The sequence below is a fragment of the Amblyomma mixtum genome, chromosome 1 (genome assembly GCF_055824585.1).
Source record: "Amblyomma mixtum isolate Tamu chromosome 1, ASM5582458v1, whole genome shotgun sequence".
NCBI lineage: Eukaryota > Metazoa > Arthropoda > Arachnida > Ixodida > Ixodidae > Amblyomma > Amblyomma mixtum.
This window is the reverse complement of record NC_143012.1, coordinates 201,484,307-201,766,746: the sequence shown is the minus strand read 5'-3', so window position 1 is coordinate 201,766,746 and position 282,440 is coordinate 201,484,307. Positions and strand designations below refer to the sequence as shown.

Here is a 282,440-nt window from a genome sequence, read left to right as displayed (position 1 = left end):
CACTTTCCAGCGCGGACAGCTTCGGATGGGTAAACCTACGCGCTAGGCTATCTCATTTTGTCTGAAAAAAAAAAAAGAAGTGTTCCGGGTTGCAAAAAAAGTGGGGCTGAACCGAGCTCCAAACCGGTTCGGAACGGTTCCTTTGAATCGTTCCGGTTCGGGTTCAGTTCTAAGATGGCGAAAAAAATATGGGTTCGGTTCGGCTCCGGTTCCGGGTGGAAATTCGGGTTCGGTTCCGGTTCGACACCCTGCCTAAAAGTAACATGGGGTGAATGGGATGCTTTCCCTGTAAAATGTTGTAAAATATTTATTTCTTAGTTCTTCTAGTTTTATACATGAGATTAAAATGTGGTTCACTGTGAGTTCAGCAACACACATTTCACAGAGAGGTTCGTTTTGTTTGGTTAGCAGAAAGTTGTGCGTGAGGTGGGTGTGTCCAATGCGCAGCCGACATAAAATAATTTCGGTAAAACGTTCTTGATGCCTACATGATTGCCATTCCCCTAAAATGGGCTTCACAGAATGTAATTTGTTGTTTACGTGCTCTTCCCATGCAGCCTGCCACTTATTTCTGAGTTTACTGTAGATAAACTTTAAGCAATCCCTGTGCGGTATGCTCACTTGCTTTATTTGGCCATTTCGGGCTTGTGCAGCGCATACATCTGCTTTCTCATTGCCCACAATTCCAACATGGCTAGGAACCCAGCAGAATTTAATGTTATGCTTTTGTTTTGTGATTTTAACTATGTTATGTATGATGTTTGCTATTATGGGTTCAGCAGCATTTCTGGAGTGCAGTGCTTTGAGCATACTCAGGGAATCGGTGTAAATGATGCTAGTTTTGATGTTCTCTTACTATTTTTTCTACAGCTGCAAAGATGGCAAAACACTCAGCAGTAAAAACCGATGCACATTCTGGTAGCCGCATTATCGGTTTATTTTTTTCTTGGATTACTGCACTTCCAACATGACTTTCTGTTTTTGAGCCATCGGTATAAAATTTAATGTAGGTGTCATACTTTTCTTGCAGTGCAAAGAATTCCTGTAATATGTACTCGTTTGTCATTTGCTTTTTGTCTAAATGTGTCATTGTAAAGTCACACACTGAAGGCAGGCTGTACCATGGTGGCAAATATTCCTTCCTTTGTGCAATATTCAGTAGGGCGTATAGTACTGTTAGCTCTTCGCATTTACCTTGAAAGCGCAGTAGTAATGGCCTGATAGAATGTGGTTTGTTGATGAATAATCTTTTAGATGGGCACTTGGTGACAATTGGATGAGAGATGTTTCGGAATAGAACGGAATTTTAAGACATATGTGCATGTAAGTGCGATTCTTCGATCCTCAAGAGCGGGCTCATTAGATTCAACGTAAAGGTTGGCTACTGGTGATGTTCTGTATGCTCCAGATGATAGGCGCAGACCAAGATTATGAATGGGGTCTAATCTTTTTGAGTAGGATGCTCTTGCCAAACCATATACTATGCACCAGTAGTCCAGCGTGGAGCGCACCAGAGAGCGATATATTTGTGAAAGGCTTGCTCTATCAGACCCCTACCGTTTCCGTGAGAGCACTTTTAAGATATTGAGGGCTTGAGAAGCTTTCTTTTTCAGGTTGTTAATGTGTGAGGAGTGAGTGCCGGCATGTGGGTCGCGGATCTCGGAGGCCAGCTGTGTGTGTGTGTGTGTGTGTGTGTGTGTGTGTGTGTGTGTGTGTGTGTGTGTGTGTGTGTGTGTGTGTGTGTGTGTGTGTGTGTGTGTGTGTGTGTGTGTGTGTGTGTGTGTGTGTGTGTGTGTGTGTGTGTGTGTGTGTGTGTGTGTGTGTGTGTGTCGCGGGTCTCGGAGGCCGTGTGGAGAGCTGTGGTTTCGGGAGCAAGAACCAGAGGGCGCGCGCGGGAGGAGAGCCGTAAAGCCTCATTGAGGGGCTTTAGACAGCCGGCGGGAGGCAGGGGACTGAGGGAGACGAGCGGCGGAGTGGAAAGAACGATGTGGTGTTGGTGGTGTGAATAAAGGGTTGGGAACGTGTAGTACGTGCGAGACCGTCGTCAAGCGTGACAAGTGGGGGCCCGTCCGCGATCGGCACGAATATAGACAGAGACTCTGTGGATGTTCCTGAAGCGCTGCTGCAACATCTTCTGGGGCAAACCAACGGCTCCGCCATACAACGTGAGCAAATCGCGGCGGCCGTCCGACAAAGGCTAACGGCGGCGGAGGCAGCGCCGGCCAGCTCTGTGACTGCGGCGACGACGATGGTGGTTCCACCGGCGGTGGACTGCGCTCCGCGCTCCTCCGGGCAGCTGCCAAAATACACGGGATTCAACGACGCCCAGTCTCCCGAGGAGTTTCTGGACCGGCTGGAAACGTTTTGCTTCGTCACCGGCGTCGCCGCAGACAAAAGGCTTACTCACATCGTGCCTGCTGTGCTGGAGAGCAGCGCGAAGTTGTGGTGGCGCTTTGTGAGCCCATTTGCGTCTTGGGAGGCATTTACCACCGTCTTCGTTGCGGAATTCTCCTCCATTGTCGCGAAGCGCCGCTTAAAGCAAGAACTTGAGCTCCGCACGCAGCACCCGGAAGAAAATTTAAAAACATTCATCTGCACGATCGCTGCCTACTAGCTATGACCGGATTGGCGGCGAAGTGCCGGAGTCGGAAAAGGTGGACCGCGTGTTGCGGAAAATGCACCCGCAGCTCCAAGACTTGGTGGAAGGAAAAGAGTTTGCAAACCTCGCGGAGTTGGCAAAGGCTGCCGACGGCCTCATGCAGCGTTACTGGAGGCGCTTGCAGTACAGGCCACCACCGCCTCCGGCCGACCAAGTGGCGAGAGACCTAGCCTTTCAGCCGGCTATAAACGCAACTGGCCTGCCTGGAACGCAACCCACCGATATGGTGGCAGCGGCAGCCGCGCCGTTCCAGTATCAGTTGGCGGCGCCCAACTGGCCATTGCATCCTGCGGCGATACAGCCATCGTACCATCGAGACCAATTGCACAGATTGCCCGCTACTGGGCCGCGTCTTCCGGCGCCGCCACAGCTGCAAGGATACCAAGCGCTCGACTCCAGGGAATTTACCTGCCGTCGCTGCGGAGGCGCCGGTCACCTAGCCCGCGAGTGCCCTACAGGTCGGCGAAGTGGCCCGCCCCGCTGCTACCGGTGCAACGGAATCGGACATTTCCGCTCCCAGTGCTCGGGAAACGGGAGACAGTAGGTGCTTCTCCGGCGAGCACCTGCGCGACTGCGCCGCGGGTAGCGGCCTTGGCCGGCAGCAAAGAGCCTCTTCTGGAAGTGCGGATCGGGCAGACTACATTCCAGGCCTTGCTAGACACAGACTCAAGTGTGAGCTTGCTGGGAGCGCCGGCAACGGCGGCAGAGGAAGCGGGCGCCAAACTCCCCTAGTAGCACGCTTTGTTGCCTCAGTGTGGCCACAACGTTACATTCTAATATTGCCTTAACGTGGCTAGCGTCCTCTTTTTGCCACGTTAACGCAACATACATAAGACAACGTTGAGACAATATTGCTCCAATGTTACATCAACTATCAGTCAATGTTAAAGCAACTTCTGGAGACAATATTAATGCAACATTGCTACAACATTTTCTTAATGTTGATACAACTTTTTATTCGCACACATACAACATTCCCACGACAATTTTACTACAATATTGCTGCAATGCTGTCATAATGTTTCAGAAACATTCAGACAGCATTCTAAATTACTGAAATATTTCAGCGACCAATAATGGCTGCTGCTCAATCAAGTGATCTCTTGAAAGACTAAACTGTGTACAATGGCATCATCATACCAGAATGGTTACAGCAGCTTAAGGTCACAAGAATGAGCAATTGAGCATTACTCCTTGCTACACAGTAATGCAGTGCTTGCTATAGAATACAAATACAAGACTGCACTGCACAACACATTGTTTTTCCATACTTTCCAGACCACTTACTCTAAATAAATCCTTAAATGTTACATTCATTAGCTCTCTAGTGCTCCTATCGTTTAGATGCAACAAGATTCCATGACATGGTTATTCTGACAATTAGACTGATTTATTTAAATAGACAGAAATATAATTTCGAAAAAGGAAGCAGACTTATAATACACTCAACATTTACACAAACACATTGGCATAGCTTGAAAAATGCAACACGTGGGCTTACATTTTCACGGATATCATTTATTTATTTACTTCATAAAGAAACTTGCAACAAATCTAAAAAAACAGTACACATGTGAGCTACTCGGGAACAAGAACCAGAGCTAATGTTTTAAACAGTTACTAGGCACATTACCATAGCATGAAAACGTGCACACACCTCTCAACTGGCATGTTATAAATACAAAACACTTGAGTAAATTATTTACACAACAATAGCCCACCTTGAAAACATGCACCACCTGGACTTTGTATTTCCCAAATATAACATTCATTTTGTGCACAAAATTGCAAAAAATAAACAAAGTAGCAGTTCAACCTAGTTGGCCATTCAGAAACAAGGAGCAGAGGTATTATGAACAGCAGAGTTAGTTGTTGGGCTGTTTAGCATCACTGATTTAAGTGCATAGTTTTCCAGCCCTACGGAACACACACACACAGATACATGAGCTGCTGTGGTGGTTCAGTGGTTATGGTGCTCGGCTGCTGGTCTGTTAAGACACGGGTTCTATCCTGGCCGTGGTGGTTGCATTTCGAAGGAGGCAAAATGCTAGAGGCCCGTAAATGCAATCTGCATGCAAGAGATCTAAAGAATGAGGACAGGTTCCAAACTTGTCAAGCACTGCAGTGATTGTACAGAGATTTTCAAGTGCGAAGATCCTTAGCAGAAGCAGACCACAAACCACATGTGAAGCGACAGAGACGCATCATATTAAAAAAGCTGGTTCACAATGTGCGAGCAATACTTCAATTGTATCATATAATGCAGATATGATGTTTCTTTCATAGTTTTTATGATAAAGGTGTGATAAGTTTGTTTTTTTCCTGCTGGGCTGGTCTGAGGGCATTTAAGCAGTGTCTGTGCCGTTAAATAACCAGTTGTCAGTGAGCGCTGTGTTTTATCCTTCTTCCCAACTTCAGTAAAACTGCAAGTTGGTACATACTTGAAGAAAACAGCACAGCAACAAGCACAAGAGAGAAGATGGGACAGGTGCTGACCAGCAACTGAAGGTGTATTGAAAAGGAACACTTAAAATATACTCACTTTACAACCAAGATCGCACATGAGCTGCGCGAACAACACCGATAAGCTATAAACTTCAGTCATGGTGGTCAAGATTCAACAGTTCACAGTCATGAACGACTGTCCGTCCTTGTTCATGATTGTGAACTATTGTATCCTGACCACCATGACTGAAGTTGACAGGTTATCAGTGTTATTCGCGCAGTTCATGTGCACTCTTGGTTGTGAAGAGAGTATGTTTTATGCGTTCTTTTTCAATAAACCTTCAGTTGCTAGTCAGCACCTGTCTCATCTTCTCTCTTGTCCCTGTTGCTGCGCTGATTTCTTCAAGTATCCTTCTTCCCTTCTTTGGTCATGCACCGTTGCACTGGAAAACTACAAATTTAAAGTACTGTCAACATTTGCCTGAACAATTTAGCACGTCTAAAATAAGCTTGTCTCTGGTAGCCTCCAGCTGCTCACGATGATGGTCTCTTCTAATTCATGACGTCACAAGCGAAGCTGCATCTCTGCAAAAAAAAAGAACCAAAAATTTCCTAATATAAGCATACACGTCTAATAACAAATCTTCTACACTCCTCAAGGAACACAGACATTGGACAGCCCTGTTTAAAGAACTTATGTCCAGTCACTTGGCTCAAACCAAAATAATGAAAAAAAAAATCCGCCCTTCCCTGGCACCGCGAGCATATTTTAACAGCCTGAGCAACAAATTGTTCTGAAAGTGGCTAAAAAATGCATTCATTACATAAAAGACATCGACTATTCATGCCACCTAAAATTCTCAAAAGCAAGCAAATAATATACAAACAAAAATTCCCATTCCCGCACCTCACAGCAAAGGCCAGTGCTGCTGTCTCGCTTGAATCCTGCCTTACAAGCGGACCTACTGGTGTCAGCCATGGGGACGGCCATTCAATTGCTTAAACCCACAAGGGCGTTTGTAGATGAAGGCGTAGCCGGCTGGAGGTGGTTGCACATCACTCCCTTTGTCTTCCCTCAATGTACCATGGCGGTGGACGATAAAGTAAACCGAGCGGAGAGGGCAGGCCCAGCCTATAGTCTTTTTCAGCCTCACTGCTGTGCACAATTTGAAAGGCAAAGTTGCTAACGGCCGATTCTTCCTGGGCTACATAAGCTAGATCACAAACTGATGATGGGTGCAGGGGTCAAGTAGATGCAGCTAGCACAGGAAAGGGCTAATTTGGGGAATATGGGAGAGGCTGTCGCCCTGCAGTGGGTATAGTCCGGCCGATGATGATGGATGATTGAATACCAATGAATATTTCACTTTTCTTACCCTTGGCGCAAATCGCTGCACAGTCCCATAAATGTTGGTTATAAGAGTATACATCTGATTGGGAATGAGAGGGCAAAGACTAGTATAATGCAGCAGCGTCAGTTTCGAGTGAAAGAATAAATTCTGGTTCCTTGCTTAAAATGCCGCTGGATTTATGCTATCTTCCAGTAGAATGCATGAGAACTGGTGTAATGCCCTCGCACAAAGTGCAGACGTTAAGGAACATGCACATGTTCTTCCAGAGAACGAAACTTTCCAAAGCAGTGGTAATGACCATCGCTCATCCCTGCTGGATCAGTATGCCTCTGCGTCTTTAGTAATTTTCTAGCATCCGTGGGTAACTCTGGATGGCATGGCTTCAGCCCTTTAAGCAGGGAATGCAGGTGAGAAGCAGGCTATTAATTGCCCACACGCGCAAGTCGTGCTCTAGACATTGAGTAGAGGCACCAGACTCAAGTGTCATCCTATCTTCATAAATCACCAACTCCTTATTGTCAGAAATCCGCGACAACTCCTATGTTGCCCTTTCTATGTCAGAGATGCTGCTAGCGGTGCTAAAATCCGACAAGTGAGAACTGCGGCTTTCAACTGCGTCCTCGCCTGGCGCTGATAAAGAGGATAAAATAATATTATGCGATCAAAAGGCATCTTGATACTGTTCTGCTCATATTGCGTACAATCTGCTGCCATGACCATTATCAAGCCTAACAACAGCAAAACAGTTTTCTAGTTCGTCGTAAACAGCCTCTGCTGTTCTTCGGCGTCGTTGCTGAATGGACACTTCGCTTAGCGAACACTTCATTCTCTTCATGATACAACGAATGTAACACTTTATCAAACTATCACGAAGAACCAACACAAGTCACAGCACAACAATGCAAGTCTAGAAATCACTCACCATTGAGGTCATCCTCTGGGCAAGCCTTTGTTGTTTCAGCTGAATTCCAGTGAAACCACAACGAAACACAGAAGCGCGGGCACGGCGACCGCAAGAAAAACTGTACTAGAAGGACAAAAAACGTGAATATCTTGCCACGACTGCCGCTGACACGCAACGCAGGTTCTCCGATGAGCGCGCATCGCAGGATTGGCTCTCGGCGCGGCCGCGGTTCGGATTTGGATTTGTGCGGGGCGTCAGTGAAACCAGAACTAAATTTCTTCGGCAGTTTTAATTTTGTCTTCATGTTTAATTGAAAAACAAAGTACTTCCAGCTCATTAAAAATATTTTAGATAGAAATATATCTTTCTACATTAGTGTCACAGAGTGCAAGTACACTTGGACTGCTCACCATTTGCATACACACCACATGCAAACTTGCCCTCGAAGTAAAAATTAATAAATAAATAAATTAATACTGTCATGGTGAGTAGAAGTGATCTGGTACCGGCTTTTCTATTTGGGCTTCAGAAATAGCCCGAGAGGGCAGACAATTAACCTATAGCATGAATGTTATATCAATGCCATCGTATGTGGTTCAACATTTATTCATCATTTGACAATATTGCTGCAATGTGAAAAGACCACTTTAGGGCAACGTTATCAGCATGTTGCTTGGTAACATTGCAGCAACATTATCTAATGTTGAAGAATGTTAGCGCAACATAGTACAACATTGGCAATGTTGTTGCAACGTTGCAGTAACATACTGTGCTACTAGGGTCAGGACACAGGAACGAGCACTCTGCCTGGCAACAGGTTGGTCGCAGTCCACCACTTCCCTAAAATGCAAAATAGTGTGGACCACTGGCCACCGCAACCAGCGCTTCCTGTGTGTGCCAGATCTGTGCCGGGACATTGTGCTTGGCAGAGACTTTTTGACTGCGACAGGCATATCGCTACATGTAGCGCTGGGCGGCTCGACTGTTGGAACCGACCCACAGTGTATCGTGCCATTCGCGAAGCGCAGCAAGGATCCGGCAACAGCAATGGTAATGGAGGAAGACGACGAGTCTTACTATCTACACAACCTCTTTGAAGAAGTACTTGTGGTTCCGAGCGCAAGGATTGCAAATGAGCCACCACCAACTGTGAAAAAGGTGCTCGAGGACTTCTGCCATTTGTTCACTGCAAGCCCTGGATGTACCACCCTCGCTCAGCACTGCATTGACACTGGGGATAGCGCACCTGTGAGGTGTAAACTTCGTCCAGTAAATGCCAAAAAGCAAAATATCATTGAAGGGTGTGTCCATGACCTCCTAGAGCAGGGCCTTATAAGACATAGCACTAGCCCCTGGACCAGCCCTCCTGTGCTCGTTGCCAAGAAGTCTGGAGGCTACCGACTTGCAGTGGACTACCGGCCACTGAACGCTCGCACCAGGATACCTGCCTACCCGATGCCTCGAACAGACTGGCTGCTAGCGCAATTGGACCACGCGAAGTGGTTCTCAAGCTCTGATCTCTCCCAATGATTTTTCCAGATTCCTGTGTCGGACGCTGACATAGCAAAAACAGCCTTCATCCGGCAGCAAGGTACATTCGAGTTCACAAGGATGCCCTTCGGGGTGGCAGGCGGCCCGGCAACTTTCCAAACCTTGATGGACCGAGTGCTTCAGGGAATCATTCATCACTTTGCTATGGCGTTCCTGGATGATGTTCTCGTCTACTCAGAGACACTTGAGAGCCACGTTGAACATGTGAGGGAAGTGCTTCGGCGCATTGACGGGGCTGGCCTTACGATTAACCCAGGCAAAATACAGGTTTGTCGTCAGTCGCTTAAGTTCTTGGGCCACATCATCTCTCCTGGGCAGTGCAGACCGGATGAAGAGAAAGTGCGTGCAGTGCTACACTACCGAAGACCCAGCACAGCAAACCAGTTGCAGGCCTTCCTGGGACTTGCTGGTTATTACCGCAGTTTCATACCACACTTCTCACTGACAGCGCGTCCACTCACGGCCCTTTTGAAGAAAAATGAGCCATGGCGGTGGGAAGAGCACCAAGAGCAGGCTTTCACTGCACTCAAGAAGTCCTTGGCCGGGGACGTGGTTATAAGCCTCCCAGACCTGAATCGACCCTTTGTTGTTGAGACGGATGCATGCGGCATTGGCATTGCGGCGGTGCTACTGCAGGCCAACTCTGATGGACTGCAGCCTGTTTCCTTCATTAGCAGGGTCTTCACAGAGGCTGACAGCCATTATACTGTGTGTTGTGTTTTATGGCGCATAAGCGACTAAGGCTATCATGCGCCAAGCTCAGGGTATAAAATTGTTTTATATAGGATGTTATACAAGTCTAAATGAACGGTGGTGTAAAGGGCCTAAAAAGTTAGTTTGTGCAGCATAGTAAAAATATAAAAATTTAAGACAAAATTTTAGAAGCGACTTCTGGTAAAAGCTTTAAATAGGGTCGGTAACCTCAGCAGCCATCCTTGGCTGGGCAAGGATCTCGAGGTTCCCACCCGATGGAATGAGGACCTCAGCCATCTTCTCAGGAATGAGAAAGTGGCTGAGGTGTTTCAAAAACAAGTAAGGCAAGATGAGGTTTGTCAATAAATTGTAAAGCACGGGGTTAAATGTGTTGTGTTGTGTTTTATGGCGCATAAGCGACTAAGGCTATCATGCGCCAAGCTCAGGGTATAATAATTGTTTTATATAGGATATTGTACAAAAGTCTAAATGAACGGTGGTGTAAAGGGCCTAAAAAGTTAATTCGTGCAACCTAGTAAACATATAAAAATTTAAGACAAAATTTTAGAAGTGACTTATGGTAAAAGCTTTAAGTAGGGTCGGTAACCTCAGCAGCCATCCTTGGCTGGGCAAGGATCTTGAGGTTCCCACCCGATGGAATAGGGACCTCAGCAGTCTTCTCAGGAATGAGAAAGCGGCTGAGGTGTTTCAAAAACAAGTAAGGCAAGATGAGGTGTGTCAATAAATTGTAAACCACGGGGTTAAATGCATGTTTCTAGAATTTATGTGTTACAGTTGTTGTAACCTACCGTTTGTTTAGAATATTTGCTTCTTGTAAAAAGTTAAATGTGCAGGACAAGTTGACAAGTGCATTCTCTCCCAAAACCAGTGATGGATGAAAAGGGATTTGTTCTTTGTAAAACCGTGTGAAAGGTTTCTTCCTCAGTGTTTCGAGCTTTAGACATGAGTATAGCAAATGGTTTACGGTGAGGTCGTCTCCGCATGCGTCACATATAGGTTTGTCTTGTTTTGTTAGTATGAAGTTGTGTGTGAGGTGTGTGTGTCCTATGCGAAGACGGCATAAAATGACTTCCTTAATGCGTTCCTGGTGAGTACATGTTTTCCATTCGCCCAACACAGGCTTAACCAAGTGGAGTTTATTATTTATTGTATTATTCCATGTTGCCTGCCATTTATCCCTTAGTTTAGAATGTACTAATTTCATGTAATCTTTAAAAGGTAAATTTACTTTCTCGATTTGTTTGTTCCGGGCTTGAGCTGCGCATACATCTGCTCTTTCATTCCCTTTTATACCGACGTGACTAGGGACCCAGCAGAATTTGACGTTTAGTCCGTGGGCAGTGGCTGTAATTATGTTGTGTATGATGTCCCCGAGTAGTGGCGTGACTGCATTTCTGATGTGAAGCGCTGTGACTACACTGAGCGAGTCTGTGAAAATAACGCTGTTGCTTATGTTCTCGTTTAATATTTTCTCTACCGCAACCCAGATGGCATAACATTCAGCAGTGAAGATGGATGCATACTGCGGAAGTCTTATTATTTTTTCCCATCTTCCTTGTACTACGGCACTTCCAACACAATCGGCTGTTTTTGAACCGTCAGTATAAAAAGTTTCAAGGCCACTGTACCTTTCCTCGAGTGCGAGGAATTCTTGGATGATGTGTTGTGAGGGAGTTTGTGTTTTTCGGAACTGTGTAAGCGTGAGATCACAGTCGGTGTGAAAATTATTCCATGGGGCAAGTGGGTCCCGTCTTTGAGCCATGTTAGGTAATGTGTCAGCTATGCCAAGATTCTGGCATATCTCTTCGAACCTTAAAATCAGAGGCCTGGTAGCTTGTGGTTTGTTCCTGAATATTATTCTAGAGGGGCACTTTGTTACGATGGAGTAACAGATGTGTTTTTGCAAGGATCTCACTTTGAAAACATATGTACATGTAAGGGCGTTTCTTTTGACTTCTAGCGGGGGTTCATTTGTCTCGACGTAAAGACTGGTTATGGGCGATGTTCTGTAAGCGCCGCATGAAAGGCGATGGCCTGAGTTATGCGTGGGGTCTAGTCTCTTCAGATATGATGGCCGTGCTGATCCGTACACTACGCATCCGTAGTCTAAGATGGAACGTGTCAAGGAGCGATAGATGTGTAGGAGGCATGCTCTATCAGACCCCCAGTGTTTTCGAGACAGTACTTTCAATATGTTCAGTGATTTAGTGGCTTTCTTTTTTAGGTTATTTATGTGGGGTAGGAACGTAAGTTTTCTGTCAAATGTTACGCCCAAAAATTTATGCTCCTTTTTCATAGGCAGTACTGTTTCATTTAAGTGGAGTGTGGGGTCGGCCTGTAAGCCTCTCTTCAGTGAAAAAAGAACGGCGACTGTTTTTTGAGGGGAAAACTTGAAACCATTTCTTTCAGCCCAAATTGCCAGTTTGTTTAACGTCAGCTGTATTTGTCGTTCACATGTTGAGAGGTTCGTGGAGGTGTACGCTATTTGGAGATCATCAACGTATGTAGAATACATAATAGACTTTGGCATTATTTTCACAAGAGAATTCATTTTCACAATAAAGAGAGTTGTACTGAGAATACACCCCTGGGGCACTCCATTTTCTCGACTAAAATTCTTCGAAAGTGTTGAGCCCAGGCGGACTTGGAATGAACGGCCAGAGAGGAAGTCCTTTATGCAGTTTAGCATCCTGCCGCAGATGCCTAGATCTGCAAGGTCACGAAGAATACCGAACCTCCTCGTGGTGTCATAAGCTTTTTCCATGTCGAAAAAAACTGCCAGGCAGTGTTGTCTGTGAATAAACGCCTCACGTACTGTATTTTCAAGGCGGACTAGATGATCGGTTGTAGAGCACGCTTTCCTAAAACCGCATTGATGTATATCAAGCAGTGTACGGTATTCAAGGACGAACATAAACCGGATATTAAGAACACTTTCAAAAGTTTTGGCAAGACAACGTGTGAGCGCTATGGGTCTATAACTACCGGGGGAACTTGGTGGCTTTCCGGGTTTAAGGAAAGGTACAATTACTGCTTTCTTCCATGCCTCAGGTAGCTTCCCGGAGACCCATATTTTATTAAAAAACTTTAAAAGTGCTTCTACGGCAGATTCTGAAAGATGGGCTAGCATTTGGTAATGTATTTGGTCTGGGCCGGGTGCAGTATGTTTACCGGCAGAAATTACTGTTTTGATCTCTTGCATTGTAATTAAATTATTGTAGGGTTCATTTGTACCACAACTTGTTGGCAGTCTTTGCTTCTCCGCTGTGTTTTTGTGTTTTAGAAAAGCTGCTGTGTAGTGTGATGAGCTGGAAATGGTAGAAAAATATTCGCCTAAAATATCTGCCTGTTCTTCTAAACTCGTCTGTACACCAGGGGCTGTCAGAAAGGGGACTGTGAACGGAGAGTAGTTGCCATTTAGCTTTCTCACCTTCTCCCACATTTGTTTAGACGTGGTCGAGCTGTTTATTGATGAAACGTAATTTTTCCACGAAGATTTTTCGGCACTGCGACGAATATATCGAGCTTTCGCTCTCGCCTTTTTAAATTTTATAAAATTCTCCTGTGTAGGGTATCTCCGAAAAATGCCCCAGGCTTTGTTTTGCTTCTTTTATTCTTCTTTACATTCTTTTGTGTACCAGTATTTGTGATTCTGGTTTACTATTCCAGAGGACTGAGGAATAGCTTGGCGTGCAGCGGCAATAATAGTTTGTGAACAATTCGTTAAGTCTGTCTATACTCACGTCGTCAGAAACTATTTTATCTAAGCTGGCTTTTTCACAGAACAGTGCCCAGTTGGCCAAGTGCAGTTTCCACCGTTGCGGTTTAGTTGGGATTATTTCGGGTGAATGTGCTAAGCTAATTAGTATTGGTAAATGATCGCTCCCATATGGGTTATCTAAGACATCCCAATTAAAATCTGTAAAAATGGAGGACGAACTAAAAGATAAATCTATACAACTCATTTTTCCTGAGCTAGGAGAACAATAGGTTGGCTTGCCAGTATTTAAGAGACAAATGTTATTGCAGACTATAAAATCTTCAATCAGTTGACCTCTAGTGTCGGTTTTCTCACTACCCCAAAAGCAGGAATGGGCGTTAAAATCTTCTATCATTAAAAACGGTTCTGGTAATTGGTCTAAAAGGTCTTCTAAATAATGGGTTGTTATTTTAAAATGAGGGTCAATATATACGCAGCACACTGTAATTGTTTTAAATGTGTGTAGGATGGCTGCTACGGCTTCTAATCTAGTTTTAAGTTTGTGTTCGCGAGCTGCGACTCCATTTTTAACTATTATGGCAACGCCACCCGAAAGCCGGCTCGCCTGCTCTCGATCGCGGCGGAAAACTGTATAATTCTTAAGAAAGTTATTTTTTTGGGGACCTAAATTTGTCTCTTGTAGACATAAGGCAACAGGAGCGTGCGCTCCTAGTATGTCTTTTACATCACTGTAGTTGTTTACAAGTCCCCTACAGTTCCATTGTATTATGAAAGCCATCTTAATTTTGTGTTTCTAAAGGGTGAAAAGGTAGATCAAGTTGTCGATGGCCCCGTGACTCGGGGCCTGTCTTTTTTTGACCGATCCAGGGAGCTCCGCCGACCGTCCGACGTGGACGGCGCGGGGCTGCCCGGGGCCGTGTCCATCGCCTCTGCGGAGGCGCTGGACGACCGTGCAGGAGGCATGTTGATTTTTGAGTTTGACCTCGACCTGTGGGAAGAGGTCTTAAGGCCCGCCGACCCGGGGGTCTGCGTTGCCTCCTTTGGGGTTTGCGGAGTAGCGCTAGCTACTCCACATGGGGGCGCGGGTGGCCCCGCCACAGGCAGAATGCGTGTGGCCTGGACAGGTGGCGTAGCCTGGTGTGGTGTGCCGCGCCCACGCACCACATCGGCGAAGTTTGTTTTTGCAGTGAAGGAGAATTTGTTTGTCTGTGAGTATCGTCGTCTTGCTTCTTTGAAAGAAATGTTTTCGTAGTCTTAAGAGTAATGATTTCTTTCTCTTTCTTCCAGGACGGACAAGCCCTGGAGTAGGCAGCATGGTCTCCTTCACAGTTTGCACACCGTGGGTTAGCAACACATTCTTCGGATTGGTGTTCCTTCGAAGAGCATTTTGCGCAAGTTTTGCGGCCGCGACAACTCTGTGAGCCGTGGCCAAATCTCTGGCAGTTGAAACATCTGCGTGGGTTGGGAATATACGGTCTTACATTTATTTTCAGATATCCGACTTCTTTGCTTTCAGGCAGTATGCTGGTGTTGAAAGTGAGGATGAGGTGTTTCGTGTCAATTTCTTTGTTGTCCTTCCTGATCTTTATTCGCTGAACATTTATGACATCTTGATCAGTAAGGCCCTCAAGCATTTCTTTTTCAGAGAGGTGGACAAAGTCGATTTCAGATATGACGCCTCGGACAGTGTTTAGAGATCGATGTCAAGTAACGGAGATCAGTAAGGCCCTCAAGCATTTCTTTTTCAGAGAGGTGGACAAAGTCGATTTCAGATATGACGCCTCGGACAGTGTTTAGAGATCGATGTCAAGTAACGGAGATCGGAATCTCCCCTATGGACACGAGGTTTGAGAGTTTAGAGTACTGGACGGTGTCATGCAATTCGAGCAGTAAGTCACCACTGGCCATTTTTGATACCTTGTACCCAAGCCCCAAGCTTTCTGTCAAGCACTTTGCTACCAGGAACGGGGATATCAGTCTTGCTTGTTTTTCTTCTGCATTGCTATGTACAACATGGAATTTCGGGAAAGTTATCTTTCTTTTTTGGAAAAAGTCGCTTGCATCGGTCCGCCCTCTTTTCAGAGAGCGATCAGGTTTTGAAAGGGGGGGAGCCATAAAAAATTGAGGTTTTTCAGTCATGGTGCCAGCCACCCACCATGGAGCCCAACGAGGGGACGGGACAGGAACTTGCAAGCAAGTCCTGCCCACGCCAGCTGTACACCTCAACTATAACCAAATATGACGCAACTCAGGGTAGTTGGCCACACACGGTTAACCCTCGCCGCCAGGAAAAAGAGGAAAAACTAAGAAGTGAACAGAAGACAGGAGAGTTGTAAGAAAGAGATAGGAAAGTGAAAGATGAAGGGGAGGACAGGAAAAGGCGACTGCCGATTTCCCCCGGTCGGGTCAGGCCGGAGGTGCCGTCTACAAGAAGCTGGGGCCAAAGTGGTGTGTTGCCTCCGCCGAGGGGCCTTAAGGGTCCAAACGCTCGGCATCGGCTCAACCACCAGGATCCCCTTTTCCCCGGACACGGCGATGCCACGCACGGCTAAGCGCGGATGCTCGGGTCCGTGGTGACGCATTGTTCACCATCATCCCCCTGCGGGGATGTCCCTTCGGATGCTCGGGTTAACCCCGTGGTGTCGCCACTCACCAACGTCTGCATGCTGCAGACGCCTCCCTGCGGGGGACGGGTTAAATGCATGTTTCTAGAATTTATTTGTTACAGTAGTAACCTATAGTTTTGTTGTATCCTTCTTTCTTGTTTCAGTTTCGTTTCTTTCAGTGTACATATCGTCATCGTCATTCAATATGATTTCCTATATAAGTGGCTTCACTGTGACGAATAAAGGAGAGTGTTTTTGCATACTGCGCTTGCGTGGTCCCGTGTCATGCGTCTGGTCTGAACCAGACACCACATATTGGCGACGAGGATCAGTATCGGAGCCATGTCACTCGGGTGTTTCCCAGCACCGCCCCCTTTCTTGCCTGCACCCGGTGACCCGGCTGTGCCTTGGCAGCAGTGGAAACGCGTATTCCTGAATTTCCTGGAGGCCATTGGCGGCGATGAACTGAAGCCGAAGCGTTGCAAGGCAATTCTGCTAAACTCGCTCGGGGTTGAAGGCCAGCGAATATTCTACAGCATCCTTGCACAAGGAGCAGACGTGACTGCGGACGCCAAGGCCGAGGACAACGGGGACAAGGAGGAAGAGGTGGACCAGTTCAAGGACGCGCTTGCTGCACTGGATACGCATTTCGCAAGCGCTACGAATGATTTGGTGGAGCGGCGCCGGTTTCGCCAAAGACAACAACTGCCTGGTGAGACATTTCAAGCATTTACAAACAGTCTTCGGGACCTTGCGTCTACTTGCAATTTTGGCAGTGCTACCGATAGCATGATTCGAGACCAATTACTGGAAGGCACTTCGTCACGAACAACACGTGAACGCATGCTTTATGAAGGGTCTTCGCTTACATTGCAGCGTGCTGTCGACATCGGGAAGCAAATTGAGCAAACACAAGAGCTCGGGGAATTCGCGCATAGCACTGTGAACAAGATTCAAGATGTGCGAAAAAGGTCAGACTCTGAGCAAGGAAGTTGCTACAGGTGCGGCTCGTCATCGCATATGGCTAACTCGACTGCATGTCCGGCGAGGAACAAGCGTTGCCACTCTTGTGGAAAAATTGGTCACTTTTCAAGCATGTGCAAATCGAAGAAAAAGAAATATACCGTTCGAAAGCCCGAGAAGGCCAACGCCGTCACGGTACTTCAAATCGGTGACCGTAATGCGTCGGCGAAAGATATTCGAGCCAACATTTCTATCGGGAAGATAAGATTGTCGTTGATTGTCGACACAGGCGCTGCGGTTTCTTTGCTCAGTGAAGAGCACTACCACAAATATCTAGCCGACACGCACTCATTACGACCGCCGACTGCCAATTTGTGCAACTATTCCGGAGAACAAATCAAGTTAAGCGGTTGCTTTCTTGCTGACGTATCTTACAAGGGAAACAGAGCCAGTGTGCTTTTTCATGTCACAACCAAGGGCACTTCGCTGCTGGGGCTTGATGCCGTTCGGAGCCTGGGAATCACTATCAACGGCTCAACCTTGAATTGCTGCCAGGTGACATGCCCTGATTCACTGCCTTCAGAATTTACGCACCAGTTTGCGCACTTGTTCACGGAACAGTTAGGGCATGTGAAAGGCTTTGTTCACCATGTTAACTGCCGTTCATCTGTAAAACCAGTCGTTGCGAAACTCCGACGCCTGCTGCTCACGCTACGGCAACAGGTATCGGTAGAGATACAACGCCTGCTGGCCGAAGATATAATTGAACCTGTCGACGCATCGGAGTGGATTTCACCGATCGTCGTCGTGAGGAAGAAGGACGGTTCAATTAGGTTGTGTGTGGACCTACGTCAAGTGAACAAGGCAGTAATTGCCGATGCTTTTCCTCTTCCGCATACAGATGAATTACTTTATGAACTAGCTGGAGGAACGTGCTTCTCAAAGCTCGACTTAGCGTCGGCATACCACCAGCTAGAACTGACTCCGGAAAGTCGGGGACTAACCACCTTTACCATACACGAAGGATTGTTTCGTTTTAAGAGAGTTTGTTTTGGCCTTGCATCTGCCCCTTCAGCCTTTCAAAGAATGATGCAGCATATTTTGAAAGATTGTAAAGGCGTACTTTGTTACATTGATGATGTGATTGTGTGGGGCAAGACACGTGAGGAGCACCACAAGAATCTACACCAGGTGCTAAAACGCATTGGTGATTCAGGTTTGAAGCTCAACCAGAAATGCACAGTTGCTGTTTCAGAACTATCCTTTTTAGGGCATACGGTGAGCTCAAAAGGGCTCACACCATTGCAGTCTAAGGTTGACGATATTGTGAAAGTGCCTGCTCCTCACGATGTTGCCACTTTGAGGTCATTTTTGGGTCTCGCTGGTTACTATGCTCGGTTTGTGCCGCGATTTGCTGATCTCGTCGAGCCGCTTAGAAGGCTCCTGCGGTCTAGTCAACAGTTCACGTGGGATGATGAGGCTGAGCGTAGCTTCCAGCTTGTTAAGACAGCTTTGTCTTCAAGCCCAGTCATACAAATGTTTAACCCAGACCTTGATGTAATTGTTACGACAGCTGCTTCTGATAAGGGTCTGGGAGCCGTTCTTCAGCAACGCGATGGTGAGTGTACGCACGGTGGCCTTCGCATCACGTGCCCTGACTCCTGCTGAGCGGAAGTACTCCGCTGGGGAACGTGAGGCCCTTGCTTGTCTCTTCGACAGTGTACGCAAGGTGGCCTTCGCATCACGTGCCCTGACTCCTGCTGAGCGGAAGTACTCCGCTGGGGAACGTGAGGCCCTTGCTTGTCTCTTCGCGTGCGAGCGCTGGCACATACGTCTACTTGTGGGGTTGAAAATTTGTTACGTACGGACCACCAGGCACTGGTGACGTTACTTTCAGCTGCCGGTACAGGACGCCGACCTTTGCGTATATCCAGACGGTCAGCTCGACTTTTGTATTATAACTTCGACATAGAGTACCAAAAGGGATCGCAAAATGTCGTGGCCGATGCGCTTTCACGCCTACCTCTTGACTGTGATTCGCAGCAGACGATGCAGGAAGAAATTGTGTCCGTTGTATCAGAGTGCCTAACAAAGGAACGGCTGCAGGTGGCCACTGCTGCAGACAGCACACTGCAACAGGTTGTTGTGTACGTGGTACATGGTTGGGCGCCTAGAAAAGCTTTGCCAGCGGAAGTAATGGCGTATTTTAACGTGCGGGAAGAGCTTTATTTCGTTGATGGCCTTTTGATGCACGGCGAGCAGGTAGTTGTTCCGAGTGAATTGACCTCGCTCCTGGTTGGTTTTGCGCACTAAGGTCACCCAGGAATTGTGAGGACGAAGCAGAGACTACGTGATCTTTACTGGTGGCCGCGTTTGAATAAACAGGTAGAAGAAGCAATTCATTTTTGTCATATCTGCCAGGCCGCGGACAAGTCCGCTAAACCGTCGTTTGCACCGTTGCAGCCGGTGACGTTTACAGAGCTACCATGGCAGAAGTTAGCAATGGATATAGTGGGACCGATTCACTGGGCCCCTTCAAACTGTAGGTACATGATATCGCTGATCGATTATCATTCCAAGTGGCCTGAGGTTGCCTTTTCATCTACAGTAACATCACAGAGTGTGGTCGATTTTTTGCAGACTGTGTTCAGCCGAGAAGGCTATCCGGAAGAAATTGTCACAGATAATGGGCCTCAGTTTAGATCGCAAATGTTTGAAACATTCTTGAGAGAGAGGAGTATTGCGCATCGTTGTTCTTCTCTGTACTATCCACAGGGAAACGGCGCAACTGAACGTTTTAATCGCGTGCTGAAAGATTTCATGCAGGTTGCCCGATTGGAACAACGGCCCCTCCAGGCTGCTGTGGTTGACTATCTCGGCATATATAGGTCCACGCCGCATGCGACAACGGGTGTGTCGCCAGCTAAGTTGCTCCACGGGCGTCAGCCAAGGACAAGACTCAATACAGTGGGTTTGCCGACAAGAGAGGGTGTCCATGCCGGTTCGAATAAAAATGTTCCTGGTAGGGTTAAGGCGAAGCAGATGTATGCAAAACAGTATACGGACAGGAGGCGAGGTGCGAAAAGACCAGCCTTTAGAGTAGGGGACTTCGTTCGTGTACGCAAGCCAGCAGGCGGTGGGAAAGCGTCGGTAAATTACATGGGACCTTTCAAGATTGTCGGCAGAAAAGGCAAAAATAGCTTTTTGATGAGCGACGGTCGTTGCTGGAACGCGTCTAAACTAGTTCGGGTTCCCTGCAATCAATCGCAGACAATAGAACAATGGGCATGGGAATTACCTCATCACTACTCGGGTACCGCTGGGCCTGAAAGCCGCGCAGGCGCTGAACAGGGTGAATTGTTGCGATTGCCGGAAACAAGGGCTGAAGTTACTGAAGAAGTGGTTGCTCCTTTAGAGGATTCGGTGGAGCAACCTTTGCGTCGAAGCACTAGGGTACGCCGACCTGTAGAAAGATTTGGGTTTTCTTTACCTGAACAATCAGTGTTTAGTTCGTGCTATTTTGGTTGTCGTAAATAACTATGTTGTATTTTCAAGCGTGAGGCGATGTTGTATCCTTCTTTCTTGTTTCAGTTTCGTTTCTTTCAGTGTACATATCGTCATCGTCATTCAATATGATTTCCTATATAAGTGGCTTCACTGTGACGAATAAAGGAGAGTGTTTTTGCATACTGTGCTTGCGTGGTCCCGTGTCATGCGTCTGGTCTGAACCAGAGACCACAAGTTTGTTTAGAATATTTGCTTCTTGTAAAAAGTTAAATGTGCAGGACAAGTCGACGAGTGCATTCTCTCCCAAAACCAGTGATAGATGAAAAGGGATTTGTTCATTGTAAAACCGTGTGGAATGTTTCTTCCTCAGTGTTTCGAGCTTTCGACATGAGTATAGCAAATGGTTTACGGTGAGGTCGTCTCCGCATGCGTCACATATAGGTTTGTCTTGTTTTGTTAGTATGAAGTTGTGTGTGAGGTGTGTGTGTCCTATGCGAAGAAGGCATAAAATGACTTCCTTAATTCGTTCCTGGTGAGTACATGTTTTCCATTCGCCCAACACAGGCTTAACCAAGTGGAGTTTATTATTTATTGTATTATTCCATGTTGCCTGCCATTTATCCCTTAGTTTAAAATGTACTAATTTCATGTAATCTTTAAAAGGTAAATTTACTTTCTCGATTTGTTTGTTCCGGGCTTGAGCTGCGCATACATCTGCTCTTTCATTCCCTTTTATACCGACGTGACTAGGGACCCAGCAGAATTTGACGTTTAGTCCGTGGGCAGTGGCTGTTATTATGTTGTGTATGATGTCGCCGAGTAGTGGCGTGACTGCATTTCTGATGTGAAGCGCTGTGAGTACACTGAGCGAGTCTGTGAAAATAGAGCTATTGCTTATGTTCTCGTTTAATATTTTCTCTACCGCAACCCAGATGGCATAACATTCAGCAGTGAAGATGGATGCATACTGCGGAAGTCTTATTAATTTTTCCCATCTTCCTTGTACTACGGCACTTCCAACACAATTGGCTGTTTTTGAACCGTCAGTATAAAAAGTTTCAAGGCCACTGTACCTTTCCTCGAGTGCGAGGAATTCTTGGATGATGTGTTGTGAGGGAGTTTGTGCTTTTTGGAACTGTGTAAGCGTGAGATCGCAGTCGGTGTGAAAAGTATTCCATGGGGCAAGTGGGTCCTGTCTTTGAGCAATGTTAGGTAATGTGTCAGCTATGCCAAGATTCTGGCATATCTCTTCGAACCTTAACATCAGAGGCCTGGTAGCTTGTGGTTTGTTCCCGAATATTATTCTAGAGGGGCACTTTGTTACGATGGAATAACAGATGTGTTTTGGCAAGGATCGCACTTTGAAAACATATGTACATGTAAAGGCGTTTCTTCTGACTTCTAGCGGGGGTTCATATGTCTCGACGTAGAGACTGGTTATGGGCGATGTTCTGTAAGCGCCGCATGAAAGGCGATGGCCTGAGTTATGCGTGGGGTCTAGTCTCTTCAGATATGACGACCGTGCTGATCCGTACACTACGCATCCGTAGTCAAAGATGGAACGTGTCAAGGAGCGATAGATGTGTAGGAGGCATGCTCTATCAGACCCCCAGTGTTTTCGAGACAGTACTTTCAATATGTTCAGTGATTTAGTGGCTTTCTTTTTTAGGTTATTTATGTGGGGTAGGAACGTAAGTTTCGTGTCAAATGTTACGCCCAAAAATTTATGGTCCTTTTTCATAGGCAGTACTGTTTCATTTAAGTGGAGTGTGGGGTCGGCCTGTAAGCCTCTCTTCAGTGAAAAGGAACGGCGACTGTTTTTTGAGGGGAAAACTTGAAATCATTTCTTTCAGCCCAAATTGCCAGTTTGTTTAACGTGAGCTGTATTTGTCGTTCACATGTTGAGAGGTTCATGGAGGTGTACGCTATTTGAAGATCATCAACATTTGAGATATGAAGGCCTTGCCGAGCCGTACACTATACACCCATAATCTAGACATGAGCGCACTAGAGAACGGTAGATGTGAAGTAGGCATGCTCTGTCAGATCCCCAGCGTTTCCTTGAGAGTACTTTAAGAATATTTATTGCACGGGAGGCCTTTACTTTCAAGTTGTTTATGTGCGGCAAAAATGTAAGTTTTTATCAAATGTTATTCCTAAAAATTTATGTTCTTGTTTTACCGGTAGTGTGGCTACATTTAGGTTTAAGCTCGGATCGATCGGCAAGCCTCTTTTAAGCGAGAAAACAACAGCCACTCTTTTCTGTGGAGAGAACTTGAACCCATTTTTGTCTGCCCAGATTGCTAGCTTGTTTAATGTGAGTTGTACCTGCCTCTCACACGTTGACAGGCTGGAGGACGTGCAAGCAATCTGAAGGTCGTCGACATACACGGAATACATAATGGAGTTGGGAATTATTTTCGCTATAGAATTCATTTTCACTACAAAAAGAGTGGTACTTAGGATACAGCCCTGCGGTACCCCATTCTCCTGGTCAAAGCTCTGCGAAAGGGTTGCACCCAGGCGCACCTGGAAAGACCGGTCTGACAGGAAATCCTTCAGGCAGTTCAACATCATACCGCGGATGCCAAGATCTGCCAAGTCGCGCGTAGAATGCCATATCTCCATGTGTTATCATATGCCTTCTCCATGTCAAAGAAGACTGCCAGACAGTGTTGTTGATGTATGAATGCCTCTCGGACTGTGTTTTCTAAGCGGACGAGATGGTCAGTTGTCGAACATCCTTTTTTAAATCCGCACTGGTGGATGTCAAGGAGTTCGCGTGATTCAAGAATGAACATGAGCCTAACGTTGAGCACACTTTCAAATGATTTTGCTATACAACTTGTGAGAGCTATGGGCCTATAACTATTAGGAGAGGTGGGCGGCTTTCCAGGTTTTAAGAACGGTACGATAACTGCTTTTTTCCACGCCTCCGGCATCTTTCCGGACACCCATATCTTGTTGAAAAATTGCAGAAGTGCTGCTACAGCAGCTTCGGACAGGTGGGCAAGCATTTGATAATGTACTATCGTGCGCAAAAGTGGAGAGACCACGGCTTCGAAGGCAGGAGCGGCTGCGGGGCCGCACCGCGGCGCTGCTATCTCCCGCTGCGCGCTCGCTGCGAGATTGCCTCGCGTGACGCAAAACTCCCTCGCTCTCCGGCTGGTGCTTATCACGACTGAGAAACTTCTAGTGCGTCGTTCAGCTCTTCTGCTGCTGACGATCGCGTCGAAGGGGAGCGCGCATCGCAAGGAATTCAGGAGTAGCGCAGTGGCGCTTTAGTGAAGCAAGCGGGCGGTGACGTTGCGTCCACTCACTTCACTCCGCAGCGGCAAAGGCCATTCTAATTGTAGTTGCAGCGACGTTTCATATTTTCTCCCCACAGAAAGAAGAGTTGTATGTTTTTATGTTGATTTGCGAACACGACTGCACGATATTTTCCCCTTCTAATCGAGGTGCTAGCGTAGTCAAATCAGCGATGTGGAACAAGCTTTATCTCCATGAACCGGAAAGCGCATTTCAAAAAATGATTACTATTAGGGTCTTCAGTCGTGAATGGCTACCGTTAGGCAGTGTTGCATTTTGCGCTGTGTCATTCGGTGGGTGAGTTCCTCTAGATCGGAAGTAGGGAAAAGTGGAGAGATTCCACGCGCTGTGATCAGGTCTTTTGTCAGCGCCATAGGACGGCGTGTGCCTAAATGTGCAATGCGTCTGCCCTAAACTTGCTGGCCTGTTCACCAAGGCGTCTCAATAAAGCACGGGGTTTTGGATACGAAAGATGCAGAATGCTGACAAGGCTTGAAACGCTCGAGACGACCCACGCCGATGACCATTATTTTCGGCATGCGGTTATTAACGCTACTGCTTTAAAATAAACCACTATTGTTTCTGTGGGGAGAAAATACGAAACCTCGCTGCAACTACAATTAGAATGGCCTTTGCCGCTGCGGAGTGAAGTGAGTGGACGCAACGTCACCGCCCGCTTGCTTCACTAAAGCGCCACTGCGCTATTGCTGAATTCCTTGCGAAGCGCGCTCCCCTTCGACGCGATCGTCAGCAGCAGAAGAGCCGAACGACGCACTAGAAGTTTGTCAGTCACGATAAGCACCAGCCCGAGAGCGAGGGAACAGTTTTGCGCCACGCGAGGCTATCTCGAAGCGAGCGCGCAGCGCGAGATAGCAGCGCCGTGGTGCGGCCCCGCAGCCGCTCCTGCCTTCGAAGCTGTGGCATATGTTGAATTCCAATGGCAGGTCGGGATCAAGTTTTTCTGCTCGGTTTGGATCAGTCGTATTCCAATGGTAAAATGGGAGCGCGAGTTGTATGTTCCAATGGCAGATCGGGATCAGGCGTAAATCCCGGATCGCTCCGTGGAGCAGCAATACTTGATCCGCCGAAATCGGCAGATTTGACCGGAGCCTCGCGTGACGTTTTTTTTTTGTCCGCCGCGTCTGCTTCCGGTCGCGACCGGCAGCAGACGCTTCGTTCCTGTCGTCGCTACGTGGTGAGCCGGGCGAGCCGGACACTTTCCAGTCAACAGTGGACGGCAATGATCTTGCTTCGAGCCGTGCGGCACTAATTTTGCTTCATGGAAGTGACAGTTCCGACTCGGGCACTGAAAGCTCAGAGTCCAGCATTGAAGATTCGTCTGAAACGGACAGCGAGTGTGAAGCTGCCGGCCTGTATATGCCTGCCGCCGGCGTCAGAAAAATGCGCTAATATTGTTTGTTCGCGTTCATAACAAGCCCTGGAGTAGAGGAATGTAACAAATGAATCATTTTTGAGGATCGTTGGCCAATACCGAGTTGCTGGTAGAAGTGATAACTGCGATACAAGCAAATTTCTTCCTGACGCCCAGTGCGGCTGGCCTGCTGTCTGCTAGCTCCGCTGCTGGAGGCGTCGCAGAAATCGATCATGTCTTTATTTTATTATGAGACGAGGAACACAGTAAAATGGTGACGCGAGTAGCACCTTTACTACAGCGCTGGCCAGTTACGAAGCGCCCTCAGCTGCGGCATCGATGAAAAACATTTAGGCTTAGCGACGACTACGGCAGTCAGGGAGAAACGTCCGGGGGGCAGCGCAGTTCGTCGCTCGGCGTGTCCGCGGGCGGCGTCGTTGCCGAAAGCTCGACTGTCTCGCTGATTGGTTCAGCGGCTTGCGTCTCGCAGTCGCAAGGCTGGAAAATCGAGCAGCGAGCGACTTGCCTGCGCGTCGTCCGCCACTTCTTTCGTGAACGGTAGGGACAGGCTCACTGGCTCTCCGAAGACCGCGGCCGCATACTCGCGTGTTCACGGAGCCCACGAAACACAAAAAGCGCTAATAGACGTCTAAAAAAAGTCTCGGAAAAAAAAGCTTGACATCTAGAAGAAGTTTCACCTAAGCAGTTTTTTAGACTTAGACGTTTACTAGCCCTCTATTAGCTCTGCTAACGCTACGCTTGTATACGGCTAGAAAACTTCTGAGGTAGAACTTTTCTAGAATTTTTTTAGACGTTCCTTTTTTTTCCGAAATGGGTGCCTGTATTATTTTACGCATTTCAAGACTGATTTTAGTGCTGCCTTTAAACCCTCTAAAGCTTTAAAAATGTTATAGTTCATTTTTCTGGTATACACCACTCAAAAATGAACTCAATGAGCCCACATTACAAGGGATGTATGGCTGTAGTAATGAGTCATAAATGTATGTGCTAGCACACTTTTCAGTCACTGCGTTACTCTTTATTGAATCCAGTGCATACACCCACACAAAAAAAGAAAGGGACCAGGAAATTAATGCTCGAAGCCATGGAGCGGTAAGCACTTGGATGGCGGGATGTGGATGACACTGAAGAGCTCGCTAGGTGTTCCAAAAATCGCTTTTCTTGCAAGGAGGATGCCAACTAGACGGTAACAAGGGGAAGTCAAATCCAGCTCTGTTCAGCAGCCTGCAGGAGTGAAAAATATTAGAGTAACCAAAAGCACAGTCAGTCAGGTGCATGTAGAATGGCCAATGAGGAGTCGGAAGCAAATAAGACCAGGAAATGGCAAGGAGTGACAGCACAGGCAATAAAATAAGCTAATTAAAAACATAGATGCATATGATGTCACTGCAAGCGGCATTTCAGCAGAGTGCTACGGCTCACCATAAACTCAAGAAGTCAATCACTGTGGAGGCCTTTAACAGAAGCAAAATCCAAACAGCGTGCATGGACACAAAGCCAAGCAGTCAATAGCAAGTGCACTGCCTTACTGTGATGCACACTGTACTCATAGAACCTCCTAAGCGGCATCTTGCAAACAGGCTTTCTCTTACCTGCAAGATGTGGCTGAATCAAAAGTGGTTGATGTTTGACATCTTGCACCGTCGCATGAAAACATAGCAGAGATGCTGCTGTCCTGGTAATGCCTGCATCACTTCAGTAAACACCAGAGATGTGTTAAATCTTGGACCTTAACTTGACAGCCACACAGGGCACATCTGAAAGATAAGACAAATAAAAGTGAGTGTGTATAAGGTTTCTAACACTGCATTGCCAAAGAAGCCCTTTCTAATCTGTACGATGAAGCACAAACAGTGGGCAAGAGATTGCTTACACCACTGCAAGAGATTACTTACACCACTGCACAAGAAGCATTAGTCCAGGTTCCCACCTCAGAACTGAAACAATCTCCAGGCCAAGTCGTCTGAACAACCAAGTACAAGGTGCTTCGATTAATTTGCGTGAAACTAGACCAGGTCCTTGCTCCTCCGGCCAATAGTTGGAGTTCTAAAGGGCAAACAAATAATGGGGCTTGTGGAATGAACATTAGCAAAGAGCCTAGACCTATACAAGAAATCATGAAGTGAAAGAAAAGGAAGGAGTTGCAAAGCGTGCTTACCAAAACTTGAGAAGTTGAGCAGGCAAGGAGGTCCTCTGAAAACCACTGTTGAACAGCCTGTACCCAAAACGAAATGTACACAGTGAAGTAGGGACAACGCCAGCTGTGCACGGTGCAATGGTTTTCCGAAAAATAAAAGCTGCCATGCCTGCAAAGAGCCGTAGTACTTCACTGCACTGTCAAAACAGCCTGCACACATACAGAGCAGCACCACTGAGTAAACTACCTTTGTGCCGGGGCTCTCAATCGCAATGAAATAAAATCTTGACGCAGTTAAGATAACCAAAGCCTTTTTAACGCGAGTTTCACTGACGGCAATCACAGCAAGGAGAATTGGAGCACACAGGTGGCCAGATGAGAGTCCTTGGCAAGAATACCGTTCACCTTGTCATCGCCTTGGTAAAGAAAGCAACTCGCATGCGATAGCAGCCTAGTTGTATCCACTTAACAAAAGCTCAAATACATGCAAATGCCCTGTTTTAATACATTCAACGCTGCACTTTGGTATGTAAAACACTGGCTGATACTGTTTTGTGATTTGTAAACCAAAGGTTCAATCAGGCGCGTTAGTGGCTCAGCCGGCAAAGCCGACACTTTCACCACAGAAGAGATATGGAAGGTTACTTACTTTTCCGGAAAACGAGGCTCACATCTCAGGTAGTAAACGATACCGCAGAAAAAGAGGAAAATGCAAACTGGAGCGGCGTGAAGTGCCAACCAGCGCGGAAAAAAGTGCGCAGCGAAACGTACTATAACGTGCACAGCATCCGCTTCGCGCGCGTAGCTATCGCTAGCCTCTGCAACGCCAAATGACCAAATGAAGTACTAAATTTCTAAACGTAAAAATAAACAAATCATCAAAGAACCAAAAAACAAATTGAATCTAATACTTTCATGTAAAACTAAGCACTTGCAGCTTCCACTAAGATTTTTTTCTGCTTTAAACGGCTAAAACCACTTTGGCAAACTATACTGCATCGCCACCGTGCGGAGCGACAACAAGCAGCAAGCTGCGGCGTGACTCAAGAAAGATTGGCTCCAAGATACGCCGCCACGAAAAGATAGCGCGCGGGTGATCTGCGCGATAAACTGCGCGAGCGAGCCCGGTGAAGGCGGCGAAGGCAGCGTGCGCTGCGCATGTCAATCCGCATGCTGCCGCCAGCTCGCCGAGGCGTAACAGAGGCGTTCGCAACACGAAGCAAATTTTTTCACTCGCGTCGGCTTTCAGGGCAATTGTATGTTACCTAAATCCAGCCTTACGAGTGGCGGGTTAGCTGTACTCGATGTGGAACGTGATTCGGGCTCCGTAGGAGAAAACGCGCTTTCTGTGTTCGAATACAAAGAGCGGTCTTTGCACCGGCGCGCCTGCTCTTCGAAACGTCAAGCAGGCGAACCATCTAATTTATGTGCCGTGATTTACAGCATGTTTAATCCACGGTGGCAACTCTCTGCTGATTACTGGCGCATCTCCTTGACGTGGTCTCAAGTTCCACGTGTTAGAAACAAGTCTAGAAAAACATCTGACTACAGATGTTTCACAGAAGTTTCACAGCAAACGTCTGACTGCAGATGTTTAAGAAACGTCGCAGAGGAAACTTCTTCTTGTCGACATCTATGAGACGTTTGAACACAGCGCAAGACGTTTGTAGTCATTTGAAGCTGTTCTGAGACGTTCGTAAGACGTTTTGTGTTTCGTGGGAGGGTGGACCATCCTGTACATGCGCTTTGGTTTTGGCTTTACATTCCGGCCTTCGTACTACCTCCTTTTTGTTTCGCCGAGACGGCGTCTGTCAACGCAGAGATCACGCCTCGCGCAACTCCTGTCGGACAGGCGCTGGTCGGACTCGAACACGGAAGCTAGCAGGGCGTCCGCTCCGGCGGCGCGCCTAGTTTCGCGGCTCGCCGCTGCGGCGCTGGCGTCGCGCTCCCGAGAGAGCACTCGCATTCCAATCGCAAAATGGGAGGTGGCGAAGCTACGCGCTCCGTACGCGATCCTACGGAGCGGTCTCGATCTGCCATTGGAATTCAGCAATAGAGAAAGATATTGGTAAAGAGCGGACACTCGGCGAAATCTGGCCCCAGGAAATGACGCGCAATCCTCCTCCTCCAATAGATAATCTGCCGCCTCCAGGATGGCGCCACCAGTCTCTAAACGCGCGCACGCGCGTGGGCAGGTAGCCGGCGCATGCCGGCGCGGCGGCCCAGACCGCTCAGACCCATCCGAGCAGCAGACAACGGGGCATCGTGGGGGCTGTTTTGTGCGCGTGAAAGCGTGCGGCGTATTTGTTCGTGCGGGCAGACCGCAATTTTTTTCGTCTCACTTGCCCTTCGACGCAGAACTCCTCCTGTTTATGACGGCGGCAAGGTGAGAAATGTTTATTTGTGGAAGTACGCTGTATTGCATGCAATTTAGGCGGCCGCGCCGGCCGCCGTTGCCTGTCTGCAGTTCGTGAAGCGGCGCGCTCGCTCTGTGGCCAGCCGGCTGTTGTTCACGGCATTGTTGCAGTTTGTGACAACGTCAAGGAAGGAATGTTTTGTTTTTGCAAAAGTACGCTACATTTCAAGCACTTTATGCAAAATTACGCTGCATTTCGAGCACTCTAGCTTGGTACGCCGGCGCAGTTGTGAAGGGCGCACGCTGTGTCATGCTACGCCGTGGCGGGAGCGGCGGGAGGAATGATGCTGCATGATGCAGCCTCGCCGGTCGGTGCGTAGAAACAAAAAAAAAAAACCTGCCCACGGCCTGTGGCCCGACGCGCTGTGCCTAGCGGTTAGTTTTGCTTGGTTTCGCGCTTTCTCGGGACGTCACGTTTTTGTATGGCCCCCGACAATATGTAACTTCTTATGGGTGACATTTGTCGGTGTAAGGTTAAAATGTACTTTTTTAAAGTGGGCGAACGGCGAAGACGACCGTTCCCGCGCAGCAAGTACGGGACCGTAGTTTTCAAGACTGGTGGAAAAAAAAGATGACGCACGAAAAGCTCAAAAACCTTACTCTTATAGTATGTATGTATGTATGTACTATCGGGCCGGAATGAAACGCGAACACGGGAAAGCGTGGCCTGTGGCTAATTTTGGTATAGGAGGTATTCACTGAGGCCGCGCTACCAGATGGCGCGAGCGTCGTCGCGGCAAGCGCGCCATGTTTGCGGTCGTTTCAGGCCAGCTCGCGCAGTGTCACGGTGCGCCGTGAGGTACCCGGCCTGAACTGTTAGTGATCCGTAACATATTTTTACGTTGTTGAATGCGTCAGCGACCACTTTTCTTTGTGGAGCGCGTATTGTGCATCAAGTTTGCAGCAGAATTCTTCTGCGCCGTGATATAGCCGAGCTGCCTCAACTCGGCAGCAAAACTGGCTGGCTGCGCTGCACGCAAGAATGTACACGACTTGCAGCTTTTAATATCAGTTGATAACTGTCAGCTAGTCATGCCGGGCACATCGTGGATAAACAGCACGATTAATTACCAAAATTCCAAAACTGCCGCCGCAGAAATTGATAATTCAAGCGCCTATAGTCCGCGAACTGCTGACGCTTCTCAGACGGTCTTTCAGCAGAAAGGCAAAGCGTCATAGCTGCCTTATTTACACGACAGAACGGCGAAACAAATACTGCCATGCGCTCGCAGCACGAACGGCAGACACAGCGAGAATGTTTTGCAGTTTTGATTGTAGCTACGCAGCGCTGCTTCGTATGCACAAGACGTCTAGCGCTTTCGCAGCAACGCAGTGTGCAGCCATTCCGCTAGATTCAGTAGTAACACGTCACTTTCAGCAGATAGAGATGACAAGTTAAGCTACAGCTAAGTGAACAGACCCTTCGAATTACTCACCTCTTCAAAAACGGCACTTCGGCCGTCGGCACCGCGGACGTCAGCACCCTCAGCATGGCTCTTGGACTCACCCGCTTGTCAAGTAATTGTACCCTCTCATAGGTTTATATCCTTTAATTCCTTGGCCTGCCAGCAAACTTAAGCCGTGCACAAGGTGGGCCTCGATATCGGTGAATTCAACGCGCGGCAGCAGTCCTGTACGTACAGGGTCAATCACACTTAGCGTGAACACGGCTCCGCGTGGCACCGCGCTCCGCGAAGCGCCGCTTGCAGCGCCCGCAGGAAGCGGCGGTGGATTCTCGGGCAGGCGCAGAGAGCGCGATGGGCGGGGCCACCAGCGCGTCGTCTGCTTCTGCGCGTCGTCTGCTGTCGTGTGGAGTGTCACCGCGAAGAGCGCTTGCCTGAGGTGCTGACGGGAAATCGTCGACTGTTTCAGACCGATCAAAATGCTCGTTACGCAGCACACACTTTTCCACAATTTGTACTCTTTGCTCCTCTGGAACACAAGACATTACGACGTGGTTCTGTGTTCACAGATTAACTGCTACTGCATTTAGGGGCTGCAATTTCTGACTGAAAGCTGCCAGTGATAAGTCGATGACTGCCTAAAATTTCTGCAAACTCATCACACAATCTTTCCGCGAGTGCGCCATTCTGCAGCTCATTGCGCTGACTCGGCTGGCTAGCCGCCAGCGGCGCTTGGTCTCGATCAGAGCGATAACCACGACGCCTCTTTCTGCCACATCGAATAGTTACCCTTAATAACAACGCCTAGCATTTTTTTCTCGTGCAAGCGCACTACATGCAGCCACCGTGGTTTTCGAAGTGATCTAACCTCACCATCAGTGCCGACTCCCGGCCGAGACAGCGCAATGACTTGAAGAATGCGGCACTCCGCGTTGCGTGATCATTTTGCAGATATTTTTTCAGCCATTTGCTTGTCTTCGGTGGCTTCTAGTCTGGAAACTCAGGTCGACTACATTCGCGTGTAACGATCACTGAAATGCAGTAGTAGAACTCGGAGATAAACATGCCTCATGTGATAATTTCATGCATCGGACTCGTTCGAAACAAAACAAAGAAGCAATTCGAACTCTTTTTTTTCTCCTCGCTGTTCCTGAGAGATAGGCGAGGAAGGGAGCGCGACATGCGGCTGCCATTCACCAGCCATTTCGCATTCCTACAGTATGACATCAGGGCCGTGCAACTGTCTTATTACACGCCAAGAGAGTTTTAGTAATGTTGAGCTACCGTTTTAGAGAAGTGTGTGCTGCGTAACGAGCATTTTGATCGGTCTGAAACAGTCGACGATTTCCCGTCAGCACCTCAGGCAAGCGCTCTTCGCGGCGACACTCCACACTAGTGCACTGCAAGGGCTCAGGCCAGCCCGAAAGCCCGGGCCCGGCCCGGCCCGCGGGCCGGGCCGGGACATGATTTATTTTGCCGGGCCTGGGCCGGGCCCGGGCCTGAAGTTGCGGTCCCGGGCCGGGCTCGGGCTTAAAGCTGTGGGCCCGAGCCAGGCTTGGGTCCGTACAGAAACGGCTGGTGTCCGACTTTTCATTCAATATTGCGGAGTGAAGTGCACAACTGCGGCATTGAAGCAGCGACACGGATGAGCTATGAGTTATAGTACGCGCTGAGAAAAAGCTAAGCTTTATTCATTGACTTGTTTATTTCCTTATTTCCACGCCACGGTGCAGTAAGAGTAAACTTCAACCAGCCTTAATTGGCCATTGATCATTCGCGTTCCCAAAACATACCATACACTATTAGAAGTGCATTAGGGAAGAACATATTAGTTTAGGACGCTTATGGTCTTCAAGCACATAGCATGAAATACTCAAGCATTTCAGCTTTTCGTTTCTGCTGAAAGGTGACCAGTTCGGCTATGAGCTCAACCTGTAAGATCAGTTCAATAAAAAAATGTCATCCTACTGCTTGCTAGGCAGCTTTAATATTTATACTTCGCGGCCGGGCGGCAGAATATAACTGATTAGAATCATGGGTGAACGCAGAGTAGACTAATACGCGTGATGCAGCCCTTTTTATTTGGCTCTCGGAACTTCCGAGTTTATCTTTGCCCACCTACATGAGATCACTCTCCAAAAGACGGGCCTGCCGAGAACTACTCTTCATCACTTCCTTCTGGGTTAAAAAGAACCAACTTTCTGGAAGCCAAACTGCGGTTTCAGAACCTTTGTCGGCCAGTTCCTTATCGGTGTAGTAGCAGTCTACTAGCTTGCTCAGAGTGAGCAGTATACCTCAAGCGTTACTGTGAAACGGGCCGGGCCGGGCCCGGGCTGGGCTTCACTCCGGGATTCACGGGCCGGGCCGGGCTCACTAGAGCGATAATTTATCGGGCCCGGGCCGGGCCCGGGCTTGAAGCCGCGGGCCTGGGCCGGGCTCGGGCTTCAGGTCTCGGGCCCGGGCCGGGCTCGGGCCTCAAATTGAGGCCCGTGCAGTGCTCTACTCCACACGACAGCAGACCTCGCGCAGAAGCAGACGACGCGCTGGTGGCCCCGCCCATCGCGCTCTCTGCGCCTGCCCGAGAATCCACCGCCGCTTCCTGCAAGCGGCGCTTCGCGGAGCGCGGTGCCACGCGGAGCCGTGTTCACGCTAAGTGTGATTGACCCTGTACGTCTCACACTGCGCCGGCGCCTCCGCTTTCTTACGCGCCGACATTTTCACAAAGTAGAACCTTTTGAGCGTGGCCGCTCTTTTCTGCTTCGCGCAGTTCACAGAACACCCTCTCAGTAACGCGGTGTTACGGGCCGGACAGTAATTATCTAATGCGAGACGCGAAATACACTCACATTTCACACATCACCAGCTATTTAACGCTGCGGCTGGCTGCGGCGGCCGCGCGCGCGACCACCAACATGGCGAATGCCGCGCCGTCCGCTAGCGCCCCTTGCGGATGACGTCATGTGAATACCTCCTATACAGCGCGCGCAGTCTAGCAGCGTCCGCGATAAGCTGCTGACGTGTGCAGTGGGTTGGTGGCTTCTTCCCTATGCAGCCTTTGCTCGACTTGCCGAGTTTGGCAATCCCCGTCTAGCACCGGCATGGCCCCAGCCACATCGCTTTGAATCCGACGTCATGACTCCGGTCCCGGCTAGCAGGATGACGATGTGGGTTTTGCTCCTCCTAACTACTGCGTTACTTCTCAGTGCAATGATGAAGCTTGACTGCCCAATGAGGTCGGTTATGATCGTGCAAACGATATCTGCTTCGGCAGGATGTCGAAGGCTCAGGTCGATCTTGTGTGTATGCGTAAAAAAAAATGCGACAATTTTAGTTAAACTTTCTGAAATGTCGCAGAGGCTATGACGGATTCCATAGAAGAAGGCTAATTTTAATTTAGACCACTTAGGTTTCTTTAAAGTGCGCTTACATCGCACAGCGTACGGGCGGTTTTGTATCTCTTCTTAATTGATATACGACCGGCGCCACCTGGATCGAGCCCACGACATTGGAATTAAAAGCCACTTGCCAAAGCCACTGAGGTGCCGTAAAAAAAAGTTTCCCAATTTAATTTAGTTTTATTGACTCTTAATTAATTCACTCTTTTATTCACAGCACAACTGAAATTGCTCAAGCAAGTGAATTGCACAAATATTGGACAAATGAAGTTTTACTGAAATGTATGTGATGCAAAAATTAAACAGACATAACGCCGAAGCCGCCGTCACTAGCACGTTCATGACAGAGGTCATCCGGCTGTCTAATGGCCGAGAGATCGCGCTGAGAGATAACGCGGTCATCAAAGAAAGAGAAAACCGCAACGTCATCCCGCTGGCCCAGATTGTGGACTGGCGAGTGTCGGTATCGAGGCAACACGGCTAGCGCCATGCTGGAGCTAGACGGGGATTGCCAAACCGCGGCAAGTCGAGCGAAGGCTGCACTTCTAGGGACAATAGCTGCACACCGAGCGGCTGGGGAAGAAGCCACCAACCCAGTGCACACGTCAGCAGCTTATCGCGGACGCTGCTAGACGGCGCGCGCTGTACCAAAATTAGCCACAGGCCACGCGTTCCCGTGTTCGCGTTTCATTCCGGCCCGATAGTACGTGTGAAAGAGTCCGTTATCTGCGCTCGTGGAAACGCACATTTCGCCCGTGCATTGACAACACAGGGATCTAGTGCACTGTAACAGGGATGCGCTTTTGAAAACCGGCAAAAAAGGGCACCGCGTCGGGCTTTCTAAACTCTAAAGAGCTTGAAAACCAAGAACTGTTGCGCCGATAGTTTAATTTTCTATGCTTCTTAAAACATACGTTGCACCAGTGTATTTCTCAGTGCTCCTAACACATTGTGTACTTCTGGTCCGTAGTCCGTGTTGTGGCCGTCTTTGTATGAAATATTCTCGAACAAACCGCGTACTCTGCTGTCCACCTATAGGTTTTAGAAGGTAGACAATAACGTCGGGGAATGTAGAAATGCTTGCAAAAAGCTGATTGGTATCTGCCGTGTAGTACGGTATGTGTATTGTACTTTGCGCAACGACGTTCAGCACGCGAGTTTCGCAAAAACATGTTTACTACGCTCGTAATTTCGTTCCCTCGCCGCTTTCGCACCTTTTCACTGTTTACAGAGTTACAATATAAGGAGACTGAGAATGACCATACTTGCGAATTTTTCAGGTGATGCCACCCGTCGGCAACACCTGCTGTGTGCCGTGGTGCCGCAACAGGTACACCTTCAGCAGGAGGCCAGGAACCATCTTCTTCCGCATCCCACGGCTTTGTTTATGTTGCACAAAATAAATGTTCTCATTTCACACAAAACCTGGTGTCTTTTGTGGAGTGCTAATATTTGGCAAAGGCTGTGATGCAGCTGCGTTCATGGCTGGTCAAAAGCACTCGAAATCTATTTAATTATACGCTGCCAACGGCGCAGCGGGGCGCGGCGTATGCTAACATTCAAACCGCGCGCCCCTGAAACCGGAACCGGAAGTCGTCCCAGGCAGCAAGGCGCAGCGCATGCAGCCCATAGAGTTTCTTACTATTACCTAGAGGGAAAGCTGGCAGCCTGTCTATGGGAGTTTGCATGGCGACCCCTCGAGACCACTTCAGCCATCATGGGCGCTCAAAGCATCATGGGGCGGTGAGCTACTTGTTGCGGAACTGCAACTTTTGGCCAAAAAATAATAGAAAAATAAAGCTGTTTGGTAACTACAAACGTCCTAACATTCAATATTTTGTCTAATGATTGCAACAAACGAGCAGAAAAGCATTTAAGTGCAAAGTTTGCCCAAAATAAGAGACGACTCGCTCTCCAATTGGCCAAGTAGTGCACACTATAAAAACTAATATTTCGTAATTAACAGGCGCACTTTTAAAAGTAAATATGTTTTCAAAAAAGATGTTGCATAAATACTATAAGAGGTTTTTTAATGGCATTTCGGAAAAGTGAAACCTTTTATTGGCGTCGTGTGTCGTCGCGGTTTCACTACTATGGGTTTTGCCCAGTGCGTTCGCGCGAAAGTCGTCTGCGCACACACGAACAGCGTTTTCGGAATGAAACGTCTTAGTAGTGCCACTGCATGTTCCCAAAAAATTACGACTGTGCCGCAACAAGTAGCTCACCGCCCCATGATGCTTTGGGCGTCCATGGTGGCTGAAGTGCAGCGCCGCTAGCTTTCCCTCTAGGTAATAGTAAGAAACTCTATGATGCAGCCATTCAAACCAACGTTGATTCAAACTGCGCGCGCCTGAAACCAAAACCGGATGTTATGAGACTCCGCCCGCTTGGTGCCCTGCAGTCAAATGGGCCGCTGGGCCCTATGGGAGTGTCCGCTCTTTACCAATATCTTTCTCTATGGCTGTGGTCTCTCCACTTTTGCGCACGATAGTACATCATCCGGGCCGCGTATTTCCATTTCAGCGTACGTAGACGCATCGGCCGCTAGTTGCGCTGCTTGTCTGCAACGTCACATCCGGCGTTGTCATGACAACATTGAGACGCCGCTGCTCGCGTGCTCGCAGTCGATCGGGCCACTCGGCGCCTTCGCTACAAGCGTTTGCGGGACGGCAGGCTGGAAACGCTGATTGGTCAAAAAAATATGACGTCATACGCGTGACGTCATAGGTCACGTGATATTTAATGACGTCATGTCCGGTTGTGGACAGGCATGTTTTCCCTAGATTTTCCCCCGCCACCGCTCGTCAGCGGACGGGGCTGCTCGCGAGGAGCCGAGAGGCGAGGAGGCAGCGTGCACTGCAGCGTTGCCTCCTCGGCGTGTCCCCGTCATGTCTTTCGACCCGCCGCGGGCCGCTGATCCGAAAGACGCGGGTTCGATCCCGGTCGGGGTGGTCGAATTTCGATGGAGGCTAAATTCTAGAGGCCCGTGTACTGTGCGATGTCAGTGCACGTTAAAGAACCCCAGGTGGTCGAAATCTCCGAACCCCTTTCACTACGGCGTCCCTCATAGCCTGACTCGTTTTGCGACGTTAAAACCCCAATAAACCATAAACCCATGTTCTTCAGTGCGCGCGCGAGATTAAAAAGCGCACCTGTCGCGCTGCGCTGTCACACTGCATGCCTGCTTCCGTGCATTTCTTGCGGACTCCTTTCAGTCATACTTAGCTATACTTTGACCAAAAGGCTTCTTAAACAGTTATTTCAAGTTTTATTGCTATGTATAAAGAATATGTTTGTAGCAGGTGCGTGAGCCCGAACAAAAGAAAACTGTTTTTATTCCCCTTCAGTATTCCTGCTTATCGAGACTTAAGTATTTATATGTTGCAGTACGTCTTTTTTCAGGCATCACAACTGATGTTTCGATGTGTTTGGTAATTGACTTCATTGTAGCTTCATACTTGCACCATTTAAACTCTGCACATAGCTCTTTTTTCACAAAAGGAAATGTGATTAGGTTTCTGAATAGAGCTGTGCACGGGCCGCAATTTCGAACCCGCGCCCGGCCCGGGACTTAACCTACCGACAGGAAGCCCGGCCCGACACTGAAGGACCCTGAGCACGCTCGTGCTCGGCCCGACCTGCAAAGCGGCGACGACACAAAAAGAGAATTTCAGGAAAATGAGTTTATTTCAATGACATTCAAATTTTGACCTCGCATTCCAGATCACAGTTTGGGATTATACACAAGACACAACGCATAAAGGTATAGATTTATCACTCTAAATATGCAAGTTGTTCATTGATGATGGCTTGATCGAAACAAGAGCGGCGCTCTTTCATTACGAATCCTGCGGCGCTGAAATTTTTCTCGCTGCTTGAATTGGTGGCCGCAACGGCTAATACTTCCATAGCAAGAGAAACGCTTGAAGTATGAAGGGGAATGACAGACGTGGTGTCGTAAGCCATGGATGGCGTGCCACAACAGGAAGACTTTTTGACTTGTTAGAGGATAAGCGAGCAAATAAGCGACAGGGCGGCGCTATACTGCGAATGCCGATGTGGCCGCGACGTCCCTGCTTGTACTATTCACGGGAAGGCACGGTGCTGTGTTCACTTTGCTGACAAGCGATTACGGCGAAACACAGCACTGCGCCAGAATAGTACAAGCTGAGCCGTAGTGGAGGCGCCAGTGACATTCTTCTAATGCCTTTCATGTGGTGGCCCCCCCCCCCCCCCCTCCTTCGCTCTCGCCCGCGACTATTGTCCGTCTCCCCGGCCGGAACCTGCCGGGTAGGCGGACAAGAGAGAAGGCTGCCGGCTCTGCGGTGCGCTGCGAGTGGCGAGTGGAAGAATTTAACCTTTTCCCGATGTGCTGCTGCAGCGCTACTCCGTGACCCCGCGACCTCGCATGCGCCGTACGCAGCCCTGCCTCCGCTTCCCAGAACCATCCTTTCTTCTTACAAGGCGCCCAAAACTGGTTGCTTTGCCCCAACGTTGGTACTTGCTAGAACGAAAAATGCGTTTCTAGCCCCAGCTAGCTTTTTTTTTTAGCGTTTGTACTATCCTCCCGTCCTTGTACATGCCCTCCTGGATGGTCTAGACACAAATCACTTCCTGCTGTGCATGCAAGACGCCCAGCGCACCACAGCCATATTCGCACTTCCACATATATGATACATGTTTTGCCCAACTTAGAGCCTTGGGCGTTTGGTTGTGAGTAACACCGTATGGCGCGTAATGCATTCCCATCAGGCAGAATTAAAATATGAGAAAATTCATCGCAAGATATATTTCCTTGTATTCTCCAAGTGAATTACTTCTATACTAACTCCTCCCTTCTGAAGTGACCAAAAGATAAAACAACTCAGCGTGTAAAAAAGGTGAATGCAAAAATACACTACTTTTGTGCAAAATTCACAGGAAGTGCACTTAAATTGCCACAAGTGCATGGCCAATTAAGGAAAAAAAAACAAGGGCAAAGGACGGAGACGCACAACAGGAACACAGGACGACGCTGTGTTCTGTGTTCCTGTATTCTGTGTTCCGAGTTCTGTGTCCCCGTCTTTTGCGCTGGTTTTCTTTCTACAATCGTGAACCAATTAACTCGCCCAGCTCTCCACTCTACTGGACCAATAAGGCATCAAGCTTCACAGTGCATTAGTGTTATATCTTACGCTACATATTTTCGAATTGTTTTTGCTCGGCATACACGTCTTTCATTTGCTTAGGAAGAAAGCAGCGCAGTCAAGAAAGTTACTCCCTCCTGCCAGCGAAAATTAAAAAAATGCGGGTTTTTCAGCGCCAGTATAAAATCTTTGCATGCTGACGGCATGTTGAAATTTTCGTTAATGCACCGTAATAATTATCTCATGAAGCCCCAGCTCTTGTGGCCCAGGACGAAGAGTACGATGATTTATGGCAATATTTGAGGTGCATTTATGAGCCAAGTTCTTATTGCTCTAACGTTCTCCTAAGCAAATAAAACTGAAAATTGTGATAATTTTGATAATGCTTTATGGAGCTAACACTACCAGGACGTGGTAAATAAACAAAAAATAAATTCTTTGATAAAGGCCTGTACGCTGCACTTGTGCTGCTCATTTATTTCATGCTGTCCATTTTCTCAGTGCAGTGTCTTCTTTGATATGCATATTTCTGGCTCATTACATACTTTGCTTCGGTTCACAATTCTTCTTTTAGCTATATTTCATCCACTTTCCTGCCATAATCTCTATTCAAACGTAATTTGTGTAATTTTGCTTTGTCCGGGCTCCTGCAATGTTCTAGTATATATGAATGATGTGAAGACCTGTTTCAAGCTGTTGCACTATAATTCAGTCTAACCTCCTCGATCACGATCACCTAAGCCTTTCCTTATCTGTTGCCATACTTTTTTATGGAAACACTTAAAAACAAAGCACCATGATCTATTTCAGTATTGTTTTATTTGCCGATCTAATTTTTTCGAAGATAACATGGGATACCAACTCCCCTTTAATGTCCCCGTTCTCGTCTCGAAGTCGCGAATTTTTAGATGTGCGCTCAGTATTCTTGTTAGTGCATTTGTGCTCACAAGGGACTATAACAGCCAACGCGGCTAATACGCTAGATTTAATCCTGACAAATCGATCTGACATAGTCTCACCTATTACATACCTGCCAGGCATCAGCGACCACTTGCTAATGCACTATGACATTAATCTAGCCACTCCGAACACTAACAAAAAGAAAAAAAAATAATAATACGAGACTACAATGGAGCAAATTTTCAGGCGATAAATAATGAACTATTTTTTTTTATCGATGCTTTCCCATAGCTTTGGTGTCCGCAGCATTCAAACCAACTGGAGCATGTTCACAGCTATAATCACCCAACTCACAGAACAATACACTCCTGAACGCACTGCTACCACCCACTCAATAGCTCCCTAGTGTAATAATCACATTAAACGTTTATCTAACAAAAAGAAAGCCTCTACCGCATCGCAAAGTTCTCGCCAACTAGTGAGCGATCGGACTTCGTATTCAGCGGCTTCCAACATGTATGTTCAGGCGCTCAAAAGCGCTAAAAGCACTTCCACTCACATGTAACCACCAATGTCAAAAATTCTGGCGGGTCATTAATCCTTCCACCGACGATAGTTTTGCGTTATCTGACCCGTTAGGCGACCTCATCCCTTCCGACGTTCGCGTCACGATTCTTAACCGCGTAATCACTGACAACTTTACACCCATATCTGATGTATACATATGCCTACAACTCACCACTTCAACTATGTTTTCATGCCACCTATAAATGTTGCTCCTACTGGTGTGAATAAGCTTATTGATGGACTCAGTGTTCATTCCGCTCCGGGTTATGACTGCGTTACTTAAAAAGCACTGCAGCTTATTCGCCCATTATACTAACCAAACTTTTCCAGCATTGACCAGTCAACGCTGCTACTGAGTGGAAGATCGGAAAGGTGGTTACAGTCTACAAATCCGGCAGCAAAGCATCCCCTATTAATTATCGTCCCATATCCCTTACCAATACTTGACCCAAAATGTTCAAACATATAATATTCACCAACCTTGTTAACTTCCTTTCATTGAACAACTTTTTATGTCAGCGCAACATTGTTTTCGAAAACTTTACTCTTGCGAAACACAGTTAATATAGTTTACACATGCATTGCACTGTATTCTAGACCTATCATCACTAACTGGCTGTATATTTCTGAATTTTTCAAAGGCTTTCGACGATGTATGTCACAACCTTTTGGCTCACAAACTAAAACATCTTAATATTGACTGTAACTTATTGAAATGGATTGAATGTCTACTTAATCGCTCACAATTAGTTATTGCTTACGGTTATAACACCTGTTTTACAGAGGTGTCTTCCGGAGTTCCACAAGGTTCAGTTCTTGGACCCTAGCTACTGTTCCTGATCTAACATTAATGATCCCCGCTCTCTTATGGATTCTCATATTCACCTATTCGCTGATGTTTGCATCATTTTTAGAGAAATAACCAACACTAACAACCTTACATTACTTCAGTCAGTGGCGGTCACAGAGAGTGGTTTTAGGGGGAGCGGACAGACTGCTGTATATAAAAAAAGAAAAAATAGAAACAAACGATTTTTCATTTTATTTGCACAAAATTTTTTTTGCGCTTTGTTATTGAAAAATAAATGGCGAAAGGTATAGACGTTATACCATTACTCAATCTTTGAATGTTAACGTTTACGCGAGCAATATTCATTTCGATACCAGGGGAAACGAGTCGACGTCTGAGATAATTGCCACGACATGTCCACTAAGGTCAAAGCACCTGCCCGGACATTTCACCAGTGGGGTTAGCGGCCTTCATTTATCAGTTCTGGGAAGTGGCTTAATTTGTTCTGCCCTCAGTCCCCAAGGCGGCTGGTCGGCGCTCCTTGTCAAGCCAGAAAGGGATGGTCCCCTCGCTTGCGTCGCTGTGTCCCTGGTGGGATAAAGACATGAATGGGTGGCTCCCCCCCCCCCCCCCCTCCCGCCGACGAGGTTGTTGGCCACCGCAACCGCAGGTAAATGGCACCGCCGTCGCCGCCGCGCCGGCGGCATGGCAAGACAACGGTGGCGGGAACTTGATTACTTTTGTATTTTGTAAATAGTGTACAAAGCTCTCCCCTGTCCTTTCTTGCTGTCGCTCCCCTCTATACTTCTCCTTACTATCCTCTCCCTTTCCCTGTCGTTTCCGCCGGCTGCAGCTCGGGTGCTTAAGATATTAGATAGCAATTGCCGCAGCCGGCAACACTCTTTTGCTTCCTTTTTTTTAAAATAAACCACTACCACCAAGGCAGGAACACGATACCTATCAACGTGTAGAACGTGGAATTGTGTGAAATAAGACAGCCGCTAACAAGGTGAACGTACAAAGCAGGGGACTACTTGACGAGACCGCCACTGACTTCAGTGCGAAGAATGGTGAATGCAGCTATATATGAACAAATGCAAAGTCATGCGTGTATCTAGAAAAACTTCCGTCCCACCTCACTACTACATCGATAACATTTCGTTGGAATCAGCCTCATCATATAAGTGCATCGGCGTCCACATTACTTATTGTCTTAACTGGTCTCTTCATACCGAGAACATAATTGAAAATGCTAATCGCATGCTTTGCTACTTACGTCGCAACTTCTTTAACGTTCCTTCCAATTTGAAACTACTGCTTTATCAAACACTAATACGATAAAAACTCGAGCATGCAACACGTGTATGGCACCCTGCTCATGACTTCATTAATGATCTTGAGCTGGTGCAAAATAACTCTGTGCGTTTAATCCTTGTTAACTACAACCGCACAGCTATGAAGTCTAATATCTGCCTCCCATAACTGACATCGCGTAGAAAAGTGTTTCGTATCACCCTGTTCCACAAGCTGTACCATCATCCCGCTCTTCGTGATCACCTCATCCCCCGTACAATTTCTGTATCCCGCCGCATTGATCATGATCACAAAGTTGGAAGTATGTCATGCAACAGAAAATGCTGCTCGCAGTCATTCCTGCCGCGAACCTCATGCGACTGGAACCACCTTACCGCAGAAGTTGCCGGCACTGAAAATTACGAGCAGTTCCGCGTAGCACTAGCTAACATTGTATATTCAGGCGCTGTTTAATGTTCATGTAATCAACTGTATTTTTCTCTCAGTTTTAGTATATTTACCATTCCCCCTGTGTAATGCCACTAGCCCGTTGTGCTCTAAGCGGTGCGGGCCGGGCTCTATTATTTTACTTTCCTTTTAGACTAGCCCACCCTAACATCTGTGTAATGCCACTGGCCTTGAGGGGTAAATAAATAAATAAACAAACAGAGTAATATGCAAGCCTCTCACACAACATTCACTAATATTTCTTTCTTTCTGTAATAACAATTTGTAGACAGCCTAAAGGCTCATATTTCACTGACGTGAAGGTTCATTTTTCAGTCACAGTTCCATACTGTAGAGCGCAGGATAGCGCTTGTGCTGCATAGTTATTCTTCTGTGTGTGTCATTGTAGGCGCTATTGTTTGTTTTCTCAAGTACTATGCACCGTGTATCCCAAACTGAAGTTCTTCTAAATCTTCTTTGATATTAGCAGTTGCAAATTCAAGCCTTCTGCAGGATTTGAAGGAGGCCCAAGGAGACGAGGACTAATTTTATGCATATGCAAATGTAAACAGCTAATCTATCTGTACTATTGTAACTTGCATTTTCTTTTTTGCTTTATGTGCTGTTCTTATATTTCGTGCCATAATGCTGAATGTCGTGATTTTTGTATGTATTATAGTGTAAATTGATACTGTATGTCTGCTGTCAAAGTGTTTTCTTTTTCTTTACTGTAATGCGCGATTGTAATGTTTATCTCTTATATTGTTTGGTGTACTTTCCATGTTCTTTTAAAGTACCAACTTGTTTTTCCTACGTTCAAAACTGTCATCTAATGGTCCCCTGGGCCTTGTCAAGCTGTGTGCACAGCTTTTAGCCCAGGGTGACCAGCCAGATTTTTCTGGTAAATAAAGTGCATTGACTGATTTATTAATTCATTGATATGCAACTTACAAATGATTGGAAATGAGGGGAACATGTGCACAGGGCGGAAAGCGCGTGGTCTGCCAGGAAACACTGAGGTGGCCCCGAGAAGGGCCTTTAGTAAGGACGACATCCGTTTTGTGCCTCTTCACTAAGCAGCGACGACACGGCGTGCGCAGTCCTCGTTTTGCACGAGCTGTCGAAGCAATCCTTGGTAAAAAAAAAAACACGAGGGAACAAAGTCGTGCTGTGTATGCAGATGCGATCGCCTCGTGGTTCCATTCACGGCGAACAACCATCCGGCAAGCCTGGCTCTTTCGACGGATTCAGGAAACGACTGAAAAGAACAAAAGTAAGGAGCGAAGAAAGGTGCACTGCTTACAGGTTAGAACACAAAAACAAAGCTAGGCGCTGCACTCGGTTAACCCATTCAACGAGGCGTGGCGTGAGCTTTAAATCCGATTTCGACAAGGCGTGAGAAGTCGCTAAAGAAGCAAAGGCACACTGCACTGAATGAATGATATAGATAGACTAAGCGCAAGTCATAACTTCTCTAAAGCCACACTGCACTCGTTTAACCCTGCAACGAGGCCTAGCGCGGGTTCTGATGTCTGGCGCCGATTTCGACAAAGAGAGGGAACACGGCCGCGAGATTGATGCCCGCAATCTTCCAGGAAGCAATGAAGCGGCCCTGAAAAGGGCCGTTTGGAGCAGCTCTTCAACGTCAACCTACAGCGGCGTGGCGGCGAGCAGTAGGCCCAGCGTCCGCGGCGAACAATGACATCGGCTTCCGAGAAGCATATCCAGGGAACGACGCTGCAAAAAAAAAAAAAAAAAAGTTTCGTTACAAGCACCGCAATTTGGTGAGTCCTCAATGCACGAGAAAACTTGCGACAATGTAGTTCAGTCCTTACCTCAGGGTTGAGAATGCGCACCCCCGACAAGCGCGTCAGCGTAGCTGTCAAACGGCGGTCCTCAAAGCGCGCCTGATGCGGATCCTTGTAGTGCCGCGGCAAAAACTTTAAATACGAGCACGACACTAGCCACGTGCTCCTGGAGAAACGGCGAAAGCCGCAAGCAAAAACTGCACAGAAATTTCAGCTGGCTGTCGCCGCCGAGCGCACCACGCACGAACGCCATAGCTGCACACGCCTCGAAACGAGCGCGCCGAGGATCACGAAACGAATGCGGCATGCCCGCTCACCACGCACGCGCGGCGGGTGCACCTAGCGATTCCCCAGGCGCTCTAGGGAGAGGTCGAGAAAGGCGCGCTGACGCCACGTCCGGTTGAGAACGAGGGCAAAGTCAAAAAACGTCACGGAGAAGCGCATCCCATCGACCAATCAGCGTTTCCAGCCTGCCGTCCCGCAAACGCTTCTCCTTCGCTACCTTCGCTTTGCTTACCCTTTTTGTGCACAGAGCCAGTTTGCCCTGCACTCTCGTTTTGGCAAAAAATAACTTCTGTTCTGAAGCCCTCCACTTCGGCGTGCCTCTAGAAGCGGAGAAATGGGACAAGCGAGGGAGATGCCGTTTCACAGGCTGCTGCGATGAGCGATGTGGCTCGCCTACTATTCTGCGGTTGAGTGACAACCGTTTGTTGCTAAAGGTTGGTTGGAACTTCATACTTTATTCCATGACTGTGTATCGCGGCTAACTTCTGATCCGATGCAAGGAGGAGAGCAGTGCATTTGCCCTAAATAAAACTGGCAGGGGTAACGACAGATTACCGCTCTTGCTAGAAGCAACAGGTTTCTGTTTAGTGAGCTATTCCTGTGTTAAGAAATAATACAATGGATTATGGATAAGGTGGCTTTAGCAGTACTTATCACAGGAGGGTGTGTACGATCGTAGCTTTGGAAGTCTGAACATAGCTACCGGCCTCCCCCCATAAAAAAAAACTACCATTGAGTCATTCATCAAGTCATTCATTTGGACCCAATACATTTCTCCCAGCTGGCTAGAAAAAGAAAGTGTTTTTAGTGAGGGGAGAGTTGTGTTGTGTTGGGTTTTATGGCACATAGGCAGCTAAGGCCATCATGCGCCAAGCTCAGGGTATATAATGAGTTTTCTGTAGAATTTTCAAAAATGTTAAAAATCATCGCTGGTGTAGATGGCCTAATAATACTGTATTACCTAGTAATAAGGGAAGAAACGAAATTTAGACATGGCTAATGTTAAAAGTATTAAGAAGGTCAGGTAGTCTCAGCGCCTATCCTTGCCTGGGCAAGGATCCCGAGGCTCCCAACCAGACAAATAAAAACCTCAGCCTTCTCATGAATGAGAAAGTAGCTGAAGTGTATCGCCTAATAAAGTGAACTAGCGGTTCGAAATTTACAGTTTTTCAAGCACGTCTGCTTCTTTTAAAAAGCTAAAAAGAGAAGGTATGTTAACAATGGCATTATCATCTAAAAGCAGTGCTGGGTGAAAAGGAATGCATTCGTTATAAAATTCGGTGAAGTATTTTTTTCTTAGTTTTTCCAGTTTCGCACAAGAGAATAAAATGTGGTTAACGGTAAGTTCATCTCCGCATTCTTCGCAAACAGGTTTGTTTTGTTAGCAGGAAGTTATGTGTAAGGTGAGTGTGGCCTATTCGGAGACGGCAGAGAATCCCTTCCTTGAAGCGTTCCTGGTGGTCACACGACCTCCATTCCCCTAAAACCGGCTTTACTAAGTGTAGTTTATTATTGACTTCACTGTTCCAAGCCGACTGCCATTTCTTCCTTAATTTCCGTTGTACTAATTTTATGCAATCGTTAAAAGGTATGTTTACTTTTTTCGTTTCCATCCTACGAGCTTTAGCAGCGCACAAGTCTGCTTTCTCGTTCCCTTTTATTCCGATATGACTCGGGACCCAGCAGAGTTTTATATTTTGTCTTTTAGCTGCGGCTGTTACTATGCTGTGTATAATGTCACCAAGAATAGGAGTGGTAGCGTTTCTAGCGTGGAGAGCTGTAAGCACACTTAAGGAATCTGTGTAGATTATACTGTTTGTGAGGTGCTCCTTTAATATTTTGTCTATGGCCAGCCAGACTGCGTAACATTCTGCAGTGAAGATGGATGCGCAATTTGGAAGTCTTACTGTTTTCTCCGAATTACCTCGCACCACTGCACTTCCTACGTAAACATCTGTTTTTGAGCCATCTGTATAAAAATCTGTGAACTTACTGTATTTTTGCTCGAGTGCAAGAAATTCTTGTAGTATATGTTGTCGTGGAGTTTGTTTTTTATGAAATTGAGTAAGGGTGAAATCACAGATTTTAGGAAAATTGTACCATGGAGGCAGTGGGTCTTGTCTTCGAGCAATGTCGGGTAATGTATCTTGTAGGCCGAGGTTTTGGCACATCTCTTCAAAACGCAGCAGGAGTGGTCTGGTAGCTAGTGGTTTGTTATTAAACAGTGTTCTCGATGGGCAATTTGTAACAATAGGGTAACAGATATGTTTTGGTAGGGAACGGATTTTTAGAACGTATGAGCATGTGAGTATGCTTCTTCTATCTGTAAGAGAGGGTTCATTTGTTTCAACGTAAAGACTATTTATGGGTGATGTCCTGTAAGCGCCAGTTGCAAGACGTAAACCTAAATTGTGCACTGGGTCCAGTCGTTTCAGGTACGATGGCCTTGCTGAACCATATACTATACTGCCATAGTCTAATGAGGATCGTACCACAGAGCGATAAATTTTTAGAAGGCCTGCCCTGTCAGAACCCCAGTGTTTATGTGAAAGGACTTTGAGTATGTTCAGTGATCGGGAAGTTTTCTTTTTTAACGTGTTAATATGAGGCAGGAAAGTGAGTTTTCTGTCAAATGTTATGCCTAGAAATTTATGTTCATTTTCTACTGGTAAATCTATTTCATTAAGGTGTAGGGTGGGGTCTGCCTGCAAGCCTCGTTTGAGTGAAAACAGAATGGCCACTGTTTTCTGTGGGGAAAATCGGAAACCATTTCTGTCTGCCCATGTTGTCAGTTTATTGATTGTTAGCTGTATTTGTCTTTCACATGTTGATATGTTGGAGGATGTGTAAGCTATCTGGAGGTCATCTACATAAAGTGAATACATGACAGACCTTGGTATTATTTTGTTAAGAGAATTCATTTTTACAATAAAAAGAGTTGTGCTTAAAATACATCCTTGAGGCACTCCATTTTCCTGAATAAAATCCCTCGATAGGGTTGAGCCTAGACGCACATTAAATGAGCGGTTAGATAAAAAGTCTTTAATGGAGTTCAGCATTCTGCCATGGATGCCAAGTTCCGCTAAGTCCTGAATCCTGAAGAATTCCGAACCTCCAGGTAGTATCATATGCTTTTTCTAAATCAAAAAAGACTGCAAGACAGTGTTGTTTGTGTATAAAAGCTTGTCTGACTGTATTTTCGAGACGGACTAGGTGATCTGTAGTTGAGCATCCCTTTTTAAAACCACACTGGTGGATATCAAGAAGTTCACAGGATTGAAGAACAAAGGTTAGTCGTATATTTAGGACACTTTCGAAGGATTTGGCGAGGCAACTAGTCAGGGCTATGGGTCTATAACTGCTAGGAGAGGTTGGGGGTTTACTAGGTTTAAGAAGCGGCACAATAATAGCTTTTTTCCAGGCCTCAGGTATTTTTCCCGATATCCAAACTTTGTTAAAGAACTTTAAAAGTGCTTCTACGGCAGGTTGAGAGAGATGGGCCAGCATTTCGTAGTGGATTTGGTTGGGTCCTGGAGCGGTTTTTTTACCAGCAGACAGTACTGTGTTTATTTCTTGGAGGGTAATCACACTGTTATATTTTTGGTTTGCCCCTCCACTAGTTGGAAGTCTGTTTTTCGGCTGTGTTTTTGTATTTTAAAAAAGACTGCGCATAGTGTGATGAACTTGAAACTGCTGCGAAATGTTCCCCCAATATGTCTGCCTGTTCCCCTATGCTTGTCTGTGTGCCAGGTGTTGTCAATAAAGGAATTGTGAACGGTGAAAAGTTTCCATTTAATTTTCGCACATGTTCCCACATTTTTTTAGATGTGGTGTGACTGTTTATAGAAGAGACGTAAGTTTGCCATGATTTTTTCTCGGCACTACGACGGACGTACCGAGCTTTAGCTCTTGCTTTTTTAAAATTTATGAGATTCTCATGAGTCGGATACCTGCGAAATTTACCCCAAGCTCTGTTTTGTAATTTTTTTGCTTCCTTGCAGTCTTTTGTCCACCATATTTTATGATTTTGTTGCACCACTCCTGATGACTGTGGAATAGCTGTGAGTGCGGCAGTTATGATACAATTAGTGAACTTTTCATTTATCTGGTCGATGGAGAGATTATCTAAAAGTATATTTTCTAAATTTGCCTTTTCTTTAAAAAGTGACCAGTCGGCGTGGTGAAGCTTCCAGCGCCGTGGCCTTGTGGGGATTATTTCCGGTGGGGATGCTAAAGTGATTAGTATAGGGAGGTGGTCACTGCCATATGGGTTGTCAATGATATCCCATTTAAAATCATTAAAAACAGAAGGTGAGCTAAATGACAAGTCTAAAAAGGACATTTTCCCCGAGGTAGGGGAGCAGTAGGTGGCTTTTCCTGTATTTAAAAGACATACATTGTTTGTGATGATAAAATCTTCGATTATTTGACCCTTAGAGTCACAGCGCTCGCTTCCCCAAAAAGGGGAGTGAGCGTTGAAGTCCCCAACTACTAGATACGGTTCTGGAAGTTCATTGATCAGTTCTTGTAAATCGTGGACTGTTAATGTAAAATGTGGAGGAATATATACAGAACAGATAGAAATTGTTTTATGGCTGACGACACTGACCGCAACAGCTTCAAGTTTTGTTTTGAGTGTGATTTCTCGAGCAGGGACGCCGCTTTGCACGACAATCGCAACGCCTCCAGATAGTCTATTTGCGTGCTCACGATCGTGTCTAAAAGTTTTATAATGTTTCAGGATATTTGTATGTTGTGGACCTAGATTTGTTTCTTGAAGACATAAGACTACGGGCGAGATTGACCCTAGGATATCTTTTATGTCATTGTAGTTCCTCAACATTCCTCTACAGTTCCACTGAACTAGAAAAGCCATATTTTTGTTTGGGATAGGAACGATTGGGAGTTTACTTATTTTCTGGGGCCATTATGGTGGCCCTGCCTTTTTTCCGCTCAAGAGAGCTGTTCCGCCGCTCTAAAGCAGGCGGACTGTGGGATACGTCCATCACCTCGCGAGAGGTGCTGGACGACCGCGGGGAAGCCGCGCGTGTGTGAGTGTCAGGTCTCCCCCGACGGGGGGAAGTCCTGCGGGATGTCGACCCATGGGCCGGCACTCCCTGGCTTGGAGTTGGCAGAGCAGCTTTCGCTGTCTCTGCCTGGGGCGTGGGTGGCACTGCCACAGGCGCGGTGGAAGTGGCCGCGGCAGGTGCCGGAGCGCTGTGTGGTGCTACGCCCCCGCGCACCACATCAGCGAAGTTTGGTTTTGCTGAGAAGGAGAATGTATTTGTAACTGCAAAACGCCTTCTGGCTTCTTTAAATGAAATGTTTTCTTTTGTCTTTATGGTAATGATTTCTTTCTCTTTTTTCCAGGACGGACACGCCCTGGAGTACGCAGCGTGGTCTCCTTCGCAATTTGCGCAGCGTAGTGCTGCGTCACATTCCTCAGACTGGTGGTCCTTTGATGCGCATTTCGCGCAGGTTTTGCGGCCGCGGCAGCTCTGCGAGCCGTGGCCAAACTTCTGGCAATTGAAACAGCGACGGGGGTTGGGTATGTAGTGTCTTACGTTGACTTTCAGGTACCCTACTTCGATTGTTTCGGGTAAGCTGCTGGTGTTAAATGTAAGGACCATGTGTTTAGTGTCTATTTCCTTGTTATCCTTGCGGATTTTGATCCTATGGACGTCAATTACATTCTGGTCGGAGAGTCCTTGAAGCATTTCGGTTTCTGTAAGGTGGATAAAGTCAGACTCTGAGATCACGCCTTTGACTGTGTTGAGGGATCGGTGGGGGGTTACAGAGACAGAGATGTCCCCTATAGAAACAATGTTTGCAAGTTTCGAGCACTGGATACTCTCGCGTAGTTCAAGGAGTAGGTCGCCGCTGGACATTTTGGATACCTTGTAGCCAGGCCCTAAGGTATCTGTTAGGCATTTGGTAACAAGAAATGGGCATATTATTCGGGCTTGCTTTTCGTCACTGTTGCTGTGTATCACATGAAACTGAGTGAATGTCGGTTTCTTTTTCGTAAAAAAGTCTGCTGCTTCGTTCCGCACTCTTTTAAGAGAGCGATCAGGTTTGGAAAGGAGGGGAGCCATAAAAAATTGATGTTTTTCGGTTATGGTGCCAGCCACCCACCATGGAGCCCAACAAGGGGACGCGACAGGAACTTGAAAGAAAGTCCTGCCCACGCCAGCTGTACACCTTAACTATAACCTAATATGACTCAACTCAGGGTAGTTGGTCACACACGGTTAACCCTCGCCGCCAGGAAAAAGGAAAAAACGAAGAAGAGAGGAGGATACAGGAAAGTTATAAGAAAGGGAATAGGAAAGTGAAAGATAGAGGGGAGGACAGGAAAAGGCGACCCCCGGTCGGGTCAGGCCGGAGGTGCCGTCTACAGGAAGCTGGGGCCAAAGTGGTGTGTTGCCTCCGCCGAGGGGCCTTAAGGGTCCAAACGCTCGGCATCGGCTCAACCACCAGGATCCCCTTTTCCCCGGACACAGCGATGCCACGCACGGCTAAGCGCGGATGCTCGGGTCCGTGGTGACGCATTGTTCACCATCATCCCCCTGCGGGGATGTCCCTGCGGATGCTCGGGTTAACCCCGTGGTGTCGCCACTCACCAACGTCTGCATGCTGCAGACGCCTCCCTGCGGGGGTAGTGAGGGGAGAATGTAAGCAATTAAGCCTAGACATGTCTGCATGCGGAAAAATTAATCTTGTACATTAGCTGCAAATAAACACACGCTGGTTATTGCATGTGCAGATATATAAATGGCAGGTGGTTTACATTTGTGCACAAGGTGATTTGATGATACTGCTCTTAACCATCTGGAGATATTCATAGTGGTAGCCCACAGCAGATTTTGTTATATGATATGCTAATTCCATTAATTTATTTAAAATTGCATTCGTTTAAGTAGATGTCACCTATAGGAAAGTAAGACGTCTTGTACATACACAACTGTGGCTTTAATTTTAGTGTTTTAGTCGGGTTGGTGGCTAGCTTGTGACAGGGGTTCGGGCCGATGACATATGCACCTTCAACTGCACGCTTCCTGAGGCTACATTTTCCCTTAAGGTGCGGTTGAGGTGTTCACCAAGGTGTGGAGATCTGAGAGCTACTGCACCCTTTCCTTTTCTAAAGAAGCTTTCCTTTACTCAAAACACATGCTTTCACATTGCTCCACATAAGCAGACTTAGGTGCTTACCTGCCAGAAAACAGCACAACTGACTGGCCCAGTTTGTGTACATTATGTGTGGACTCACAAAATGAGTGCGTGCATTGGTTACGAGGTGGTAAGCACCAACCATTCATGGTACTAACATTGTCCACGTGCTAACAGATGCTGCTTGTTTAAATTGCTGCAGAAAAGTGCAGCTTAGATAAATGTTTTGCCTTTCTTTGGAGTGATTCTATGCGAGGAGCAAGTTGGGTCCACAGACAAATTATTTCATTGATAGACAGGTAACCTGTGAGCCTTGAGTAGCTGTGTTAAAAGAATGAAATGTGCTGCAGGTTACTCTCAAGGTGTCCTCTATCTCCTCTGCCTGTGGCTTGTTTCTCTGCAATGTCTGCTCTCACAGTACTACATTGCCTCAGTTACAAATGCTATGGATACCGAGTAACTGCACTCAGCTTGTTTTTTTTACTTGCAGGAAATGACACTTCAGATTGCGGCAACACAAGTACAGGGTTGAGAAGAGGTGATTTCAAGACTTATCATTTCATGAACCTTAGATTCTTGCAAAGCGTTTCAAACCATTTCTATTCATTTTGGGCCATTGTTGCTGAGTATAAGTACAGCCATATGCAATAAATATTACTGCTGCCGGTTTTTTGTTTTGGTAATTTTCTTGATCCACTTCAGTCGTTTGTGGCAGTTTGGCAGCAACACTTATTGCAACCAAAGATTGCCTGCTTTGGCTATTTTTACTTTTGTATTTAGAATGTTTGATAGTCTCCTTTCTAAGGAATTCGATTTTTATGTGTGTGAAAAACTGATATGGCCACAGTGCACTTTACCTAGTGTATTTCCTGGACATGTTTTTCGATAAACCCCGAATAAACCCCCACCTAGGTGTTGACACTTAGGCTACCCTAGTCATTGCACAGCCTTACACATGCCAAGCTGTACTTGTCATAAAGTGCATGCAACAATAGCGTAAATAATTGAGATTAGAGGAATGTTGTCATTGAGCATTTTGAGGCACAACCCCAATAGTTATCCGATTCTAGCTCCTGTGGAGGGGCCGCATGTATCCAGTGCCAGACCTGGCAGAGAGCATTCATAGGTGGCCAGGCATGACCACTACATTTTGGATCTGTTGGGCTGCTGTAGAGCTGCTACTTGGACTCAGCATATAGCAAGGCTTTTGGTGCTTTGGAATGTTTGCTTATCTTTATTTACAGTTATTTGCAGGCCATTCTTGTTTGCTGATGTGCTAATATAGATGTCATTTGTTTTGTATGATAGCTCAAATGTGCATGCCATGATGACATTCACTTGCAGTAGTGGTAAAAAATGTGGTAGTGTACCAAATACATACCAATACATACATACCAAAGAATGTCAATACAAACACTTAAACATCAGGCATGTAACAGTTAATCACTTTACACCACTGTGCACAAGAAAACCAGCACAGGGCAAATAGAATTTTTATAGTAACTTAGTGACTCCTCCTCTGCAAAAAAAATTAAAACTCAAATGTATTATCAGTATAGAAAGTAGAGATGTGGTATGAAGGTAGGCATACCACACATCAAAACAGAATGAAAGGAAGGGCGTGTGTATTCTCCACAGTATGACCTGCACAAGGCAGAGCCAATGATAATTATGTAAAGTGCGAAACTAACTCCGGTGAGCCTCCAGTGAAAAAGGTTTCAGCATCTTGGGAAGAGACCACAGCTGAGGACTTGTGAGGTGCTTGAAGGGAGGAGCATTTACCGGAAAAGTAGATGGCTACTAGAAAAGGACAGAGTGAGCTGGGAGTTCTTGTGGTGAGGAGGTCACCTTTTGTTGTAGCTCACCATTCTGGTCACCACTTTCTGTTGTCATTTCATCTTTTGTGCATACAGTGTCTGAAGGCATCTGCTTCAGGTAGTGAAAGTAAATGTCTCCAGGTCAAGTACTTTTCTGGAGTTGGTGGCACATCTTCCACAATGTCTTCGTTCAGGTGTTATCAGTCTTATTATAGGTGTTAATCGTTTTGTGAAACATCTTGATTGTCAGTGCTACAAGTCATTATTAGAATATCGCTCCATCAAGCTCCTTCTGGAATAAATTTCTAGCAAATATGGTTCTGACGCCAGCGCTGTTATAACCTGTTTTCTCCTCTGGCAGCACATTCTCCCAGCTTTTCAAGCATTAGCCACTATTTTTTTATTCTTATTTGCATTTGACTTCCAGTGCTTCGTTACATTTGATGAAAGTTGGATTGTCCCTGCTACTAGAGAAAAAAGCTTCCCTACCTGTTCTGGACATGACAATCAAGGCAGCTGCTGATGTTGTGTGCACTGATGGCTGTAATGAGTTTCTTCATTCAATTCAGTCATCTCCAGCTACAAAAGTGGTGCATAGCACGTCTTAAAAGCTCTCTGCATTGCTTTGTATTTGCAGTGCTCAAGTATTTCAGCATCAGTTAGTCGGCAAAGGTATCAACAGCCTACCTGAGTAAGGCGCTGCATTCTTTTTGCATCACACTCATGGCTTCTTACATTTTTGATGACACTGACTAATGCTTCTGTACCATTCAGTGCATGATAATTGTCGGCTATAGCAGTTCAGTTGTGGACATTTACAATAAACTTGTTTCACTGAATTTCACAATTTTCAAAGAGCTTCACTGCCATGTATTGCAATTATATACTAATCAGAAGGGGTTGTTGCAAACATAATTACATGAAAAGCTGATTTCTGACCTGGGGAGTTTGACTCTTGGCCCTGTTTCACTCTTACTGAAACATCTGTATTTAGCTTGTTGCAGGTTGCTTTTCCACAATCCTTTGCATCACTTTAAAGAGCCTTTGACTACACTCTGGTCAAAAATGTGTTACGCCGAGGTAATGTGTTGTCATCCCTGGAACGCAGATAAATTTTCGAAAACAGGTATGATAGTGAAATGACACCTGCCATGATCATAAAATTTCTTCGTGTTTCTCTCATTTCATGCCGTCTTTGAGGTTTTCCTTCCTTCCACGTGGCTGACTAGCCTCAGCAGAAGAAGTTTCCCTTCTCCTATTTTAGCTCAAGGCAGATTTAGTCACACGCCTGTATCGTAGCCTCTCCTTGACAAGTACTCTTGTCTTGATCTTTGCTACTATGAGAATTTTGGTCTTCCGTGTGCTTTGTTTTCTTTGCAGCCCGAAGTTGTAGGTTGTTGCATCGTTCATTCTTGGGAGTCAGAAGTTTACGATTGACCTCACATTGAAACGGGCTCCGCCGTGAGTGCCTAATTCAGAAAACGCCGGTAATCATTCAGCGTGTGGGGCAGCACAGAATGGTTCACCGTGCTTTGTGGTAAATATAAATATCAGCGCTGTCTAAAATGTTTAAGTGTGAAGACTATACGAATGATGGAGCACACAGAACACGTTAAAGCATTCATGGACTATGGACAATAAACCAAAAATTTTGTTTTTGTGTGCAGATATCTGCATGGAGACGATGTGATGCCAGAGGAAGTATGTCATTGTGGTCTATGTTGCCACATTGGTTGCACCTGTCGTTCACCTGCCAGCCAGGATAATTGAGGCCATAAGTAGTAGCATGCTGTGTTGCTAGAAGCTGTGAACCATCATAGGCTTACCATTAGAGCTTTGCAGGTCATACTGAGTGTTAATGTACAAATTCAAGCAGCATCAACATGTGACATAATCAACCATAAACCAAACAAAGTGCACAAAATCTAAGTTGTAACCAAACTTAGATTTGAAAACATATCTTCAAACCGTTAAAAACAGCAGGCACGCACAAACGTTCAGGGATGGCATTATCTGAGTTGTAACCAGACTCAAATTTCAAAACATCTTCAAGCCTTAAAACAGCAGGCACGCACAAGCATTCAGGAACGGCATTATCACATGAGAAGCTGTATTACCATGAGCACCCATTATCTTTCGCTGAGAGGTAGAGGCAATGCTTTCATTCCTGGTAGAATGAAAGTTGTAAGTCAGCGCTTGTCTCTTGTCCCGGTGTTTTGCGCTGTTCCGTCACAAATTCCTGGTAGGAATGAAATAACAGCTGAGTAAATGTGTAACATTGATTTCTTTCCATCCGCCTTGCATTGTCATTCTCTGCTTAAGGAAGTCAATGCACCAACAACTGGGTGATGGTGTTTAAATGTTCCAAACTCTTTTTACTGCACTTCTTAATGCCCGAGTGCTCGACTTGGCAGAATTTCTCACATATACTCATACAATCAAACCTCATCATTACAGGGGAATCAGAATTTCTTCATTGTAACTATTACGTTGCTATAACCACTTCTACCCTAAAAAAGCAGTTTGGCATGTCAGTAAGGTGTACTCTAGACAGAATTAACTGATGGCAATAAGCAGCCTATCATGCGACTAAATGATCGTGGCATGATTGTTATGGTCACTAATTACACAAGTCGCAAAAGAAACGAAACAAAAAGATCAAACATTTATCGTTATGTTTCACACGCACACAAAAATTGGCTCAATCACAATTCGCCTCGAAGTAATCTTTCATTATCCTCTGGAGGGTCTTCAGGGGCATTTGTATCCAAGCCAACCCCCGTTTGAGGCTGCAGATTTTTTTGTTCTGTGATCACTGTTTATCACATTTGCAAACAGATGAAACAAAGCTATAGGCTAGGTTAGTGCGCTCACTTTACGCAGTTTCTCACTTGTGAAAGAACCAAGTGCACAAATGCAAAATACAGTCTTACGGTATGCTGTTTGTGCACACATTTTTAGTGATTCAACAAGTGTTGATTTGAGCGCTGTACAACTGCATCCAGTGGTCAGCATCTGCGGCATGTTGCAAGTTGGAGCGGAACACTTTCACATCAGGTATAGAGGACTCGAGGTCTTCTACACAATCTAAGGTAGCCGCCTCCGCCATTGTTTTCCACGAGGAGAGCTACAATTCAGCACTGTGAAGTGCTGTGTCATCAACCACCGCAGGCAGCAAGTCCGTGAACTGCCAGCGCGGACATATAGCATTGGAGACAAGACCAAGCTCAGAAGAGCGCAGGAAATAAAATCGCGTGAAGTAGTGTTTCGGTGTCGTTTATGAGATTCGTACGTGAGTTTGCTTTGTATAGTTATTCGCTTTGTTTTCTTTTTCATGTTGAAACATACCAAGTGTTTCAGCGGACACTTTCGAAAATTTTTATAAATATGCTTTTTGGAGTAAAAATTTTGCGGCACAGTGTTACCAGTGTTGGCAGACACCAGAAAAGTGGTGTTTTGTCTGAAGTCGTGAGCTGCTTAACTAATTTTTAATAATTACCTCTGTAACTAGTAGAGTTAGGCACCTAGTTGCAATTAGAGATTTGTAGCTGGTCGTCAGTAATAGCTATATCAGTTTTTAGAGTTTCGAAATCGAGGTTACCCTCGCTGTCGTGACTTGGCAAAATCTGGCTGCATCGTGCGAAAATACCACGGGCTTTCGAAAGCATGGAGGTAAAGCAACTGCTACAGTGCATGTAACTAGTCGAAAAAGCCAAATTTTGCTGAGCCACAGTGCCAAGAGTAATCGCGTTTTCTGATTTCTAAAAACTGATGTGGCTGTTACTAAAGACCAGCTATAAATCTCTAACTGCAATTAGGCGCCTAGGTGAGCTAGTTAAGAAAAGTCGTTAACTAGCTTACTACTCACGACGATTCACCAGTTTTCTGGTGTTCGCCAACACTGGTAATACTGGGCCGTAAAAGCCATATTTCCCCCAAAAATCTATCTATAAAATTTTTTGAAAGTGTTCGCTGAAACTCCCGGTATATTTATAAATGCAACAGCAGCACACGGCTGTTTTGATTTCGGATCGTGTTTAAATGCTTTTAAACTTTTTGGATTTAAAAAAAGAAACGAGCGAGGTCATGTTTTGGTTTCGTTTATGAAGTTTGTAACGTTGTAAGTTTGCTTTGTATATGCCTGAATTTAGATTTTACGTATGTACGTTCGCGTTACGTACGCTCTCTTTCGAATTTAGCGCGCCGGCTCTTATGCTAGGAAAATAGCTTTGTCAAGATGGCGGCGCCCAAGTCACCCGCTTCGGTGAGAATTAGTCAGTGTTATTGGGTTTTTAGGCATATTCTTTGCCCTTAAATAACACACGTGATATTCGCTTTGCCTCCTCGCGCCAAAAGCAGAACGAATGAGGGATAAACTTCCTCTATTTTCGATTTTAACTCAAACAAGACTCCGCCGACTGTGGATCGGCTTGATTTGGATGTTCAAGCTAAGGCAGTCATAGTCAAATGTAGCCGTTTCGGTGGTTGGCAGAAAGGTGCGAAATAACTCCACATGATGTTATTAAAAACATTGCTCGGTTAAGTTACCTAAAAAAATAGGCCCTGGCTGGACTGAATTAGCCATGGTACTAGCTTTGCTTTGCTAAGTGCGAATCACAGCGCATAAAATATTTTCACATTTCAACACCAGATGGCGTTTCTGCGGCCTGCGCTAATGTTGCAGAAAGTTTTAAAATTCGTCGTAGATTCGAAAGCAAAAGCGTGCGACTTCTTTCGGCGGTTTTTGCTTTCGGCTGCTTTAGCGTTTCGAGTCCTGCAGTCCGCATCGCTTCGGTTTCTCGAATTGACAGTCGTGCCTGCATTCAGTTACAAGGAACCTTTTGACGAGCAGATGCAAGAGGAGCCTGTGGCAACGAATGGCCGGATTGCGGTGAACTTGTGCAGCGAGTTTTCTAGCCGGTGATGTTGACGATAAGATATGCAAGGTAATGATTTTCGTAACTTGAAAAGAACAGCTAATCTCCTCTCTGCAGACCAGGTACAAGAAGCCCCCGTGAAGCTGTAATTGTAATACGCCTGTTCGTGCGAAAGGAAGTCTTTGAGGGGCTCGGGAGACCTGCATTGCCGTATATTTGCATGCATTTTTTTTTATTTGCACACAGCTCAGAAACATGCTGACAAGCAGTGTTAACAGCCCTGCAGTCTGGACTTGGCAGGTTACTGGGGCCAGCCCGACACTGCTAGAAAAACCAGCCTGAAGTCCGAGCGCACATTGCCGACTTTATTTACACTGTGAAGCAGTCAATGAGGACGCTGGTGTCATTTGCTAGTTGAGGTGAGCTCAAGTAGCAGGTTACCGATCATTTTCCGCTGTGAAGCCAGACTTTCCGATGCCGAACAGCTATACTAATGTTACAGTAAAATGTGGCATTCAAAGCAGAGAAAGGCCCAACCGAGTAAGGTGTTCGCGCAAAGCTGTGTGTGTCTTGGCCAACACTGTGGCTGCGTTCAGCTAGAGCATTGGCGTTGAATGACATCAGTGATTGTACTGAGGCTGTTCAAGAAGCTTATTTCCTGCGTTGTTTAAATGTGGCAAGTGAACACTACAATGGCTCCTCTGTCTTGATGTCATTGTGAATGACAGGCCTCGCACATTAAAAAAAAGGATTGAAAATTTTCACTGTTCACATGTCATGCTCTCAGCAATTCCGCCAAAGTGCTCGAAGAGGTTACTTCAAATTGAGGCAGGTGTAACCATTCAGTCCTCCTAGTGAAAAACAGCCCTGGTGCTATTTTCAGTACGAGATGGTTCACCACCTTATTTGGTGAAGTTTTCTTGTGCTCAGTGCTGAACCATTGCTAATATGAAAGCGTTTGTTCCTAACCTGGTCATCATAAAAATTCCAACTCATGTCTTGAGTGATTTATTCGTGGATGGCCTTGATACACACATCACATCAAATTTTTCTTACTGTATTTGTGCTTTGGACTTGTGTAAGGCATCAGTAAACATGAATCACTGCACGAAATTTGCCTACGCTCAGTAAATAATTTGTAATTGAATTTCCCTTGCCACACAGCTCCTGTATTGGTTTCAGGTTGCCGAACAATGGTTGCAATGTCACAAGTGAGTATAAGATCACGTAAGGCCCACAAAAACTGCTCCTTCTCCATTTGCTGTCATTCTGGCTTCTTAAGCAGCTTAGCATAAGTTTACAGGTATTAAATATACAAAGCAGTGATTATATTGCAGTTTTTGTATACGTCATTTGATTTCATACACACCTATGGCGACAGAACCTTCGTTCGGCAGCCTGGAATGGAAGCCGCAGGACAAAAGAAAATCCATTGCAAATTATTTATTCAGTGCTGGCAATTTCCATCCTATTACCCATGCTTACTAATGTCATATGCACAGTTCCACTCTGCTATTTTGTTCCAACTATTTGCAAGGGAGTTTATTACAATCCGAGAAAATTTCAGTTTAGTCGGTCGGTTAGTTATTGAGAAAGGTTCAAAAATTTTGAAAAGGGTGATTTTGAGAAAAATGCAATTTTATGCTTACACATATACTACAGCAGTTGAGGATGCACCAGCAGAGTACATGCACTTGTTGACTTTATTGGCATCTCCTCCGAAGCCTTCATGTTTATTCTCTCCGACGTTTCTTGCTCTCGGAGGAACTTCAGAACTCAGCAACCAGCTCCTTGGCAGCAGCAAGGCAACACGCTACTTGACAAGCCGGTTGAGACGCACTTCACGGAGTACAGTTGATTGGATGCTGTGTGTATTTAAAACTGCACTTTCTGCTGTATCATCGCCATAGATATATTACATCACTGCAAGTTGCAGTTTTCAACCTGTCAGTCCTAAGAAATGTTGTTTGTTTTTTTAGGACAGTGGTATCAAATCAGCTGATTCCGTTATTTGGTGGTTTTGAGTGTCCTGCCGTGGAATCACTTTCTTAGATGACCTGGCAGTGACAAAGCCACACACACAGCTGGCCTAGCTGCTTGTAGAACAGCAGTTGGCAGGCTGTTTCTGTAGTAGTAGGCCTCCGGATTGCCTTTGCTGAGGGCTCGGTTGTAACCACACTGTTTTTGAGAAACCAGCACTTCGACAATCTGGCTTGTTGCTGTGAAACTTCCTCCTTCTCATCTACTATGTAGGCACTGTCACCATGATGAAGCTCAGTACTTTGAAAAAGAAGGTTCAAAAGTGATCACAACAAAAACCTGTGACGACTAGGCTTGAGTGCGCTACAAAAGCATTCCTTATGACAAAACTTTCAATTAAAACTGATTAAAAATATACAGAACCTGAACATTTTTGTTATAAAAAAAATACATGCCCACAAAAAAGATGATGGAAAACATGTAACCAAAATGCCTTTTTAAATACCACAAGGTGCAGTTTTCAGCAGGGTATCGAACTGGAATTTTTTCGGGTTCGGTTCAGGTTCAGTTGTGGGTTCGGCTCCAGAGCGACATTCCATTCCGGTTCGGACCGTATTGAACCGGTTCTAAACCCGCCGCGGTGGCTCAGTGGTAAGGCGCCCGTCTACCGAGCCGGAGTACCCGGGTTCGAACCCGACCGTGGCGGCCGCGTTTCAATGGAGGCGAAACGCAAGAGGCACCCGTGTGCTGTGCGATGTCACTGCACGTTAAAGATCCCCAGGTGGTCTAAATTATACCGGAGACCTCCACTACGGCACCTCTTTCTCCCTTTTTTCTTTCACTCCCACCTTCCTCCTTTCCCTTACGGCGCGGTTCAGGTGTCCGCCGATATATGCGAGACAGATACTGCGCCATTTCCTTTCCTCAAAAAACCAATTTATTTAATTTACTTGAACCGGTTCTAACGAGTGCAGGATTTAAAAAAATTTTAGAACGTAGAGAAGATTTAATATATCAAGCTTGTTATGCTGTTTACTTTTTTCTGGCACATCGATATATAAAATAACAAATGCAAAAATTTGTTTAATGCGAGATGTTCTCACTTTACACACTTTATTTATTGTCTGCGGTAAAAAGACAAATTTACGGCAAGAGCCGTGGAATGAAATTAACTCTAAATTAACGTAAATCGGCTATGTGTACGCTATAATATGTCTGATGAGGTAAAAGGCGAAAAGGCGGTGGACTTTACCTACAAAACCCTCCAGCTTGAGCAGTTTCGGAGACCTCGTCGCATGAATACTTGGTCTTCCTGAAAGTCGAGTCAGTCGGGAATTTTTCGTATACGCAGTGCACTTATGCGGGCGCCGACATGATCGCTGCATGTGGTCTCTACGTTCCTGCATGCTATTGAGAAACGAAGCTGTCACGTTCTGTTGCCTATATACAGACACCTTTCCATCGCCCCGAAACTGACTTGCCAGTCACCCCCCCTTTCCTACGAGAATATGAGAGAGCATCTCCACCGTGCATCCCCCACCCAACGAGAGCCTCGGGGCAGCACTGGCTCTCCATAACATCCACAGCTTACCAAACATATTTTATTTAAATCACCTTTTCGATGTGACTCACGTTATATATCTTGAGCCTTTATAGCTCAGTGTCTTCAAAAACGTGGCTCGGAATTCGCTTAAGGAGCCGACGTCACTTTTTCATGCAGTTTCGCCATGGGTGAGAGCGCAGCTGACAATGTGCCTGAAACGCCTGCACGTCTAACCAAGCGTAGCCAAGGGTAATGGAGCTTTCGCTCAAACTAGATTTAGAACAGTCGGAGCACTGCTAATTTTTTTCAACGTGCGACAGCGCACGCACGGTTTTGCATTTTGCCTCCATCGAAATGTGACCCTCGAGGCAAGGATCAAACCTGCAACCTTGGGTCGGCAGCTGAGCTCCACAGCCACTGAGGCCTTCTTTTTTTGTTCATTTCACCACTGACCCATTGCGAAGGGTTTTATTTAATACCTGCCGTCGCAGACAACGAACGCTTACAAAGGTAAAAGTAGCACTACCCACTGCGGTGGCTCAGTGTTTAGGGTGCTCGGCTATTTTTTCGGTGTGCCCGGGTTTGAATCTGGCGGTGTTTCGATGGAGGTGCGTACTCTGCGATGTCAGTTCAAGGTGTAATGAACAAAAAGGTCTAATAGTTTATTGTTGAAAAGATTGTGGTTCCATAGGCACACAATATTCTAGGCTTTAGATAAGAGTTTAAACAGAACGGTGACTCGAAGCACTCTTCTAAGCTTCTGAGAACTTGGTAGAAAAGGAGGAGAGTTGACATTATGAGTCGCCATGCTTACCTGCTGAAATTATTTGCATTGAAAATTTTCGTATTTGATCCTGCATTCATGGGTTCCGCATCCATGGGTGTATATGAGCTCGAGCCGTATAGGAGGTATGTAAAGAGAGATCTGCCTTTCCAGCAGTGGCAGTGCAAAATTCGATCAAAGGATCTGACAAAACTGCACCCATGAATTTGGCCTGCACTCATGTCAACGGTGAACTAGTAAGGTGAACAGCAACGAAAGGTTGCCATTTGCGCGACAGCGTAATCCTGTGCTTCGGTAGTAAATCGACACCGCCATGATGCCTTATGCTGCCTCGAGGGCCCTCACAGCAGTGAACATGTACTTCCCTCAACTGTCAAGATGAAAATAGCTAAGCACATGTGACAAACTTCACTGTCGCTTGAAGTTTGCGCCACTCACAACCACTCACCCATGTCCTACCACCACTCATCTCTCTCACACTCACATCCTTTCACTCGCACTCATGACCACCCACACTCACATCCATTCACTCGCACTCGCAACCACTCACTCACACTCATGACCACCTACACTCCCATCCACTCACTCGCACTCACAAATGTAAGTGTGAAGCGATATGAGTGCACTCATGAGTGAGCGTGCCAACCTATGCTGTTAGGAGCCATATTCTTGTAGACATCAGTGCTGGGCAGTCCAACAGCAAGTGATGAGTGTTGGCTTCAATGTCTTTGCATTCACATATTGGACACCCAAGTCAAGGAAGGAGATCTCGAAACAGGCCATTTCCGAGTCACAGCTGTAGTGAGGGCAGCCCCGACCCAGATCCTCCGAAGCACAACCTCCTCTGCGGAGGAGGATTACCGCACAGGATGAGGCCACGTTTTTGGCACAAGAGGTGTTCGTTTCTTGACAAAAAAATGGTAGTGTCGTCCATATTAATAGCCGAGGCATTGATGACCCTGGGATCAACAGGTGGGCTTTGAGAACTGAGCAGGTCCATCGGACCCACTCAATATGTACTGGCTGTAAGATGCGTGCCGCTAGGCAGTGGATGTCCTCACTAGCTCACTTGTTCCCTACAGCTCACTAGCTTACTTAACACCAGCACCAAGAGGGAGCATGAAGATCGAAGTTTCTGGGTTTGCTTTTTTTGCTGGCAGTAACGCTAGTACTGTGGTCAGAAAGTTCTGCCATTCGGCGCTCTGCGCATCTTTTTTCTTTCCGTTGGTGTGGCTGTTACCATGGCTTCTGCGAAGTGCATAGTCTTTTGAGGTGTCGACTAGGCCAGTGGCAGCATTGCTGTGTATGCTGATTGTAAAGCAATAAATCAGCCATCAGGGATAGCTGAATTTCTTCATTGTGCAGGTAGATTTGTTGTAGCGGTGTTCACTATAAAGATATTCACAGTACATATGAAAGACAGGAATTCAGTCCGGACGTCAGAAATCCTTCATTAGAAAAGTCATTTTGTGTATGCATTTGTTGTAAAGGTGTTCAAATGTATTTAGAGATGCCAAGTGCTGAGTTATTTCTTGCGATCATTACTAAATTCCTTGCATTACTCTCAAATTTTTGGGTTTCTTGCTTCTTCTGTCTGCTGCGTTCACTTCATTTTTTTTTATAAAGTGCAATTGCTTTGGTATATTGCTGCCAGTATATTCTAATTAACACTGTTTGAAATCTTGTACGGGTGCATAGGCACACATTGAAGCACTTGTTTGAGCTCTTTGTCTGCGCCCCTAGCATCTTGTTTATATAAAGTGTAGCAGTGAAGTTAGGCAGCTGCTGCTGAGAATATGCAATAACCGCCTAAGGAGACGCGTCGCCCACTTGGAAAATTTCGAGGTGATCACAACCAGACATGTCAACCTTGACCCCTTTTTGGCAGTGACCCAGAAGTCTGTCTTGCAAAAGATTTGATTTCATATTAGGTTCTTGCACTTTATTGCTGATGATGTTCAGTGCTATCACATTTATTGCATGGTGTGCAGAAATGCAAAATTTGGAATCACTTAAAGGAAAAGCACTTTCATAATTTGGTAATAAATATGCTTGTAGAAATAAGTTTGGGTAAAAGAATTGATAAGAACCTAAAGGACCCATTCCTTGGTGGAACTGTTTTGTGGCTCTGCCTCAGACAACTAATACCAGATGTAATAGCACTGATGACAGCACTGATATGAGCCGTGCCTGCAGCAGAAAAAATTCATGCCATCCAGTAGAACTCAGAAAGATGGAGAAAGTTGCTTGTGCTTAAAATGAAGACCATGATGGTTATGTAGCCAGTGTGAAACACTGACGGAAGTGTTGTCCTCTGGTGACTGCAGCTCACCACAGCAGAACACCAACCTCTCACAAGGCTTTCTTTACCTGCACGTAAAAGCCATTGGTGGACATGGCATAGAATTGCAATTCAGTATTCCTTGTATCTTTTCTACTCATCAAGATCTATGTCTTAAGAGAGGCACCCCGTAAAGTATCACTAGCGTTAATTACAAAGCTGCAGTTGTAGGGATAGAGCTTAAAAAAAAAGAATGAATCTAACAGGCATGTAGATGAAGGCAAGGAAGATGGCTACAGAATTGCAGCTTAGCTACTGGTTTGTTGCTTTTACAACCTTGCATTTGCAGGCTAAAAAACACTCCACTACAAATGCTGTAAATGTTCTCAATAGATTTTACTGGTAGTTTTCGTAATGAAAGTATGTTTAAACAAATTACAATTGAGCCCACTTATAACAGCCACAGTTATAACAAATGCTCGCTTATTACCAACAAAGTTAGAACTACCGTCAAAAAAATGTATTAGGGCTATGGCATTGCATGTCATATAAAACGAACAACCGTGGCCGCACCACTTGGTTTTATAACAAACAAGGAGGTGCCCCTTAAAATTCACCCTCAGATTTGAAAACTGCACTTCTAGCCAGCATGGCAATCAAAGATCATCTCCCAGCTGCACTGATGCCCCCTTCCCCCTTGCAAAAACACACACACAAAAAAAAATACACTTTCAATCGGCAGTTAACCACTGGCAAAGTGTGCCCCGACACGACACACTAGAAGGGCAGTTGATTATGCTAGCTGGGAAAAGTGTAGAGTATAACAAGAAATGTTGTAAGCACGAAATAGGGGCAGTGTTGAAAATAAATTATTGCACATGGCCGGTGATCAACTAATGAGAGCAATCTGAGAAGTTTGAATACCAGTCACAAGGTACGCCTTGATGGCTTACTCCGTCATGCTGCAATTGTGCTGTCCGCTCAGTCGAATCTCTGACTGCAGCAGTGCTTCCATATGCAGATAGCGCATAGACCACAGGCAGTCTGCGTCACTCTGGGGTCTAGTGGGCAGTGTACAGCAATTAACAGAGGCTGAAATCTGACATGAGCTGATGGCTTTTAGGTAAAATGCAAGTTCCTGCCTGGTTTTAGGTCTAAGTGGCTGCACTTTCGCGCAAACATTGCATCAAAATCCTAGTAGCTGTGGGGTGGTGTAATTTGGGGGCCGATGCATTGCTGGAGCGAGCAGTTAAAGGTACACTGGACATTCTGCTTGGACATACCTTGTAGTAGCTTCGTTGCTAGGCCCTTATGTCTTAGTCAAGGTTTGAAGGTGAAGTTCTATACCCTCCGCCACTGGCTGTGAACACCTCAAACACTTATCGCATCCCTAAAGCGGCTTGTCCACAGCCAGAAGGGCCTCGGCCAGAAGCATATGACCGAGCTTAGAAAATTGGCTTGATAGGATCTGCTCTGAGGGAACAAACATGCACAGTGCACTTTTCAAAAAATGAAACGCTACTTTTATCTGACATTGTCTTTTGACTGTAATAAGGTAAGTCCACTTAGTGCAGATTTCAGATACAATGAACGCAATCTGTGTGACTGTCAGGTTCGTTATAAGTAGGCTCAACTGTATTCAAAGCCTCAGTTGGCTGCTAGCTCTTTAGAGTGTACAGGTTATCAGCGAACACACATCACGACAGGAGATTCGCCTCAGCCTGGTTCACATTTCACAGTTCACAGCCAGCTCACATTTCAGTTTCACGGGCCGCCTGTTGGCTATGGTTACCGAGATCATTTGAGACTTAAGACTACAAGAAGCTTAGGAAAGTGATGTGCTGCCTCTTCATTTGCTGTCTTGCCGATTTTTGGGGCAGGCAGGCAAAAGAGTTGGAACAAAAGCTCGCAAAGTAGCGTTTGATCTAGTTTTTAGCATTATCTCAACTCCTGCAGCTGCTGAAACAGCATGATATAACCAATTGAGCTATAGTTTTATTTCAAAGTGTGAACAAATGGGCCGAAATTTGCGGTCCCTACTCATTTAAAGATTCCCACATGCTGCTGGACTGCTTTAAGTGCGAAGAAAAACGGTTGTGGATAGGCTTTCTCCTCCAGACATTTGTGAGCCTGCAGAGTACTCTTTTGTCTTCCCAACTTGTAGAAATGCTTTCTGTAGAACAGGCTAAAAGTCTTGAAAGGGCATATTTAGACCTACCATCCCATTCCTTCTTTGATGGCAGTACTGTACTTGGTGCTAAAGTAATCGTGTGTTTCATTTGTGAATGACAACCCCATTGTTCGTGTAATAAAAGGGACCAAATGTCACCTTCTCAAAATGCAAAAGTATTGACGCCGAGACAGTGCAGATATTTATTTATTTATTAGTACCTCACAGGCCCCGAAGAGCATTGGGTGAGGAGGGCAAACCGAAAAAAAGGTATATACAGATGGAAAAAACCGCAATATCGGACGAGAACGCGGTAAGCATGTAACCATGCTTTATGGTTCTACAGCGGATTTGCATCGTCACCAAAATATTATCCCCAGAGGGTGTTAAACGTGCACTAAGGCTAACATGGTGAAGTCTTATTCACAGGTATGGATAAATGTTGACTGTGGCTCACTGTACTGTTCATTTTCTTTTCCAGACGTACTTGTATTTCAAGCAGCAGACAACTTCCTTTCAGGAATAATTTCATCACTACTTGATGTGTCTGCAATAGTAACGTCCAGAATAAAGACCTTTTCAAAGATACAGTACTGCTGGAAGATCTCTTTTATTGTTTTGTTTTTGGATAAATTGTGTCAGCGCACATCTTGCTCTTGCACGTCATGCATGTTTTAGATTTTCTCAGTCTTTCTTGACCCTTGGAGAACTGCAAAAGCTTCCTTGAGGTGCCGAGGAATGCCATGCATCTTAGTTTATACCCTTTGTGCTGTACACGTATGCATACAAAATGAAGATGCAAGAGAGAGCCTGTTAGAAGAATACTCAAATTCATTGAATGATGACTGGCCATTTAGTGAGAACCTATAAAGCAGTTATTGCGACTAGTCCGAAAGTGAGGTGAGTAAAGCAAAGCTCCAGGTTCATGCATGCTTGGATATAGACACTTCAGGTAACCCAGTAAGAACTCTGTGGTTCTATAGAACACAGTTTGATAATCCGTGAAAGTATGTATGCACATACATGCAGTGGCTGGCTTGCTGTGCATCTGTAAAAATTGGCAGTTCTTCTGATGTCCCACCAGACAGTAGCATCTTTGAAAATTGAAATATAAATTGCACTTCCTGTGCTCCCACCTAACTCAACTTTCTTCTGTACAGGGTTATCCACTGCCAACTTGAACACAGGAGCACGCTCTCTGGTTACACTTCAGCTCTGTAAAGTGCCACACGGGAGAGAAGTGTACGTTATTGTATGTATGTGCCAAGTTTAGCAATTGTGGCAGCTCCCTGCACCTGTTCAACAGCTCGCATTTGTCCATAATATGCCAGACACATGTTCAAGTTGGAAGGTAACAGCCCTCTTAGTGCATGTCCCAAGGCACGCCCCTGAGTAATAACGCCTGCTAACAAATGGCATATTCAAATTGTGTGACAATCTTCCTTTTCCAGATGCTCGTGTCTGATGTTGACTCCTGACCATTTACATGCTTATTCCACTCATCTTAAGAATAAGCCAACTATACTGATTGGTTTGGGCTGAGACAGTTATTGTTTTACAAGCCTTACAGTACTGACTCGTCCAAAGATAGCTGAATCCTCCACTGCTTTTTTGGCCACATCTCCAGGCGTTACGCATGCTTAAAGCACCATATGCACGAGTAAAGGCAAAGGCTGTTGAGTAATAGAATGCCACAGGAGAACAGATAAAGCTGACCAACCAGAATTTCAGTAAAGCAGAAAGCCTGTTGAACCAAATGAACGTGCACTTGAACAGTGCCACCACAAATGGAAAGTTCGATGAGCCCAAGACAAGCACAACTATGTTCAGTAAACAACAGCATCCACAGCGATTGCTTTAGATAAGCAATGTAATGAACTCCAAGGAATTAGCAAGGTTAACGAGGGGATTAAAGAACAACTTCCCAGTTGCGCGATGGTTGAGGTGAAGTAAATAATAGACCACTCAACCTTTATCAGTTAGTTATATAGATTTTTATGGCGCAAAAGCAACTGAGGCTATGATGCGCCAAACACAAGGTTAGAGTTTTTGTTAAAGGTGAAGCTTTCTATACTTAGAGTTTGTTTAAAACGTTGGCTTCCTTGAGAAACCTAAAAATACACGACATGTCAACCAGTGCTCGATCACCTAAGAGTAGCATGGGGTGTAATGGGATGCTTTCCCTGTAAAATGTTGTGAAATATTTCTTTCTTAGTTCTTCTAGTTTTATGCATGAAATTAAAATGTGGTTCACTGTGAGTTCAGCACCACACATTTCACAGAGAGGTTTGTTTTGTTTGGCTAGCAGGAAGTTGTGCGTGAGGTGGGTGTGTCCAATGCGGAGCCGACATAAAATAACTTTGGTAAAACGTTCTTGATGCCTACATGATTGCCATTCCCCTAAAATTGGTTTCACAGAATGTAATTTGTTGTTTACGTGATCTTGCCATGCGGCCTGCCACTTATTTCTGAGTTTACTGTTGATAAACTTTAAGAAATCCCTGTGCGGTATGCTCACTTGTTTTATTTGGCCATTCCGGGCTTGTGCAGCGCATACATCTGCTTTTTCATTACCTACGATTCCAACATGGCTAGGAACCCAGCAGAATTTAATGTTATGTTTTTGTTTTGTGATTTTAACAATGTTATGTATGATGTTACCTATTATGGGTTCAGCAGCATTTCTGGAGTGCAGTGCTTTGAGCATACTCAGGGAATCGGTGTAAATGATGCTATTTTTGATATTCTCTCTTACTATTTTTTCCACAGCTACAAAGATGGCATAACACTCAGCAGTAAAAACCAATGCGAATTCTGGTAGTCGCATTATCTGTTTGTTTTTTCCTTGGATTACTGCACTTCCAACGTGACTTTCTGTTTTTGAGCCATCGGTATAAAATTCAATGTAAGTGTCATACTTTTCTTGTAGTGCAAAGAATTCCTGTAATATGTACTCATTTGGCGTTTGCTTTTTATCTAAATGTGTCATTGTGAGGTCACATACTGAAGGCAGGCTGTACCATGGTGGTAAATATTCATTCCTTTGTGCAATATTCGGTAGGGCATCTAGTACTGTTAGCTCTTCACATTTATCTTCAAAGCGCAGCAGTAATGGTCTGATAGAATGTGGTTTGTTGATGAATAATCTTTTAGATGGGCACTTGGTGACAACTGGATGGCAGAGATGTTTCGTAAGAGAACGGATTTTTAAGACATATGAGCATGTAAGGGCGATTCTTCGATCCTCAAGAGCGGCTTCATTAGTTTCAACGTAAAGGCTAACTACTGGTGATGTTCTGTATGCTCCAGATGATAGGTGCAGACCAAGATTATGAATGGGGTCTAATCTTTTTAAGTAGGATGCTCTTGCCGAACCATATACTATGCACCCGTAGTCCAGCTTGGAGCGCACCAGAGAGCGATATATTTGTAAAAGGCTTGCTCTATCGGACCCCCACCGCTTCCGTGAGAGAACTTTTAAGATATTGAGGACTTGAGAAGCTTTCTTTTTAAGGTTGTTAATGTGTGGTAGAAATGTGAGTTTCTTGTCGAAAGTTAGGCCTAAAAATTTGTGTTCTTGTTTAATTGGTAGCGCAGTGTGATTCAGGTATAGACTGGGATCGACCTGTAGGCCTCGTCGCAATGAGAAAAGAACAGCTACTGTTTTTTGAGGAGAAAATTTAAACCCATTTATGTCTGCCCAAGCACCTAGTTTATTTAGTGTGATTTGTATTTGTCTCTCACAGGTTGATATGCTAGAGGACGTGCATGCTATTTGTAGGTCATCTACATAGACTGAATACATTATGGACTTGGGTATTACTTTAGCTAAGGAATTCATTTTTACTATGAAGAGTGTCGTGCTTAGAATGCACCCCTGGGGTACGCCGTTCTCTTGGGTGAAAGTCATGGAGAGAGTTGCTCCTAGGCGGACTCGGAATGTGCGGTTAGCCAGGAAGTCGTTCAAGCAGTTCAACATCCTGCCGCGGATACCTAGCTCTGCTAGGTCACGGAGGATGCCGAACTTCCACGTAGTATCGTAGGCCTTCTCCAAGTCGAAGAAGACCCCAATACAGTGCTGCTTGTGGATGAACCCCTCCCGGATGGTGTTTTCTAGACGGACAAGGTGATCTGTGGTCGAGCATGCTTTTTTGAACCCACATTGGTGTGTATCTAATAGTTGCCGAGATTCAAGTACGAAGGTCAGTCTAATGTTTATTACACTTTCGAAAGATTTAGCAATGCAGCTGGTGAGGGCTATTGGTCTGTAACTGCTAGGACTTGTTGGTGGTTTTCCGGGTTTGAGAAAAGGTATTATGACTGCTTTTTTCCACTCGTCAGGTATATTTCCAGTTATCCAGATTTTATTAAAGAATTTTAACAGTGCCTCTACAGCAGCCTCGGAGAGATGTGCAAGCATAGCGTAATGCACGTTGTCTGGTCCCGGTGCTGTCTTTTTGCCAGAAGATAGTACCTTATTTAATTCTTGTAGTGTGAGAGGCTGGTTATAATCCTCATGAACACCTGCTCCAGATGGAAATTTGTTTTTCAGCTATTGCTTTGTGTTTCTGAAATGTGTTTGTGTAGTTGGATGAGCTTGAGATCTCAGCAAAATGCTCGCCCAATATGTTGGCCTGTTCTTCTAAAGATGTTTGTCCCGGGTGCTGTCAAGAGAGGAACTGTGAAAGGGGTATGGTCACCAGTAAATTTACGAACTTTTTCCCACATTTTCTTTGATGTTATTGAACTATTTATTGAGGAGACATATTTCTGCCAAGAGGTTTTCTCTGCATTTCTTCGCACATACCGCGCTCTGGCTTTTGCCTTCTTAAAGGTGAGTAGGTTCTCTGCAGTGGGATATCGACGCAGAGCGCTCCAGGCTTTCTTTTGTTGTTTTTTTGCTAATGTGCATTCTTTTGTCCACCACACTTTGTGTTTCTTTTGTGCAAGTCCTGTTGTTTGTGGTATAGCGAGTGTTGCGGCCGATATTATGCATTCAGTAAACTTCTCATTAATTTCATCTGTGCTAAGGTCGTCACAAAATTCCTTTTCCAGAGTGGCACTTTTTGTAAAAAGTGACCAGTCGGCGAGCTGAATTTTCCAGCGTCGTGGCCTTGTGGAGATGATTGGAGTGGACGATGAGAGCCTGATGACGGTAGGTAAGTGATCGCTGCCCATGGGGTCATTTAAAACATCCCATTTAAAATCGTTAAAAAGTAATGGTGATGCGAAAGCTAAATCGAGAGAGCTCATTTTTGCTGAGCTTGGACAGCAATATGTGGCTTTTCCCGTATTTAAAAGACAGACATTATTCGAAAGTATAAAATCTTCGATTGTTTGGCCTCTAGAGTCACAGCGTTCGCTTCCCCAAAACGGAGAGTGAGCGTTAAAATCGCCAACTACCAGAAATGGCTCCGGCAGTTCATCGATCAGGCCTTCTAGATCTTGGCATGTTAATGTGATGTGTGGGGGAAGATATACAGAACATATTGTTATGGTTTTGTAGCTGATGACGCTAACCGCAACCGCCTCAAGTTTTGTTTTCAGTTTGATTTCTTGAGCCGGGACGCCGCTTTGGATGATGATTGCGACGCCTCCCGAGAGTCTATTTGCATGTTCGCGATCACGCCTAGAAGTTGTATAATGTTTTAAGATATTTGAATGTTGTGGACCAAGATTGGTCTCCTGGAGACATAGGGCTAGAGGCATCACTGACCCTAGAATATGAGTTATATCACTGTAGTTCCTCAACATTCCTCTACAGTTCCATTGTATTATGAAAGCCATCTTAGTTTTGTGTTTTTACTGATTGAAAAGCTAGATCAAGTTGTTTATGGCCCCGTGACTCGGGGCCTGTCTTTTTTTGACCGATCCAGGGAGCTCCGCCGACCATCCGACGTGGACGGTGAGGGGCTGCCCGGGGTCGTGTCCATCGCCTCTGCAGAGGCACTGGACGACCGTGCAGGAGGCACATTGATTTTTGAGTTAGACCTCGACCTGTGGGAAGAGGTCTTTGGGCCCGCCGACCCGGGGGTCTGCGTCCCCTCCTTTGGGGTAGGCGGAGTAGCGTGAGCTACTCCACCAGACGGCGCGGATGGCCCCGCCCCAGGCTCACTACGTGTGACCTGGACAGGTGCCGAAGCCTGGTGTGGTGCGCCGCGCCCACGCACCACATCGGCGAAGTTTGTTTTTGCAGTGAAGGAGAAGTTGTTTGTCTGAGCGTATTGCCTTCGTGCTTCTTTGAAAGAAATGTTTTGTGTTGTCTTGAGAGTAATAATTTCTTTTTCTTTTTTCCATGAAGGACAAGCTCTGGAGTAGGCAGCATGGTCTCCTTCACAGTTTGCACACCGTGGGTTAGCAACACATTCTTCGGATTGGTGGTCCTTCGAAGAGCATTTTGCGCAAGTTTTGCGGCCGCGACAACTCTGTGAGCCGTGGCCAAATCTCTGGCAGTTGAAACATCTGCGTGGGTTGGGAATATACGGTCTTACATTTATTTTCAGGTAGCCTACTTCAATGGATTCGGGCAATGTGCTCATGTTGAATGTCAAGATCAGGTGTTTGGTGTCCACTTCTTTGCCATCCTTCCGGATCTTGATCCGGTGGACGTCTATAACTTCTTGGTCAGTAAGTCCTTCGAGCATTTCCTTTTCAGAAAGGTGGACAAAATATATTTCAGAGATGACGCCTCGTACAGTATTCAGAGACCGATGTGGGGTCACAGAGACAGGGATGTCCCCAATGGATACAATTGTTGCAACTTTTGAGTGTTGTATGCTGTCGCGCAGTTCAAGAAGTAAGTCGCCACTGGCCATTTTTGACACCTTGTAGCCAAGGCCTAAGGCATCCGTCAAGCGTTTTGAGACTTGGAATGGGGATATTATCCTTGCTTGCGTTTCTTCTGTTTTGCTATGGATGACGTGAAATTTTGGAAATGATACTTTTCTTTTTTGAAAAAAGTCGTCTGCTTCGGTCCGCCCTCCCTTGAGAGAGCGATCTAGTTTTGAAAGGGGGGGAGCCATAAAAAATTGAGGTTTTTCGGTCATGGTGCCAGCCACCCACCATGGAGCCCAACAGGGGGACGCGACAGGAACTTGAAAGCAAGTCCTGCCCACGCCAGCTGTACACCTTAACTATAACCTAATATGACTCAACTCAGGGTAGTTGGTCACACACGGTTAACCCTCGCCGCCAGGAAAAAGAGGAAAAAACGAAGAAAAGAGGAGGTGACAGGAGAGTTGTAAGAAAGAGACAGGAAAGTGAAAGATAGAGGGGAGGATAGGAAAAGGCGACTGCCGATTTCCCCCGGTCGGGTCAGGCCGGAGGTGCCGTCTACAGGAAGCTGGGGCCAAAGTGGTGTGTTGCCTCCGCCGAGGGGCCTTAAGGGTCCAAACGCTCGGCATCGGCTCAACCACCAGGATCCCCTTTTCCCCGGACACAGCTAAGCGCGGATGCTCGGGTCCGTGGTGACGCATTGCTCACCATCATCCCCCTGCGGGGATGTCCCTGCGGATGCTCGGGTTAACCCCGTGGTGTCGCCACTCACCAACGTCTGCATGCTGCAGACGCCTCCCTGCGGGGAGAAAGATGGAGAGGAGAACAGGAAAAGGTGACTGCCGATTTCCCCCGGTCGGGTCAGGCCGGAGGTGCCGTCTACAGGAAGCTGGGGCCAAAGTGGTGTGTTGCCTCCGCCGAGGGGCCTTAAGGGTCCAAACGCTCGGCATCGGCTCAATCACCAGGATTCCCTTTTCCCCGGACACGGCGATGCCACGCACGGCTAAGCGCGGATGCTCGGGTCCGTGGTGACGCATTGTTCACCATCATCCCCCTGCGGGAATGTCCCTGCGGATGCTCGGGTTAACCCCGTGGTGGCGCCACTCACCAACGTCTGCATGCTGCAGACGCCTCCCTGCGGGGGACCTGTGTAAATGAGGGACGATGCGCGCCATCATGTTGCCGTTCTTGAGCATCTAAGCAACGCCGGTTGAAGAGGTTAGCTCTCTCAGGGGTGACTGGCATAGGGCTTCTGCAGAGGCAAAATGAAATCAGACAGTGTAAAGATGCATTATATGACAAAAACAAAATAGGTCTTTATTTTTCTTTATGGTTTATGGAGAGTTTGACGTTTAAGAACGACTCAGGCTGTGAGGGACGCCGTACTGAGGGAGTGCAGAAATTTCGACCACCTGCGGATTTTTAACGTTTATTGATATCGCACAGTACATGGGCCTCTATCCTTTGGCTGTTTAAGTAATCGCGCAGATTCTTTGAAGATTTGGATTTTAGGGCCAGCTCACTTGACCCGCCGCGGTGGCTCAGTGGTTAAGGCACTCGTCTCGACTGTGGCGGCCGCGTTTCGATGGAGGTGGGACGCAAGAGGCGCCCTGCTGTGCAATGTCCATGCGCGTTAAAGATCCCCAGGTGGTTGAAATTAATCCGGAGACCTCCAACCTCTTTTTCTTCTTTCACTCCCACCTTCATCCCTTCCCTGACGGCGCAGTTCAGGTGTCTGCCGAGATATGCTAGACAGATACTGCGTCATTTCCTTTACTCAAAAACCAATTTACGAATTTTAGCTCGATCGGCAGTCAGTACCTCAGACGGCCAGTATTCATTACCTCTAATCTAATTAAAAATAATCGAACTCATTCTGGTAAACCCTTGTTGCCTTGACAACATGCCGTTTTGTGTCACCACAAAAAACTCATTAATGCATGTAACAGTTAACTAATCTTCGATGTTGAAATATATACTTCATTTCAGGAGAGCACTCGTGAATGTCTTGTGTGTCCTTTCTTTCTGTCCCTTGTCCGTTTTTTGCGCTAACTTCTTCAGAAAATACACTTCATTTATTGCTTGAATTTCTGAAGTGTGGTACAAATGTGCACTCTATACCCAACAATCAGACAGTGCAGAAATTTCGTCAGCGTCTGCGCAGGGTTCGTCCGCAGAAAGAAACAATCATTCAACGCCAGAATGTTCGACCCCACACACACAGCACAAGAGACCAACGGCGCTTTCAAGGCAGCTCCTGCTCCACGGGTTTATCCTTGCCAACTTAACAAGCACGGACCTCGCCTAGTCGTGTTTGTCACGACGAAGGAACATCGGAGAGGGGCACTCTTCGTGTCCGGCGAAGACGACAGAAGTTAAATGCGTCATTGACTCTTTTGCTGGGGCAGCAGTTGTGCAATGGTAGCGGAAGTGAACAACCACCGGTGAAGATCATACAGATAAGTGACGTGCGCTTCAGAAAGAACACGTCCTTCCAATCGATCACTTCAAAAAGTCGAAGTTTAGGAGGCAGTAACTCTGAACACCGCTCCTAAATGGCCACCAACTGGCCCGACAAGTCCTAGTCGTATCTAACTACTGGACCGAAGAGCAGTCTTTTCTAATGGTGCGTCATATGAGGGACGCGGGAAACAAATGATCAAAGAAGCGGGGTCTAATGACCGGTCAGAGGACAGCTTTAAAATTTAGTTAAATGTACGCTCCCATAACTACGACTCGATATATAACTCAGTTCGAACGATCCGATTGCCTGCAACAGCGGAAGCGCCCTATATTGCACAGCCAGTCAGAAAGCTCATTCCTCAACCTTAAAAATTGAATCCATGTATTATAGCACTGTGTTGTTTTAATTTGCTATTCCATTGAGACTACACAAAGGTTATTTGCGGGAGCAAAAAAGAGAATACCATTTAGGAGTGTTACGCTCCAGTACCCGTCCGAATTGCCCGCTCCCGGAATCTAATCGCCACGCTAGTCACCTGCGTGGTAGCGCGTGTCTTTTGGCGCGCGGTTCGTGCGGGATTCCGTGGGCAGGGCATTTCGTGCTTCGTCTCCCGCGGCCGCTTCCCCAGCGGCCGTTTTGCTCGCCTGTTAATTGTTGCGGGTCTTTTTAGTTTATGGAGCAGTCGATGCGCCGCGGTCGCTGGTGGCTTTCGACGCCGCGCTGTGTGGCCGATTCTCGGCCGTCTCGGACGGGAACTGATCAGTTTTTTGTCCGAGGAACTCTTTTTCTTGGGTGAGAAAGAGTTTCTCCGGCAATGGTCATGCCCATTCATTTCTGCAAATAACAGTCGTCTTGTCCTGGTTTTTAGGCCAAACTGGCGCTAAGGTCTCCTTTCAAGTGTTTCAATGTCAAATTATTGCCTTTTCACCCTTCTGTCAATAGGTATGCTATCCTGTTTTACATCGCCCACGAGCAATTCCTGTTAGTCACTTAGGGATGTTTATGGTACCTGATTAATTAGCTCGCCTTACATGCTTATTGCCATGTGTTCTTGTAAATGTCACTGTATCTGGTAACCTTGGCATGTGTACATATGTAAATAAAAACTTTTCTAAACACTAGTTTAGATCTTCGTTAAATGTCTACAAACCTTCTCGCAGCTTTTCATTGTGTGGTCATTTCCGACAAGAACGAAAGGCGCTGTGGCTGAAGTCGTGGTCTAAAATCCCCGTAGATGCTCGATGCCAGTAGGTTTTTTGACCTTCTGTTCGTAAATACTGTGACATGGAGGACAATGCAGGCAGCTCGAAGCAGGGAACAAAGAGGCAGCAATCTTCTGCTTTTTTAAAAGGCAGAGCCATAGACTCTCATCGTGGTACAAGCAATCAGAGATAAATGTAACTCCGGGCATTTTTACAATAATAACACTCGTGTACGCGCTACTGCTACTTGAGCGATGTTCTCAAAAGCTAAGCTCTTCGAAGTTAACGACCCTCTCGGAGCACTGCAGCACAACTGCAGCTGAGCGCAAGAATCTGCAGCTGTCATTCGTTCGGCGCTTTAGCACGCTATCAGTGTACACATGAAAAGACTGAGCAGACTAATGTAACAAGGAGCCGTCTAAGACCTCGATAAAAGTGTTGTACCAAATGTCAGCGACTTAAAAGTGGAATTCTAGTAGAATCACGCTACCCTTCTGCAGCCACCTCAAACGGGCTCCACCGAAAAGAAGCCAATGTACTACAACCTTCGTAACTAACCTTGCGTGTTCAGGCCAGTGATATCCACTCTATTCGCAAGCTATCGCATCAACATTCCCCGTATCTGCGCTGCTGCAAATGAGGAAACCATAGCATGGAGGCGCCTGCTAATACGTGGACGCACTGCACAGCAAAGAAAAAATTCATGATTTATGCGCTTAATTGACGGCCTCCCGACACATAGAAGCTTGCGTCAACTAACTTCCGTTGTTTCTTTCTAAAGTAGTTTCCTTCTAACCACTCTTACATTACAAAACATTCCAGTTTCACACCATCCTCCTGCGTATTTACAAGCAATAAAGGGACTTGTGACTTCAGCACTGCTTGCATTCATCATCCAACGATGCGTGCGCCTTCTGAAACTCACAAAAGATCTGTGCATCGTCCCGGCCTATATAACCTCCCTGAGCCAAATATAATCATTTGCACTAATGTAGAACTTGCTCGTCTTGAGAAACTACAATAATGCCCGCGTAAAACCAGCATACTATTCCGACAATAGGCTAACGGCGCTTCCAAGTGCGCGATTACAGGTCGCTTTCAATATTCATTCCGCGCGTTTTTTTTTCCCAGTACTTTCTACCGAAGAACCCGATGAAGGCTGCTTCTGTGCTTCTAAAAAAAAGTTCCGGGATAACAAAGATGCGTCGAAGAGTAATCCTTAAACACAAACGTTATTTCTAATAGATTAGCACTTATATCTACGATGCTGGTATATCATCAAGCTTTTTACACGTTATGTGTTCTGTTCGGTTTAGTGGCGCATAGGCATCTACGGCTACCGTGTTGGAAGAACGTGCATTTTTTAACGAGATCAAGGTATTCAGTTTCTATCTGTTTATTGTATTGTGGACAGATTTTGATCTACATGGCGACAACGTTGTGACTGCTGGGCCGTCAAAAACAGTTGTGCCTGGAAAAAAATTACTTAGGAAAGGTTTTCTCGACAAGGAATGAAGTTCTTAAGCCCTGGCCAGCAAAATGCTGCTAAGCTCTTGTAGAAACTTTGCTTTGATCTTTGTGCTGGATCAATGACCTTTGACTTGAAGTTTGAAACGAGGGATCAAGCTTAGTTCTCATTCAGGTTGCTAAGCTCTTGTGGAAACATTGCTTTGATCCTTGTGTCGGGCCAACGACCTTTGACTCAGTTTGAAACGAGGAATCAAGCTTAGTCCCGATGCAGGTTGGTGGAAGTTAAAATGTGCCAAGTGCAATAAAGTGAAGTTTTATGTACAGAAAATTGTTTTGTGCAGGATTTTACATAACAAGTGTAAAACAACGATGGTGTAAAAGGACTGCAAAGTTATTTCGTAAAGCCAAGTGATGATGAAGGGAAAAATTTCATGAATGGCTTGTGGTAAAAGGCTTAAAGCGGGTCAGGTAACCTCAGCGGCTATCCTTGGCTGGACGAGGGTCTGGAGGCTCCCAGCCAATGAAATAGACATCTCAGCCTGCTTCTCAGCAATGAGAATGGCTGAGGTGTATCAAAGACAAGTGAGGCGCTTGGTTAGAACTTAGTTTATGAACAAAACCTGCTTCTTTTAAAAAAGCTAGAAACATAAGATATGCCAACAATTGTATTATCACCTAAGAGCAGCAATGTATTAAAAGGGATGTGTTCATTATACAACTGAGGAAAGTACATTTTTCTTAGTTTTTCGGGTTGTGAGCATGACTAAACCAGAAAAATATGGCTTAGTGTGAGCTCATCTCCACAGCTTTGACAAAGAGGTTTGTCTTGATTCGTCAGTAAGAGGATATGAGTCAGGTGTGTGTCCTATGCGGAGACGACATAAAATTGCTTCTGCAAAATGTTCATGTTGCGTATAGGTCTTCCATTCCCCGAGGAAATGCTTCACAAAATGCATCTTTTGATTCTTTCATTATCCCAAGTTGTTTGTCATTCAGCCTTCAAATCACCATGTATTAATTTTATGCAGTCTCTATGGGGCATGCTGACTGTTTTATTTCATGACTGCGGGCTTCTGCAGCACACAGGCTGGCTCATTTATTCCCATCTATTCCAATATGGCTCGGCGCCCAGCAGAATTTTATCATATGCCCCTTTGGTGTGACTTTTTGTATGTTCTGTAGTATGCTTCCTACTAATGGTTCGGTTGCATTTGTGTAATGCAATGCCGTGAGCAGGCTAAGCGAATTCATATGGATTTTTGCTGTTTGGAATACTGTTATTTATTAATCTGCTTACCGTTCCAGAGACTGCCAAACATTCGGAGTAAAAATGGTGCACAGTTTGCCAGCCTTAATATTTTTTGCTAGTTTCCTTGTACTGCTACGCTTCCGACATAATATGCTGTTTTTGAGCCTTGAGTGTAAAATTCGGTATAGTTTACGGATTTTTCTTGTAGTACCCGGTATTTCTATAATATGCGTTCGTGTAGTGTTCGTTGTTTATGGAAGTGCGTCACTGAAGTCGCATGCACTGAAAAGGCTGTACTGTCGCGATGGAAAGAAACGCGAACAGAGCGGCCCTACGCACTCCGTTATTCGCATTTCTTTTGATCACGCTTTTACTTCGGGGATAGCAAAACGACGCTAGTCGTGCATGATACATTCTAGGATTACTGCAAAGTGTTTTTCTTAACACCCAGGTAAAAGCAGCGCCAAAAGAAATTTGAACAGCGGAGCGCGTAGGCGCCGATCTGTTCGCAGTTCTTTCCATCGCGATAGTACCTTGACGCGACATCAGAAGTACGTGTATCCGATTTCTGGAGCCCTTCACTATGATGTCCCTCATTACCTGAGTCGCCTTAGGACGTTAAAACTCCATAAAATATAAACCAGTATCTCCAAAGCTTGACAACTATCCTAGTCTACTATTACCTGGAGAAGAGTTCAAAAAGGAAAGACAAACTGAGAGCTTTCAATGCTTGCATGATGTAGAGTAAAAAAAAAATCCTGAAACATGTCAACACTCGTTGGTTATCTCTTGGTAGGAGCTTGAAACGGCTTGTTGAGCAGTGGCAGCCACTGCTCAGCTTCTTTCACAGTGAAGTGAAGCCATCGAAGAAACCCTTGGAATCACCAAGTGAACAACGAAATCCAGAGATGGACTCTCCGAAGTCGACGCGGACGGCAAAAACCGCACATCAGAACAAGCGACCAAGGCTGGACATCGACTCAGCTCCTTCGCAGCAAGCTCTGAAGCGGCAAGTGGCCAAGGTTTTAAATAGGCAAGAAAGACTGTTCATGTTCCTTTCATCAGATGTCAACAAGGCATACTGCGCCTTGCTGTCAGTCATACACGAATTTGAAAAGACAAGCACCTTTTTGCAGTCTGGAGCTCCCCAAGTACATGTGCTTCTGGAAGTTTTGAACAGCCTGCTCAGGGAGGTTTTACTGCGGTTCGCGAAACCATCTGTTATTAAGAGTTGTGAGCAGACAGATGTTGATTACAAGTCTTCTGGCAGCCAGAGGAATGATGATGACCTTGTAATCGGCAGCGAAACTCTACAAATCTTAGAAAGGCTGAAGATTGCTGACAAGCAACAGTTGCTTACACGAGTAAGAAGGTTTTTTGTGGTGGTAAGCGATTAACATCATCCTGAAATTCCCCTTGAAGTCAGAGATTCTGAAGAAAGCAGAAGTGGCAAGGCTTTCCAGCATTGTGACAGCAAAGTTTGCTGATGTCAGATACTTCATCAATCGTTTTCCAGTTCTCTTGCCAGTTTTTGAGGGGCAGGATGATGACTCGGGCCTGGATGACATCCAAGCCCCGTTCAGCCGCCTTCAGCTCGAAGAACTTCCAGTACAAGTAACTACACAGGTGCGGATAGACGAGTAGTGGCATGCTATTGCCAGTATTGAGGACATTGACCGTACATTTAAGTATGATAAGATCTCAAAAGTTATGTTAGGAATTCTGACTCTCCCACAAAGTAACGCAGACTGTGAAAGAGTGTTCAGCAAAGTGAAGAAGACTTGCACTCAGTTTCGCTCATCCATGTCAAAAAAGAGCCTAGAACAGCTGTTAGTTGTGAAATGTAAGGAGTGTGTAGTCTGTCACAATCAGGTGTTCGACAAGGACTTTCTGAGGAAGGCAAAAGCAGCAACATCCTCAGTGTTGTCCCAACCTTCCACTTCGAAGACATCTTTCTGAAGTTGTTTGCATGATGTATTGAAACACCAGTTGAAGTTGCTTTGTTTTCATAGCCAAATAAAAAATTTGATGTACTAAAACATAATTTTAGTATTTTTCACCGAATTTTAGTATTTCTTAGCATCTTATATAGTAGATTTAGCATCGTCGGGTTGGCAGGTCTGGATGGAGGTAAAGCCCCTAAAAAAACTAAAGTAGCGACAAGACGCCCTCCCTCTTTTCTCCTCCTCCCCCGCGCACCAGCGAACGACTTTTGTTTTCTTTGTGATTTCATGTGACTGCGGTGGCGACCTCTAGCCCGCCCCGAAGGAACTAACGCCCCTTTTCAATTGGTTGCGCTGGATTCCCGTACTTGCCGAGTTCTTCTCTATGTCTCCGCATTAACCGTGCGTTCCGCTGCATAAATACATCGGTGACTTAGGAGAAACGTTTGCATGCTGCACTGAATCGTCTAAAGGCAAAAATGAGCACGCATAAATGGATTGCTTTGGTAGAGCTGCACGCGCACAGTGTCCGGGCGCGCCGGGCTTTATGCGGCGTGCCAAATTTGATATCGAGAGTGGGGCGTGCATTGAACGTGACCGTGAATCACGAGGCCGTAAAATGAATCTGCGGTGATCTGTTTTGGTGAAGAAGAGTATGCAAACAGAACGACCGTCCCCGCCGGAACGCTGGACGTGCTACAACGGATGCACAGGTTTCACATTCGAAAAGACACCTCTGCAAGTGAAGGCATTCTAAATGCCCGTAGTTCATCCGCTCTTCTAGTGGATTTTGGTTTTGGTCTGCTGGAGTGTATCGCGGACCAGGTAAGACGCTTGAGGGAGTGGCCGAAATACGGTATGAAGGCCACACTACGTGTGTACTTATCTGTGCCTCCCCTAATGTTCTCTCGCGTGCATGAACTGTAACGATATAGACTCCCGCATTAAAATTTTCTTTGGAATAGTTACTTAGTAAGGAGAAAACCTACCTCGAAAATATCCATCGCCTGCCAGCAAAGGGATAAAAAGTTAGTTATATGGGGTTTTATGGCGCATAAGCAACTAGGGCTATCATGCGCCAAACACAAGGTTAGATGATGTTATGTCAAGTGTACAGAGGTTACATTATAATAGATTTAAAATATTGGCTTTCTTTAGAAACTTACAAACAAATGAAAATTCGACAAGTGTTTGCTCGCCTAAAAGCAATGCGGGATGAAATGGAATGTGTTCATTGTAAAATACCGTAAAAAATTTTTTTCTAAGTTCTTCGAGATGTGAACAAGAAATTAAAATGTGATTTACTGTGAGCTCCTCACCACACATTTCACACACAGGTTCGTCTTTTTTTGTTAATAAGAAGTTATGGGTGATGTGTGTGTGACCTATGCGTAAACGAGATAAAATTACTTCGATAAAACGTTCTTTATGGCGGCATGATTTCCATTCTTTTAAAATGGGCTTTATGGTATGCAGCTTGTTGTGTCCTTCATTTTCCCAAGAAGCTTGCCACTTGGCTCTTAGTCTGCTATGCAATAACTTCATGTAATCCCTAGGAGGCAAATTCACATGTTTTATTTCCATGGTTCTGGTTTGTGCAGCACACATGTCGGCTCTCTCATTGTCCCTAATGCCAATGTGACTGGGAACCCAGCAGAATTTTATAACATGTTTTCGTGTTGTGACCTTTAGTATATTGTGTATGATGCTTCCAATCAGTGGTTCTGTGGCATTTTTGGAGTTTAATGTTGTAAGGACGCTCAGTGAATCTGTATAAATGATGCTGTTTTTGATGTTTTCATTTGTTATTTTCTGTACCGCAACACTAATAGCATAACACTCCGCGGTGAAAACTGTAGCACATGAGGGAAGTCGTACTGCATGTTCATTTTTTCCTTGTATTACTGCGCTTCCTACATGAGCACGAGTTTTTGACCCGTCAGTATAAAATGCAGTGTAATTTCTGTATTTGTCTTGTAGTGCTAGATATTCTTGTATTATATGGTCGTGTGGCGTACAGGTTTTACTGAAGCGTGTTAGTGTGACGTCACACACTGTGGGGATAGTGTACCACGGTGGTAGTGCTTCGTGTCTTGGGGCAATATTTTTAATTTCGTTTAGTATGTCCAGAGCTTGGCATTTTTCTTCGAAGCGCAAGAGCAACGGCTTAATCGCGTGAGGCTTGTTATTGAAGAGTATTCGGGATGGGCATTTCGTCACAATTGGGTAACAGAGATGTTTAGGCCGAGAAAGGATTTTGAGGATGTATGTACAAGTTAGTGCAGTTCTTCGATCTTCTAAGGAAGGTTCATTCGTTTCCACATACAGACTTGCTATTGGTGAAGTACTGTAAGCACCTGAAGACAACCTTAAACCAAGATTGTGGATAGGATCCAGTCGTTTTATGTAGGATGGTCTTGCTGAGCCATATACGATGGACCCATAGTCTAACTTAGAGCGAACCAGAGAACGATATATATGTAACAGGCATGCCCTATCAGACCCCCAGCGTTTTCTTGACAGTAGTTTCAGTATATTGAGGGCCTGGGAACCTTTTTTCTTTAAGCTATTTATATGTGGCAAGACAGTGAGCTTTTTATCGAAAGTTACTCCTAGAAATTTATGCTCTTGTTTGACAGGTAATGGGGTCTGGTTTAGATATAGTGTGGGGTCGGCTTGTAGGCCTCGTCTCAAAGAGAATAGAACCGCTACTGTTTTCTGAGGAGAAAATCTAAATCCGTTTCTATCTGCCCAGGTGGCCAGTTTATTTATTGTTATTTGTATCTGTCGCTCACAAGTAGGTATGCTGGAAGACGTGCATGCTATTTGGAGGTCATCTACGTAAACTGAGTACATTATGGATGTTGGGATTACTTTTCCTATGGAGTTCATTTTGATGACGAATAAGGTCGTGCTGAGGATGCACCCCTGGGGTACGCCAGTTTTTTGTATAAAAGTGTTGGAGAAGGTTGCGCCTAGGCGGACTCGGAACGTGCGGTTGGTTAGGAAGTCGTTCAAACAGCTCAGCATCCTGCCGCGGATACCTAGGTCCGCTAGGTCACGGAGGATACCGAACCTCCACGTGGTATCGTAAGCCTTCTCCAGGTCAAAGACCCCGATACAGTGTTGCTTGTGGATGAATGCTTCCCGGACTGTGTTCTCAAAGCGAACAAGGTGATCGGTTGTGGAACATGTCTTTTTAAACCCGCATTGGTGTATATCTAAAAGTTGCCGGGACTGAAGTATGAAGGTTAGTCTGATGTTTAGAATGCTTTCGAATGATTTTGCTATACAGCTAGTGAGTGCTATTGGCCTGTAACTGGTGGGACTAGTTGGTGGTTTGCCAGGTTTTAGAAAGGGTACTATGATTGCTTCTCTCCATGCTTGGGGGATTTCTCCACTCATCCATATTTTATTGAAAAATTTTAGGAGAGCCTCTATGGCAATCTCAGAGAGGTGAGCAAGCATGGCATAATGTATATTGTCTGGGCCTGGTGCTGTCTTTTTACCGGATGTTAGTACTGCGTTTAGTTCCTGCATTGTAATCAGCTGATTGTAGTCTTCATGTATGCAAGTTCTGAAGGGAAGTTTTTGTTTTTCTACTATTGTTTTGTGTTTTTGAAAGGAGTGTGTGTAGTTGGCTGAGCTTGATACTGTAGCAAAATGCTCACCCAATATGTTGGCCTGCTCTTCTAATGTTGTTTGAGTACCGGGTGTTGTTAGCATTGGAAATGTGAAAGGAGTAAAATTTCCAGTGAATTTCCGTACCTGCTCCCACATTTTTTTGGATGTTATTGAGCTGTTTATCGAGGATATGTACTGTTGCCATGATGCCCTTTCTGCGTTGCGTCTGATGTATTGTGCTTTTGCTCTTGCTTTTTTAAAGTTTATGAGATTCTCATGTGTTGGATATCTCCGAAAAATGCCCCAGGCTTTGTTTTGTTTCTTTTTTGCATCTTTACATTCTTTTGTGCACCAGTATTTGTGATTTTGTTTTACTATTCCAGAGGATTGAGGAATAGCTAAATGTGCGGCAGCTAAGATATAATTCGTGAATTTTTCATTTATCTCATTGATGTCAACATTTTCTAAAACTATTTTCTCTAATGTAGCTTGTGCTGTAAAAAGTTGCCAGTCAGCTAAATGTAGCTTCCAACACCGTGGTTTTGTGGGAATTACGACAGGGAGATGATCACTTCCATATGGATTGTCTAAAACACTCCAGTTAAAATTGTTAAAAAGTAATGGTGATGTGAAAGCTAAATCGAGAGAGCTCATTTGTGCTGAGCTTGGACAGCAATATGTGGCTTTTCCCGTATTTAAAAGACAGATATTATTCGAAAGTATAAAATCTTCGATTGTTTGGCCTCTAGAGTCACAGCGTTCGCTTCCCCAAAACGGAGAGTGAGCGTTAAAATCGCCAACTACCAGAAATGGCTCCGGCAGTTCATCGATCAGGCCTTCTAGATCTTGGCATGTTAATGTGATGTGTGGGGGAAGATATACAGAACATATTGTTATGGTTTTGTAGCTGATGACGCTAACTGCAACCGCCTCAAGTTTTGTTTTCAGTTTGATTTCTTGAGCCGGGATGCCGCTTTGGATGATGATTGCGACGCCTCCCGACAGTCTATTTGCATGTTCGCGATCACGCCTAAAAGTTGTATAATGTTTTAAGATATTTGAATGTTGTGGACCAAGATTGGTCTCCTGGAGACATAGAGCTAGAGGCATCACTGACCCTAGAATATGAGTTATATCACTGTAGTTCCTCAACATTCCTCTACAGTTCCACTGAACCACAAATGTCATGTTTGTTTTTTGGGTGGGAATGGAACAGAAGAAGTTTACTGTTCTGGGCCCGTTACCGGGGTTCTATCTTTTCTTCGCTCGTGAGAGCCGGTCCGCCGCTGCAAAGCGGGCAGAGTGTTAGTTGTATCCATCACCTCACCAGAGGTGCTGGAGGACCTCGAAGCCGCGGATGTTTTGGTGTCGGGCCTCCCCCGACGGGGGGAAGTCCTGCGGGATGCTGACCCGTAGGCCGGCACTCCCTGGCTTGGAGTTGGCAGAGCAGCCTTGGCTGTCTCTGCCTGGGGCGTTGATGGCACTGCCACTGGCGCGGTGGGAGTGGCCGCGGCAGATGCCGGAGTGCTGCGTGGTGCACCGCCCCTGCGCGCCACGTCAGCATAGTTTGGTTTGGCTGTGAAAGAGAATGTATTTGTCAGTGCAAAACGCCTTCTGGCTTCTTTGAATGAAATGTTTTCTTTGGTCTTAATGGTGATGATTTCCTTCTCCTTTTTCCAGGACGGACATGCCCTGGAGTACGCAGCGTGGTCGCCTTCGCAGTTAGCGCAGCGTAGAGCTGCGTCGCATTCTTCAGAATGGTGGTCCTTTGACGCGCATTTCGCGCAAGTTTTGCAGCCGCGGCAACTCTGTGATCCGTGGCCAAACCGTTGACAATTAAAGCACCTTCGGGGGTTAGGGATGTAGTGTCTTACATTTACTTTGAGGTATCCAACGTCGATGGTTTCTGGCAATGTGCATGTGTTGAAAGTCAGGACCAGGTGTTTGGTATCTATATCTTTGTTGTCCTTGCGGATTTTGATTCGGTACACATCAATGACGTTTTGATCGGAAAGGCTTTCAAGCATTTCTTTCTCTGTGAGATGTAGAAAATCATTTTCTGAGATGACGCCACGGACAGTGTTGAGGGATCGGTGTGCTGTGATGGAGACAGGTGTCTCCCCCATACACACTATGTTTGCGAGTTTGGAAGTTTGAACATTATCTCGGAGTTCCAGCAATAGATTGCCGCTGGCCATTTTTGATACTTTGTAGCCGGGGCCCAAAGCCTCTGTTAAGCATTTCGATACGATGAAGGGGGATAGAATTCTGGCCTGTTTATCTTGCACTTCACTGTGGATGACATGGAATTTGGCGAATGTTGGTTTCTTTTTGGAAAAAAAGTACTCTGCTTCGTTCCGCACTCTTTTAAGAGAGCGATCAAGTTTGGAAAGGGGGGGAGCCATAAAAAATTGATGTTTTTCGGTCATGGTGCCAGCCACCCACCATGGAGCCCAACAAGGGGACGGGACAGGAACTTGAAAGCAAGTCCTGCCCACGCCAGCTGTACACCTTAACTATAACCTAATATGACTCAACTCAGGGTAGTTGGTCACACACGGTTAACCCTTGCCGCCAGGAAAAAGAGGAAAAAACGAAGAAAAGAGGAGGAGACAGGAGAGTTGTAAGAAAGAGATAGGAAAGTGAAAGATAGAGGGGAGGACAGGAAAAGGCGACTGCCGATTTCCTCCGGTTGGGTCAGGCCGGAGGTGCCGTCTACAGGAAGCTGGGGCCAAAGTGGTGTGTTGCCTCCGCCGAGGGGCCTTAAGGGTCCAAACGCTCGGCATCGGCTCAACCACCAGGATCCCCTTTTCCCCGGACACGGCAATGCCACGCACGGCTAAGCGCGGATGCTCGGGTCCGTGGTGACGCGTTGTTCACCATCATCCCCCTGCGGGGATGTCCCTGCGGATGCTCGGGTTAACCCCGTGGTGTCGCCACTCACCAACGTCTGCATGCTGCAGACGCCTCCCTGCGGGGACCAGGAGATGTTATTGCAGATCCGCAGACCTAGGTATTTGTATGTATTCACTTGAGAGAGAACTTTGTTTTTAGCAGTATAGTTAAACAAAAGAGGCCTCTTTTTCTGGGTTATACGCATGAACACTGTTTTATCATAATTAACGCACATTTGCCATTGGTCACACCTTGTTATTATCTTAGTGAAATCGTTATTTAACCGTACTTGGTCCTCAGTAGTAGTAATCTTTTCATATAACACACAGTCGTCAGCATACAATCTAACAGAAACTGAGATGTTATCGACAATGTCATTAATAAAAATCAAGAGGAGCGGCCCAAGAACAGATCCTTGGGGAATGCCGGAATCAACAGGAACTGGAGGGGAAGGGGAATTATTTACTACTACAAACTGACAACGGTTTTTTAAGTAGGCTGTAATCCATGCGAGTAATTTGTCATTTTTTAGTACATTATGTAATTTGTGAAGAAGAAGGGTTCAATACACTGAAAGACAACACTTTTGAAAAATAGCCATAAGTCATTCACATTTCCATTAAAATTCATAAAGCGGTCATAATGAAAGTCGAGCATATCAAGAATAAATTCATCATGTGCACGAGAAAAATTAGGAAAGAAACTGACAGTATTTCGGCGATCAAAGTTTGCATTCATCAATGTCAGTACAACAGCTTTGTGATCAGAAATACCGGTCGCTACATAGCATTCGACGTTTTCTTTGACAGTACCATTTACAAAAAATAGATCAAGAATTGAATATGAACCATTCTGGACTCTAGTAGGATCTTTACCTACCTGAAGCAGGTCAAAGGCAATAGAAATATCAAGCATAGTTTGCTCAATGATGTTATTAGAATACGAAAAGGCAGTCCAGTCTATGTTTGGTAAATTAAAATCGCCAGTCAAGATTAGCCTATCATTCTGTTTTATATGGCGCTCAATTAATTTTTTAGATTCACTAGGAGTGCTACAGAGGAATTGGGTGGCCTGTACACGGCTCCTAAAACGTAGCGAACATTGTTTTTGTAAAATTTACAAAAGATGCATGCCTTCTACATCGTCAATATCTGGCATTCTAAAGACTTGCAGTGAAGATTTGAACAGTATGGCCACTCCACCGCCCCTTCCATCTCGGTCTTTGCGAAAAAACTTTGTAGCTTTGTGGTACGAAATTGCTGTCAAAAATATTTTTTCCCAACCAGGTTTCAGAGAGTGCAGCGATTTCTACATCATGCGTCAACAGCAGGCCCTCAAGTTGCGTATTCGCTGACAATACTTCGACAGTTGACGTTTATCAGTGTGAACCTTTTGTTGATAATATGCGCCTGTCATTCCCTCTTTTTAGATATACGATAGCGCTTATTCTTCACTTCGTCCCATCTGAACATAGCACCGTCGATAACCAGCTTATCAAATATCAGTTTGGCTTTAGCGCCGTTAGCCTTCTCCACTGCACAGCTTTGGCACAGCTTTTTTCTAATTTCACGAACTCGGCTGGAAAAGTCTTCAGCCACAGAGAATTTGGTGCCTTTCAGCTTCGAACAAGCCTGTAACACCGCAAGTTTTTCTCTGTAGTCCTGAAACCTCATAATTACGGGGCGGCTTTGATCTTTTTTCTTTTTTCCCAGCCTGTGACACCTCTCTATGCTATTGATTTCACTTCCAATTTTTCTTCAAAGAGTTCTTTCCGGATTGCATTCTGAAGACTGGTAGGAGTTTCTCCGTCACCCTCCTCCAAGCCATAAACAATCAAGTTATTTCTCCTGCTCCTGTTTTCTAAATCATCAATTTTTTTTAGCATGTATGAATTACCGTATTTACTCGAATCTAGGCCGGCCACGATTCTAAGCCGAGACCCGAAAGTTGAAGGCCACAGAAAAAAAAAAAACTTACCTCAATTGTAGGCCGGCCGAAAAAACAACTGCGAACAAGACGTACAGCACGCAAACGACATTTATTGCCAGGAACCCGCTCAGGCTGATCCCGGGCTGGCGTTTGGGCGAGGAGACATGTGCAACGCCAGCCCGGGATCAGCCGCCGAAGTTCCGCCCGGCTTGAAGATTTGACTGCTCTGCAGCGAGTATAACTTTCCGCTTGAAGGCGGCACTATAATGGCACCGCCTGTTTGGTGCCATGGTGTTGGTGATAAAAACCACGCACGAAAACTTCACTGCTGCGAATGTGCTCACGCCACCGCACAAGAACAGAACAAGGCCAAAATGGCAGCCAGTGCTCATGTGTGCTTTGATCAGTATCGGCTACGGATAGCAACGGCTACGGATAGCAACGGCTACAGTGCTGTCTTTCGTTGGCGTTTTGTGGGGGCGCCACCTGCGTGCTACATTTATTCGTATTTTACGAATACGAAACCTCGAAACGAAATCCTCGAATCTAAGCCGACATAAGAGTTCTACATCTCGTTTTTTTTAAAAAACTATCGGCTTAGATTCGAATAAATATGGTATCTTGATCAAGTTGAGCTACCGTTTCTTTTAGATCACTGACCACTTTGTTTATTGATGCCAGACAGGATAGTTTATCTTCCAGGTTGGTAATGCGAACAGCTAAACCTTCTTCAGGTAACCTACTTCAATGTACTCGGGGAGGGTGCTGGAGTTGAAAGTGAGGACGAGATGTTTGGTTGGTATTTCTTTGTTGTCTTTCCCGATCTTGATACGAAAGACATTTGTGACATTTTGGGCTTTGAGACCCTCAAGCATTTCATCTTCGGTGAGGTCGAGAAAGTCAAATTCGGATATCACTCCACGGACGGTGTTTAAGGATTGGTGTGCAGTTATTGTAACAGGGATGTCTCCTTTTGAAACTATGCTGGACAGTTTGGAGTGCTGGTTGCTGTCTTTAATTTCTAGAAGCAGGTCACCGCTAGGCATTTTTGGCAACTTGTAGCCCGTGCTCAAAGCATCGGTCAGACTTCTGGACACCATGAATAGCGACAATTTTCTGGCAGTTTTTCAGTTTCGCTGTGGATGACGTGGTATTTGGGGAAAGTTTGTTTCGTTTTTCGGAAGCACTGGGCTGTGAGGTCTTCGGTCCGCACTCTTTTTGGAGTGCATTCATTACTTGAAGTAAGGGAAGCCATAAAAATGTGTGTTTCGGCCACGGTGCCAGCCACCCACCATGGAGTCCAACAAGGGGACGCGACAGGAACTTGCAAGCAGGTCCTGCCCACACCAGCTGTACACCTCAACTATAACCAAATATGACGCAACTCAGGGTAGTTGGCCACACAAGGTTAACCCTAGCTGCCAGGAAAAAGAGGAAAAACTAAGAAGTGAACAGAAGACAGGAGAGTTGTAAGAAAGAGATAGGAAAGTGTTGTTGTTGTTGTGTTGGGTTTATTGGCGCATAAGCAGCTAAGGCTATCATGCGCCAAGAACAAGGTATGGAAAAAATATGCTTGAGCAGAGTTTGAAAACAAAGTGGATAAAAACGGTGGTGTAAAGGGCCTAAAAGTTATTTTTACTAACTAGCTGAAGAAAGACAAGAATTTTAAAAAAATGTCTGATAGCAGAAACTTTTGAAGGTTGGGTTACCTCCGCAGACATCCTTGGCTCGGCAAGGATTTCGAGGCTCCCAACAACTCAGATAAAGACCTCAGCCTCCTTCTCGTGATTGAGAAAGTGGCTGAGGTGTATAATTGTATGTAGCGAAGCACAGGGTGAGTAGATTAGAGTTGATGAAGAATACTGGCTTCCCTTAAAAAGCTAAAAACACAGGGTATACTGACAAGTGCATCTTTGCCTAATATCAATGCTGGATGAAAAGGAATGTGTTCTTTGTAAAAGGTAGTAAAATGTTTTTTTCTTAGTGATTCGAGTTCTGTACATGAGAGTAATATGTGGTTTATTGTTAGATCATCTCCGCACTTTTCACAAACAGGTTTGTCTTCTTTTGTAAGTAGGAAGTTGTGTGTGAGATGTGTGTGTCCAATACGGAGGCGGCATAAAATAACTTCGATGAAACGTTTTTGGTGGGAGCATGACTTCCATTCTTCTATAAATGGTTTTACTAAGTGGAGCTTATTATTTCGTTCAATATTCCATTGCGACTGCCATTTATTTCTTACCTTGCACTGTACCAACTTCATACAGTCATTGTAGGGGATGTTCACTTTCTTTATTTCTTTGTTGCGAGCTTTCGCAGCACATTCATCCGCCTTCTCATTGCCAGTGATTCCAATGTGGCTGGGAACCCAGCAAAATTTTATGTCTTGTCCCTGTATTGTGGCGCTCGTTATGTTGTGTATGATATTACCAATTAGTGGTGTCACTGCATTTCTATGGTGAAGTGAAGTTAGTATGCTCAGAGAATCAGTGTAAATGATACTGTTCTGAATGTTCTCATTTATTATTTTTTCTACAGCCACCAAGACTGCGTAACCCTCGGCGGTGAAAATGGATGTACACTCAGGTAGCCGTACTATTTTTTCCCAATTATTCTGAACTACAGCACTTCCCACGTAGTGCGCCGATTTTGATCCATCGGTATAAAATGCTTCGTATTCTCTGTATTTTTCCTTGAGTGCTAAATATTCTTGTAATATCTGTTCATGTGGTGTATGTTTTTTCCGAAATTGTGTTAATGTGAAGTCGCACACAGATGGTAGGGGGTACCAAGGCGGGAGTGGATCAGGTTTGCGGGCAATATTAGGTAATATGTTCATTATGTCTAGTTCTTGGCATTTCTCTTCAAAGCGGAGAAGAAGTGGTCTGATTGCTAGAGGTTTGTTGGTAAATAGTGTTCGAGATGGACACTTTGTAACGAGTGGGTAACAGATGTGTTTAGGCTGGGAACGGATCTTTAAGATGTATGAGCATGTGAGCATTGTTCGTCTGTCTGCAAGTGGTGGTTCATTGGTTTCTACGTAAAGGCTTTTTATGGGTGATGTCCTGTAAGCACCAGTTGAAAGACGCAAACCCATATTGTGCACAGGGTCTAGTCGCTTCAAGTACGACGGCCTTGCTGATCCATACACTATGCAGGCATAATCTAAAACGGAACGTACTACAGAGCGATAAATCTGTAGAAGGCATACCCGATCAGAACCCCAGTGTTTGCGTGAAAGGACTTTAAGTATGTTCAGTGATAGCGACGCTTTCTTCTTTAGTGCGTTTATGTGAGGCAGGAAAGTAAGCTTTTTATCGAAGGTGATGCCTAGAAATTTGTGTTCTTTTTTTAAAGGCAGTTTGGTTTGGTTTAGGTGTAATGTGGGATCTGTGTGCAAGCCTCGTTTGAGTGAAAAAAGTAAGGCTACTGTTTTCTGTGGTGAGAACTGGAAACCATTCTTGTCTGCCCATGTTGCCAGTTTGTTGATTGTAAGTTGTACTTGTCTTTCACATGTGGATATATTGGAAGATGTGCACGCTATCTGAAGATCGTCGACATAGACTGAATATGTTATGGACCTTGGTATAATTTTGTTAAGAGAATTCATTTTTACAATAAAAAGAGTTGTGCTTAAAATACACCCTTGAGGCACTCCATTTTCCTGAATAAAATCCCTTGAAAGGGTTGAGCCTAGACGGACGTTAAATGAACGGTTAGATAAAAAGTCTTTAATGGAGTTCAGCATTCTGCCACGGATGCCAAGTTCAGCTAAGTCCTGGAGGATCCCGAACCTCCAGGTAGTATCATATGCTTTTTCTAAATCAAAAAAGACGCTAAGACAGTGTTGCTTGTGTATAAAAGCTTCTCTGACTGTATTTTCAAGGCGGACTAGGTGGTCTGTAGTGCAGCATCCCTTTTTAAATCCACACTGATGGATATCAAGAAGTTCACCAGATTGAAGAACAAAGGTTAGTCTTATATTTAGGACACTTTCGAAGGATTTGGCAAGGCAACTAGTCAGGGCTATGGGTCTATAACTGCTAGGAGAAGTTGGGGGTTTACTAGGCTTAAGAAGCGGTACAATAATAGCTTTCTTCCAGACTTCCGGTATTTTCCCAGACATGAATATTGTGTTAAAGAATCTTAAAAGTGCGTTCACGGCTGGCTTGGAAAGATGCGCAAGCATTTCATAGTGTATTTCGTCGGGTCCTGGAGCAGTTTTTTTGCCGGCAGATAGTACTTTATTGATTTCTTGGAGGGTAATTAGACAATTGTATTTTTCATTTGTGCCTCCACTTGTTGGGAGCCTCTGTTTTTCAGCTGTGTTTTTGTATTTTAAAAAAGACTGTGTATAGTGAGATGAACTTGAAACTGCAGCGAAATGTTCCCCTAATATGTCTGCCTGTTCCTCTATGCTTGTTTGTGTGCCAGGTGTTGTTAAAAAAGGAATTGTGAAGGGTGAAAAGTTTCCATTTAATTTGCGAACCTGCTCCCACATTTTTTTAGATGTCATCTGACTATTAATGGATGAAACATAACTCTGCCATGATGCTTTCTCGGCACCCCGACGGACGTACCGAGCTTTGGCTCTTGCCTTCTTAAAATTAACGAGATTTTCATGTGTCGGATACCGGCGAAATTTACCCCAAGCTCTGTTTTGTACTTTTTTTGCTTCCTTGCACTCTTTTGTCCACCATATTTTATGATTTTGTTGCACCACTCCCGACGACTGTGGAATAGCTGTGAGTGCGGCAGTTATGATACAATTAGTGAACTTTTCATTTATCTGGTCGATGGAGAGATTATCTAAAAGTATATTTTCTAAATTTGCCTTTGCTCTAAAAAGTGACCAGTCGGCGAGGTGAAGCTTCCAGCGCCGTGGCCTTGTGGGGATTATTTCGGGTGGGGATGTTAAAGTGATTAGTATAGGGAGGTGATCGCTGCCATATGGGTTGTCAATGACATCCCATTTAAAATCATTAAAAACAGAAGGTGAGCTAAAAGACAAATCTAAAAAGGTCATTTTCCCCGAGGCAGGGGAGCAGTAGGTGGCTTTTCCTGTATTTAAAAGACATACATTGTTTGTGAGGATAAAATCTTCGATTATTTGACCCCTAGAGTCACAGTGCTCGCTTCCCCAAAAGGGGGAGTGAGCGTTAAAGTCCCCAACTACTAGATACGGTTCTGGAAGTTCATTGATAAGTTCTTGTAAATCGGGGACTGTTAATGTAGAATGTGGAGGAATATATACAGAACAGAGAGAAATTGTTTTATGGCTGACGACACTGACCGCAACAGCTTCAAGCTTCGTTTTGAGTGCGATTTCTCGAGCAGGGACGCCGCTTTGCACGACAATCGCGACGCCTCCAGAGAGTCTATTTGCCTGTTCACGATCTCGTCTAAAAGTTTTATAATGCTTCAGGATGTTCATATGTTGCGGACCTAGATTGGTTTCCTGGAGACATAAGGCTACGGGTGACATTGACCCTAAAATGTTTTTTATGTCATCGTAATTTCTCAATATTCCTCTACAGTTCCACTGAACTAGAAAAGCCATGTTTATGTTTTGGGGTAGGAGCAACGAGAGGTTTACTTATGTTCTGGGGCCGTTATGGTAGCCCTGCCTTTTTTTCGCTCAAGAGAGCTGTTCCGCCGCTGTAGAGCAGGCGGGCTGGGAGTTTGGTCCATCACCTCGGAAGAGGTGCTGGACGACCGCGAAGAAGCCGCGGGTGTGTGGGTGTCAGGCCTCCCCCGACGGGGGGAAGTCCTGCGAGATGCTGACTTGTGGGCCGGCACTCCCTGGCTTGTAGTTGGCAGAGCAGCTTTCGCTGTCTCTGCCTGGGGCGTGGATGGCACTGCCACAGGCGCGGTGGAAGTGGCCGCGGCAGGTGCCGGAGCGCTGTGTGGTGCTACGCCCCCGCGCACCACATCAGCGAAGTTTGGTTTCGCTGTGAAGGAGAATGTGTTGTTAACTGCAAAACGCCTCCTCGCTTCTTTGAATGAAATGTTTTTGAATGAAATGTTTTCTTTGGTCTTAATGGTGATGATTTCTTTTTCCTTTTTCCAGGACGGACACGCCCTGGAGTATGCAGCGTGATCTCCTTCACAATTCGCGCAGCGTAGGGCTGCGTCGCATTCCTCAGAAGGGTGGTCCTTCGAAGCGCATTTCGCGCAGGTTTTGCGGCCGCGGCAACTCTGTGAGCCGTGGCCAAACTTCTGACAGTTAAAACAGCGGCGGGGATTGGGTATGTAGTGTCTGATGGTGATTTTCAGGTATCCAACATCGATTGTTTCGGGCAAACTGCTGGTGTTAAACGTGAGGACCATGTGTTTGGTGTCTATTTCTTTGTTGTCTTTGCGGATTTTGATTCTGTGCACGTCAATTACATTTTGATCAGAAAGTCCTTCAAGCATTTCGGTTTCTGTTAGGTGGATGAAGTCAGCTTCTGAGATAACGCCTTTAACTGTGTTAAGAGATCGGTGGGGAGTCACGGAGACAGAGATGTCCCCTATGGAAGCAATGTTTGAGAGTTTCGAGCATTGGATGCTCTCACGGAGTTCGAGGAGTAGGTCGCCGCTGGACATTTTGGATACCTTGTAGCCAGGCCCTAAGGTATCTGTTAAACATTTGGTTACAAGAAATGGGGATATTATTCGAGCTTGCTTTTGGTCACTGTTGCTATGTATCACATGAAACTTTGAGAATGTAGGTTTCTTTTTCGAAAAAAAGTCTGATGCTTCGTTCCGCACTCTTTTAAGAGAGCGATCAGGTTTTGAAAGGGGGGGAGCCATAAAAAATTGATGTTTTTCGGTCATGGTGCCAGCCACCCACCATGGAGTCCAACAGGGGGACGCGACAGGAACTTGAAAGCAAGTCCTGCCCACGCCAGCTGTACACCTTAACTATAACCTAATATGACTCAACTCAGGGTAGTTGGTCACACACGGTTAACCCTCGCCGCCAGGAAAAAGAGGAAAAAACGAAGAAAAGAGGAGGATACAGGAGAGTTGTAAGAAAGGAGATAGGAAAGTGAAAGATGCAGAGGAGAACAGGAAAAGGCGACTGCCGATTTCCCCCGGTCGGGTCAGGCCGGAGGTGCCGTCTACAGGAAGCTGGGGCCAAAGTGGTGTGTTGCCTCCGCCGAGGGGCCTTAAGGGTCCAAACGCTCGGCATCGGCTCAACCACCAGGATCCCCTTTTCCCCGGACACGGCGATGCCACGCACGGCTAAGCGCGGATGCTCGGATCCGTGGTGACGCATTGCTCACCATCATCCCCCTGCGGGGATGTCCCTGCGGATGCTCGGGTTAACCCCGTGGTGTCGCCACTCACCAACGTCTGCATGCTGCAGACGCCCCCCTGCGGGGAGCTTATCCTGTTGCCTGCATCTGCTGTTGAGAAGACAAATATTCGATATAGTCCCCATCATATATATCAGACTATGTCCCCTTATCTGGAAGGGGTTTTGTTAAATCGAGGATGTCGCACCCCTTTAGAACTTTTTGTAGTTGAGACTCTATGTCGAAAGCAACAAGAAAGGATCCTTCTGTCACAGAGGAAAATTTTAAAGCCCTGAAGCACTTGGTACATGTGGAGGAGGCTCCTGGCTCAACTTCACCAATGTACGTGGAGCAATTGGAACAAATGAGATGAAACCTCATATCAGTGGTGCTACCATTTACCAGCTTTCCAAACATATACCGTGATTCTGGTAGCACAGGCTTCTCAAAAAAACAAATTTATCATTTCTAATAAACTTGTCACTGCTGTCCGAGACAAACTGTTTTTGACAGCATGTTTCAGCACCATTAGCAGCATGTCGCCCTTCGACACCAGAACCTTTTCAGAGACGATGTCGCTAAAAAGGTCAGCCAGTCCTGCATCTTCACTGGTGCCACTTGGGCTGCTCACATCTTGCTGAGCAGGATCCTCGGGCTCAGGAGTGTCCTGCGCATCTGCTGAACTACTCTGCTGAACATGTCCAAAAATACATCTTTAGAACCATATATTCCCCTTTGTTGCCCTTAATCAGCAATTTTTTAACATTTCATATAAATGGTACAAAACTTTAAGGAACAAAAGATTTAGAAGTAAATTGATAGCATCTACACAGCATGCAGACAGTCGTGACGCACATGTAGAAACACTCCATGACACAGCAGAAAATAACCTGTTTGTTAGTACTTGAGACTGCACCATTCCTTGAGCTCAAATTTGCTGCCCTGAAATTACATTAGCATTCACCTCAGAAAGGCTGCATATGGCGACATGACAAAAATTATTTTCCCTGTGGCCGCTGACTTGTCTTCACTGTGAATTTCAGCAGCAGCCAGAAATGATACCAGGTTGATGCAGAAATTTAGTATTACTCATCCAGACAGGGCAATTGGAGAGTAATTCCTTTTTTTTTCTGATGATTATTCACATCGAACTTAAATATTAAACAAAAGATTTCAATCCACCAGGCTGAACACTTCCAAAAAGTAAAAAAGCAATAGTTGGTGTCACAAATGTTCCGTAACCCATGGACAGGTAAGTTCCAACTAACTACCCTACTGTCCATCAAGTGCAATTGTTTTTCTATCATAATCTTGCCTTTCACACCTTTTTGCTAAAGGCCCCCAGACAGTTGATATATATTAATTTATAGGGCCTTCAACAGCAGTGACTCTTATAATTCATATGCCACTTTGGGATGTAAGGCATTACATATCACTTTTTTTTGTCATGACTTTGCTCCAAGTGAATTGCACATGGCCTGGCATTCAATACTCTTTAATTCAAAACTGCACATGTGCTACACTGATTCTACACCTCGGCTGAATTCAGGGAAGCGAGAATGTTTGTTTACCCTTTTTTCTAGTTCTGTATCTGTGAGGCTGGGTGCCAATTAAGATAAAAAGTGAAATGTGCTTACAGCTTCCAAAAAAGCAGCGTCTGAGTTCTCTTGGTGGGGTGCAGGTACGGTGTCAGCCACGTCTGTTTCCGTCTGCTCCTCACGGCCACGTACGGCGACATCCACCACAGGAATCCCCTGGTACACAGTCTCAGCTGCCGCTGTAGCGTTCGGAGCATATTCCGAGTCATCACAGTCTACTGAGCTGCTGTGAAGAATGTGCATTGCTTGCTGAACGGAATTTACATCACCAGGGTTGGATATAGTCCTCCCTTGAGACGATTCCTGCATGAAATGCCATTTTTGTTAACTTGCAATAATTTTACCACCAAATCATTAACAGCTAGCTGCAACCAGTCGGTTAGGCAGGCGGATGCCGACTAAAGGTCGCACTGCGATCGATGCTATTTTTTTTTCACTCGACATTCATCAACTTCCTCGAATGCAGCACAACATGCACGAACTTTCCTACAGCCATTAAACATGAAATATGATGAACGAATGTGTACTGACCGTTGCAATGCTACACGTACACTATGCTAAAGCTGCTTGTTGGGTCGCCATGCAATGCTACATGCAGCCAACACGGATTATAAATAATTCTGATCAATTCGGAAAAATGCATTACTCAGACTTGGTATTAAAATAGCAAGACTGTCGTATGGCATCACTGCATCAAATTCCAGCGCGAATAAGCGAGCGGTTTAGCCGAGAGAACCCATTCTATGGTGCGTGTTAGCGTTGAACCGCTCCGAGATCACGTCTGGTAAAGTTAGTACACCTGTTGTCGGAAAGACAAGCAATCACTGAGCCACTAATTAAGATCCCCCGCGTGCAAGAGAAGAGGAAATTTTAATCAAAGGAGCACGTTACGTGTAATATATGCACTCATACTTACAACGATGTTTTCGAGCGGTCTTTTCTCTAGCTCGATGGCTGTCGATCTTGGCAAGCTGCATGGGCCATACAGCGAGCTTGGGCTCAGGTACGTCTTATAAGGGCCGCGCCTATGGCGCTCTTCTGCAGGTTCCATTATTCAGGTACAAAAGGAGGTAAATACCTGTACAACCGTCACTGTCTGCCGTTTCAGCAGTCCATGTTGGAACAGCCACAACCAGAAAGTAAAAAACTGGCACAATGCACACTGTCACACTAAAAGTAGGGTGGTTAGAATCCTAACGCAAGCTGTCAAAACAAGAAACTCTGAGGTCAAAACAGTCGTCATATTGAAGTTCAAGTTGATTCAGTCAGCCGAAAATTTATACCGTCACAATTTCATATTTGGGAGCGCTGCACAAAGTAAGTGCTCATAAAAAATTATAAATACAAATTTTGACATTTTAAAAGGTTATACGGACACATTTTGTTGTTGTTGCAGTAAAAAAATTATTCCGCAGTTTCGTACAGCAGGACTTACGCTTACGTCACAGAAGCGCAGGTACTACTTGCAGTAATCACGTGTGCGACTGTGTTGCTGTGGACATAGCTTGTTTTCTTGTTTTCTATGCTCTGACATTTCTGGAAATTTATTTGAAGGTGTCTGGCCCATTCAGATCGCCATGTCTTTAAATGCGCCAGCATTTGCGTACGTCAGGTATAAGGACAACAACAGTTGCGCAGTGGTGCCCGTAGCAGACATCAAAGACTTCGCGCCTGCAAATTCTACGGATTTCGGTCCTCGGACCTACTTGGCCAAATGGACCGACAAAGAAGGAGAAGCAGACTTTTACCCGGCCCGAATTCTCATGCTCGGAGGTAATCAACTGCACTTTTCTGTTTGGTGGCGATCGAGTAGTGCTCATCTCTTTCTCTAGCGTGCCTTCGAAAATGGCGTATATGCTCCAACCAGCCCAATCCGCCACCTTTTTGTATATGCCTATTGCAGCAAATGCCGGAAGTGTGTGCATCCTTCCATGGAACTATAGCTTACACACATCGCGATTAATGATGTCCAGCGTGCTTTATTTCGCGCAGTTTGGGCCTGGCAGTTAAATGCATTGTGGGATGCCAACGGTAAAATATGTACGGGTTTTACGCGTATGGTCATGAAAAAAGAAATTATCGTAGTGAGATGTCCACATACATTCTTTATTGAAGTAAATGTTGGAAGGAGGAAATAATTTCGCTGCTGCATGTTGAAGTTAAACACAATGTTAGGATGTTTTAAGCATGCCTTTACAGAAATGCTACTGTTCACAAGCAGGAGAAAACGTTCTGCATGGCGTTATATTTTCTTTGTTACGGGTATATATATTACATATATGTGCCTCCCAGTTTTTGTGTTTATTAATACTGTGATCTTTTCACACGACCTTAGCATATATGCAGTCTTATTTTTAACATCGGAGCTCCAGAAGCACCAAAAGCGCACTGCAAGTGATATTACGAAAGCTGTTTGGTGTGCTGTTAATGCTTCAGAATCACCAGTTATCCCTAATCGACGCCTTAATTGTCATTTGAGTCACTCGACACTTCTATTTGTTCTTGCTTCAGTTGATGCCTACATGGCTATGTATCAAATGTGTCGAAAGTACAAATCAAAATGGCATATTTTGCAGATTCTGAGGTGGAAATCTTTGGGAAAATACGAACAAGCCGCCTGCGGATTCAGAAGTTCCTACACAGCAGCGACAGTGAAGAAGAGATACAAGATTGGTTGGTTTTGTGGGGTTTAACGTCCCAAAGCGACTAAGGCTATGAGAGACGCCGTAGTGGAGGGCTCCGGAAATTTCGACCACCTGGGGTTCTTTAACGTGCACTGACATCGCACAGTACACGGGTCTCTAGAATTTCTCCTCCAAAGAAATTCTAGCCGCCGCGGCCGGGAGAAGAGATACAAGAGGTAGAATTTGTTTTCCTTTCGTAATTTTTACTGCTAATTGTTGCCCTGTGTCATGCTTTCTTTTACTTAGTGCACAGCACTGCCAAAAAGACAGAAGGAGGCAACCAATGAGGAGGACCTCCTGGCCGTCCTTGAGAAAAAGAAGAAGAAAATAGGAACTTCAAGGGATAGAGGCTCAAAGCTGCTTATGGATGAACTGCAAGCAGCACGCACAAAAATGCAGCTCCAAGATGAGCTTCTTCGCCAAATGAGTGAGTCCGCGTTGTAGCACCGGCCCGCTGCTACTCATGGGGACAGGACGCCCACCGAGAGAGAGTTCATCGCATCTCGGCGTCCCACTCGAGGAAAAACAGAAGGCCGCGCGCACGAGATCAAACCACTGAAAGAACAGTTGCTCCAACAAGAAAAAATTGAGAAGATTACGAAGCTGAATTATGGGCTCCAAGAGACCATAATTTCCCTCAGTGGTATGAATTGTTACATTCAGATTTCTGTGGCGAACATCGATCTGCATGCAGACCTTTCTAGGATATCAATATTTCCTTTCAGTTGTACTGTACTATGCATTTTTATCGTGAAAATTTTGCTCACTTTAACCACTGGCTCGTTTATGGTAGAACTGAGCACAGAGCTTGCTCATTGTGGCAGCTTTTGTCTAGTAGAAGTTTTACAACGATGCTTACTTGATTCAGCCGCGAATGATGCAACTCTGTAATAGTCTGCGCCAAGGTTGCTGAACTGAAATCGACCAGTGCCTTATTGCTGCGAAGGGCGGCAGTGGCATCTTCAAAGGACTTGCACAGCTTGTAATACTGACCTTGGCACCGTTTGGCGAAAACTCAGAGTTGGCGGCTTTCGTTCGTCGATTTTGAAGCAAAAGATTACAAGTTTGCATCATGCATGGCTGAACCAGGTAAGTACTGTTGACAACTTACTATGAGACAAAAGTTCCTGTAATACCACGTTATGTGTACAGTTTCAGTGTAAACGAGCCAGTGATTGAGGCAAGAAAATTTTTAAATCTTCACAATAAGGATGTGCAATATTGTGTTATTTATGGCAATAGAGCGCAAATTTTCCTGTCTTTTTTTGCAGAACTTGCAAGTGTACATTTGTTTATCATTGTAGCAGTGCCTAAAATGTTCATCTGTGTATAACCAGGCTCAAAGTCTCAAGTGCAAGCAGCCCAGGAGCAAGCTCCGGCACTGCGGCTTAGCTCAGCTCCTGTCCACCCCAGCCAAGGTGAACCACGTCCGAGCCAGGCCACTATACGAGCGGCACCTGCGCCACAACTAAGCCCTCAACCCCATCAAGCCGAAGACTCTTCAGCCCATTTGGTACAGCTATCTTTGTATTGATGCCTTTGAGACATTTTTCATGTTTTATTTTTTTGTGCAGGTTGATATACGGCAAGGGTTACAAATATCGCGAGCCGCATGGCAGCGGATTTCTGAGCTCCAAAAGGACTCGATGTTTGTAAAAGAGCTCCTCATGATGGTGTGGAGCCGTTGAGGGAGCGGTCCCTTCAAGGTATCGTATTCCTTTTTTGCAACTGAATGTATTGTAGCTTTCATAGACTTCATGCCTGACTTTCTATTCTTTCCACTACCGCTCAAACTTTTTCAGGAAAACACTGCCCGCGCTTTCCAGGGCGACAAAGGAAGACGGCCCTCACTCCATGGAAGCTCTCAGTTCTGAGAGGTAACTGCAAGCAGCTGTTGGAACTACAATGTTGTAGCTGCTTTGAAGTCACGCTAGCGACTCCAGCGACTGTATCTAGTGGCGGCTGCTGCGGTCCCCACACCACGCGCCTTTCTAGCCTTGATCTCCTTCCTGTGCTACTCTCGCTTCTCTTCGGCTGTTCCCACGCGCTCATTTCATTTGCCACATTTTTGACGCGATCTGACAGATTTAAATGTCTATCACACGAGCATGCAAAAACTCTTTTACCTAAGCGGTCCTTCAGAGTTGAAAGACCTCTCTAATTAAAAGGAGTTGCGCTGCAGACACACGGCGCGGGCGATCTCCTTTTATCGTTTCCTTCCGAACACGCTATGGAAAGCATGGCGCTAGATTCTGAAACAAAACCAGTTAGAATAACACAACGTATTTCAATATAGAAATTAGAAACATATTATAATATGCTTGTTTTAGTGAATTTAAATACAGTTTATTCGAAAAGGTTAAATTAAAGAAGATTTAATAAGGTAGCTTCAAGAGCTTTCGCAGAAGTAGCAAATTTTACGTTTGTCTAGCGACCTTCGGCCACTGTTTACATCGGAGTCAACATGGAGGACGCCACCTTCATGCGACTGTCATGGGGGACTGCACGGACACGAAGCAAAAAGTCGAAATAGCATGCATTTTGGCAAGGATTCTTGCTGTAGAGAGTGAAGCAGATGCCGCAAAGGCAGTCAAAGACCGTATTAAGCGGCAGTTGCTACTCAACGAGTGTACATTTTATGCCTTGGCGCTTCCCACGAGTCTGCAACCGATTGACGCGGGCTTTCATCCGCCACGAAAAGTGGTTCGAGGAGACTGCCTCACCTCGGCGGCCACAACTTCAAGCAGTCGTTTCGAGTGAACCCCTCAACGTTCCGGTTTCTCGTGGAAAGTTTGCGCCATGTGCTCGAAAGACATGTTACCAACATGCGTGACCCGATCACTTCGGAAAAGCGTGTCGCCATTGGCCTGTACAAATTGTGCTCTTCTGCCGAAGATAGAACTGTGGGAAACCTCTTCGGCGTTGGGCGCTCAACCATCAATGTCATTTACAGAGAGTTTTGCGCAGCTGTTGTCTCTGTGCTCGAAAGTGGCTGGATCAGATTTATTAATGAAGAGGAAACGCCTAGGCACATCCAAGAGTTCGAAGCCGTGTGCGATTTCCCTCAAGCTGTCGGTGCCCTTGATGGCTGCCCTTTCCCTATTTCGCCTCCAAAGAAGTACACCACCGACTACTACAACTACAAAGGTTGGTAAGTGGCCACGATTTAACTTGTTTCATGTAAGTGTTCTGTTTGGGCCCATTGTTATAGTAGTAAAGAAAAGTAACTGACTGACCCATATTTTATTGCTAAGTAAAATGTTATTCAATTTTACCAGCAGCTCTTAAGAAAATGCGTACTTTGGTTCGCACAGTCTTGCAGTGTTTAAGCAACATACTTCGCATGCGACAATTTTAATGCGACGACGAAAAGAGTTCTCCGCAGGACTGCAACTCCTATAGGATGTAGAGTACACTAACAGCGACCGGTTGTGGCATTATGTGAAATAATTTAATCCGAGCTGCATTCACAGCTATTAATAAAAGCAAACTGTAAAATCGCATCACAGTAACTAAAGGCAGTGAACTCAGCAGTGCCATGCTGCACTCACCTTTATTCACTTTGCACTTTGTTTTTTCTTGCAGGCACAGTATTATCCTACTAGCATTGGTCGACCACAAGTATCGATTCAGACACTGCAATGTCGGTGCCCCAGGACGCTGCCACGACGCACGTGTTTGGTGTTTCACGGCTGTCGAAGATTGTCAACAGTCCCCTTTTCAAAGCACCTGTTGCCACAGTGGGTACCACAGCAGTCCCACCGATAATACTATGCAATCAAGCATTTCCACTAACCCCAAACCTCATGAAGCCATTTGGACACCGAACTGTCATCAGTGAAGCTGAAAGGAATTTCAACTGTCATTTATCTGGAGCAAGGAGGATAGTTGAAAACACATTTGGAAGGCTGAAGACCCGGTTCCGTTTCACTGCAAAAAGAATGGAGTGTTCTGTTGGCAATGCCCATTTGGCTATACGAGCATGCTGCGTGCTCAATAACATTTGCGAGCACTTCAACGACAGTGTCCACCCACAGTGGTTAAGTTCTTCAAATGCTTTTAAAGTGCTCGTGTGACGGGTGTTACAGACATGTTCGTACTACTCGAGTATGTATGCGACTCAACGCTTGCAATACTGCAGCACACTGACATCGAAAATTTCAGTCCACAAAATGTAGCAGATTTTGATGGGGCCGCTACATACCAAGCCTACTGGCAAGGCAATGACACGACTGAAGGCGGATATTACGCTGCAAAGATTCTTCATTTGACCAGTAGGTGACGCATAGTAATTTTGTTTTGTTACCCTTCTGGGTTTCTTGTGTGCAAATTAAATGACCTCAAGTAGCTCTATTTCGTGAAGAATCCTTGATCATGGCCCCGCCACGATGGCTCATTGTTATTGCTCGACTGCTGTGCCCAATCATCAGGATGCAGTGTAATGTTAAAAAAGAAAAACAATTCTAGCAAGTGAGCACAATAGAAGCACTGTACAACCTGTAGAATACATTCTTCTGTTTTCTGCTTTCACTTCATTTATGCATTCCATGATTAGCATGCATGTTCGGCTAACATGTAATTTATAGGACATTGAGTTCAGCAAACAACGCTGGCCACACAATAGTTCCATGACGCTCATTTTAGCTGCAGGTGTGCATATTTTAAAATTTCTAATAATCTCGAAGTGCATCCACAGCTTCGCAGTCATCGAAAAGTCGTTCTGATGAAGTGCAAGAGAAATCTCTCACCTATGCTTAATAAGCCAGAAAAATGCGGTAACATGACTTGTCGAATGTTCCTTGCTTGCTTACCGGCCACAGTAAATGTATTTTCCGTATTTTAGTTCTTTTCGGCACATGTGTGCAATTCATTGAAAACACATTAAGAGCGCAGTCAGTACAGTTCCAAGTGCACGCGCCCAAATGTTTAACCTAAATGTGGAAGAACCTGTACTTTATTGTAGTACAATTCTGCGACCTTGGAAAGTGACTTTAGAAGTTGCATTTATGGCAATGATGGATTACTGCTTCAATCAGCGAAACTTGTGTCATGATCGTCTTAAAAGAGAGTAGGAATGCTGCAATGTTTTGCTATCTCAAGCACGTTTTTCTCTTTCAGAAACGGATGAAGAAATGAAGAACTTCACAGAAAAGAGGCGCAGGAGACCTGTGCTGCCGAACTGTGCAAAAAGAAAAGGATAAGGACAAGGTACCGTGACTGCAGCATGTTTACCACAGTTGTTTCATTTATACCTTAATACCTCTAAATATTGGCTGAAGGCTTCACTTCAACAGGCACCAGATTCCTGGCCTTGGGGAGGGATGACAGTAGCACTGCTTTTGCAATTAATGTCCATTATGCGCTTGTGCTTATTCAAACCAAAACTTGCGATTAAGGCGTTTTCTAAACTCACCAGAGCAGTTGCCTTCACTTTGCCGATACCCATACAAGCTGCTTTAGTCAAAGTGCTCACAGCAACTGATGGGAGGTTGGTCATATACTATTTTTCTTCCTTTGTTTGTATGGTTTTTCAATGTTGCTGCTGTTTTTTACGCCAACAAAGTCATCCCATAGTAGAGTGGCAAGCTGGGCTAATTGGTGGTTGTTCAGCTGGGGAATGTGGTTACTGCGCTAGAGAACAGACAACAGAAGCAGAAGTAGACAGGATGCATGCAAGCTCACAGCTGAACTTTACTTGATGAAAGATGACCGAGTTAGTTGTCTGCATGTGCTGGAGACGCGCTGTCGGTGTGCTGCCCATACAACACCTTGGGTGCATGAATTATACCGATGGCAAGGGGCTGGTCTTGCTTGTTCTGTTGGGCAGCAGAAGAGTTGAGCACAAGCAGGACGTTTCCTATTTTTTTCGACAAAACGTTCGGACTCAACAAGCCACTTGTTGAATGCGTCACCTCTTGTCCCGATACCTTGTCTAGACTTGTGCTTAGTGCACAGTTCTCAAACAAACAAACAGACAAACAAAGAAACAGAAGAGCACCGTACAGGGCTTTGTGTCATGCCTGTAGCATATGCAACCATAGGTCCAAGAGCACTGCTCCTTGTGAGCCTTACCAATGAAAAGCGGCAGCTGCCAGTTAGTTCATTGCTAATGAACAAAAGGATGAAGTGAAACTAAATGTTGTTTACTCCAGTACTGAGCATTGCCTTTCATGGCATGTATTTTTGATGGCTGCATCAGATAAAAAATTTTGCACATATCTCCGTTATTTTTTATGACTTCCTTAGGTAATGACATTCGTTTTGTGGAATGGGAGGAAGGGGTTGTCGAAAAGGCTTGGAGGCATTTGTTGCTCTTGGCTCCTGCAAGGCTGCAGGGCTGAGTTTACGCATCGCTTCCTCATTCGCGTTAACCAATTTGTGGGGGACACTGCTGTTCATTGCATCTGTTACATGAATTATGGTGAGGTAGGATTGTGGCTTGTTCATGGCATGTGCTTATGGTATACAGGATGTTTCACCTAAGACTTTCTGCTATTTTTAAAAATGGTCTTTTTGAGCGAGAAGAGTGCTTTTGTCAACATAACATTGTTAGCAGTGTAGTACATCAGAATACAGCTTAGACGTGCTGACTACCAGGCTGGCTTAGTAATTTTAAATAGTTAACATTTTAATTATTACTGTTGAGCTCCTTAATTATTGAGAGGCATGTAGCCCACCATAAGTAATATTTATATCACTTTTTTAGAATTTCAAAAATGCAGTTGCCTCAGCGCTGTGGCCTTACAGATTTTGGCTGAATCACACCAAAATACATGTGCTTTTGAGAAGCTTTGAAGCAAAGCAAGCTCTCTATTGCATGTAACATGTTGAAGTAGCCAAAACTTATGCCACAGAATTAAGGATAACCACATTTTCTATAAAGTGATATGGATATTACCTGTGGTGGGCTATATGCGTCTCAGTATTGAGGAGCCTAATAGTAATAGTTAAAAGGCTAAATAATCAATATTATTTAACCATAGTACTTGTTAGTTGTATTCAAAGGACTGCACTGCTCACATTGCTTTGCAGATAAAGCGCTCTGCTAATTTAAAAAGCCTATTTTTAAAAATTGCAGAAAGTCTTAGAGTGCTTACACGAGGTGCCCTGTACAATGAGTCGTTCTGATTTAATACTTTCAAGAAGCCAACCTAGAAAACATGTAAATGGACTGCAGTGGCATGTTGCAATGTGAAATTATGGTTGCTTTCGATAAATGTCAAATTACAGGTACCAGTCAACAAAGAAGGTCCGAAAGGAAGTGCAGCAGAAGCATGAACAAGAGCTGCTGCAGGACCTGCAACAGGAAACCTTAGAAAAAACCTGTGCAGCATTAAAAGAGGAGCTCACTGAGCTCAAAGATCGCATGGCAGGAAGAGGTGCCATTGTCGCTCCCCCTCATGACACCTGTGCATGTACACAGGAGATGGAAGAACTGAGGAAAGAAGTGAAGGAGCTGCGGGCTCTGAATGTAGACCTGCAGAAGAGTCTCGCACAAAAAATATTTGCATGTGGTGAGTGCATTATTTGGTTATATTTTTTGGTTACCAATGTTAGCCATTTTGCAATGTGGACAAAATGTGCATTTACATAGTATGTAAATGCATGCAAAAAAATGCAGTTCAGTGTGCTGAAGAACAACTTACTTCAAAGTTCCCACCGTTTCCATTTGGCATCTGTTAAGAACTGCACAGTAGTGGTGGCATGTTGCAATTAGGGGTAGGATAACAGATTGGAGATAATGGTGGTAGGGTGTTCAGCATCAATTTTAGGCTCTTGTTGCATCAGATGCGGCCTATTTTGTGATGTTTCAGAAAGCAGAGTTATCTATGCTGCATTACTTGATGTTCGGGTCAACTCTGGAACACATGGGCCGACTCAAAGGCAGAAAGGCAAGTGTGCTTTCTTGGAAAACATTCATGATCTTGTGCTGTTCAAACTTAATTGCAATTGCTAATTGCAGTCAGGCACCTACAATAAGTAAAAAGGGTAACGACTAGAATTTAGTAAATCACTTAAGTGCTTAAGTCATCGACTATGCTTTTAAAACGACTATGCAAGCAGCTGTGTGAAATTGCATTTGGTGTAGCACCTGAGACAGTTTGCTTTTTAGGGATCCTTAACGTGCTGTATGAAGTCCAAAAGTCTATCTTAATTAATTCTACCTCTCTCACAGCGTTGCTCCTAGCAATGCGATCTACTAGGAGCCAGAGTGGCTCACTGGATTGGGCTAAATGCAGTGAAAATATAAAATAGAATTGAAAAACTCCATAATGCAGTAAAGGCAGTTGTGAATTGCGACTCCTTGTTTAGTGGGCTAAAGCATTCGTCATGTTGGTAATGCATGTTGTAGAGTCCTCGGCAAGTGCATCCTCAAGGGCTGCAAGCAGTATCAGCCGCCTGGACCATCTTGGTGAGCATATTTGCTTGTGGTGCATACTACGATGCCACAGCTGATTTTTTCCTATACCCGCGGTGTTAGATTTTCTGCGTGTGGAGCGCTAATCTTCCTCTTTGTATTCTTCGTCTTCCTCTTGTTATTCCTCTTCTAACTCCTCTCGAAATCGCCTGTCACTGATCAATCATGAATCGCTCGAATCACAAATTACCATGATATTGCATGAGCGGCTGTGTAACCTAGCAGTTAGTATACAAGAAGCACACATATATCTCCAGTTTTATTGAATTGTCACGCCGTGGGTCTGAAGCTTAGTGGTTAGCGCACCTGGCTTTCGCCCAACGGACCTGAGTTTGAATCCCGCTGATTGTGAGGTTTATTTGTTTATTTTATTTGTGCCAGACTTGAAGGTCATGTTGCATACATGGCGATCTCAGCCGTGCAGCTGTAGCAGTGAAGCTACTGCTTCAAAAAAGTGCAACCATTGTTGATGATGATGGCACAGCCTGTCTGAATGCTGTCTGCCTAACACAGTGGTGCTAGACATGCCAGGCCAAGTAAAGCCACTTTAGAAGTAAACATGACTGCCACCATTTCTCATTTAGGCTGGCATGGGGTGTTATTTCACAAGTATTACTATGTAGGAATGTGGCCGAAGTTACATTGCAACGAACAGCAGGGTTTATAATGCATGGAACCCTATTACCATCATGCCAGATCTAGACCACTACAATGTGTAGCAGCCAGGAAAATGCAGCACCCATCAACTCAGCAGCGAGGTTCTACTGTGCAAAGCTTTCACTGTTACCTTGAGAGCAAAATACTTAATTTTTTTCATTTACTTGATAGCCCACAACGTCAAGCTGAACTCAGTTTGCATTTTGCTTATATCTGCTGCTCAGGTGCATTGATATTTGTGTACTTCCTTTTCTTGTCAAAAAAGTATGCTCAGCCGAGGAGATGGAGAGCGACGCGGACTGCCAGCTCCAGCTGCCTGGTGAGCAGGACACTGTGATAGGTTCTGCTAGGGATGATGGAAAGGTGATTGTGCATGTTCTTAAGTCATGTAGTGTATCAAATACCATAGTAGAGTGAGTGAATGATTAATTAAATTGGGGCTGGTACATAGTGAAATGGGTACCGTTTAGAGGACGATGCTAGCTTACAGTAGAAACTTATACTAATCCCAGTAAGTAAGCCGAAAAGGGCAGTGTGCAAAGCATAGATGTGTGGTTTCAGAGAATATCATGTAAGGCACAGACAGGTCAGCATTTCTGATTTGTCATTTTTGTACTTCATTACCTGACGACGCCATAATGGGTCTGCAGTTATTCTTGTCCTGAGGAAATTCTTAGTACACAAATAATTTTTGATCATGAGGAGGCTGCCTTGTTCTGTCAGGTATGCCTAGTTGTTGGTATGTGAAATTTATTCTGATTTCTAAAGTTAGTTTGAATTAGGACAGTGAACATTATTTCAACTTTTGGCGGTATTTGACTCGGAATGAAGAGAAGCTAGAACTGTCAGAAGATTGTGCTATATATTTCATGTTGCACGCAAGCATTTTTTTTAATAAATTATAAGGCTAGAAAATCTACTGACTTTGGACACTGCTGGCTGTAAAAGAGTGCATTCATGCCTACATAATTTTTGTTTTTCAGCTGTTTGTTGTAAGTTATAAAATATTTAAAATCCCTTGATTCACTGCTGTTAAAGGGACACTGAGGAGAGCACTATTAATATTTTTTTTATAGTAAAATCCGATAGTTCGGCATGTCATGGCTTTGTTGCCACTTGGCCGGCAGCGAAAGATGCATTTATTTCTAAGAAATTTGGATTCGAAGTTGAAAAAGTTTTTCCCGCCGCTCTGATTCAAACTTGGGATTCGTCTATGACGACACATGACTAAGAGACGTGAAACATGACGTGCACATGACGTAACGCAGACTCCGTGATTTCTGGCTGCCAGCAGTGCGGCCTAGCAGCAGCTGAAAAGAAAGCTACCGCCGGCCGCACGTTGAAGGCATCTATCGGCTATTGCGGCCGTCGCTACAGTCGCTTCGATTATGTTTGCACTGGCGTTTTGCCAGCGTTACGATGGATCTCGTTCTCGAAGTCGTCAACGAAGTTCTCGCAAATAGACACCTTTAGCATACCGTGTACCTTGTTACCGCTAGCGGAATACCGGGAGCCCGCCTACTGCCGGAAAACAGGCGCTGATTTGTCCCGATGCTTCAGGAGCGCGCGTAGCAGCCGGGCACGTGGCGCCATCTGGCGACGTCAAGGAGATTTGCGCATGCATTAGCTGCGCCTCAGTGATGCATGGTTTCTCGATTCCTGGTGTTGCTAGAACCATTCGTTCTAGCAACACTGTTTTGTTCTATGATCTCATCACGCTTGTACTTGCGAGTTTGGCCTGTGGCGGCGATACCTGTATTTTGGTTCTTGCTCTTTTCTACGTTACAAGAGCTTTGTTGTCAGTATGAGTGGCGTTTTTGTAATCAGGAGCTGGTATTCTGTCGATACAAGCCAACTTCAATTTCTCCTCAGTGTCCCTTTAATGTGTACAAATGTGAAATTCTCCACGTTTGCTGCAGGTCAAAGCAGGCAGTGGGCTCTGGATGGAGCCTGGTGCCTGGCAGATGCTCCTGAGAGGATCAACAGACTCCATGTTCTGCCGCGGTGCTACTCAGGTGTATTGGACACCTGACGAGCTAAAGAGCCGCAGTGTAACAGGCATGCTATCAAATAAGTGCCGGTCACTTGGCAGAACCGAGGCGAAACCGGCACTTACACCGGAAAAAGTCTCTTCTCTGAAAGGTGCTAGTGCTTTTTTTTCTTTGCTTTGAGTAAAACCTAGGCAATCAAACTTTGCATCAGCCAATAGTCGCGCTCACTTATAAAAAGCGCGACAGTCATGGAGATCCTGTTCATTTTATCCGAGGTTTGTAACAACTGCAATGTCCTTATTGCAGCCAAAACTGCAAAGTCGGGCAAAAGTGACGTTTAGTTTTTGCAAGGTGTGTTATGCCCATACGTTTCTTCATGCAGACTCTTATCACAGCACTTTCAGAAACCTCCACACTGTTTGTGTGGCTCTCGCTAAGATCCTTTCTGCCAGTAACCTGATTTATCTATTTGGTTGTGAAATTAGCGTCCTCAGTGGCTGGTGGCATGTCATTGTGCGCATTCTCCGATCTTGCTGCGACAAAGCTAGTGCAATTGACATATCTGCACAGAATGTATAAATAGCACTGCCCGTTGTTTCGAGCAATCGCTGTCTTTGGTTTTCATGCAAGCATCTCAATGCATCCAACACACAGCAGACGCAGAGTGGGTAGGCCCATGTGTCGTCAGCATTCAGAGGTTGCCAGACAAGCAGTCAGTTTGCAAAGGAAACGAAAATCATTTTAAAGATATCTGCCGCACGGAATCAACTGAAAGTTTGGGGTATTGTAATTTAATGTGTTGGGAATTAAATGCTACAACAAGGGTATGCACGAAAGTAGGCTTTATGGCCCCTTTAATGGTGAACATTTGTTTCTGTATTCTTTACAATGAGAGTGGTAATTCTGAATCTCACTTTTGCATTTATCATGTATCTAGTTGTATTCAAATGTGGCCTATTTTTTGTTCTATTGTGCAGCTCTGTTTCATATCTACATGGGAGATGTACCAAAGGAGCAGCTTGCAGAGAAGAGACTCAAAGCTGTTCGCAAGCACCTCGCACAGAAGCTGGGGGACCTAAAAGGAAAAATTGGGGGTCGTGATTGAGTTTTTTCAGTTTATCATCCAGTTGCATTTCTCTGTATAAAATTCATTTTTGTAAGTATACATAGGTTTCTTTATTTTATAATAAAGCTTTCGTTTGCCCTAAATCTGGTTGTCAGTATATATATCATAGGGCATTACAGACCCTTTTGGCCAGCATGCGCAATGTGCAGCACACATTTCTGAGTGATGAAAAAACTTACCTATGGTGCGCCATTAGGACTGGCGTCCCTCATTAGGCCTAACACTATCCCGATACCTGCAAGCAGGATCTGTGCCAGCAGGCCGACGCCATTAGAACCAACAGGTCTGACACCGACAGGTCCATCACCATCAGGCCCATCACCAACAGGCCCAAATTACGGGTTCCTTAAGCCTTCAGACCGGTAGGCTGAAGGAATTTTTGACTGGGTGATTTTGTGTGTTAGGTGACGGGCCTGTCTTTGCTTGTACGGTACTATAACGGAGAGGATGTAATAGTCGCTTCCTGATGTATGACATTTTGGCGACCGAGGCACGCATAAATCTACCAGCAGCGCAGAGTGTGGAGACTCCTCGGCACGAGGTAAGCCAGTTTCCGTATAACCGAATAGATTACAAATACTCTCTCTTTACAAGGTGCATTGGTTACGCTGCTTTGTGGAGCTCAACATCCCAAGCCTACACATGGGCTATGAGGGATGCCGCATGTCAGGCTGCAAGTTAATTTAGACAGCGTAAAGATCTTTTAACGTGCACCGATATTGTAAAATACACAGGCGTCTTTCATTTGGATGCAAAGTGATTTATTACGCGTGTTGAATCTGCGCAGTCAATGCGTATTTCAATGTGAAATCAACGCACATTTTACAGATACGATGAGCAGTATATTCAACAAGTGGCAGCTAGTGGGTGCTGCTCTATCAGCGTGTGGGGCGCCGTTACCTGGCAAGGACTTGGACCGCTGCATCTCATTGATGGGAACCTGACCGCGGACGAATACACTCAAATTATAGAGCAAGTCCTTGTTCCCTTTGCACTGGAAGGCCCATTCAAAGATGAGGTATATATTTTTCAACAAGAGAGGAGCCCTATCCACACCGCGAGGTAAGGAGAATCCCTGTCGTATTTAGAGATTATAACCTTATTTGCACCATGATGAAAATTCTTGCCAACGTCTCTCTAAGCACCTCACACAAAAAGAAAACAGTGAATTTATAAACATTCTCGGTGGTTAAGTGCAGACAGCTATGTGTACCATAATGAAGAAATAGACACTTACAGAACATTTCTCATAAGCCTTGGATTCAATAAAATCGATTCACTATGTCCTTAATGCAAAGCACTTTCAGCCTGTCAATACTCCAAGAAAGAGTGCGCGGAGATGGGGGGGATGTGGAGGGCTCCGGGAACTGCGACGAACGGGAGGGGTATTTAAAGTGCTGTCACATTAACGCGCGCACACACACTGCCTGACTACCACTCCAGCGTGTTAGGCTCTCACGAGAAAATAGCATATGCGCTAATGTTTCTTCCTTTTTTCCGCACTGAAAAATGCCGTTTCTTAATAAAAAATTTCATTTCTCTATTAATTCCTGCCTTTGCGTTTTGTGACTCGTTTTTTTTCGCTCATTACTAAGCAGGAAAGTTGGAAAAACCCCTGAAGAATTTGGCATCCAAGTATTGCCATGACCCCCAAACGGCGGAGACCTAAACATAATGGAAAGCATATGGGGACAAATGAAAAGGCGACTGGCCCGTCGTTCCATTTCAGCTCAGAGGCGATGATTTGCGGAGGGCAAAGACGAATGGGACCACCTTCGTTCGCTCTCCACTCTCGTTCCGGCGTTGTACGCCTCCATTCCCAGGCGACTTCGAGATGTGTTCGCTGCCAAACATTATGCAGGCTTGAGATTTGATTGCTAATGTTGAGAAATAATCTCATATGTGTAGCCGATAGATCAACGGCTAAAAAATGTGCGAGAATAACCACATTAAAGTAAATTCTTAAAATACCCTTGCTGTGTCCACAATCAATCATCACCACTCTGAAAACACACGCATAAAGAAATTCTTCTCATAGCTTACACTTTCTCGCCATTTATTACGTAGATGCGATGCATATGAAGAACTACCATCTTGTTTCGGTCTGAAATGCTGTTATCATCGCTAGTTACCAAACGTCTACACTTTTACTCGGCAATATTTAAATACAAGCGAGTAGGAGAAGCGCACCTTTTCTTACCATATATACAGAAAAAAATGATCCCGAACAAAGAGTGAACGCCAGAATATATTGAAATATTTTTATAAAAAGAAGCAGGTGCAAATGTCTGGAAACTCGGTCACACTTTCTACCAGGCCTTCAAAAATGACACATTTACCTTAAAAATCTAATATCCGATTATCATTGTATGAGGCTGATGCACTATCATAAGACCGTTATACTCGCCCCTCTTTCGCTCTTTGTAAATAATGCAAATAACTGCATAAAGTTTTCGTTGCCTTCCTCCTAACCCAGTCTCCCATCTTCCTCTTCCCATCACCGGTCCGCCCATGCTACCCGGGTCGCAACAGCACCATCGTGGCGACGCTTCATGCAAACGGGAGCCCCTTTCGCCCTGACCGTCAACTGCGAAACAGCTGAACGACGCACTTGAACTTTATCAACCGTGTGACGTATCCGCCCGAGAGCGAGGGAGAAACCTGTCATCACAGTGCAAGCTCTCGCAGCGCCGACGCGAGCCTTGGGCCGCGTATTTTTGACCGTGACTGTACCTTCCACATGCTGAGCTGCCACTGCTTGTTTACCACTGCACGTAGAAAATGGAGTGTTGGCCACTTTCTACCGAGCAGAGAAGGTGATTGCTACTATTAAGGGGGATGCTGATACTGAAGCAAGAACAAATGAGGATCAGGAGGTAGATGTGGGTGCGACCTGCGTGGCTGAAAAGAAAACAAGAGAGCGAGTACCATACACTGGTAATATTATTTCAAATTGTCTTGCCAGCATTAGCACTGAGAAATGAAGTCCTGAAGCTTATGAGTTTGCTATGTGCAGTTTCAGGTTTGAGGGAACAGGATCCGGAGCTGTTCTTAAAATATTATCGAATGACCCCCGAACTCTGACTTAATTCATGGCTGTGTGCGGGAAAGACTCAGAAAGATGCACGTCGTTCAGGAGCCCATCTCATCTGGCGAGCGTCTGGCTATGACATTAAGGTAACTTAATGGCATGAATATATGGACGAGTGTACTGTGGATTTTGTATATATGCTTGATTATTTTGCGCCCGCACATTTCATACAGCGAGGTTGCCCAGCCAAATGCATATGAATGTAATATGCAGGTGTAAATCAGATATACGCAACACATTGCTTTGATATCGATGCTTATGGCCTTTCGTTCTTAAATGAAATAATGCCATTCTGCAGGTAAAGAACCTGATTAAAAGCACGGCTTAAGAATTGCGTTAAAAATAATGCTTGAATTACCTATAAACATGTGGTGCATAGCTTTGGGCGGAATTGCTGTTCTGAAAAGACACCTCTGCAATAAACTGACATTCATTGATACTTTCTCAAAATCTATGCATGCGACAGGTATCTATGTTCAGGTAATGCCATTGTTGACATTGCCAAGGACTTCCGCGTCGGTCTGGAGACTGCACAAGAAGCGATCCACTTGACTCTCCAAGTGCTGTGGGATGATCTTGCTCCTCAGTACATGAAGGTCCATCATTTATAATAAATACATGCTGTTGTGCAATGACAGTCCACCACTTCCAAGACCCAGGCTATTTTTTTAAGATTCTGTTACATTATTTAAACTTGCTTAAATCCTGTGGTGGCTTTTCCCTGAGGCACAAATGTTGCCAAAACTGTTTTAACTATTTCGTGTAACTGGCATTACTTCTGTGGCGTGCACCCTTGCAGCCTCCAAATGAGCAGATGTGGCGCAACATTGCTGATGGCTTCTGGAAGCGGTGGCAGTTCCCTAACTGCCTCGGATCTGTGGATGGCAAGGACGTTCAGATTGTTACAGGGCATATTTTCGATCGTGCTTATGGCTGTAGCAGACATTGGATATCTGTTTCGCCTCATCGACGTTGGGGCTCCTGGCCACAGAAGTGATGGAGGCGTCTTCAAACGCTCTCCGATTTTCCGACAACTGCATGCTCGTCTGCTGCAGCTGCCTTCACATTCACAGCTGCCTGGTTCCAACAAAACACTCCCGTATGCCTCTATCGGGGACGACGCCTTCCAGTTGCGAGAAGACTTTATGAAACCATTCCCTGGATCTAGGGAAGACCCATCTGAACGAATATTCAACTGCTGTCTCAGCCTTGCACGGTGGGTATGTATTTTCCATTTCCTCTTGAAAGGGAAAGTGCATCGTTTTTCAGCTAGTGTCTATTTTGACGTCATAATTATGCTCTCATGAACAGTAAGTTCCTTGGTATGAGTGTAACAAAGTGAAAACTTTGGTAGATAACTGGGCTAGTTGTGTGTTCATCCGCACTAAATAAGAGGTGAGCAGTGGGCAAAAACATCAACAGGAGAATAGACCACTCAGATGGAATGTTTGGGCTGTCTGTTCTTTTTCTGTGCATTGCTCCCCCTCCTTTCCCATTTTTATTCAGTATGAGAACACCGAATATCAAAACGGTAGCTTGAGAAGGCTTGCAGGAAGTATTTCTGCAAAAGCTGAGACAGAAAAAGTTGTGGTTTCAACATTACACTATACCCTTCACCTACTCGGTACAACGAATTACCTGGTATTTCCCTCCGTCTCTAATAAGCGGTTTAAGACACTATTTTCTGATTTGTTATTGCAGCCACAAATTTCTACTCTAAATCTGAGCTTAAGTTTTCTTCCCCGGCTGCACAACTCCAAAATTATTTACCTAGTCGTTTACTTGCCACAACTAGGAAATGATTTGCACATGAAAGCCTGATTTTTGTCGTTTGAAGGAATCGCCTTGTCGTGAATGCATTTTCGTTTTTTATTTTTTTTGCAGGCGATGCGTAGAGAATGCCTTTGGCATCCTGCGGGCACGATTCAGATCTTTCGTGGCCCCATCAACCTGAGTCCTGAAAACGCCAAACGGGCTGTGAAGGCAGCACGCATATTGCACAACTTCTTATGCATGGAGTCCAGTGGACGCGCTTCATACAGCCCAGTTGAATTTGGCGACTACAAAGATGTATACGGCAATATGATTGACGGTGCGTGGAGAGCATCAGTTGAGACAGATTCGGCCACATTTCGCCTGCAGCCAACGCATGCACGGAAGAGTAGTCAACCAGCAGTGCAGGTGCGCAAACAGTATGCTGCATACTTCGTGAACGAAGGAAAAGTGCCCTGGCAATGAAAATTATTGGAAATTGATGAACCAAATTGTGAGGAAGTGCAAGAAAAGTGCCTTAATTTTGTGGAACTAATTCTTGGAAAAAGACGTCAGGCATCAGAAGAAAAATTGTAATATATGTTTCTTTAATTTCTTTTTTCACTGTTACGATGAAATTCCTTTTTCGAAATAAACTGACACCTCTGCATTCCTCTCCACTGACGGCATGATTCGTTGTCCATATAGCGAGCTGCAACTTGGAGAACAGCTCAGATCAGAACCGTCGGCTCATTTTGAAGTCAATTCTTTGAATATTCCCACTTCTTTTTCGAAAGCCTTTTCTGGCCCCTTTTCTTTTTTGTGGCCAATATGATGTGCTGCTGGCTGGTGATGGTATGGGGCTGAAACATCCACTCCCATCCTCCTGTGTAGGGGTGGTAGAAAAGCCGGAAGCACACAGATCGGCTTCAGTGTCAAGGGTACCGGGCCTTTTAGTCTGGAGACACGCAGTGCTCATTTCATTGAACAGGTCCACACCTTGGATACATACGAAGTTCCCGTCTGTTCTGCATGAATGATAAACAATGCGAAAACACAATATTTCAAAATTTTTGTAAAACCAACACGACTTGTAGCCCTGAAATTTCACAACTTGCTTGAACCTGATTATTATGAATAAAAATGAAACATGCAGAGAAATGAACCGCGAGCTACTGCCAACACTTCGACACTATTAAAAGCAGGATTAATTTAACTGTACACAGTACACTTCAAAAGTACATTTTACGCCTATATGACTGTTTAATGTGCATGATTTGAAAGAAGTGCTTACTCGGGGTATTCCAGCGTGTCGAACAGAAAAAATTGGCTGTGGCTTAGCTAAGGTTACGCCTGGATATATCGAAGGGAAAAGCTCTCGCTGCTTTTCAGCCAGCTCCCAAGCTACCACTTATGAATCAGTGTTTCTGCGCCATCCGACTGTTGATTCTTCTTCTCCTTCCATGGCGAGTGTCTGCCTGTTCTATGGGCAAGCGCGCCTTATATACCGCTCCCTTCAAAATGTGCACTGTGCACGGCTGCGGCGAAGGGTCAAACGATGCCGAGGATGGCCGCCTCTTCTATGGCCGCCGCTCACACGTTCTCGCAACGCCTTGCGAAAGAACATTCCCCTCTTGGAACGGCGGCGGTGACCGCGTGGCAGCGGCGAAGGGTAAAACGGTGGCGAGGAGGAGAAGTGGCGACGCTCAGACGACGGAGTCAGCGCGGCAGCGACGACGGCTGCGGCAGCCGCGGCCACCTGCGCTCCGCGTGACGTCGCTCGGTTTCACGCATGCGCAGCTGTGGCAAATCTGTAGTGTGGCTCACGCGAAGCGCGGTGTTGGTGAGCCTAGTGAAGCTTTTCGCTTCAAAAGCAACTGATTATAATGCGGCCGCCGCAAGGTAACGGCAGTGTCCGTGCCGGCGCCACTTTTAGAAGCTGTCGCTTCTTTTCGTTTTTTATGAAAGTGTCTCACAGAGACTTCCACCGCTTCAACACTTGCATCACTGCAAAGGAGTTAAAAGTGTTACTGGAAGAACTTACACAGATGCGGACGCAGGAAGGTAATGCAACTACTGAAATGTACTGCACAAATTTATTTTCCGTGGAAAAGAAAAAAAGAAACTCGAGAAGTCTGCATTAGTTCGCGCTAGCTTTTTGTTGGTATTTTCTTACAGGCAAATTCATGTCAATCAGAGCACACGAAACAACACAGCTTGCAATGATCAAACTTGCTCTCTCGTAAATAAACGAAAAAAGCACGGCGGCACGCCCTGTGCCAGCCAGCGTACGAAAACGAAGTGTACGAAAACGGCGCGTAACCATGCCACGCTAGTCGAAGCGCATGTACATACATTGAACAAACAGGGAAGTAAGATAACCACACCATGCATGCACAAATTTGGTACATACCATCTGTGTTGAGGCCATCTGCTATGGTTCTCCAAGCGTGGTCACGTTTTAAGTTGTTTTTGTAGTTTCCGTCACGTACGTCCCACAAGACGTGACGCTTTTCCACTTCAGTGATTAGGGCCTCGTTAAAGGATGCCTTGTCCATTTTGGCCAAACACTACGCGCGAACACAATGCACGAATGCACGTGCCTCCTTGGACCTGTGCGCCAGTAAAGCCAGCTCTGCCGAGGAAACCACAAAGTTCCGCCAAAAAGGCTCCGCCGAGATGCGCGGACAGCATAGCCATCTGTTGGCAAACCAAAAAGACATGCGACTGCACACTGATTGGTGGACGCCGGCCATGACGTCAGTGGACGGGCAGCGCGAGGCGTTTTTTTCTACTTTGCGTAGTACTAATTACAACGCAATGACAAATTACTCATTAATGGCTAATTACTGATTAAAGATTAAATATTAATTGCTAATTGATGACGCTTAAGCTTCGCTTTTAGGAGTGGAATGCGACAGCGTGTTGTAGCGCTGCCAGGGAGTCCACGCCACCACCCGTTAGGTGCGATGCCCTGCTCTTTGAAAGCAACGCTTTTTGAGGAAAGGAAATGGTGCAGTAATTCTCTGTCATCTCGGTGAACACCTGAACCGCACCCTGAAGGAAAGGAGGAAGTCGGAGTGAAAGAAGAAAGAGGGGCCGTAATGAAGGAAATGAAAATTGTATTTGAGGGAAGGAAATTACTCAGTAACTGTCTCACACTCGCTCCTCGCGCATGCGCAGTTGGGGCACTCCAGGGCTCCGCGAAAATGCGGTTGTATGCGGACAACAACCCTGCTTTCATGCTAAAGTGAATAAAGCAGGCGGTGGAAAATGAATTTCCCAGAATTGTCATCACCAGAAGTAGCTTGGATCGCCTACTCGATGCGCACGGCTACTCTATGAAATTGATTACTCAGAGGCCGATCGACAGCAACAGAGATGACTTGAAACACACCCGCAAAACATACGCGTAGTGGCTGCAGTGTGAAGGACCCCGCTTGTGCAGGTTTTACGTAGATGAGACTAACTATAACATACGATGTTCGAGGAGCTTTAGCTGTGCGGTAAGGAACAGCCTGCGGTGCAGACAACTACTGGCACCTTAACATTAGCGCGCCTGCATTTAGCCAAGGGTGTCATACATCGGACAGCTGTCGACAAGGTTCACTGGCTCATGTTCAATGACTTTTGCAGCGACATATCAGCCCATATCAAAAGTGCAAGAACCTAATTCAAAAGTGGTTTTTATATTTGACAATGCTCCCACTCACAGCCGTGCAGAACAGGCAAGCCTGGCCAGTCAGATGCAGCCGATCAAGCATCTGCCTCCTTCCTTACAGTTCGTTTTTTTTTTTAACCCTATAGAGGAAGTGTTTCGAAGGTCAAGTTCGAAGTCAAAGGTTTCCTCAGCGAGCAGAGACTTGGAGCTCATCACTCCACCCGGAATGACTAAAAGGGAGCATCGGCACAGTTTGCTGCTCGTTCTATGCAGCAAATACAGTGGGTAGAGTCAACACCCTCTAGAATACTGAAGGCCCCTCCATTTCCTCCTTTCCACTGACCGGCGTCACCGCGGTGAGATCTGAGGCGGATATCGAGACAGCTGACAGAACCGGCATGGCTTGTCACGGCTTGCGGCTTCCGCTATTGTGGAGCCAATCGCATTCTAGGGCGCAACTGCAGAAACACTTTAAGCAATCCAGTTAAGGAAAACATACTGTTTTCTTTACAACTTTTACAAGAAAATATATTTTTGTTGCTCTATGGCTTGAATACTACCGCCAGGCAATATTTACTGCACAATAGACGTGAACATTTCCGCCTTCAAACTCAGCACTCTGTTTGTAGCCGACACCGCATGTCGTGTTCTGGCTATAATGTGCGCAAACCATGTCTTTTGCTCTTGGTAAGTCGCACCGGTCGCACGCAACTCGGTGACTCTCGGCATGTTTCGATAACCGAAGCAATACTCGGCATGTTTCGATAACCGAAGCAATATGCCTGAATGTTGCTGTGCCCCAAACTGCAACTCGAATTATGCTGGCGGGCCTTCACTTCATGTCTACAGGTTCCCGGCCAACGCCGCGGAAAGAACTGTGTGGACGCACGCCGTGCCGCGTAAGGATTTTGTGCCAACGAAGTACACAGTAGTAAGAAAGTCTGCTTTATATTTCCATTGACTTCTTTGTCATAGTTGCTTTAGCAGTCGCTTAATTTTTAAGACGCCGAGTATTTCTGTGGTTGATTTACTTGTAACGTGCCGTCTGATTTCAGCTCTGCGAAAAGCACTTCCATCCCAGCGACTTCATCATTTCTACAAGCTACACTGACACGGACACAGGCAAAGTCATTGAAGTTCCCCTCAAACTTAGGCATCTAAAACCGGGGACAACGCCAAGCATTTTTCCCGGATGCCCCACGTACCCTTCTCAAGAGAAAAGTGCGGACCGCGAGGCCCCAGAAGAAAAACGTGCTCGGCTAGAGGCTAAAAAGCGTTGCAAGAGGCAGTACAACAGTCAATGAGAGCTCAAGAAGAAGAGGAGATGAACAATGAAGTCACCTCTTTCGAAGACCTTTTGTGTCTCGTGAACAAGCTTTCCGCGGGAGAGTTCTGGAGCAAAGTGGTCACAAAAGACAAAGTGCTTTTCTTGAACCTTGTGCCTCAAGATGCGCCAGTTTTTCACTGTGCTGTGGTTGTTAGTGCGAACCTATCTTTCAAGGTGTACGTTGGAGAAACGCCGATTGAGAAGGTAGGCACCGTCGTGTTCCCTGTTTCAATTTCTGACATCAGACAACTGGGACATACACAGCATCGCTTAGAAGAGACTCTGAACTGTTCAGTGAATGATGAGGCAAAAGTTGAACTTCTTTTGCAGCAGACATTCGCACTGCTGGATGAACTGTCGTGTTCACAATTTCCGTCTGACTGGCAGGCAGAAGTTCCTCAGGCAGCAAGTTGAGATTGTTTTGAGGAATGCAGCTAAGTATCCTGCTGCATTGCTTGTGTTTGCTAGAATTATGTTTACCATATCACCTCATGCCTACAAGTTCATGCGAAGTACATCAAAGGTGAAGCTTTCCCACCCAAACACTATTAGACGTGTTTGTGCTGCATATAACATTAGCCCATCATTAGAGCAGCAAGATGAATTGTACTTGTCGTATGCAAATGTGCTAGATGAGCTAGATGTGCACACTCCTTGTTCTGCTGTTGATCACCTGCAAGCTTTGAAGCAGTTTGATATCACTGTGAGAGACCAAGATATCACAAACAAGCAGCCGATGCTTCCAGCCATTACGTATGTGGCCGGTTATTGCACGCATGCAGTTACAAAAAAGCTTGCATGTACTTCTTGCAAACAGAACCTGGTACTAGAAAATAGGAGTTTTGACACTGATGATTTTGCACTTATTTCCTCCGCCACGAGAGGTGGCCTAATGTTTCCCCAGCCTGTGGTTGTGCATGCAGTTGTCACAATGGAAGTTGTCCTTGACCAACTTGTAAGTGAAAAAAATTACTCAAACTTTTACGATTGTGCAAAGCAAAAGGAGCTTCCTGTTGCCTTAACATTGTCTGTTATAGATAGCAGTGAAGACCTTGACACGTGTGATCATGGACATTCACCACAGCTCATCATGAAGTACATTTTTAGTGTGGCTGCAAATGTTTTACTAAACAATCTCTGTAAAGTGCAGAATGACAAGCTTGCGGCCAGTAAGCAAGAAAAAAAGCGAAAGCTGAAGACACTGCAAGCTTGACCTTTTTAGCTTCATTTGTAGGCAATGTTAATTTTGATATGCCACTTTTTATTAGTAGCAGTAGGCAGTAATTTGCATTTCATTTGGTGATGACGCTCTTATTTGTTTGAATGAAACATGATTTGTTTGTACAGATTTCCATGCCATGTTCATTTTAAAATGTCTTCATAGCTGACACTCTATTTGTTTCAATGAAGAATGGTTTGTTTGTACAGCATGCCATGTGCATCTCAAGAGGAGTGTCGTAATAAACGGCAGTATGTTCGCTTGAATAAAATGATCTTGCATTTGTTTTTAGTTAAATTTAAATACCATAAATACAGACTGGGGTATAGTTTCAAGAATAGTATATACTTTCCTGCATCCAATCTCGATGAGTCATGAAATGATGCAGCAATACCCGCATTTGCTACTAGCCCGATCGCTATGATGTTGAGTAGCGTGCACTGTTGAAATGACTTTTATCCGGGGTTAATCAGCACTTCTTTAAGCTTACAACTACCTGTGGATTTTGCTTACAACTAACAGCATTTAATGCCTTATTTTCCGGTGAGGAAGAAATTCTTCATTGCTCATTTTGAAGAAAGCGATGATGTATCTGTTGTGCCGTCGTCATGGGTGACAGACAGATATAAAGCGCTGTGGCCACCATACAAGAGCTCCAAAAAGATAGCATCAGCTATAAAGAATGCAGAGAAACCTAGAAAAAACTGGGAGGAACACAAATGCAGAGTGCTGCATGAGTGGAAAGCTCTGATTTTTCTGGTAGATTTGAATATTGCATTGCTTGTTTACATCTTTAACATGCTACCGTTTTTTTTTTGTAGACTCCTACGAAATAGCCAGGAAAAAAAGAGCAGCAGGCTGCAGTGGCCTCTGATTTGGCAAGCAACGAAGAATCTTCTCAGCAGCGTAAGAGAAAACGCCGGCGGACACAGCGCCTTGTATCGGATGAGGACAGCAGTGCATGCAGTCTGGACGACAGCCCTTACATAGATGTGCCACAGCCACCTGCTTCATCGGAGCTTCAGCCAAGTTTTGTGCCCCGCAGCAGTGAACCAAATGGTGGCCAGAGGCTTCAAACACCGAGTAAGTAGAAATTTAGTTCTCTCTGTTTAGTCTCCTGTGCTTGGTTAAGAGCAGGATTATTAGCTGCCCACGTGCCTCCTGCCATTTCAGTGGTGGCTCAGTGCTGCCTTTCACTACTACTGCAATTTACCTCTTCGCCCACTGGTCAAAAGCATGTTGTATGCTTTCGTGTCATGCATTTCCTGGACTCGGCTATTTGCAACATTTAAAGTTAATGGCTGTGGTTATTACCAGGTATATGAGCAAATTATCCATCGTATAGCAAGGTCTTAAAAAAACCAGTAGGTTGCTGCTGTAGCAAGGCTTTGCAGCATTTTATATAACGCCATGTGTGTAACTGTTTTTACTTTCCAGAAGTGCACGACATCATGCCAGTTCTGAAAGAAATCGTGAGAGAACTGATGCAGCAGAGGTTGCTCCTGAAGAAAATTGATAAAGTCGTATCGTCAAGTGTTCCAAGGACTGCAGAACCTGTCGATGACAGCATCCTCGATCTGCTGCCACTGTCTTCGCATGGAGCATTGCAACAACTTGAAGATCATCTGCAAACTCCCAAAAGCAAAGCTGGCCTGGTAAGCATCTTTATAATCCTAACACTTTTGAGCATCATAGATTCACACTGTGTTCACAGGTTATTTGTTTTATGTTTAGTATTCCATCGTAGAAAATAGGTGGGTTGAAGGGCAGAAATGTACTGGCAGCTCAATTGCAAAGTCCTTTGCATTTAGGGAATTGATGGTAATAGTTACAGCATTAGAATGTGCAAAATTTGTTTTCTCTGGTTCCCTGAGAGAAAAATTGAGAGTTAATGTCTGGGACAAAATACCATGAGTGATCTCTCCGAAAACTTGCCTTTTTTTTTTTTCAGGTGTCCTACCTGTCCGCAATTGGCGGAGGATCAGTCAGTGACTGTGTGCGGCATATAATGAGGCGCTGCATGGTTGACATGTACGCACAAGGATGTTGTGAGCATTTTCATGTATTTTCCTTCTTTTTGTAGCGAGCACCTCAAGCAGATCGCCGCCACAGAAGCGACGTCGCGTGGGACAGGAAAAATTGGAAAAGGTGCACTTAAATATGCGCCAAAAAAATGAAGATTTTTTGACGAAGCAAGCGTACCTGCAGTTTGAAAGACAAAATCAACTGCTCGCAGAAGAAGAAAAAGCACATGCAGGCGCTCCTGCAAGGTGTTTTCAGCTTCTTTTTACAGGACACACAAGCTCTAATGGGCCAGTTTTTTTCCCAGCATGCAGCATTGGCGGCATCACTACCACAAACACCCAGCTTCACACAACTGAACTTGCAACACCTGCTGCCAACACCGCCACCAGCCACCAACACACCACCAGTCAGTAGTCGGTATTAATTTTTGCAAAATAGGGTTTTTGAATTGCTTAACTCGTTGTGAACAGCAGCATGTCAAAATGGTCGGGAAACTTGTAGATTTGCTTTGATACATGCAAGGGTGAGCAGGTTTGTCTAGAGTGCTTTATCGGCAAACAGCGGAACAAAAAATGTGAAACCTTACCACAGCTGTTTTGTTGTGGGCACTGTGCTTGTGTTGTTATCCTTTGTGTATGAATGCTTCAGCACTCTAGATATGCCTGCTCACCTCTGTACTTCCTACGCAGTCAAGCCGTTATCTCGAGTCTACTGTAACGGCAGGTGCCAGTTATATTATCGCGACTCGGTCGATCGTTAGTCATTGCTATCTGGACAAAACGACACCACAGATTTAAACAAACCAGGTAGTACAATGCACTTAGGGTACAAACAAAAGTAAAATATTAATGATTGTTTGAAATGCTGTGCACTGCCAACTTCAGGAAGTATACTGACTCAGTTATCACTTGCACTGCAGGATTTTCCTTTTACAAGCCTCTGGTGCACACAAATAGCGCCAAGCAGTTGTACTGTCAAGTAGTGTACTGACATCTGGAACTAGTTTCATGAACCCATGTTTGCCTACTGATTGTACTGCACAAGTCAATGCAATTTCTTGTGTAGAAGTGTGAAAGGTCTGATTATGTGAGGGTAGCAGTGAACTAAGCAGTGCATCTTGCAATGCGTTGGATGCGTGTATGTACGAGTTGAAAGCAGTGAATTGGGTGCTTATGTCTCAGGCAAAATCAGACAAAGCTGCAAAAGCACTTTCTCAGCACAAGGCTGAAGAGCAGCTGCTGGCTCCGGCCATCGACAACGAGGACACAATGAAAGACAGCATGATAGGTAAATTGTGAGAGAAAGTCCACTGGATGAAGGCGGAGATGACTACTTTGAGGAAACTGAACAAAAATTTACAAGAGGCACTCTGTGCGATGATGTTTTCACTCAGCGACCACTGGCGTCATTGCTCCGTTGTACGCTCTTAAAACAAGTGAACAGACAGAAGCGAAACTCAATGGCAAGAGCAGGGACATTGGCCCAGTCAGGCGTTCATTGCTATCGCCTTTTGCCTCTGCCCCTTGGCACTACTTCTGTACTGTCTTAAGCACAATAAACAAACAAGCAGAGTGACACTGGACCCATGTCGGCCAGAACTTCTGTGCCAAATAAAGTATTCCTATTCCTACCATTACAATACAGCGAGCAAATGCTGAAGCATTTTAATGCGCTTGGAAATGCTTGTGAGTCACTGCGGGTGTCTATCGAGTCTGAATGCTACTAAGTCGAACGCTAAGCCATGAATGCCGTCTGAACGTACACATATAGCAAGGGTATTTGGTTAAGACCCTCGTTGTGTTGTGTTTTATGGCACATAGGCGGCTAAGGCCATGATGCGCCAAACGCAAGTTTTAATATGTCTGTTTGGTGTGAGTAAGTTTAAAGGCTGTCGCCTTGTGGGACAATGAGGTGCTTACAAAGCGCAGTGTCACTGGCACGCAGTGCAACAAAAACATCTCGAAAGGAAAAACAGCAGTCTTCTCTCCGTTGTCGCCTGCCAAGGTGATGGGCATGTCCTGAGAGTAAGGGCCTTTCACCGTTCTGAGTATATAATCACACTTCATTAGACTGTTGGCTGTATGAGCCGCGGCGGTCGAAATGTGATGGAAGCGAAATTCTAGAAGCCCGTGTTTCTTGACTGTAGCGCTGTGAGTAGGCTCAGGCAATCAGTGTAAATTATACTTTTTCCGATGTTCTCATGTACTATTTTGTTCAGAGCAATATACACTGCATAACATTCGGCAATAAAGATTGATACATAACTTGGCAATCTTACTATTTTTTCCCATTTCTCCTGTACTACTACACTGTACTACTGACATTGCCATAAAACCAGTGGATAAAGGTGGAGTCACTGTAGTCATGGATCAAAAGAACTACCTTGATGAGGCCTAAAGACAAAGGAAACTGAACCTGGCAACGTTTAACGCAAGAACCTTATCAAGTGAGGCTAGCTTAGCAGTGCTATTGGAGGAATTAGCCGGTGTTAAATGGGATGTCATAGGGCTTAGTGAGGTTAGGAGGACAGATGAGGCATATACAGTATTAAAGGGCGGGCATGTACTGTGCTATCGTGGATTAGTAGATAGGCGAGAACTAGGTGTGGGATTCCTCATTAATCAGGATATAGCTGGCAACATCGAGGAGTTTTACAGTATTAACGAGAGAGTGGCAGCTATCGTAATTAGGCTTAATAAGAGGTACAAGCTGAAGGTGGTGCAGGCCTACGCGCCTACATCAAGCCATGATGACCAGATAGTTGAAAGCTTCTATGAGGATGTGGAATCGGCAATGACCAAAGTAAAATCACAGTACACCGTACTGATGGGCGACTTTAATGCAAAGATAGGTAAAAAGCAGGCTGGAGACAAGGCGGTAGGCGACTATGGCATAGGTTCTAGGAACAGTAGGGGAGAGTTATTAGTAGAGTTCGCAGATAGAAATAATTTACGGATTATGAATACCTTCTTCCGCAAACGAGCAAACAGGAAGTGGACTTGGAAGAGCCCCAATGGTGAGACTAAAAATGAAATAGATTTCATATTGTGCGCACACCCTGGCATCGTAGAGGATGTGGAGGTCCTCGGTAAGGTCCGTTGTAGCGACCACAGAATGGTAAGGTCTCGTGTTAGCTTAGATTTGAAGAGGGAACGGAGGAAACTGGTGAAGCGAAAGGCTATTAACGAGTTAGCATTAAGAGGGAAGGTAGAGGAATTCAGAATGACGCTGCAAAACAGATTTTCCGCTTTAACTGATGAAGACGACCGCAGTGTTGAAACAATGAATGATAATCTTACAGCTATCGTTACAGAGTGCGCCGCAGAAGTAGGTGGTAGGATGGTTCGACAGGATACCAGCAAGCTATCTCAGGAGACCAAAGATCTGATTAAGAAACGCCAAAGCATGAGGACGTCTAACTCCACAGACAGGATAGAACTAGCAGAGCTATCGAAGTTAATAAATAAGCGCAAGGTAGCCGACATAAGAAAGTTTAACATGGAGAAAATTGAGCATGCTCTAAGGAACGGCGGTAGCCTAAAATCAGTGAGGAGAAAACTGGGCATAGGTAAAAACCAGATGTATGCGCTAAAAGACAAACAGGGCAATGTCATCAGCAATATGGATAAGATAGTTGAATTAGCCGAAGAGTTCTACACAAATCTATACAGTAGCGAATGTAATCATCAAGTTACTGAGGGAGGCAGTCAAGCACAGCAATGGGACATCCTGCCAGTAACGAAGGAGGAAGTAAAGAAAGCCTTAGGAGCAATGCAAAGAGGGAAAGCAGCTGGTGAGGATCAGGTAACAGCAGATTTGTTGAAGGACGGAGGAGAGATTGTGCTACAAAAACTAGCCACCCTCTATACGCAATGCCTTGTGACCTCGAGAGTACCAGAAGCTTGGAAGAACGCTAACATTATCTTAATTCATAAGAAAGGAGATGTGAAGGACTTGAAGAATTACAGACCAATCAGCTTATTGTCCGTTGCCTACAAGGTATTTACTAAGGTAATCGCTAATAGAGTCAGGACAACCTTGGACTTTAGTCAACCAAATGATCAGGCAGGCTTTCGTAAAGGATACTCGACAATAGACCACATTCACACTATCAATCAGGTGATAGAGAAATGCGCAGAATATAACCAACCCTTATATATAGCCTTCATTGATTACGAGAAAGCATTTGACTCGGTGGAAACCTCAGCTGTCATGCAGGCATTGCGGAATCAGGGTGTAGAAGAGTGTTATGTGAAAATATTGAAAGATATTTATAACGACTGCACAGCTACTATAGTTCTCCATAAAGTCAGCAATAAAATTCCAATACGGAAAGGGGTCAGGCAGGGAGACACGATCTCGCCAATGCTCTTCACTGCCTGCTTACAGGAGGTATTCCGGGGACTGGAATGGGAACAGTTGGGGATAAGAGTTAATGGAGAATACCTGAGTAATTTGCGATTCGCTGATGACATTGCCTTGCTAAGCCACTCAGGACAAGAACTGCAAAGCATGATCAATCAGTTAGACAGGCAGAGCAGAACGGTGGGGCTAAGAATTAACATGCAGAAAACCAAAGTAATGTTCAACAGCCTAGCAAGGGAACAGCAGTTCGCAATTGGTAGCGAGGTGCTGGAAGTAGTAAGAGAATATGTCTACTTAGGGCAGGTAGTGACCGCAGATCCGGATCATGAGAGGGAAATAACTAGAAGAATACGAATGGGGTGGAGCGCATATGGTAGGTTCTCTCAGATCATGAATGGTAGCTTACCAATATCCCTGAAGAGAAAAGTATACAACAGCTGTATCCTACCGGTACTCACCTATGGGGCAGAAACGTGGAGGCTAACAAAGAGGGTTCAGCTTAAGTTAAGAACAACGCAGCGAGCTATGGAAAGGAAAATGATAGGTGTAACGTTAAGAGATCGGAAGAGGGCGGAGTGGGTGAGGGAACAAACGCGGGTTAATGACATCTTAGTTGAAATCAAGAGGAAGAAATGGGCTTGGGCAGGGCATGTAATGCGAAGGCAAGATAACCGCTGGTCCTTAAGGGTAACGGAGTGGATTCCAAGAGAAAGCAAACGTAGCAGGGGACGGCAGAAAGTTAGGTGGGCGGATGAGATTAAGAAGTTTGCAGGGATACAGTGGCGGCAACTGACAAAGGACAGGGTTAATTGGAGAGACATGGGAGAGGCCTTTGCCCTGCAGTGGGTGTAGTCAGGCTGATGATGATGATGATGATGATGAAAGACAATTAAGCAATACGTCATTTTACAAGGCTCTATCTATTGATCCTATGCCAGAGTATAACAAGAGGGTTTCAGAATATATTTCAAGTCTGGCGAAAATGAAGAAAATTGATGACAAAATTGCACAAACTCTAATTCCATTACATTCAAGTCCAGGACGTTGTTCTCTTCCAAAAATTCATAAAGAAAACAATCCAGGAAGACCAATCATCTCTGGTATAGGAACTGTCATTGAAGACATTGAGGCTCGTCACTTGTGACCAACCACGGCGCGGCCCGGCCGTGGCTTAGTTTTTCGAAAACCGACGCTCCGTGTGCCTTTGGACGAAATGTAGGCAGCAGAAGGAATCGGCGACGCCGATCCGCCCGAGAAACCTCGCTCAGTCTCGAAAAAGCGTCACCGTCGTTACTGCTGCGTCGTGGGCTGCCACGAGCAAGAAGGTCTGAATCCCAATATCAAATTCCACCGTTTTCCTTCAAGGTCTCACGAAGCGAAGTCCTTTCGAGTGTCAGAGACAAGCTTTCGTTATCTTGTTGATGTTTGCTGGCCAGCAATGAGCGACTAGTCACCAACATGCACGAGCCTATCCCCGCAAACGCGTTGCAGTTGCTTTGTACAAGCTCTGCTCGCAGAGGGCAGAGCCGTCGCTGACGTCTTCGGCATTGGACGTTCAACAGTGAACGAAGTGTACAGAGAATTTTGCGAGACTGTCGTGGCTACGCTAGAAGATGAGAGGGTGAAAATGCCCACTGCGGCCGACATGCCTGCTCACATAAGGGAGTTTCAAGCAGTGTGTGGGTTCCCACAAGCCGTTGGAGCACTGGACGGATGTCACATTCCAGTGACACCACCGAAGGAGCATGCCAGTGACTATTACAATTACAAGGGATGGTAAGTAGTCAACGAGTTCAGACATTATTGAAAGGACCATGCAATAGCTCATACATTGGAGACACCACATTTTTATTTTTCACATACTATGCTCACTGCCACCTGCCAAAAAAAAAAAACTCATAGCAGTTGTGAATGAGAGATGTCCATCTTTTTATAGTTACATATCGTGCTCTTCGTCTGTAAAACAACATATAGCAACATATAGGAGTTTTCTAAGTGTATGTGTGGCGGTAATTATATTCTGTAAAATAGGATAGAACATATGAACTGCTGGTGTGGAAACATATAAAACAAAGGGACGAATGCATCTTGTGACATTAGCAAGCAATCTGAAGCACCATATGCGCACATCCTAGTCACCTCTTTTAATAATATTTGTCCTCCATTGGTGTCCGCGTGACAGCAAATATTTGACTCTGAATGCAGTTTGCTGTATGTTAATAAAATCTTCTGCTTTGCAGGTGGAGTATCATTCTACTAGCCCTTGTGGATCACTAGTACTGTTTCCGGTTCGTAAACACTGGATCACCGGGGCCATGTCACAACACATGTGTTGTGATGAACTTGACGTTGGCCACGACTGCTGGTTCACCTATATTCAGTGCACCAACTGCCACTATTAACAGAGTCATCATGCCACCTTTAATCCTGTGTGATCAGGCATTTCCACCGACACCAAACTTAGTGAAGCCATTCAGAAGCCTGGATACCTGCGATGAGCACAGGAGCTATAATTACCACCTGTCTAAGTCCAGACGGGTTGTGGAAAAAGCATTTGGGAGACTGAAGACAAGGTTCAGGCTCATTTAAAAAAAGAATGGATGCCAACGTCAAGAATGCGCCAAGAATAATAAGGGCATGTTATGTGCTCCACAATATCTATGAGCATTTTAATGACTCTGTGGCACAACAGTGGTTGCGCAAGGTAGAAATCGATGACACTGTGCAGCCTGCACATTCATCTGATGTCATAACTGCAAACGGTGCAGATGTTACGAGAAGCACTTGTCAATTACTACCAGCCGTTTGAACAACAGAAATATTTGTTTTAGTACACGTGTCTGTGGAAAGAATAGAATGCGCATTCCTTGTGCTGTTTTTGAATAACCTAGTCTTCAGCAGATTTTTATCCTATGCCCTATCCTATGAGGCATTATGAGCGAGAGGAACAGGATGTTCTCCCGCATAAGTGGTAAGAGATTCCTGTTTGCTTTAAATCTACATTAAAGTCCCCAGCCACCCTGCCACACTGGCAGGTGGCAGTTAATGGTTGATCACGAGAGTTCGCAGAGTTCACTTGTCTGAAAGATGATGGGGGCCTGTTATACCCATCCAGTTCACTGTACAAGTTTGTCGCAGACCTGGGGAAGGCCTTCACAAGATGTTTCAGCCTGTTTGAGCTCCATGCTGACAGCATATTGGATGTTATGAGTGTTGTAAAGGCAAAACAAGATTCTCGCCTTGGGTGCAGTGAGTGTGTTTCTGCCTCATTAAAGGCATTTTACATAACAACTGTCATGCATTTTCTTACATAGATCATCAACAAAAGCAATAGCAAAAGGCACCTAGCATCGAAGTATCTGAAACTGAGCAGATGCTAGTACGATAACTTGGCTGCCTGGTTTGTGTGGTGAGCAGGATTAGATCTAACAAGGTTCTGCTGTGCACGGTGTGCAAGGTGCCCTACCAACAAAGCAGCAGCAGCACTAGAAAAGGTTGCAGTAGCGCCATCTTGCGTTGTCTATGTGAATCGGCTTGCCTCCGGGTTGCCGCTCGTGCCACTAGATGTTTCTAGTTCACTATAGGTGGCGCCAAAATGAGCAGTCTTGGCTAGGGCAGAGATAGGCTAGAATTTGGCTTCTAAAGCTTTATTTGTTATATAAGTTAAATGTCAATAAAAAAATTGAGACCGATATAAAATATTTCGTAACTTTGTGGAAAGAATGTTAACCTCAAATTTAGGTTAAAATTCTTTAACCTCAAAGAAAAACAGAATGGTGAAAGAAGTTATCTCGGTCATCCCAACTAGACGTGAATGTAAACACAGTATCTGAAGCTGCAGTTACCCAGGATCACCACTCATCTGAGATTTCGGAACACCTCGGCGAGGACAGAAACTGCACGTCTGCTGGAAAGATTTATGGTAAATGGGATGACCATTATTTAAGCCATCCACGCTGCCCATAGCCAGGCCTTGGAACATCCGATCAAAATTCAATGCCTGTCCCCGCTTTTGCTCTATATATATATATATTTTTTTGCATGAGCAAATGACTTCGAGGTTCTGTTGAACTTTCCATGCCGTGAAAACGAGCACTTATGTGGCCGGTAGAATGTGGTCTCTGCGCATTTATATTTGCTAGGAGGTACGGCGCAAATGTAGCACGCACTTTTTCATGCTCAGTTATAGTGTGATGGCAACATAAGTGTTAAGTGCTACATCATTAGGATGCCATCATTTTTCAAGTGTTGACTGGCCCACTGTGGAAAGCAAAGTTTCGTCCGACCCAAGCGATGACAGCTCAGCCAGTGACACTCCCACAGAGGACTACAATTTGTTTGATGAATGGCAAGCGGATTCAAAAAGGACACTTCCCAATTCCACTCTTAGGGCCCAACTCCATGTGCCCTTTTTGGCGCGGTCGTGCACGCTTGGGGGCCCATGCGCCGGCCGCTGTCGAGCGATTCTACGACGCTCGGATCCGACAGTGCCAGATATTCGACGCATGCGCGACTCGCAGCCACGCCCGTGCCATTTTTTGCATGACAGCATCGACCAATCAGTGGCCGTTCTGCTTCTGTGTCTTCAGGAGTCAGTCTTTCAAGTATGTTTTGAGCAAAATGGCTGACCTCCATCTCAGTGGAAGCTTGCCTGTCACTGGCAGCCAAATGATTTAAGTGAACAACGAGCTGCTCATCGCCGCCCTTGAACGACAGTAGTGGCTATGGCTCGCAGGCCACATGCTGCATAAGAATAAGTTTGTAATGGCCACTCTGTGGAGAGAGGTAGCCGTGCAACTTTTGCCAGGATTCCCGCATGAAGGTAACTGGTTATCGAAACTGTTCGTTCGTTGTGCATTTTGTGCACCTGAACGGAAAAACTGACGTTTATGTTTTAGAGGCTGTAAAAATGCTCCAAAAGAGCTGGAAAAGTCTTCACGATAAGTTCCACCAATTATTTATGGCGGAACAAGACAGCAAGAAAAGCGGCATCGGAGCTGACGATGTGGACGGCAGTGTAATCGTATGGCCCTATTACACTCAGATGATGTTTTTCAGGGATACGATGGACTGTAGATGATAAGTTGGCAAAATTTTTTGCTGCCGTCAAAGTAAATGGGAATGATATGCCACTGCAAGGAAAGCACATAGCCCATTTGTTTCGCCTGTGATAGCTCAAGCGGCAATAGCTGCGGTGGCAAAAAAGTGTCCTGTGGAGCGACTCATTTGCATGTATATTTCACATACTGGACAAAATGTGTGAAATCGTGAAGTACTAGCTTCACTACAAGAACTGTGCTTGGCCTTTATTTGTGTAGCTACAGAATGTGTGCCGAACCATGATCTGTAGAAACTGCTCCTGAGGCTTTTACAAGAATTTTACAAGGATACTTTCTATTGCAGGAATTTTCAAAGGGTTAGTGGCCTCAATGGATGGCAATATCTTTTCAGCTGAGATGCAAGGTGGAAAGAAGTGTGCATGTGCTTAATTAAATGCCTTGAAATTCAGAACGCTAAGCATGTTTATTCATTGGAGCTACACCATCTTAAATATAAATCTGGAAGCCGCTCTCACACATTATGCTAGAACTCAAAACATTCACAGTGTTAAACTTTGAGCAAGAATGTAAAACCTGCACTGCAGTAAATTTAAGTGTGCACAAAGAATGAAGGAAAGAGAGTTTTTCAAACTTGGCTTTTATTCCTGCATGTGGACAGTCAGCCAGAGCTAAGCCCACAGCATCTCTGGCGGATAGATTAGTTAGTCACGCCAAGAAGCCATTTTGACAAAACTGGAGCTATCCAAGAAGAAGAGAATGTAGCAAATAAGGATGTTCAAGAGCAGGAAGCTCCGACCAGGGTTCCAGGCCTATCAAGGGCTAAAACAAAAATGAAAAATGAAGATGACAAGGGCGATCAGTGGAAATACCGAAGTTCTGCTGTAGATGTGTACTACATGTGCTACATGGACGTTTCGAATGCTTTCCAATCGAATGTCATTCGAGTCGACTGCCAAAGCTGTGCTGCTACACGAGGTTTTTGAACGACATTCGGCTGAAATGACATTCGAGTCGCCGGAGCTCCGCGAAGACATTTGAGATTTTGGAATGCCTTCGAGGTGCAAGCGCATGTACTCTTGAGCGCAGCATCTTCGTGCCATAAGTTGGAGCACAAGTACTGAAGAGCAAGAACATTCGTTAAACGAAATTTTATATATTCTTTACGTATAACGCACTAATCTTTGCTAAAAGTTTTGTTTGCAAGCAAATTCACCGCATACTCTGGAACCCATTGTAGAAACGAAAGGCAGCCATAGTTATTTTCACTTTGTGGTGCTGTTGCATTTGCTTTGTTTTTGTTGTACATTTTGTACTTGTGTTCGTATGTGTGTATGTGAGTGCTGCGTTTAGTGAACCCTTTTTTAATTAAACAGTTGAGTTATTGCACTTTTTTTTATTTTTCATTTTTGACATGTTTTAATTAATCAAATGGAAATGTGGGAATTCAACTCTGAACCAGAAAGCAAGGCACCATGAAAGAAACGAGCACAGCCTTCTCAACCCTGGCAGGTTTGGAGAGAGGGAAACAAGCGTTCTGACAGACAGTTCGGAGGAGAGGCTGGCCGAACTGCGTCACCGAAAACGCCACAGCAATAGATACGAAGAAATTGCTGCTGAGCTTCACGCTGCCGGCATCCGAAGGACAAAGCAGCAAGTGCACACCAAGATTGAAAATTTGTCCAACAAATTCCGGTAAGAACTTTCTCATATATCGCACACCGCTGCCGCACAGGAGGCCAAATTGTGATCAACACGGTGTAGCTGTCCCTTGTTTAGCGGCAGACTTGCTATATTGCTAGCAATACTAGCGGCCCCGTTAAGAGCGCGGATCAGAGGCAGGCATGCAAAACAAGGGGAGCAGTGATACATCTTTGGAAATTTTTGTTGCGAAGGCGATCGCTCTTGTGCATCCGTAACGTCGTTGCTTAGAAAGTCGATGTAAAGCAGAAGTAAAATATATGTGGGGTCTAATATCTCGTAGTTGCATGTGAGCTATGAGGGGTCTACTGTGTCAAATGCACCTCAGGATGGTGTTTTATCATTTCGGCTCCACCAAAATGCAGAAACCGCTTCTGAAGTTCAATTTTGCGTTCAGCAGCAGAACTCCTTTCCTAGTGTGACACCATGTTGTTTATGAAGTGCTTTTGTTTTCTTACGAGAGTGCAGAGGGTCTCGATGCATTTATCGCCCAGACTTTGTACTACCGCGGTTATGAAATCACTTAATTTCACACATTGCGGATTACAAGTACAAGGATTACAGGTGCAAGTAAAAAAAAGGCATTCCAAAGCAAACTACTAATCCAAGCAAACCAGGTTATACTGCCAATTGCAACCATTTATGGTGGTTGTGGAGAATGAACCGTGATGCAAGTAAATAAGCTGTTATTACCCAAATAGGGTCACAGGGGCCTATAATCTGCAATGGCAGTTCAAAATTGTTTTCAAGAAGATAGGTTTGGTTAGGTGCAGTAGACAAAATGTGTAGCATTACATATGCTTAGTGCTTTGTAGCATACATCCTTTCCTTTTCAATCACCTCATTGTACCTTTCGCAGCACTAAGCTGGTCAGGTATTTTTCTGTTGCATGAGAAGGTCTGCCGTTCAATCTTCAAACAGTACTCCTGCCCTTTATTTCAGTCTCTGGCAAAAGAATCAAACCACGGGGTCAGGTGCCACCCCATGGCCGCACTTTCAACACCTGGAGACATTTCTGGGGCACCTTCCGATGAATGATGCCTCGCTTGTGTGTGAAAGCACTGCTGCCGTAGAACAGGTATGAGTCATATAAGCTTGCAGCTGTATCCTTCCTGTTCCTTAAAGGCTGAACTCCATGTACGCAAAAACTCACGCGAACGCGACAGCGGCAAGCGACGAGCGACGCCGTCGCGCGAAGCGGAATGCCCGTGTCGCTTGGCGTGTCGCTCGGGTCTGCGCTCGCAGAAAATTTCGCTCGTCGCCCGGAAGTTGCCTACACGATTAGCCAATAGCAGCTAATCCGGCAGCGTACGTCACTGCCGGTAATTTCGCGCGCTTTCTCGAAAGTGCCGCATTTTGCGTTGGCAAGGTTCTTCGCACTACCATGGCACACGCTCAAGCCCAAGTCTTCAACGAGACGCTCATCGACGCCGTGGAGTGCGAGCGGGTTCTTTGGGATCTACAACAAAAAACTACAAAGCGCGCAACGTGTCAGAAGCGGCATGGCGCCGAGTAGCCGCAGCCGTCAGTGCAACAGGTGAGTGGTTTTGTAAACAAAGGAGTCAGTCGGTGCCATTGACTATACGAAATGCTGACCATACGCCGAGTGCGGCTTTTCGCAAGTGCTGTGTTTTAGGACGTGGCAAGCTATGACGTCGAGCGATCGTAATCGTTCGCTAGAATATGCGCTCCGCCGGGCAGCAGATTTGCATGCCAAATGCATGATTAATTTCGATACAGGCTTTCACCTGATAGCCAATTTACTGCGATTTTCATGCCTACGCAGTTCCTGATGTAAAAAGCAGATGGAAGAATCTGCGCGACACATTCCGGAGGGTCTTCAAAGGGCGCATGCAGGCGAGCAAGAACGGTGCTGGAGCGGAAGATATTGAAAAGACGTCAATCTGGCCTTTCTACGAAAGGCTGCTCTTCCTGTGGGACACAATTCGCAGTAGACCGTAAGTCCATTTGGAGGTTATCATTGCATTTCACTTAAAGGTATGCTGTCATGTGAAGTTTCGCGCCGCCGCGGTGGCTCAGTGGGTGTCTCAGCGCCCCGCCTACAGACTGGCCGCACCCACCACTTGCGGGCAAGAGCCTGCTTTCTCTTTAAAATCAAATGCAACCGCAGAGCTTCGAGTTTCTGCTGCCGATCCATTTCGGACGGGGAAAAGCGCGGGAGAAGAGCGCACGGGGAAAAGCGCCTAAACCAGAACTTCACAACCGAGTACCGAAAGTTTATGTAAGCGGTCAGTTAAACAGTTTATATTCAATGAAAAAGCTGTACATACATTTTATTTTGCATTTTTTTGTTCAAAGTTTTAATCCTTGCAGATAATGTGACTCTTCTTATAGGCTCAAACAGGGTTGCGGTGTATTATGCCAGCAACACTGATCGCCGTCGCCATTTCGCGTTGTCACAGCGCATGGAGCTTGGCCGGTGGGCGACAGAGCGACAGCCAGCCGTCGTCGCCGCGCCGCCTCGTCACGTCGCTTACTTTTTCGCCTACATGGAGCTCAGTCTTAAAGGCTGAACTCCGTGTACGCGAAAACTCACACAAACGCGAGAGCGGCAAGCGACGAGCGACGCCGTCGCGCGAAGCGGAATGCCCATGTCGCTTAACTGTTTTCAGGGTAACACAGATGCCGTTTACACTCATATGCAAGCTTTAATATTGTGCTAGAGCAGCTCCTCAAGAGAAGCTTTATATATGGTGAAAGGCGTTTTTAAAACTTCAGGTCAGGTTTTTGACTGTGCATCCGTTTTACTTCATTCTGCAGATCATTCGGAGCATGGAATCAGGCGAACCCAGCGCCACAGATGATGAACCACAGTGCTCAGCTGCAGTCCACGACCGCAGTGACCTGGAGAAGGGGGCAGACAGCCAGTCACAGTTGCCTCTTGCAGATTCTGCTGTTGCCCATACAGCTGGAGGTACACAGCAAACGCAGCAGTGTGAGCAATGGAAGCCAGCTCAAGGCCGCAAGAGGCCAGCCTCTTGCAGCACTACTGGAAGAGCAGAAGGGTTTAAGAGAGGACCTTCGTGCAGCGAGGCAAAAAGAGTTTGACTCGCAGGAGCGCCAGCTCCAAATGCAGGAGAAGCTGTACAGCGTGATGCGGTATTGCTGTGTGCCACTATGCACGTCTAGCCAATGGAAAAAACCTGCAGGCGTTTCTTTTCATGAAATACCAGCCGACTACATTGCACGTGAACAATGGATAAACGCAATCTCAAGGAAGGTTGCCAAATATAACATCGAACTACTCTGTCGTGTGCAGTTTACATTTTCAAGCGTCAGATTCCAATTATCACCAAAGTGGTGGCACATTTCGAAAAGGATGACACGCTACCAACTGCGTCCACAGTGACAATGCAGAGGATGTTGAAGAAACTTGGCTTCCGACACAAGAAGCGCTCTCGAAATAACTTTTTATTGACTGAGAGTGTTGCAAAGGGTGGTTTTCCAGAGACGAGAAATTCCAACTATCACCAAAGTGGTGGCACATTTCAAAAAGGACGACACACTACCAACCGTGTCCACAGTGACAATGCAGAGGATGCTGAAGAAACTTGGCTTCCGACACAAGACGCGCTCTCGCAATAACTTTTTATTGACTGAGAGTGTTGCAAAGGGTGGTTTTCCAGAGACGGGAAATTCCAACTATCACCAAAGTGGTGGCACATTTCAAAAAGGATGACACGCTATCGACCGCATCCACAGTGACAATGTAGAGGATGCTGAAGAAACTTGGCTTCCGACACAAGGACCGCTCTTGAAATGCAATGCTAACCGAAGCGATGCACATTGTGCACCGTCACCGCCACTACCTGAGCCAGATAGCGGAGCTGTGACGCCAGGATAGACTTATTTTTTCACCAATGAAACGCGGATCAACACCAGCCACATGCGAAGTCGAGTGTGGACTGACTGCACCATCCAATCTGCGCACCAAACGCATCGATCAAATGCATCGATCTAACTCCTTTCCCACTTCTCAGGTCTTCAGAGAATGACGGTGTATACAAGAGACCGACACGTGCGGTAGCCATGAAACAACTGACGTTTATTGCCCGCTCACCGGAAGTGCCCGAGCACGTTGCCAGACTGGCTGGCGTGCACCGTACAGTTTTAGCGGTCACCGATACATCCTCTTTTCTTTAAACATTGAGAAGGTGACTATAGAGTAAGTCCTTCACAATAGGGAGCGGGTGATATGCAGGACGGGGCGCCTTAATTCTGGTAGGCCAACCAGCGGGGAGGCCTTCTGAGTCTTGAGGACCGTCTTAGTTCTGCATCAACAGAGGATGGAAGCGAATTTAGAAGGAACCGTCAAGACCTGCGAAAAACGAGAGGTTTGCAACCCAACATCACAACAGCTTCATCCTACAGCACGCAACGCTGGAGACGTGGAAAGTAGTCCAGTGTTGCAGAGAGCGACAAGACCCCAACAGGCCCTCATGCGTGTTGACACTCCGTTATCGAATGCAAGATCAACAGACCCAGCAAGGGAGCTGTGTACACCACATAGACTACTAAGACGGCCTACAGCATCCTCGCCAGCAGCAGGAGAAAGGGGTTCCGCAGAGTTCGTTCCTCTCACACCCCCTAGACCAGCTGGAGTGTTGGGTGCAACCGAACCAAGCGTGCACCGTACAGTTTTAGCGGTCACCGATACAGACGGTATCCGGGGTCTCAATGCAGCAGCAAGTTGAGGGCTTTGTGGAGGTCTAGTGGCACCCAAGGGCTGTGTGCACAGAGTTGTATGGCCAGTGCTCACAGGCAGTGAGGGCGGGGTGATGCAAAAATGCGTTGCAAGATGACCGTGGGTCATCACAAACTGACCTTGCAGTCAAATTCAAATGTGGAGGCCATCTCGGCGTTGAACTCGCTGTCAAGGACACTTTCAAGAAAGCATTCATATGGTCCCGTGAGTTCGCAATGCTTCTAAAAGATAAGGTCTAAGTACATCTGAAGGTTGGCCACCAGCATGGCCAGATACTCCAGGATGGCTTCTAAAGAGGGAATTGCCTTTGTGATGATGGTGCACAGGGACCTTCAGCAACAGCCTAGTTGGTCCATGAGTGTAATTTTGGGGGAAGGGGGGGGGGGGGGGGTTTCAGCACCACTGCAAAATTTACGCACCATCTGGTTGGATTTGTTGTATCCTGCAAATCGGCTATTTAGTTTTTCTCTCAAGGGATGACAGCACTATATACCGCTGAAAAAATATTTTTTAATCACGTGGTTTTGAGGCCCCGAACTGGCGCCAAAAACTTGTGGCATGAGTTCCATTTCGGCAGGCGTGTTTTACAGAGAGCTGTCTAATGACTTGAAGGCAGGCTTGAAGGCTGTAGCAGCAAGGATTACGCTGTCAGCAGTGAAAGAACGACAAATGGAGGCAGAAGGAAGACTATATTTTGGCAAGACATGCAAGAGGAAGCCTGGCCTCTACCCAGGAGAGTGCTTCGAGAGGTTCCACATTTCAAAGAACTTCCACTGAAGCCCTAGTGCAACTGAAGAAAAATGCTTTCAATGAATTTTTATAATCAAATTATGTCATAGCACTGCCTTTCTTTACGAGAGGCTAGAAGGCCCAAAAGAATGCTGACCGGTGCAATAGTCAGTGGGGATACTACAGCTCACCGGAAAGGGTTAAAAATCTTGCTACAGTGCCACCAGTGTCGGAAACAAGTTATATTACTTGAATACTCTCACGACTGGAGGAGAAGAGCAGGCTATAGCCAGACTTCAACGTAGTGCAGAATGCTACAAGAATGCCCAGAAGCAGTGATAGGTTAGCTTAAAGGGGTGGAGACACCAAATGTAGAGGCTATAAAAAGCTTGTTATGGTATTCCTCGTACGCAAGGGCACTTACAGCCAGTGTTGGCCACAACAAACGTTCAAAAAATACTTTAATTCGGTTCCAAAGAATACCTAAATGCTCTTTCTCACGATATAGACCTATCGCTAGTGCGATCGACTCGTGACATCCCTGCGCTGGTACTGTAACCAACGTTACAATGACGTCATACCAAAATACAGTGACGTACGATGAGCAGGGCACAGCCCCAGCCATGAGGCACGAGCCACTTGAGCGCAGTTTACGCATCAGCGAGCCGCATTTGCTGCGAACCGCCACTCGCTCGGTTAGTTTTTATCAACATATGGCCAAACTAGCCATGCTTGCTGGCACTTTGCAAAATGCTTCGCATCCTCACGTGAACCAGCGAAGGCAATATTAGTGCGCGATCGCGCTCGTGTTGAAGACATTCGGACAGTTGCTCGTGCAACGACCATCATGCCTTTGTACTACTGTGTGGTAGACTTCTGCCCAACAGATACGGAGACCCAATGAGTTTTCATAAGTTCCCCCGGGACGATGCACAAAGAAACGCTTGGACAGACTTTGTTCGGGCTAATGGGCGGCACTATTGGATGCTAGGGAAGTCGAGCATGCTTTGTTCGCTGCACTTCCGCTTGGACTCGTATGAGTACAAGTATGCGGCCAGCTTCGGGATTCTGAAGAAGTATTGCCGAACTAGACATGCTTGCTGGCACTTTGCAAACTGCTTCGCATCCTCACGTGAACCAGCGAAGGCAATATTAGCGCGCAATCGCGCTCGTGTTGAAGACATTTGGACAGTTGCTCGTGCAACGACCATCATGCCTTTGTACTACTGTGTGGTAGACTTCTGCCCAACAGATGCGGAGACCCAATGAGTTTTCATAAGTTCCCCCGGGACGATGCACAAAGAAACGCTTGGACAGACTTTGTTCGGGCTAATGGGCGGCACTATTGGATGCTAGGGAAGTCGAGCATGCTTTGTTCGCTGCACTTCCACTTGGACTCGTATGAGTACAAGTATGCGGCCAGCTTCGGGATTCTGAAGAAGTATTGCCGAACTAGCCATGCTTGCTGGCACTTTGCAAACTGCTTCGCATCCTCACGTGAACCAGCGAAGGCAATATTAGCGCGCAATCGCGCTCGTGTTGAAGACATTCGGACAGTTGCTCGTGCAACGACCATCATGCCTTTGTACTACTGTGTGGTGGACTTCTGCCCAACAGATACGGAGACCCAGTGAGTTCTCATAAATTCCCCCGAGACGATACGCAAAGAAACGCCTGGACAGACTTTGTTCGAGCTAATGGGCGGCACTATTGGATGCTAGGGAAGTCGAGCATGCTTTGTTCGCTGCACTTCCGCTTGGACTCGTATGAGTACAAGTAGGCGGCCAGCTTCAGGATTCCGAAGAAGTATTGCCGAACTAGACATGCTTGCTGGCACTTTGCAAACTGCTTCGCATCCTCACGTGAACCAGCGAAGGCAATATTAGCGCGCAATCGTGCTCGTGTTGAAGACATTCGGACAGTTGCTCGTGCAACGACCATCATGCCTTTGTACTACTGTGTGGTGGACTTCTGCCCAACATATACGGAGATCCAGTGAGTTCTCATAAATTCCCCCGGGACGATGCGCAAAGAAACGCCTGGACAGACTTTGTTCGAGCTAATGGGCGGCACTATTAGATGCTAGGGAAGTCGAGCATGCTTTGTTCGCTGCACTTCCGCTTGGACTTGTACGAGTACAAGTATGCGGCCAGCTTCGGGATTCTGAAGAAGTATTGCCGAACTAGACATGCTTGCTGGCACTTTGCAAACTGCTTCGCATCCTCACGTGAACCAGCGAAGGCAATATTAGCGCAATCGTGCTCGTGTTGAAGACATTCGGACAGTTGCTCGTGCAACGACCATCATGCCTTTGTACTACTGTGTGGTGGACTTCTGCCCAACAGATACGGAGATCCAGTGAGTTCTCATAAATTCCCCCGGGACGATGCGCAAAGAAACGCCTGGACAGACTTTGTTCGAGCTAATGGGCGGCACTATTGGATGCTAGGGAAGTCGAGCATGCTTTGTTCGCTGCACTTCCGCTTGGACTTGTACGAGTACAAGTATGCGGCCAGCTTCGGGATTCTGAAGAAGCATTGCCGAACTAGACATGCTTGCTGGCACTTTGCAAACTGCTTCGCATCCTCACGTGAACCAGCGAAGGCAATATTAGCGCGCAATCGCGCTCGTGTTGAAGACATTTGGACAGTTGCTCGTGCAACGACCATCATGCCTTTGTACTACTGTGTGGTAGACTTCTGCCCAACAGATACGGAGACCCAATGAGTTTTCATAAGTTCCCCCGGGACGATGCACAAAGAAACGCTTGGACAGACTTTGTTCGGGCTAATGGGCGGCACTATTGGATGCTAGGGAAGTCGAGCATGCTTTGTTCGCTGCACTTCCGCTTGGACTCGTATGAGTACAAGTATGCGGCCAGCTTCGGGATTCTGAAGAAGTATTGCCGAACTAGCCATGCTTGCTGGCACTTTGCAAAATGCTTCGCATCCTCACGTGAACCAGCGAAGGCAATATTAGTGCGCAATCGCGCTCGTGTTGAAGACATTCGGACAGTTGCTCGTGCAACAACCATCATGCCTTTGTACTACTGTGTGGTGGACTTCTGCCCAACAGATACGGAGACCCAGTGAGTTCTCATAAATTCCCCCGGGACGATGCGCAAAGAAACGCCTGGACAGACTTTGTTGGGCCTAATGGACGGCACTATTGGATGCTAGGGAAGTCGAGCATGCTTTGTTCGCTGCACTTCCGCTTGGACTCGTACGAGTACAAGTAGGCGGCCAGCTTCAGGATTCCGAAGAAGCGTTGGCTCATACCCGGTGCCGTGCCGACGGTGTATCTCGCTGCTACACAATGTCTCCTACCGCCTGTAAGCGCAGCAACTGCACCAAAGCGTCAGGTTCGTATTACATCCGATTGTCTGCAGGCATGTTCAGTGAGAGTGGTGGCAATGCTGGTGCATTTGATGTTTTGCGCAGTGTGCAGCTGAAGTTGGCAGCGATGGTGTTGATCTCTGCGAGGAAATGGCCACGGAAGAGCAATCTTCGAGCACAGGTATTACACTAGCGATGATCTGTTTCGTTGTAAGCCTCAACAATCGCACTGTTAGGTGCAGTGTTGAAAAATGGAATTCAAAATCAGAGAGACGGTCGTTGGCTGACAAGCACATTTACCGATACACCTATGTAGGCTAGACCACTTACAAAATTAATAGTGCTGTGTTATTGATCTTAAAACTTCTTGGCATGTTCAATATGGCACATGTGCGTTTTCATAGGAAATATGTATGGAATTATCTATTTGTACTCATGGAAATTGGTGAACAGTGCGCTTGAGGAACCAATCACTAACATGATAGTTGCAGGCATGTCACATACGGCATGAGCTTTGTGTGTAAAACTTGCCTTCAAGACTTCTCTGATAATCTCGTTTTGGTCAAGCACTTCGTCAGCATTCAGACACATGATTGGGTGCAGTACACGTGGTGTCCAGACTCAAGAGCAAGGTGCAAGTGTCACTGAAGGTGACAGAAGCTACGGTGCGTCCACAAAAGAAAAGCATCGGTATGCAGACAGATGGTGCAACCCGGACTGTGGGTATGTATGAAATCTTTCCGGGTGCCGGTGGCGGCGTGTTGTATACTAGTTTTGCTCCCGACGGTACAAGTCTTCTTGTTTCCACTTTAATTCCATAATGTATTCAAGAGAAGTATCAAGTGATGTGGGCAATTTATTTGAGTAGCTTTGGTCTGGGAGTGTGATTCAGTCGATTTTTTGACGAATCTGTGAACTGATGACTTCAATGGTAGGTTTCTTGTTGTAATGTGGCCGTAGAGAGTACTGTTTTCGACTACAGTTCTTTCAAGCAAAAGGCTTAGTGCAGGCTTTTTTTTTTTGCTATGGAAAAGTTTTTTTTTTATAAGCAAGTGTTAAAGAAGCAGCATCACAAGTGTACAGTCATAAAATTTATAACCGCGAACTCGAGTGTGTAGCAGATAGCCTTGAGACCTACTTGCGGTGATATGCGGTGGCTGCTTGCTGCAATGTGATGGAAATCCGCCTTGCCTGCTTCTGGTGAGCTGAAGGACACACTTCCCTTTCCCCTCTGTTTATGAAAGCGGCCCCCACATATCGCCACGACTAGGGTTCGAAGCTATCTGCCATGCGCTCCCGTGTTCACGCTCATAAATTTCATGACTGTACTTGCTTTGCAAAATGCACGCTTTTCGCAGAGCTGTTGTGCTCCTGCATTTTTCAGTGTCAGCCCCCCTAACCTTCGATTCCAGAATGCCAGACCGAGTGTGATTTTGCGGACATTGTGCTCTCGGACGACCAGCAGCCGAGGTGCTCAACACCACAACCACCAACACCAGAGCCGCCAGAGTGGTCACTGACTTTTCAGGATGGCCCAATGGACATTACATATGATCCATCTTTAAAGAACTTGGCGGCGTAAGTGTGCCTCATGGCTTGAAGCTGATTTTTCTTTCTATGCATGGCTTACAGATATGTTGGTCAAAATAGGTACTTGAACTGTAAAGGTTTTTCGAGATATTCACTTTAGAAAGTTAATATTCAAGCAGTACCTCTTAAAAGCCTTGACATCTGAAGCAAAAGTGTAAAGGATGCTGCATGGAAACAAAGCAAACAGAATATACATTTGCTTTACAGTTCTCTTGTTGAACCATGTCGTCGCAAGATCATTGTGTTCGAAGAAATCCTCCTGGACCTTGTGAAGTTTTGCAGAAATGCCACCTCCGTGCAGAGTCATCGGTAGAGGTATGGAAATCATTTTTGTCATTCAAAGCAAACAGCATGCTTTTATGGAATGGACCTTTTTTGAGTGATGTTCTGTGTATGCGGCACACCTCTTCCCCATCATTTTCGTTGCCCATGCCCGCCGTAAATTGGGAAGAGTTATCTGCATTTGGTCTTCCACGACGAAAGGCCCAGCCACTCGGGCAAGGCCTGGCGCCTGCTGCGGTCCCTGGTGAACCCGCGTATCCCCAGGCACCCCCATCCTGGCCATCGCAATCTCCAGGGCTATCAGCACCGCCACCCTGGCAGAACTGATGGCCCACCAATTCTGCCCTCCCAGCCCACCTGGCCACACTTCCTTCGGAAGCCTTTCCTTCCGGCCCAGGCCCCCCATCCCTGCAGAGATCCAGGCCCTGGTAGCTGCCCAATGCAACTCAAGCATCACGGCCCGCGAGCTACAAGGCAGTCCTGGACCGCCCACGAAGACGGACCACTCCGGGGGTCGACGGCATCATACACGAGATGCTTCGCAGCCTCGACGCCCCAGAGAGAGACCGTCTGCTCGCAACCCTGAACACCATCTGGGACTCCGCGACCCTCCCCGAGGACTGGCTGACGGCACTTGTGGTACCCATCCTCAAACCCAAGAAACCCTCCCGCCTGCCATCCTCCTACCGGCCGGTCTCCCTCACCTCCTCAGCCTACAAATCCTTGGAGGCAGTCATCCTGGCCCGCCTCACCTGGATCACCCAAGTAACTGGCTTCCTTCCAGAGCAGCTGACGGGTTTCAGACGGGGCAGGTGCACAGCAGATTCCATAGCTGACCTCGTCTCCACCCTGGAGGATGCACGACAGAATGGGGACGCCGTCATACTGGTCCTGCTGGACGTCCAGGCGGCATTCAACACCCTACCACATGGCATCATTTATGAGGCCCTCTGCCGCCTGGGCATCACCGGCCGGCTCCTAGAGTTCATCCGGGCCTTCCTACGGGGCCGCACCTTCCCGGTCCGAATTGGTGGCCAGCTGAGCTCTCCCTGTCCCGTCCTGACGGGGGTCCCTCAGGGCTCAGTCCTGAGCCCTCAGCTCTTCAACCTAGCCATGGCCGGGCTACCAGCTGCCCTCAAGGCCAGGTCCTCCCACAAGGTGCAGTGCTCAATCTATGCGGACGACGTGGCGCTCTGGTTGAGAGGGGTACCCAAGAGGATCCGGTCAATGCGCACCGCCCTCCGAGAGCCCTGGACTCCTCAAGGACGTACCTGAAGTCCATCGGCCTCACCGTGTCCCCTACCAAGACCGAGGCCCTCCTTTATCATCCAAAGGGTGTCCGGGCATGTATCAACACCCTGAGGCTTGATGGAACCCGACTTATGTAGAAGGACCAGGTGCGTTACCTAGGCCTCCAAATCGACCGTCGCCTCTCATGGATCCCAGCCACAAAGGCCCTCCTGCCTCGTCTGCGGCAGGTCGGCAGGGCAGTCCAACAGCTCCTTGCCAGGGGTCACGGCTGCTCCCCTTCCTGGGCCCTCTGCCTCTATCATGCGGCTGCCACTTCCCTAGTGACATACACCCTCCCATTGGTGACACTACCACCAGCCCGCTTGAGGTCCCTGGAGCAAATCCACCGCTCTACACTGAGGCAGTGCATGGGCCTTCCTCGGTGCTCTCCCATTGCGGCCACCCACTCAGGAGCTGGGACTTGGCCACTGTCTCTCCTCCTCCTCCAGACTGGGCTTCGGCACCTGGACCGCCTGCACCACTCGCCAGACGGTGGGGCCCTCCTGTCCCGTTTTAGCCAGGCCCCGTCTTCCCGCATGGGGCTCCTATGGAGCACCTTCACCCGGCTCCTTGCCCCTCCTACAGCCCAGCAAGCAGCCCCCCACCACCCACCAGGCCTCCGCTCTCCATCTCCGTGGACATCAAGGACTGCAGCAAGAGGCAAACTCCGGCCGCTGCCCTCCAACAGAACATTTCTGCTCTGCTGCACGAGACACTGGAAGGTCACCTACAGATCTTCACAGACGGCTCAGTCCTCCCAACCACCGGACAAGCTGCGGCAGCCTGCGCCGTGCCAACCCTGGGTATAGCCCTGGCCTGCCGGCTAGGATTCCTGGCCAGCTCTACAGCGGTCGAACTGGCCGGCCTCCATCTGGCCGCAGATCCTGAGTCTGATTCCTAGGCAGCAACCAACTGTCATCCTGACGGACTCAAGGGCTGCCCTCCTGCTCCTACGGCGAGGACAGACAAGGCAGGACACCGTTGCCCGCCTCAAGGCCCGCCTGATGACCATTGAGGGCTCTGGCCGCCCTGTTTCCCTGCGGTGGGTTCCCTGCCACGTCAGCATTGTGGGTAACGAGGCGGCAGACCAGGCGGCCGGAGTTATGAGATGCCATGGGGCTTTTAAGGATAAAATAAATGAAACGAAACGGGGTGCAGTTTTTGAATTTTGGCACATATAGGGTACTGTATAGGTGTGTGTTCTTTCTTGCGCAGGTTTCTGGCTCCCTCGCTGTGATCCCGTCAACATGCCAAGATGGCCATGTTTTAAGATGGCACAGCCAGCCAAAGAAGAGGCGCTTTCCGTGGGGAACACTGCTCTGGCTGCTGCAATTCTATTTACAGGCTCATGTCCACATAAGTCCTGCGGCTCGTCGAGAGTGCTGGCATCGCATGCTTTAGTAAGCGCACGTACGATCACCTGTAGAGGGACATTTTGATCCCTGCTGTACACAAGGTGGGCTTGGTTTGTCTGGAAATCTCCTAAACACCAGGGTGGGCATGCCACTAATTATGAAAATAAACTTCTGAAGTGTGTCAACACCCAGTCCTGAGAAAATGGACAATCCTATGTGGCACTATTACGCCGATTAGTGCAGTTGTTTTGTTAAATGCATTGCTTCAAGGTTCTCGCTTTTTTTTTTGCCTTACTTCTGGGTCTACAACACTCTCCATATATTTATATATATATTTTTTATTTCAGCTGTAGGAACGCAAACAGCAGTCTTTGGTCAACTATGCAAGCACGACCAGAGTCTAATTAGCAGGTGACTGCCGTGCAGATTCGCCTGGCTACAGTGCTAAATACGTCACTTACTCATTGCTGGACACTCCACTGAATTGTATAATTGACATGCAATTTGTACACGTAAGAGATCTTCTTAGTTTTCACACGTACTATATATTGGCTTCGATAAGATTAAACTTTTCTTTCCCTTGACCTCCCGTTGCAGTCAGATGAAGTTTCCAGCAGTGGTGCCTTGGAATTAGAAGGCATAAAGAGGGCACTGAAGGGCCTTGATAATAAGAATGTCCGTGTGCTTGAGACAGTGACCGACAGGCACACCCAGACGCATAGCCACATGTGACAGCAGCGGCCCGATATTCCCCACTACATTGATGCTTCCATGTTGCCAAAGGCTAGCACCGCCGGTGGCAGGAAGGCAGGCTGCTTTGAGTGGGTTTCGATCCTTAACCAGGCAAAGCAGTGCTAGTGCACCTAATTGATATTTGGTCACCTATGTAGATCGGCTGCCGTTTTTTATTCGTACACGCTGCTATTGATTGCATTATTTTTTCGAGTATAAATCAAAGTAGTGTACTCATCATCTCTCAATTGCATGATGGCTTTTTCAGCGATGTGGGTGTGCCTGTTGCTTTTAAGCAGAGCAGTCCAGAATAGTTGTCTAGTTTACTCCACGGCTGAAAAAGAAGCTGCACTCTGTCTCCCGGGCACAAGGCTGTGGCATGATTGAAAAGTGGGTGACCTCTATCATCAATCACCTCTATTTTTCTGTCAAGATTGCTGCTAGAAGAGAACAGACTGTTGCGGAAAGAGGCGAGCTCGCGGTAGCCATCTGGCGGTCACTCCTCAACCATGTGCAGAACAAGCACTGCAGCCACAGTGGGGAATACGCCAACTGTGAGCATGGAGACCTCTTAACCAGAAAGCGGATTTTTTCAGTTACTTCCATCAAGCCTGTTAACTTGCCATTTGTATCAAAGGGATAACTTTCAGTGTTCTTGCGCAGGAAGAATAACCCTTATCAGTCACTAATGACACTTCCAAACTTGAAGATATTGTTCGGTTGATGTACTGCACGAAAGAAGAGTGTGTGCCCGCTCATTGCTCTGCTCTTCATTATTTATTGTTATACTAACCCTTCAAAATGTTTCTTCTTGCATTTATGTTGTACCCTTGAATTTTATGCCACCAGGAACTGATGCATTCGTGAAGCTGCATGGCATAGTGCAAAACCATCGCCTGCTTGCGGACATCAAGTGTGACCAGCTTGACAAACTTCAAGTCTGGTGTCATTCCATTCCCTACTAAATCGGTTTGCTCCAAAGAACGACACATTTTCTTTTCATGGAATGATGGCAAGGTATGAAAATATCAGTTTCTTCACATACTCCTCAACAGTACATTGATGTAAGTGAGTGCTAAATATCATAAACCGCCAGACTCATGTGTTCAGTGCACCTGCATTGCTGTACAAGTCAACACTTGGTTGTTCATGCATAGAGGTATCACTATGTATTTACCAAAGTTCGGGCGGACAGTATAGACAAGATTTCTCACGGTGAAATTTGCAATCGTGGAAGTTGGTGTAGCTATATGTGAAAGTAGTGCAACTCCATGTGACCGCAAGTTCGAAAATGTGACGAGGTATTCTGTACTGCACTTTTTCTTGGGTTTGCTACTGTGCCGGTAACCCCCTTGCTTCATAGGACTCTTTTGGCTTCCCCTTTAACAATAAAGACAGACAAAAGAAAATATTGGTTTGAATTTAGGGGACGAATGCACCAGGCTGAGGCACACAGCTGCGGGCTCTCCACTATGTATGACAAAGCGTTTCATCTGTTTTCCAAAAAAGTGTTAAAAGGTTTGCTCTTCTTGCAGCATGCATGTGGGCATGCTTTTTGCAAAACTGGATGCGAAGTATGTTCTCTTTAGGACTTGTGTACGTTGTGGTGTTGCACTTTTGACATTCGGCATCTCTTTGCACAGGTCAGAACTGGCTGCTCTGCACTACAACGAGAATGTGGACAGGGTGCAACGCAGAACCGCCATAGGAAGGCGTCAGTGGGCAGTAAAACACCCCAAAGCCAGGAAAGGCAACCCAATGGCATGCTAGTCAAAGAGCCTGCAACTTTTGGTGCGTATACAACTGCAGGGGGAAGGCAAAACTTGAATGCCGACAATTAAAACAGCATATCTAGCCCACTTTTTGCTGCAGATGCGTGCACAAAAAATTATACGAAAAATGATATTGCTTGCACCAATAGCCTTGAAGCAGTTGTGGCATGCACAAGCTGCTTTCAGTGTTACTGTACACCAAGGGGGACCAAAAAAGCTGCACAGGTCGACATCAGCAGGGGCTGTTGTATACCATCTTTTTTGTTGAATTTAGTGCAGCGTATAAGTTGCACCTGCATGTAAATGACAGATTTGCAAACAAACACGCACATTATCACACTAGTCTACAGGACGCACGTGCTCTTGCATTCAGTAATCACTGCAAAAACGCACTGGGAGGACTTTTCCTAAGAATGTGTGATAAAATTACATGCTTGTGGCAGCTGCAGTATGCAGACAATCCTCAAACTGTGGCCCCCATGCCTGCAGTCACCCTTTTTCGTAAGCTTCATTGAGCACATTCTTTGCGCTTTGCATCACTCTGAGACAATTCTTCTGCTCACGTTCAACTACCTGCCTGCTGACTGGTTTCTTCCTCTTGCACACGCTCACATGCATGAAACCTGGTTGTTTATGTTCATCAGGAAAAGCAAAGCATGTGCTAAGCATTCTGCAACAAGACGGCGATTGAAAGGGATATGATGAAAACGATGCTGAAATTGCAATTTTTGAGAAAGCATAATGTTGAACAACGTTGCATGATGACATCTCTAAAAACTTTTCTTTCCGAACACAACCGGTTACTGGCCGTGGTAAAAAATGATGCTGCTTGAAATTGTGGACGAGCTTGTGGACAGTGGCAGTTTCGGTGCTTCACATGTGACAACTCTGTCTCCACCACCACCGCCGCTTACAAGCGCTTTTGGACCAGTGGACAAGGCAGCGCTGGTGTGAAACCACCTTTGAAGGTTTGAGTCACGTGAAGACCGAGCTAGGCGCAAGGGAAGGCGCCAGTAACGAGAGTGCGTGATGGGTCACACACTGGCAAATCTTCTATAGAGGTGGAAATCTGTGTCAGCAACTTCGTCTTTCAGCGGTCGTCTTTGTGTCCTCTTGCTTCGTCTGTCTTGTTCGCGCTGTTCCCTCCCACGATGTCCCACAGGTTGCGTTGAGGAAGCTTGTGTATGCACCGTATAACATGCCCCTGAATCTAATAATGCCCAATGTGCATGACCAAGAAAAGAGAAAACTTCAAGCCCCGCTTCTACCATGCATGTGATTTCCGCGCAAGAAAAAAATTACGTTTTTATATTTTCGGGTGGGAACAGGTTTTTATTCACAGGAACTTTGTTCACTGTCGCTCTCGGACAGGTCCTTCTCATTCTCTGACGACAACATCTTGTCCTCAGTGCCATCCATGGCATCCGAAATTGCATATTTCTTGAATGCCTTCACAATCATTAACCATAAGGTATGCGATCTTCACATAACGCCCCCCGCCTTGGATGGAGCCCTTTGATACGGCTGCAGCACTCATCACGCAAACAACAGCGTCAGAGCACTGCCGCCTGCAACAGCTCATCTCCCCTGAAGAACTGGGGGATCGCGAACCTACACAGCTCTTTCGGCGGTTCCAGCAGCTCTTAGGCGACAAGGCTCCCACCTTTGACCATGCCTTCCTGCGTAAGCTGTTCCTGCAGCGTTTGCCTTCGTCAGTTCGCATGGTGCTCGTCACTGCCCACGGTTTGTCTCTGGAGCAGCTCGCCGAGCTTGTGTATTCCGTCATTAACACCTCCTGTACCCCAGTTTCTATCGGCGCTGCGTCGTGACCCCTCACCCTGCCGTCTTCTTTTCCCTCCCAACTGGACCTCCAACGCCCGCCTTCGTAACGAGTTCCACGCCCAGATTACCCACCTCTCCACCAGCTCACCGCACTGTCCATTGCCATGCTCTCCTCGCCACCGGGCGTCACCTGACCGGCGTGGCCCACCATCACGTGCTCCAGCCGTTGAGTGCTGGCACCACCCCACCTACGAGGATGAGGCCCGTCGGTGTGCTCCACACTGTCGTTTCCAGGGAAACTCCCATGGGCACCACTAGAAGTGGCGAGTGGTGCCAACACGGAGGCCAGCCGCTTATTCTTCGTTCATGACCGCACCTCACACTGGGTAAATGCTGCCACACCTCGGCGCTGTCTCATATTGCACACACGCAGATGCAGTTGTGGCTGCTGAGAGATGATGTTTTTTAACGAGCCCGCTGCTGTGGCGTGCCCAAGGTGGTGAACGAGCAAGAGGCCGGCTGTATTACCGAACACCCTGCATTCGACAGTGTGTGCTGCACCGTACAGGTGGTACGGGCTGCAAAACTGGAGTTGCTAGAGAACGGTGTTGACGTCGGTGGGTATGACAGTGAACAGATCTGTAATTTGGAAGCATCCCATGACAGAAGTGTGCATTTACGCCCGGCTGTAATGCTTGCTTTTTACAGACAGGACTGCCTCCTAGCTTACCGGCTGTTCACACACTGGATTTGGGGCAGACTGGGGAGAGGGAACCGAGTGGTGCTTCCAGCCTGCGTCATCGCTTGGATTAAGTGCCAGTTCCTGTCTTCCAGTTATGTAGAGTTCAAGCACCCTCCCCTTTAATTCCACATGAACGCCGCTTCTCTGTATGTTGATATCTAAATTTTACCACGTGTACCTGGCACCCTCTATGTAGAGGTGCAAGCCAGTGCCATTTATTTCAACGGTGCTCCAGAATAAAACAGTATTTGATGAACGCAAAATTCTCACTTCCCTCGTCAGGCTTCACTACTGTTCTCTTTCATGTGCTTGTAACTGCATGAGAAACAGCATTTCATTCCTCTAAAATGCCAAAACATTGCATTGAAAGTCAGAAGACAAGCGCCGCTTTCTTTGTAAACAGTCATGAGTGATTAGTTACCAAGGCCGTTAAAGAGTAGGATCTTTTGCCTTTCAGCTACACTGAAAAGCGGCCACCGCAGCCAGAATAAAACTCCCGTGTCCAGGTGCACATCAGCTTGATGCCATAACAACTCAGCTACCGCAACACGTCTACCCAAGCTGGAAACTGCAGGCGTGTCGACCGTGCCATTTTATTCAGGTCTTGACTAAAACACCTAAATATAGCTTTTCTTCCAAGCCTGTCATGTTACATTGCATTAAGTGCTGGCTAGCAACCACAATTTCCTCACCTTATGCAAGGTGTAATAGACCCCTTGGGAATGTGTAAACGTTTTTCGGACTTGCTGTGGCCAAGTAAGCGGAGCGAACTCCACCATGCACGGTCCAAGAAGGCCCCTTGACAACACAGCAAGTCCCCACTGTGTACAGCTGTGTTCAAAAAAGAATGTAGTGTTGTATGGACAGGAAACTAAAAAAGGTGTTCAATCCAATTAATTTTTATTTTACCAGTAGTCTGAACGAGTTTCTGGGTTAAAAGCTGAAAATCACAGCTTGACATGGCCCGGAAATCTCTTAAAATGCAGTGTCGATATAATTTAGTACAGCTAAACAATACAAACAAACAAAATAGCAGATACTGCACAGTGATAACTTTATGTAGCTATTCAAACAGTGGGAACTGCCTTCCACTAGAGAACATCAGCATTAGCACTCTCTATGGGAGCTCATCTATCAAGTCATCTTTCAAAGAAGAGGTATGACAACAGGTAGAAGACCAGCAGAAAATGAGTTGCGTGTTTAAAGAGTGTTGAATATTAGTGAGAAACATGCACACAGTGGATTCGCAGTTTAAGATTTACAGGCCAGCCTGAAGAGTCACAATGGCATATCTGCATGCAAAGCATCATCTTGTGAGATGTCGTAACCATTAATAAGCAATTAATCATTAGCCATCCCAAGATGTTTCTAGATGTTTCTGTGTTTGGCGGCACCCGCGCCACTCTTTATTATGCGTGCTCTTGGTGCTTTGGTGGCACCACTGTTGTGCAGCACTGACATTCCAGCCAACCGAGTCAGATGTCTCCTTCGAGTCGCGCCAGACGGATGCCTCCCACGCGTTCTCCCTTTTCTCCAACAGCCATGCACCCAACAGCCAAGTGACTGTTTTGCCCGTTTTGTCAACAGCCAAGTGACTGAGGATACAGCTGAGATAATGACTATGGAACTAGAAGATCACAGCGATCTCATGACAGTGGCAGTTGCTATGACTCTTGTACAAGCGACTATGATCGTCGAAGACAATTCAACTTTGGTCATGGCTCCAGGTGAAGAAAAGCAACCACTAAACATCGTTTTTGCTGAGCACACCGAGGAACTGTCCTTCCCTCAGATCTACCTTGGTCAAGCCCTGAAGATTTCACCGGATGCTGGCCCTACTCCATGTCAATGGCATCTAGTGAATGCAGGCGCCGAGACAGGCGAGGTGCAGTTCCTAGGCCCACGCTCTACATGGCCATGAAAGTGATGCCCTATAGGGTCACTTCGTTGATGGCCACGATGTTCAGGAACAAAAGCTCACTTCTAAAGGCACTCCAGCTGATCTACAAGGCAAGGACTTTCTCGAGAAAGCTGTCAACCATAACATGACCTACTTGGAGGGTATCCCAAACACAAGCGACCTACTGGCACCAGAAGAAGCAAGATATCTTTGCCATGATTCGACAACTGGGCAAGCCAATGGCCTTCTTAACTCACTCAGCTTCGGAAGTCCACTGGACCGGCCTAATGAAGTTACTACAGAGGCTCCGGGTTGACCCAACTGAAGTGGTTCCTGACACTGAAACGCTGACCGTGACCGGGTGCTTTGAGATGGTGAGAAACGATTCCATTGTGTGTTCTCTATACTTTGATCACAAAGTTACAGTAATCATGTCCATCCTCTGCAACAAGCAGATTTGCCCCTTAAGTCGCTACTACATGGTTGACTACTTCAAGCGCGTCGAGTTTCAGCACCGAGGCAGTGCTCATGCTCACATTCTACTTTGGCTTAATGACTCCCCTGACGAACTAGAGAACATGCACGACACCATAAAGATGGCGGAAGAACTCTTGCCAGTGAACCTGGACTTGGTACCACGACCTCGTAATCAGACGCACCAACACACACATATATGCTACAAGAATGGTCGCACTAAGTGCCGTTTCAACGCTCCCTTCTGGCCAATGCCCTAGACCAGAATCGTCACTCCACTAACACCACCCTTGACTGAAGAGGACAAGGCATACCCCAAGGGGCTCAAAGAGTGGTACGACAAGATCTGCGAGGTCCTCGAAGATAGTCTATGAATGCATGGAGGACTTCTGGTCTCACAACAACATTGGCAGCATGTCCGACTACCTAGAGATCGTAGAGATCGTCCGAGACCCTCGTTGATGCTAAAACGTTCGCCTGCTCAAGCGAAAGTCAACTACTTCAGCCCATGGGTGGCTTCTGTCTTGGACTCCAACATGGACATCCAAGTCGTGCTTGACGTTTATGGCTGTGCTGCCCACGTTGTCGAGTACGTTAACAAGGCTAGCAAGGGAATGCCAAACCTTCACCAAGAGATTCAGAAGATCGCCCAGGGATCCCCGGAGTCACAGATCACCTACAGTAAGGCCATCCGCGAGCTCAACCTGAAGATGCTCAACGCAGTCAAAATGTCTGCTCAAGAGGCTGCATGGTTCCTGCTTCAGTTGGGCATGTCTGCGAAGTTAAGACATGTCATCCACATCAACACCTAGTGGCCTGAGAACAGGAATAGAGTAAGAAAGACAAACAACGGGGTGGATAGGGAAGGCATTGAGGCGTCAAGTACCAACATCTCGAAGAATACGTCAGTCCAGCGTTACGAGGACAGCCCACCAGAGCTTGAAGACCTCACCTACGCCAACTACATGGCCACTACAGACCAGCGACAAACACCAAACGTCAGCTGTTTTCAAGTGGCACTCATACGCCGAGTCAGATACCATCAATTTCAAGCAAGAACACGTGTTCCTCTTCTACCCATTCAGAAGAGAGGTTGACATTCTAGACTGCAACAAGTTTGCTGAAATCTTAGACTCCAACTACCAAACCGTCATGGAGGTGAAGCAGAAGTACACTGCACTGTGCGATCGCCTCACAAATGAAAGCGACGAATGCGACCACAATTCAAGTCTCACCAAGTGGAGCAGATGCAACAACTTAGAAAAGAAGCATCTACAAGCACGGATACAGTCGTCAGGATGGTCAATCTCACTGACGATTCTGACATCAGGCTCGGTACTGAAGTGGAAGCTGCAGAAGAAAAGGTGGTTCACCCACACTGCCCTGCAGTCCAGCCCTGCAGTCCAATGGACTGCAGGGCTGGAGCCCTGCAGCTCATTGGACTGCCCTGCAGTCCAATGAGCCCTTCGGGGAAGGGGTACGACATCATCCTCTGTAGTGACCTACGTCAACTTCCACCAGTACAAGCCCCAGTGGCCTACTCCCGATCAAGACTTTCCAACGCATTCTTCAGTACTCAAACAATTCCATGGCAACAGTTGCCCTATGCTCTCACTAAGGTTGTGCGCCAAAGCGACGAGACATTCCCTTCGCTTCTCACAAAGATTGGTGATGGAACCCAACTGACGGCAATGAAATTGGCACTGATTGAGAGTCTGTTCGTTTTGCATGCAATTGCCAAAGCAGTGGGATCAAGCCCGATCAAACTACTACTCCAACGCTGACACAGGCACATACAATGCGTTTCTGTTCGAAGAGAGTGGAGCAGAACGAACCTTCTTCAGCACCACTGACCACATAGTCGGTACAAGACCCACTGAAGAGCAACAGAAAGCTCGGGACAAGGTTGACTCCCTAAAGAAGGAAGACACAAGATGCCTTCTGCCGGATGTGACGCTCTGCTTGAACTTCGTGGAAAACCTGTTTTAACCCTTCGTTTCAACGCGGCCGACCATCTTCATCACTGTGCGTCAGGACAGCACCGGCCGGGCAAGGAGGGAAGTCTCCTTCAAGGGGGAAGCGGAAGCAACGACGGGAGCGCCATCTCAAAAGCCTCGTTGATGTTCTGTAGCTATCTGGCCCACTCAGTGTATTAATTGCAAGTATAATAAATAACATGAGTGTTCACGCTTTGTCGTCTTTACCTTTGTTCCCTCGAGCACAAACCCCTTTGCGGTTAGTGAGCGGGAACGCTGCATCCGCAGAGTGGAAGTGCGGAGTGGAAGGCTGTCCTACCAATATTTTCACAATTTCCCCTATATGATCACCAGGAACATCGTCATCGACTGACTAGTCAATGGAGCTATGGGGACCCTACGCAACATTCAGAGGGACGTTCAAGGTTGGGGATTCGCGCTGTCTCGAGGGCAGCCTGTGCTGCTCCTTTTCGACTGCTGCGAAACCCTGTCCGCTACCGGAGGCGTGCTACGGCTCTGGACGCTGCCTAACCACCCGCTGGGCCCTCCGGTCTCGCGGGGATCCCGGCTGCACTCCACGGGGGGTCGTGCTACGTGGTCCGCTGATTGGGTTGCGGGGGTGTGACGTAGGGGCGAAGTTGTGCTGTTCGGTAGCGGGTTGCGGGAGCGCGGGAGAGTTGGTGGCGGGCGTGCGACGAGGGCGGAACACGGGCCGACGCAAGCAACAAGGTACGTGAGCGACCAATATTCGCTGTCCCCGAGGCCTTTACCGACGGCCATTCGCGTGCCTTGTCGCACAGGTCCCGAACATCGCAAGCCGAGAGCCTCGCGCCCCGCTCTTGCGGAACCTGCGAGCGCCCGGCGAAACCCACCGAGTGACCGCCGCCGCTGACCCGAGTCAGCCGCGGCTCTCACTAGAGTTTTCCCGCCGCACCGGTCTGCGCGCGCATCGTCTGCGGCCCGCTGTCGGGTGGCGGTGGATGCCAGGTGCGCACGGGTGGAAGGAGTGCCGCATGCAGTGCTTGTGTATGAGTGTACCGCTGTTGTCAGCACAATAAATACGTGTGCTGCAAACGTGCTACTGCTCTTGGATTGAGAGCGCACGAGCGCGGCAAGAGCAGACCGGACCCCTTACGGCTCGGTGCTCGAACCACGCAGTGGGTCTCTCTCTTTGCACGCCTCGGGACATGTAAGGAAGCCCGCTCTTGGGCTACGTGCTGACCCTGTGCGCGGAGGGACTAAGGGAGGTACCCACATTTCTGGCGCCCGAACGTGGGGCAGCGACTGCCTGTGCAATTGCTGCCACGCACGAGCCGAGAACCGGTGTGACCAGCTTGCCGCGCCATGCTCTCCAGTTTTAGGGAGGCGTCACCTTCGACGTTTCTCGCGAACGTCGCCCAGTGGGAAAACTCTATCGTTGCTGGTGATGTTTTAATGTCGGGGAGAGCGGAATCAGCAGCTCAACGGGCTGCAGTGTCGGAACTAACGGAGCAAGCGCAAGGCGTCTCCTCGACACCCGTTCGCTCCGGTTTGAGTCCGCTGGACGGAGAGATAGGTAATGGAGGGCTGCAATCCTTGATGGAAGGCAGATTGCCGAACATGCCGCTGGCTAATGGGGAACACAGAGAGGCCCGCACTACGGAGCAAATGGCTGCTAGCCCGCTAGTACGGAGCGAGGAATTGGTCGCGCCTGATGTTCCTGAGAGCTCGAGGCAGGCGGAAGAGATAGCGCAGCTGCTTGTGTATCCCGAGCATGCTAAGACCCAAAAGGCGGGAGTTCTCAGTGGAGCGCCCGTACCAGACGCGTCAGCGTTGCTGCAGGACGCGACGCGGCTAATACAGTCCTTATCGGGCGCTCTTCAGGCTTCCCTGGAGGCATCCAAGCACTCACGGCCGGCGGTAAAGGTGGCTGTCCCAACATACCGTGGTTACGCCGACACGGTCAGCGTAACTGACTTCATCGAAAGTCTAACGCACTACCAGGCTGCGGTAGCACTGGATGACCGCGAGATGCTCACGCGTATCGTGCCTGTTGCTTTTGTTATCGTTTTTCCATTATATTTATGCATTTGGTATTCATTCATATGTATACCATGTAGCGCAGCGCGTAAGGGCAAGGGGAAAAGGGAGGCTGGTGGAAGGACTCCTCCTTGCAGTGCCATTGCACGTCTGTCGACGGACATACGGCTAGCTTTCCAGACCGACCAGGGCACTTAAGGAGAGAGGAATGTGGGGATTCGCGCTGTCTCGAGGGCAGCCTGTGCTGCTCCTTTTCGACTGCTGCGAAACCCTGTCCACTAGCGGAGGCGCGGTACGGCTCTGGACGCTGCCTAACCACCCGCTGGGCCCTCCGGTCTCGCGGGAATCCAGGCTGCACTCCACGGGGGGTCGTGCTACGTGGTCCGCTGATTGGGTTGCGGGGGTGTGACGTAGGAGCGAAGTTGTGCTGTTCGGTAGCGGGTTGCGGGAGCGCGGGAGAGTTGGTGGCGGGCGTGCGACGAGGGCCGAACATGGGCCGACGCAAGCAACAAGGTACGTGAGCGACCAATATTCGCTGTACCCGAGGCCTTTGCCGATGGCCATTCGCGTGCCTTGTCGCACAGGTCCCGAACATCGCAAGCCGAGAGCCTCGCGCCCCGCTCTTGCGGAACCTGCGAGCACCCGGCGAAACCCGCCGAGTAACCGCCGCCGCCGACCCGAGTCAGCCGCGGCTCTCACTAGAGTTTTCCCGCCGCACCGGTCTGCGCGCGCATCGTCTGCAGCCCGCTGTCGGGTGGATGCCAGGTGCGCACGGGTGGAAGGAGTGCCGCATGCAGTGCTTGTGTATGAGTGTACCGCTGTTGTCAGCACAATAAATACGTGTGCTGCAAACGTGCTACTGCTCTTGGATTGAGAGCGCACGAGCGCGGCAAGAGCAGACCGGACCCCTTACGGCTCGGTGCTCGAACCACGCAGTGGGTCTCTCTCTTCGCACGCCTCGGGACATGTAAGGAAGCCCACTCTTGGGCTACGTGCTGACCCCGTGCGTGGAGGGACTAAGGGAGGTACCCACAAGGTACACCACTCGAATGTACGTAGTTGGATGTAGTTTGCTAACCGTAAGACTGGCTCTGTGGCTAGGACCAAAGTCCGTCATCATAGACTCTATGACAAGGACATAGACCCAATGTGGGTGCCCATCGAAAGAGTCACGTTCTCCTGCCACCTCAAAGGAAGAGGCATCAGTCGCATACAACTAAAGCGAGACCAGTTCTCCATCACAAACAGCGTAAGCCATCACCAGCCATAAATATCAAGGTGGAACTTTCAAGTCCGTCGTTTACGACTACAGCCCAAAGCACCCACAAGCGTTGGTCTATGTGGCTCTCAGCAGAGTATCCAGCTTGGACAGCCTCTACCTCACTAGGTCAGACAACAACAATCAAGATCAGTCGTCGAAAGGCACCAGCAAGAAGACCACTGGAGACGCCCCTACGACAAACTTCCACCACAGCCTCTCTGAGAACAGAAACAGATCCCTGATGGACGAATCCAGAAGATTAAACGAACATCGTGTCGAAACCATCACCACTAGATGTAACTCACTCATCGAGGCAGCTAAATTCTCAGTCGGTTGTCTCAATGTGTGTTCACTATCCTTACACGGAGAAGACGTCGCCCATGACCATGTCTTCACGAAGTGCAAGATCATATGCCTGACAGACCTGGACAAATGGTGCAATTCAAGTTCGGGGCTACCACTATATCAACAGAGCACAAAGAAGCGAGAATTAGGCAGCTGGAGTAGCCACCTACGCCCACCCTGACGTTCAAGTAACGCCAATCGACTTTGATGACGTACACTTTGACGTCGGAGAGGTGTGTGGCGTCAAACTCTCAACTGGACACTTCAACATCTGCGCCAGACATAGTTTGCCAGACATAGTGAAAAAGAAGAGTGTGGCATTGTCCTCTGATATGCGGGTCAGCCTGTATGAGGTGGCCAGTTTGTGCGGGGCCAGGACTCCTCCCGTTACCACCTGGGACCCCATTGAACACGCCAGCTGGACGAATCCGAGAAAATCAGGCACAGCTTGTATGGCTAACCAGAGTATAACCAGGAAGCATTACTGAAGTTCATCCGTTGGCTTGCGACGTATGCCAGTCCCGACACTGGCACTGAACGTCCATTCAGAGAATGGCTTGAACGTGCTGATTGGGAACAGTCGGGCTGCTCATTATTTGACATGATCGAATATGGGGTGATCAGCGAAGGAGAGATAATAAAAAGACCATTTTAAAGCACAGAAAAACTTGGTGCTAGATGTGATGCCCATCCAGGAACTGCATCAACTTGCGATGAACTATGACACCCAAGACAATACAGCATTTGTGAAGTCAGAGTTTGCGAAAATCTGCATTCCTGTGTCGTCCTCGACATTTATGTACCTCGGACAGGCTTGGCTCTATAGCTTGGCTGGGACCTATTACAAGACATGGCCGGGCAATACCCTCGAAGAAGCGCCTGGCGAGGAGGCGCTCCGAAACGAGTCGACCTTCGGCAAGCTACGGCAGGCTGGTACGCCCTTCCTTATGACTTTTCAAGATTCGACCACCAGCCCAAGACCGACGAGGTTCTCACATTCCATGATGTGCTCATAGGTGCGAAGCCTGAGCCGATGCCATGCAGATTGCCGAATGCCAAAGACGCGGGTTTAGACGAGCCATGCTGCGCTCCCCACCAGGCATAGGAGAACAGCAGACTTTTAAGGTGACCGGTGGCCTGAGGTTCGGCCTCTGCTCTACTTCATGCGTTGGCTCAGGGTGGAACCTAACACTAGGCAAGACTGGAGATAAGCTGGTCAACACTTTCCAACGGCCAAAGGCCCAAGTACGCACCGAGTTGTATGTCCGAGGCAACGACACTGAGGTGCTGTCCCAAAACTACCACGACGTAATAAGGATCAAAATGACCTACGACGCTCTGGGAACCGAGGCAAATGAATTGAAGTTCACCTTGCGGCGAGGCAGGTAAGAGTTCCTGCGTATTGGGACATCAGACCGAGCGAGAGGCTACATGCGCCGTATCGCACCTCTGGCGATTCAGTGGAAACTGTGGAACACTCGAGCTATAGGGCTGTAGGCTGTCGTGGGCCATGTGACCAAAGCACTGACCACATTGAGTAGAAGAGTGGAAAATCCCGAACACGTGAGCTGTTTCCATAAATTCTACGTGGACCGGATGTTGAGGCTGTATGCGATGGACCAAAGGCCAAAACAGATACCTGTGAGGGCCGAAAGACAGGGTGTCGAGCCTTAGGACGGACGCTGGATAGTAAAGCAGTGGCGGCAGCCAACTCTCCCTCCTCTGCGTGTCTTGAACACAACAGGATTACGAGAATGGCAGGTTCAGACTGAACATGAGGGAGGTGGAATCAAGCCGAAGGCATGGAGGACTGCTTGTCGGTGAAATGAAATTTTCAGAAAACCTTGCTGTTACATCCAGTGCACTCATGGAAGGATTTGTTGATCTGGGCCACTTTATACCCAAAACTGACAAACATGATGTATGTGATCATGGGATGGTCATTTGTTTCATGCCATTTGTCGGAAAGTGGACACATATCCTGGCTGTATTTGCCCCTTACGGAAATGTAAGAAACGTAAAAGGAAGCCTGCTTACAAAAATCACGATGGAGGCAGTTATCCAGGCAGAAAATGCCAGATTATTTGTGGATTTCATCACGAGTGATAGTGCATCTTGGGATAGGAAGATGTGGTCAGTGATGGAAACTGGAGCAACTCCTTCATTCACAAGTGAAAGGTGCAGCATACAGTTGAAGCACGCTGCTCACTTCAATTTCTGTGGGACTTTCAGCACCTGATTAAATGCTTAAAGAATGGGCTCCTGAAGAGCAGTTTGAACAAACTAACAGGCGAGGTAACACAGATCTATTTTTTTCATTGCCTTTCACCTTTTGCAAGTAGGTCTAGTTTATTTGTCCGGGGCTGTACATAGTGCAAGGTAGGATCATCTTGTTTTTTTGTGTGTGTCACAGATCTCGCTTTGTCCACTGCGTAAGAAGACACTGGAACTTGATGGCTCGAATGCCACTCTTCAAGCTATGCAAGGGTAACAAATCGTCACACCAACCATAACAACTTCGAGAAAGTTGACGTATGCATTGCAGCTGTTCAGTAAATGGTGAATGGTCTTCGGTTCTATGAGAGAGAGAGCTAGAAAGCAACTGTGGAAGCATCTGACCGGTGCTTATCTTCTTAGGATAAGTTTACACACAACAGCTCTTTTTACAATGCAACTATCTTGCACAGAAAAAAATTGCGACTCTTTATTTGACCATAAACTGAATATATAAAACACTTAAGAGATCACTGCAGAGACTGCACTGGAGAAATGTCATTAGCGTTTGCTGTAATGTTGGTGGCTCCCAGTCGACGACTTTCTACACTTACTTCCCCACTCCGTTAAGATCCGACCGCTACTCTTTGATCTGCAATGCTACCACTCGACGATGTGTACATTTTTGATTGCGGACATTTTCCAAAGATGTTTTACGGACATGTTTACTGGACATGACATAGCCTAGTAATGCTTTCACATTAATAAAGTCTTTCTTGGTGTGTTTTCTGTTGCAGGATGATCCAAGGCCTCGTTGAAATAATGACATCCAGGTTTCCAAGACAAGCCCCGCAGCCAGAATCGGCTTCTGAAGAAAGGCTGTTCAGGTTTTGATGTACCTCACTGAATGGGAGCTGTATGCAGGTGGTCGAGGTGGCTTCCTGTCTGCATCTACTGCTGTCGGCAGTCACAGTTGCATGTGTTCTGCCATTACTGATGTATCTGATGAAAAATGTCAGCTACAGACACCTGATTACCTCAAAGCTGAGCTAGAACCCAGATGAAAATATATCCGGTCTAGCACGATAATCAAGTGGTTGCCATACCCATCCAACACCCCAACAGTTTCTCATTACCGTCTCTTGCCTGAGTTTCTGTGGATTTGCCAGATCTGTTACGAATGGAAATGCAGAGACTGGTGTCTCACAGCCCTCTTTGAGCCAGACATGATGGAAGGCTCAAAGCCTGGCAAAACTGATATGATCCAGAGTCTTCTCAGTGATCATGGCATTCCCGCTGAACATCAATAGCAGAGCCCTGTACCCGACCACACCTCCTGCGCTTCACCAAGAAGTGACGATTGGCTCATTTTTTACATTTGCTGTTATGTTGCCAGGCAATTTCTGTTGAAATTGGAGTGTGACGAGTGCCAAAAATTGCTTCTCAGAAAGAACGAGGATGTTGACCGTCCTGGTGCAGCTCAATACACCAGGCTGCAAGACAATGGTGGCCTAATGCACCCAACCGGATGGCTTTTCAGGTTTATTCAGGGGTTAGAAAACCTTTTCACAGCCACATTCAGTACACAAGAGCTGCATCATAAGAGCATGATGGACGTTCTTGCTTTTATTAAGAGAAATAAGCAAGACAGGATAAAATGGGGCAGCCTTGCAGAATTCTTGACAGTGCAGGTTGTAGCTTTTTATGTAACCACAAGGCTGCACTTCTTTGTAAAGCTACTAGACAATTCCAAAAACAAGAGTCGGAAGACTTCAAGATATTTGAAGTTGAGCCACATAAGTACGTGCAAACAGTATTGTGTAGTCTCTGCCATGGAACTCTTGCTGTATATATGTTTTTTTAATTTGCACCAATACTGGGGCTGAAATAAACTCCTGTCTGCAAGAAGGTCACTCTTCGTGAATGTGCATGCTCATCACGTGCTTCAATGATATTGCTAGAATGCAGCAGTATGCATGACTCCAGCACATCGACACTTTGTATGTTTTGAACATGCCTCGTGACATTTATTCTTGTACCTCATTGGGCCCTGAAGGCATGAGAGCACGGGGTATTTTTTTTTATAAAAAAGTGACATGTGATCACGCGAAACAATGGTACAATGGTCAAGGCAAAAACGTCAAAAACGTCCCCGGAGGACTGCGCCCACAGCGTGGTCCACGGGGTCCCTCTCAGCCACTCATACAAAGACATCAAGGATCATCTCAGTCAAGAGCGGAACCCTCCCATCCTCGACTTTACATGGGCTCAACAGACCCTCGACTCCGTGGAGTGGACGAAACGGGCCCTCCTCCACTCAAGGAGCCGTCGCGTTTCACGAAGCGCACTCGGCATTTACTCCGCGGAGGAGCTCCTCGAAAAATCGTCCTCGACTCGAGATTTTACGCAGTAGGCAAATCGGTGTCTGGATGCAAGGGTATGGAGAAATTTCTGACACGCAAACGCCGCGCAGCTGCGAAATAATAACGTACGTTGTCGGTTTGCATGATTATTGGCAGTGATTGGGCATTTTAACTCGCACAAACGCATCCCTCTTCGCGTTTTGTGAAGTGTGTCCCTGCGAGCCAATTGAAGCCAGTCGGCGAGCCGACCGGAGCCGTTCGCGCTAGCGTTGGTGGGTCGCAGTTTGGCTGTTTGGCGCGATCGTCCGATTGAACATCCGTTCTTTTCAGCTTGCGGGCGTTTCATTAGGAATGAGCAGCACGCAGGACAGTGCGAACGAGACTGCCGCGGACGGGCAAGGGCGGTTCGTGTATACTCACGAGGAGCAAGAGGTGCTCAATGCACTGGTTCGTAAATATGAGCTCATTATTGAGTGTAAGCAAACGAACAGTGCTTCCCTGCATGCCAAAACGAAGGCCTGGCAGAAAATCTGCACTGAATATAATAGTCAGCCAAATATCCGACCGAGGACTGTGAAACAACTAAAGAAGAGGTGGGACAACGAGAAATCCCGCTACAAGAAGAAAAGATCGGAGATCAACTGAGATGTGCACGCATGATGTATATTGCGGCATAACAGTGCAGCAGCAAGCAAAATTTCAGTTTTCATGCTTATGTGGATTACGCGTTGGCACTGTAAATTGTCGCACTTTTCACCAGGCACATTTTTAGGCGCATGTGCTACGATCTCGTGACTGTGCAAATGTATGGATATTGATATCGCTAATCTGTAAACTGCTTAGTCACGAGACGTAAAGATGTAAAAATAGGTTGCAAGATTCTCTGTGATGGCTGTCATCTGACCAATGACACGTACTCGCGATTAAAGAACACCTTTTCATATGCTAGGAGGTTTGAGCACCATGTGCGAATTAAATGAGGAGCTTTCGTTTCCCAATACCAGTTTAACGGTTAACTGGTATTTGCACTGTAATGACAGTGCATTCAGCCATGTAATGTTGTGCACTGTCTTTGCATATGCATTTGCTGTTCTACGAGAACTAACACTGACGACCCAGTCTATTGTTTTCTTTACAAGCTTGTTATGTGCTGAACTAATTGCTTTCAAAAATTATTTTTACATTTGTGGAATGGTTGTGCAATTCGGATCAGTGCCAGATGTGCCGTTTTTTCATTCTGAAGTGAATGCTTGTCTTAAGAAGTTATAAAGGCTCATGGGAAAAGAAATTGTTGACTGCTGGGTTTGTCATCTTTTCCTCTGTTCCATAAGCACATTCCATTTATCTGAACAAATGACACAGTGCACATGTGACGTCTGTCCTGTTTCAGGTGGCGGGTCGCAAACATGCCGACCAATGAGCCCCACTCTTGCTCAAGTGGGGGCCATTGCGTCCCATATGGAGACTTGGCTCCACAACCCCTATGACAGCGACGCAGCAGCGCAGCCGGTCCTATCTTTGGAACCAGCTCATATGTTTGAGGCGATGGTCCACGATTACTGGACTGATGACCCCGGTAAATATGACCTGAAGATCTCAGCCAATATGTATTCCTTTCGATGACTAGGAACAAGAAACGCATTATGAAGTAACTGAAGCTACCATGTTTCAAATATTTGCATGATAAGAGGACGGAGCACTATGATACATATAATAAACGGAGAGCCGAGGATTGCAACGCTTCCATCTCTGTTTACAATATTTCCAATAATACTTATTTTTGCTGTACTTACCATCTTAAAGATTTTAGTGCTTATGTCAGGACTTGATGATCTTTTTGATCTGTTACAATCGTACTTGTGCCAGTTGTTTCTCCTGTCGTATGAAATGCATTATTTTTTTTTTCTGTACCTGTCTGTGAATGCCATCTTTTGTTTGCCTCCTATTAAGTGCTCCTATCTATTTGCTTCCCACGTGTTCAGTGTCAGGGAGCTCTTGACGTAGAAGTTGTACCTGATTTTAAGGAAGTAATTCTGCACTCACAATACAACTCCTGAAGGTACAGCTCTTGCTGAAGGTACAGTTCTTGGCAAAGTACCTGCTGAAAGGACTGGAGGACCAAAAAGTGGATGTACGTGTCGTGACACACTTTCTCGCCGTGGCCGCCAAAAATGTCAAGTACACCCCCACAGAAGAATGGACCTCCCAGGGAGTTCTACTTGCCAAGGCAAAAGAAGAGGTTTCCGTCGCAGATCTGCTTGACATCAAAACAACCCAGTTGGATAACCCTCCTGAACTCGTGCAATCAACAAAGACATGGACTGAAGCTCAAGTGCTTGTCACAATATGTCTGATCCACAGATTAGCATCCGTTCATGACAAAGCTCTGGGTGAGTACAAGACTGTTCTGAAGGAGAAGTGCAAAGCCCTCGGGAAGGGTTACCCCTTCAATTGTGATTATGACAGATTCGATCCCTTGCCGCTGAGCAACACAATTGCCATCTCTTGGTTAAGCTACAAGCCATACTGCCAATTGGTTGCAGCGTACGATATGTTCATGCAACAGTTTCCCTCTCACGAACTTTACAGAATCAGGATGGGAACGCTCACCTCCCGTTTGAAAGACTGCGCTGCATTACTCGATGCAGAGCACATGGAAAGGCTGGTGGGACTCTCATCCGTGGACTGGAGTTTGTGGGTGTGGTCACTGCAGGTGGCCAAGGAGTACGAAGAGCTCGTCACCGTCGCTATGGAGGTGACCGAAACGAACGGTTACTTTTTTTACTTTCGCGACCTTGGCCTGGCGGAGAGATCCGTTCTTTCCTCCAACTACTGTTCCAGAAGGTACAGAACTGTTCTTCAGCTTTGCCACCTCAGGAGCAAGGCCCTGCAGAAGCAACTAGAGTGGCTTCATCACCTGCAGCTGCTTCAGCTCCTGCTGCTTCTTCAGTTCCTGTAGCTGCTCCAGCTTTTGCAGCTCTTGCTGCCCTGCAGGCAAGGCTTCCTTTGCCACAACCTGACAAGGATACCTTGCCACTGCAAACACCTCCTGCAGCATCTGTGTCGCAACACGAGGCATCACAGCCAAGTGAAGCAGCAGCACAGAGAGGCGGGCGAATAGCTGCACTGCAGCGCATGTTTGCTCCAGAGGCAGAGCAAAGAGTCTCTGCATTCCAGGAAGAACAGAGGCGCAGGAATGCGGAGCACCGCCTTCAGATGCGCATCCTGCATCGCCAGATGGCCCACCAAATAAAGTGCCAAAAGATGGAAAGGGACATTCTAGCGGTTAAGCTAGAAATACAGAAGCGAAAACTGGAATCGCTTAATTCACGACCGCAAGAATAAGCCATAGGCACATGGTCTTGCATCTTCGTGCTATTAAATAGATGTCAACAGGATAACACAGGACAATGATACCTAGTAAAAACAGAAATTGAAAATTGGTTTTTGAAGAAAGGAAACGGCACAGTAACTGTCTCACATATCAGTGGACAGCCGGACGACCACTGCCACAAGGGAAGGGAGGAAGATGGGAGTGAAAGAAAAGAGAAATTAAAGGTACGCTACTGCTCCGCTCCAGAGTAATTTCAACCACCTGTGGATCTGTAACATGCACTGACATCACACAGCACATGGGTGCCTTTTTTCTTTGTTTGCCATGGCCACTTTCAAAGCAGAGAACATTAGCACAGCAGCCAAGTACCCTAACCACTGAGCCACCGGGGCTAGCAATTGTCCTGTGTTGTTTCGCATTCACTCCTGTCTGTTTCTTGAATAGCACAAAGATTCAAGACCATGCAAAGAAGCAGATAGCTCTATTTGAAACAGTATTACTGTAATCATATGCTCTTTGCGCAATGCCATAGCATGCATTTCATTGTTCAGTGATTTTGGCATGACAACTCTCGTATTTAATTTTCTGTCACCCACTGTTCATGCAGCAGCCATATAAGGAATGTCTATTCGCTTCTTTTGAGGTGCATGTTTAGTTTTCTTTTGTACTTTCCACACAGCCATTCCCACACCTTCAGTTTATCGTATCATATGTGGTGTTTAACATCCCAAAGCTGCACACAGTCTATGGGAGACACCGTTGTGGAGGCCTCGGTATTGGTTAGCTCACTCTGTATTCTTTAATGTGCACTGACAGCACATACCATGTGGGCATGCCGCATACGAAGTTTCCACCCAACTCCAGACTTCACCCTTGATCTACCTTGACCTGTTTTCGTGCCTTGCCTTAAGTGCCTGAGCAGTCTATGCTTATGTTAACTATCAGTAATTCTGTCATGAGTAGTTATATGTTTTTCTATGTTTCTACAGGAACGCCATGCAGTGTACACTTGTTCATTCATTTTATACTCCCACTTAATGCAAAGCAAGTATTTTGGCCTCACAGTTGGCCTCCATGCAAACCATCGACCTACACCTCCAGGCCCAGCTGCGTGCTCAGCAGCAGGCCCAAACCTCTACTCCGGCGCCAGCTGTCCCGGCTGTTCCTACCTCCACTCTTCCATCGCCACCTCTCTCTACTCACGAACCACCAGCCAAGAAGTGGGCTGCAACTCCTGCTACCTCCCTGACCACAGTAACCCTGGCTGAGAGGTCCCCAGTCCTACCTCCCAAATTCGAACAGCTCATGGAGGCCAGGAATCAGGTCGCGGTGCAGACAGCCATCCAGGCTTTCACCAATAAATTCTCCAACCTCATTACTCATCTCGACAAATTTGCTTGCCAAAGTGACGAACAATTTAAGGAGCAAGAGCCTCGCTCGCCGCACGACAGCTTGTGCTGCCGCGCGACATAAAAAGAAGGCCCAGCTCCACACCCTAACTCCTGCACGGGAAACGACACCTTCAGTGATGGCGAGACCATGCAGCTCCCCACCATCTTGCAGTGGAACTGTCGAGGCTTTGGTTCTAAGTAGGGGCTGGTTCACCAGTTCCTAACTTGGGCAGGTGGCCCGGATGTGCTTGCGCTGCAAGAACCCTCCAATCCATTCACCCTACCCAGCTACATGCCCATTGGCCCCGTTTCTCCTACACCCCCTCGGGTTGCGTTTCTTGTAAGCTGTGCGCTCACTACCACCTCCCACCTCTCAGACATCCTCGAAATAGATCACCTCCTCATCAAACCCGTGCCACAACGCACTCGGGACAACAGTCTCTTCATCCTCAACACATACAGCCACCCGAAGTGCTTGCGGCATGACTTCGAACGACTATTCATGCTTGACAAGCGCGTCACACACAAATTTGCCCTCCTAATTGTAAGGGACTTCAACGCCCCACACGCGGCCTGGGGCTACACAGCCGACACCCCCAAGGGGCGAGGGTATGGCTCACAGCTCAACAGGCCGGCTTCTCTCTCCTCACAGACCCCACCACCTCTACCCACATCGGGAATGTCTGCGCAGACGCTACTCCCGACCTCACCTACGCCCACCGCCTCCCTCCCGCTGCGTGGTGTAACAGCCAGGAGAATCTCGGTAGTGATCATTGCATTATTGAGATTCTCCACAGGAAAACTCACGACGAGATGAAGAATAGATTTTTCTAAAATTAACAATGCACAAATCTTTCTACAGCACTTGAAGCTTGCATCAATCGATTGATTGCATTGTTGATTTTACAAAAATCGATTCTTCATCTTGTCGTGGCCGCCGCCGTGGCTCAGTGGTTATGGTGCTCGGCTGCTGACCCGAAAGACTCGGGTTCAATCCTGACCGCGGCGGTTTAATTCGGATGGAGGCGGAATTCTAGGGGCCCGTGTACTGTGCGATGTCAGTGCACGTTAAAGAACCCCAGGGGGTCGAAATTTCCGGAGCCCTTCACTACGGCGTTCCTCATAGCCTGAGTCGCTTTGGGACGTTAAACCCCATAAACCAACCAACCAACCAACCATCATCTTGTCGTGAGTTGCTTCCTGTTTGTTGGTATCACTATTAGTAACCATGTACGCATTGCAGGGCATTTTTCACTTGCTTGATAAGGAGGGCCAGCCCAGTGTTAGCTTCACTTATGTTTTTCATGTTTTAGTGCTGAATTCCAAGATCGCATAATCTCGAGTTTATCTTGTGCAATCTACCGGGCTTGTCACAGAGGGCACTTAGATACGGCTTGCGTTTTCCTGAAAAATAAAATTGTCAGTCTGCGCTTCTAAGTGTCGTGAAATTTTTGCACCGTGTGCTGTGTTGTCGGATGCTGACACGAAAAAGAGACACGTTACTGACAAAGCGCGGGCTCTCAAGTGTAAGCTAGCAGGTACTCTCGTGTCGAATTTTGTCAACATGGCGTGCACAGAGCAAAAGTGAACAACTATCTAGGCCAGTCTGCTGCCTTTTCTGCAGAAGAACGACTGCTCCAGAGCGGAAACTTGGCGACCCCATCTTCGATCCCCCAAGGTGTGTCGGCTGGTCCCAGGGTCATCTTCTTGGCACCACGTGCACGGCCTTCATCCCTTGCATCGGCATTAACTTCTGGCGAAAGGAACGTGCAAACCTGCGCCCGCGCTACGTCTTCCTTTCGACGGCAGCGGATCGTCGACATATTCAAGCCCCTCGTCGTCTTGGTTCGACACTCCGTCTAGACTCTCTCGGAGCTCTACGCCAGGGACTGCCATCGCCACCACTTTCCAGGCCGAGGGCAGCCGTTGCTTTGGAGACTTCACAACTAGAAGCCATCCCTGCATCGAAGAATTGTCAGCTATGTTCCCGGCACCCACAACGCCATCAAGACAATGACCACACGACTGACAGTTCTGATTGTTGCAAGCTGGCTGCTCCGTGATAACTGCCTTTCCAGGCCGAGGGCAGCCGTTGCTTTGGAGACTTCACAACTAGAAGCCATCCCTGCATCGAAGAATTGTCAGCTATGTTCCCGGCGCCCACAACGCCATCAAGACAACGACCACACGACTGACAGTTCTGATTGTTGCAAGCTGGCTGCTCCGTGATAACTGCCTTTCCAGGCCAAGGGCAGCCGTTGCTTTGGAGACTTCACAACTAGAAGCCATCCCTGCATCGAAGAATTGTCAGCTATGTTCCCGGCGCCCACAACGCCATCAAGACAACGACCACACGACTGACAGTTCTGACTGTTGCAAGCTGGCTGCTCCGTGATAACTGCCTTTCCAGGCCAAGGGCAGCCGTTGCTTTGGAGACTTCACAACTAGAAGCCATCCCTGCATCGAAGAATTGTCAGCTATGTTCCCGGCGCCCACAACGCCATCAAGACAACGACCACACGACTGACAGTTCTGATTGTTGCAAGCTGGCTGCTCCGTGATAACTGCCTTTCCAGGCCAAGGGCAGCCGTTGCTTTGGAGACTTCACAACTAGAAGCCATCCCTGCATCGAAGAATTGTCAGCTATGTTCCCGGCGCCCACAACGCCATCAAGACAACGACCACACGACTGACAGTTCTGATTGTTGCAAGCTGGCTGCTCCGTGATAACTGCCTTGGAAAGTGACATCATCTTTATCGTCGTGAACAACGCCACTACCAGCTATATAAGGACTGCATCGCCTGTTTCCCTGGGATTTGCGACCACGCGTGGCAACTACTGAGCGCCTCTTCTTTTCACTGTTATAGCCATCAAGACAACGACCACACGACTGACAGTTCTGATTGTTGCAAGCTGGCTGCTCCGTGATAACTGCCTTGGAAAGTGACGTCATCTTTATCGTCGTGAACAGCGCCACCACCAGCTATATAAGGACTGCATCGCTTCTGTTTCCCTGGGATTTGCGACCACGCGTGGCAACTACTGAGCGCCTCTTCTTTTCACTGTTATAGGTATGACGTCTTAATCACTGTCCTTAATACTGTAGTCGATTTTATGTGGTCGTGATCCCCATTGTGGTTCGCTGTGTTGTACCCGTGTAACGCTATGGGCATTGATGTAAGCACTTACAGGGCCCGTATCGGCTCCTTTCTACCGTTTCGGCAAAGTGTGAGCAGAAAACCTGAGCGCTTCGGTGCAGGATGTAACTTCATAAGCGGTGTTTTTCCTAAGCCTGCCACAATGTTAGCATTGATGTGCATTGCTGCACTATTGCTCTGTGCTGGTGATGTCGAGGCAAACCCTGGACCGAAGTTGGATGATGTTCAGACATTGCTGAACAAATTCCAAAATGAAAATGAAGAATACTTTAGCAGCACCAAAACAGCACTTGATGAAATGCACAAGGCTATTGAAGACTTAAAAGACAGGGTTGGTGTCATTGAAAGAAGCGTGAGTAGCGTACCGAAAATTAACGACGATGTTTGCACTGTCAGCGGTACTGTTGAAGATGTTAAGTGCTCATTATCGCAAACGCAGAGAACACTGACTAATGTCGTTGATGACTTGAATAATCGAATGAGACGGAACAACGTGCTCGCTAAAGGTCTTCCCGAACTTAACAAGGAAGACTACGCGGAAACAGAGCGAGTTGTTCGTGAGTTCCTCTCACCTCACCTTGGTGTCGAGATAGGCGAAATTGAACGTGCACATCGTATAGGAAAACGACGCGCTGGCGCTCACCGGCCAATCATGATCAAATTTTTAAATTTTAAGGCAAAAAATGAAGTCCTCCGCAATGCCCATAAGTTGAAAGATGTTTCGCCCAAGGTATGGCTGGAAGAAGATTATTCCGCGCAAGTTCAGTTAGAACGTAAAAAGCTGCGGGACTTCGCCAAAATCAACAAAACTGAAAATGAGCGCTATGCTGTCCATTTTAATAAACTCAAATTTCGCGACACTTTGTACCGTTATGATGCTGCAACTGACCAAGTTGTGCAGGTTTCAACGCTGGATTCTACGCACGATGCCAGCCTGTCGGAGTGACAGGCAGACCGAAATGCAGTAAAACAAAAAACCGCATGCAATGTATCCATCCTCATGGCCAATTTCCGTAGCTTACTTCCTAAACTTGATGTGACGAAAGCAATGATGCACACATGTGAAGCTGATATTGTTCTTGGCACTGAAACCTGGCTGACAGGAGACGTACCAAATTCTGATCTGTTGTTCCCAAGCCATTTATCAATATTCCGCAAAGATAGACTGACTTCGAGAGGAGGAGGCGTCATGATCGCGGTAAGAAGCGACTATCAGCCATCTCTGTTTCCTCTTGGCACGCCTCTTGAACTGCTGTTTGTGACGTTACGGTTTAGTGGTATCACTTATGTAATCGGTGTTTGTTATCGACCACCTGACTGTTGGTCAAATTTTGTTGAATATTTTCATTGGGCCATTGAATGCATCTTTAACAAATTCCCGAAATGCATCCTTATTTTAGGAGGAGACTTTAACTACCCTGCCATTGACTGGCGTGTATCATTTGGAGATTCCCAGGGTAGCCTGTATCACTGTTCCAACTTTCGCAGTACTCTTGACTTGTTCAATCTAACTCAGCTGGTGCATGAGCCAACACGTGGAAAACATATCTTGGATTTGATCTTTACTAATCAACCTCACAATACAGAAGTGCATGTGTTAGAATGTGTTAGCGACCATAGCTTTGTACACTGTTTACACCCGATACAGGCTCACACAAAAACAGCCGCTAAAAAATATATCCTGAACTACGCCAGAGCGGACCAAGACAAAATGAGCCGAATGCTAGCTGACTTTGCAACCGCATTCCATCATAACTTTGAGGAACGCAGCACAAATGAAAACTGGATAATGTTTCGAGACAAGTTGAAGGAAATTGAAGCAGTTTGCGTACCAAAAATTCAGATCAAGACAAGAGTTGACGCTCCTTGGTTCACGAAGGAAATCAGGAAGCATCTGAACAGAAAAAAAAGGGCATACAGAAAGGCTACTCAGGCTAACGCACCCCGTGATTGGCAAAGGTATAAAGACCTATCATCTGTTGCGGAAAAAAGTATAAAAGAAGCAAAGGATCGCTTTTTTAATCATACGCTTTCGAACCTGTTAAAAACAAACCCGAAAAAATTCTGGCGTGTTGTCAATCCTAAAGATTCAAGCGAGTTAATAACACTAAAGGAAGTAAATGGAAATTTGGTCCCCGTAGAAGCAAGTGCGGAACATCTAAACAGTCATTTCAGCCAAGTATTTACAGACGAGGCACCTATTTCCGAGCACTTTCAGCTTCCCTTTCCATGCATTGCTTATCATTCTAATCCTATCACTATCACAACAAATGGGGTTCTTCGGGCGATTGATAGGCTTCCATTAAATTCTAGCCCTGGTCCTGATGGCATAGGCACAAAACTTCTAAAGCTAACTTCTCATGTGTCGGCATTATTGTTATAACTTTTATTCCAGCAGTCTTTGAACAGTAGCTGTGTTCCAGACGATTGGCGAACTGTACTCATTATACCAATATTTAAGTCTGGAGATATTACAAATCCCAACAACTACCGACCAATTTCTCTTACTTCAGTGTGCTGCAAGCTACTGGAACATATAATATTTACCCACATCATGAAACACCTTAATGCAAATGACCTGCTACTTGAAAATCAGCATGGTTTTCGGTACCGGCATTCATGTCAAACCCAATTATTTGAATTAGTCACGGATCTACATTCTAGAATTCATAGCGCCTTGTACACTGACGCAATTTTTATTGACTTTTCAAAAGCCTTTGATCGGGTAGCTCACAGTCGCCTTATCAAAAAGGTGCACAACTTGCAGCTTGATCATGATACTACAAAGTGGATTGAAGAATTTTTAACAGGCAGCAATCCGTATCTACTAATAACATCGTATCTGAAACTAAAAATGTTAAATCAGGTGTACCTCAAGGATCCGTCTTAGGTCCACTTCTGTTTTTAATTTATATTAATGACATCGCTTCAGACATTAGCTCCTCCATACGTCTTTTCGCTGACGACTGTATCATTTATAGGGAAATAGCTAATCCTAACGACGTTGTTGTCTTGCAAACAGATCTAGATAGGTTACGTACTTGGTGCAGTGTTTGGCAGATGGAAATAAACACCGATAAAACCAAACAGATGACTTTCTCTGCACTCTCTAAAACACCAGTAAACAATTACAGCATAATTAATAGCGTCATTGCGCGCTCATCAACTTTCAAATATTTAGGCGTTGTTCTTTCCCCGGACCTAAATTGGCATAGCCACATAGAGTATATTACTAGCAAATCTTTGAAAAAATTAGGCCTGCTTAAACGTCGTTTATCTCTAGCTAACCCTGACACCAAACTGCTGGCTTACATATCTCTAGTTCGGGCATCATTGGAATATTGTTCGGTAGTATGGCATCCCCACCAAGAAAACTTATCTAGATCTATAGAATCAGTGCAAAATAAGGCAGCACGCTTTATTTTACGGTCGTACTCTCCATTTCAGAGCGTTACTGCAATAAAACAGTCTCTAAATCTTCTGGACCTCAACATACAACGCAAATTCTTTCGCCTATCGTTCCACTCCCTCTACTACAACCATTCATCTTTTGCTCGGAGGCACATCACAGCAGCACATCACATATCATCTCGAACCGACCATGCGCATAAAATTCAAACAATATTCGCCCGCACAAAGAAATATCAAAATTCCCCGTTAGTCTTGGCTATAAGGGAGCGGAATGGTTTACCTGCTAGCATTGTAGCTATCACTGAACCATCATCTTTCCGTTCAGCGCTACTAACATTTCTTGAATCAGGCGCAGCATTGTCGTCTGTTTGAACTTGTCGCCTTGTACCACTGCTTTGTCGTATGCATGTACATATTATTTTTGTTTATTGCCCAGTGCACCATGCCCACGATGTATAAAAAAAACCGAATTTGATAATTAACACCTAGTTCTTTTGTTCTCTATCTGTATTATGCATGAAGTGAAGCTTGAGTAGTTGTGTTATTTGCTGTCCCCCCCTATGTAATGCCCACCCGGGCCCTTAGGGTATTTAAATAAAATAAATAAATAAATAAAATGTGTCTCCCTGGCGTCCTAACCCTGGCGTCCCTGGCGTCCCAACTAGCCCGGCAAATCCTTTTGTACTAGGAGACACTGCTGTGACTGTCGTGGTCAACACAGACTATCTATTGTATGCAGCACATTTCACAGCACTACCCGCCAACGGAGTGGAGCGTGGCGAGACTACTGCGAGGAGGAAGCGGCATGGGTGTACGTGGGTGTGTGACGCCACAGAAAGATCTCCCCTCACTTTTCCACCCTACTTCTGCTGATGCAGTGGTGATCAATGAAGGCACATATGACGCGCACCATTCTGGCGCCACCTATGAGTGAGTGACGGTACTTTCGTTCATTCGGTTACACCTATGCCAACGACGGCAACGCAGCTTAGCCCATGAACAGGTGCTCAAGAGCTGTGCTAGAAAAACAGTTGAGAGTGACAGCAGGGACAACACGCAAACAGCATCTATTTCCACGAACCTGCTCCCGCTCACTCGTCGCCTTCATCACTGACCTCCTTACTACTGTCTTCCTTGTATAGTACACAATCTTCTGTGTCATCAAGTGCACTGGAAATGCTGCAGTTTCAGAACAAGCACACAACCAAACTTTGCTGGATGTCATCCCAGGCTGCAGCGATGCAGCTACCAGCAACTCCTAGCTACGCGCCCCTGACGCTGCCTGTTGGAGTTAGCTCACGTGTTTTATAGGTCACATGGAATGCCTGGTTTTCCTGCCATCTCTCTCACTTTGGCCGGTAACACTTCTGTGGTCACTGGAAGTGCCGCTGACCTCTGCGATTTCAGAAACTCTGCCAGTTCTGAATCCACTTCAGGATGGTGGCCTTTCTTCAGGCCCTTGAAGGCCCTCACTGTTGCGGTGCAAACCAAAAGTTGACGCTGCCCCTCAAATGCTGAAAATTCTTTTCGCCTACTCTGAAATCATGACCAGCTTGCAGGTTTGAAGAGTGCTCTGCAGCGTGTACAACCTTTCCCTTTAGCCCCCCTCATCCCTCTCCACCAGTGCAGTGTAGCCGACCAAAACATTCTTCTGGTTAACCTCCCTGCCTTTCCTCTACCACTTTTCTCTTTTTCTTGAAGGCAGCCCTATAACGACACCATCGGCTTGGTGTCATAATTCGGTGAAAAACCACATGTGAAAACTTCCACTGCCGCGGAATGTGCCCACACCACCGCAAGAAGAGAAAACAAGGTCAAAAATGCAGCCAATGCTCGTGCGTGCTTTTATCAGCATGTTCTACGGATAGCAACGGCTACAGTGCTGTCTTCTGATGGAGTTGCACAGGGATGCCACTTGCGCGCTACATTTTTTCGTTTTTATGCGTTGCTGTCATATTTTATAACAACAAAGACAAAATCCCCGAATCTAAGCCAACTTAAGAGTTTCATATCTCGTATCTTTAAGAGAACTATCAGCCTAGATTTGAATAAATGTGGTACTTTCGTCGTCGGCAAACCTTGTCATCACCACATGATCACAACGTCACCGGCGGGCTATAAAGGAGCTGCCTGAATAAATTGTTCGTTCTTGTTGTGTCATTCCTGCGTGATGCTATACAACAGTGGCGATGAGATAGCGTGCGGCGAACTTACGTGCGCAAGAATGAGTGCCGGGCGGCCACCGGAATTCACAGATGTGTTCGGCTAGAGGCTTACTTTGAAGCCCATAGCATCGCGGAACCAGCGAAGAAGCGAGCGCTGCTCATAGCTTCGCTCACAGACAGTGCGGTGCGAGTGGTGCAGTGGCGGTGTCATCCGAAAAAAGTGAATGAGCTGAGTTACGAAGAAGTCGTCCGGTATTTGGAAGACCACTACGCTCCACAAGTTAACGAGATCGCTGCAAGTTATGCTTTCTTCATGCGCTCGCAAAAAGACGGGGAATCTGCCCATGACTTCACTGCGGAAATTAGACGGTTGGCGGAGAAGTGCAACTTCGGAATGTCACTGGAGCGAATGCTATGGGACAGAATTGTGTGCGGTGTGCAAGATGAAGACGTCCGGCGACATTTACCGACTCAACGGAAGCTTACACTAGAAGAGGCGGAAGACTTTGCTGTCTCGGCACAGAAAGCCGCCCAGAACGCCAAAAGCATGCACTCTGCAGAGCCAGGAGAGGTACATTTTGCCCGTCAAAAGAGCCGTTCATCGAAGCCACACCCAAGGCTGGAGAAGCGCGATACATGTGGAAGGTGTGGTGGCGAGTCGCACACCGAGGGGGAATGCAAACACCTTCACACGGTGTGCCACCGGTGTGGCAAACGAGGACATCTGCGTCGAATGTGCCAGTCCAGCACAAGTTTCCTTCGGCACGTATGATGCCAGGGAGGCCAACGACGAATCAATAAGCTCAGTAAACTGAATACTGATAGTACTATCCTAAAATGAGTTGAGCGTTTCTTAAATAATCAGTACCAATATGTAACTGCTAATGATCATAACTCTGCCATTTCCCCTGTAACATCTGGCATTCCACAAGGACCAGCACTAGGACCTCTCCCTTTCCTAATCTGTAATAACGATCTTCCATCCTTGGTTACTTCCAAAGTATGACTTTCCCATGATGATTACGTTTTATACAGAGAAGTTACTAACTCAGGGGATGCAAGTGCTCTTCAAAATTACCTAAAAAATATTGGAACTTGATGCAACACCTAGCTTGTGGAACTAAACATTACAAATGTAAAGTGATGAGAATTACATGCATGACTAAACAAACATTCGTCTCAAAAACCTAGCTCCTCTTTATCAATACGTACGTGTTGCGCCCCTGGCAACTGGAGTCAAAGCGGATAAAGTTGCAGAATTTGTACTAAGGAGCCTAGCGAACAATCGCCTTCGTTTAGTTTAGATGTCCCAAAGCGACTCAGGCTATGAGGGACGCCGTAGTGAAGGGCTCTGGAAAATTTGACCACCTGGGGTTCTTTAACGTGCACTGACATCGCACAGTACACGGGCCTCTAGAATTTCGCATCCATCTAAATTCGACCACCGCGGCTGGGATCGAACCCACATCTTTCGGGTCAGCTGCCGAGTGCCATAACCACTAAGCCACCGCGACGGCTCAATCGTCTTCCCAGTGCGGGACTATCAGAAAGGCTCACTCAAATGTGGCCGGCAAACAGACTACCCACTGGATGTCATTACCAGCAACTTCAGTCCCAGAGCATGCAAGATGCTTGAAGACTTCCTCAGGGCCAACCACCTCTTGATCGATGAAGCTCTGAAAGGCACATGGGAGCACATAACAACCAATAGTGACGTCCTCACCAAAGGTCGGCAGACATGGGACCCCATTAAACAAAGAAGCGTCCCCAGCATGCAAGCTTACCGAGAGACAAACTTTCTGACTCCGAACAAGGCTACAGTCAGTCGACCGACATTACTAGGATTGCTAAGCCTGGATGAGCTCACCGTGAAGACGAGAGAGATGAAAACCACCACAGAAAAAAAGAGGTGCAGGACCACAGGGATGGTAATCAAGGTCATAACAACAAAAACTATTGTCAAAGTAGTGAAACTTGAGAGTGCAAAACTGTACCAAGGCGTGTCTGAGAGAGCCACTAGTTTCTGTGCATACCTAAAGAGTAAAGAAAGAGGGAAGCTGAAAAGACGAGCCATAGCCTCTGCCAACGTGGTTCGCTGGTCACATCACTACATTGTGGAAAAGCTCCACTTGCTGATAAGTCAAACTCTAGAAGGCAGCGGACCGGAGTGGGAGGGGTTGAAAAGAAAAGCAATTTTGCAGGTGTTAAACGCTCTAAGAAACTTCAGAAGAGAAGAGGCAAAGACACTTCAGGCTACTGAGAGCATGACGAAGTACAACGAATGTCTGGCATCAGAGTGCTTTGCCCTCTTTCATGACATAATCACCAGCAACGAAGTCCGCAAAAGACTGAACCTACCCACTCTCCCACAAGAACTGTCAACACTGAAAACAATATTGAGGCACATGTTCTACCTCTTGGACTTCCCGCTAGGGGGCCGTGGAGTATGGACGCACCCCACATCAGCTCCACACAAAAATGACGGAATTCACCATCGCCAGCTTCATCGGCCCAGATTTCACCACCCACTGATCTGTGAAGGTGAGCGCCGCATGCTATCAGTTTTTGGCCCGACTACGCCATTTTTCGGGCACCGACGGCCCTTTCCTCTCTGTGACCTCTTCGCCTGAGCTAGGCCTCGCTCCGCTGGGAGTTAGGCCTCTTGCGACAGACGCTTCCGCCACCAACGCCAGCATGGAGGTGCAGGTGCAGGGAGAAGTTCTCAACCCCCGCGACTATGACCCAAGGGACTGGAATCACATCCTTGGCGTGGCTGCCCGCGCCAAGGAAGTTCGTTCAGCAACCCAAAGCCAGGAGGCCGCAGCCTCTGCTACCAGGTACCCCCAAGCCTGCATGCCCTAACAAGTCAGCGCACATGAAAGCAACGTGCTCAGCTGCGCAGCGTTCGCGGCAGCAGCCCCCGCTTCCTGCTGTGGACTACAAGGTCGTTTTTAGATCAAGAGGCGGGCTGCAGCTGGACCTGCTTCCACCCAGACCACTACGGGAAGCCATCCTCCAAGCGGCGTCCCAGCTTCACGAACCAGCGCGTACCCAAATCAGGGTACACCCAGTCAACAATACCTGCACCGTAAGCACGCCCCTAAAAGATGACGCGCTCGCTCTGGTTCGAGTAACCACCATCACAATCCAGGGCAAGGTATTCACCATCGCACCTTACATAGCACCGCTAGACGGAGCAGTACGCGGAGTCATCTCTAATGCGTACTGGAATGAGACCCCGACAGAGATCCTACAAGACCTGATTATCAGCAACCCAGACGCCCTCATCGTGGACGCCCGCCGAATGGGCTCCACGCGTTCCATCCTAATAACTTTCCGGGCTGGACCTGTCCCGCGCGCCGTTCTCTATGGAGGAGCCCTCCACAGATGTACACCGTACCGAGGGCATATAGACGCCTGCACGAACTGCCACGTCCCAGGCCACCGGGCGGATGTATGTGTCCAGCCAAGATCGCATAAGTGCCCCCGCTGCGGTCAGTCCCATCCCAAAGAAGAAGTGCCCTCATGCACCCCCAGCTGCATTCTCTGCGGAGGCCCTCATATGACCGGCACCGGGAACTGCAAGGCACGGGGCCGCAAACTTGCGTCCACGAGGAACGCTCTCCCTCCTCCGGATACATCGCGGCTTTCCCGCTGCGATCAACCAAGAACAGCCAGCGGAAGCCGCTCGACAGCTTCCCGGTCGCCTTCCACAACCCGGCAGCATAGCAGCAAGAACGCCTCGCGTCTCACCTGGGCAGACCGCGTTTCTAACAAAACCATCCGTCAACTCCCACCACCCCAGTCCTCCCAGGCAGATCCGAGAGACCAGGAACTCAAGGCCTTGCGTGACGAGGTAAGCCGTTATCCTCCCTTCTAATCACCCCCTCCCCCACCATGCCCCCTCAACCCGCCCCCCCTGTCATTAATTCGAGCTCATCATCCACAGACACTTCGAGCACCCCTCCCGCAAAGAAGCAGCGCACCTCAGACGCCACAGCCCCTCCCATACCCTCAGAAATAGACGCTAAATTAGTAGCCCTAGAAGCCAAATTTGACAACAAACTCAAAGAGCTAGACGCCCGCCTCGAGGCCAAGTTCAATCACCTTGTCGCCACCCTCACCGAAAAACTTGAGCAGCGCATGGACGCTATGCTTACCAAGATGATGAAACTCTTGGAAAATAATCTTACCCATCGCTTCACCCAGCTTCAAACACCTTCCACTACCCCTATCCTACCTCCGCAAGCACAAGCCACCTTTCCTGAACAACACATACCAATTGACACACGTCTTACTAGCATCCTCAATCCCCCCAACATCCAATATGGCGGGGGGGAACACTAATTATCTCCCCATTTTAACCTGGAACTGCCGCGGCTTCCGGGCAAAGCGCGCCCCTCTGCAGCTTCTTCTTCCCACCATCACACCCATGCCCCACATACTACTTCTACAGGAGACTGCACACCGGGCAACCCTCCCCAGCTACACATCTACACATTCAGATACCACTAACACACCCAGGGCGTCCACACTCATCCACCGCAGCCTCACCTACAAAACTCATCACATCACGTCTGAGACGCCCTGCGTGATCACGGAACTTATACATCACACACATTCACTTCCTTCTGTATTTATAGCAAACATATACCACCCCCCCTCCCAGCCGATGGCCTCGCTAGAATCACTTCTGCGAGACCTACATCATCTAGCAGGGAAACATCCCCTGCTCATCGGTGGGGACTTCAACAGTCAGCATACTGACTGGGGATACACAACCACGACACATCGAGGTCGCAGGCTCAGGCTGCTCCTGCAGAACCTCCAACTCACTGTGCACAACACGTGTCAGACGCCTACGCGGATCGGCAACAGTGTCAGCATGGACACCAGTCCGGACCTGACGCTGAGCCGCTACATCCGCGGCGTTACCTGGAACAGAACACAACATACACTGGGCAGTGATCATTACATTATACAAATCACTGTCCCATACAAACCACCCCGTCACGCAAATACGACACACGAACTCATTAACTGGGATGCCTTTCGCGCTGTACGCACTGCCCTCCCAGACACTCCCATCGCGGACATCGACGCATGGGTGCAATCACTCACGCATGACGTTCACCACAACACGCGACACATTGAAACTACAACCGAAAACCCTACACTCGACACACGCCTAGCCCACCTCTGGGAGGCTTATCACAGCCTCCTGGAATGCTGGAAAGGCAACAAACTTAACAGGGCACTTAAAAAGCGGCTGCCCGCGCTGCAGACACAAATCCAACAACACTCTGAGGAGCTCTGCCGGTCCAACTGGGGACAGATATGTGACGGAATCGCAGGAAACCTGTCCGGCAAACGCGCATGGCAACTCCTCCGATACCTCATTGACCCCACACACACCAAATCAGCGACAAAACACCACGTGACACGCCTCACACATGAACACATTAACAATCCCAACACCCTCCTAGACACACTTCAAACCATGTACACCTCTCCAGGCGCCCCCACACCTTCACCCCACTACACAGGACAAGCAAAATCCCACACTTGACACCGACATCACGGAGACGGAAGTCAGAGCGGCTCTCCTGATTCTCTGCGCCAACTCCGCACCTGGTGCAGACCAAATCACAAACTCCATGCTCCGTAATCTGGACGACCGATCAATCACCCAGATTACGAAATACTTCAACCAGTGCTGGAGGGAGGGTAGCCTCCCGCAGTTGTGGCGCCACGCGAAGGTAATATTCATACCCAAACCCAACAAACCACTTACTATCCAAAACCTTCGCCCAATTTCGCTAACTTCATGCCTCGGGAAGCTCCTTGAGCATGTTGTGTTAGCGAGACTCACAAGTCACATGGCGGACAACAATCTTTACCCGCATAGCATGGTGAGATTCCGCCCCCATCTATCTGCACAGGACGCCATGCTGCAACTCACACACGACCTTTTTGACCCGCTTCTTCCAGGTCACACCAAGGCAGTCTTAGCTTTGGATCTTTCCAAAGCTTTTGATCGCATTGAACATCAGGCGATCATGACTGCCCTATCCCCATTGAATGTGGGTGTGCGCACGTATGCCTACATTCAAGCATTCCTCACTGACCGCACAGCTGAGATACACTTCGGCCCTTTGTCTTCCCCCTCCTACACGCTTCAGAGTATCGGCATCCCTCAAGGGTCCGTCCTTTCCCCCTTTCTCTTTAACATTACCCTCATCCCCCTCACCCGAAAATTGGCAACTATTCCCCACCTGAACCACACTCTTTATGCCGACAATATCACCCTGTGGACCACCCACGGCAGTGACGGCGGCATAGAGAAAACCTTGCAGGAAGCAGCCACCCTCACCCAAAATTACGCACGGACCATCGGACTGTCTTGCTCCCCAGAGAAGTCCGAACTCTTCCTCATCTGGCCTAAGAACCACCGCTGTCCCCGCTCCCCCATTGCCATTGAACTGAATGGTGACCCGGTACCTGAGGTTGGCACCCTCCGTGTATTGGGCCTGCACATCCAGAACGATGGCAAAAACACCACCACTCTGAAGAAACTCAAGCAGGTTGTAGGCGCGATATTGCACCTCATCCGAAGGGTTTCGGGACATCACAGAGGCATGAAGGAGCGCGACCTATGTCGCCCCATTCATGCCTTTGTCCTCAGTCGTGTGCTGTACACTACCCCATACTTACAACTATCCAAACATGACATAAATGCTTAGGATGCTTTGATTCGCAAGGCATTCAAGGTAGCACTTCATCTTCCCCTCAACACACCCACAGACAGATTACTAGGCCTGGGCCTCCACAACACGATCGGGGAACTGGTGGAGGCCCACCGACAGGCCCAATACATCAGGCCCACACAAACCTCCACAGGTCGGTATTCCCTCGGCATCAGAATACCGGCCAACGACCCAACCCTCCTCGCCATCCCACGACCCCTTCACCAGGAGCTCCTCATCAGGCCGCTCCCGAGGAATATGCACCCGTCCCACCATGAGCAGCGCTGCAGAGCCCGTGCGAAGGCACTCCATCGAGCGTACGGCCCCGAGCCGGACGCCGTATGGGTGGACGCCGCCTGCACGGGTGATGAAGCGACAGCAGCTGTGGTGGACTCCTCTTTATCCGCCCTCCTCACACTACCTCTCCCTCCAGACACCTCCCCAGAAGCTGCAGAGGAAGCCGCCATTGCACTTGCTATCACCCGCACGGAAGCCCGGTACATTTTAAGTGATTCTAAAACTGCGATTCTAAATTTTGCTCGAAGCCGAGTCCATGTCCCTGCTTTTGGCATACTAGACTCGCCCGATGCACCCCCGCCCCGCCAAGTGGAGCTGATATGGGTGCCCGCGCACTCCGGGAATCCCGGAAACGAGGCCGCCAACCTTTTAGCCCGAGGTTCTTTAAACCGGGCTCAGGTGCCCTCGGATCGGGGATTCACGAAGGAGCGCATGCACTCATTCAGCGAGCTGACGCAGGCCTACAGAGCCTCACGCCAGCTCTACCCCCCGCCCCACCCCTCCCTAGATAACAAACACGCTACGCTCTGGCGCAGACTACAGACACACTCTCTTCCCTCACCCCTTACCCTAGCCCACTATCATCCCTCCTTCCCCACTCCAGCATGCGCCCTATGCCCAGAACCCTTCGCCTATTCCCTCCACATCCTTTCCCTCCACATCCTTTCCCTCTGCCCGGCGGACCCTCCCCCGCGGGACCTAGAGAACCCCAAGACCTGGGAGGACTGGGAGACCCTGCTGCGCTCGGAGGACCCGGCCGTGCAGACCATCGCCACCGGCCGGGCTGCCAGTGTTATGGACCTCAGGAACATAAACACTTGAGTGCAGTGGGGTCGTGCGGGCCCCCTGGGGTGTGCCCCAAATTCCTGGTACAATAAAGTTTTTTCTCTCTCTCTCTCTTCTACCTCTTGGCAAACAAAAGAATATGGCTTGGCAGAGGCCACATGGCTAACAACAGCTCTGAAATGGCTCACTTCACCTGGACACAGAGGAGTGAGGTAAAATGAAGAATGCTGCAACTAAAGAGTGGTTTGGTAAAGCAAGGACACATATAGAGAGAGGGTACCTCAAGGCCCCTTATGGAATGCTCATGGGGATGCTGAATGCAGCAAGCACTACAATGGTACTAGCGGCAGTCCCATGGAGACTCCAAACAGGAGTCTTCGGGCAAAACTGCCCGAAGCAGCGATGACTCAATGACCATCTTCTCAGCCAAGGATGACCAAACGCTAAGCGTCAACACCCAACAGCTTTACAACAACCTGAAACTAATGGGACTGAACATGTTTGAGAAGAAGACAAGATTCTTTCAATATAGGTTTGGAGAGCTGACTTCCTGGTACATGGATGGAGAGTTCACCGCACAATACGGGGTCGAGACATCAGCACTGCACCCAGGAGGAACCAACCCAGCCTGTGACTTCCACTCAGTGGCATCACGAACAGCAACCTCCCTGAGAACTGGAACCACCAACCTTTGTGGGGCACAAGCTAGACTCTGCCTTGCAATAGACAAGTACAGAAGATTGTGGAAGACCGACAAAATTCCGGCGATAAGGCCCAACAAGAGCGGCAGAGTCCAAGTGCTGTCAGATGGTGGGTTTAACCCATGGACCTGGTCAACTTGCCACCTAAGCTGAAACTCCCTCAATGACACCTCACTCACTCCAAGTTAACAAGTGTAACTATCTTGGTGGCCAAATAACAGATGATCTGTCTTCGAAGGTGTGAACTGAATATATCACTAATGTTGCTAACCGCATGCTCGGTTTCATCAGACGTAACTTTTCCCTGGCCCCTATTCTTTTAAAACTACTGCTGTACAAACACTAGTGCATTCAAAGATTGAACACGCTGCTTTAGTATTGTATCCATACACTAACTCTCCAATTGCTTTACTTGAATAAATCCAAAATCCCTCTGCAAGATTTATAATGTCTAGTTACTCATGTCATGCCAGTGTTTCACAAATGAAAAGAACACTTAATCTTCCAGATCTTTCCACATGATGACTCATTTCTCGTGTGTGCACTTTTCATCAAATATATTACACTAACAATTGCCTAAAGCAATCCCTGTTCACTCCTCCCATGTACTCAACGTCCTGCAGACATCACCATCTAAAGGTTCATGTTCCACAGTGCAGGAGTGACCAGTACATAAACTCCGTCCCAAAAACTGCCTTAGACTAGGATCACCTGCCCTCCTCCGTCATCACCATTAAGGACCCTGTTAAATTAAAGGATGCTGTTTATACTGACATGCTGTAACCACTATTTTTTTTCCTTTATCTTCCCTCCCCTCTCTGTGTGCCTGACTGGCTCCGAGAGTAACAAAGTGAAATGAAAACAAAATGAAAAGTTCAGTGCTCATAAAACAACAGGGTGCAAACTTCTGACAAATGCTACATACAATGATTTTTGGCTGCACCTCCTTGCTCTGGCAGAGCAGCTAGTGCCACCTGCACTTTGGCACTCGATCTGACTTCGTGCTGCACGAGTTCTGCACATCTGCACTAGCCTCCCTGTGAGTTCTCTTCTCCTGCAAGTAGTGCAAGGCACTTGGTGTGTTCTGTAGCAGACAAGCAGCAAACAGCTCCACGGCCATGCTTGTTGTAGTCAGCGGCTTTGAGACGGCAGCATACTCGTGCTAAAGTAAATTAGAATAGTCTAGTTCCCCTTACCTGTGCTAGATGCAGCATCTGTGCCATGCCCTCACCAAACAGCTGAAAGCATAATGCGTGTGTGTGCACACCTTTCCGTCTAGCCTTGCACGTTGCTTTACACCATTTCTCTTGATTGTGCAAATATTATTACACGAAGCACGATGAAGCGTTTGTAAAGAGACAGAATAAGATTGCTATTTTTAATACGTGGGTAATCGCAATATTTGTGATGACTCGCTGCAACATCATCCGCACCTCTAGCTTACAGTAGCGACTAGCTTTGAGGTCGCCAGTTAGGCCACGCCTTCACTTGCCAGTCAGTTTCTGATAGTCACTCCGTCGACAGTGAACGAGAGTTGTGGAGTTCAAATAAGTCAAGTTATCAGACAGCTCTTCTTGTATAGAACAGTGACCGCCTGAACCACACATACAAACTGTCAAAGGCAGTCTCGAGCGATAGCATGAATTAATAACCTCGTGAATTCAAAGTCCCGGCACCTCGTTTGTTGCCTCAATAAAGTACCCGCTGACTCGGTGACAGTCGACCCACACGACTTTGCACAACACAATAGAAAGGGTGGCGCCAAATTCATCGCTTTTAGAATTAACAAATTCCATGGCCACTCCACGAGACGCACCATCGAACAAATGCATTGCGTTCAACACAGCTAGAACAATCTCAAGAGTATGCCAAACCAAACGACAAACACCAACACACTGCTGTAGCGGACGAACGTTTCTGCACTTTTGCACTCCATTTGGCTGCTGCACAGAGAGCACTAGGGTCAGGGTGCACATGTGCCACAAGAACTGGCACTGCACTGGCAGGGCACTTCTGTGAACTAGTGCAGAAAGTGCAGCAAAATCGAAGACACCTTCATTGAAGTCAATAAAAAGTTTTGCATTTGCTCCGTAAGTTCATAACAGGGCCAATTTAGCCGGTAACAAAACCACCCCCAACTTTGATTTCCGTAGTGCCATGAACGGCCCTGCTGTAGCTTTCTGACTTCACTCGATTCGGCTGATGTCATGTGCAACAGAAGCAACAGGAGAAGCAGCCGCGCAGCACCACCTTGCACATGCTTTCTTTTTTTTTATTATGCCATCCCCAAGGAGGTTATATTAAAACTTCTGGAGTGGCGTGCTCTAAAAGTCAAGCCGGCGCTCACCACCGCGTCGCCGCGTTGTCAGGGGCAGACAAGAGGCAGAACAGGTAGCGTCCGGCTTGTAGCTTAGTGGCTCCGTGCTGTTTTGCTGCGGTTGTGCTAGTGCCCCGTTTCTTCAACGGACAACAAACGACTGAGTCGTTAATGGTGGGGTCGTGCGTCGCATCTGGATGTACGAATCGCGACAAGGTGCCAGGAAAAACGTTTCATTTGTTAGTATTCGCGGAGCAGTGTACTAGGGTCCATCTGTTCTGTGAGAAGGAGCTCTTGGATAAACCTCTCCTCTTCACTGGAGACCGGCACGCCATCGGGACCACAAGTAATGGGAACGCTGTCATCCGCCTGGCCAGCCGATGGGGAGCTCGGTGACGACGAAGAGCGGCCCCAGTTCCTCTCACGAAGCTCGAGGACATTGTTGACCATCCACGCCGTGGTCGGGTCAATGTCCTCCATCTGAGAGATCTCGCAGAGCTTCTCAAACACACTGTCGAGGACAAAACAGTCGGTTTCGGGTAAGCCCACCTTCTCATAGTCCTCCAGGTAGGCGCTAGTAAGCTTCAGCACCAGGATGGTGCATTTGATCGCACCTGGTCACTCCCGACACCATATAGCATGTCCAAGAACTCGTCTGTGCACGTTACATAACAGTTGCTAAGCACTTTATTTTGCTAGAATGAAGCACATACTGAGCCATGTTATCATGTTTCCATGCAATAGGTTTCCTAAAGATCCTGGTTTGCGTAGTACAGTGAACGTGCAGTACGGCAGGATGACGGGGAGCCTAAGGACGGTGACCATCTTTGTTCAACGCACTTTGAGTCTCAGTGCTTTGCCAAGACCGGGCAAACAACCAGACTGCGACCTGGAAGCATTCCTAGCATCTTTCCGGCATTCCCACCACATTTCGAGAAAGAAGCCTTTGAGTACAAACCCGGCCTCATGTAATACGTTGCCTGCGGTCAGTGGAGATTACTCGCTTTTAAGCTACTTTAAAAATGCACTGGTACAGGATCAGCGTTTCTAAAGTTGTTGATGCTGGCTCCCCAGCACTGCATGGCCATGTGAGTACCGCAATGCAAAGAGGGTCACGCGTAAGGAAAAAACACAAGCACTCTCTTGTCTGGGTGTTTTTTTCCCTTCATTTCAGTTTTGATCACTCTTGGCAATCGCACTTCATGTTTACTTTGCTATAACTTCAGGGCTCTGTATGTAACAGATGCTTGAAATCCACAAGCTCTCACTGACTCATGCGCTTTCCTTCTTACAGCGAAAGAGAAAGCGTGACCCCCCAAAGTGTGGGACGGTGCCTGCGAAGAGTCCCGAGATCAGCGAGGAGCCGGTGGAGCTCAAAGGACCTACAGTTGAAGCAGAACATGAGTCTACAGCTGAAGTGAGTCCACCAAGCAAGGACTGGTATCAGAGATGCAGAGGGACAGGTCAACCAGCTGAGGAAAAAGGTCAAGACTAGGGTGCAAAAGGAACTGACCCAACTGGCAGCTGCAGCATCACTTAAATTTAAGCGTTAGTCTAGTAGTACCTAAACCCCCTACTTGGTCTGCGTGTCATGCCAAAAAGAGTAGGTAAAGGGGCCGGTAGAAACAATAAAGTTATTCTGCACTGAACTGAACTGACGCTGCACCAGACAAAACAAACACAGGCAGCGCTGTGCAATGCTTCCCGCAAATTGGCCAAGGAGCTGAGGGAGAAGAAGCTCCTCTCAGAGAGAGGCCTTGAGGCTTTTGAAGCCGCCTTTTCTCCTGACATACAACAGCTCTTTGGCAGAGCCATCGAGAAGACAAGCAACAAATATACTCCTGAACTACATGCATTCACATTAATTTTTCACTTTTACTCTCTCACTGCATGTGAATATGTAAGAGCTAAGTTCAACAATGTTTTGCCTGCTCAGTGCACGCTGCACGAGTGGTACAAGGCAGTGAAGGGCGGGCCTAGGTTCACACCTGAAGCATTTGTGCTGTTAAAAAATGTGGTGCAAGGCCGGGATAAACCACTGTTTGCTGCTCTGATGGTAGGTGACATGTCCATCAAGAAACATGTCCAGCTAGTCGGCAACAAGGTAGCTGGCGACGTTGACTTTGGCACAGAACTGTCTGATGACAGCCTCCCAGAGGCAACCAATGCTTGCATGTTTATGGCTATTGCATTGAATATGAGGTTGAAGGCCCTCCTGGATATTCTCACTGAGCCCCTTTTTGAACTAGAAAGGGCAGACTTGGTGAGTGTCTGTGAAGAGTCGCATCAGCAAGAGCAGAAGTTGTTTCGCTGACATTTGATGGAGCGGCTTCAAGCTTCACCATGGCAAGGTGCCTCGGTGCGGACCCCAGCTACCATTCGTGTACGTTCAGAACCAGTTTTGAGCACCCAACTCAGCCATGATGCTTGATGCATGTCATATGATCTAACTGATCCGAAACTGCCTAGGATCTGAGGGTCACCTCATTGATCTTGAAGGTTCACATGTCAAATGATGCTACATTGAAGCTTTGGAAGCACTGCAGTACAAAGAAGGGCTCCACTTCGGAAACAAACTCGCGAGAGTTTATCTCCCATGTGCAGAAGATGAAGGTTTGGCTTGCTGTTCAAACTCAGAGTTCATCAGTCACTGATGCACTTGACTTTTTTGATGAAACTGCCGCAATTCCAAGGTACACGTGCCACAGCAAAATTCATAAGCATCTTTGATCGCCTCTTTCACTAAACTCAAGAAATCCCCTGGCACGCTCATATAAGACTGCAATGCGCAAGGAGAATGCAGCATCTTGAAAGTCATTTCTCCAGGACGCTGAACAGCACACAAGAAACTTGAAAGATGCCAGTGGAAAACTAATGACTGAGGGACAAAAGAAAACTGGGTTTGTTGGCCTGCTCATTTGCATGCAGAGCGTTGCAGCTTTGTTTGAAGGACTTGTTTCGACAGGAAAGCTCAAATACCTCCCGACACACAAGATGTCTCAAGATCATTAAGAAACTTTTTTTGGGTTGTGTACGGGGAAGGGACGGCTTCAACAACAACCATACTGCCTGCCAGTTTAAAGCTGCATATAAGCGTCTTCCTGTTCAGACCAAAGTCAAGTCATCTAACACAGGGAAGTGCTCCCAAGATGTTGTTACTGTTTTCGGTCTGCCTGTTGCCACTGATATGGTCGAGTCTCCAGTGGCAGTAACATCACAGAGAAGATTTGCGGTACTGGTGCCTTTGGACGACGCGCACGATTATAGTGACCGTGTGGATTTTCCCAAGTGCCTGTCAGCAGTAGCAAACTCTGTTGTTCCATATACTGCAGGATTTGTAGCTGCCAAAGTTGAGGTCTGTGTGGCAGCACTGCATTCTAGTGAGCTGACCGGCCTCATTCATGCAAAGAGCCATGGTGGGCTTATAGCACCGTCCAAGGACGTCCTGCAGATCTGTGAGGCTGCTGAAAAGGGACTTACGAGCGCTGCAAGTTCAGCGCAAAGACTTAAGGCTGCTGCATGCACAATGCGAACACCTTGTAGTGGATATTCGAACCACAGTTATTAAGCGGGCCTGGTACGCACAACTTGAACCTCACCTGTTGTACTATGACCCCTTAGACAACCACATTTACAACTCTTTTACACATTTACAACCACATTTACAGCGCTCTGTCCTGTCCGCCTTCTGTCTTTTCCTAACCGTGTTCGCGCTGCTGAAATCGTATTTACAACTTGTCCAAGAAAATTGTGCAACTCCATTTCAAGATCAGAATTCATCATATTGCCAAGGAGATGAACCGAGGAAACTGCAAAGAAAAGGTGCGCACTCCCTTGTCCAGACTATCTTCAACAATCAGTAACTTAGGTGTATATATGCATTGCTCAATGCTGTACATACATACGCCAGATTTAGATGGTAGGCATTGCTGTTCTTGAGAGTGCTCTTTAGGTGTCAGTTTTTGTTTCAGTAACTTGTTGCTTCTCATGTTTGCCTTCCTACCTTAATTTGGCATGGAACCCTTTAATAGAATGAATGAAACCCGACTAAATCAAAGTATAAAACCTGACTAAATAAAAGTAAAGTGTGATTTCCTTGACGCTCTTCATGTGTAAACAACCTTAGAGCTTAAACTGAAACCCACGCTGCATACACTGCTTATGGCACCATGAAGTAGTTCTGGTATTCACAAATTAAACTGAAGGGTCATATGGTATTAGTATTACTGCTGATCTGGGCTGTGTGCGACAGATCTTAATCGAGAAGGCAATGACAGTCTGTTGGACCACTGCAGTTCTCTTTCCGCATGTTTTGATATTCGAGAACCCTACTATGTAGTACAGAACTATAGACCTTTCTATCGTGGTGAGCGCCACCTTCCAAAACAAGCCTCAAACCAGGGATCAGAAGGCCAGCAGCAGCTCATTGGTATCGAGAGTAACGCGCATCCCAGTGTTGCCCGTTGGCTCTGGACTGCTTCGTCTGGTGCAACTTGCTGCAGGCGTGCATGTGCGTGATCGTTTCCCGCGGTCATAGCAGCTCCCTTCGATGTCGGAAAGGTACAAAACTTCTTCTGCACAGCACTGTGCTGTTTACAGATGCACCAGCAAGCAAAAGAAAAGAAATGCGGCGAGAAAAGTGCATTGTAGAACTCACACGCCCTTCTTCAAGAAGACTGCGGGTGCAACATGTTTTTGTTGCACCAATTTCCCGCGGACCCTGATCTGAGGCAGCGTTGGATAAGTGCTGTGAATCGGAAAGACTTCATTCCTTCAGAGTCTTCCCACATGTTCCCTTCATTTTGTTGATGGGAAGAGAGCGGAGTAAAACCCGGAACCCATGCTTCGCCTTGGCTACCAAAGGAAGGTAAGACGTGCAACGAGTAGTGCAATAACAGTTCGCTGAGTGCTACCAATCTCTTGATGCAGGTTGTGGAAGGAAGACGACGAATAATTAAACATGATCCTGTTGTGCCCAAAAAAGTTCGTTAAGACGCGTCGTAGCAGGGCAGCAGTGGTAACAGAATGATTTTGTTTTCGGCGAGCGAAGAATCTCTTTGAGGGACCAGCTTCGATGCAAAGTCCTCCTCGATCAGCCGTGTTGAAAATAAGCGAACGGTTCGCCGAGACAAGAACCACCGCAAACGGTAAGGCCTCCATATCTTGCCGTTTGTCCATTTCTTTCTTTGCAACAAAGGTCACCGTGGTCCTGTGAATTGACAGATCATTACCACACACTTGCAGTCTGGAATGGACTCAAACGCATTGGAAATGCTCTGCGATGCCGCCCTAGTAATGGTAGGTGTTATTTTCGTTGTCCTAGAGCAAGTTATGTTGAGGAGTGAAACAGAACAACTGACCCGCGGCGTTCAGAGCCAGTGGAGGCTTGCACCTTTGTGCGCATCGGGTCGGAACTTCGATGACCATCTGCCTAGTGTGGCAGCGATGTAACAGTAGAATAGTCTAACTGTGAGGCCATTCTTTTACAAATGTCCGGGTCTTTACAGTGTACTTTGCCACACGATCCTTTTCCCGCCCGGCTTCGGACTGGAACAGCCTTCCAAATGAAATCGGCACTATCACCTGTCTATCCACTTTTTTTAAAATTGCATATCGCGTACATCTGCCACAAAGATGTTTACACCTATTCTGTTTTACCCATTTATCAGGCTTAGTTCTCATTATGCAATAACCCAAACAGGAGGCTTTATAAATAAATGTGAAATGTAGTTAGTTACCTCTACTCATATCCTCATATGATCAATGGCACTGATTTTTTTTTAACTCTAATTGAACTACACAGATTTTACTTGCAAACATTGCTGTCTATTTTAAGGAACTTAGTTCAGCTCGATCTCACAAGAATCAAAGGATGAAATCACAGTTTCAGCCCAGCCAGCACAGGAACTGCAGATCAGCGAAACAGTGAGTAAACAGGTGTCGGGACTGACTTTCAGACCTTTTCGAATGGTTTCAGTAGTGCACTTGCATTGATTGTCCTACCAGTATGCCATATTTGTGTGCTATATATTTGTGGTGATAATGTCAAACTTTCGTTTTGAACAAAACAGACAGTGGTGGAAGTCTCCAACAACACTGGCAGTGAGACAAGCTCTTCTGCGCAGCCTGAGAATGCGGTAAGAATGGCAACTGTTGCACTATACTGCCGATAGCACTGATTTTTTCAACTGTAATTAAACCCAGGTTCTCTGCGGTAATGCTCAGCAGACATTGCTATTTATTTTAAGAAATGTAGTTCAGCTTGATCTCTCCTTTGCAGGAATCAGAGGACAATATCATTATTTGTGCCCAGCCAGCGCAGGAACTGCAGAGCAGTGAAACGGTGAGTAAGCAGGTGGGGGGACTTGCTTGCAGACTTTTTTGCAATGGTTTCAGCGCTGCACTTGCACCGACTTGCTTATGAGCGTGCCACATATGCACCCTATATATTATTGGTCATAATGTGATACTTCTTATTTTGGGCAAAAGAGACATCGGTGAAAGTCTCCGGCAGATTCAGGAGTGAGGCAAGCTCTTCTATGCCGTCTCTCTTCTATGTTCAGGACCAAACAAGGAAGCCAGCCGTCATCGCGGCTATCGAAGCACTTGAGGCAGACAACGATGAGCTCTCGGAATGTCTGGACCTGATTGCGGAGAGAGAGAAAGCAGAGCAGGAAGCAGAAGAGAGAAATGATAAACGCATGGTTGAAGAGAACAAGCGTTAGCTGAAGCATCTTGAACTGGAGGTGCTAAAGGCTCGAAACGAAAATGATGAGGGCGTAGCATATAGCGCAGGAGAGCTGAAGTCGGTCAAAATGAAAGACCTCATGCAGACTTATAGGGAAGGAGAGGAAATAGGTCAATTTTTGGTAAACTTCGAGTGCACGTGCGAGAAGGCAGGGTTTACAAGGGCAACACGGCCGCAGTGTTTGCCGACCTTATTGCCACGTGAGGCTGCTGATGTGATTGCCCGCTTGAGTAAAGAAGATGCAGACAACTATGACAAAGTCAAGTCTAGTCTACTGAAAAAGTACACAATGTCAGTGGAAGCATTCAGACAAAAATTTCGCAACGCCGAGAAGCAGAGGGATGAGTCATACCCAGACCTCGCATACAAGCTAATGTCGAACCTAGGGGAATGGCTAAAAGAAGTGAAGGCGTATGATGAAAGTGAGAAAATGAGGAAATGTTTCGGCCTCGAGCAGTTTTATCGTCGGTTGCCTAAAGACATAAGGCACTGGGTGCAAGACAGGCCAGACGTTACGACTGCCTCGAAGGCAGCTGAGCTGGAAAAGAGTTCGTCTCACGCAGTGCACTCGACAGAAAGGAAAGCCCCAAGAAAGAATAAATAATACCTGAATAGGAAGACATCTGTGTGGAAGGGGCAGCTTTTCAAAGAGAAGGAACAGGCACGGAGTGCAGAATCTTCAGAAAAAGGGGCGGGGGTAAAAGAGGAAGCCCCTGAGGCAGTAGAGTGCCAAAAGAAAGCGTTTGAAAAAGAGACGGGCCCCGGTATGCTACAACTGCCAAAAGCTGGGACATGTAGTGGCGATGTGCAAAAGCCCCAAAGTTGTTTGCTTGTCAGTGGACAGCAACGATGAAAATTTGAAGCTTCTAGGGCCCTACATCTGAGATCTTGTAGTGAACGAAAAGCCGTGTCGTGTGCTGCGAGATTCGGACGTAGGTTCGTACAATGGACGTAGTCCACCCATCCTATGTGGAGCCAGGGCAATTCACCGGGTAGTGCGCCTGGATTAAGCAGGCGGAGGAAGCCAACAGGTTGTGCCTTCCTGTCGCTAACATATACATTAAAGGCCCCTTTGGTGTACTTCATACGAAGGCTGCCGTGTCAGCCATTCTGGTGATGCAGTACCCCTATCTGTTATCAAACAAATCAGATCAGCTGCTGCGGCAGAAGGACCTCGTGTTCGGGGAAGGGACTGTCTACGCGCTAACTTGCTCAAAAGCACGAAAAATTGCTGCTAAGGCCACCTCACTGGAGGTGTCAAGTAGCGTTGACACAGTTGGAGGTGAGCCTTCTGACACGTCAGGAGAGGTCCCCGCGACGATGGCTAAAGTAAAAGGTCTGGGCAAGCCCGAAAGTAACTAGGATTGTCTTGAACTTAAAGAGGCCTGTGATAAGCGTCTGATAACCCCGGCATCTGATAGACTGAAAGGTTGCTAGGGATGGACCGATCATCCTTGATAGCAGAACAAAGGGCAGACTCCACACTGCAAAATCTTAAGAGCCAGAAGGACGAAGGTGTCACAAAGAAAAATCACACAGGGGTACAGTTCGACCAATTAGCCATGCCTCAACGGTACTGCCGTGATCCTCAACGTTACCAGCGTAGGTGTCAAAGTGTCAAGAGAATTGGTGGCGATGCCGGAAAAGGGGACAAAAAAAGACACCTTTCTTTTGCATCAGATAGACAGTGTTATGATTTGAATTCCTCTGTGCATCGAGACTGCGGCGTTGAGATGGCCATCCGCTGCCTGGTAAGGTTCATCAAGGCCATCTACTTGGGCCACAGTGGCATGGTATCGTGTGTTGGCGGCGACGGCGGTGTTCTGTGTGATTCACGGCGGATGCGGCAGAGGTTGTTTACAGCGACCAACGGCGCCTGTATACTCGCGGTTCTGAACCGACTTCTCCTCTTGCCTTGTGCAGAACCCTATGCACGAGTGAAGATTCAGCATTCCGTTCCCACGGTGAGCTGTGCAGTGCAGGTGTCTGACCTTCGCCACCACTTGGGTCTCCTTCTGTGCTCGTCACCACTGCTTCAAGAATGGCCTGGACCGCATTTTGTCAGAAGTGGTAAGAGTGTGCCGGGGACATCGTGGTGGGCGGTGCCCGAAGACTGGGCACGTGACTCAAACGACAGTGATTGGACGCTTTTAATTGAACTCAATTCCCCAACCAGGGACCTAGGGACAAGGAACCCCTTCAAAAAGAGCCGCAGAGCTCATTTTTGTCGACTGAAATCTGAAATCACCATGTAAATAAATCTCTGCTAAATTTCCCTATTTCTCGACCCGTCTCTGCATCGGCATCGACTGCGATGCCAGAGTGCCTGCACCCTGAATTTTGACTTGGTTCATACTTGCCTGTCGAGTCCGCTATTGGAGCAGACGCAACGCCACAACAGCTATGGGCAGAAACGACCAGTCTATCCAAAAGAGGTAATAACAGAATGCATGGTGTGGCTTTTTCTTTCGCCTAAAGTATACAATCATGTTCGGACGTCTCCGCTGCATACACTTTTAGCCAAATTCACTCTTAAATGGTACATGAGACCCAGCCCAACGTCATCAGGGATGAGTGTTTGCAGAGAGGGAAAGGTTGACGTATGAAGCCTCACTACTGAGCACCACGTAGCATATGGCCATGTTAATAACTGACAAAGCCAGCATCAAGCCAAAATGCATTTAGGACAGAAAATCTGATGCAGTGTTCGGTTTCCAAGACAAACCTAATAGTGACATGCCTTACAGTTCAAAGGCAAGCAATACTCACAAATAGTCTTATGCTTTGTGCTTCATGGCATCTCCAGTTCTTGCAGAATTCCCTGCTTGTACTACTTTACTAAGCAGCTAAGTGGGAGAGACATATATATGTGGACTAAAAAAGTGATATCCACCATCGAGTCATGTGGCTTTTTGGTTGTGCGCATTGTGACGGACAATTATTCTGCTAACACCATGATGTTTAAGCTTATGGGCAATGGTTGCCTGTTGACAGTAGTGAAGAACCCACACGATCCTCATCGAGTGATTTTCCTGAGCTTCGACCCCTGCCATGTTCTAAAAAACACACAGAGCCAGTTTCCTGAACACAAGTTGACAGACAGTTCAGGTATCATCTGCGGGGCATTTGACCGAAAGTTTTACGAGCTCCAGAAGGGGATGCCAGCCAAGTTGGCATGCAACCTAACCAGGAAGCACGTCCACCCGACAAACCTAGAAAAAAAAAATGTGCTGCAGGCTGCGCAAATATTCCTGTCCCCGGTAAGAGCAGCAATAGAGCACCTCAAAGAAAATGCAAAAGGAGACTCTGCCTTTCACATGTTTAGAAAGGCTAGTGCCAAAGTCCATTTCATGAAGACAGTCAAACAATAGAGAGTTTTAGCTGAGCGTTTTTACGGCCAGCGGAGCGGAGCGGACGAGCGCGGATGCCACTGCGCATGCGCAGTGCGCTGGGGCGGCGAGCGCGTTTACGGCGCCCCGCTGGGAGGCCTTCCTCAGCGGAGCGCGCGAGCGTGCGTAAGCGTGCGCGGGCGTGTATGGGTATTCAAGATGGCGGCCGCCAGCACGACCGCTGGCAACGCTGTTTCGTCAATTACGACCGCGGCGCAGGCCCGTTTGCAAGCCAAGAAGCCTCGCAAATGCTTTACTCCATATGAAGACATTTGTATTATGCGGGAAGTAGCAGCAACGAGGCCTTTTGGCGACGAGATTAAATGATATTAGTGATCACGAACCTGAAGAAAGTGATCAACAGAGACCTCAAGCTGCGTGGTGTGAAGGACAGGGTTGATCTTCTGGGATACTGGAGGCAACAGGATACGAAGAATTTGAAGAAGTAACTTCTGTTTGCGTATACTGCTAAAACAGTTGTACACTATCGTTCACTTGTTTATGAGACGTGTGTATTTTGCCATATTCAGGTCGGGCACGGAAGAGGAATACGTGGAAAAGGAACAGATCCTGCAGGATTTGTCAGATTATGCCCGCACTGTTAACTATGAGCCCCGAATATTTCTGCGAAGCGGGGGCATTGTTGTTAACAGAAAGAGGCAGCAACTGGCAAGCAACTGCACTACCTCCATGAAGAGGACCGCGATTGACGCGGGAACAAGTAGCAGTAATTCGGCGCAGGAAGAGGCTCCTTACTGCAGCGATTCTGCGGCGGTGGCTTCCCAGAGTTGCGTGTTAGGAGCAGTGGATGGTAAGTTTTGACATGTGTGGGTCCGTGTCGCGTGTTTGTGTTTTTGATCTTCGGCACGGAAATTAGAAAATGCATGCAGAACTTGGAACATGTTATGGGTGTTCTCATCCTTTTCAAAACGAAAATAGGTCCTGAAAACACCACTGTCCATCGCGTCAATGTTGAGAAGTCCACGTACGGAAAGTGGGTCACGGCGCGTCTGTCCAAACACTTCCAGGCACAACAAATCTTCTATCTCGGACCATTTAAGTCTCGACAGGAGTAGCGGATCTTGCAATATGCTTTTCGGCATCTTGGAAACGGATATAAGCAGAGCAGAAGCAACTAAAAAAGCGTGCGAAAGAACTGACCTGGCGGTTAGCACTTGGCTTCATTTTCGTAGCGTTGCAGTCGCAAACATTTTTTCTAACACAAATATTCCTCTACTGCATCCAAAACACCCCTATTTTAAACTAATATAGAGAAAACAAAAGAAAATTACATTTATTCCGCAGTTATAAAATAATAAAAACAAGCACGACGCGTATTCATATTACGCTAGCTCCAATTCTGACCACGAGATGGCGCAACAGAGCGCACCGATCTTTTCCGCTCGGGCGGGTTCCGGACCCGCCGAGCTAAAAGTCTTTTCTCGCTCAACGCTCCGCTGGTGTATCCGCTGGGCCGCTCAGCGCCGCTGGCCGCAAACCCGCTCGGCTAAAAGTCTCTAATGATTCGACATCCGTGACACAACATACACTGGAAGCGATAAAAAGAGGCAGACTGCAAAAGCAGATGACACTCGGCTACTGTGGCTAACCAGTGATCGAAATGTTGGTATGGGCTAGTCCTGTTGTTTGTGTCTTCTCTGCTGTCCCTGTTTTTTTGCGCTGTTTATTACTTTCCTTAAGACTAACCAGTGAGTTCACCTCCTATATGGAAGGCGTATTAAAGGATTTCCAAAGCATTAGGAAAAAAGCGCTTCCACAGATGAGATGTTCCAAGCTCTGCTGTTCACTAAAAAGTCTACTCTACAAAAAGCAGAATTCCTCCTGTGGAGAGGTGTCAGCTCCATTTTTACAAGGAGACTCAGCAGTGACCCCATTAGACTCTCTTCGGGAAGATCCGACTGATGTGCAGAGGAAACGACATGTTAGATGCGAGAGCTGCAGCAGCGGCACTTGACCACGTGGCCAAGACTGAGTCTTCAATTTGCAGCAAAGTAAAGATACCAAGTGTCGACGCCGAAGAAATGATTTCCACTCTGCCGCAAGCAGTCTTTGAGTCCTTGAGGAACTGAAGCATTTCAGGGAAGCTCCTGTCAACTCACTGCCCTCAGTCCCGTACTCCAGTTTGATTTACATCGCTGGATACATTCTCAAATTAAAGGTGCACTGAAGAGGAATCTGAACTCGTCTTTTTGCCGTGGGAACTTGATCTACACGTTCCCAGCATTCTTAGGAGCTTCGACTTATTGCCCTGTGTGGCCGATTTCCTTAATTAAATCGAATTAACGTCCGGCTCCCGCCTTTTTTTTTTTTAATTCTGCCTCGTACGATGGGCGGAGTCGACCAACACATGGAGTGCCTTTCAGCCAGTTCCGTGGAGGCTTGCGACTCCGTCATCGGCGGAGTAAAACGTAGTAATAAGCGGAGTGACTTTTGAAAATGCGCACGTTGTTGGCCGAACTACGTTCCGCCATTTGTGTTTTTGCAAGCCGATGGAATGGACATCGACGATCTCACAGAGCTTGAAACAGAGATTCTTCCGCGGACGGCAGATTTAGGCGCCATCTCGTACGATACCACGCCTTTGCGCGATACGGCCGAAGGTAGCTGCAGTGGCCATCCATCCGGCCGTACCACGGACGAAGACTCCGACGCTGATGGCTCCGAGGACGGCTGGCAACGAGTGGGAAACGTGGACTGGTGAGTGATATGAACCCTATTAAGAGTATCACCCAGACATTCGGTGATACTCGGATTTTATACGGGCGCAGCCTTTTCCCCTACCGGGGCCAGTGAAGGCTGCACACCTGCAAGCCTCATTATTTTCCTTTTTTTCCTCGAATCCCTCCTTCTTCCTTTACTATATTGTAAGCACTGGCACTGGTAGCCAAATTTGGCTATCTATAGCCCAATCTTGTACCCCGCGCACTGCAATCTTCCCCTCTCTCCATCACAAGGTATGAGTAATCGACGCCACCGTATTTAAGCGAGCCAGTTGTGCGAGTTAACCCGAGAGTTTCGTTGCCCGCTGTCTCAGTGCGCTATTTTCTACCTGAAACACGGCTACCGCTGGAGTGTGGGTGGACCCGGACATCATCACTTTTGCATGCATGCTAAACGACGAGAAGGCCCTGGACGAATTTTGCCGGGAGTACGGGCTGCTCCCAGCAGCCCCAACAGCCCCGCCATCGGACCCGCAGCGCCGTGGAAGACTCCTAAGAAGTCAACACTTCTGGGGTATCTGTGGAGACATGGGCTTCAAACCCGGTAAGCCAACCTGGACGGGCTCTTAACATGGATGTACAAGTGTCTGAAGGTTCCTCGGCCCACCTTCCGCTACGGCACTTGCCGGAAAGAGCTCTCGCAAGAAAACGGGGAAGCTGTCCTTCACGTCCGTCACGCCACGGCCAGCTTCTTCGCTTTCAGGGATGCCGCCGACCGACCCCATGTGAAGATCCTGTGGAATGAAGTCCTTTGGCTGATGTAGGCCACAGCCAAAGGAATGAACGCCACGGTAGGTTCCGAGTGGACCCGGGGGCAGTTTAAGCTCGTAACGGAGGCTCGCATGGATTGGACCAGCTTCGTTCGTGAAGTTGTGGCCAAGGACCTGCTACAGAGGCCAAAGGGAGGAAGTTCAGGTCGACGAGTCACTGTTCCGCGGTCGCCGAAAGGCAAACCTGGGTCATCTGCTGGCTGGGGACGGCGTCCCAGGCCGTTTCAACGGCAATTACAGCGCCGTGGAGAATCGAGGGCCCTGGGTAGTCGGCCTGTATTGGGTATCGACGGGAGAGACCCAACTTTTTGAAGTCGAGAAGTAGGACGGCGACACCCTGAAGGCTTTTGAAAATGCGGACGTTGTTGGCCGAACTACGTTCAGCCATTTGTGTTTTTGTAAGCCGATGGAATGGACATCGATAATCTGACAGAGCTGGAAACAGAGATCCTCCGGCGGACCGCAGATTTAGGCGCCATCTCGTACGATAGCACGCCTTTGCGCGATACGGCCGAAGGTAGCTGCAGTGGCCATCCGTCCGGCCGTACCACGGACGAAGACTCCGACGCCGATGGCTCCGAGGACGGCTGGCAACGAGTGGGAAACGTGGACTGGTGAGTGATATGAACCCTACTATGCTGGTGGCACGCATCGCTGACATCCGTTTTCTGCGAAGGTGCCAGTGCGACGGCTGCGCTGCCATGCCGACAGCCATCGAGAACGTCTGCTGCCGGGAATACCCGGCCGCTGTTAAACAGCAGCCGGGTCAGAACTGCATCACAATGCACCCCGAGTTCGGGTATCTTTGCCTGAACAAGGGTGTGCTGCAGCTTGCGTATCTAAACATGCGGCATTACCGGCAGCCAGGCATGGGTGACACCGCCAACGAGTAAGTACAACTGCAAGCTTCACGGATTGCGTAATAACGCTACCGGTGCTAGCTCTTGCAACTACGTTTATTGTCCACAGTGCGATCTAAAGTGCATACGCATGCGGTGCTGTTCTATTTATAAAAAAAACGACAGAGAATGCCTAAAACTTCGTATACAGTGCGAAATCACGGTGTGCTACATGGCCATAAACACCTGATTTGTGCCACGTAGAAAAGCGAGCAGTGCCGCCAGACAGAGCGCTCGCGCTTGGCCAGACTAGGCGCCAGGCTCGATCTCCTGACCGGACAAGAAGGCGACGATTTTGCTAGGCTCTGAGCTGAAACTGCGGATTAGTGTTTTTGTACCAAAAGACGGGTTAGCAGATAATCACTTGTGAGAGCCCAGCTCTTAGGCGCCCGTTCGTGCCTTGCGCGTCGTTGTCGTCGGCCTTGTCGCCGTAAACGGCTGTCCAAAAAGATCCCGGAAGGTGTCAGGCAGCTAACACGCCACCTGCCAGCGGTGGCAGGTGAAGAGCTGGCGTCAAATTTCGCATTGCCGACTATCGTAATCGTCTATTTTTTTCTTGATTCCTGCGCTGCGCTTTTCTGGGTGACTATTCGTCGCCACGAAACAAGGTAAAATGACGAAAACCAGAAAACGTGAGTGCCGCTGGGCCGGAACTAGTCCGCGAAAGGCGAAGAAAAAGATAAACAGTGGCATCACGAATGGTCACACTGACTAAGCTCAACCACAAGGTAGTCTCTCATATTTTCAGTTTCTAAAGCTCTAAACCTCATGTGATGTTACTGCTTTGAACTGTTTCGAGACTTGTTTCTGCTAGTCGGCAACAACTACTTTGTGGTTGCCCAGCGTTGGCTTTTTTACTGCCGTGAGGCTACAATAATTCATCATTGTAATCCCTGTAGGCAATAACTGATACATCAATTTGCTTCAGTTACTGGGAATGTGGGTCACCCCTGCTGCCTTGTTGCTAGAAACACTCACGTCGTTTACTCCACTGCTTATTGCATGTATGTTCCCTGGACAAAGAAACTGCCTGTGGAGAGGGGGGGCCAGAGCTGTCAGCTGAACTGATAAGCTTTGTCATTCACCCTGCATTTGTATTATATGATGCGCCACGTGACTGAAGCAAGACTGAAGTGGTTGTTGAGATCATTGTGCTGCTGGGGTATCCATTCAGCTGGGTGATCTAGCACGAGTAATGCGTATTTCCCGCCACAGTCAAGTCTAAATGGCAAACCAAGTCACAAAATAGAGCAGGTATACTAGAGAACAGAAAAGTAATCCATACAGCCTGTAGTTTAAAGATGTGGGGAACAAACAACAGATGCAACACCAGGACTGGGCATCAGTTGTTGACAAGACATTCGATTCATTAGTGAGCCATTGCTCACTAGCCTAAGCATGCACACATTCTCTAAAAGACTGCAGCTGTCCACTGCGCAGACAAATGGGATCAGGATAGTTTGCACTGACAAAGCCCATTACTGTGCAGGAGACAGACTCATTCTTCTTTCAGGAATTAGATTACGAGCTATATAGCATAAGAAGCATAGAACCTTTCCTCACCTTACATGCTGTCATTTTCAGAAAAAGGAACCTTCTTTACAGTTTCAGGAATTTCAGGGACAGCTGAAAATAAGGCAGGCCTTATTGACTGCTAGTCTAATACATGTCCGGGTTCAGGTACGTCGGGATTCTGGCTGGTTTAAATTAATCTTTATTGCAGTTGGCAGTAACTGCTGAGCCAATTCGAAATTTCAAAGGAGATTGTCCTATCAGAAGTGGGCTTCTCGCACCTACTTATATAAATTTCCTCAGTTGCAGTGATAACATAAATACTAGTAAGTGTGATGAAAAGTGTGCTTTTGGAGCATTTAGCAGAGTTGTATAACTTGGCTCCCATATATGGAATTGTACATAGCGTATATTGCCGCCCAACAACTATCCTTTCTTACTATCGCTCCCCCCCCTTTCTTTCCCTCTACCTGTCCTTTTATTCTCGCTAGCCGCAGCTCAGGTTTAGATGGCAGATGCTGCGGCTAGCAACATCGTTAGCTTCCATTGTTATTTTTTTTTATTATCAATAAAGAGCCACTAGCAACAACAAGGGAGGTCAGCTTGAGACATCTAGAAAAGAGTGAACATTGGGCCTCAACCTTGGTGTGCATGCTTACTCAAGCCACCATTGTTTAGTGTAGTTACAGGAATGATTGTTTTTGGTTCCACTGAGTAAATATGCAGAACAGGCACTCTTCTGGCTGAATTAAAAAAATTAGGAAGCGGCTAGGGGTCAGAACATTCTGTCCCCTCCCGACTTGGATGCGCATTTGATCAACTTCATCCTGTGTACTGCTTGCTACATCTAATCATTGTCATTGTTTCAGGCACTACCGGTTTGCTGCCTACAGGCAGTGTGTGCTCTGGCTTTGGGGGCAGCTTGGGCGCCACAACAGAAGGCCACTGCCCACCTGCATGGTGAAGGCGATAAGAGCGAAATATCCTGCTGAAAACCATGTAGGCTTTCAGCTTGCAACTTCTTAAAAATAAAGTAGTGAACCATTTCACACCTCATGTTTGCTTCCAATGCGTCACAGCATTTACAGATTGCATGCAGACCATTTTTGGGAATGTGCTTAGCTTATTCAGTGTCTATGTAGTAGTATAGACAGAAGGCCACTGCCCGCCTGCATGGTGAAGGCGATAAGAGCGAAATATCCTGCTGAAAACCATGTAGGCTTTCAGCTTGCAACTTCTTAAAAATAAAGTAGTGAACCATTTCGCACCTCATTTTTGCTTCCAATGCGTCACAGCATTTACAGATTGCATGCAGACCATTTTTGGGAATGTGCTTAGCTTATTCAGTGTCTGTGTAGTAGTATAGACAGAAGGCCACTGCCTGCCTGCATGGTGAAGGTGATAAGAGCGAAATATCCTGCTGAAAACCATGTAGGCTTTCAGCTTGCAACTTCTTAAAAATAAAGTAGTGAACCATTTCGCACCTCATTTTTGCTTCCAATGCGTCACAGCATTTACAGATTGCATGCAGACCATTTTTGGGAATGTGCTTAGCTTATTCAGTGTCTGTGTAGTAGTATAGACAGAAGGCCACTGCCTGCCTGCATGGTGAAGGTGATAAGAGCGAAATATCCTGCTGAAAACCATGTAGGCTTTCAGCTTGCAACTTCTTAAAAATAAAGTAGTGAACCATTTCGCACCTCATTTTTGCTTCCAATGCGTCACAGCATTTACAGATTGCATGCAGACCATTTTTGGGAATGTGCTTAGCTTATTCAGTGTCTGTGTAGTAGTATAGACAGAAGGCCACTGCCTGCCTGCATGGTGAAGGTGATAAGAGCGAAATATCCTGCTGAAAACCATGTAGGCTTTCAGCTTGCAACTTCTTAAAAATAAAGTAGTGAACCATTTCGCACCTCATTTTTGCTTCCAATGCGTCACAGCATTTACAGATTGCATGCAGACCATTTTTGGGAATGTGCTTAGCTTATTCAGTGTCTGTGTAGTAGTATAGACAGAAGGCCACTGCCTGCCTGCATGGTGAAGGTGATAAGAGCGAAATATCCTGCTGAAAACCATGTAGGCTTTCAGCTTGCAACTTCTTAAAAATAAAGTAGTGAACCATTTCGCACCTCATTTTTGCTTCCAATGCGTCACAGCATTTACAGATTGCATGCAGACCATTTTTGGGAATGTGCTTAGCTTATTCAGTGTCTGTGTAGTAGTATAGACAGAAGGCCACTGCCCGCCTGCATGGTGAAGGCGATAAGAGCGAAATATCCTGCTGAAAACCATGTAGGCTTTCAGCTTGCAACTTCTTAAAAATAAAGTAGTGAACCATTTCACACCTCATGTTTGCTTCCAATGCGTCACAGCATTTACAGATTGCATGCAGACCATTTTTGGGACTGTGCTTAGCTTATTCAGTGTCTGTGTAGTAGTATAGACAGAAGGCCAATGCCCGCCTGCATGGTGAAGGCGATAAGAGCGAAATATCCTGCTGAAAACCATGTAGGCTTTCAGCTTGCAACTTCTTAAAAATAAAGTAGTGAACCATTTCACACCTCATGTTTGCTTCCAATGCGTCACAGCATTTACAGATTGCATGCAGACCATTTTTGGGACTGTGCTTAGCTTATTCAGTGTCTGTGTAGTAGTATAGACAGAAGGCCACTGCCCGCCTGCATGGTGAAGGCGATAAGAGCGAAATATCCTGCTGAAAACCATGTAGGCTTTCAGCTTGCAACTTCTTAAAAATAAAGTAGTGAACCATTTCACACCTCATTTTTGCTTCCAATGCGTCACAGCATTTACAGATTGCATGCAGACCATTTTTGGGACTGTGCTTAGCTTATTCAGTGTCTGTGTAGTAGTATAGACAAAGTCTCTGCCTGACAGGCAAGGACAAGCTCGTCCTTGTCATACCTCAGCACCATGAGAGGTTGCTCAACTACACTCACACTCACGGCCACTTGCACTCATTCACACTCATGTCCACTCATTCACGTCCTCTCACACACTCGCACTAATGTCCACTCACATTCACAACCCGTCACCCAAACTCATGACCACTCACTCAACCGCACAAGCTTAGCTTGTGTGGTTGAAGAGCTAGGCCAAGTAGATCAGGCTCATTGCATGGGTCTGGCCCAATAAAAAAATTATGGCCCGAGCAGAGCTCTGCAGTGCACACGGCCGGCCATAGAAAAAAAACGAAGCGTCCACTGCAGTACTCGAGATCCCACCTTATGCAAGTTATCGCCGACAAGTTGACAGTCGTGGTTTCAGCAGCAAGCGTTGGAACTCTGTGTATATGAGCTCGAGCCGTGTAGGAGGCATGTCAACAGACATCTGCCTTTCTAGCTGTGGTAATGCGAAATTCGATAAAAGGATCGGACACAAGGATCGGGCAATAAGTCGAAGCTCTAAGAATGCTGGGAACGTGTAGATGAAGTTCCCGCGGCAAAAAGACGAGTTCAGATTCCTCTTCAGTGCACCTTTAATCAGTGACTTCGGATGTGATGGTCGCAATATCCTTCTTCACACCAGCGAGAAAAGGGGCCCTCTCTACACTATTCTACAAGGCCAAGATTCCGGCGGCCTGCGTTACCCAAAATCAGAGTTTGCTGCCCTCTTGGATAAGGTTGTATATTTCTTTGAAAAAGCTGTCTTGCACCTGCCACGCAAAAATGTCCTGGAAATACCTCAAATCCTCATTCAGCCAATGCTTGAAAACTCAACTTAGCTTAGTTGTCCACAAGGAACCGATAACAGCCATGCCATAAGGTCTGATTTTTTCATGTCAGAAAAATTTCTCAGACTCCTTCTTCTTAACTACACCAAAAAAAAGTCACCGACGGGAACAAAAAGCCAGCTAATTATGTGCATAAACTGTCCAGAAGTTTTTCAGATTGTGAACTGAACAGAGTTTCGGGATGTTGATGGTGCAAGTAGAATAATTCGTTTGGCACTGCATTTTGACCATAGCAGCTATGTGGTAGAACCTAGTGACAGTCACTTTTTTAATACAGTAAAAGCTCGTTAATTCGACACTGACGGGACCGCAAAAAATTGTCGAATTATCCGAATGTCGAAATATCAAATGAACAACAAAAAAACGTTTGCCGCAACAGGACATACCTTTATTTGGCAAAGAAATCTGTTATTGTCGTCTGCTTTTTCAAGTGAATTTGAGTGACTACGATAGCTCGAACAGCTGCCAGGTGCTCCACAGCACACGCACTGTCAGGGATTTATTCACAGAAGTCCTCCCGCACGGACAAGGCTTCTGTGGCTTCTTTCACCGTGCGCTTCGGCATTTGGGGCAACTGCTCACAATCGGGCAGAGTTTTGTGAGTCGTACCCGCCGTCTGCTATCCCAGTGTTGCCATACTGTAGTGTTGCCAGACTTGTGTGACTCCCAGTGTTGCCAGGTTACAGTGTTGCCAGATTGTGAACTAAAACCCAGTGTGGCCAGACTATTTATGCCCTCTTCCTTTTACACTCTCCTCCGCCTACCGCTACGCTGTCGCGCCGGAACCGCCCAGCTCGTTAGAGCAGCCCTGCCCGGAGTGGCCGTCGCCTGTTAGCCAAGCGAAAGAGCACGTCCGCGGCGGTTGCGAAATTGTTTTTTTAGTGACCGATGTGGCCCCAGCGAGTGTATTAAGACGAGACAGACGCGTGCTTTTCTTGAAATAAGCGTGTTATGCTCAAGTTCACGCAATTCAGTTGCGTGCAGACGGGTACCACAGGCGAAATGCGCCGCTGCGTGGCCCCAGCGAGCATATTAAGACGAGACAGACGCGTGCTTTTCTTGAAATAAGCGTGTTATGCTCAAACTCACACAATTCACACGTCTGTCAATATTATTAAGAGTTTTTGTGTTTTGTTTACCACGTAGCAGCCATTCATTGCCAGTACGGTTGAACTACGTGCGAAAATTCGATACACTTGAGCAGCTTCTCAGTTTGTTGGTGATGGTTTCGTGATGCAGTTGTCTGCTGAGTGGTCAACGTTGAAGTCAGCTGGCACAAGATAACGAAAAGCAAGAAAATATGCTTCAATATCAGTAGAAGTAACCACTTCAAGCATACAAGTGTTAAGACGGAATGCAGTAAAATGAAATGTGAGAAAAGTATTTTTTTTTACATATGAGAAGACGCGGAGTCCAAGAGCCATCTTCGGTCGCACAGGCTTGCTTTCGCAGTGTACGCGGAACCCGGCTGCCAGTAAAGGCCGATTCACACGATGGACTGTTGGCCCCCCTGATGAATTTTTTCCAGACAAGCAAGACGCACACACAAGAGTGACCACACAGGACAAAGGCTGGACTAACAAGGCTGAATGGTGGACCTGTTGGTATGGCAAAGGCCCTCGGACCAGGTGTCACTTGACGTCCAATTTTTGGTCCGCAGAACAATGCCAGTAAACTGGCATGGGGTATGGTTATGACAATGTCTACGGGCATGTGCAAAGGCGAAGGCCAGAGGAGCGTGATAATCGGATTAGACATGGGCGCAGCTTTTCCCCCTACCGGGGACGTGTGGCTACTAGGACATTGGTGAAAACTACGTATGTATCGGGAAGAAAACTAGGGAAGTGGGAGGACAAAGCCACTAAGCAAGCACCAACTTGTCTGTCAGCTGGGGCGAGGGCAGGAACTACACAGGGTGAAAGCGCCAGGAGAGGAGCTTCCATAAAAGCCCCTCACATGAGCCCCTCTTCACTGTCTTCCTTGCTCATATTCACTCTCAGATTTGGCGGGAGGATCTTTCTTGGGAAACATGTGTACCCCGCAAGGAGTGGGGCGAGGGTGCAAACCAAAGTCTGATGGTGTTGTCTCCCTTCTTTGTGTTCTGTCAAACTGTAGGGTGCTTTTTTCGCCGTAAAAAAGTTCGGGCCCAGGACTGACGCGGCAAAAATAAAGCCCCGTTATTGCCGCTGGTGCTTTAGAACATATACATCATGGAGAAGCTTTAGCCTAAAAGGACTGCACAGACAGAGCCGAGGGGGGAGGCAGTGCCCGCGGACAAGGCATCACTTGACGTCCAAATTCCGGTCCACCTGATTCATCCCTGGCCGACAATGCCAGTAAACCAGCATGGCGAATGGCCGTGACCGTGTCTATTGTGCAAAGGTGAAGACCAGAGGTTCGGTGATACTCAGATTTTACATGGGCGCGGCCTTTTCCCCTACCGGGGTCAGTGAAGGCTGCACACCTGCAATCCTCATTACTTTCTTTTTTTCCTGGAATCCCTCCTTCTTCCCTTACTATATTGTAAGCACTGGCACTGGTAGCCAAATTTGGCTATCTACCGCACAATCTGGCAACCCGCGCACTGCAGTCTTTCCCTCTCTCCGTCTCAAGGTATGAGTAATCGACGCCACAGTATCTAAGCGAGCCGGTTGTGCGAGTTAACCATGGGCATCTTCCTCTATTGACTCGGGAGGTTTTTATTTAATCAATAATTTCAAAATTCATGGGGTTTCCACTTAGAGGGTGGTAGTATGGTTGCCAGAACCCTTGCCCAGCTGGTTGTGCGTGTGGAAAACGCTATGTAAAACTTTCCAAAACCATCATGAAGAATGTCACAAACACAGAATAAGATAGACGAAAACCAGTCTGTCCCCCTACAAATATGTCAAGCGTACTGGGCACAAAGTTTGCCAGAAGTAATGAGTATCAATTCAGGCGAACCACCAGGCCTAGATCAGAGGTCTGTCCCCCTACAAATATGTCAAGCGTACTGGGCACAAAGTTTGCCAGAAGTAATGAGTATCAATTCAGGCGAACCACCAGGCCTAGATCAGAGGTCTGTCCCCCTACAAATATGTCAAGCGTACTGGGCACAAAGTTTGCCAGAAGTAATGAGTATCAATTCAGGCGAACCACCAGGCCTAGATCAGAGGTCTGTCCCCCTACAAATATGTCAAGTGTACTGGGCACAAAGTTTGCCAGAAGTAATGAGTATCAATTCAGGCGGACCACCAGGCCTAGATCAGAGGTCTGTCCCCCTACAAATATGTCAAGCGTACTGGGCACAAAGTTTGCCAGAAGTAATGAGTATCAATTCAGGCGAACCACCAGGCCTAGATCAGAGGTCTATCCCCCTACAAATATGTCAAGCGTACTGGGCACAAAGTTTGCCAGAAGTAATGAGTATCAATTCAGGCGAACCACCAGGCCTAGATCAGAGGTCTGTCCCCCTACAAATATGTCAAGCGTACTGAGCACAAAGTTTGCCAGAAGTAATGAGTATCAATTCAGGCGAACCACCAGGCCTAGATCAGAGGTCTGTCCCCCTACAAATATGTCAAGCGTACTGGGCACAAAGTTTGCCAGAAGTAATGAGTATCAATTCAGGCGAACCACCAGGCCTAGATCAGAGGTCTGTCCCCCTACAAATATGTCAAGCGTACTGGGCACAAAGTTTGCCAGAAGTAATGAGTATCAATTCAGGCGAACCACCAGGCCTAGATCAGAGGTAGTCACGTTGTCCGCTCACTCAGTGCGCTTTTTTCTAACTGAAACATGGCTACCGCTGGAGTGTGGGTGGACCCAGACATCATCACTTTTGCGTGCATGCTAAACGACGAGAAGGCCCTGGACGAATTTTTCCGGGACTACGGGCTGCTTTCAGCAGCCCCAACCGCCCCGCCATCGGACAGAATGGCCGTGACCGAGTCTATTGTGCAAAGGTGAAGACCAGAGGTTCGGTGATATTTGGATTTTACATGGGCGCAGCCTTTTCCCCTACCGGGGTCAGTGAAGGCTGCACACCTGCAAGCCTCATTATTTTCTTTTTTTCCTGGAATCCCTCCTTCTTCCCTTACTATATTGTAAGCACTGGCACTGGTAGCCAAATTTGGCTATCTATAGCCCCAATCTGGTACCCCGCGCACTGCAGTCTTTCCCTCTCTCCGTCTCAAGGTATGAGTAATCGACGCCACCGTACTTAAGCGAGCCAGTTGTGCGAGTTAACCGGAGTTTCGTTGTCAGCTGTCTCAGTGCACCATTTTCTACCTGAAACATCGCTACCGCTGGAGTGTGGGTGGACCCAGACATCATCACTTTTGCGTGCATGCTAAACGACGAGAAGGCCCTGGACGAATTTTCCCGGGACTACGGGCTGCTCCCAGCAGCCCCAACAGCCCCGCCATCGGACCCGCAGCGCCGTGGAAGATTCCTAAGAAGACAACGCTTCTGGGGGATCTGTGGAGACATGGGCTTCAAACCCGGTAAGCCAACCTGGACGGGCTCTGTAGTAACATGGATGCGCAAGCGTCTGAAGGTTCCTCGGCCCACCTTCCGCTGCGGCGCCTGCCGGAAAGAGCTCTCGCAAGAAAACGGGGAAGCTGTCCTTCACGTCCGTCCCGCCACGGCCAGCTTCTTCGCTTTCAGGGATGCTGCCGACCGACCCCATGTGAAGATGTTGTGGCATGAAGTCCTTTGGCTGATGTACGCCACAGCCAAGGGAATGAACACCATGGTAGCTTCCGAGTGGACCCGGGGGCAGTTTAAGCTCGTAACGGAGGCCCGCATGGACTGCACCAGCTTCATTCGTGAAGTTGTGGCCAAGGACCTGCTACAGAGGCCGGAGGGAGGAAGTTCAGGTCGACGAGTCACTGTTCCGCGGTCGCCGAAAGGCAAACCTGGGTCGTCTGTTGGCTGGGGACGGCGTCTCATGACATTTAAAAGGCAATTACGGCGCTGTGGAGAATCGAGGGCCCTGGGTCGTCGGCCTGTATTGGGTATCGACAGGAGAGACCCGACTTTTTGAAGTCGAGAAGTAGGACGGCGACACCCTGAAGGCTTTTGAAAACGCGCACGTTGTTGGCCGAACTACGTTCAGCCATTTGTGTTTTTGTAAGCCGATAGAATGGACATCGATAATCTGACAGAGCTTGAAACAGAGATCCTGCGGCGGGCCGCAGATTTAGGCGCCATCTCGTACGATAGCACGCCTTTGCGCGATACGGCTGAAGGTAGCTGCAGTGGCCATCCGTCCGGCCGTACCACGGACGAAGACTCCGACGCCGATGGCTCCGAGGACGGCTGGCAACGAGTGGGAAACGTGGACTGGTGAGTGATATGAACCGTATTATGCTGGTGGCACGCATCGCTGACATCCGTTTTCTGCGAAGGTGCCAGTGCGACGGCTGCGCTGCCATGCCGACAGCCATCGAGAACGTCTGCTGCCGGGAATACCCGGCCGCCGTTAAAAAGCAGCCGGGTCAGAACTGCATCACAGTGCACCCCGAGTTCGGGTATTTTTGCCTGAACGAGGGTGTGCTGCAGCTTGCGTATCTAAACATGCGGCATTACCGGCAGCCAGGCATGGGCGACACCGCCAATGAGTAAGACAACTGCAAGCTTCACGGATTGCGGAATAACGCTACTGGTGCTAGCTCTTGCAACTACATTTATTGTCCACAGTGCGATCTAAAGCGCATACGCATGCGGTGCTGTTCTATTTAAAAAAAAAATAAAAACAACAGAGAATGCCTAAAACTTCGTATACAGTGCGAAATCAAGGTGTGCTATGGCCATAACCACCTGATTTGTGCCACGTAGAAGAGTGAGCAGTGCCGCCGGACAGAGCGCTCGCGCTTGGCCAGACTAGGCGCCAGGCTCAATCTCCTGATGACCGGACAAGAAGGCGAAGATTTTGCTAGGCTGTGAGCTGAAACTGTGGATTAGTGCTTTTGTACCAAAAGACGGGTTAGCACTGTGGGGATACACATGAATCCCCTGCCCCATTGTAACGGCCGCGCGTAATTATCACGCGATGCTACGCGCGCACCGTTCGGGAGGTTTTGCAAGGGAGGGCACTCACACCACCCCCGCTTCCTTTCGCTCCCCGCCGCGACGCCGCCACGGAGACTTTCCCTCTTTCCCATCCCCTCTTACAACGGAGGGACCTCCTCTCCACAGCCCGGGAGGAGACGCGTTTCTCCCGAGGCTCGCTTGTCTTCTGGCGGGAGCTGTGCACACGCACGGATCAGAGATCTGCCTTGGAGACCGCTGCCCTTATCGCTCGGCCATCGCGTGTGACTTGACCGCCGCGGGCCGTGAGCGAGGAACCACGCGAGGTGAGCGGAACCTTCTTCCCCACATTTTTGCGTGCGTTCTGCCCTTTGTGTTTTTCACCCCCGTACGCGAGCGGAACCCTCTCCCTTGTTACGGCGGTTGTATTGCTGCTGCTGCATTGTATTGCTCGGGAGCAATAAACGCTCATCCGAGTAGCATACTCGTGTTTGTCCCCTCTGGCCCGAACCCGCCGTGGTTGCGACTCACCGCACCGCGGGTTGGGGGTCACAGCTCTGACTGCTAGGGCTGGCACGCAGGTGCTAGAGAGCGACAACTGCTTCTAGCCCTTTGAGCGTTACTACAAGAATAACCCCCATAGCACATAATCACTTGTGAGAGCGCAGCTTTTAAGCGCCCGTTCCTGCGTTGCGCGTCGTTGTCGTCGGCCTCGTCGCCGTAAACGGTTGTCCAAAAAGATCCCGGAAGGTGTCAGGCAGCTAACACGCCACCTGCCAGCGGTGGCAGGTGAAGAGCTGGCGTCAAATTTCGCATTGCCGACTATCGTAATCGTCTGACTAATTAATTTTTTCTTGATTCCTGCGCTGTGCGTTTCTGAGTGACTATTCGTCGCCATGAAACAAGGTAAAATGACGAAAACCAGAAAACGTGAGTGCCGCTGGGCTGGAACTAGTCCGCGAAAGGCGAAGAAAAAGATAAACAGTGGCATCACGAATGGTCACACTGACTAAGCTCAACCACATGGTAGTCTCTCATATTTTCAGTTTCTAAAGCTCTAAACCTCATGTGATGTTACTGCTTTGAACTGTTTCGAGACTTGTTTCTGCTAGTCGGCAACAGCTACTTTGTGGTTGCCCAGCGTTGGCTTTTTTACTGCTGTGAGGCTACAATAATTCATCATTGTAATCCCTGTAGGCAATAACTGATACATCAATTTGCTTCAGTTACTGGGAATGTGGGTCACCCCTGCTACCTTGTTGCTAGAAACACTCACGTCATTTACTCCACTGCTTATTGCATGTATGTTCTCTGGACAAAGAAACTGCCTGTGGAGGGGGGGGGGGGGGGGGGGGGCCGAGCTGTCAGCTGAACTGATAAGCTTTGTCATTCGCCCTGCATCTGTATTATATAATGCGCCACGTAACTGAAGCAAGACTGAAGTGGTTGTTGAGATCATTGTGCAGCTGGGGTATCCATTCAGCTGGGTGATCTAGCACGAGTAATGCGTATTTCCCACCACAGTCAAGTCTAAATGGCAAACCAAGTCACGAAATAGAGCAGGTATACTATAGAACAGAAAAGTAATCCATACAGCATGTAGTTTAACGATGTGGGGAACAAAAAACAGATGCAACACCAGGACTGGGCATCAGTTGTTGACAAGACATTCGGTTCATTACTGAGCCATTGCTCACTAGCCTAAGCATGCACACCTTCTCTAAAAGACTGCAGCTGTCCACTGCGCAGACAAATGGGATCAGGACAGTTTGCACTGACAAAGCCCATTACTGTGCAGGAGACAGACTCATTCTCCTTTCAGGAATTAGATTACGAGCTATATAGCATAAGAAGCATGGAACCTTTCCTCACCTTACATGCTGTCATTTTCAGAAAAAGGAACCTTCTTTAAAGTTTCAGGAATTTCAGTGACAGCTGAAAATACGGCAGACCTTATTGACTGCTAGTCTAATACATGTCCGGGTTCAGGTACGTCGGGATTCTGGCTGGTTTAAATTAATCTTTATTGCAGTTGGCAGCAACTGCTGAGCCAATTTGAAATTTCAAAGGAGATTGTCCTATCAGAAGTGGGCTTGTGGCACCTATTTATATAAATTTCCTCAGTTGCAGTGATAACATAAATACTAGTAAGTGTGATGAAAAGTGTGCTTTTGGAGCACTTAGCAGAGTTGTAAAACTTGGTTCCCATATATGGAATTGTACATAGCGTATATTGCCGCCCAACAACTATCCTTTCTTACTATCGCCCCCCCTTTCTTTTCCTCTCCCTGTCCTTTTATTCTCGCTAGCCGCAGCTCAGGTTTAGATGGCAGATGCTGCGGCTAGCAACATCGTTAGCTTCCATTGTTATTTTTTTTATTCACCAATAAAGAGCCACTAGCAACAACAAGGGAGGTCAGCTTGAGACATCTAGAAAAGAGTGAACATTGGGCCTCAACCTTGGTGTGCATGCTTACTCAAGCCACCATTGTTTAGTGTAGTTACAGGAATGATTGTTTTTGGTTCCACTGAGTAAATATGCAGAACAGGCACTCTTCTGGCTGAATTAAAAAAATTAGGAGGCGGCTAGGGGTCAGAACATTCTGTCCCCTCCCGACTTGGATGCGCATTTGATCAACTTCATCCTGTGTACTGCTTGCTACATCTAATCATTGTCATTGTTTCAGGCGCTACCGGATTGCTGCCTACAGGCAGTGTGTGCTCTGGCTTTGGGGGCGGCTTGGGCGCCACAACAGAAGGCCACTGCCCGCCTGCATGGTGATGGCGATAAGAGCGAAATATCCTGCTGAAAACCATGTAGGCTTTCAGCTTGCAACTTCTTAAAAATAAAGTAGTGAACCATTTCGCGCCTCATTTTTGCTTCCAATGCGTCACAGCATTTACAAATTGCATGCAGACCATTTTTGGGACTGTGCTTAGCTTATTCAGTGTCTATGTAGTAGTATAGACAGAAGGCCACTGCCCGCCTGCATGGTGAAGGCGATAAGAGCGAAATATCCTGCTGAAAACCATGTAGGCTTTCAGCTTGCAACTTCTTAAATATAAAGTAGTGAACCATTTCGCACCTCATTTTTGCTTCCAATGCGTCACAGCATTTACAGATTGCATGCAGACCATTTTTGGGACTGTGCTTAGCTTATTCAGTGTCTATGTAGTAGTATAGACAGAAGGCCACTGCCCGCCTGCATGGTGATGGCGATAAGAGCGAAATATCCTGCTGAAAACCATGTAGGCTTCCAGCTTGCAACTTCTTAAAAATAAAGTAGTGAACCATTTCACACCTCATTTTTGCTTCCAATGCCTCACAGCATTTACAGATTGCATGCAGACCATTTTTGGGACTGTGCTTAGCTTATTCAGTGTCTGTGTAGTAGTATAGACAGAGGCCACTGCCCGCCTGCATGGTGAAGGCGATAAGAGCGAAATATCCTGCTGAAAACCATGTAGGCTTTAAGCTTGACACTTCTTAAAAATAAAGTAGTGAAGCATTCCGCACGTCATTTTTCCTTCCAATGCGTCACAGCATTTACAGATTGCGTGCAGACCATTTTTGGGACTGTGCTTAGCTTATTCAGTGTCTGTGTAGTAGTATAGACAGAAGGCCACTGCCCGCCAGCATGGTGAAGGCGATAAGATCAAAATATCCTGCTGAAAACCATGTAGGCTTTCAGCTTGCAACTTCTTAAAAATAAAGTAGTGAACCATTTCGCACCTCATTTTTGCTTCCAATGCGTCACAGCATTTACAGATTGCATGCAGACCATTTTTGGGACTGTGCTTATCTCATTCAGTGTCTATGTAGTAGTATAGACAGAAGGCCACTGCCCGCCTGCATGGTGAAGGCAATAAGAGCGAAATATCCTGCTGAAAACCATGTAGGCTTTCAGCTTGCAACTTCTTAAAAATAAAGTAGTGAACCATTTCACACCTCATGTTTGCTTCCAATGCGTCACAGCATTTACAGATTGCATGCAGACCATTTTTGGGACTGTGCTTAGCTTATTCAGTGTCTGTGTAGTAGTATAGACAGAAGGCCACTGCCCGCCTGCATGGTGAAGGCGATAAGAGCGAAATATCCTGCTGAAAACCATGTAGGCTTTCAGCTTGCAACTTCTTAAAAATAAAGTAGTGAACCATTTTACACCTCATGTTTGCTTCCAATGCGTCACAGCATTTACAGATTGCATGCAGACCATTTTTGGGACTGTGCTTAGCTTATTCAGTGTCTGTGTAGTAGTATAGACAGAAGGCCACTGCCCGCCTGCATGGTGAAGGCAATAAGAGCGAAATATCCTGCTGAAAACCATGTAGGCTTTCAGCTTGCAACTTCTTAAAAATAAAGTAAAGAACCACTTCGCACCTCATTTTTGCTTCCAATGCGCCACAGCATTTACAGATTGCATGCAGACCATTTTTGGGAATGTGCTTATCTTATTCAGTGTCTGTGTAGTAGTATAGACAGAAGGCCACTGCCCGCCTGCATGGTGAAGGCGATAAGAGCGAAATATCCTGCTGAAAACCATGTAGGCTTTCAGCTTACAACTTCTTAAAAATAAAGTAGTGAACCATTTTGCACCTCATTTTTGCTTCCAATGCGTCACAGCATTTACAGATTGCATGCAGACCATTTTTGGGACTGTGCTTAGCTTATTCAGTGTCTGTGTAGTAGTATAGACAAAGTCTCTGCCTGACGGGCAAGGACAAGCTCGTCCTTGTCATACCTCAGCACCATGAGAGGTTGCTCAACTACACTCACACTCACGGCCACTTGCACTCACTCACACTCATGTCCACTCATTCACGTCCTCTCACACTAATGTCCACTCACATTCACAACCCGTCACCCAAACTCATGACCACTCACTCAACCGCACAAGCTTAGTTGTGTGGTTGAAGAGCTAGGCCAAGTAGATCAGGCTCATTGCATGGGTCTGGCCCAATAAAAAAAATTATGGCCCGAGCAGAGCTCTACAGTGCACACGGCCGGCCACAGAAAAAAAAACGAAACGTCCACTGCAGTACTCGAGATCCCACCTTATGATAGTTATCGTCGAGAAGTTCACAGTCGTGGTTTCAGCAGCAAGCGTTGGAACTCTGTGTATATGAGCTCGAGCCGTATAGGAGGCATGTCAACAGACATCTGCCTTTCTAGCTGTGGTAATGCGAAATTCGATAAAAGGATCGGGCAATAAGTCGAAGCTCCTAAGAATGCTTCTGGGAACGTGTAGATCAAGTTCCCGCGGCAAAAAGACGAGGTCAGATTCCTCTTCAGTGCACCTTTAATCAGTGACTTCGGATGTGATGGTCGCAATACCCTTCTTCACACCAGCGAGAAAAGGGGCCCTCTCTACACTATTCTACAAGGCCAAGATTCCGGCGTCCTGCGTTACCCAAAATCAGAGTTAGCTGCCCTCTTGGATAAGGTCGTATATTTCTTTGAAAAAGCTGTCTTGCACCTGCCACGCAAAAATGTTCTGGAAATACCTCGAATCCTCATTCAGCCAATGCTTGAAAACTCAACTTAGCTTAGTTGTCCCCAAGGAACCGATAACAGCCATGCCATAAGGTCTGATTTTTGATATCAAAAATTTCTCAGACTCCTTCTTGTCAACTACACCAAAAAAGTCACCGACGGGAACAAAAAGCCAGCTAATTATGTGCAAAACTGTCCAGAATTTTTTCAGACTGTGAATTGAACAGAGTTTGGGGATGTTGATGGTGCAAGTAGAATAATTCGTTTGGCACTGCATTCTGACCATAGCAGCTATGTGGTAGAACCTAGTGACAGTCACTTTTTTAATACAGTAAAAGCTCGTTAATTCGACACTGACAGGACCGCAAAAAATTGTCGAATTATCCGAATGTTGAAACATCGAATGAACAACAAAAAAATGTTTGACGCAACAGGACATACCTTTATTTGGCAAAGAAATCTGTTATCGTCGTCTGCTGTTTCAAGCAAATCTGAGTGACTACGATAGCTCTAACAGCTGCCAGGTGCTCCGCAGCACACGCACTGTCAGGGATTTATTCACAGAAGTCCTCCCGCACGGACAAGGCTTCTGTGGCTTCTTTCACCGTGCGCTTCGGCATTTGGAGCAACTGCTCACAATCAGGCAGAGTTTCTTGAGTCGTACCCGCCGTCTGCTATCCCAGTGTTGCCATACTGTAGTGTTGCCAGACTTGTGTGACTCCCAGTGTTGCCAGGTTACAGGGTTGCCAGATTGTGAACTAAAACCCAGTGTGGCCAGACTATTTATGCCCTCTCCCTTTTACACTCTCCTCCGCCTACTGCTACGCTGTCGCGCAGGAACCGCCCAGCTCATTAGAGCAGCCCTGCCCGGAGTGGCCGTCGCCTGTTCGCCAAGCGAAAGAGCACGTCCGCGGCGGTTGTGAAATTGGTTTTTTAGTGACCGATGTAGCCCCAGCGAGTGTATTAAGACGAGACAGACCCGTGCTTTTCTTGAAATAAGCGTGTTATGCTCAAGTTCACGCAATTCAGTTGTCGTGCAGACGGGTACCACAGGCGAAATGCGCTGCTGTGTGGCCCCAGCGAGTGTGTTAAGACGAGACAGACGCGTGCTTTTCTTGAAATAAGCATGTTATGCTCAAATTCACGCAATTCACACGCCTGCTAAGATTATTAAGAATTTTTGTTTTGTTTACCACGTAGCAGCCATTCATTGCCAGTACTGTTGAACTACGTGTGAAAATTTGATACACTTGAGCAGCTTCTCAGTTAGTTGGTGATGGTTTCGTGATGGAGTTGTCTGTTGAGTGGTCAACGTTGAGGCCAGCTGGCACAAGATAATGAAAAGCAAGAAAATATGCTTCAATATCAGTAGAAGTAACCACTTCAAGCATACAAGTGTTAAGACGGAATGCAGTAAAATGAAATGTGAGAAAAGTATTTTTTTTTACATATGAGAAGACGCGGAGTCCAAGAGCCATCTTCGGTCGCACAGGCTTGCTTTCGCAGTGTACGCGGAACCCGGCTGCCAGTAAAGGCCGATTCACACGATGGACTGTTGGCCCCCCTGATGAATTTTTTCCAGACAAGCAAGACGCACACACAAGAGTGACCACACAGGACAAAGGCTGGACTAACAAGGCTGAATGGTGGACCTGTTGGTATGGCAAAGGCCCTCGGACCAGGTGTCACTTGACGTCCAATTTTTGGTCCTCGGAACAATGCAGTAAACTGGCATGGGGTATGGTTATGACTAAGTATAAGGGCATGTGCGAAGGCGAAGGCCACAGGAGCGTGATAATCGATTTAGACATGGGCGCAGCTTTTCCCCCTACCGGGGACGTGTGGCTGCTAGGACATTGGTGAAAACCACGTATGTATCGGGAAGAAAACTAGGGAAGTGGGAGGACAAAGCCACTAAGCAAGCACCAACTTGTCTGTCAGCTGGGGCGAGGACAGGCAGTACACAGTGTGAAAGTGCCAGGAGAGAAGCTTCCATAAAAGCCCCTCACATGAGCTCCTCTTCACTGTCTTCCTTGCTCATATTCACTCTCAGATTTGGCGGGAGGATCTTTCTTGGGAAACATGTGTACCCCGCAAGGAGTGGGGCGAGGGTGCAAACCAAAGTTTGATGGTGTTGTCTCCCTTCTTTGTGTTCTGTAAAATGTAGGGTGCTTTTTTCGTCGTAAAAAGTTCGGGCCCAGGACTGACGCGGCAAAAATAAAGCCCCTTTATTGCCGCTGGTGCTTTAGAACATATACAGGGTGTTTCACCTAAGACTTTCTACAATTTTTAAAAATAAGCTATTTGAATTAGATGCGCGCTTTTTCTGGCATAGTGAAGGGCTCTTTTTCTGGTCAGTGGTGTAGTACATCATAATGCAGCTAAGACGTGCTAACTAGCAGGCTTGTTAACCAATAGTTAATAGTTAACTTTTAAACTATTACCGTTGGGCTCCTTAATTATTGAGAGGCATGCAGCCCACCGTAAGTAATGTCCATATCCGTTTTTAGAATTTCGAGAACGCGATTATCCTCGGCGCTGTGGCCCAACAAATTTTGGCTATTTCGACGAGTTACGTGCACTGGAGAGGTTGCTTTGCCTGCAAGCTTCTCAAACCGCATGTATTTTGGCGCGATGTAGGCGAAATTTGTTGGGCCACAGCGCCGAGGATAATCGCGTTCTCGAAATTCTAAAAACGAATATGGACATTACTTACGGTGGGCTGCATGCCTCTCAATAATTAAGGAGCCCAACGGTAATAGTTTAAAAGTTAACTATTAAATATTGGTTAACAAGCCTGCTAGTTAGCAAGTCTTAGCTGCATTATGATGTACTACACCACTGACAATGCTATGCCAGAAAAAGCGCGCATCTAATTCAAATAGCTTATTTTTAAAAGTTGCAAAAAGTCTTAGGTGAAACACCCTGTATATCATGGAGAAGCTTTAGCCTAAAAGGGCTGCACAGACAGAGCCGAGGGGGGAGGCAGTGCCCGCGGACAAATCGTCACTTGACGTCCAAATTCCGGTCCGCCTGATTCATACCTGGCCGACAATGCCAGTAAACCAGCATGGCGAATGGCCGTGACCGTGTCTATTGTGCAAAGATGAAGACCAGAGGTTCGGTGATAGTCAGATTTTACATGGGCGTGGCCTTTTCACCTACCAGGGTCAGTGAAGGCTGCACACCTGCAATCCTCATTACTTTCTTTTTTTCCTGGAATCCCTCCTTCTTCCCTTACTATATTGTAAGCACTGGCACTGGTAGCCAAATTTGGATATCTATAGCCCAATCTGGCACCCCGCGCACTGCAGTCTTTCCCTCTCTCCGTCTCCAGGTATGAGTAATCGACGCCACCGTATCTAAGCGAGCCAGTTGTGCGAGTTAACCATGGGCATCTTCCTCTATTGACTCGGGAGGTTTTTATTTATTCAATAATTTCAAAATTCATGGGGTTTCCACTGAGAGGGTGGTAGTATGGGTGCCAGAACCCTTGCCCAGGTGGTTGTGCGTGTGGAAAACGCTACGTAAAACTTTCCAAAACCATCATGAAGAATGTCACAAACATAGAATAAGATAGACGAAAACCAGTCTGTCCCCCTACAAATATGTCAAGCGTACTGGGCACTAAGTTTGCCCAAAGTAATGAGTATCAATTCAGGCGAACCACCAGGCCTAGATCAGAGGTAGTCACGTTGTCCACTGACTCAGTGCGCTATTTTCTACCTGAAACATGGCTACCGCTGGAGTGTGGGTGGACCCAGACATCATCACTTTTGCGTGCATGCTAAACGACGAGAAGGCCCTGGACGAATATTGCCGGGACTACGGGCTGCTCCCAGCAGCCCCAACAGCCCCGCCATCGGACCCGCAGCGCCGTGGAAGACTCCTAAGAAGTCAACACTTCTGGGGTATCTGTGGAGACATGGGCTTCAAACCCGGTAAGCCAACCTGGACGGGCTCTGTAGTAAGATGGATGCGCAAGTGTCTGAAGGTTCCTCAGCCCACCTTCCGCTGCGGCGCCTGCTGGAAAGAGCTCTCGCAAGAAAATGGGGAAGCTGTCCTTCACGTCCTTCACGCCACGGCCAGCTTCTTCGCTTTCAAGGATGCCACCGACCGACCCCATGTGAAGATGCTGTGGCATGAAGTCCTTTGGCTGATGTACACCACAGCCAAAGGAATGAACGCCACGGTAGCTTCCGAGTGGACCCGGGGGCAGTTTAAGCTCGTAACGGAGGCTCGCATGGATTGGACCAGCTTCATTCGCGAAGTTGTGGCCAAGGACCTGCTATAGAGGCCACGGGGAGGAAGTTCAGGTCCATGAGTCCCTGTTCCGCGGTCGCTGAAAGGCAAACCTGGGTCGTCTGCTGGCTAGGGACGGCGTCGCAGGCCGTTTCAACGGCAATTACGGCGGCGTGGAGAATCGAGAGCCCTGGGTCGTTGGCCTGTATTGGGTATCGACGGGAGAGACCCGACTTTTTGAAGTCGAGAAGCGGGACGGCGACACTTTGAAGGCTATCATCAGTGACAACATACTGCCGAAAACCAAGGTAGTCACGGACGAGTGGCAGGGCTACAACAACCTGGAGGCTCTACAGGACACGGCCAGTGATATGGCAATACAGCACAATACAGTGTGCCACCAGGACAACTTCGTCAACCAGACCACCGGTGCGCAATCCCAGAACAAGCTTGGCAGAAAGCCAACTGCGTGCTGGTGCGCACCAGTGAAACAAGCCCAGGCCATTTCAACAGCAATTACGGCAGCGGGGAGAATCGAGAGCCCTGGGTCGTCGGCCTGTATTGGGTATCGACGGGAGAGACCCGACTTTTTGAAGTCGAGAAGCGGAACGGCGACACCCTGAAGGCTATCATCAGTGACAACATACTGCCGAAAACCAAGGTAGTTACGGACGAGTGGCGGGGCTACAACAACCTGGAGGCTCTACAGGACACGGCCAGTGATATGGACCTGCAGCACAACACAGTGTGCCACCAGGACAACTTCGTCGACCCGACCACCGGTGCGCACACCTAGAACATAGAACAAGCTTGGCAGAAAGCCAAGTGCGTGCTGGTGCGCACCGGTGAAACAAGCCCAGGCCGTTTCAACGGCAATTACGGCGGCGTAGAGAATCGAGAGCCCTGGGTCGTCGGCCTGTACTGGGTATCGACGGGAGAGACCCGACTTTTTGAAGTCGAGAAGCGGGACGGCGACACCCTGAAGGCTATCATCAGTGACAACATACTGCCGAAAACCAAGGTAGTCACGGACGAGTGGAGGGGCTACAACAACCTGTAGGCTCTACAGGACACGGCCAGTGATATGGACCTACAGCACAACACAGTGTGCCACCAGGACAACTTCGTTGACCCGACCACCGGTGCGCACACCTAGAACATAGAACAAGCTTGGCAGAAAGCCAAGTGCGTGCTGGTGCGCACCGGTGAAACAAGCCCAGGCCGTTTCAACGGCAATTACGGCGGCGTGGAGAATCGAGAGCCCTGGGTCGTCGGCCTGTACTGGGTATCGACGGGAGAGACCCGACTTTTTGAAGTCGAGAAGCGGGACGGCGACACCCTGAAGGCTATCATCAGTGACAACATACTGCCGAAAACCAAGGTAGTCACGGACGAGTGGAGGGGCTACAACAACCTGGAGGCTCTACAGGACACGGCCAGTGATATGGACCTACAGCACAACACAGTGTCCCACCAGGACAACTTCGTCGACCAGACCACCGGTGCGCACACGCAGAACATTGAACAAGCTTGGCAGAAAGCCAAGCGCGTGCTGGTGCGCTCCAGTGAAACGAGCCGCGCACTCCTTCAGTCCCACCTGAACTCTCTGGTGGGCCAGCATAAACAGCCGGACAAAGTGTAAGGACCCGTTCCTTCGACTCGTCGAGGCCGTTGCCCGCCAGTACCCCCAGGCTTAAACACCAGGGTCGCCACAAACAGCCCTTATCAGGGCCACCCAATTGCTGATTTGGCAGAAATCGCGTCTGTTTCTCAAAGGATTGCTGTTCCCTCTCATCTCACTGATCAATATATCATTAAAGTTATGAAGTGCTTAGAATTGGGACATCCCGAAAGTATTATTTTACCATCTTGCCTTGTTAATGAGGACACTTGGGTAACCAAGCAACGCCGCGGATAAGGCGAGTCGTCCATAATAACGATTCAAAAAACAGATATCCAAAAAAAAACAGCAAAGCTACTTTTTAGTGTCTACATATACGAATACTAGTGGACATTGAGAGACCGAAATTAAGAAGAATCTATGGACCTCACTATGTTATTATCCTAGTTGCAGCTAGCTTCAAAGAATGCATTGCAGTATGAATCGCCAACTGGGCTACCACACGCGTGAAATTCTGTTATGGCGTGACCACGTGAGGCCACCGTTTTCGCCGATCTACAGAAAAATGGCTACACACGTGGCTTTATTAAAGGGGTGGAGACACCAAATTTGTGGTTCGCGCGTTCTTAGTTTCAAACTCTTCTTATGGCTCCAGGAAGCATGATACACACTGAAATATTCATATATTCACAGTGAATAATTTATTATCGCATTTTTAGGTCAGCGATTTTCGGTTTCGGAACGCCGAGTTGTACAGTGACGTCAGAGGGGGAAGATCAACTACTTCGCCTGGTCACGTGGGTTCACGAAAGTTGTGACGCACCTACTGCTGCATCGTCTGCTTTCTCACACACGTGCTGACCAGCGCATGAAAAAAACAACGGATGGCTAGCAGCTCGTATTCTGACGGATCTGATTCCAATGAGTGAGGACATCGACTTTTTTTTTTATCACACGCTAATATCGCCTTCGCGGGTTCGCGTGAGGATGCGAAACACTTTGCAAAATGCCAGTAAGCATCGCTGCGCCGCTCTACCCAAGCTGCGCCCACAACCGGTGTCACACTTCGCCGCCGTGCAGCAGTACCTGAGCGCTGCTTGGGATGGTGTACAAATATCAAAAGAAAAGACAAGATCACCTTGTTATCAGAACTACCAGCTATACTCGAGCAGCGACAAAGCATGCCTGCTTATGTTCGGAGCTTTCGGCAACGGCACCGCTCGCGGGCGCTCCGGGCGACGAGCTCTGCTGCTGCCTGGCTGCCGTGGTCGTCGCTAGGCCTATAGCCTGTTTCGCAAGCGGCCGGCGCTTTGGAAGTCGCCTGCGCTATAATAAAAGGCCTACTTTTCACAAGTCAGCAGCATCATCTCACAATAAAATAATAGTATGGTCAATCTCCTCGACGCCTTCGTCAGCGGAGCTAGCGGGCGCCAGGCGAGCCGGACCCGAACGTCGGGCCAGCGGCAGCTTCGAGGCGGTTGTGGCAAGAAATTTGCTCATATCACAGTTGTTACCTCTACCAGCAGCTCAGTATTAGTCAACGATCCTCACAAATGACAATTTTTTCACATTTCTTATCCCATGGCTTATTATTTATGTCAAGAACACTCTTTAGCTCGCTTTTATAACGTCGGCAGACGGTATCCAGGCTGGCCGACCGGCCGGCACGCCCGGCGTACTTCACGTCCGCACAAGAAAATACAAAACAGCCATGCTACCAGAAAGGATGCTTCCTAGATTCGAGATACGACAGCATGACTCTGCTAAAAGTTGATCTTTCGGCAACGACACTGCCTGCGGCAACGCCGGGCGACGACCTGCGCGCTGGTCCCAGACTGCCCTAGTCGTCGCTAGGCCTAGATGGTTTCGCATTGACTCCGCAGCTGAGGGCGCTTCGGGACTGGCCAGCACTTAGAAACGTGCTTCGCTCAGCACCCCTTTACTGTGAACTCGTCCCATAATAAAAGATATGTTCGATTTCCACGATGTCTTCAGCAACGCAACTAGCAGACGGCAGGCGAACCGCACCAGGTAGCAGCAGCCCAAAACCGGCTATAGGTTGAAATTTGCTTGCATCGCAGTCATCACTTCTACCAGGAACTCGGTATTTGCCGACGATCGTCAGAAACGATGCATTTTTGATATTCATATATCCCAGGGTTTGCAATGAACGTGAACAAACAATACTATCGCGTTCTTCAGATGCCGGCGGTCGGCATGGCTGGCGCAGGCCGCTCGGCTCCAAGGAGTGCGCCCTATGTCATCATGACGCTGCCGCTCTCCGCGCTGGCATTGGCTGCCGCTTCCCGTCGTTGCGTTTGCCGCGAGCGGCCTGCCGTTTACATCTAGCAGGCCGGACGCAGGCGGCGAGATGCAATCGGACGTTGCGACGCTGTTCGCAACGGCGCGCCGCAAACCGAGCGAGGGGCGGTTAGCAGCAAATGCGGCTCGCTGGTGCGTCGACTGCGCTCACGCGGCTGTGCCCCGCTCATCGTACGTCACTGTATTTTGGTATGACGTCACTAAAACTAATTTTTCTTCCCACCTTGTGACGTCAGCGTTGACGGCGCTAGCGATGGGTCTAGATCGTGAGAGCGAGCATTTAGGTAAACTTTGGAACCAAAGTAAAATATTTTTTAAACATTTGTTGTGTCCAACACCTGGCTGTGAGTGCCCTTGCATACATAGGAATCCCATAGCAGGCTTTTTATAGCTTCAAAATTTGGTGTCTCCACCCCTTTAATGCGTTGGTCGCCGTCAGGGGGAACAACCAACAACGAAACGTGCGCGCACTGTGCTTCAATACATGAGGGGAACCATCTAGGCACTAGCACGCATTCTGGGAAAACATGGAATTCACCTGGATCACAAACCTGTTTCGACAACAAGCCGCTTCTGAAGACGACCGAAAGACCGCGTCCCCAGAGAAATACAACCGCGTGACGTGTAGAAAATCCCATGCTCCAAGTGCCCGGCTTCATAGGTTGCCGAAACAAAAAACCTCCACCAAAGAATAAGGCAACACAAAAATGACATCCGGCTGATGAATTCAGAATCCAACTCCCTCGCCGAACATTGCAAACGCGCCGACCACCGAATAGCCTTCGGGGAGGTGAGCGCCTTGGCCGTGGAGCCAAACCCGTTCAAGAGGCGACGTGCGGAGTCATGGCACATCCGGTTCACAAAGGCGGCGATGAATAGGACTCCAGGAATGCTCCCCTCCTCATGCGTTAGTGCATTGCGCCACGTGCTAACAAAACGCTGTCTCAGTGCGCTATTTTCTACCTGAAACATGGCTACTCATACTGGTGTGGCACCACAGGGACAGGGACAGAGACGCACCGCGGGAGAGAAGGAACGCTTGTGGGGTGAAGCACTCCAACCCTTTTGTGGACTGTGCTTGCAGTGTGGTCTATTCCATTCCCCTAACTTGCGGTCGACACTACACGGGGCAGACTGGACGCTGTCTGAATGTACGCCTCCAGGAGCATGCCAGGTCCCTTGACGGGAGTTCGGGGACGCACCTGGCTAAGCATGTAAAAAGCCACAAGTGTGCCCCATTGTTCAAAGAAACGCGCGTTCTCTGGAAGCATAAAGATAAGACTTCCCGGGAGATTATGGAGGCCTTCCGCATAAAAAAGTCGGCAGATGTATGCGTGAGTTTGCCATCCTTGCTACTGCTTGACGCCGAGGTTGATTATCTTCAAAGAACACTAAACCATGATAACAGATAGATTCGCTGTGATTTAACGCGTGTTCTTGCTTGTAACCCTTGTAACCATGTTATGACTGTGCATGTAACCATAGGTTTCGTCTATATATTTTGTGCTTTTAATAAACTTTGTCAGTTGTTAGTGAGCACTTGTGTTGTTGTCACTCTGTCTCTGTCCCTGTGGTGCCACACCAGTATGAATTCGTACCAACTCGCCCAATTTTCAACCCTTTTGAACATGGCTACCGCTGGAGTGTGGGTGGACCCGGACATCATCACTTTTGCGTGCATGCTGAACGACGAGAAGGCCCTGGACGAATTTTGCCGGGACTACGGGCTGCTCCCAGCAGCCCCAACAGCCCGCCATTGGACAGAATGGCCGTGACCGAGTCTATTGTGCAAAGGTGAAGACCAGAGGTTCAATGATATTTGGATTTTACACGGGCGCAGGCTTTTCCCCTACCGTGGTCAGTGAAGGCTGCACACCTGCAAGCCTCATTATTTTCTTTTTTTCCTGGAATCCCTCCTTCTTCCCTTACTACATTGTAAGCACTGGCACTGTTAGCCAAATTTGGCTATCTATAGCCCAATCTGGCACCCCGCGCACTGCACTCTTTCCCTCTCTCCGTCTCAAGGTACGAGTAATCGACGCCACCGTATCTAAGCGAGCCGGTTGTGCGAGTTAACCCGAGAGTTTCGTTGTCCGCTGTCTCAGTGCACTATTTTCTACCTGAAACATGGCTACCGCTGGAGTGTGGGTGGACTCGGATATCATCACTTTTGCGGGCATGCTAAACGACGAGAAGGCCCTGCACGAATTTTGCCGGGACTACGGGCTGCTCCCAGCAGCCCCAACAGCCCCGCCATCGGTCCCGCAGCGCTCTGGAAGACTCCTAAGAAGTCAACACTTCTGGGGTATCTGTGGAAACATGGGCTTCAAACCCGGTAAGCCAACCTGGTCGGGCTCTGTAGTAAGATGGATGCGCAAGTGTCTGAAGGTTCCTCGGCCCACCTTCCACTGCGGTGCCTGCCGGAAAGAGCTCTCGCAAGAAAACGGGGAAGCTGTGCTTCACGTCCGTCCCACCACGGCCAGCTTCTTCGCTTTCAGGGATGCCGCCAACCGACCCCATGTGAAGATGCTGTTGCATGAAGTCCTTTGGCTGATGTATGCCACAGCCAAAGGAATGAACACCACGGTAGCTTCCGAGCGGACCCGGGGGCGGTTCAAGCTCGTAACGGAGGCCCGAATGGATTGGACCAGCTTCATTCGTGAAGTTGTGACCAAGGACCTGCTACAGAGGCCACGGGGAGGAAGTTCAGGTCGACGAGTCCCTGTTCCGCGGTCGCCGAAAGGCAAACCTGGGTCGTCTGCTGGCTGGGGACGGCGTCCCAGGCCGTTTCAACGGCAATTACGGCGGAGTGGAGAATCGAGAGCACTGGGTCGTCAGCCTGTATTGGGTATCGACGGGAGAGACCAGACTTTTTGAAGTCGAGAAGCGGGACGGCGACACCCTGAAGGCTATCATCAGTGACAACATACTGTCGAAAACCAAGGTAGTCACGGACGAGTGGCGGGGCTACAACAACCTGGAGGCTCTACAGGACACGGCCAGTGATATGGACCTATAGCACAACACAGTGTGCACCAGGACAACTTCGTCGACCCGACCACCGGTGCGCACACCCAGAACATAGAACAAGCTTGGCAGAAAGCCAAGCGCGTGTTGGTGCGCACCGGTGAAACGAGCCGCGCCCTCCTTTAGTCCCACCTGAACTGGCTCTGGTGGGCCAGCATAAACAGCCGGACAAAGTGTCAGGACCCGTTCCTTCAACTCGTCGAGGCCGTTGCCCACCAGTACCCCAGGCTTAAACATCAGGGTCGCCACAAACAGCCCTTATCAGGGCCACCCAATTGCTGAATTGGCAGAAATCGCATCTGCTTCCTAAAGGACCGCTATTCCCTCTCATCTCACTGATCAATATATCATTAAAGTTATGAAGTGCTTAGAAGTGGGACATCGCGAAAGTATTATTTTACCATCTTGCCTCGTTAATGAGGACACTTGGGTAACCAAGCAACGCCGCGGATAAGGCGAGTCGTCCATAATAACGATTCAAAAAACAAATGTCCAAAAAAAAACAGTAAAGCTAGATTTTAGTGTCTACATATACGAATACTAATGGACATTGAGCAACAGAAATTAAGAAGAATCTTTGGACCTCACAATATTATTATCCTAGTTGCAGCTATATTTAAAGAATGCGTTGCAGTTCAAATTGCCAACTGGGCTATCGCACGCGTGAAAGCCTGTTATGGCGTGACCATGTGAGGCCACTGTTTTCGCCGATCTACAGAAGAATGGCTACAAGCGTGGCTTTATTCAATGCGTTGGTCGCCGTCAAGGGGAACAGCCAAGAATGAAACGCGTGCGCGTTGTGCTTCCATACATCAGGGCAACCAGCGAGGCATCGCAAGCATTCTGGGAAAACATGGAATTTACCTGGATCACAAACCTGTTTCGACAACAAGCCGCTTCTGAAGACGACCGAAAGACCGCATCCTCAGAGAAAGACAACCGCGTGACGTGTAGAAAATCCCACGCTCCAAGTGCCCGGCTTCATAGGTTGCCGAAACAAAAAACCTCCACCAAAGAATAAGGCAACACAAAAATGACATCCGGCTGATGAATTCAGAATCCAACTCCCTCGCCGAACATTGCAAACGCGCCGACCACCGAATAGCCTTCGGGGAGGTGAGCGTCTTGGCCGTGGAGCCGAACCCGTTCAAGAGGCGACATGCGGAGTCATGGCACATCCGGTTCACGAAAGCGGCGATGAATAGGACTGCAGGAACGCTCCCCTCCTCATGTGTTCGTGCATTGAGCCACATGCTAACAAAACGCTGTCTCAGTGCGCTATTTTCTACCTGAAACATGGCTACCGCTGGAGTGTGGGTGGACCCAGACATCATCACTTTTGCGTGCATGCTAAACGACGAGAAGGCCCTGGACGAATTTTGCCGGGACTACGGGCTGCTCCCAGCAGCCCCAACAGCCCCGCCATCGGACAGAATGGCCGTGACCGAGTCTATTGTGCAAAGGTGAAGACCAGAGGTTCGGTGATATTTGGATTTTACACGGGCGCAGCCTTTTCCCGTACCGGGGTCAGTGAAGGCTGCACACCTGCAAACCTCATTATTTTCTTTTTTTCCTGGAATCCCTCCTTCTTCCCTTACTACATTGTAAGCACTGGCACTGGTAGCCAAATTTGGCTATCTATAGCCCAATCTGGCACCCCGCGCACTGCAGTTTTTCCCTCTCTAAGTCTCAAGGTATGAGTAATCGACGCCACCGTACTTAAGCGAGCCGGTTGTGCGAGTTAACCGGAGGGTTTCGTTGTCCGCGGTCTCAGTGCACTATTTTCTACCTGAAACATGGCTACCGCTGGAGTGTGGGTGGACCCGGACATCATCACTTTTGCGTGCATGCTAAACGACGAGAAGGCCCTGGACGAATTTTGCCGGGACTACAGGCTGCTCCCAGCAGCCCCAACAGCCCCGCCATCGGACCCGCAGCGCCGTGGAAGACTCCTAAGAAGTCAACACTTCTGGGGTATCTGTGAAGACATGGGCTTCAAACCCGGTAAGCCAACCTGGACGGGCTCTGTAGTAACATGGATGCGCAAGTGTCTGAAGGGTTCTCGGCCCACATTCCGTTGCGGCGCCTGCCGGAAAGAGCTCTCGCAAGAAAACGGGGAATCTGTCGTTCACGTCCGTCCCGCCACGGCCAGCTTCTTCGCTTTCAGGGATGCCGCCAACCGACCCCAGGTGAAGATGCTGTGGCATGAAGTCCTTTGGCTGATGTACGCCACAGCCAAAGGAATGAACCCCACGGTAGCTTCCGAGCGGACCCGGGGGCGGTTTAAGCTCCTAACGGAGGCCTGAATGGATTGGACCAGCTTCATTCGTGAAGTTGTGGCCAAGGACCTGCTACAGAGGCCACGGGGAGGAAGTTCAGGTTGACGAGTCCCTGTTCTGCAGTCGCTGAAAGGCAAACCTGGGTCGTCGGCTGGCTGGGGACGGCGTCCCAGGCCGTTTCAACGGCAATTACGGTGGTGTGGAAAATCGAGAGCCCTGGGTCGTTGGCCTGTATTGGGTGTCGACGGGAGAGACCCGACTTTTTGAAGACGAGAAGCGGGACGGTGACACCCTGAAGGCTATCATCAGTGACAACATACTGCCGAAAACCAAGGTAGTCACGGACGAGTGGCGGGGCTACAACAACTTGGAGGCTCTACAGGACACTGCCAGTGATATGGACCTACAGCACAACACAGTGTGCCACCAGGACAGCTTCGTCGACCCGACCACCGGTGCGCACACCCAGAACATAGAACAAGCTTGGCAGAAAGCCAAGTGCGTGCTGGTGCGCACCGGTGAAATGAGCTGCGCCCTCCTTCGATCCCACCTGAACTGGCTCTGGTGGGTAAGCATAAACAGCCGGACAAAGTGTCAGGACCCGTTCCTTCAACTCGTCGAGGCCGTTGCCCACCAGTACCCCCAGGCTTAAACACCAGGGTCGCCACAAACAGCCCTTATCAGGGCCACCCAATTGCTGATTTGGCAGAAATCGCGTCTGTTTCTCAAAGGATTGCTGTTCCCTCTCATCTCACTGATCAATATATCATTAAAGTTATGAAGTGCTTAGAATTGGGACATCCCGAAAGTATTATTTTACTATTTTGCCTCGTTAATGAGGACACTTAGGTAACCAAGCAACACTGCGAATAAGGCGAGGCGTCCATAATAACGATTCAAAAAACAAATGTCCAAAAAAAAACAGGAAAGCTAGATTTTAGTGTCTACATATACGAATACTAGTGGACATTGAGCGACAGAAATTAAGAAGAATCTTTGGACCTCACAATATGATTATCCTAGTTGCAGCTAGCTTTAAAGAATGCGTTGCAGTTTGAATTGCCAACTGGGCTATCGCACGCGTGAAAGCCTGTTATGGCGTGACCACGTGAGGCCACTGCTTTCGCCGATCTACAGAAGAATGGCTACAAACGTGGCTTTATTCAATGCGTTGGTTGCCGTCAGGGGGAACAGCCAACAACGAAACGCGCGCGCGTTGTGCTTCCATACATGAGGGTAACCAGTGAGGCACTAGCACGCATTCTGGGAAAACATGGAATTTACCTGGATCATGGTGAATACAAGGGGGGTACTGCGCACAAAAAGACAAGGACAAGAAGATAACACAACAAGCGCAGACTCGCGACTAACTTTATTTGAAAACACGACACTCCTTTTATAGTTTCAAAACTGTCACATCACACACATGATGAAACCAAAAACCTGTCTTCATTGTGATACAGTTTGATAGAAGGGTCACTTACGCAATCTTTATCCTTCTGTTTGATGCAAAACGCCTCCGCCAACTCACGCGCCACCTGGTCACGGCTCCTCCTCAAAACTTTTGTAACTGTCGGCAAAGGCAGGCAAGGGTTATTGCGCGTAGCATCCGGGCATGCGCCACAATGCAGGGGTAAATTCGACCCTGTCCCTGATTTCATGGAAAGCTGGTGTTCCCCTAAGCGCTCATTCAGACATCGGCCTGTCTGACCGATGTATACCTTGCCACAGGTGAGGGGAATCTGGTAAACGACACCCGTCTGGCACCTGACAAAACGAGTGGCATGACGCTTCTCGCGGTCCGCTTTCCTCTTCCCTCCGGACATGACCTGAGGGCACAATGAGGCCAACTTGCATGGGGCGGTAAAAACTACCGGCACGCCGTACCGTTTCGCCACGTTCTTCAAGTTGTGGGAAATTCTGTGAATATACGGTAGAACCGCTGGCCTCATTTCCTTAGAACGGCCGCTATCCCGGCATATCCTATCTTTCAGTTTGCGCAGAAGCTTCTCTGCCCCTGCAACAATGATTGAAGCAGGAAAACCAGCCTTCGTCATCCTAATTACCTAATTATTGAGGCTCTCGTGCACCAGGTGAGCGCAAGACTTAGACAAGGCGCCCTGCAGGCAATAGGTTCCGATAGACCGATAGACGTCAGACAGCCCAGGCAGTGGATTTCTGGTGGAAATGTCTCCTACTACGTCTTCCCAAAGATAGGCCAAGATCCAAGGATAACGGTGGTTCCGTGTCAGTACTGGGCGATGCCGAGTTACCGAGTGGAATTGTTGAGGTGCTGAAGAAAGGACCAAAGTTCAGCACTGAGCCTAGTGTGCCGGCGCACGAGCTTCTTTCATTGAACCGGCAGCTGGCGCGGAAGGCATCTGATGAGGACCAGGAGCGGTGCCTACTAGATGGTGTTGACAGCCTTCTACGGACTGCTGCTAAGCCTCGGAGATTTGCGAGTGGAAGCACTTCACGCCTCAAGACATCAGTAAAAGAAGTTGTCTCTTTCTTCAAAGACAACGGCTTGGCCCTTCTGCAAGCTGATAAAGAGGGAGGCTTTGTCGTCCTGCCTTCGGGGATGTTTGGTGAAAAAGCTGCTCAAGCAGTCGAGAAGAACTTTGCTCGGAAGAAGGTGAAACCGTCAAAGGTTTCTTCAAAGGAACCCAAGCTTCTGTGCTGTGCAAGGACCTTGCTTTAGATAAACTGTCGAGAGCAGTTATTAACTCCAAGCGCGATAGCTTACAACTGTTTTTCACTGTAAAAACACATAAGGTTGAGAAGCCCTTTAGGTGCATAGTAAGAGAAAAAGGTACTTGGCAGCGTGAAGTAAGTGTGTTTATTCAAAAGTGTCTGAAATTGCTAGTAGTGGAAGACCCATTCTTGACTAGGAACTCGGATGATATAGTCGCCTACCTACAGGATGCTCAGCCTGTAGACTACGCCTTTTCAATTGACGTTGAAAACCTGTTCTTTTCAATACCCCACAATGCCGTTTTGCGCCGTCAGGTCTTGTATTGAAGATAGGGGTGTAATAGCTTTTCAGAATGCCTGCGGTATAACGCTGAACAATTTTATGTCTTTACTTGAGTTTTATCTTGGTTCTACCTACCTTTGCATCTTTTAACGATCAGGTATTTGTTCAGCGCAAAGGAATTTGCATTGGTTCCTGTGTGGCACCTGTACTGGCTGACATCTTCTTGTACAGCATTGACTGTGATCTGGTGCGCTATTTTGACGATGAGACTACTCTGAAAATATTTAGGTACGTTGATGACTATTTAGTGTTTCTTAAAGATCGACCTGGAGCGACGCACACTGTGATTGTGGAAGAATTTCTATCGATTTTCAGACGACATGGGAAGGGTCTAACCTTTACTCACGAGTTACCGGAACATGACAAGCTACAGTTTTTAGATATTAACCTGACTTTAACACCAGATCACGTTTGCTGGATGTACTTACCACGTGCACGAAAAGACCTCTTGCCGTTCAGGTCAGCACATTCCAAGAATGTTAAACGGGCTATCGGAACCTATTGCCTGCAGGGCGCCTTGTCTAAGTCTTGCGCTCACCTGGTGCACGAGAGCCTCAATAATCAGGTAATTAGGATGATGAAGGCTGGTTTTCCTGCTTCAATCATTGTTGCAGGGGCAGAGAAGCTTCTGCGCAAACTGAAAGATAGGATATGCCGGGATAGCGGCCGTTCTAAGGAAATGAGGCCAGCGGTTCTACCGTATATTCACAGAATTTCCCACAACTTGAAGAACGTGGCGAAACGGTACAGCGTGCCGGTAGTTTTTACCGCCCCATGCAAGTTGGCCTCATTGTGCCCTCAGGTCATGTCCGGAGGGAAGAGGAAAGCGGACTGCGAGAAGCGTCATGCCACTCGTTTTGTCAGGTGCCAGACGGGTGTCGTTTACCAGATTCCCCTCACCTGTGGCAAGGTATACATCGGTCAGACAGGCCGATGTCTGAATGAGCGCTTAGGGGAACACCAGCTTTCCATGAAATCAGGGACAGGGTCGAATTTACCCCTGCATTGTGGCGCATGCCCGGATGCTACGCGCAATAACCCTTGCCTGCCTTTGCCGACAGATACAAAAGTTTTGAGGAGGAGCCGTGACCAGGTGGCGCGTGAGTTGGCGGAGGCGTTTTGCATCAAACAGAAGGATAAAGATTGCGTAAGTGACCCTTCTATCAAACTGTATCACAATGAAGACAGGTTTTTGGTTTCATCATGTGTGTGATGTGACAGCTTTGAAACTATAAAAGGAGTGTCGTGTTTTCAAATAAAGTTAGTCGCGAGTCTGCGCTTGTTGTGTTATCTTCTTGTCCTTGTCTTTTTGTGCGCAGTACCCCCCTTGTATTCACCACGATTGACCGACTAGCCCAACAACATACGCTCTTACCTGGATCACAAACCTGTTTCGACAACAATCCGCTTCTTAAGACGACCGAAAGACCGCGTCCCCAGAGAAAAACAACTGCGTGACGTGTAGAAATTCCCATGCTCCAAGTGCCCGGCTTCATAGGTTGCCGAAACAAAAAACCTCCACCAAAGAATAAGGCAACAAAAAAATGACATCCGGCTGATGAATTCAGAATCCAACTGCCTCGCCGAAAATTGCAAACGCGCCGACCACTGAACAGCCTTCGGGGAGGTGAGCGTCTTGGCCGTGGAGCCGAACCCGTTCAAGAGGCGACATGCGGACTCATGGCACATCCGGTTCACAAAGGCGGCGGTGAATAGGACTCCAGGAACGCTCCCCTCCTCATGCGTTAGTGCATTGCGCCACGTGCCAACAAAACGCTGTCTCAGTGCGCTATTTTCTACCTGAAACATGGCTACCGCTGGAGTGTGGGTGGACCTGGACATCATCACTTTTGCGTGCATGCTAAATGACGAGAAGGCCCTGGACGAATTTTGCCAGGACTACGGACTGCTCCCAGCAGCACCAACAGCCCCGCCATCGGACAGAATGGCGGTGACCGTGTCTATTGTGCAAAGGTGAAGACCGGAGGTTCGGTGATACTCGGATTTTACATGGGCGCAGCCTTTTCCCCTATTGGGGCCAGTGAAGGCTGCACACCTCCAAGCCTTATTATTTTATTTTCCTGGAATTCCTCCTTCTTCCCTTACTATATTCTAAGCACTGGCACTGATAGCCAAATTTGGCTATCTATAGCCCAATATGGTACCCTGCGCACTGCAGTCTTTCCCTCTCTCCGTCTCAAGGTACGAGTAACCGACGCCACCGTACTTAAGCGAGCCGGTTGTGCGAGTTAAGCCGAGAGTTTCGTTGTCCGCTGTCTTAGTGCGCTATTTTCTACCAGAAACATGGCTATTGCTGGAGTGCGGGTGGACCCGGACACCATCACTTTTGCGTGCATGCTAAACGACGAGAAGTCCTTGTACGAATTTTGCCGGGACTACGGGCTGCTCCCAGCAGCCCCAACAGCCCCGCCATAGGACCTGCAGCGCCGTGGAGGATTCCTAAGAAGTCAACACTTCTGGGGGATCTGTGGAGACATGGGCTTCAAACCCGGTAAGCCAACCTGCACGGGCTCTGTAGTAACACAGATGCGCAAGTGTCCGAAGGTTACTCGGCCCACCTTCCGTTGCGGCGCGTGCCAGAAAGAGCTCTTGCAAGAAAACGGGGAAGCTGTCCTTCCTGTCCATCCCGCCACGGCCAGCTTCTTCGCTTTCAGGGATGCCGCCAACCGACCCCATGTGAAGATGCTGTTGCATGAAGTCCTTTGGCTGATGTACGCCACAGCCAAAGGAATGAACCCCACGGTAGCTTCCGAGCGGACCCGGGGGGGCGGTTTAAGCTCGTAACGGAGGCCCGAATGGATTGGACCAGCTTCATTCGTGAAGTTGTGGCCAAGGACCTGCTACAGAGGCCACGGGGAGGAAGTTCAGGTCGACGAGTCCCTGTTCCGCGGTCGCCAAAAGGAAAACCTGGGTCGTCTGCTGGCTGGCGACAGCGTCCCATGCCGTTTCAATGGCAATTAAGGCGGCGTGGAAAATCGACAGCCCTGGGTCGTCGGCCTCTATTGGGTATCGACGGGAGAGACCAGACTTTTTGAAGTCAAGAAGCGGGACGGCGACACCCTGAAGGCTATCATCAGTGACAACATACTGCCGAAAACCAAGGTAGTCACGGACGAGTGGCAGGGCTACAACAACTTGGAGGCTCTACAGGACACGGCCAGTGAAATGGACCTACAGCACAACACAGTGTGCCACCAGGACAACTTCGTTGACCCGACCACTGGTGTGCACACTCAGAACATAGAACAAGCTTGGCAGAAAGCCAAGCGCGTGCTGGTGCGCTCTGGTGGAACGAGCCACGCCCTCCTTCAATCCCACCTGAACTGGCTCTGGTGGGCAAGAATAAACAGCCGGACAAAGTGTCAGGACCCGTTCCTTCGACTCGTCGAGGCCGTTGCCCACCAGTACCCCCAGGCTTAAACATTGGGGTCACCACAAACAGCCCTTATCAGGGCCACCCAATTGCTGATTTGGCAGAAATCGCATCTGCTTCCCAAAGGACCGCTATTCCCTCTCATCTCACTGATCAATACATCATTAAAGTTATGAAGTGCTTAGAATTGGGACATCCCGAAAGTATTATTTTACCATCTTGCCTTGTTAATGAGGACACATAGGTAACCAAGCAACGCCGCGGATATGGCGAGTCGTCCATAATAACGATTCAAAAAACAAATATATAAAAAAAAGAGTAAAGCTACTTTTTAGTGTCTACATATACGAATACTAGTGGACATTGAGAGATAGAAATTAAGAAGAATCTTTGGACCTCACAATATTATTATCCTAGTTGCAGCTAGCTTTAAAGAATGCGTTGCAGTTTGAATTGCCAACTGGGCTATCGCACGCGTGAAAGCCTGTTATGGCGTGACCATGTGACGCCACTGTTTTCGCCGATCTGCAGAAGAATGGCTACACACGTTGCTTTATTAATGCGTTGGTCGCCGTCAGGGGGAACAGCCAACAACGAAACGTGCGCGCGTTGTGCTTCAATACATGAGGGGAACCAGCTAGGCACTAGCACGCATTCTGGGAAAACATGGAATTTACCTGGATCACAAACCTGTTTCGACAACAAGCCGCTTCTGAAGACGATCGAAAGACCGCGTCCTCAGAGAAAAACAACCGCGTGACGTGTAGGAAATGCCACGCTCCAAGTGCACGGCTTCATAGGTTGCCGAAACAAAAAACCTCCACCAAAGAATAAGGCAATACAAAAATGACGTCCGTCTGATGAATTCAGAATCCAACTCCCTCGCCGAACGTTGCAGACGCGCCGTCCATCGAATACCCTTCGGGGAGGTGAGCGTCTTGGCCGTGGAGCCGAACCCGTTCAAGAGGCGACATGCGGAGTCATGGCACATCCGGTTCACAAAGGCGGCGATGAATAGGACTCCAAAAACCCTCCCCTCCTCATGCGTTCGTGCATTGCTCCACGTGCTAACAAAACGCTGTCTCAGTGCGCTATTTTCTACCCGAAACATGGCTACCGCTGGACTGTGGGTGGACCTGGACATTATCACTTTTGCGTGCATGCTACACGATGAGAACACGCTGGACAAATTTTGCCGGAGATTACGGGCTGCACCCAGCAGCCCCAAAAGCCCCGCCATCGGACAGAATGGCCGTGACCGTGTCTATCGTGCAAAGGTGAAGACCAGAGGTTCGGTGATACTCAGATTTTACATGGGCGCAGCCTTTTCCCCTACCGGGGCCAGTGAAGGCTGCACACCTGCAAGCCTCATTATTTTTTTTTTTATGGAATCCCTCCTTCTTCCCTTACTATATTGTAAGCACTGGCACTGGTAGCCAAATTTGGCTATCTATAGCCCAATCTTGTACCCTGCGCACTGCAGTCTTTCCCTCTCTCTGTCTCAAGGTATGAGTAATCGACGCCACAGTATTTAAGCGAGCCGGTTGTGCGAGTTAACCCGACAGTTTCGTTGCCCGCTGTCTCAGTGCGTTATTTTCTACCTGAAACATGGCTACCGCTGCAGTGTGGGTGGACCCGGACGTCATCACTTTTGCGTGCATGCTAAACGACGAGAAGGCCCTGGACGAATTTTGCCGGGACTACAGGCTGCTCCCAGCAGCCCCAAACCCCCGGCCATCGGACCCGCAGCGCCGTGGAAGACTCCTAAGAAGTCAACACTTCTGGGGGATCAGTGGAGACATGGGCTTCAAACTCGGTAAGCCAACCTGGACGGGCTCTGTAGTAACATGGATGCGCAAGTGTCTGAAGGTTCCTCAGTCCACCTTCCGCTGCGGCGCCTGCCAGAAAGAACTCACGCAAGAAAACGGGGAAGCTGTGCTTAACGGCCATCAGGCCACAGCCAGCTTCTTCGCTTTCAGGGATGCCGCCGACTGACCCCATGTGAAGATGTCCCCATGTGAAGATGTCACGGCGTGAAGTCCTTTGGCTGATGTACACCACAGCCAAAGGAATGAACGCCACGGTGGCTTCCGAGTGGACCCGGGGGCGGTGTAAGCTCGGAACGGAGGCCCGCAAGGACTGGATCAACTTCATTCGTGAAGTTGTGAAGCCGTGAAGCCAAGGACCTGCCACAGAGGCCACGGGGAGGAAGTTTAGGTCGATGAGTCCCTGTTCCACGGTCACCGAAAGGCGAACCGGGGTCGTCTGCTGGCTTCGGACGGTGTCCCAGGCCGTTTCAACGGCAATTACGGCGGAGTGGAGGATCGAGGGCCCTGGGTCGTCGGCCTGTATTTGGTATTGACGGGAGAGACCCAACTTTTTCAAGTCAAGAAGCGCGACGGCAACACCCTGAAGGCTATCATCAGTGACAACATACTGCCGAAAACCAAGGTAGTCACGGACGAGTGGCGGGGCTACAACCTAGAGGCTCTACAGGACATGGCCGGTGATATGGACCTGCAGCACAACAAAGTGTGCCACCAGGACAACTTCGTCGACCCGACCACCGGTGCGCACACTCAGAACATAGAACAAGCTTGGCAGAAAGCCAAGCGCGTGCTGGTGCGCACCGGTGAAACGAGCCACGCCCTGCTTCAATCCCACCTGAACTGGCTCTGGTGGGCCAGCATAAACAGCCGGACAAAGTGTCAGGTCCCGTTCCTTCGTCTCGTCGAGGCCGTTGCCTGCCAGTACCCCTAGGCTTAAACATCAGGGTCGCCACAAACAGCCCTTATCAGGGCCACCCAATTGCTGATTTGGCAGAAATCGCATCTGTTTCTCAAGGGATTGCTGTTCCCTCTCATCTGACTGATCAATACATCATTAAAGTTTCAAAATTCATGGGGTTTCCACTGAGAGGGTGGTAGTATGGGTGCCAGAACCCTTGCCCAGCTGGTTGTGCGTGTGGAAAACGCTATGTAAAACTTTCCAAAACCATCATGAAGAATGTCACAAACACAGAATAAGATAGACGAAAACCACTCTGTCCCCCTACAAATATGTCAAGCCTACTGGGCACAAAGTTTGCCCGAAGTAATGAGTATCAATTGAGGCGAACCACCAGGCCTAGATCAGAGGTAGTCACGTTGGCCGCTGACTCAGTGCGCTATTTTCTACCTGAAACATGGCTACCGCTGGAATGTGGGTGGACCCGGATATCATCACTTTTGCGTGGATGCTAAACGACGAGAAGGCCCTGGACGAATTTTGCCGGGACTACGGGCTGCTCCCAGCAGCACCAACAGCCCCGCCATCGGACCCGCAGCGCCGTGGAAGACTCCTAAGAAGTCAACACTTCTGGGGTATCTGTGGAGACATGGGCTTCAAACCCGGTAAGCCAACCTGGACGGGCTCTGTAGTAACATGGATGCGCAATTGTCTGAAGGTTGCTCGGCCCACCTTCCGCTGCGGCGCCTGCCAGAAAGGGCTCTCGCAAGAAAACGGGGAAGCTGTCCTTCACGTCCGTCACGCCACGGCCAGCTTCTTCGCTTTCAGGGATGCCGCCGACTGACCCCATGTGAAGATGTCACGGCGTGAAGTCCTTTGGCTGATGTACACCACAGCCAAAGGAATGAATGCCAAGATAGCTTCCGAGTGGACCCGGGGGCAATTTAAGCTCGGAACGGAGGCCCGCATGGATTGGACCAGCTTCATTCGCGAAGTTGTGGCCAAGGACCTGCTACAGAGGCCACGGGGAGGAAGTTCAGGTCGACGAGTCCCTGTTTCGCGGTCGCCAAACGGCGAACCGGGGTCGTCTGCTGACTGGGGACGGCGTCCCAGGCCGTTTCAACAGCAATTACGGCGGCGTGGAGGATCGAGGGCGCTGGGTCGTTGGCCTGTATTGGGTATCGACGGGAGAGACCCGTCTTTTCTAAGTCGAGAAGCGGGACGGCGACACCCTGAAGGCTATCATCAGTGACAAAGTACTGCCGAAAACCAATGTAGTCACGGACGAGTGGCGAGGCTACAACAACCTGGAGGCTCTACAGGACATGGCCGGTGATATGGACCTGCACCACAACACGGTGTGCCACCAGGACAACTTCGTTGACCCGACCACCGGTGCGCACACTCAGAACATAGAACAAGCTTGGCAGATCGTCACATCACAAACGTTTCGTACGATGCTCACACAAGAGAATTATTTCCACTTCTTGATATTCTTCCTGTCAAGCATATATACGAATTCAACCTTTTGCTAAAATACCAACATAGCTTGAAAAATCCTCTCAACTACTTTCTCAAACTGTGCAACCTGACAAAAACTCCGCAACTTTCCTACGACATCAGACACAGAAAGAATTGGACACTGTCATTTTCTAGAACTAACCAAGGGTGCAAGAGGATAGCGAATTGTCTTCCAAAACTGTTAAATAATTTAGAGGATGTAAATCTGGATATACAGAATATCTCAAGAAAAAAATGGAAAAAATATCTCATTTCTAGCACAGATCTTGCAACTTAGCCTAGAAATGTAATTAACTTCTGGTCCTAAATGACAGTTCGTTACGATTGCATCGATAATTTCTGTGTCCTTCATCTAATGATGGCTTTATATGGTTTCCCTTACATTTCATTGTGTCAAGTCTCACGTAACTTTATTTTTTTTTTCTGCTGTGAGATTACAGCAAAATGAACACGGTGCGTTTTTTAGTGTGTGTATTGTGTATATTATGTGTTACATGACATGCAAAATGCTTGGGTAGCATTGCAGTGTGTAACATACGCACTAATGTATGTCCAATAGTCTTATTAGTTGTGTCTTATTGCTTTATTATTTTCCCATGTACGCCTATGAATAGTAAGCTTGATTGTGTCCAATGAGAATGTCTACACGATATGTATAAGTGATCTACTCTGCTCTTAATCCACACATCTTTAATTGTTTCAATGAAAAGCTGTATGTTCACGCCCTTCAACCTGCCAAATATAGGGGCAGCAACCTTCGTCAAGCTGCTAATCAGCAGCTTTTTGTTGCTTGCCCTCGCATTTTTGTACTGTTGTAAAAAATGCGAAATAAACTGAATTGAATTGAAATTGAAAGCCAAACGCACGCTGGTGCGCATTGGTGGAACAAGCCGCGCCCTCCTTCAGTCCCACCTGAACTGGCTCTGGTGGGAGTTAGACTCGGGTTCAGGTCTTCCTCTTTTGTGGTGGTGGAGATGGGAGTCCGTTTGGGCGCGACACGTTGCAGGAGGGAGATGAGACGTAGACGAACTTCTTTGCAGAAATGTACAAGCTGGGTTTATTTACAACTATTTACAATTATACACATCGACCAGGGTGGTCGCTAGCATTCAGGACGATCGGGAGCGCCAGGCCAGAGCTCGCCACTACAACACCCTGTCCTGCCTGACCGGCTTAACTCGCGCTACGCGTAGCGGCTCCTCGTCCTTCGGAACGTGGCCAGCTCAAAACTAGACCCTGTCCGTCTCTCGCGATTCCGACTCTCCACCAAGAGTCCCTGCCCAAGTCTCCCCCTTTGGCGCCAAAACGTCTCTTAAATAAGTTTCCCCAGCATTCTGGGCACCAACTTAGTGACCATTGAGAGATGGGCTTCTTACAACCAATCAGAGCGTTTTCTCTGCAACTCAACAAGACACGCCGGTACCCACGAGCTTGTTTGCTCGCGAGGGCCACATGCCTTTGAAGAAGCCGATAGCACTTTTGCGCTTTTCCACACACAGTAAAAACACTTTGACAACACCACAAAAGCACGCAAGCACCACTTCCATCAGCTGTGGCTCCAAACACTACAGGGTGCATCTGAGCCCTCTGGCCAGAGGCAGAGTAATCACAACTCGTTACCCGCCATCCGGCCTCACGACCATTCGTAATTGCACTCAGCTGCCTCCCACGCAAGCTTCCCCCTCAAGTGTCCCTGAGGCTTTCTTTCGCACTGTTCGACGCCGCCGTCGACAAGTCATTCAACTTAACCCCGACAATAGCCGGCGTGCGCGACTCGTACGCACCATCCGCGGAACGGGGCCCCTTCCGGCACCCCTCGCTGCCATTGCTGCTTTTACCTTTTGGGGCGGCAGCCCTTAGACCCCAGCGTTTCCTCTGTCTGCTTAAGAGCTGCGCCGCCTAAAACATCTTCAGATAAGGACCAAGTCGGCGGCGCCCGGGGGGATATGGAGATGGCCCGCTGCCCGGCGGCCCGCAAACTCAACTGTGGGCCAGCACAAACGGCCGGACAAAGTGTCGGGACCCGTTCCTTCGACTCGTCGAGGCCATTGCCCGTCAGTACCCCCAGACTTAAACATCAGGATCGCCACAAATGGCCCTTATCAGGGCCACCTAAGTCCCACCTGAACTGGCTCTGGTGGGCCAGCACAAACGGCCGGACAAAGTGTCGGGACCCGTTCCTTCGACTCGTCGAGGCCATTGCCCGTCAGTACCCCCAGACTTAAACATCAGGATCGCCACAAACAGCCCTTATCAGGGCCACCTAAGTCCCACCTGAACTGGCTCTAGTGGGCCAGCACAAACGGCCGGACAAAGTGTCGGGACTCGTTCTTTCGACTCGTCGAGGCCATTGCCCGTCAGTACCCCCAGACTTAAACATCAGGATCGCCACAAACAGCCCTTATCAGGGCCACCTAAGTCCCACCTGAACTGGCTCTGGTGGGCCAGCATAAACGGCCGGACAAAATGCCAGGACCCGTTCCTTCGACTCGTCGAGGCCATTGCCCGTCAGTACCCCCAGACTTAAACATCAGGATCGCCACAAACGGCCCTTATCAGGGCCACCTAAGTCCCACCTGAACTGGCTCTGGTGGGCCAGCATAAACGGCCGGACAAAATGTCAGGACCTGTTCCTTCGACTCGTCGAGGCCATTGCCCGTCAGTACCCCCAGACTTAAACATCAGGATCGCCACAAACGGCCCTTATCAGGGCCACCTAAGTCCCACCTGAACTGGCTCTGGTGGGCCAGCATAAATGGCCGGACAAAGTGTCAGGACCCGTCCCTTCGACTCGTCGGGGGCATTGCCCGTCAGTACCCCCAGGCTTAAACATCACTACAGTCGATCCCGGATATATCGAACTCGAAGGGAATCGCGAAAAAGTTCGATATATCAATAATTCGAAATATAAAATATGCCTATTAGACGCTTATTTTAAAACTGCGCAAATCTCGGACAATTTCCCGGGATCGTAGCAAGCGGGAACTTACCGATTTACTCCTCTCAAGTCCACAAAAACGAAAGCACAACTCCACGATCAGCGCGCTTTATTTCGCAAGAAAAAAGTCAGTGAGCTTTGCTTGCCTCTTCCTCTGCACCATGCAGTTCATTAAGCTGTCCTCAAGCTTGTTGATAGTATCCAAATGAGAAAGTCCAGTGCCCTCCATTGCGCCACAACAGCGACGAATGACGCTGAATGCGGATGCAAGTTCAGCCGCAGTGCATGGCGGCTGGGCCTCTTCGCACAATCTTCGTCACTGCTCGGGTCCACTTCCTCGGTATCGATGATGTCAGCCACGATGTGAGCATCAGAAATTAGGTGTCTGCGGGCCTGCGGCCAGCAGGGTTTCCCTCTTCCCAGCTCCTTATGGCCATTCCCATTTCCTTTCACACCCCCCACAAAGTTCCCATCAGTGACTAAGAGCGCAGCTGTCCATGGCCAGCGCCGCGTGAACTCTTATTAGGAGAAGCCCATTTGCAGGAGCGCGCGCTAGTGGAAGAAGCCCACTTCCAGGGTGGCGCATACTGGGAGAAGCGCACTTGCGGGGGCTCGGCATGGCACGGAGTTCGATGTATCAAATATAGGGTGCACAGGAGTTCGATAAACGTAAACAAATTTCCTATACTTTTGCATGAGATTCCCAAGGGGATTCTACATCTGTTCGATATAGGCAATAATTCGATATATCCGGGTTCTATATATCCGGGATTGACTTATCGCCACAAACCTCCTCACAAATTTGTCATCCACAACAGGACAAGGCCGGTTTTTATTTGTGTGCTTGTTATGTTAATTTAGACACAGTATGAGCACTTCAGAGTTGGTTGCTTTAGGCGAGCGCATGGGCTTGCGCGGTGTGGAGTTGCGAGCGTGGGTGGAGGACGAGCTTCGTAATTCACGGGAAGAGAGAGTCGCTGAGCGTGAAGCTACGAAGCAGAAATTAGAGTTAGAGCGTGAAGCTATGAAGCAGAGATTGGAGTTAGAGCGTGAAGCTACGAAGCAGAGATTGGAGTTAGAGGCACGGAATTTAGAGAAGGGGCGTGAGGCTGCGAAGGAACATTTGGAGTTAGAGGCGCGGAATTTGCAGCTACAAATAAAGCTCATGGAGGGTGGCGCAAATATTTCAAGTGACCTTGGAGAGCGTAGCGTCGCACCGGCCAGCTCCATTAACCTGCACAGCCTCATACCACAGTACAATGAAGCGCGGGATGACCTTGATGCCTACTTAAGGAGGTTTGAGCAAGTGGCCACGGGACAGGGTAGGCCAAAAGAGAAGTGGGCAATGGCGTTGAGCTTGTGCCTTGGCGGCAAAGCACTTAGGGTCTTTGGTCGGCTCTCGCCTGAGGATTCTGTGGACTATGACAAAGCGAAGCTTGCCTTGCTGCAGAGGTATAGGTTCACCGCGGAAGGGTACTGAGAAAAGTTTCGCCAGAGCAAGCCCCAGGATGGTGAAACGGCCTCGCAATATGCTGCGAGGTTGTTTAGCTTCTTTGACCGTTGGGTCGACATGCGGGGAGAGAAGGCCTCACTTTTGAGGTGGTTCGCGAAATGGTCGTGAGCGAGCAATTCGTGAACAATAGTCATTCCCGTTTAGCCCTCTTCTTACGTGAATGGGAGGGCAAGACAGTTTGCAAGCTGGCGGAGGCTGCCGATCATTTTCTCGAAGCACAGTGGCAAAATAACTTGTTGGTCTTTAAAGAGAAGGGGGAGCACACGAAAGGTAAAGCCAAGGACGAGAATTCAGGTCCACAATCCCGCCTTCGGTGTTTTCTTTGCGAGAAGACTGGGCACAAGGCATCGTCGGATTGTCGGACAAAGCCGAAGCAATCGTATTGTACCTGGTGCCGCGAGGTAGGACATGATGCCCAGTCACGCAGAGCTAAGAGACCAGGAGACCGTGAGGCGTCCGCATGTTGCATGACACCTCGGTATTCATGTCCCGATAACCCTGCAGAGGTAACGCGCATAGAGGGCCAGTTGGGGGAGATAGTCTGCCCTTCCACACTTGTGGAAGCTGCTATGCCCATGGGGCACGGCGAGGTGTTTGGCCAGCCTAGTTCGGTATTACGGGATACAGGCAGCAACAGCACTGTTGTGCGTGAGTCCCTTGTACCGGCAGCGGCACTTACAGGGAAAAAGGCTACGTTATTCTTGGCCAATGGGACCTGTGTAGAAGTTCCGGAAGCAGAAGTGGTGACTTCTACACCCTACTTCTCGGTAAGGCCATCGCGCGGTGCTTGTCTACACCCATGTACGACATCATAATAGGCAATGTCCCTGGCGCTAAATCTCCATCCTCGGTCGACCCGCCAGTTCTAACTGATCAGGCAGCTTCCCCTGCCATGACGGGTTCGGTCGATGTTCCTTCCCTTACGGTGACGGCGAAGGTTTCAGAGAGTAGCAAAAGCCCCACTCATAACACACTCCACTTGTCACGGCCGGAGTTTCGCCTCAAGCAGGAAGAAGGCCCGACCTTAGAGGTGTGTCGCAGGAAGTTGGGGTAAACCTTTCCTGGCAAGGGACAGACCGCCCGTACTTTTCATACAGATGACGGTGTTCTTTTCCGAACATACCAAGTGTGTCCCGGCCGAGTTGTTCAGCAAGCGGTGGTACAGAAATGCTTACGCACGCAAGTCCTCACGTTGGCGCATGAGAGTGCATTCTCGGGTCATCAAGGGATACGAAAAACGATAGCTAGGGTTCTCAGTGAGTTTTATTGGCCCAGTGTACAGGCTGACATTAAGAGATATGTCAGGTCATGTGATATGTGCCAACGGACTGTCCCGAAGTGAAGGGTGAGCAATGTTCCACTAGGCCGGATGCCTCTCATTTCTACACCGTTTGAGCGAGTGGCAGTCGACATCATCGGGCCGTTATCCCCAACCTCATCTAGAGGGAACAGATATATACTCACGTTAGTAGACTTTGTGACCAGGTATCCTGACGCGGTTGGTTGCTCTACATGCCATTGACTCCGCCACTGTGGCAGAAGGCCTGCTGGAGATGTTCTTGCGCTTTGGATTCCCGCAAGAGGTCTTTGCGATCAGGCTTCATGCTTCAAATCTACATTGATGAGAGAAGTAAATGATGCGTTAGCTATTAAGCATCTGAGGTACACACCCTACCACCCTATGACCCATGGGCTGGTGGAACGCTCCAATGGAACCCTGAAAAACACGTTACGGAAGTTGAGCCAGGAGCATCCCAAGGCGTGGGACCGTTACCTGGCCCCTCTCCTCTTTGCCTACAGGTGCCTACAGGGAAGTCCCACAAGCTAGCCTGGGATTTTCTCCCTTCGAATTGGTTTACGGCCGTCAGGTACGGGGGCCGGTAGCGATTTTGAAAGAGCTTTGGACCACAGGTCAAATCAATGACTATGCCTATCGGCTAGACTTGAGGGAGCGGCTAGAAAAAACTCTACAGCTTGCCCACCAAGCTTTAGGTAATGCATAGTGGTCACAAAAGCTCTACTATGATAGGCGTACCTCAAAACGGCAGTTGAAGGTGGGAGACCGGGCCCTAATTTTACTCCCTACATCTCAAAACAAACTTCTAAATTTTCTTCTTCTAAATTCAAACTTCTAAATTTATTCTAAATTTTCACCTTTTGATTCTCCATCTGAGCTAATGAAATCTAACCGTATCCAACCTCTTGAAGCAAGAAGAAAAAATATTCAACGAGGATTTCTTTCCTTGCTTATAAATAACAAATTGGCGCTTGATCCTGCACCCTATTTATCGTTTTTAGCTACACACATCAAACATCACCATCATCCCGGTTCACCTACCCCGTACTTTGCAAGAAGTGACACTTTTAAATTTTCCTTTTTCCCGCGTACCATCAGCGAGTGGAATTCTGTGACACGATAAAATATAAGCGCATAGTCATCCTGCACGCCTTTTTTATTGTTCTTTTTTCTTTTACTTGTTGCCCGTGTATCTGTGTTACCTAATATGTACTTGTTCTGCTTGGATCTATAACATGATCTGCAGTATTAAATAAATAAATAAAAATAAAACAAACTTCTCATGCATTGGAAAGGGCCGTTTGTAGTCACCGGCAAGAAGAACGACTATGATTACTGGCTGGATGTTGGCTCTGGGAAGAAGCTCTTTCATATTAATATGTTAAAACGCTATGAAGAGCGCCAGCCCGAAACTACCCTCCAGGCGTCATCCTTCGTGGTCGTAGAGCAAATCGAGTCGGAAACCCGTCTACCATCCTTCACTGCTAGCCCAGGAGCCGGCATTGCGGTTGTCAAGCGAGCCGAGAGTTTAAGCTCCCAACAGATGACAGATCTTGACACCTTGTTGGAGTCCCATGGCTATATTTTTTCCGAGATGCCTGGCCGTACAAATCTGCTGAAGTGTCAGTTGAAGCTAACCAGCAGTACACCCATTAACATCGCACAATACCCTTTACCCTTTGCACTGCGAGAAGTTGTTGAGAAGGAAGTTGATGACGTGTTAAAGTTAGGAGTACTCAAGCGCTCTTAATCACCCTACAACTATCCATTGGTTCTGGTCAAGAAACCTGACCACACGTACCGGGTCTGCATAGATTTTCGTTGAATTAACAGCGTCCTGGTAGATGATGCCGAGCCTATCCCGAGAACTGATGTCATGTTTACAGCGGTTGGCACTAAATGCTATTTCTCGAAAATGGATCTTACTAAGGGTTACTGGGAGGTTCCTCTGGATGACGCGTCGAAACCCATCACTGCTTTTTCAATGCAGTCTGGCCACTATCAGTCCCGGTACATGCCTTTCGGGATTAAAACCGCCTCAGCGATTTTCACCCGCCTCATGAGGGCGCTTCTGTCAGGTTTGCCCAATGTGGTGCACTATATAGATGATGTGTTGGTCGCCACTGCAACGTGGGAGGAGCATATACACACCCTCCGTCTCTTGTTTGAGTGTATCAGAGAAGCGGGCCTCACTGTGAAACCACAGAAGTGCGAACTCGGCACTAACCATGTGATCTTCTTGGGACATGTGTTAGGCGGAGGCAAGATTCGGCCAGTAGATTCAATTGTCTCTAATAGTGCACACACCCAGGGTTGCCGTTGGTGGCTACTTTGCGCCAAATTCGCTACTTTTCGACCCCGTCTGGCGATGAAAATTTCACGCTGGCTCCTTGGCTACTTTCTGGCTACTCTGAACTTCTATTTTGGCGTATTTACTAGCCATTTTTTTTTTTGCAATTGCATATACAATAGCAAGCAAGAAGAGAAAAGAACAATTATTTCCAAGCTTTGCTGTCCTCATCGCTCTCCTGGTCGCCTTGATGCGCGCGCGCGTCCTCGACGCATACATTCCTCCAACGAACTGGAGTCTGAAATACGCCAGCAGCAGAGAATTAGCGGTGCACTTGATCGCGCATCATGTTTGACTTTCCGGCTCGCAGCGGCATCGTACAAGGACACTTGCGGCGAAAGCCCTTTTCAACACCTGGCGCAAGGAGCACTGAAAACTTTGACCCTTCCAATTTCTAATGCTGATGCAGAGCGCGTGTTCTCTTGCGTGAACTTGACGAAAAGAGAGATCCGTAACAAAATGAAGCTGGATTTGCTTATGGCAATTCTGCGAATCAAATTTGGGCTACGACTCCAAGAAAAATCGTTTAACGTTTAACGTTCCTGCTGAGTTGTTGAATAGAATGTGCCAAAATTACTCCGGCAAGAACACTATCTACTCTAGATAAACTACGCGGACTGAACTATTATTTATTTGCAACGTACCTGATACTTGAAGGCCGAGCAAGAGGCCCAAAATTCCGCGCTCTCCGTGTGTTTTTGTGTTGATTCAAAATGATATTATTTATTGTTCATTAATAAAAGTGGCTTATAATAATGGTTTTTTTCTACTTGGCTACAAATTTGGCGCCAAGATCAGGTGGTGTGGCTACTTTTCGCTACTTTTAGCTTCAGTTCTGGCTCTTTTTGAAAAATTCCCAACGGCAACCCTGCACACACCCCAAAACCGCAAACCAAGAAGCAGGTTAGGTCGTTCCTCGGCTTGGCCGGCTATTACCGAGACTTAATCCCTTACTATGCTGCCAAGGCCCAACCATTGGTGGAACTCACCCGCAAAGCAGAAAACAACCATGTGCATTGGACACCGGAGCGTGAAAGGGCCTTCGAAGAGCTTAAATACACCCTAGCCTCGAAACCCATTGTCCGGGCGCCTGATCTGGCCAAGGAGTTTGTCCTATGTACGGATGCCTCTGGTACGGGCCTGGGGGCAGTTCTCTAGCAGGAACATGATAGTGTTCTCCATCCTGTCTCGTATGCTAGCAGGCAGTTGCTACCATGAGAGACAAGATATTCTGCCATAGAGTGGGAATCTTTAGCGCTCGTATGGGGGGTAGCCAAATTTCACATCTTCCTATATGGCCGAACGTTCACCGTTCAAACTGATCATCAACCGCTTCAGTGTTTGGCGCAGGCCAAGCACTTGAATAGTCGCGTGCTCAGATGGAGTCTCTTGCTACAAGAATACTCTTTCCATGTGGAGCACATCAAGGGTTCCTCCAATGTCGGAGCAGACTATTTAAGCAAAGCATGAGCCCACACTTGCTCTTGTTGGCACTGTCTGTGTTTGTTCATGCTTGCTTTTGAGAGTCCGCTACCTACTTTTTAAGCCTTCCGTGATTCCTCGCCCCTCTATGGACGCATTACGTTGGCTATTCATGTACTCTCTGTGTTGTGTGTGCGAATGTCTGTGTACGCTTTGAACACTGACAACCGTCGTATTGTGTGTGGCATGTAGTGTGCGCGCTGTGGTGTGGTGTTCTGTGGTGCGATCGTCGAACACGACTAGGGTCGCTCTCCTGGACTTGAGTTCTGTCCCTTGGAAAAAAACTTTCGAAGAGGAGGCCTTCTGTAAGGATATAGCGCCACCCAGCGTCGGTTGTGGGGCCGAAGACGACAAAGCACGGGTAGCGCTATCTCCTTTTCTCTCTTTCTTTTCTGTACTTTTCGCGAGGGCTTTGTTCTGTTTTCCTTTTTGTTTTTCCTCTTGTTGTTTTCTTCTCTTGTCTCTTTCCTCTTTTCATTTCAATACTTAAGTTAGAGCTTCCTTTCCTCCAAATGCCGCCTCGTTTATTTCTTATACCTTTAATGTACGCTTTTTTTTTTTACAGACCAAATGCAATGACACTGCACATACTTATTGAGTTTTTTCTGCTGATTTCAAATATGCAATTTGTTTATTTCTAGGCCAATTAGTTCCCGAGATATTAATATATATCATGCCATTGTCTGCTCAAACAATAGAAAAAAAATGGGCCACCAGAAATTTAATTTTAATATGTGGGTAGATACTACAATGTGTGAGGAATGCAACGCTGGAAGCAGTTTTCAGTTATTTGTCCGTGTGGACAAATGGGCTTAGTAGTTAGTTTCATGTGTGTCGTGTTTTCTGGCATTGTATGTCTGGTTAACTTACTTGAAAACTAACTATTATGCCCATTTGTCCACACGGACAAAAAACTGAAAACTGCTTCCAGCGTTGCATTCCTCACACATTGTAGTATGAACCAACATATTAAAATTAAATTTCTGGTGGCCCATTTTTTTTCTATTGTTTGAGCAGACAATGGCAAGATATTATTAATATATCAGGAACTAATCGGCCTAGAAATAAACAAATTTCATATTTGAAATCAGCAGAAAAAACTGAATAAGTCTGTACAGTTTCATTGCATTTGGTCAATAAATAAAAAAAGTTATCTAAGACCCATGTCCCCCCTTAACCTGCAATCTTTCACCTCCTCACACTCACCAATCTCTATCTTTACATCTTTGCACATCTGCACAAGGCTCTCTTCGTCCATTCTCAAAGCAGCTTAGCTGTAAAGATCAAGTAAGTGCGACCCACAGCACTAAGCAGTTTCAGAGATGAACAGATCACTTCACCTTGGGTTGGTAGCACACACAGAAGGGTGACGGCCACTGGCAGCCATTCCGTTGGAAAACGAGTTCCATTCCTCTTGTGTTGGAGGAGGAGCCTTTTTTCTTGGCACGCAATGCGCAGCACTTGGCACTCCAGGGACAATCTGAAGGCGGCACAATTCTGGTGATGAAAAGTGTGTCGCCGAGATTGGCAACGGTGCCACGTTAATAGATGAACAGTGCCATTTCTAGATAAAACAAGTGCAGAAGTATGCGAGCACACCTCACCGAGCCCAGCCATACAAAGTACAATGACCCCACACAACACGGCCATCACCGTTCATCAGCAGCCACAGTGTAAGAGGAGTGACAGAGAGGCTTTGAGAGTGATTAACCTTAGTCAAAATCACCAATTCATTGCTTACAATGTGTCTGATGAACGGCTCTTGTACCCAACCGCTTACAACAAAGTTATTAACCTTGAGTGTCGTCATGTTTTTCATTTGCTCTCTCGTTAAATTGCTAGCTCTCGTGGCAAGAAAGAAATATCCAAGAAGTCAACCTCAGGCCAGTGTGATGATCCCTTCACATAGTTGCCCACAGTCAAGTGCATTGGGTCGCAACCGCACCTCGCTACCTTTGTATCGTAGCGACAGAGATGGTCGCAGCTCAGGTATGATGCATAGTCGTGCTCGACAGTTCGTCCTCTAGTTGACACTGCCATCATCAACTGACACAAGGCAAGTCAGTCGTTGTCAAAAGTAATGCAAACGTGCACAAGTGACGAGCGTCGCATGATGGACAGGCGCATCTGAATGCATGGAACTGTATTGAAAGCATGCTGAAGATACACAAGCGACAGCTAAAACAAGAAGAAATGGCCAATTCAGAACTTGTGGAAGTACGAACAGATCTGTAGCAATGCCTATTTGTGGTTTTGGTTTCGCTGCATGATCGCAATGGAGGCACGCGAAACTTGCTTTTTATCTTTATCAACATTCGCTTGCAGGGGCCACAGAAGATGATATCCATCTTTATTGACACTGCTCTTAGCTTGTTTATCACTGACGCTCGCAATGTATGCTCGGTTTCCTTGTTTACTGAGTTTCCTTACAGTTTTTCTGATACACGGCAAAGCGGCGATATGACCCAACGCACTGCCCGTTTTCTTTACACCAACAGCGATGACTCTTCCGCATTTAATGTGTGCAGACTGCAATAAGGTGCAGTGCATAGACCTGTTTTTCAAGGAATACCACACTCTAAAATACTACTGAACATTTTGAAATTCTGAGTGATGCTGGCACCAAAATACTGTTCCATAATTTTTTTTACAATTCCTTCTCGACTTTACACATTTTATGCATTCCAAATCCGTAGAAAGTTTTTTTTTTTTTTTAAACTGGACCCTGGAAGGGTTAAGTACTGACTGAGCACCTCAGCTGAGTATAAGTGCCTGCTAATGGAAATTCAAAATGGATCCTGATATGGTCAGCGTTTTGAAGACAACATATTCGTACTCTACAATTGAGCTGAAACTACCTGGAAGGAAAGCTACAGCCTTTGCCAAAAGTTAGGGGCCCAAGGTGTTTGCTTCTGAAGCCCACTGTCTGGTTCGTAATGCATCACCAGCACTCGAAATTTGCTGAAGGTAAGATTTCTGGTCCTGCCTTCTCCAATGGGTAGGACTACCCCAAATGTTACAGAAGTCCCACTGCGAGGCTTAGAAGCAAACCCCCGGGGCTCTAAACTTTTGACAAAGACTGCACATCCTGCTCTGCTGCTCTTTTGCCGTTGAGAAAACTTATAACAGCGTCCCCCATGTCACCATGTCCAACCCCATGTCTGCCTTGGGAATGCCATCAGCACCGAGTTCTACTATACAGTTCCTCTATGCTGACAACATGATCTCTATGTGCTTTGGTAATGTGGAAACAGGCATGACTCATGTTCACACAGGGCTTCAGAAGGGATGCCAGCTTTCACCAATCCTACACACCCTGCAAGTGGCTGACCTGGAGCATTAGCTCCTAAATCAGGCAAGAGTTTCGGCCTGAACTACAACACAACACAACTGGACAAGAACAGCCACCTGCCAGGCTTGACTTTTGCGGATGACTTAATTAATGGCTGAATGGTCAAGCTGAGTGGGAGAGCGGACAGCATCGTTATACGGCTGTTTCACAGCATGCGCTTCTTCGTGCAGATAATGGCAACCCTTGAACTCAATGCGGGACTTAAGCCACCAGCTGATACCATTTCGGCTGCGCCCGTGATTGTCAATGTTCAAGTCGACAGTGTAGAATACGGAGAGCTCTGACAACCCTGCTACACCATGGCTCCATCATACAAGCCCTGCACATCGTCCACGACACCACCTTTTCACCTGGATAAAAACGAATCGCAGCGGCCCGCGCCTTTCAGTGGGCATGGGGACAGCGTCGTCATGCACGTTTCACGCATCCATTTTTCTTCATGCAGGATGGTAATAAGGTTTCCATGTTTGTTAAGAAATCGACCGATATGTACCTGCTCCTGTGCGCCCGGGAGTGCTGTTGCTTTTGCTTGTCCAGTGCTTCGATGTTTCTAGATACTATGTTTCTAGAAACTGCTTTTGATGTCGGGGGATGCTGACCTTAACCCTGGCCCTGGAACAGGCTCTGGTGCTGTCACGTAATCCTAAGACAGCGTTGCTGAAAATTCTCTGCAGAAACACCTTAGTGACATGTTGACTCTATCAGAAGGCATTAATTGAAGGACTGCTAAATTGGAGTTAGAGCAATCACACTTAAAAGCCTCTATAAATGAAATAAAACTAAATCAGCAATCAATGATTAGGAATATTGCCGATATTGGCGCGAGACTGTCAGCAGTCGAATCTGAATCATCCGCCAGCGGTGTGGCTCCAGAGTAATTACGGCCTTTGCATGAGCTAGCCGATGAGCTCGTCAATGAAAATAACAAGTTATGTCTTGGATAAGCTGAGCTGGAAGACCGGCAGCGAAGGGACAATCTTCTGTTCTTCAGCATACCCAACAGTTTGTCCGAAACGTGGGATGGAATGGAAGAAAAATTATTGAACCTTGTTTCAGGATGCTTTGGTTCCTGCTCGTACGAAGGCCATGGTTGAACGAGCACACAGGATTGGTGTGTTCTCGGACGAAAAATGCACGACTGTTGTGAAGTTCCGATATTTCAAAACAAAACAACAAATCCTAGTACAGTCTGCCAATAAAAAGGCGAATGGAAGTGAAGATTATTCTTTGCAGACACGTGTGGCTAGAAAGAAGCTTCTGCAGTTAGCGAAGGAGGATGACTTGAAGTATAAGCTGCTCGAGGTATAACAAACTGTTTAGTAACCACAGATATTATAGCTATATTATAGCTATTACATTATAGCTATTACATTATATATTACATTATATATTATGGCTATTATATTATTAGCTGTATTATAGCTATTATAGCTATTATAGCTATTACAGATATAATAGCTAGCTGGCCCACCGGGATCTTTAGTGGCCCCTAATCACATGGCATCTAACTTGACACATGCTCTGCCATAGCTATGCAGGAGGGGCAGATAATAAGGGGGAGATAATCCAGCACTTTCAATTCATTTTACAAACATTAAGAAGTATACCTAAGCGGCAAGTTCAACTCTGTCACCGACTCACGTGATGCCGATGTTGTATTATTGACAGAAACATGGCTTTTTGCTAAGACAGAGAGCAAGGCACTGTTCGATTGGAAGAGGCGCTACAATGTTTATAATTCTGATAGAGGTCACAGAAGTGGAGGAGGTTCATTAATAGCCATCGCCAATAATATCGTGTCTTCACACATTAACCTTCTTAACATTTTGGAGTTGGTTTAGGTTGAACTTTGTGTTCATTTCAGAGAGCTGATTTTGTGCATAGCAACTGTTCCCCGCCTTCGTGTGCCACTTTCCTTGATGATTCACAGATAACTCAGTAAGTTATCTAGGTGCACCAATCCTTCTAGCTGGTGACTTCAATTATCCCAGTGTCGTATGGGCTAATACATCGCCTTATCCTCGCCCCTTTTCTACTGAACGCAACAACTTTTTACAAACTTGTTCAGACTTCAACCTGTCACAGCTAGTTATTAAACCAACTTGAGCCACGCCATTGGACCTTGTACTAACTAACGCTCCGGATGTTATTCCTTCTATCTCGTACTTACCTCTTAGTGATCACCCCTTGCTTCATCTCGATATAAAAATTCATATTCCTAATCGCCACAGCCACTTCAAGTCTATTTGAGATTAGAAATGGGCCGACTACGATTCCATTAATTGTGAAATAGCTCTTTTTTTTTAACAATTATTTACCAGAATTTTCACAGCGTTCTGTTCACACTAACTGTGAATGTTTTAAGGACACTGTTGAACGTCTCACTAATACATTTGTGCCACTAAGACTTTTGCAGTGTAATAGCCAATCACTATGGTATAACAACATTCTGAAAAGGCTATCCAATAAAAAAAAAGCGTTTGTTTCGCTCGGTGAAATCACTGAATTCGCAACAATGATGGGACGCCTACCTTTCTGCAACTGCTAACTACAAACTAGCTTTGAAAAACGCTAAGGACTCCTTATTTAAGAGTACCTTGCGTGCTCTACTGATCAATAACCCTAGACAGTTTTTGAATACTTTGAACAAGAAAGATACTCCCTCAGTAATACTTATATCTTCTGATGATGTTCTATTCCACTTAATGAATGTGCTACTGTTTGTAATAGTGTTTTTGTTACTGATTTTTCTGGCAATATTTGCCTTACTAATCATGTATGTCCTGTTTTTGATGCTTTTCCCATAGATTTAATTCTTTTTGACACAAATGGCATTCCGAGAATAATTGAAAACCTGAATATTCCCTCATCCTCTGGCGTCGATAACATTAATCCCATATTTCTGATTAATACAAAGATGTACAGCTCAATGATCCTTACCAAACTGTTTGACCAGTCTCTGGAAACAGGTTGCATTTCCAATGACGAGAAGGTTGGGAAGGTGATTCCACTGCACAAGTCTTGCGATAAACACTGCCCTGATAACTTCTGCCCAGTGTTACTCACCAGCATTCCATGTAAAATCATGGAACATGTCATCTACTCTCATCTAGTTGCTTTTTTGGAATCCAACTGCTTTTTCAGTAATGCCCAACAAGGTTTCTGTAAACCCTTTCCTTCCAAAATGCAGCTCATGTTTCACAAATTGCTTGCAATGCATTCTCGATTCCGGGTCCCAGGCTGACTGCATATTCATGGATTTTTCTAAAACATTTGACAAAGTTTATCGTTAGCTTCTTTTACTAAACTAAAAAGCCTTAACGTCGGTTCCACATTACTTGCATGTTAGCATTTGTTTCTTTCAAACCGAAGTCAGTACATAACAGCTAATAACGTCTATTCAGATTCTTCGCCTGTTTGCTCTGGTGTGCCTCAGGGGTCCGTTCTTGGGACCCTCCTCTTTTTCATTTATATATTTGTCTTTTTGCTGATGGCTGTGTTACTTACTGCTAAATTACAAGGTGCTGGATTGGTGTAACCTGTAGAATATGAAGCTGAACATTACTAAATACAAGCATTTGCCCATTTCTCGTCTACCTACTACTCAGTCTACCTACTACATTAATGGCATCACTCTTCAAACTGCGTCGTCTTATATCTCGGCACGCATATTTCAGCACACACTGGTCCCCGCCACAAAGTCTGGATCCCTCCTAGTTGCACAAGATGTTTTCACGATGCATTCATACCTAGAACTAGAACTTGTCAACTGGAATGAACTTCCCCATGATATTGTGACGAAGACGAAGCTGGCAGTGGCGCGGGACGCAGCGCTCCCGCTAGGCCAGCGGCCATTAAAATCATCTCTTTTTCGTATTCACCACGTCTCATTCTTCGGCTGGCCGCCACGTTACAATATTGCTAAAATTACTGATACTGCTGCCTTTCGTAATGCTGTTATTAATTTTATAAAAGTGTTTGCCGGTAACTATGTTTAATTTCTTAGCTGCTGTTTTTAGTGGTTTGTACTTGTATGTTATTCCCACTCCCCTCTATAACGCCTCACGGCCCTGACCGTAAATAAATACATAAATAACCTCCTTTAACAACAGAGGTCCAGTGTCATAGTAAGGAGACTTACCTGGCGTAGGCGGGCCATGATAAGCCTTCAGCAGTCTCTGAGCCACAATGCCTGAAGTTTGCTCTTTAAGGACAAAACGACTTAATTGTAGTCATGTGCTTTTTCTTTTTCCTACCTCAGCCCTCAAGAACGAGGTAAACAGCTCAGAAGCGAAGCTTTAACAGCACCTCCGTACAAACATGCCGCTTCGACATAGCCGCATGACTTTTTGAAACGCATGACAAAGGCCGCGCCGCAGCTCGCTTCCGTTCCCGATGACAACGCGTAGAGACAATTTTGCTCAAAGATATGTATACATACCGCACGTCCAATAAGCGCCGTCCACTTCACCGTCGCATCGCACTTTGCATACAAAATACGCAGCGCAAACCGCAGCGGCACTTTACACGTGCTTCGCTGCGCGTTCACGCGCGGAAACAACTTTGTAAGTTGCTGTTGGCTAGATTTCGTGTGTGGCATGGCCTAGTAATGGCCTAGTTTACAATAAACAGCAAGTAACAAAATTGGCTCGAAATTTGCTGCCATTGTTATAATAATTTCCTATTTTAGGTTTCTGTGACAAGCTTTATACGCCTAAAAAAACAATATCTTAAAACTATTGCAAAGCACACAAGAATAAAAGAGAATGTTTTCCAAATACCTTGTCTTCACACAAAAATTCCACGGGGGTGGAGCTTCGTTGTGTCACGTGACGAGGCAGATTGCGCGTTCGATTTGAACGGCGCTAGGGAGGCCGCGAGGTGCTCGCGCGAGGCTTTCATTGCTACTTATTAGGTCTAACTGCGATTTCTTAACAGTTCGCACTGATTATTTCCCGTTATACAAACGTACATCCTCAAGCCTGTGGCTTGTTCAAAATCAGTCGTCACTTTCGGTTAGGTTACTCCAAGAAGATCATCCGCGTTGCTTTTTGCTGGAAACCATTACTAAGCCGCCGCGGTGGCTCAGCGGTTATGGTGCTCGGCTGCTGACCCGAAAGACGCGGGTTCGATCCCGGCCGCGGCGGCTAGAATTTCTTTGGAGGAGAAATTCTAGAGGCCCGTGTACTGTGCGATGTCCGTGCACGTTAAAGAACCCCAGGTGGTCGAAATTTCCGGAGCCCTCCACTACGGCGTCTCTCATAGTCTTAGTCGCTTTGGGACGTTAAACCCCAATAAACCAAACCAAACCGAAACCATTACTCATAAAATTGAGTTAACTGCAATCAACTGTACAGCCGGCGAAATCTTCAGCTGGCGAGCGTGACGGCCGCGTTTTCCATGCTCCTGCAGCTTATGACTGAGCAAACTTGTGAAAATATGAAATCTGAGCACAGGTTTACTAAGCCCGCGCTTAATATTGAGCTTTCCTCAAGTAAGAGCAGGAGCGCCGAAAAAGCAGCCATCGCGCACGCCAGCTAAATATTAGGCACGCTATACTTTCGAATACAACTTCCTTTGCAGAATAAGCTGAGCAACCAGACGCAAGCACTGTTCATACGCCTGGAAGCTGTTCGTTCTCATTAAAAGAGCTTACCTCAGATTCCTCCGCTGTACTCCCTTCACATTTCTGAGCACAGCATTTTTGTTTTATAACGCTCATAAAACGTACGAGTCAGGCGGTCTCCTACGGCCTTGCTGTATTCACATAGTTTTCTCAATGAGCACTGTTCTCCAGAACTTCGTGCATATCTTACAGCATAAATTGTATATAATGGAGTGGTTGCAATGAAGTTTGTCTACCTATAAGTGCGGAAAGTAACTATCACTCACCGTTGGTTTTACATGCACTTTTAATACAAAAGTATTACTAGTCCCATTGCGAGAAAAGCCCACGGCCTGTTGTACTCACAGATATGGTATACAGAAAATCCCAGCGATTGCAAGAAAAATAGGCCGACGTCATCAAGCAGCCGTATCTGAGCATTGCTATTTCAGACAATCATACTCATGTCGTTCGCCTGCATATATACTCCCCACTGGCCAACCTCAATATGGCGCTAGTTTTCCCGACAACATTCATAGAAAATTTTTCTGACGCCACCGTTTGACACTCGACGTTCCGGTGGTGTCATACGATTTCTCGTTCAATATAACTTCCAAATGCTCGTCAAGTTAGAGGCAAGCAATTGCGACAGGGATTCCAACCGACGACATGTGCACCTTCAATTGTATACGTTCCCAGACTGCGGTCACCGAGATGTGAGACAGTTACTGCGCCATTTCCAATTTCTTCAGGAACCAATTTTGTTGCGCAATCATTCGTCGTAAAGCGTTCAGGGTGGTGTCATACGCGTGTGCTTATGTGTAGGTGGTGTGCACGTGCATGGGTTGGTGTCAATGCACCCAGGGACCATGCTTACACATTCCCACACATAAGGAGTCTGGAGTGTCTCTGCAGAATTTTTTTTTTTCCGGAATTCGTTGTCATGCAACATACACGTAATTTGTAAAATTGTAGCATGAGGACAAACATTGCGGCAGATGAGGACAAACATTGCGTGTGTCTGGTTGCTGAGCCCCCTCTACAAGGAAGTTGTATTGAAAAGTCCACTGAATTGCAATTACTTGCCTTTTGAAACTAAAATAGTCAGCGACAGTGTCTAGGCCTCTAGGAACAAGCCATGCGGGTGTCCCTCCTGCAGTAGACTATAGCACAAACGGAGAACTGATTTTGAAAGAGTCACCAACTTGAAGATGCACATTTGTGCCACAGGGAATGGTTAGTACGAAATGTTACGAAACGGCAGTAAGACAGAAAGCGTAGCGCCTGCGCCTTGCTGGCCTCCCAGCGTCGTTCAAATCCCGCGCGCAGGCTGCTAGGTCACATGGCAGGACGAAGCACCATCCTTCCCACTTCCCACGTGACATGGCAGCCGCGCGCGTGATTTGAATCCTTTTTGAACGGCAGTGCGGATCCTTGAGGCGTGGGCGCAGGCAGAGTGCCTTCTGGTGCCTCGCTCTGGGTCATTCTACGTCGTCGTAAGTGTTTCCTCTCATTAATTCGCGTCATTGAACTGTACATCCTCTGACTGTGTTAGATTTCTTCATTCAAATTTTATGGCGTCCGCATTTACTTTTTAGTGGAAGGCTGCTTTCTTCATACAAGGGAGGACTTAAGAGCCCCCTCACTATATGGTGGGCGACTGCCCACCTTAGGCCAGACATTTAGAGTGGACAAACCGGATTGACCCCTATTTGTTCCCCCGTATACATGTCAAGAAACCAAATGCGCAAACAGGACCGTTCCCTTGTGGTCCACACATCTTCCACTGATTCACTACGCTTTGCACCTTGCTAAGTAAAAACAGCTATAACTTCACTGCTATTGCCACAAAAATCGGCGCTTATTCGGATAGCCGACGCAGCGCGAAAGGAATCACACACCCACGCGCACCGTTAACGACTCGAGAACGTTGGAGAAACGAACCCCTGTTTCAGATGGAGAGGGCGTTAACTTGTGTGTGCCGAGGGATACCCTCTCTACTTGGCGCGCGCGCGGAGGCGCCGGGTCGGAAAGAAGCGACTCGAATTCTCTGGAAGCATTAATGGAAACCACTCTCCATGCCTGGCCAATGGCAACGCGCGCCCGGCTGGAGGGTGAGAGAGCAGTTGTACGGTTAATAGAGTCGAACCTCGTTATAACAGAACGGTTTATAACGAAATAATGGATATAACGAGGGGGTGAGATTCCCCATGGAATCTCGGTAAACACGGTCTATAACGAAGCTACTGCTATAACGAAGTAATCGCCAGGCTTCTTTAACTTCGTTATAACGAGGTTCAACTGTACTGTGTATGTGCGCGCCTGCCTTGGCGCGAAGTAACGAACAGACGCGGCGGCCCTACATAGTTAGGACGTGTAGCGCTGTCTGTCAGCCCGTGCCGTAGGACTCCTGGGTCGACACCACTCGCCCAGCAACGGACCAGCGAGGCAGAGTCTTCGGGAGGGCCCCGTCGTGATAGTCGGGTCTTCGGACTGTCGCAGTGCCCGGTGAACAAATTGTGTTCTGTTTTGCTTGCCTCTCTCGTGTGTTAGTGCACTTTGGGATTTCTCTTGCATTGTAGTCTCGCTCTTGTGTTACATTGTACGTGTTGCACTGCTTTGTGATCGCTTTTAATGAGTTGATACGAATGATTAAAAATTCCTCTGTACCATCTCTTTGATATATAAAGTTTTTGTGCGTGCGTGCGCGCGTGCGTGCGCGCGTGCGCGTGCGTGTGTGTGTGTGTGTGTGTGTGCGTGCGTGCGCGCGCGCGTGTGTGTGTGTGTGTGTGTGTGTGTGTGTGTGTGTGTGTGTGTGTGTGTGTGTGTGTGTGTGTGTGTGTGTGTGTGTGTGTGTGTGTGTGTGTGTGTGTGTGTGTGTGTGTGTGTGTGTGTGTGTGTGTGTGTGTGTGTGTGTGTGTGAACCTTTTGCTGCGACCCATTTTCTGGCTTGTGACTAGCGAAAATTGGGCGCCAAGCGACAACTCCCTTTGCAACACGGTGGCTTGTTCCTGGCTGAGCTGATCACGCTGAGTCGTTGGTATCTCCTTCGAGACCGGAACAGCGACCCCTCACACGCTCTAAGGGTGTCTGGGAGCGCATGTGACAAGTGCGCACAGGTGACAGCTATGCATACGCACCTGTACTTTGCAAACTGCGCTCATCTTTTGCTCAGGAGGAATAACAGCTGGACATGATTACGGAAAAATAAAGTCCATGTATGATCAATCTGCAGAACAGATATCAGTAACTCATAACATTTGGTTATCCTGAAAACTAGCGTCGCATAGAAAACGGTGACAGAATTCCGACAGTTTGATCACTGCAAAATATACTGTTTGCAACCTTGCTTGATTTTTGTAAAAAGGGAACTGTGAACTGTCCCTTCATTCAGAGGTTTTTTAAAAGACAAAACATTTCAAACGAACTAGGTGACTCGTAAGATTGTCCAGCACGTTTATATTATAGAACCACACAGAGCAACGTTGTGCTGATGCGTTGCGGATAACGGATTCAGCGGCTTATGCATCAACAAACCGCAAGTTCGAAACTGACCTTCTCTCGCTGAAAGGAAAAGTTTGGACATGTCGCATCCTGCTCGACACCAAGCAGTTTTCCAACAAGCAGAGTTTTCAGCAAGTGTGCACGTTACTCCCCCCCCCCCCCTCCCCCTTGCACACACGTACATCTCTTTCTCTTTCTTCTGAAGCTCTGTCCCACTCGTCGTAGTAAAATGGGCACTGGCTACTCCCGCTTGGATAACCTGGAATGCCTGGATAACCGACACTCACGTCTGCGCATAAGCACTCCGCAGGTAATACAAGGCCTTGGATGGGGCTCTACACGCCCCACCTTCGGCAACGGCCTCCATCTTCCCACCATGCTCCTATGTCATCGTACGAAGAGCTGCTTGCAATTTTTGAGGAACTGTGCATCTTTTTACAAAGCTCACAAAAGCCTTCGTCCCACACCTCTACATCTTGACGTTCTTTCCACTTAAAATAGGAAGTATATGCTGTGTAGTTTTTTGACAGAGCCATGAGGTGTTCAGCAAGCTTCTTTGGCGATGGGAAATCAAGCGCATCGATGTATGACTTCGGGGGTGCGAATTTACTATAATTTGCGCCGCCAAACACTACCGGTATAATGTGATACTTGAGCGCTTCGAACAGTTTCTCCGTTACATAATCAACGCATAGGGGATTTTCGAAGGAAAGCATATAAAAGTACATACGCTCAAATTTCTCGTAACACTCACTGCCTTGGGATTTGGAACAGTTGTAGGGACCACAAAGCCCGTACACGTCAACTTGTAGGTGCTTTCTCAGTTCAATATAGAAAGCTTCCCGTCTACCTTCAGTCGTGCAGTGGCTCACCATCCAAACAGCCGCTTTTTGTTTCGACTTCCAAAGGGCCCACAGGTTTTTCCTCGAGGTCACAGAGGCGCTGCGAGGAACGATCCTGCCATAGGGCACATACACGTCCGAGTCTGACCTGTACGTCATGGTCCAGTTGAACATATGCTTTGTGTAAGTGAAATTCGGGAACAGTGTGTATGATGGTGACTCCATTATGTAGAATACCCACTTTTGGGAGTTGTGACGGTACGAGGGCAAATCTTCAATGTTCATATTACGCGCATGAAATACGATGGCTTCGCTGGAAGCCAACAGACGCCGGTCGTTGGTGACAAGGCATGTAGCGTTGCAGTTCTTGGTGATGTCGTCGCCGGTTCTTGTGTCATCGAGCTTTCCATGCCAGGAACTAAAGAATTTGTTCCACATCATGATTCGGGGAAATCGGTGTGCAGTGGAATGTGCGGTGCGATCACCCCTGACTTGGTCGTCGTGAAGCCTTTTCCAAGGTGGCTGCCTGTCCTGGTTTACGGTGTACAGGTATGTGTAAATTGTAGTCATCAGTACGACGAAGAGCGTCCACTTGATAAGCTGGGTCGTTGTGCTGAGTCTGCTAGTGTACGCAAGCCAGCTGGCACCTGCAAGCGGGAACATAGTAAAGACAAGTCTGGTTTTAGCGGGACTCCTAATAAAAAATCAGGCAGCCTGCGCCATTTCGTTTCATCAAAAAACAATTTTCATGTTCACTTTCCAGCAAACATTGTAGCGGTAATCACTGAACTAGTCAAGGACTGCCCCGAATTTTCTGAGATCTCTAAAGGAGAAAATTTTCCGCTGTGAAATATTCGACTGAATTTAAATTAATTTTGTTTGATTCAACCTCTAAAGAGACATACATATGTGAACCATCTGGGCACTTTGCTTTCTCGGTTACACTTTGGCCCATACAGTGAGCACAAAGAAACAATAATGATGCAACTGAGAATTTGACAACAGCTTCAAGCGCAGCAGAAATGGTGCAGTAGTTTCAAATTGTGGCGGCTCTATCGCGGCACTCGTACAGGTTGAGGTTCTAAGGCTGAGAAGCTGCACCCCGACGGCCTTGAGCTCAGTTCCATATGATCTTTTTTCTCCTTGTTCAAGCGCATGTGCCTAAGAGCATCATCTTTGTCGGCGTGCGACTTGCCCGGGTTTCGAAGGAAGTAGGCTGGACTGTTTAACAAACAAAACACATGCACTTTCAACTACGCACAGTTATATCTTCAAGCTGTACAGAATGTATGGGTAAATGGCATGTACAAAACACGAATATATGCACACACACCATGTGTACACTATGTGTCAAGACCTCGCACAGTGCACAATATTTCTACACACAAGAAGTCAGTTCGCAGATTGCTAATGATTGGCGATTGGCCTAACGTACGGTCAGGAACTACGAAACGGGCGGGGGGGGGGGGGGGGGGGGGGGTCGTCGCGTTTTACATTCGATTCAGCCGTGGTTCTCTGCACCGCCGGAACCGGTTCACGGTGCGCTGCACCAAAGCGCTCGATTCACAGCGCCCTCTGCACCACCGTCCGCGATTGATTTCGGTGCAGTCGTGGTGCCGCTTCGGTGCAAAGAACCGCGGCACCCTCAGAGACGGAGGTGCAGGCTATTGGTGCACGTGTTTGACGGCGTAAGCAGACGACGCGCGCAGCCGACGTTTTGTTTGTTAACATCAATGGGCAACTAAAGGAAGTTTCTCCCCTTTCTCGCGACAGCCTGAACAGCCTCTTGAATTGAAATACCTAGCTACTACGCTTTCGTAGTAGTTGGAAATTCTGTTGCGGTCTTTCCGAACTAACTGTGTTGCTGCAAAAGAAAGCACCACGTCTGCTTCCTCATCTTCGCTGTCTGACGACTCCAAAAATTCCATAAAAATGAATTCGCCGATTTCGTCGTCCATGACTACACGAGGCACGAAAAACAGACGCGACGCACCGCAACACAACACACCACGACAGACCGTGATCACTCCTGCACGAGAATCGGATAGCAGACGAAAAGGCCCGTGAGTGCACGCGCTCGATTGAAAATCTCCGCAGCAGTGATTTGTGGCGCTGCTGACGCGCTGCACCTAGGGTGCCTCGATGCGCGCCCGCTCTCCGCTGGGGCGCGCATCGAGGCACCCTAGCTGCACCGGCACCAAGAAACTGGAATTACACCGCGTCGGCACCAACGGAACTTTTTCAGAATTGGTGCAGAGAACCAGTTCTGAATCGAACAGACCAGCTGCTCGTACTCGACCGAGATTTCTGGCAAACACTTCAAGGGCAACTCTGACGTTTTTTATACCTATGCTTTTAGTGAAACTTTCACGGTACATTCTCCGCAGTTTTCTGGTACTTTGTGATAAATTTCGTAGTGGGGTGATGTTTTGTTGTTCGCAAACTAATTTTAAAATTTCCCATTTCGTTGCCTCAGTCGGTGAGATTTCTGCATGTAACTAACTTTGCCTGTGTGACGTCTCTAAACGCACGGCCTTCGATATTCGCTCTGCGTTTGCTGAAGGACAAAATTTCGAGCTGCTTTTTGGTCATTTCAAACAATGACCCAAGCTCTCAATTACAGTTGCCAATTTGGACAACCAACGCGGACGCGATAGATTTTCTGACAGCATCCGTGACGTCATAGGACGATCTACCTTGACGTTATACAGTTTGGTCGAAACCAACTTTCGGCTTCCGCCTCCTGATTTTTCGCTTTTTTTAAACACTTCTGCTTGGTATTGTGAAAAACGTCTTTAATGCGAATGCATCACTAGTCCCATTAGAAGAAAAGCCGGCGGCGCGCGTGTGTGTGCACTTGCAGATGGTACAGACGATCCCAGAGATGGCAAGAAAGATAGGGCGACGTCATCAAGCGGACGTACGACGCACACAGCAAGCCGAGCACCGCCACTTCAGACAATACTGTCCATGTTTGTCTATATATACTCGCCACTGGCCGACCTAAATAAGGTGCCAGTTTTCCCGACATTCGTACCAAAATTGTGCCGCAACGATTTGTCGTATATCGTTTCGGGTGGTGTCACACGATTTAACTGCGCATTAGCTTACATGTGCTTGTGAAGTCGGAAGCTAGCTTGTGACAGGGAATCGAACCAATGACATATGCACCTTCAATTGTATGCCTTCCCAGACTTTCGCGTCAAAACTGTGATGCACCCGTTCGTCGTACAGAGCTTCAGGTGGTGTCATACATGTTTGTGTGTGTGCGTGTGGGAGGGGGGGGGGGGGGCAAGCAAGCAAACGTCTACATCTTCGGTCCACGATATACAAACTCGGTCATCCTCATTGCCGTGCAGCGATAGGGTCCGAGCTTCTGCGGTCTGGTTTCATAAATAGATGCAAACACATAAACTATTAGAAAAGACCTTCGTTAATACTTCTACAAACATTACAAACAATGCAGAATTAGAAAAAGTATAAACAAAAACAGAATTGAATAAATGTGTGAACAACACTGAAATGAAGAAATCACATAACAAGCTCAAAGTCTTGGACTATTACAGGCCTATTATTACTGACCACGTCTGTCCGCTGACGTCACACACTATGTCAAGACGTGTCGTGACGGACAACGCCGTAAGTTTGCCACTTGTCGAGAATGGGAGGATATCCACAGCCAGTTGCTTTCATCAGATTGGCATCGATCTACTTGGCTCCTTTCCAACGTCGACATGCGGTAACAAGTGGATCATAGTCGCGACAGACTACATGACCCGCTACGACGAAGTAAAAAACCCTGCCCAGAAGTACTGCAGCTAAAGTTCCGAAATTCTTTGTCGGACATATACCTTGCTACGGCGCTCCCGAACTGCTCATCATGAACAAGGGAACAGCATTTACGGCCGAGCTCACCTAAGCTCTGTGCTACAGCCACACAAGTCACCGCAGAACAGCAGTCTATCACCCACAGACCAACGGCCTCACGGAGCGCTTAAACAAGAATATTGCCACGTGTCATTGTAGTATTCGTTCGTTCACGCTCGAGGCCGCAGGAAAGGGGTGTTATCATTTTTGTTTGCGACGCGAGAAGCGACCGGACTAATCTCGATTGATCACAGCCATGAAGAGCTGCATCTACGTTTTTCTAGATTACTGTAGATGATCTGGACCTGTTATCTCGAAGTTTCCTTGCTGTCTTTAAATTGAGCGATGCCGCGAGCGGCGGGCAATCGTAGTTCGACGACTGACGAGCACCTTTGTTGCTTACGCCGCCGCCGAGTGATTCAGTTCTTTTCCGGGCGCAAGTCAGCCCAAATAAAGAGCTTCGTTTGCAAGCCTTGTTGCTGTATTCCTGACCGCTGGACTGCCGTCACTATAACGTGACAATATCGTAGGCATGCTTGACATGAATGTCGACGCAAAACACAGGTCCTCGGAGGGTGTTCGACAAGGCTTCGCCGAAGGGAATCTTTGCGATGCGGTCGCATGGGAAGGAGAGGACGTAGCTTTATACTCACTTCCCACAACTTGTACCTGCCAATAATCGCGTTGCGTAACTTTGTCGAAGGCGCCGTTTAGGTCTAAGGCGAGGATGGCGATTTTGTTTAGGGAATGCTGGTAGGAGGGTGCTTGAATGTGCCTATTAGTGCCATGAAAGAGGGCTGGACACTGCGGAGCTCAGTTAAAATGCGGGAGCTCTGAAAAGTGGATTTTCATCTCGGACAAGAAGTTACCACATGCAAATGAAAGCCAGGCGTGCCTTTAGATTCTGATGTGCTTATGAGCGACAGTTCATTATAGGCTGAAATACCAGTAATTGTGCAGGCAGCCGTTGAATACCGCCTCTTTCAGTATACCTTAGTACCTTGCGAAACATTATGTCGGCTTAAAGGGTCAGTCTACTCACCGAGATGAGTGTATAAATAATGACATTTTCTGGTAGTTGGCCCCCTATAACATCAATAACGAGGGATCTGCGCCCGGTTTAGGCAGGAATTTATATTTTATTTTGGCGTTAAAAGTCGCGTAAAAATGCATGGTGGCGACCCCAAACGTTCATTTTGTTCAATAAAGTGGTAGTCTTTTTTTGCAGAAGCATAAGTGAATGTACTACGTACCATTTGCATGCCCAATGTCAGAGAAACGCACGTTTTATTCTAGTAAACTGTAGAAGGCGTACCGCTCGCTTTTTCTGTAAATCACAAGACTATTTAGTTACACGTACGCAAAACGCAGGCACATTCCCACTTTTAGTTCAGCGTATGCTAGCAGAGACGCAAAAATAAACTCAGCCTATAGTGGCGCCATCTGGTCGTCAGGACGGGAACCATTGCTGTAAACAAACCGACTCTCCACTTAAGCCTAGGAGCGGCAGAATCGTCACTCTAATTATTAAAATAAAGCAAATTTATCTCTTATATGTTTTCTTATAGGCGAGATGAGACCAAGCGAAAGACAGGCGCCCCATTTATGGCCAGTGAACGCACTGAAAAAGGCAGCAACAACGAGAATTCAGTCCGAAGCGAGAGGTCCGGCTTCGACGGGCGCCGCCATGTTTGTCGCCGCGCGGCGGAAAGCCAGATGGTTGCCAGATGAGTCTACCATCTCGTACAGATGTGTTCTCACATTAATAAATTCTATTTTAAAATGTTCTACCGCACTCCTTGGCACCACAGCTGGCTAAACTGTAATTTGAGTAAAGAGCTATCGGTTGCCGCAAAGAAAATATGGTCGATAAAATTCAGTAGACTGACCCTTTAAGTGAAATACCTTGCTTAGAGTCATTTCATTCTCATGCCCATGTGTTCACCCTTTGTCGTTCTTAGAAGTCCAGCATTTATCCCCCTGCATCAGCTCACTGTTAACCAACCAACAGAGCGGGAACGCTAGATCTAGTGCGCGCCCAAATACTATTCCATGAAGCGTGAGCGGCGTCACATCTAGAAACTTCTGCTTTTAAGAATTTTTAGAATATTTCCTAAATAATAATATATGCGAAGAAATATACATCACCATATTTGAAAGAGCTCCCGAGACCGGTGGCAGTCCTGCTAGCATCAATAACTGACAGGTATCCCGGAGTCATAGGAGCCGATCGTGCTGAACGGGTCCTTCTTGAGTGAGTCCTGTGAAGCAACGAATAGCCACCACACGAAAGTTTTCTCCATGCCTTGAGATTGTATGTTTTATAGCTAAGAGTAAGAACGAAATAAAATGGGCGCCGCGAACTGAAATGGAGAGGAGAGCCGACTCTGCTTAGAAGAGCACGCGGTTGGTGCTTCAATGGGGAAGAACTTAGTGGCGCATTTGATAGATTGCATCGCGACATGATCAGAGGTCCTGGTAGAAGGCTTCCGCCTCTCCGAAAACAGCCTTTCGTTTCAAGCAATGTGCACAGGCGGCATGAATGTGCGTGAGGAAGGGGGCTAGTAGCGATAAAGCGTGCAAAAGGCGCATAGCGAGAGAAGCACCTGGGGCACAGAGAAAGGCTGAGGATGTGACGTTAGTGCAAAATTACTGGCATGTGTTGAATTGATTGCGGTGCGCTCGTGTCGGTGCTCCGGCCTATCTTACTCCGGTGTAAAAGCTTCGAGTTTATTCTTTGGTCCTTATTATACTCGAACGTTTTAAAGCACGCAGCGACTGCATACCACCATTTTCATAAATTTGCAAAATAAACAAGGTCGCTGTGAGCACCCGGGCGTGTCAGAACTTACAATGTGTCAAGATGAAGTGCTAAAACGCGCTGCAGTTACGATGACCTTCAGCTATAGTCACGGCCGTTCCAAGACAAAGCCCCCACCTATTGACCTCAAATTAGCACTGTCTTGCGGAATCCGCGGCAACACAATCTGAGAAAATCTTATCTCCACCTGTGGGGGTTGTTTCTGGCTAGGTTTTATTCCCTTGAAATTTATTCTATTAAAATTATAAACCTTTGCTTATCTGTCATTCGCAGCGCCTGTCCCAATAATTTTTTTTGGTTTGTTTAGTCCCAAAGCGGCTCAGGCTATGAGGGAAGGCGTAGTGGAGGGCTCCGCGTGATTTTGACCACCTGGGGGTACTGACATTGCACAATATATGGGCCTCTAACATTTCGCTTCCATCGAAAAGCGACCGCCACGGCCGGGATCGAATCCTCTGCAAGCAGCCAAAGCACCACAACCATAAAGCCACCGCGGCGACTGAACAGTTATTGTGATTCTCTTGATTTCTGAAGATATTATTGATGGAGTGAGTTTGGATTTATCTCAGGATACTGTGCAATGAATTCGGAAGACGACGAACAAGTGCTGCCTTCAGCAACTATAAAGCGGCCCAATGGCCTTCAATCTGGGCCGTGCACGTGGCTCAATATGCATCGCTGGCGTTCCAAATCTCTTGAAAGCAAGCGCAACTGTCGTCCTTCCACCGAATCTTACGACTTCCATGGCTGTTATAAGAGGACTTATGTTTACAAGCACAACTCCTGGACTCTATGCTTTTGACAAAATTCTACGTGAAACTAGCACAGAGCTGATAAGTCGATGCTCATTGTTGGCAGTTGTTTGTTTTCCTATCTGCCGCGTCGATTTCGGAGTCCTCCACTCGACCATTTTTTTCCCATATCTCTTACGTTTCTCTACCCCAGCTGGCTCTTTTGTTCTTAACGTAATCTTAAAAGTATTTTTTGTCGCATATATGAAACTGACACGCCATAAATGTTAAGTAGTTTGGAGTGATATGAGTAAGCTTTGGTTCGTACCATGATAGTACCTCGCAAGAGCGGTGCTTACCATCTTCACAATAATTTACATATTTCATTACGCATGCTATCAGCCAAACCAGGAGAAAGTTAGGAGCGGAAAACAAACAACCAAGTAAACAAAATATTGTAGACGATATTTATCGGTATCGCAGACGGTGGTAGCATATCGTAGACGATATGCTACCACCCCTGCCCCGGTGGTAGCATATCTGCCATGGCAGGGCAGTGGCGCATCCCTTAACCCCTGCAACAATGCGACAAGAGTGGTATGAGGACTGCCAGCGAACTATTCATGTAAAAAAGGAAATGACCAATTCCGTACATATGGGCATTAACCCAGTATCGCTATCCGGTCATAACCTTAAGCTGGTATGCGGATGCTGAGATGGCAAAAAATCGCGAGAAAGTCGCTGTTCGAAAAACAGCTTTTAGTGGTATTTTAATATTCTTCAGACTATATGTCCGCGAAATATCCGCGCTCAAAACAGTCCCAAAGTACAGAAAAAAAAGGAATATTCTGTTAGTCGAGCGACTGAAACATGAAACGCTAGCTCTGAAATGACGTTCCACTTCACGCGATTACAATTCCAAAACAACTCCCCAACCGCCACTATTTTGCAACATTCGAAAGCGCGTTTCGCGCTCTTTCGTTTGACACCTTCTAAACCGGCATGAAAGCAGCGCAACCCACGCGACAGCCGTTTTCCCGCGGCTAGATTTCATGCGACTCATGAAGTTAACAAAGACGAAGTCTATTTGCTGCGTTCGTGATTTCACAAAATCTGTCTTACGGTCTTCATCTGTGGTTTGCCTTAGGCAACTGAATTGCTCTTGGTATAAATTTATTCGGGAGGAATGGAGCAGTGCGGTGTTTTTATTTTCCCGGGCTTTTGCATTTCGTGAGTACCGTTAAGATACAGCTGTTGTATACTTTTCTCTTGAGAGGTATGGTAAACCGCCATTCATGATCTGAGAGAACCTGCCATATGCGCTTAACCCCATTATTATGCTTCTAGTTATTTCCCTCTCATGATCATGAGTAGTCCCTCCAGTTTTATTATTGTTTTCAATATGCGGAAAGGAAGACAGAAAATTGCTTCCGTGATAGCCTGTTCATAGCTTGAGCTCAGTGAGTATTGCAATCGGTTATTATGAAAGAAAAAAAAAGTGTATCGGAAGGATTCTAAAAAAAATAAGATTTCTACTTGGTTGTGTTTATTTTGTTCATTACGACTTACATTTGTATTTGCTTCATTTGCGTGCTGTGCTTTTTTGAATAGATGGACTTTCTGTAGCATGATAAAA

The 282,440-nt window shown here is 47.2% G+C and overlaps 4 protein-coding genes, 2 long non-coding RNA genes and 6 pseudogenes across 9 annotated transcripts; 9 read left to right on the top strand and 3 right to left on the bottom strand.

The window, feature by feature from the left end:
• Positions 1 to 26,169: 26,169 nt before the first annotated feature.
• On the bottom strand, positions 26,170 to 28,042 carry LOC149370558 (uncharacterized). Of its 4 annotated transcripts, XR_016291473.1 has the most exons (5): positions 27,911 to 28,042; positions 27,283 to 27,339; positions 27,020 to 27,170; positions 26,717 to 26,881; positions 26,170 to 26,348 (listed from the first exon to the last, which is right to left on the bottom strand). It is a non-coding gene; the product is annotated as an uncharacterized LOC149370558 (long non-coding RNA). The 4 variants fall into 4 exon arrangements; XR_016291469.1 differs by lacking the exon at positions 27,911 to 28,042 and having other exon boundaries at positions 26,174 to 26,348; positions 27,283 to 27,874; XR_016291477.1 differs by lacking the exon at positions 27,911 to 28,042 and having other exon boundaries at positions 26,175 to 26,348; positions 27,055 to 27,170; positions 27,283 to 27,874.
• Positions 28,043 to 76,237: 48,195 nt separating this feature from the next.
• On the bottom strand, positions 76,238 to 267,996 carry LOC149370548 (uncharacterized). Its single transcript, XR_016285851.1, has 4 exons — positions 267,876 to 267,996; positions 261,423 to 261,579; positions 256,418 to 256,566; positions 76,238 to 76,339 (listed from the first exon to the last, which is right to left on the bottom strand). It is a non-coding gene; the product is annotated as an uncharacterized LOC149370548 (long non-coding RNA).
• LOC149370557 (uncharacterized) lies at positions 80,489 to 84,724 on the top strand (annotated as a pseudogene).
• Positions 110,645 to 115,600, top strand: LOC149370556 (BEN domain-containing protein 5-like). Its single transcript, XM_089567737.1, has 5 exons — positions 110,645 to 110,942; positions 111,782 to 111,789; positions 114,424 to 114,627; positions 115,319 to 115,331; positions 115,473 to 115,600. Exons 1-5 carry the CDS (start codon positions 110,645 to 110,647, stop codon positions 115,598 to 115,600), a joined length of 651 nt encoding a protein of 216 aa, XP_089423863.1.
• On the top strand, positions 163,849 to 164,721 carry LOC149370555 (uncharacterized). Its single transcript, XM_089567730.1, has one exon. The coding sequence runs from the start codon at positions 163,849 to 163,851 to the stop codon at positions 164,719 to 164,721; it is 873 nt and encodes a 290-aa protein (XP_089423856.1).
• LOC149370554 (uncharacterized) lies at positions 167,210 to 170,229 on the top strand (annotated as a pseudogene).
• On the top strand, positions 196,036 to 206,226 carry LOC149370553 (uncharacterized; annotated as a pseudogene).
• LOC149370552 (uncharacterized) lies at positions 207,666 to 212,098 on the top strand. The gene is made up of 5 exons (XM_089567704.1): positions 207,666 to 207,868; positions 208,748 to 208,806; positions 209,065 to 209,275; positions 209,338 to 209,550; positions 211,942 to 212,098. Exons 1-5 carry the CDS (start codon positions 207,666 to 207,668, stop codon positions 212,096 to 212,098), a joined length of 843 nt encoding a protein of 280 aa, XP_089423830.1.
• On the top strand, positions 236,645 to 237,826 carry LOC149370551 (uncharacterized; annotated as a pseudogene).
• On the top strand, positions 247,364 to 249,014 carry LOC149370550 (uncharacterized; annotated as a pseudogene).
• Positions 249,454 to 252,727, top strand: LOC149370549 (uncharacterized; annotated as a pseudogene).
• Positions 267,997 to 272,744: 4,748 nt separating the features above from the next.
• On the bottom strand, positions 272,745 to 279,526 carry LOC149370547 (lewis-type alpha-(1,3)-fucosyltransferase-like). The gene is made up of 2 exons (XM_089583655.1): positions 279,401 to 279,526; positions 272,745 to 274,032 (listed from the first exon to the last, which is right to left on the bottom strand). Exons 1-2 carry the CDS (start codon positions 279,471 to 279,473, stop codon positions 272,879 to 272,881), a joined length of 1,227 nt encoding a protein of 408 aa, XP_089439781.1. The 5' UTR covers positions 279,474 to 279,526; the 3' UTR covers positions 272,745 to 272,878.
• Positions 279,527 to 282,440: the final 2,914 nt, after the last annotated feature.

Bases quoted from the DNA above. Each gene is read 5' to 3' on its own strand.
- LOC149370556 (XM_089567737.1), top strand. From the start codon at position 110,645: ATGTCAAATTACAGGTACCAGTCAACAAAGAAGGTCCGAAAGGAAGTG.
- LOC149370555 (XM_089567730.1), top strand. From the start codon at position 163,849: ATGCTCTCCAGTTTTAGGGAGGCGTCACCTTCGACGTTTCTCGCGAAC.
- LOC149370552 (XM_089567704.1), top strand. From the start codon at position 207,666: ATGGACATCGACGATCTCACAGAGCTTGAAACAGAGATTCTTCCGCGG. The intron at 208,807-209,064 runs GTCGACGAGTCA...TGTTTTTGTAAG, and splicing joins GCCAAAGGGAGGAAGTTCAG to CCGATGGAATGGACATCGAT. The intron at 209,276-209,337 runs GTGAGTGATATG...TTTTCTGCGAAG, and splicing joins CGAGTGGGAAACGTGGACTG to GTGCCAGTGCGACGGCTGCG.
- LOC149370547 (XM_089583655.1), bottom strand. From the start codon at position 279,473: ATGACTCCGGGATACCTGTCAGTTATTGATGCTAGCAGGACTGCCACC. The intron at 274,033-279,400 runs GTGATGTATATT...TCCCGCTTGCAG, and splicing joins CGGGAGCTCTTTCAAATATG to GTGCCAGCTGGCTTGCGTAC.